The following is a 288,358-nucleotide window of genomic DNA, read 5'->3' on the forward strand; positions in this document are numbered from 1 at the left end:
TCTTCTTCCAACCACTCAAAAATGCAAAATTATCTTCACTCCGAATCTCCGTCTTTCTGCAGAAAAAAAAAAAAAAAAAATACATCGGCTCAATAAAGTTTTCAAGTAAAATAAAATGAATTCCACTTTGCTCATAACTGTTTTTCAAATCATCCTGTTGTTTTTTTTTTTTTGTTTTTTACTCGAGATATGAAAAACGTTTCATAAACGAGTTTTTACCCCGCTTATCAGGATATCGGGATACCGGTAAAAAGCCTGAAACATTTACGGTCTGAATTTAACCCTCGGTAAAAAAAAAAAAAAGATTTCTATTGTCATCAAATTTATGAAGTAGAGATCGAAAGAATTGTCTGTAGTAGCTAAAAGCTTAGAAATTAATATGTCTAGTAAATAGAAGATATAGGATTCATTATTAAAACATACTGTACATTATTTTTCAGTAAATGCTAATCTTCTGAATGGATCTTCTGAATTAAAATTGATAAATTTCAAAAAAAGCGAAAAGAGTAATAAATTTATTCAGAAAATGGTACAATTCATAAGATATTGAATTTTAAATTTAAGAAAAAGCAAAAACAGTAAGAAATTAATTCAAATATGGGACAATTCGTAAGACAATGAATTTTTAGTTTTTAAAAAAATTGACACTTTCTATATTTAAACAATGCTTCATCTACTTTAATTTTGACTTAATTTTTTTCCATTCACAGATGCATATCTTTCACATTCTTCTTGTCCTGGGATTCTTGGCGGTCACTGTTCGAGGAGCAGCGATTTTTCCACTTGATCTTTCCGCGGAACAGTTAAAGGAGCTTCAGGAGCAGGATTTTCAACCGGAGCAACTTGAGGTGGAACAAGCCGCGGATGGACAATTGCTTGTGAGATCAAAGAGGGGCCTTATTCTCGGCACTCTTCTTCTCAAAAAGGCGGCCCTAGTTGGCGGAGGTATTCTTGGCGCTAAGGCTGTAGGTGCTGGACTCCTGGGAGCCTCTCTCCTCAAGGCTAAGAGGTAAGGCTTTTTGAAAATTCGCGAGAGGAGAAAAATTTAACACATTTCTGCCACAAATAATAGCCGGGAGTCGGAAAATTGAAGCAAAAATACACGAGTAGCCGATGAAGTAGAAAAATCTTGAATACAAATCGATAACTAGGCTGGTTATTGCGAGAAAAAAGTAAATAAAATAAAATGACGGAAAAAAAAACTAGTTAAGGAAATAAAAATAAGGAGAACAAAGAATTTATACAAAAACACAAAGAACGTCAGTAACTTGAGAAAAAGGATTGAAAGCAGAACAATAAGTAAAATCGAAGAAAAGCTGGACAAAGTTGAAAACTATTATGTTTTTTTATTTGAGAGCTCTTATATCGAATCTGAAATTCTTTTCCTACGACTCAATAATTGGATTCTTAATTACATGTCATCTTATTTAGAAAAATGGCTGTAGAAAGTTGTGTTTAATTATTCTTGAAAATTTGATGTTTACGATTTAGAAAATGCTCGACTTGTTCGAACTCAGATTAATTATGTGTGCGTGTGCGTGTGCGTGTGTGTTTTTTTTTTTTTTGTCGAAAAAGAAAGAGAAGGAGAGAAAAACGTTAATCGACTCATGACGTCGCAGCAAACACTTTGTCGATAAGTGTTATTGCGCAACTTTGAACAAGTCTTGACGGAGAAAGAGCGTAATGCCAAAAGTTTTTTCAAGTTGAGTGTAAACATAGTGAAATCAATTAACGGTAGTGAGAAGAATATATTTTCAAACAGCGAAAAGTTTAAACAACATTCTTCGATCTATTTCAATCATGATGGCCAAATTTGGTTTACTGTCGTTAAATGCATGAGAAAAATTTAAACTATTTTTATAGTAATTAAAAAGGAAAAAAAAAAAAAAGTTCCCCAAGAGAGAGAATCAAACGGTGCTTGGAAATTTAATACCTGCCGCTGGAGCTCAGCTGTATGTGTCGAATATGCATGAATGGCTAGATTATAGGTATACATTATATCGGCCCCTCCATAATCTACCTGTTGCACAATTGTGTGATCAGTATTAATGAATCTTCTTGTAAGATCCACGTGTTCCGAACGATCGGCAGTGGCATTGAGCAACATTTCACATATATGGCGATTGTATGTACGTATACTTATACATATAGGTATACATACATATACGTATTATGTTATATATTCTATAAGCATGAATGAAGTTAACGAAAAAATTCTAACGGGTGACTCGATAATTTTTTTTTATCCAAATTTCATTTTACAAAATGCTGTTCGGATATTTTTTCAATAATTCTTTATCCGATATCATCTACGAATTTGTCGGATGAAAATCAGTTTAAATTGCGTTCACGTGCTAAATACTGAAAATGATATTTTATAAATTCATATGAATTTACCTAGTTTACAATTTATAGGTTACTTTGATGATTTTTTTACTGTCCGAGTCCGACTTTCACTTAAGACAATCGAGTATTCAAACTTTAGATCAAAAAATGAATGAAAGTGCCTAAGATGAGAAATAACATTAGAGTTTGTGATTGATAAACTTATATTATTTTCGAACGTGACGCCATCTGGCGCAATTATTGAAGCTTAGAAGACACTAATTCATTGAAAAACGAACGGAATGATGACATTCGAAGACAGATGACTTGATTTTGACTGTAGGTAGAACTAATGTTGAAAGGAAAAAATGTTTTTGAAATGAAAATATGTCTGATTTTGCGATTTTCTGTAAGTGGCGCCACCTGCAACCAAATTTGTGCCACCATTTTGATTCTGTCTCATTGTCAGATTATTCTGACTTTTGGCTGAAGCTTGTTCTCGGATCTCATTCCACTTCAAAAATATTCTACGACTAGTCGTTTCAAGTCGAACACTCTGTATGTACGAGGTTCGTTTAAATTACCAGATGTGTTAACGAACTCTAAAGTCAGTAATCAGGCATGACGTTGATGTAAAATACTCTTGTATCATAAAACTTTTTATCAAATTACTATGTTGCGACATGCGCTATACACATACCCTTACCCACTACATGGACGTCACACCGATGACGACGATGACGATGATGATGGTGGTGAAGATATTTTAAAGAGCTATTCCCTAACCGGTTTCTTTCTACTCGTTACTTTTTATATCCTGTTTCATTTCCTTTTTTTTTTCTTTTTTCTCGGGTGTAAGATGCGTACTATAGCTGTACAGGTTTTTTATCCGCCTCATTTCATTCTGTATTATTTCACACTCGATTTTTATTTCTTTTTTTTTTTTTCACTTGCTATCTTGTAGTTATAAATGCCATATTCTTCAAATTGGACTGTTTACCAACATCGCACCGGCTATTAATCAAATCGTTGATTATACAATGATTCTATAATGTGGGAATTATTTTTAGTGAATCATTACAAACTGCATTATCCCGTGTGTACAGTCTCCTCAAAAAATTATCGGAATTAATTTAACAACAGAAAATTCGCGAAACAATTCAGGGTAAAATGTAAAACTGCAGTAGATCGAGTTGAATTTTACCGAAGCAATATTGTCTTCGCTATTAGAAAATTTTAACAGCTGAAATTGGGTTGAAGACTTCTAGTTAATAATAATTCAAAAAAAAGTTCGATATTGTATACTCATTTTTTAATCTCGGCTTCATATCTTATCAAACAAATTTTGGTAACAATATATGAGTTTGTATAATGATATATATATATAATAATGATATATAGTAATTGTAAATTATATATTAGATCTATTATATGTAGATAAAAAGCAAATTTCGTTAGGACCAAGTTGATTAAGTTCGCATAAACGTTATTCGAGTTGGCAATAAATGTCATTAGTACACAGAAATATATGCGTACGTTATCAATTGGTTTTAATTGTTTGTGCGTAAAAGAAATAAATGAGCTACAAGTCTTTGCCCTTTTTGTTCTTGGTACTAAAGTTACGGCGGATGGGGCGGTGGCTATTCTTCAGGATACTGGGGTTAAAACATTGTGAGTATATGAGATATTACAAATTTGATCTTAACAAGGCATTATGAAGGATGAAAAATTTTGCAATCGAATAAATCTCTAGATTTTGACTTTCAAAAGTTTTATGCTATCCAATGCAAAAATCATTTTTCCAATCAGTTTACAATTTTTTATTTCAATCAGCAGACTGATAAAGTTACGACTAAGAAATGTCAAGAATATATGTTTTTGGGTTTCATTTCTGGAAATAGAATTTCGATACTTTTTATGATTGATACGAACATGCAAGAATCGTTTTTTATACCATTGTTGCAAGTTTCATCTTGTCAGTGTCTTTTGTTTTCTAAAGTTTTCCTTTTTACCAAACTCATCAATTACCTCAAGTTGCACAATGACAAAATTGTAGACAGTTTTTGAAATATCCCATTCCTTAGTTTTATTATCCCGTTTGCTTTCTGCGGCAAACATGTATTATACAAAATAGTCGTGTACAATTTACATATAAATGTTTATTATAAATATACATTATTTTATGTGCAGATGATCGTGGTGAAGATTATACGTCAATCTCTGAAACGACGAGGAGACAAAATGTGAAGAATGAGGGAGAGAGAAGAAAGGAGAGAAAAAAATAAATTTAAGAAACAATTTTTACTTTGAACATAGAAATAATCAAAAATAGAGCCTTTTATACTGCACAAGGATGCGTCTACATCGTGTTATATATTTCCACGTTGTATTTACTTATAATTAGTACAAGTGTTTTTTTTTTCTTTTTTTGTAATTATTAAAGTACAGAATAATAACATAATACAATGATAACAAAAATAAAGAAACGAATTACACAAAAGAAAGCACAAGTGAGCGTTCACCTATTTAGTACAAGTTTAATGATCAATGACGCCACGTGGCGGTGAAGTTTCGTCATGAACGCAGAAGGAACGCGTTAAATAATAATTATCCGGTTATATTTAATCGTTGTTATTATACCCGGCTACATCGATACTCATGTACGTATTAGTGCTGTGCTATTAATCGATTAATCGATTAATCGACGTTGCTCCATAATAATTCTGCGGCTCAATCGGCATACGACTCGCAACTCATTTACCATGTTCAAGCCATACTCGTCTCAGACCGACGTATGCAGATTCTGTATACCGCGTGTCCATGAGAAAAGTGCGCACCTTATGCGCGTGCGTCAAGTCGTGAGAATTTTATTGGCTGACAGTTACCGCCTGATTGAGCAGCCGACGCAATCCCAATCGCGACTGTCAGGAAATCGGAAGAGGTTATGCTCGCAAGGGAAGCGCTAAGTTTCGGTAAAGTATTTTGTCAATAATGACTTTCCGATTACAGTGATAAATTGACCGTCGTAGGAATCCGACGATTTGATTGACACGATAAACGTCAGTCTGATTTATTTTACTTCGGATCAGCTCCGAATCGACGGACTGTTTTTCGTAACAACACCGACAGCAGTTACCCACAGGTAACGATGGGCTTCTAGGGACATTTTCTGACAGTCGCGATTGGTATTACGTCGGCGGCTAAGTCAGGTGGTAACTGTCAGCCAATAAAATTCGAACGACTTGACGCACGCGCATAAGGTGACAGAATACGTCGGTTAGAGACGAATATACATAGTTCGAACACGGTAAATGAGTTGCGAGCACGGTCTTACATACAGGTCTGGTAATTCCGGCACTTTTGAGCGGTAGGGGATGTCACCGTTAGTGAGGCACACGGTCTTGTTTCCTATCTATCCGCTAGGGGCGCCATTGGCCCGGGGTATGATAGATATAGATATATACCGATAAGATAACCTGCTCATCGAAGTTTTTGACAGTTCATAACTCAGTGTAAAGTGTGTAAACGGTGGATCATCTCCACAAGATCTCAAACTGTCTCAAAAGTTGTGAGCCCTCGCTTGATGTTTATGGATTTTATTGACTTAAACATTTGAGGATTCCGTTAAAATAAAACAATTATCACGCCCGCCATGGAATGCTAGTAAACATCTCAATCATTTTTTATTCGCATCTTTCTCCATTTTTGAGTGTTATTCAGGATTGTTGATTCCGAAAAATCAGCTGTTCGGATCTGAATTATGATTGGCTCACCCCGAGGGGGCAGCGCTGCAGACGGCGAAGACGAGAACCACGGTTTTGCCTCATTATCTGAGTCATGACCCACCCTACTAGTTACCAGACCTGTATGTAAGACCGTGGTTGCGAGGCATGTAGCGATTGAGCTGCAGTATTTATTATGAGGTAACTTCGAGTAATCGAAGAAATTGATTAATCGATTAATCCAAGGACTAGTATGTATAATATTATACCAACATTGAACCCTACAGGACCGGAAGCCGATATATCGACTCGAATGTTGGGTGATTTTTTTCACCATCCAACCAATAACATAGACAGCAAAGTTTTCGGAATTCAAGCTAAAGAGTCGAAAGCAATGCCAAGGTTAAATACTTACATACACATACATAAGTACAGACTTTATGCAAACTGAGCAATTTTTATAACACATAACAACATCGTTTACCTCACTAAGAAGGCACAAGAGTGTAAGTTATTTGATAAAAATTCTGGATAGTGGTAATAATTGATAATGGCATCGTTGTATTTTGTTAAAAATAAATTAGTGTTATAAAAGAGCTCTGCTTAGGCTGTGTTAAAACGCATAGTTTTTCGAAATTTTGAAAGCATTCTGCAACAAGTTTAATGCTCTAGGTTATATACGGATCGTCATTGTTTATTATCCTGAAGTAAAATACAGTGACAAAATTGAAATGAAATGAAATATCATACGCAAGAAACAACTGTTACTTATTTCGCAACGTTTTTGTAGTATTTAAACATACACCAATCTCAAAGTGAACACAGACATATTTACACCTCCTTTTGAATTATGCAATACATGAAATTATTCATCGATAGTCGAAAGGCGGTTTTCTGGTCTGTAAAACATTCTAAGGTAATGGGTATGCAGTTGTATCGAAAAGTTTGGCTTACAATATGAAGCTAGGATCAAAGCAATATGGCCGCTGTTGACCCACTTGCAATTTTGCATAGACTGTAAAACAGTTTCTCATATTCATCAGTTATAGGGCAATATTTTGCCTGTAATAAAATTGTGGCACCAATAGTTTGGTCGTCATTTCACCTTTGAGGATAGATGAATGATTGAGAATTTAGAAATGGTCCACTTTGTATGTGTGCACACGTCGTATGACGGGCACGCGTATTAAATTTACTCATATCTATACCTTCTATGAACGTTTGTGATTCTATGATTTACGACTAGTTGCGTTTATGAGCACTGCTTGTTAATGATGTATCGGGTGTACAGTCCGATCAAAAATTGTCGGCATGAAAAATCATGTCATCAGAATTGAACAATCGCATAGCTGAATTTTTGTTAAAATTGCATAAACGCTGAGTTTTAGGTGTTAAAAAATTGTATAAGGATTTGTTTCATTCAAAATCGGTCATTTGATTCACCAAAAATTTGTTTTCGTAATATTTGATCGCGATATTCAGTGAATTCAATAATTTTTTTCTACCTGTAAATATAGCGTGATAGTTCAAATTTAATTATAAAATTTAAGCCTTCTACCTGGAACTGATATTTCTTGAAATACTGTTTTTATTTCAGTGAAAGACACTTGAGTCAGAATCAAATTCAATCAACTTTACTTTCGCTCTTTAAATTCTGGAGAGGTAAATTTTCATGGTTTGATTAATTTTTCCAATGGTCTGTACTCCCGACACATCACCAAGGGTCGTGTCCGTCGAGTCCGCTACCGGCGGCTATTTTCTCTTGCACAATATACAGGCACGCATGCGTGCATACATAGATGGGCAACTCGTCAGGTATGTTTATACGTGCGCGCAGCGCCCTCTTCGAAGCGTGACTCACGGATTACGCGCATGCATGTAGCCAATGTACAACGTCGCTGTATTCCGCACGTGCCGAAATTTCACTAATGCGCGTGACGCGTGCTTCTCGCACCTCGCTTTGAAACGCAGTCTGTGCTTTTTACGACCGCTGACATAACTTTGTCGATATTCTCTTTCCGTTCGCACGTCTCGAATTACTGCGAAAAAATGTTTCTCAATTCAGGATCATAGGGCCAGCGACGGCCACATTATATACATGGATGTAATGGTAAATTCATTTAAAAGAAAATCAGCTGGATTTGAGCACTATTTGTAAATTAAAGTCAATGAAATAGTACAAAAATTGAGAAAAGTGTAAGCAGCGTATGAAAAATTAAAATAGTGTTTTTTAGTATTCTCGAATCATTTCAATTTTGACGTACTCAAGATTGAGTATCTACGAATTTATGCAGTTGCAGTTTACAAATATTTAGTTATCAGTTTTCTTCTCGAGGTTTTTTTATCTGACTTTTAACTTCTGTAAATACATTTCAGTTACTTTTAATTCGGTTTGATACCATTCAATTCCCATGAGGTGCTTCTATTTTTTAACATCCGTTGCGCTACTTTCCGATTCTCTTCGATTTTGTTCAAGTTTTCTCGATTCCCTCGAAATTTTTTCAACTCATTCATTTTAAATTTTGTTCATCGCTGTCTGAATGGTTCGAGATTCGAAATTGTTCAATTTGTTTCAAATTCATTCATGCCAATTACAATTACTTTCAGTTGCTTTAGACTCTTTCAGAATTGAATTAAGTCTAGCAGTGTCAAAAAAAAAATTTGTCAACATATTTCAATTCTATATCTTTCAACTAAGATATCTTCAGAGCTTTCCTAAACCTATATCAAAATTTATAAGCATGTCAATTACAGTGAGTAGATCATATTTGTCAAGTCAACAAATTTGTATTACTAGGTGCCGAACTTATGATTTTTCTCTGACATTTAAGACTATTCTAGAAACATAATTAATATTTTTTATTTTACAGACAAAAATTAATTTTAAATAATCTATAAAATTAGAAATGAGAATGAAAATCACACGCACCTTTTTTCAACTACTTCAGCTGCACTTTTTCGACGAGAAAACATACCTCAAGATAAATAGTGTACTAATTAACTGTTGACAAAATCAATCCCTCAGAACAAAAAAAAAAACTGATTCTTTTAAATGCATGTCCACTGAAACCGACAGCAGTTCTGAAAGTATTAAATCCGAAGTGAATTGAAAGGAACTTTTCTCGAAATACAATATCTTCTATGTTTTTTCTTCACGTCAACCAATTTCGCCATTTAGATTACGAGAAATTTGAGATGCTAAAAATTCAAATATCCGAAACGAATTGCGAATATGTAAAATTGTTCAGAAAGATCAGTCAGATATTTTTTGGTTTGTTTCTTGCTTCATTATACCAGTATACTAATCTACGAAAATAAAAAGAAAGGTCTCTGTCAGTTTTGAATCCCTGGATTGAAATTTTATTCATATCGACTTTCGTTACACGGATAATGCATTATATAATCCACACCGTGTAGACGTGATGCACGTATAGAGTCAGTGAAATGGCACCTCGACGGGATTCGGTGACAATCGTCATCGATGTCTGCACGTACCGAAACAAATTTACAATTTATCAACGTTCACACACGCGATCAGTCGAGCCTAATTGTAACACGATGGCCAGAAAGTGAGGGAAAGGGAGAAGGAGAGAAAGAGAGAGAAAGGGTTATACGCGATGTCTTCATCGATTCATATCACAAGGTGCAGTAAAACAGGTGGTAGGGATTTTGATGGGGTATAAATTCACTCTACATTCGTTCGACTACCACAGAAAAATTTAATACACCAAGTGTGAACGGGACTTGTCACACCGTAAAAAACGTGCACCAAGTTTTGGAAATTCAAGGTGAGGGTGAAGAGATTTTACTTTTATTCATTTCATTATTTCATTTCGATATTCGAGCATAAAAAAAAATTGTTAGAAAACTGTACAAAAATAACAAAGAAAGTTAACATTTTTTCATCTTATCATTCATCAGCGATCATATTATGGTACAAAAAATTTTCTCGTGATTTTTGTGATCTTTATAGTTACCTCAAAATCGTCTCGAAATATAATAAATCAACTATCGCATGACAAATAATGGCAAAATAAAGTGAATAAATGTTTTTCCGATAATCTCATGCCAAAATTTAATCACTCCAAGATGATATATGTACCTCTTTTTATAATCATACATGTCTTGTGAACGAAGTACGTTGAGATGAAAAATTGGATTCCATACGAGGAGAAAAAAAATGAAAAATTAAATAATCGGACTACTTAATTTTGTGCAGCGTTCGAAGTTGGTGATTTTTTTTTGGTCAGGATCTAGTAATTTATAAATCATCATGCGGTTGGAGTTTGAAAATATTTCAAAACGTTAGGTTAATTTTTACACTCTCTGATGAGACTTTTCCTAAGAAGATATCGTTTTGAAATTCCTTCTGATCCACATATTACATATTTTTCCAAACGGTTATTTTGGCAATTTGAAAATGTGATCAAAATCACTGTCATCAGCGTTATTGAATAACTGTGTTTATCCCATTCGTTGAACTTCATCGTTCTGGATAGGATATACTGAGAGAATTTTCATAATTAGAGGATGTCTAAATCTATGAATTCTAACGTAGTTTTTTCACGTCGATAGTGTCAATAGGAGCTGAGTTGTTTGTCGTAAATGATAATAGATCATGTAGGTTACACGAATATTCAATTAGTGATCATGACAGGAGTAATAAATTCTACGCAAATATGTGTTTTATAATACTAATACGTTCTTTGAAACGGAATATAAGACTTCACTTTGCGTAAAATTTGTACAAGAAAACGTACGTGTTTTTTTATCCATTCAGTATAGTTTTGAAGCGGTAATTAATAATCTGATTTAAGAAACGCATTAGAAAAATTTAAATACGGTCCTAGTGTTTTCATCGATTGAACAAGTTACTGTAATTCTAAATATATATAGTGATGGATATGCACTTGAAACTTTTACATCCGTCTGTAAATTTCCTCCACGCTATGAGGAGATTAACGTAAGTAGAAATAGAAAAATTACACTTTTGAAACCAATTGCATTTGAGTATAATTACAATTATACTCATTTATCATTTAGGAATCCCTGGGGCAATTCTTAATGGCTGCACTATCGAACACGAACTGTCTCTTGTTCATTAAAACAATATACATTCTTAATTTCGGTGAATAGAATTTACCAAGTTCCGGTGTGAATTCTCAGTTGTTTTTTTCTCTTTTGTAAGCGTTTATTTTTTATAATGACTTGTAGATTTTCTTACAAATAATTGATTCCGGGAAGAATTTCATTTGATTCAAATTTATACTCACTTACAATGAAATTTCACAGAATCTTGAGTTTTTTTTCTATTTTAATTCTCCAATAACAAATACTTTTTATAAATTATTTTACAGATGGATGTAATTGATTGATTACATGTATGTTTTTTTTTTTTTGTATTCATTTGTCAGATTTCTGAACGTTGTACATTTTATTGATACAAATATGGGTAGATAATCGAATGAATATCCAATTAAAGAAATTTACAGATTTTACGACGTACAGAGAATCATATTATTTATTTTCTTTACTGTTAGATTTGTGTTCAGATTTTCGATGCACAATATTCATAAGGATTTCAAAACTGATAATTGCCAATTACTTACTTTTCAATACACGAAACATGCATTTCAGGCATACAAATGATTGAAAATCGAGGAAAAATATTTAGACCGCAAATTATCTATTCAATATACGTATTTCATCATCCACAGATGCATTTCTCAAGCACATTCATCCTTTTCGTGGGTATCTCTTGCATTGCCATCGTGGCAATCGCTGAGGATGTTCAACAATATTCGAAACTGCAAACCTTACCTCTGGAAGCGGGGAACCCTGACGTAGGCGAAGGACAAGGACTCGTTAGACAGAAACGTACCCTCTTTTTGAAAAAGAAGATCCTTGGTGCTGGCCTCCTAGGATTTGGTATTGGAGCGCTTAAGGGGTAAGAACAATGCCTCAATTTACCACTAAAAGTTTTCGTAACCTACGTAATCAAAATAAATCAATTTACATCGTCAAAAATATTGAGAATTATTTTTTTCATCACTATTTTGTTACATAATTGTATCCATTTTTAGTCACTTCGATTCTTTTTTGTTTTACAATACTTAGACTTATCGGCATTTCCTTAACCATTTAGAAGTCGACTAATATCTATTTTCTAACTTTTTCTTTATCCTGCGATCACAGTTTCTTTTATCATAACAGACTTTCGACCGTTCCAGGTTTTTTATGATACCCACAATTTACTGACCACCTTTTGGCTATTTTTCATCGTTTGTTAATCATTTTTGGAATTCGTTACAAGTTTACGATCATATTTGATACTCTTCGTTCACCTGTTCCCACTTTACCCATAATTCCACTGCTTCGACCAATTTTTAGCCGTAACTAAGACATTGACTCACTTTCAAATGTATGAATATCCGTTAAGTTTTTATTGAAATGAGTTTGTGACCGATCGAAAGTAAAGATCGTAAGTCAGTATTATCAGTTGTAACAAGCGATCGAAGAAGTTACATTTCAGCGAATAGGATAAATATTAGTCAAAGGGAAACGTGAAAAAAACTGAAATTTAGTTTGCTTCGTCGCACAGTTTTTTATTTTTTTCATCTTCTTCCTTTTTTATTGTCATTCTTTCGTACATATTACATTCGGTTGGAAAATATTCTACGAATTATGTATAACATATAAAATATTCCACATAAACTCGAAATACATAAAATGTTTGACATCAGAGCTTGAACGGCGTGTAAATACAAAAACGGAGAAAATTAAATAAATAAATAAATGAAAAAAGAGTCAACGATGAATTCTTGTCATTTTGAAATTCTCGTTTTTCAGATACAAGTTCGGGTCCAGCAGCGCTCCCGAAGTTCATCACGTTTACGTTTCACCCCCGGCCCCCCCAACGAAATACGTCGAGTACGTAGAGAAGCCAGTTTACGTTGAGAAGCCAGTTTACGTTGAAAGAATCGTCGAAAAGCCTGTGCACGTAGAGTACGAGCCACAATGGTCCGAGCCAGCCCCAACTTACGGGTAATTAAGTCAACATCAAAACTGTAATTAAACAAACAAACTATGATTATACGGTATTTTCTCTCGAGGAGCAAAAACAAAATTCTCAGCGGCTAAAAAAAGGACACGATAATAATAAATACTAAATCGTTTTTTGTCTTTCTTTGAAATTTTCAAACGAATATTTCACTACACGATTTAAATCACTTTTTCATATTTACGAGATAACAAAGTGAAAAAGTTTTTTGACATTTATTTTTGTTTATTTTGAAATATTTGTGTCGAATCCATTCGGAACCTGAAAAAAATGATAAAGAGTCTTCAGGAACAGTATAGTTGCACAAAACACGAAAAATCGATTGCACCGAACGTATTTTTTAAATTGGGAGATGAAATTTCGTGTTTTTTTTGTTTTTTTTCATTGATTCTGCTTGTTTTTTATTTCATTCATCATTCATAGTTAATACGTATTCTCTTTTTCAGTCAATGGTGAATGTAAACGAAACAGCTGTTAACAACGAAAAGAGAAAAAAGATACATCGGTCGATGTGCGTAACTAACGAGTAAATAAATCCGTGTTATTGGTATTATAAAAATGTCTCCTTGTTTCGACATATGTATATTATAGAAGTACAACCCATTGCCATATTGGATATATTTTAACTACGTTTAAGATCTGCTGTTGTTCGAATGATGAACAGGGTGACCCAGGACTATCGCCTCATAGGCTACCCATGTATTTCTTGTGAAAATTTATGACTCGTGAACGACGAATTTCCTACCTTAAAAAAATTTTTGTTTTTTAATCGCCGATTCTCATGAGGAACAAATAATTAGCCTATGAGGTAATGGTCCTGTGTCACCCTGCATAATTATTATACCGTAATACCGTCACCTGTTGATAAATGCATTTTGTATGAGTGAAATAAACATTTCGTTGTAATTTTATTCATTTCTTAGATAACTACTATTATAACTTACTTACCTGTACCTTCTGCATCTTTCTACGAGTTGGAAATTGTTAGTATGCGATTAGGATTCGCTACAATGAACAGTGAAGAATTCAAAGATCTCCAACCACAGAATCCCGCTGGATTTGTGGACGGATTCTCCGAAAATTTTTTTCCACGTCTTAGAATAGTAGTGGAACTTTCCGTCTTAGAATAGAATGCAAAGAATTTTTGAGAAGGTATTTGAAACAAAGTGAATGAAAGTTGGACGAGCTATTAAAAAAGATTTACGTTCAAATTTTTAATACAGTGGTGATAATAACAATGACAATTGACAGACCGGGTAAAAAGGGGCTAATTATGAATATTCATGAAATAAAGTATAACGGAATACATCTGTGCTAAATCAAGAATATTATTTCCATTAGAATAACAAATGAGCTGGGCTTTGTGAAGCACGCGGTGCCAAATTGTCGCGAAGTTTCATAATAAATTTACCAGTTCGCATGTAATTGTATGTAACTATTTGTAATAACTTAGGAAGTATGACAGAATTACATTGACATACATAATGCTGTGGTGTGTTTACCATGTAGGTGTGAATACTCCGTCTAATTTGTAGTCCGTTTCCGTATAATTCACTTTTACTTTTTCAAACGTCAGTATTGACGGGCTCGCACAGTATGTTCACTACACGCGTATAACGAATTCACTGCACGGTATTCTTAAGTAAAGATCGGTCTAGTCGTTTCGTCAGTTTTTCGAAACGAATGAAACCACAAAAAGCTCGCATATCCGGTACGGGGGCTTTGCAGAAAGTGGTAAGGTCAATTCGATTGCTAAAACGTTGGGAAATATACTCAAAAAGAAAAGATGTGAAATGATTTGATTCGGATGTGCGAATGTGAACCAAATACTCTTGAGGATACCTTTACGGTGTAGTACGGTTTAGAGTGAGGAATTTATACGAAATTCATCTGTACAGTTCTTGAAATTATATGCGATAAGGCTTTCTCGAAATGAAAGACAAAGAGAAAAACGTTGTGTTCTGAAACAATGTCGTCGGTTCGACGTATAGCGATGTTGTTAAAGAATCGCGATACTTTGCTAACATTAGTCAGATACATTGAATTATCAACTGAACTTTTGATTATTTATATTGTCCTCTTGACGTGTATGAATCTTCATCAAAAATCCAAAGGGAAAAACCTTACATATTTTTTGACCTAAAATTCTTTCGTCTCGGAATCGATTCGTGTGACCCTTTTCTAGATGATGAGACTCCCAGTAACTCGAGAAATGCATGGGACATAGCGTGGGACCGACAGCAGGAAAGTCACGGAGGAAATCTTTCGTTTTTTGGCTGCAACTTTGTATTCGTGGATCGCAGCGTATTGGGACTGTGACCTATCGATTTTTCTCGCAAAATTACGTCGGAATAGTTCGAAAAAAAATGTATTTCAGCATATTCAAAATCTCGAAAATTTTCGCAAAAAATACAAAGCCTTGCTTTTTTTTCATTTTTCGACCGAAAAATTTTTGGTCTCAGATTCGATTTGAGTGACCATCTCCTGACTAATTGGACCCCCAGGAACTCAGAAAACGTGGCGCAAAGGCGTGGGACTAACAGCAGAGAAATGACGACGAAAAGATCACCAGCTGGAAAATGTGAAAAACCCAGGTTCTGGTTTTTCGCTTGTAACTTTTGATCCGCTGCTCGCAGCGTATTGATACTGCGCTTCATCGGTTTCTCTAGCAAAATTACGTCGGATTAGTGACAGAAGGAATTCATTGTGGCGCTTTTCAAAATCACGAAAATTTTCGCAAAAATACAAAGGGGTTAACTTTCCTTTTTTCTTGACCAAAAAATCTTTCGTCTCAGAATTGATTTGTATGACCCTTTTCCGACCAATTGGACCCCCAGGAACTCGGAAAACGCAGCGAAAAGAGCGTGGGACCAACAGGAGAGAAATTACGAAGGGAAAAGCACCTGCTGAAAAATGTCGAAAATACTAGTTTTCGTTTTTTGGCTCCAACTTTTGATCCGTTGCTCGCAGCGTATTGGGACTGCGCCCAATCGATTTCTCTCGCAAAATTACGTCAGAATAGTGCCAGAAATAATTTATTCCAGCACTTTTCAAAATCGCGGAAATTTTCGCCAGAAATACAAAGGGGTTAACCTTCTTTTTTTTTTGACCAAAAAATCTTTCGTCTCGGAATTGATTTGTATGACCCTTTTCCGACCAGTTGGACCCCCAGGAACTCGAAAAACGCAGCTAAAAGAGCGTGGGACCAACAGGAGAGAAAATACGAAGGCAAAAGCACCTGCTGAATAATGTCGAAAATACTAGTTTTTGTTTTTTGGCTCCAACTTTTGATCCGTTGCTCGCAGCGTGTTGAGACTGCGCCTGATCGCTTTCTCTCGCAAAATTACGTCAGAATCGTGCCAGAAAGAATTTATTCCAGCACTTTTCAAGATCCCGAAAATTTTCGCCAAAAATACAAAGGGGTTAACCTTCCTTTTTTTTTGACCAAAAAATCTTTCGTCTCAGAATTGATTTGTATAACCCTTTTCCGACCAATTGGACCCCCAGGAACTCGGAAAACGCAGCAAAAAGAGCGTGGGACCAACAGGAGAGAAATTACGAAGGGAAAAGCACCTGCTGAAAAATGTCGAAAATACTAGTTTTCGTTTTTTGGCTCCAACTTTTGATCCGTTGCTCGCAGCGTATTGGGACTGCGCCCAATCGATTTGTCTCGCAAAATTACGTCAGAATCGTGCCAGAAAGAATTAATTCCAGCACTTTTCAAAATCGCGAAGATTTTCACTAAAAATACAAAGGGGTTAACCTTCCTTTTTTTTTGACCAAAAAATCTTTCGTCTCAGAATTGATTTGTATGACCCTTTTTCGACCAATTGGACCCCCAGGAACTCGGAAAACGCAGCGAAAAGAACGTGGGACCAACAGGAGAGAAATTACGAAGGGAAAAGCACCTGCTGAAAAATGTCGAAAATACTAGTTTGTGTTTTTTGGCTCCAACTTTTGATCCGTTGCTCGCAGCGTATTGGGACTGCGCCCAATCGATTTGTCTCGCAAAATTACGTCAGAATCGTGCCAGAAAGAATTAATTCCAGCACTTTTCAAAATCGCGAAGATTTTCACTAAAAATACAAAGGGGTTAACCTTCCTTTTTTTTTGACCAAAAAATCTTTCGTCTCAGAATTGATTTGTATGACCCTTTTTCGACCAATTGGACCCCCAGGAACTCGGAAAACGCAGCGAAAAGAACGTGGGACCAACAGGAGAGAAATTACGAAGGGAAAAGCACCTGCTGAAAAATGTCGAAAATACTAGTTTGTGTTTTTTGGCTCCAACTTTTGATCCGTTGCTCGCAGCGTATTGGGACTGCGCTTAATCGATTTCTCCCGCAAAATTACGTCAGAATTGTGCCAGAAAGAATTTATTTCAGCACTTTTCAAAATCGCGGAAATTTTTGCCAAAAATACAAAGGGGTTAACCTTCTTTTTTTTTTGACCAAAAAATCTTTCGTCTCAGAATTGATTTGTATAACCCTTTTTCGAACAATTGGACCCCCAGGAACTCGGAAAACGCAGCGAAAAGAGCGTGGGACCAACAGGAGAGAAATTACGAAGGGAAAAGCACCTGCTGAAAAATGTCGAAAATACTAGTTTTCGTTTTTTGGCTCCAACTTTTGATCCGTTGCTCGCAGCGTATTGGAACTGCGCCCAATCGATTTGTCTCGCAAAATTACGTCAGAATCGTGCCAGAAAGAATTAATTCCAGCACTTTTCAAAATCGCGAAGATTTTCACCAAAAATACAAAGGGGTTAACCTTCCTTTTTTTTTGACCAAAAAATCTTTCATCTCAGAATTGATTTGTATGACCCTTTGTCGAACAATTGGACCCCCAGGAACTCGGAAAACGCAGCGAAAAGAGCGTGGGACCAACAGGAGAGAAATTACGAAGAGAAAAGCACCTGCTGAAAAATGTCGAAAATACTAGTTTTTGTTTTTTGGCTCCAACTTTTGATCCGTTGCTCGCAGCGTGTTGAGACTGCGCCTGATCGCTTTCTCTCGCAAAATTACGTCAGAATCGTGCCAGAAAGAATTTATTCCAGCACTTTTCAAGATCCCGAAAATTTTCGCCAAAAATACAAAGGGGTTAACCTTCCTTTTTTTTTGACCAAAAAATCTTTCGTCTCAGAATTGATTTGTATAACCCTTTTCCGACCAATTGGACCCCCAGGAACTCGGAAAACGCAGCGAAAAGAGCGTGGGACCAACAGGAGAGAAATTACGAAGGGAAAAGCACCTGCTGAAAAATGTCGAAAATACTAGTTTTCGTTTTTTGGCTCCAACTTTTGATCCGTTGCTCGCAGCGTATTGGGACTGCGCCCAATCGATTTGTCTCGCAAAATTACGTCAGAATCGTGCCAGAAAGAATTAATTCCAGCACTTTTCAAAATCGCGAAGATTTTCACTAAAAATACAAAGGGGTTAACCTTCCTTTTTTTTTGACCAAAAAATCTTTCGTCTCAGAATTGATTTGTATGACCCTTTTTCGACCAATTGGACCCCCAGGAACTCGGAAAACGCAGCGAAAAGAACGTGGGACCAACAGGAGAGAAATTACGAAGGGAAAAGCACCTGCTGAAAAATGTCGAAAATACTAGTTTGTGTTTTTTGGCTCCAACTTTTGATCCGTTGCTCGCAGCGTGTTGGGACTGCGCCTGATCGAATTCTCTCGCTAAATTACGTCAGAATTGTGCCAGAAAGAATTTATTCGAGCACTTTTCAAGATCCCGAAAATTTTCGCCAAAAATACAAAGGGGTTAACCTTCCTTTTTTTTTGACCAAAAAATCTTTCGTCTCAGAATTGATTTGTATAACCCTTTTTCGAACAATTGGACCCCCAGGAACTCGGAAAACGCAGCGAAAAGAGCGTGGGACCAACAGCAGAGAAATGACGACGAAAAGATCACCAGCTGGAAAATGTGAAAAACCCAGGTTCTGGTTTTTCGCTTGTAACTTTTGACCCGTTGCTCGCAGCGTATTGATACTGCGCTTCATCGGTTTCCCTAGCAAAATTACGTCGGATTAGTGACAGAAGGAATTCATTGTGGCACTTTTCAAAATCACGAAAATTTTCGCAAAAAATACAAAGGGGTTAACTTTCCTTTTTTCCTGACCAAAAAATCTTTCATCTCAGAATTGATTTGTATGACCCTTTGTCGAACAATTGGACCCCCAGGAACTCGGAAAACGCAGCGAAAAGAGCGTGGGACCAACAGGAGAGAAATTACGAAGGGAAAAGCACCTGCTGAAAAATGTCGAAAATACTAGTTTTCGTTTTTTGGCTCCAACTTTTGATCCGTTGCTCGCAGCGTATTGGGACTGCGCCCAATCGATTTGTCTCGCAAAATTACGTCAGAATCGTGCCAGAAAGAATTAATTCCAGCACTTTTCAAAATCGCGAAGATTTTCACTAAAAATACAAAGGGGTTAACCTTCCTTTTTTTTTGACCAAAAAATCTTTCGTCTCGGAATTGGTTTGTATGACCCTTTTCCGACCAATTGGACCCCCAGGGACTCGGAAAACGCAGCGAAAAGAGCGTGGGACCAACAGGAGAGAAAATACGAAGGCAAAAGCACCTGCAGACAAATGTCGAAAATACTAGTTTTTGTTTTCAGGCTCCAACTTTTGATCCGTTGCTCGCAGCGTATTGGGACTGCGCCCAATCGATTAGTCTCGCAAAATTACGTCAGAATTGTTCCAGAAAGAATTTATTCCAGCACTTTTCAGAATCCCGAAAATTGTCGCCAAAAATACAAAGGGGTTAACCTTCCTTTTTTTTTGACCAAAAAATCTTTTGTCTCAGAATTGGTTTGTATGACTTTTTTTCGACCAAATGGACCCCCAGGAACTCGGAAAACGCAGCGAAAAGAGCGTGGGACCAACAGGAGAGAAATAACGAAGGGAAAAGCATCTGCTGAAATATGTCGAAAATACTAGTTCTTGTTTTTTGGCTCCAACTATTGATCCGTTGCTCGCAGCGTATTGGGACTGCGCCTGATTGTTTTCTCACGCAAAATTACGTCAGAATTTGGCCAGAAAGAATTTATTTCAGCACTTTTCAAAATCGCGAAGATTTTCGCCAAAAATACAAAGGGGTTAACCTTCCTTTTTTTTTGACCAAAAAATCTTCCGTCTCAGAATTGATTTGTATGACCCAATTCCGACCAATTGGACCCCCAGGAACTCGGAAAACGCAGCGAAAAGAGCGTGGGACCAACAGGAGAGAAATTACGAAGGGAAAAGCACCTGCTGAAAAATGTCGAAAATACTAGTTTTCGTTTTTTGGCTCCAACTTTTGATCCGTTGCTCGCAGCGTATTGGGACTGCGCCCAATCGATTTGTCTCGCAAAATTACGTCAGAATCGTGCCAGAAAGAATTAATTCCAGCACTTTTCAAAATCGCGAAGATTTTCACTAAAAATACAAAGGGGTTAACCTTCCTTTTTTTTTGACCAAAAAATCTTTCGTCTCAGAATTGATTTGTATGACCCTTTTTCGACCAATTGGACCCCCAGGAACTCGGAAAACGCAGCGAAAAGAACGTGGGACCAACAGGAGAGAAATTACGAAGGGAAAAGCACCTGCTGAAAAATGTCGAAAATACTAGTTTGTGTTTTTTGGCTCCAACTTTTGATCCGTTGCTCGCAGCGTGTTGGGACTGCGCCTGATCGAATTCTCTCGCTAAATTACGTCAGAATTGTGCCAGAAAGAATTTATTCGAGCACTTTTCAAGATCCCGAAAATTTTCGCCAAAAATACAAAGGGGTTAACCTTCCTTTTTTTTTGACCAAAAAATCTTTCGTCTCAGAATTGATTTGTATAACCCTTTTTCGAACAATTGGACCCCCAGGAACTCGGAAAACGCAGCGAAAAGAGCGTGGGACCAACAGCAGAGAAATGACGACGAAAAGATCACCAGCTGGAAAATGTGAAAAACCCAGGTTCTGGTTTTTCGCTTGTAACTTTTGACCCGTTGCTCGCAGCGTATTGATACTGCGCTTCATCGGTTTCCCTAGCAAAATTACGTCGGATTAGTGACAGAAGGAATTCATTGTGGCACTTTTCAAAATCACGAAAATTTTCGCAAAAAATACAAAGGGGTTAACTTTCCTTTTTTCCTGACCAAAAAATCTTTCATCTCAGAATTGATTTGTATGACCCTTTGTCGAACAATTGGACCCCCAGGAACTCGGAAAACGCAGCGAAAAGAGCGTGGGACCAACAGGAGAGAAATTACGAAGGGAAAAGCACCTGCTGAAAAATGTCGAAAATACTAGTTTTCGTTTTTTGGCTCCAACTTTTGATCCGTTGCTCGCAGCGTATTGGGACTGCGCCCAATCGATTTGTCTCGCAAAATTACGTCAGAATCGTGCCAGAAAGAATTAATTCCAGCACTTTTCAAAATCGCGAAGATTTTCACTAAAAATACAAAGGGGTTAACCTTCCTTTTTTTTTGACCAAAAAATCTTTCGTCTCGGAATTGGTTTGTATGACCCTTTTCCGACCAATTGGACCCCCAGGGACTCGGAAAACGCAGCGAAAAGAGCGTGGGACCAACAGGAGAGAAAATACGAAGGCAAAAGCACCTGCAGACAAATGTCGAAAATACTAGTTTTTGTTTTCAGGCTCCAACTTTTGATCCGTTGCTCGCAGCGTATTGGGACTGCGCCCAATCGATTAGTCTCGCAAAATTACGTCAGAATTGTTCCAGAAAGAATTTATTCCAGCACTTTTCAGAATCCCGAAAATTGTCGCCAAAAATACAAAGGGGTTAACCTTCCTTTTTTTTTGACCAAAAAATCTTTTGTCTCAGAATTGGTTTGTATGACTTTTTTTCGACCAAATGGACCCCCAGGAACTCGGAAAACGCAGCGAAAAGAGCGTGGGACCAACAGGAGAGAAATAACGAAGGGAAAAGCATCTGCTGAAATATGTCGAAAATACTAGTTCTTGTTTTTTGGCTCCAACTATTGATCCGTTGCTCGCAGCGTATTGGGACTGCGCCTGATTGTTTTCTCACGCAAAATTACGTCAGAATTTGGCCAGAAAGAATTTATTTCAGCACTTTTCAAAATCGCGAAGATTTTCGCCAAAAATACAAAGGGGTTAACCTTCCTTTTTTTTTGACCAAAAAATCTTCCGTCTCAGAATTGATTTGTATGACCCAATTCCGACCAATTGGACCCCCAGGAACTCGGAAAACGCAGCGAAAAGAGCGTGGGACCAACAGGAGAGAAATTACGAAGGGAAAAGCACCTGCTGAAAAATGTCGAAAATACTAGTTTTTGTTTTTTGGCTCCAACTATCGATCCGTTGCTCGCAGCGTTTCGGGACTGCGCCCAATCGATTTCTCTCGCAAAATTACGTCAGAATTGTGCCAGAAAGAATTCATTTCAGCACTCTCCAAAATCCCGAAGATTTTCACCAAAAATACAAAGGGGTTAACCCTCCTTTTTTTTAGACCAAAAATCTTTCGTCTCAGAATTGATTTGTATGACCCTTATTCGACCAATTGGACTCCCAGGAACTCGGAAAACGCAGCGAAACGAGCGTGGGACCAACAGCAGAGAAATGATGACGAAAAGATCACCAGCCCAACAATGTGAAAAACACAGGTTCTGGTTTTTCGTCTGCAACTTTTGACCCGTTGCTTGCAGTGTATCGATACTGTGATTTCCCTTGCAAAATTACGTCGGAATAGTGCCAAACCTTTTCATACGAACACTTTTCGCAAAACCATTCTGCTCTTCTACCCAACATAGATACTTCACTTGCGACTGGCTAAAACAGTGTTTCGATATTGTGCCTACGAAAATTGAAGATCGAGAGAGCAAATGAAAAGTTGTTGGAATAATTATGAATATCAACGCCATGGAATACTTCGAGCGCGTGTCTAATAGAATTTCATTTGAAAATGAATAATTGTTTCATTTTCATGTTATAGCCGTATCATTGTAGATAATCTAGTTTGTTTTCTGGGAAATGGGTCACACATATTAGTATCGTATGTACAAGAACTGCGTGTACATATATACGTTTCGGTCTGTTTATTATTATCACATCTGATCTATAATTATGTATGATCTATGTATACATTCTTTTCTCGGGGTCCTATACTATAATTAAATCATTGTTTTTCTACGAATTTTGGAAGAAATTTACTCTCATTATCAATTTCTTGCATCGCCGACAAGTCGGTAAGTACTCCCAGGCAAGGTACCGGCTTGGGCTCACCATTGCGAAGACTTTGGTACTCGGAAGGTGAATGCAGCCAGCATCATGTCAAAATCGGTAACTCTCTCATGTTCTGCAATAAGTTCTCAACTCTACCGTTGGAACATCTCAGGGAGCGCAAGCGCACATCGAATTTCGGTTGACACGCTAAAGCCCATTAGGGCAACTGTCTTCATATTCCTCAGTCAACGTCTTCTTTCAGCGGAATAGAAAATCCTCAAAACTTCTCTTAAGAATCCAAAGAAGTGAGCTTCACATTTTACCACAAATAATTCACATATATTACACAAGGTGTCACTTCTTACAATTATAGGCATCGAATATGTAGTTACAAAGTCATAGCATAAACATAATAGTAGATTTTATGGCATTTATCAGTAACTAGGATAGAGACATATTCATATTCTACACTAGTAACAGAACAGACATAAAGACAAATCACATATTCATTTTAAATGTAACAAAAAATCTTGCAATCTTACATAGATGAACAACGATCATACTAACTAAAACACACTAATCTATACCAATGCCGACGAAAGCAGTGACAACAACCATTTCAAAAAATGCTTATCAGAACTTGTTATTCTTGCAAAATTCGATCTTACTTCACGGCATTTAGCAGGAATACTAACAGTCGAATAAACTGATGCTCGCATTTATCTTATAATAAGTCGATCCAGCGTTGATAAGCCAGCATACGCCGGTGCACCGATCAGAATCATTGGCGAACTGGTCGGGCAGGCGCTCGACCAATCATAGCGTTGTCGTTTCCGTGTAACATCTCTTCCTGAACCTCCCACTAGGGATTCCAGCCGAACCCGTTTTTCCATTGTACAAGCATTTTTAATGCTGAAATCAGCACCTTTTCAACCCTGAATCAAGTTTCAGACAGAAATAATAATCAATCGCTGATTTTACAATAATTAGTTTGCAATAAATGACACTCGACGCATCGTGTTTCATGTACATACATGAGGGCATGTTTCCGGGTACTCGACTGCGTTGTACCTTAGTGCAGATTTCATTTAGTTTCTTTCTTCAGTTTTGTCGCAAAAAATTAAGACATCTGAACAAATTCCTATACCAGATACCAATTTTGTTCCAAAATTTTCGAAACTTCCCACTTTATAGCCTAAAACCGAAAAAGTGTTCTCCTACTCACAGTAATGGATCCAAGACAGATTGTTATGAAAAAAAAATATAAAATTTTAAATACCTTTTCTGTTCTTCGTCAACGTATTATTATGTTCGTGATTAATCTATCCTTCGCTTACTTATAGTTGGATAAGTTATATACGAACTAAATAACTAAACCGTGAACAAAGAAAAACGTCACATGCAGATAAACCGAATTGTGGATCCAATTTTTCACTTACAATTGACTCATTGTATCAAAACGACAGTCCGAAAGCCAGTAAGAATCCTTCAGTGCCTCTATATCGGTGTAATAAGCTGAATCGATGATCAGCTGATCACTTTTGACGACGCCATATTGCTAAACACCCTCCAATAAATGGATAATATGTCCAGTACACTGCACACGGTTCACAGTGTAACGTTAATTTTATCGTTTGTTGTTTATCGGTTGAGCTCATGTCAGCAGCTGTTGTGCGACGACCACAATCTTTGCAATTTTTATAATTGTCGTTTTTTAAGATGATGTTTGACCCGTTTGTAGTTACCTCTGTTTATCCCTGGCATCTATTCGTATTTGCACATGTGATAAGTGTGCAATTTGCGCTCAAGGATCTCCGGTTTTCCCCAGAAACCGAACGCGTCGCATCATGAGTTCACCTACGAATTCTTGGTAGGTTCTCAACCCGAAGAAAAAAACAAACAAATAAAATAAAACGGACAAGAGCAATCGAAAATTTGTTATTCACTCCGCTGAACGTCTCGTAATATTTACTACTGAAACGAGTTTTCTTTCATATAAAAAAGATCGTTAATAATAATCATACATCTTATATCGATGCGATTATACTGCGGGTAAAGAAGGTCATTGTAATATCGACGTGGGCGAGGCGGCGAGCTCGCGCCTTCTAAGCACTCAAAGCAACCAACTGAATACCGGATCTGGTGGACAAGGCTGCTCGACGGAAAACCCGCTACTTAAATACATGCCATTGTGTGCCGGAGTATAATCTTCGGCCCCATCGTTCAGGGTCGGATCTACTTGTCCCCCCCCCCCCCCCCCCCCCGGATCAAAACGTTTTCCAGCAGAAAACCGAAAGCACAGATTTTTTCGTTTTCCCCAGTTTTTTTTTTTTCCAATTCGATTCATTAAAACTTGATTCTACTTCAATTCAATCTTCAATTATATATTATGATTCATATTTTTACGATGGATTCATTTTGTTATAATTATTCAATCTTGATCAGGCTGATTTGCCCATCGTTCTACACTGTAAGTCGACTTGTAAAATCTGCTTGATATTAAAGTCTACAATTATTTAGTTTACCAAAATTAAACCTTGGTTCTACTTAGTTTTACTCTGATCAAATCTTGGAATCCAATCTGCTTCACGCTTTTTTTTACCGTTTGGGTTGGTTTTGAAACCAGATTCACTTTTATTTGTTACCGATAGGCTTCAGTCGGCATGATGCTACTTCATCCACTTCAATTAAATCGACGAAACACTTTTTTTTATTCCCGTGTAGTTCAAATTCTGTTCGAAATAGCAACGACAATTTCAATTTAAAATTGAACTGAATTGCATTGTAATCGAGCCGACTTCACTTCAACAGACTTTACACGAATTGTGAGGTTGAATTGTTTCGAGTGAAGATCCGTCCCTGAGCTGGACGCACCGCATGCATCAATGTGTAATTCGCGTGGCTGGGAAATACGAAGAGATGACGTCGATGATGTTTTAAACCAGGTATGTCTGTTCCTCGGTCTTTCCGTCCACCGTCGCAGCGCTAGTCAAAGATGCGAAAAGTGGAGAGGGACGCCATGCAAACGCTGGGATACAGCGCTAAAACAAACATCTACCAATTATCCGATGGTGGGATTTTTCGCCAGACACAAAACCATACCTACTACCCACTATATAAGATCCAGAAGCAGATATCATCCGGGTACACTGGTCGATACTGTCCGCAGTGAAGAAGATCGAAAAGTATAAATCATTTTTTGGTTTTCAACTCTTTTTTAAGTTCAACTTGTGTGCTGCTGTGGGATTTTACGAAGTTATTATTCGAGGTTCGTGGGTCTGTACGTTATAAGACCGAATCAGTTTTATGGTATTGTAAATTGCTCATCTTTCCGGGATTATTCATTCATTCTTATTTTTCAGTCATTCTTATCCGTTCGAGATTACTATTTTTTTTATCTTCCATTAAGAAACTGAAAATTTTCCGGTGAGAGTAGGAATGTTTCAAGAACGAGATAATCTATTTGATAGAATTTTCAAAATCTACAAAGTCGAAGTGAAGAAAATTAGAAAATAAAATTGTTCGAATTCTACTATATTCTTACTCATTCTAATCTAAATCATCGCTTTCTATACTTTGACCTTTTTATATTTCAACTTTTGTATACTTTAACTTTCAATATTTTCAAAATTCTGTTGAACTGATTTTCGCAGTTTTGAAAATCCAATATTCTGTCTCTTGTATTTTATTATCTTTCTAAAATTTCATCTTCTCATCCAAATTTTTCGGGTTGGAATATTGGAAAACTTTCCTCTACAAATTTGTAAATATTTATATTTCAACTGACCAGATTCATTCAACTCTTACTTTCACCCAAGCCAAATCTGACCTTGATTTAATATTTTTTTGTATCCTTCAGATGCGGAACCAAGTTTATTTCTCGTTGGCCGTCATTGCGCTTTGTTTTGCGGGCTGCAGTGTTTTCGGCGAGGAATTAGCCGCAGAGGAGAAGCTTAGGCTCGAGGATCTCGATGATTCTGTTCCAGAGGCAGTTTCGGTCGACGATGAAGCACTCGTGCGACCGAAACGAACGCTTCTTCTGAAGAAAAAGCTCCTTGGACTTGGAGCTCTTGGTCTAGGCGTTGAATTTGGAGCTGTTAAGAGGTAATAATTTTGTATATTTTAGATTCTGCGAAATTTTTATTCCCTGAAAAATTCGGAATCTGTTCGGTTATACGAGAAAAATATATTGTCAAGGTGAAATTAATCGCGGTGTGAAACTTTATGAATTCCGAAATTCTCGGTGCTGAATAAAGAATTTTTGAAAATCATCTGATACTAATCATAAGAATAAAACTGGGATTCAAAAAAACGATAAGAATAAAAATACGCCCCTCACTGCTACAAAAATCTTGAATAACAGAGTAGGTTGAAATTTTTTTTCTTCCACAATTGTGATTTAAACGGAATCAACATAAGGGACTGAAAACGTTTTTCAATTTACATATTTCAGGGTTATTGAAAAATTCGGCATAAAATTATTGCATGCAAGAATTCTAAAATTTCTTCCAATCTGTTTCCAAAGCACATTTTTTCATCACGTGATCATTGATCAAAAGAAAGAGGCGAACTAACGGGAAATTTGAAAATTGGGAAGTGAAGTTATTTTTATTGCTATCACGTCAACGCCCAGAATCTGACACAATCGTCGAGGTGTTTCAATACTAGTGATACATACGTCACTAATGCATGCTTATCATTCATCACCGGCATCGAAATGTCACGTAATTTTACGGAGCTATTACGCATTCCATTCACCGCCTCGTTGTCTGCGACGAAAGAAAGTATACTTACTGTAAAAACTTTCGACGTTGCTCTTATTGCTGATAATTGATTGAAATGGTGCTCCGTTTCCTAGAAATTGTATGTTAAGAATTTTTATTATCATTAAAATTCTCACTGGCGTACTAAGAAGTAACGATTATTACTGACTTCAAGTTTCTCAAATTAAAATACTCAATATCTCAGGACTGATGCAGTGAAATCAATACCACTAAAATTCTGCCCTCTTTCTACAACACCATAAAACGTTATTGTCGAACATTCTGTTACAATTGTTTCTTGACCTCGAGCTATTGGTTGGACTTTTCTGAAATTGCACAAAGTCGACAAAGCACATTTCTGAAAGTCTCGAACACACTTGTGGGCAAGAATCGGCGCTAATCACAACTGTAAATGACGTAACGACTATTCGTCGCGGAGCATGAGACAGAGCAGGAGGTCAGTCACGTTGGATACAGAGAAAACGACTCCCCATAGCGTAATCGTCGCCGCTGTAGAATACTAATGCGACATACACGGAAAGCCGCATCACGCAAGAAACACGACGAGGTTTTTTTTAGAACACAACAAATATTCCCGAAATTCCCTCTAAGGGAGTAACAAGGTATAGCCTGACTCTGAATTCTGGTCTGCTTTGAGTCCCTTCAGTCTCTGCAATGCGAAGTATCTGAAAAACGAGTTTCGAAATGCATGTATGGTGTGAAACTCTTTGTTGATGTAAAGAGTTGTAAATATTGCCCGGTTGACGGTAAATATGTGTTCAGTTTCCTCACGATTAAGTATGCAGACAGGTTATGCGATAAAATTCAAATTCTCCGACGTGTCGAGAAGAGGAACCTGAGCACACTGATCATCAGTGCTTCAGCGTCATCTTTTATACCTTGGTTGTTCAAATTCCAAATGAATTTCAAATCCTCATGCAGAAAGGAGAAACGATGCCTTGATGAATCTTTTAACCCGTTTTCCGGTTAAAAGCGCCTTGATACTGCAGTGAAAAGTCAATCGATTTTTGCGCTGATGGACTATTTTTGTACCGTTATTCAAAGTATTCGTATTTCACATGTCTCCAGTCATGAATTGTTTTCGTAATTTTTAATATGTGATCAGTTCGTATTTAACTTTGAGTTATATTGTTCTAGTTACGGATTACGGATTAAAAATACAATTTGTATTTCTTTCCAATCGTAATATACGAATTCAAGCTGTAATTGGTGTAACCCAAATTAAAAATTAAAAATCAAAAATACAGTTACAAATTGCAGATTAAAAATTCGTTTCGATTACCTACGAAACACGAATGTGAGTCAAGTTTCAGGTATTACAGATTTAAAACACAATTGATAAATTAAATGTTACAAATTACAAATACACGATGTAATTCTAGGTATACATGTGGACATTGATTAAGAGATGCCTATAAGTTTTTCTGCCGAGTCGAAAATTGCCGATTACGTTGGTAATGCAGATTCAGCCCGTAGCGGCTGGCCTCCAGTGGCACTACAGGTTGAATCTACGTTACCAACGCATTCGACTCGGCCGAAAGACTAGCAGTCTCTGAATTAAGGCCCCGCTGAATTGGCATGTCAAGTATATATTTCGTGACGTCAGAAATAGAGAAATTTCTTCGTCGAACTCTGCGAGAACGGGAGTACAAAACTGACTAGGTAAATTTTTAAAACGTAGTATGAATAAAAGTTTACGTCCTTATCTCAGTCACTGCTAACGTAGATCGCTGATAATGTTTATTATGAATGATGACGAATTAAATAAAATCCACGTCACATCTGACATGGCCTATCGGAACTACCCGACTTGTTGAATATTTACCGCTTCTTCGATTTCACAATTTATTTCACTTTCGTCAGGGAGATGGAGACGTATAAAAGCACACAAGTAATCCAGGAAAACCTTTTCCATCAGTTTGCTTTCCGTAAATATGGCACGATTCGAAGATGAAATTTTCAGGTTACAGGAGCTCGTTCATGATGGTTGACACGACACTACACGACACTAAGTGATTTCATTCGCCAATTGCGTTCGATCCGACGAATCAAATTACGCCATTTAGTTCAACGTTGAACGTCTAAGAGCACTGTATGACGTCACGAAATTGTGAAAATGCAAGCCAGTTCGGTGGCACCTTAAAACGGATTGAATTTTTACTCTGCAATTGAAACGAAAAAAAAAATGAAAATTCTTCTTCTACCGTGTGTTAGAAGGATACAAAATACAATTACATTTGTATTTTTGATTTGAGACGAGATGAGATGTAAACATGTTACTGTTATCTGACGGGGGACCACAGTTGTCAAGGTGTTCGAAAATTAAAAAGTATATTGTTTTGACGATTGAAGAATTTAACCAGGTTAATTTTCCATGGCGCTTTTCTCCAAGTGAAGAAAAAAGATCTTCTATAAAGGAAAATGAATTTTAACGTAATATTGTATGCTTGAATTTGAATTTTGAACCAACGATGGTGCTGCCACCAAGCTTCAAGAGTTGGCAGTGTGGTTCCTCATTACAGTTTCACCAACCAATTGTATTAACCTCTCAATTTTCAGTTACGGTTGGGGTGGCCACGGTGGCTACGGCGGTGGAGGCTATGGCGGAAACTACGGCGGAGGCTATGGAGGAAACTACGGCGGAGGCTACAACGGCTACTACAGGGAAGAAAGTTCCGGCCCAAGTTACGTATCGCGTCCAGTTTACGTTGAGACACCTGTCTACGTTGATAGGCCGGTCTACGTCGAGAAGCAGGTTTATGTACCGAAGCCCGTCTACGTAGAGAGGCCAGTTTACGTCGAGAAGCCCGTCTTGGTTAAAACGACGTACGGACACGTGGAGCCTACGGAACACCGTGGAAATGGTTGGGGCTGGAACGGAAACGCGAACGCGAATTCATACGGCGAGGGAAACGGAAATGGAAACGGATACGCCAATTCCTACGCCAATAGCCAAGCCCAAAGCTGGAGTGCTGGCAATAATTTCGGACCGTCTTCCGTTGGCGTTGTAAGAAGTGAAGCTCATGCCAGCGCCAGCGCCTCTGTCGGCGGTTCTTCGGGAAATGGCGCTGGGAATGGAGGGTGAGAATATTTTAAACACCTTTTACTTTTTTATCACCTTCCCCGCCTTCATAGAATACTGAGTGCATAAATTTAGCCTCAAAAAGGTGACAAAGTTTCTTTTGATAGCACCTAACTCAAAAGCAAAACTTACCTCATCTTTGTAAGATTAGTTTTCTTTGAGAGCCCACATTTTGTTTTATTGTTGTGAAATTAGTTTCCTTAAAATTTTACAATTGTTGTTCCTGTTCTTGTACGTTTTGTCCTGTCTTTTGTGGTTGCATCAGTTACTTGAAAATTATTAAATTATTTGTTGTTTCTGTTGTTGCCGTACAATTTATCCAATTTCTTGGCAGTTGTATGGATTTCTTGCATTTTTTCATAGTTGTTATTAGTCTTCGCACAACCTAATAATATTACTAAAGTTAGACTTGCGCGATAAATATTGCCTCAAAATTTTTCAAGAATACCATTATTGTTTTGATCAAATTTTCAGTAACACTAAAGTTCCGTTTTATCACACAGCTACGTTTACTGAAGGTGCCTGAAGAATAATCAACGATTTTCGAAAAACGAAGTGAAATGCGCTAGAATTCAGAGTATTGGAAAAAAACACTTCATTACTCTTTCTTTGGCCTGAATCTACAAAATGGAGGATTGACTTTTCAATAGAAGCTATTTAATGTACACATTTTTGTTCCCCACAAATTGATTTGAGTTGATGATTATTTATACTATATTATACGGTTTTTTATTTCAAATTATCTTATTCTTTGTCAGTCTTACCTCAAGCAACATATTTCGGAAGCAAATTCATGCGAGATTATAATATATGTACTGTAGCGAATTGAAAAATAGATTCTTAACGGTTTATAAATCGCGGATCATCACTTGCAATTATAGATAATAATTACACTTTGATATTTGTGACATACCTATCGTTGTACAATATTATACTTGTCATATGTATCATACAATAACGTATATTTATAGATCCCATTTAAGTCAATTTTTGTACAAATAAAATAATTCTTACCTGCGTACATTGTATTTTTATTTATTTTGTGAATGTTCTGTGATACCAATGTGTATTGATTGTAATGGTCATATAAAATATTATTACTAAAAATTATCTTTTCGTATTCTAACAGGTTTATTTGTTAATTAACACATATGAACGTTCGAATAATTAGTCATAACGGTCAATTATTTACTTTGCAAATTGTTAGGATTCACGATAAATCTTTGTTAAACTGTTTATTCATTCATACATATACACATATACACATTTACAAATCTAAAAAAAAAGAAAAAAAAAACAATTAAAATCAAATAGATGGCAGGAATTCATTCTCACTTTATGCGATTTATTTCTATTTTTAGGGGAAATTTGGTAGTAATAATAAAGAAAAAATGAAACGAAACGAAGTGCTTTGAAACTAGAGAATCAAACAGAGGGATCACGGCTTGTAATTACCTATACGATTGTCATAGAATGATGAACTTTTGGCGAACAATTGATTTTAAGCTTCACAGTTTAACGCGTGTATCCATTGCGTATGTCAATGTTACGGCGTAGCGATCAATGCCGATTTTAATACAATCACAACAGTATAATGCCTGTAGAGATTGAATGGGATTTAATGCGGAAGTTTTCTTTTTCATCGGTATTACGTGTATAAACCAATCGTTCCAAGGTTGTACGTAATTATACCTATGAGAACATGTATAACAATACGTAACGATTTCCGAAGTTGAAAAAAAGATTGTGAAAAAAATGGCGCGAAAAATCCCGAAATTAAGCGTTCCGTGTCATTTCCTTCCATGAGAATCGGTAAAAACAGCGTTAACGCTGGTAGTTATAATTGAAACAAGTTTTTCTTGGGAAGATTGCATATTTTTCTGAATTGAATCGAATCTTGAGGGGCATGCCAATTTTCTTCGTTAAACTCTCAAACATACTCACGATCAGGCTGCAAACATTTTGTCAAACTGAGGAAACATTCTTTTAGACACGAATCTGTTATACCTGATAAGATTTTTTCAAGAAATTAATGACAATATATTGACTATGCAAATTTGTGAGCAGGACTGAATGTGAAAAAAAATTAACAATCTGGTTTTTTCTTAATATTATTCTTACGCAGATACGCTCCATCAATTTTTAATCAGTCAATTGAGTTTCTCTATTTTTTGACTCAAATTAATTTATTCATTTCCACTGAAATTCATTAATTTATTCATTACACTATCAATGTATTTTCTTCGTTTTCGTTATACAATACAGGTATTAATAGTAATGAAAATATTGATAAAGAATATAGGCAACGCCTGAAAAAATAAGGTATTGTAATTGAGAAAATATATAAATTATAAGTACTTGGATTGAAATCTTCAAATATATCAATTGAACAACTTGTGATAAATCGTAACATAAATCGACCATCACACAGTATGATAATAAGCGAGACTTAGTTTTCTCTTCATTTTTCAAGCCTCAATTGATTTCGAGCTCGTGTATTTCGAAACGGCTTTTGTTCCCTCGGATATAGCGTGCTTAGCGAGTTCACCGGGAAGAAGAAGCCGCACGGCAGTTTGAATTTCCCGCGAGCTGATAGTCGGTTTTTTGTTGTAACGCGCCAATTTCGAGGCCTCGCCAGCAATCTTGACGAACATGTCGTTCATGAAACTGTTCATTATTGACATCGCGTTTCGAGAAATACCTGAATCACCGTGAACCTGTTTCAGAACCTGCAGCGAGGATCGAAATTGTTTTGTGTTAATCGATTATTCAAGGCTTTGTATAATTCCGTCTATACTATAAGCAATGCAAGAAAAGTCGATGCAAGTAAAAGTAGGTAAGTGTAGAAGTGTATGAGAAACGTAAAAATTTAGAAAATTACATGGAGTCTACTCTTTAGGATGTGTACAGAAAATTTGGTATCACGAATTTTTGTGCAATTTTGATCCAAATATTTGATTGATCGATTAAAAAAATTTCCAATGACGTTGAAACAACGAATGACAAAGTTGAATCAATAAAAACTCACCTTGTATAGGTCAACAAGAGAATTATAAAAAATTCCACAGGTTAATTGAGTTTTCATGTAATCTAAAATTGTAGCATCCATACTTTGTCTTTGAAATTTACCCTGTGAATGTACGTGGAGTAAATCATTGATCGCATCTTCCTAGATTTTCTGACTGCCTCTTTCTGGACGTTTTTAGGGTTTTTTCCTCGCGCTGAGGATGCCCGTGGATTCTTTGTAAACATTTTCTGCGCCGCTTGAGGAAAATAGAGAAAAAGTTGGATCGGGCAAAAAGCGGAATAATAAAAATCAACAACCACAAGATCTCTGACGCGGTGGAATTTGTTTTTATCGATTAATCTCTGCTGCGGTGAATAATGATTAAACGTATTACGCGTCCTTGAACCTCTTCTGCACCGAAAAAATTCGCATCTGACCGTCGACACGTGACGGTTCGTTTTCCAGTTCTCAATTATTTCTCATGGCACAAATAATTTCACCACCGCCCGCAGCTAATAGTACAACAAAACAAACAGGTTTTTTATTCTTTCTCTGATCCTTCCTCCTTCCTCCATCCTCTCATTTCTTACCCTAATTTTTCTGTTTCACAGTTACTCATACGCATGTATACCTGGTAAGAAAACAACAGGACGATAATAGGGGGTAAAATAAGAGCCATAAGAGCGGACGGAAAATAATCCAAATACAAAAATCAATGATCAACATCGCCTCCGGCGGTCATCCTGGCCTACCAAATATCCCAGCTCGATCATCTCGCAGTTCCTATGCCATTCTTGCCGGTTCAACGGATCCGAGTGTGGAAGGGGAAGCGGTCTTCTTCCTATATAAATCTGGACCCGTGGTTGAAAACAACGCACATGTAATCGGGATTTACGATTGGTATACGTCTGAAAATAAACAAATAAACGAGGGAATAAATTTAATTCAAAGTATAAATAAACTGACTATCAATATGAAAACCGCCCTCTTTGTACTCGGCGCTGTTCTCAGCTTTGTTATTCTCACCATCGACGCAGCTTCTGTCCAACGTGAGCCTTTTCATAATTTATACATGAATTGTTGATCGAAGTTCGCAACACGCTGGTCTGAAAGACGCCTCGAAGACGTAGAAAAATACTATAGAAATCCGGGGGGATAGGAGTAAAGGGATAGCTATTTATGTTTGAAAGACGCCTTCAAGACGACGCAAATAATTGAGACGTCTGCAAGGCGTCGTTTTGACCATTTTTTCGTGATATGCCGGAAAAAAAATGAAAAAAGTGTAGACGTCTTTGCGGCGTTTTACAAAGTTATACCAACTTTGAAAATCTTTGTGAATTAATACGATTCCTAGATTTCTCAGGAAATTTTGGTAATTTTCATAAACGTTTTGACAATCTTACGTGTTTTCGGGGCAACTTTTATCTACCTTTCGAAAATTATGCTAACTCTAGAAAAAAAAAGTTATGAAAAATACGTTTTTCTCTTTAGCAGTTCGCGAGAAGAGGCATCATGTCTTCAATCCCGGTTTTGTCGGTGACTGTGAGTATTTTTATTTTCTCTGTGTGTGTAATTTGAAATTCGAATTCTGACAGCGCGGAGATTTTTGCGTATTTTGGAACGAAATTTTCCCGTAATCCGTCACCCGTACAGAGGCATTACAGAACTTCGGTAATAATTTGAAATTCATTAGTCTGTCAAAACAAATTTTGTTGATGGAATGCGACGTGTAATGGAAAACGATACTTAACGAAATCCTGAAATACGTGTTTTTTTAAATAAAGTAAAAATCACGTAATTCAGTTCCAGCCGATTTTACATTTTTGTCCACGTCATTTGAAACTACAGAAATTTACAGGCGTACAGTCGTGTGAAAAAAAATTTATGCATCGTAAAAGTGATGAAATCAAGTTTTGTAAAGTGAAATATAGTTCGAAAAGTTGGTTGGCAGTTTGAAAATCTGTCTTCGACATAAAAAAAAGTTCTCAACGCTGCTATAATTCAGAAGCTAATTTATGACATGAGTCAACTGTCATGAAACGCTTTGTAATTAATTGAGTTGCTGTAAAAAAATCACTAGTAACCCGAAAAAGTAGCACAATATTGCGGTTGCCTTAAGAACATCGATCAGGCAATGTTTTGTAAATTCAGTAAATTCAACTATCCATACTACTCGCAGCTTTTGAGATATCATTTACTTTTGTATCAACGCGTTTTTGATCGGATTGCACGTCTGATACATCGTCGAACCATCCTGACATCCATATGAAAAATCAGCAAAGCGCATCACACAATGAAAAATAACAGGAATAACAATACAAAAAAGCATTATTCACTCATCGGTAGCAACTGGCTGAACAATGAAGAAGTAAATACCGATCTTGATTTGATTTTTCCTGTATTCGTCACCCCATTTTTCTTCATTGTGTGATGGGTTTCGATGGTTTGCAGGTATACTTTCTCGAAAAAAATTTAAACGATTTCATTCAACTGATAATTTCCTGCGGTTTGTTGTTTTCAAATTCAAGCGAGTCGAAGGTAATCGTACTGCTGCAGGCATGGAACGATTAACGGTCGCGTGAGTTACAGGACGCCACCACTAGACGGCGTTCCGATCCGCCCCGATTCGACAACGGCTTCTGCGCGTACTTTTAGCCGGTAGAAAATCTTCTCGGTTATTAAGGGAGTTCAGCAGTAAATCGATTTTCTATCGATTGTCTTGAAATTTGGACCACGCGCTATTTACAGTATCTTCAATGCACTCGCAAAATTTTAAATTACCATGCCGGTACCAAAGTGAAGATATTCACTGTTAGAGTATCGAGTTTTAACATGTAAAGGTATAACCGAGTCACGAGCTAGAGGGACATTGTAATTTAAGGTAACAGTAACAATTTTCGATTGATTTTGGTGACCGAGTACTAATATGACACGTGATGATATTAAGAACAAATGTTGAAAAATGGGGCTTCCTAACAGTGCCATTTAGGTGTACAGTCGAACCGATTGTGAGTCGAGCGTGTGTCAAACTTTTGTCTCCGATTGACACCAGAGAACGGCCTTAACCGTGGATAACAAATATTAAGACGGAGTGAAAGCAGTGTTTGGTCAAGGTCCCTCAGCGCAACAGCGTACAACTGATCTGTCAGCATTTACGATCATTACAGTGTTTACACAAATAATTAGCGCAACCTTCGTTGGACGGGGAATATTATTACATATTGGTCAACGATTTGTTTAGATGAATTTGATATTTGCTGTTTGGTTCAGCACAGCAGGGAAAAAACTGTCGCCCTCGCGAGATTGTCTTTTAATCTTGGACGGTGACTGAGTGTCGATTATCAAATAAACTCAGAAGATGTTATGTTTGCTCTGACAGATGGTTTGTCTAAGTTATCATCGGGTAGGTTCCACGAACGATTCTCGATGATCGTTTTCAACGACTTGCGAAAATTAAAGAGTTGTGTGTACCAAGATTCACGAGCTTAAGCTTCACTTAAATCGAGATTTTAAAACACTCGCATTCTCAGAAATTTTGCCCATTGGTTTTCACTAAAAATAAGTCGTCATATCTATCCAAAATTCGAAAATTGTGCATAGAAATCGGATTTTAAATCAAGGTACCGTTTTTCATAGAAAATCTAACGCAACATTCATGGAATTTGGAATTTGAATTTTGAATTTGAAATAAATTAAAAAAAAAAAAGTTTTCACTATTCGAGGATCAATTGCAAAAAGAACGGGCCGCAACTATTTTCAGAGATTAAATTTTTTCTCGCAAAAATCGTTTTCGTAATTGGAGGACCGATTCGCTGAAAAAATGTGCGATGACGTTTCCAAAAAATTCTTCTCTTCGTTACAAAAATCGTTTTCGCTGGCCAAGAATCGATTGTACCAAAAACAATTCTACTGATTATCAAAAATCCTAACTCGTCTGCGAGGCAAAAATTGTTTTCGCCATCTAAGGATTGATGCCGACAAAAATACGTTGATAAAATTATCGGAGATTCAAACTTTTGCTAGAAAAAACTGACTGTGCAAAGAATCAGCCAAAATGGTTTTTAGAAATTTGAACTATTCACTTCAAAATTCGCTTTCGTAATCGGATGACTGATTTTACCACAAACAAAATCATATAATTTCCACACATTTGAATAATTTTTTGCAAAAATATTTTTCAACTGCCCAACTGTTAATTTTCAGATTGTTCTTGCGTTCGAACAGATTCAACACTTGAATTTTCTGTTTTTTCGTAGATTGGTCCGGTCTACAAATCGGACGAAATTTTGGTGGGCTGATCGAAAGTGAAGCGAGTGCAGGAAGCAAAAGTCTCGTGAGGCGTGAGGGTTCAGAAGGAGAAAGTCATGCAGCCAGTCATTCCAATAGTCGTGGTCAGAACGGCTCTGGCAGCGGTAAAAATAAGTTAATATATAGTATAATGACAGGTGGAAAATAGCGTGCACTTTAAGAACTTATAACTCGACAAGCAATTATTCAATTCGATCGTGATTTGGTGTCGCTCAAAATTATGAAGAACAAGCTTCACTTATGTATTTTATTTTTTATGAAAATCAACTCATTCAGAAGCGTTGTTATTGATAATCATACCAACCATTTAGGCCTGCGACATATTTTGCGTTGCACACGATATCTCAAACACAGTTCAACCAGTTGGCTTCCAATTATGAAATAGTAGTCTTGCATAATTTTCCCCCTTTGCCAAGGTCTCAGTATTTTCGTGACAGTGAAATGAATACATTGAAATTCAATGTACCGTCAGAAAGTCGCGAATCTCTCTATTATATCAAAACCAAAATACAATGATTGAAAAAAGTGGTATCATGGTAAACAGGACAAGAGTGTTCGATTTGAAATTTTAAAAGAATCTGTTCGAACCGTTATCGAGGAATCGTGAGCACCGAAAAACATGTCATTGAGTAAAACGTTCAACATTATTGTCAGTAGCAATAATAATGCTTCTTATTGTTTATTTTAATAAAGAAATGTCAACGAAGCTCGACTTATAAAATTTTGAACGAAATAAATCCGTATCTTATTGAATGATCGGCTGTCAACATATTAGGAATTTCCAAACTCGCGATACGATGCATCAATCACGAGGATGTAAGCGACGTTTAGTGTCTTTCACCAGCCGTCGACAGCCATCCTAGTCGTATTATAGACGAAGGACGCTCTTTCGTATCTAAACAATAAAACGAAAATCTTCGTTTCCGTTCTAATTTTCCATCTAAATAGTTTATGTGCCATTGATATAATACTTCAACATAATAATTAGAAAACGTGTGTTAACGTCAGCAGATATTAGTACACCAGCAGGTTAGATCAATATTTTTCGAAACTTTTTCGCAACTTGCAAAAAACTGTCGTCAACAAAAGACGAAAACTTTTAACTTTTTTCCAGGATCGAGTGCCGGCAGTAACGCCGCAAGTTCGGCGGGAAACAACGGCGACGGAGCTTACAGTTCGTCAAATTCGTGGGCATGGGCGTCAGGATAGGAAGGAGAAAACGGCTATCCTAGACGATATCTTTACCTTTAATAAACCGGGAGAAATAGGAAAAAACAAATAATTAGGTTGATTAGTAATTGAATCAATAAACGTAAGAATTCTAAGTTGCTTTTTTCGCTGCTTTAATTACCTTGCTTTTGCCTTCATGTGCCTAAACTTAGTCATAAAAGATTTTCTGACATAGCCCGTCACGGTCCAACATGGCGCCGGCCAAAGCAAACAGCTGATCTCAGTTTTCAGTTAACAGCACGAGCAATGAGGCGCAGAGAAATTCCTGCTGGCAATCGTACCTTCGTTTTGTTGCCCTGAATAGATATCTATCAAAAAATAGGACATAAACTGACCTTTATCATGAAATATGGATATTATATTTCGTTGAGACTGCGTTGAATTTCGCTACCTCGTATTAGGTTTCAGCGTTTACGGAATACGTTATATTTTTATCTGGACTTGAAGGCGGGAATTGTGACACTGCGGAAACCAGAGAAGCGTAAGTAATTTTATACCGTGATAATAGTCTGTCCGATATAGCCTCGCTTCCTCCTGTTTTCGTAATTGGAGCGTATATTCTTAGAATTATTTTTTCGGGGGGGGGGTGGAGGAAGAAGGATGAGGTAATCTAAGACAATTCCGAGAAATGGGCCCCACTTCAGGCCTTTGAATTATTTGTCGGAAATGAGATGATAGACCGAAGGATGTTTCAAGATTGGTTCCATTTTTTCCTTCTTCCAAACTTTGTATCTCCAATGGATCTTCGTTTATCTCAACGCGATCATCTTTATTGCTGTCAAGTGCGCAGGGCATTGTTACACATAAATATCCGACCAATTTTTCTTCCATTTTTCACGTCTTTTTTCAACAGGTTGTCTAAAATATATATAATAATCATGGTTATACAAATACGGAGTTAATTCACAGTAAAAGTTTTCTTATAGTTATAAACGTGTTTACAATTATTATAACATTGATGAATAAATATAATTGTATCTCCGTTGTATTTCATGCTCTTTTTCTTCGTGTAGTGTCTGCCCATCTTTTTACTCTCTTTAAATCCGATTGGAATAATACGTAATATACGTTATTATTACATCGCTGATAAAGTTTGTAAATTACCTGAAATCATACAGTATATGAGGAGTTTTATTCGGTTACGGATTGTTAATGAAAAAATCGCAAAAGACGTCTTTTGTACACGAAATGGAATGGTCGATTAGAATTTCAACGCATATTTTTGTATTCGATAATTTTTGGATTAATTTTCTTGTACATTTACATAGCGATTGAAAAATTAATACTGATACATTTCCTGGATGAGTGTTTTTTTTTTTTTTTTTTTCATAATGTTTTGTTCAATATCGTATAGATTATCGTCGTACTCGAGGTTAGAAATTTTTTTTACGGTACCGAATAAAGATACCATTCGTGTACTTATGCCGATACATCGTACCGAGAATTAATAATAATAATACAATAGCTGTAAGTATTATATAATATGCATGTATAAATACAACTATATTCGTACACGTTAAAACGTAAAATAATATAGTAAGAAATAGTCGAAAATATAAACATTTTTCGCGTGGTCTTAGAAAATACAAGCTATATATATTTACAGAGTATATTATATTTATTTATGTAAAGATATTATAGATATATTGCGGGGACTCTATACATAATATTATCTATATATGTAGTTCACGTGTTTATTAATCATCCTGTATATTTAAATATACCTGTAATATATTGTATAACACCAACTATTCAACAACATGTAAATACTTATAAATTTTGTAGTTTTTCTTCTTCTTTGTATATGTATAAGATTTTTTTTTTTTTTTTTTCTTTACAACATTCAATATAGAATTATTCGGATTATTGTATCCATTTTAATAATTTTTATGATACGGTGACACCAGTTGTAAGAATATCCATACAGTGCCTATATTAACAATTCATTTACTACACGGTCCTACTTCTAGAACCAGTTGATCGGCGTTCGATTTCATCGTATATACATTCCGAATTTTCGATTACTCACCACTTTTCCCTAATTCGTATTGAAAAATTTATTCTTTATAATAATTGTCAACTAATTTGTTTCGTTCCTTAAAATTTGTTATCGAACAGTTTGATGACAGGCAAGAAAAAGATATTTTCACTTGTAGTATCAGGTACTTCTATGGCTTAAAAATTTTCTTTCTACAATTTTACTACCATCAAGAGGCAATTTTATCATGTGTCATCATGTTCTTTATTGTACGTATGATGCAATAACCTTCCCGCGCAAATTTTTGTGGAGAAGAAGATTGGCCGATGGAAAAAGAAAAGCGATTTATTTTTCGAGTTCATTTTCAGCGGTGATTTACTCTCTTGAGTGCCTCGCCATTTCTAACTCGATCCGCACGTTTCGTAAATAAAATACCAAGAGAAGGGATCCCCAAGAATCCTCAAAGCGACAACAAGCTGCGATTTGTTTGCAAAAGCGAGAGAGAGAGAGAGAGAGAGAGAGAGAGAGAGAGAAGGATGAAAAGAAATTAAAAAAAATACTTTTATCAGCACAAAACGATTAATCACACACAACTTTCTACGTCAACAGAACAGTTGTAACTTGAAACTTTTCCCGACGGTAACTGAATAACAAATTTTTGCCTTCGCTCAATCGACGGTATCATTTGGTGATTTTTGAAAAATTTGATGAATGATGTTTTTTGCGTTTCATGAATAGTACAATTGACGGGATAGAAATTTGAGACTGATTTTAAAATCGTACTAAAAACTTTGAGTGTCTCGAAATTTGCTTTTTTCGCGATCATAGTTTCCCATAATGAGAATAGAAAATTCGGAATACATATATGTAGAAAGAAATATATATCCAACAGCCGACGAACTTTTCCAAGTCGACTAACGATTGTCCTCTACATTTTTGATGGTGTTATAAACCAGTGATTGAAATTGATGAATCTTACGTATAAGTAATTATTATCACTATTGTTATTATTATGATTATTTCACTTCTTAAAAATTGCATTATACGCAAATGAGGGAGGCGGAATTTTGATCACCTCGTTCGCTTCCATACAAATACATGTATATAGATGTATTACATGTACATTTATGTATAATGCAGTATATAATTTGAACTTCCATTACAAGTGCCATTTTGGCTGAATTAATTTTCATCATTATCATTATCATTTTTACTATCACTACTAGTGTCTGTATTCATTTTCTTTTACTTCATTATGTGTCAAAATATTTCTATTCTTTTATTATTTTCACTTATTGCTGACGCAGGATTACGGCGAAGCTTGCAGACGTTGGAAAATACTTAATAAGATAATAGAGGAAAGGTGTTCCAATCACCGCAAGCTTCACCCTTTCACACATTTATTGTAGTCACACTTAAGAGTTCCGCTAATCGCTAAGAGTCCTTTTACACCGTCTCAACCGCGCAGATTGTTATGATTATTATTATGATTACTGGTAGTCTACAAATCCGTAAACTCTCGCAAATGTTTCGAATAAGTTGTCGTATCTATTTTCTAAACCGTTTCGAAAGAGGTGAATTTTTTTTTCACAGATTTGCATCGATTGAAAAATATTGAAAAAAAATGAAACCGACTTCAGCAATACTTACGCTTCTGTTTTTAATTGTTGGAAAGTATCGATTGATTCCTTTTTTTTACACAAGAATAGTATCAACATTTGGATTTGCATTCTCTTTCGGCCGGGTTGAGACGGATTTGAAGCACTCTCAAGGATCTACCATCTATCATGCATTATGTATCATTGATTACATATCGATTGATATCCACACTAGACGTAGTTAATAAATAATTGTCCTTCGCAGTATATTTTGAGACTTTCATCGTCCTCCACAGTTTTCGCTCCAAAATTCAAGTAATCAAATCAGAGGCTCTGTAATTCAAGGCAAGAGCGATATCCCAAATTTGGGATTTGGATTGATTTGTGAAAGTGTTTCGTACTAGAAAAAAAAAAAAAAAAAAATGGAATAATCGTACCAGAAATCAGAAAATTTGAAAAAAATTCACAATCAATTTTAGACTTTCTGGTTGCACGAAACAAAAGAAAAAAAAAATTCTCTCACAATTATTGGTTTAATTTAACGGCAAAAGAGCGAGAACAATAATGGAGTGATAAAAATTGAGAAATCGGGAGTTTAATTGGTGCACGAAATGCGGACGACGCTCGTTTTTTTTTACAAATTATTACAGTCGAACACTCGATCCATTTTTCTTTCTTTTTATAACGCATTCTTGCAACACCGACGATGATAAAAATAATAGTAACAGCTTACAATTGAATATAAATCGAGAATTATTACTCTTTTTTTTGTATTTTCTTTCACTTTAGGCCGATAGAAAAAGGTATTTACATGCTTTGCGGGGAAACGTGTATATATACATATAACGTATATATGTATAACGTGTGTGTGCGTGTGTGTGCGTGTGTGTGTGTGTAAACGATTAAATTAGCTACAGGAATTATAGTTATAATTATTATAGTCAGGTTGGTTATACAGGGTTTTTTCACTCCTACGGTAAAATATATCGTATGTATATATTATTATATGTATATTTATGTTTCACATCGTAAGTTTTAGATTGATATATTATATAACGAGGGCATTAATATTTATTTATCTCAGAATACTCCATCATATGTACGAACAGCTATATTACACACATCTATATTATTTGTTTACTTTTTTAATTGAAATTTTCAACGCTTGGGCTGTCCCGCAGCCCTCCACGAATTCTGTAAGGATTTTCTATTCCTGTTGTGTAATACTGTTTTACCAAATTATGGTATATATTAGGTTTATCAGTATAGGTATACGTATATGAGTTCAATGAATTTCCCGGCTGGGGAATAAATTCACATACATACACATACGTTTGAACAAGAATTTTCATTCGACATAACACCGTTTATTTCATAGATTGAGATTCAGTTAAGAAAGAGTTACGATTCAACAATTATTTCCAATTTCTGACTCTACAAATCGTTACCTAGAAATAATCATTTGAAGAAACATATTTGTCAAGTGAGAAACTTTGACGATATCAATAAATTGAGTTGGCAAAAACAAATTTATGGGAAAAAAATACTAACTACTTTACAAAACCGAAAAACAAAAAAAAATTACGAAATCATTTCGAGACTCATTGCAAACACCTCGAATCATTCGATTTTTCTTTCTAATATTACCTGACGTTGTACAAATTTTTACTTTCAAGTTTACAAATTTAGTCCTTCACCTAACTTTCTTCCCGACGAAATTTGCGTTTTTTTCACAGCAGGTATTTGTATCTCACCCTGTCTAGAATATCGTCACTGACGTTTCCAATATTTTTTTTACCGCGTTGGGATAATAAAACTTTCTCAAATTTAAGTATTTATGTGTCAATACTTGAAAAACGCGTCAAGAATGAAGGAGAATCGCAAACTCAGGAATGAGTGGTTCTAAAATTAGCAATCTTTTGCACTTTTTTGAAGAAGACGTGTGCACGTACGAGTTTAAAATTCCTGTACACGCATATCTGTACCTATGTAATGTCCGCGTTACGGCAAATTACTATAATAGTCGCTTAGACTTAGAATACTTACAAGAGGGATAATTGAAAATGAATTATTGGTGTCTCTACAAGGGAGGTAGTTTGGCATCGTAATTTTACCTACGTTTTACTTCGTTATAACGATTTAATACTATTTAACTTCTCTTCAAACTTCTTTCGTTTTTCTAACTCTATTTCACGACTCGTGATATTCGACTATTTTATCGCGCCTTAAGACGTGCACTTGCACAGAGTGAATTCCGCGAAAGCTGGCCAAACAATCAAATCATCATTCAATCAACAGATTGCGTCTTTGTCTGATTGGCTGATATAAAGCATTCACTCTGTAATTGGATTTTGACCCCAACGCGCGTCGAGGTTCTTTCTTTAGGATTGAATTTATTTTTTTCAACCATAACAGTATTAAAAATAATTCTGTATATTGATACTCGAGTGTGTCGTGTGGATAGAATTATATAGTTACGCTAAGTAGGTTATACGTATAATATAATTTGAGCGATCGTTTGGGAAGAATGAACATAGAAAACGAAGGGTAAAAACGGGAAATGAAAAATTGAAACGAATCGAGAAAAACGTTGCCCCGGTGAATATGATTTCTAGGATTTTCTACGAATTTTTAGGGAAACCGGGACATTTCGTATAATTTTGTGCAAAGAATTGTTTTCGTACAAAATTGTAAATATGCATAGTTTCTTATGAAAACATGTAGATTATCATGAATACTTGCATTTGTTTAGTAAAAAATCTACAAGCTACTACAATTTTTAATGAAAATTAACAATTCTTTACGAAAAACTGTGCATATTCACAATTTCGTAAGAAATAATACGAAACTTTCCAATTTCTGTAAAAATTCGTAGTGGTAGAAATTTTCATCATGATACGGATTTAAACTCATCTGCAAAGCTCTCTAACTTTTCCAATGATTCTTTCGGTGATATATGTATAGGTATGTGTACATAAAGCTATATATACCAGATTTACCTTCGATCTATGATAAATGGTGGCCCGTTGACATGAGAGTGGAAACGGGGTCTTCCGAGTAAATATTGATACCCGTGATTCCCTGGACAGTAATTGATTGGTTTCTGCGATGTATGCATGTGACCACGGGGGTGAATCTACTTGAAAAAGTTTCCCTGCAAAGGTTTCTATAATTCCTAATGGGGCCTACACGAACGAAATGTCTCTCGATGGAAGAAACCAGAAAGGGGAGAAAGCAGGGTGAGGCGTCAGTAACAGATGTTTACCTTGTCCCGGTTATTGACTGATCGATTCACTCCATGAGGTTGAAAAGGGAGCGAGACAGGGCCGAGTCACGAGTTGTCTGAAAGCCTCCTTTCGGACGGAAAAAAGAAGACAAACAAACAACCAAGAAGCAAACAGAAAAAGTGGTCAGTTCCTTACCGGGAACGTGACTCTTATAAGAAAAGTACCCAAAATGCGGCGCATCGATTTTCTTCATTCCGTGATATTGTGGTACATCAAAAGGCGTGAGACATGTATTTTTTATTCGTGCCAATTCGCTTGTTTAAGGTGCAAAAAACAAGTCTATAGTTAATCCACAAAAATAATTGGAACGCAAACTGTGAGGATGAAAACACTGCGCATGCTGTGATCTGTGGATAGTGGGTAACGTACCATTGGTTTGATCGGAAAAGAAATCGTTATTGTCATAAAAATGTGAAAAATCAATTTTTTTCAAGGTGAATCTTGAGGGTGATTTTTACCCCTCAATCGGCTTGATGAAGTCGTATAAAAACAGTGTCAAATGTTTTTTTTTATGTCCTACAATATATCTCGGAGCGAAGAAACTCGGCGAGGTACACATTGGGAACTTTCTTTGGTAGATGCTTGGATCATTTGAAGAACTGTGAGAAAACTCAAGAATGAAACATCGAGTGAGAAGAGATGAGAAGATCGCAGAAGAAGACTAATTTAGTTCATTATTGTCAAACAAACACCGCAGTCATTCCTGATCCATCAGACAAGGTGATTGCAGTATCGCCTGCACATGCTGACCGAGACCTTTACCATGGTTTCTGCTACGTTGCTCCAATTCGGTACCAGGGCTTTTTCGTCAGAAATTGACAATTCCGCGAAAATCAATTTCAAGGATACCGTTCATTGTCGGAATCAACAGTCAGTCATTAATCAACATATGCGGGCTACATGCACACGAGGGACGAAAGTCGAATGGAATGGTCGAAGCAGCTCACCGGACCTTGAAGACCGTTGTCTAGTGCAAAGACAGCGACTCTACGGACAGAGACATTGATGCTGCGTGTCGGTATATCTGAGGACCAGGAGTTGCCGGGTGTTCTTCGATACGTTCAAGGTCGTTTGCGGCCCCGGCGCTGTTTTGCTTGTATAGCCGAGGCGTTTGTCTGCACAATTGCGGCTCCGTTAGTGACGAAGGCTCATCCGCACGGTCGAGGCTGAATTGTCGCTTCAGCAATCGACAACCGCTGCTTTTCCCTGCAGAAGAAGAGGAGCGGAAGCGTTATTGTAAAGGTTTTCTGGAGTTGTTCATGTGTGATAATGTTACATTTAAATTATTAATCTGTTTCATGACACTCGGTATGGAATAGTAAAATACGGGTGAATTGAATCAGAAAGGACAAGACAAAGCTCGAGAAATTATAAAAAAGAAGCGAACAGCTGCTGGTTTCCATTTCCAGCAAGGTGCGAGACTTGTATTTCGGGGCCGTTTGAAGGGGGTTAAGAAAAACGGCGAAACGGAAAAAGAACTCGATCGAGAAGACATTAAGGTTTAAAATGAAAAAACCAAGTGGAGCACAAAGAATCAGAGAAAGAAGATGGACTTGGAAAGCTTCTGATGGTCTCTTGAAAAGAGTGTGATCGTTGTGCTTTACGACGATTTGCTGAAGCCAAATGGAAAAGTGGACAAATAGAAGAAGATGATGATGATGATGATCATGATGAAGTTGCAAAATGGAAAAAAATGTTTTCCCGGATTTTTATGAAAAGTTCCATACCCAAGTTTAAAGAAGGCTTCAAATGCTCGTTGAAAAAATTTAAAAATGTTAACAAGAAAATGGGAGCAAATAAAAATTAACAAGGTCAAGGACAGTTTTGAACTGAGAAAAATTTTCGGAAGCTAACTGAAGAATAGCGAAGAATAATAGGAAATGTTAGGAAAATAAAATTTTCAGTCTCTTCTTTGGTTTCTGAATTTTCATATGAGTCTGACATATAAGTTGCAAAATACATTTTTGAAACCAATCGAAGATGAAGATGAAGATCTAGATGAAGTAATAATTAGCGTGATTAATTTCAAAGTCAATTTATAGAAAAAAAACATAAGTTTAGAAGAAAAATCCCTTGTCCATAGCAAGAAAGGAGAAAAAGAAGAATAAGATCAAGGTAGCATATGAAAAGGTTTCACAAAGCACGAAAGGATTCAATTAAGTCAATTTGCGAAATGAAAGCTCAGATGCAAGAAAATTCTAAAGCAAGAATGCTTTGTCCACCACTGTTCATCAAGTGCAGGCAGAACTTGGATGTAATATGACATTCGAAAGCCAATTGAAGGCTAGTACTAAGAGAGAAATAATATGAGGAAGTGTCTGGTCATGAAAAAGAGACTTCCAACTTACCATAGTGTTCATTGGGCGAAAGACATCTGTAATGATTGTAAGGCGTGCTGAGATCATCCTCGTCGATGACGCCAACCCTTCTGTGCCTTCCACGAAAAGCGGATCCAGTAACGGAGGTCAAAGAGGTTGTAGAAGCGCCGAGAAGAGCGGCGGCGACTTCGGTTGCTGATACCGGAGTGCCGAGTGACAGTTGAGTGTCGCCGGATGTGCTTTTGGTGACATTGGCGCTTGAGTTATACTCCGGAGTCTTCACGATGTCTCGCAGAATTTCAACCGCGTCGCTGGACTTCAGGGAGAAGCTTGTCGTCAGGGTCTTCTCGTCATGCACGGATGCCGAAACTCTCCTCGTAAATGCATTCCGCGCCTCGAATCTGTCTTGAGGAAGGTGTTCCGTTCCTCCGGACAATTTCATTCCGGATGGAGAGGCCGTTCCTGCTGGCGTTGTCGCCAATGAAGCGCTGCACTCTCCCGAACTTTCGTCGTCCGACGCAGTGCTCATTATTTGAGGCGTTTCCAGTCCAGATTGATCCCCCAACGGCATGTTACCGATTATCAAACTCTCGTCTAGCCTTTAGCAAAATCAATTATTTCACATTTTGGACACTACAGGGCATCGCTTTACAAAAGGGTCGATAAGCAATTGCTTCAGTTAAATGTCGTTATACGAGTGCAATGGACGTCTATTGTAGATGCCATTCTTGAATTCTAGTGTACACCGATTGTCTTTGTTTGAATTATACCTGAAGTCACTGGAAGTCTTTAGTTAGTCTTGTAAATCCGCAAGAGTTTTGAAGTCATGAACATGTACGTTAAATAAAGAAATGGTCAACTTCTTGTTCCGATAGAGTATTATTACAGGATAACGTTGTCTAGAATACGGTAAAAGAGTTGACGAGAGTATACGAAGCATTTTTTTCCAATCGAATCAAGAATCAACTTAAAGATGTGTAAAATTATTGTATTATGGGCGTTTGGTAAATTTGATTTTTGAATAATTACTCACCCGTGACTCTCCCTGTTCAGCGTTAATAGAAAAAATGTGAACCATTAAATTCCTGAAAACGAAATAATATCTCCCTTCTAATAGAAGCATAAAGTACCTGCATCATTTTTGAAAAGGCTGGTTTTGAAAGCCAATAGTTAACTATATGTCAACCAGATATTCACGAATGTTCGCTAGGTTATCAGTCCACGGTCAAAAGTCTACAAGCTGACTGTAAATTGACTCAACTGACTTGTAAGAAAAAAAAAAATAAAAACAGTCAATTTAAACTTCAAAATTCTGATAATTGCTAGGTTTTGGTCGTTGTGTTACATTTACTATATCGAGTTATATTTTATATTTAGTTGATGCATTGATTTTACCTTGAACTCCTCGATTCGAGGACATTCGTGCTACGAATTCGAATTGAACGTTTGATACTGTTGACACTACTCAGCTTCAAGTGGTTAAATGATAACCGGTGTCTGAAAACCTGTGCTACGTGAAAGTTTCAAAAGAACTTACCCGAGAGGCGGTGGCGTCGGCAGTTCCTTGTCAAATCCCTGCTTTCCCAGGAGCCAATAGGTTGGCAGTCTTCCCTTTCCCTTGACCTCGGTTCTTCCACGATACTCGATTTGGTAACCGCCGACATGCGTTAGCCGATCACGAGTCGCCTGACTCATATGGATTCGCCAAGCAGCACCGGTCGATTCCATCCTCGAAGCGGTGTTGACGGTGTCGCCGAAGAGGCAGTACCGAGGCATGGTAAGTCCAACGACTCCCGCACAGCATGGACCTCGATAAAGGACGCGAAAGGAGAGGTAAAAGTTGGGTCTTCGGATATTGCCGCAAACCTTCAACCTACCGGTGTGTAGCCCAATCCTCAGCCTCAGCTGCGTCTTTGGTAAGTGTCGCAGCTTGAACTTCCCGCTCTGGTGAAGCAGGTCTAAAGCCATCGTCGCTATCTGGGTCGCGTGGTCCGGTATTCGCACCGGACATCCACCGACCACCATGTAAGCGTCACCTATCGTTTCCACCTGCGAAAAGAGAGCTGTTCATATTAGTGTATAGATTAACTGCAATGATCTTCAAGATCATCCGGAGACTTTTTTTAAAGAAAAACTAAATAAAAAAAAAATTAATCGCTTGATTCAACTGTCTCGTCCATGGTTTCTGCTGAATTCAGAATGAATGGGCCACATCGTCTGGCTGAAACGTCAGGATACGAGAAAAACCGTTTAAGAAATCATCAGTAGTGTTATACTTTTTACAAACGATGGTAAAGATAAATGAAGTGACATCCCTGTTGTGTAATATAAATGATTATGAGTTGATTCGAATAACACATGTTCGGATAAAAAGATAATGAGAAGGGGTCTTTATAATCAGAACGTTCAAAATGTTTGAAATCTAATGCTTTGGATCCGATTCATACGCTTTTCGAAAATCTCCAGAGATCAAATAATATTTTTTAGACAAGCAGTTCTTTCTAGATTGAATGTACATAGACTGTTGTGATTAAGGTTCAACAGATCTTTGCCAACAATTGCATTTGCGCTTTGTAACTTTGCTGTAAACGCATGGCTTCTGAAACATTGTTTGGACAATTTTCGGGTATATGGCTGACCAGCAATTGAGTTAAAAATATTAGAATCGGATCCAAAACACCAGAGTTTGAGCATTTTGAATGTTCTAATTATGAAAGCTTTTCTTAAATTGCTGATGGCTCAGCTTGTGTCATTCGAATTTTCTCCGGATCATTTTTATTATATAATAAGGATTCTGTTTCATTCGTGCGTACCTTCATTGGATCAATAAAATACTGCTGGAAATTTCCTTCAATGGTTTCTTCTTACTTCTCAACTTTTAATTCAGACGGTGCGGCACATTCATACAGTGAGAGATAGCTCTTTGTCCAATATTTTACCTTGTAGACATTGTACGCGTTTATGGTGGCATCGAAGCAGGTATAGAGGTCATTCAGGAGATCGACAACCTGGAACGGAGTTGAATACGCTGATATGGTGGTAAATCCAACGATGTCCGAGAAGTATATAGTCACTTCGCGGAATTCTTCGGGGTTCACCGGCTCACCGAGTTTAAGTTTCTCCGCGACAGAGCTGAAAGTTGAACACATGAATGTTATCGCTCCTTTTTCAGCCAGTTGCTAAGTTTCCGATCAATAGATGACGGGCACTTGCCTGGGCAGCATACGGTTCAGCAGCTGTTCGGTCTTCTTTTTCTCCATGTCCAACTGCTCGGTCCGTTCTCTGATGAGCTCCTCCAAGTTGTTGGAGTATTTTTCGAGCATTTGGAACATCGTGTCGACGAAATTCACCTTCCTAAATATTGTGTTTCCAAGGCCATTTAATTCAGTCCGTATCGCTACAAGGTTTGCGGGACAAGTGGGAGCCAAATGGAAATTTGACAAGGTGCTCGAGTTTCGTTGAAGAAATAAAATTCCCTCCAAATTCGTGTTTACTTCTCATCGCGGATACTTGAACGAAGAAAATTCCGACTCTCGAGGAGAACGGTTGACTCAGTTACCCTGCTCCTCGATTCCGAGGACGAGATTGTCGCTCCTCCAGTGAATTACTGAAGTGAAAATAGGTCGTTGGTGCGGACGTTGAGTACAACAGTTTGAAACTACGTCGAAAATCAATGCGCTAGCCACAGCCCGTAACTTGTATCGAGTAGACATACTCTCGCAAATTGGTGGATAGAAACCCTTGCGGCTCGCAGTTTCAAAGATGCTCCGACACGGATCCCGTCTGTATCAATCTACCGGGTGGAGCAGAAAAAGCTAGCGAAAGGTCTGGAGTTCAAACGGCTTTCAGTGATTGGCAACGGGTGGATTTTGCGGGAGAATCGATGAAGCTTTCGCTACTGGACGCCACCGCCAGTTAGCGCTCTCGGCGCAGATGGAATACCGCTGCATTGCTGAGGTATTAGTTACGAAAGTTTGCCACAGTTTTTCAAAGGGGATCAAAACAGGATCCAGAAGTTGGAGATAGTTTATCTCTCCTTGTTGAATTCAATTCCCCTTTTCCAGGCTTGAAAGAGACCGGTCGGAAGGATTTCTTGACCGTGAAAATAATAAACTCCTGCAGCTCAGAGACAGGGGGAGGGTAACTATCCAAGATTGGAAAGCTTTCCTCTTTCCTTCGTTCGCGACATCATCACAGGAAACTTTTTATCCAACGGACAAGCCAACGGGCTAAAGCTGGTCGACTACGCAAAGTTAATCTGACGAGGTGGACGTGTATCAGATTGTGAGTCAAATCTACCGTTCAACGATCAAAGGGATTTGATTGCATCACGCGGCTGGCTCAGCTGGCTACTTTGATCCATTCTTATATCCCCCCCATCTTCTCTTCTCCTTCCCCTCTTCCACCTCCTCCTTCACACTTCAATTCCCTCGTCCACTAGGCGAACTGCTGGAACTATAGCGGCTTTAATATCAACTCATTCTGTCCTGTCGACTATCCTTCGATGGAAATTCCCGCCAACTTTTTCGTCAAATACAGAAAAATGAACTCGAAATTACGAATACGCCTGAATCACTTGACATCACTTTAAGTGATGCTGGAATCATTCTAAGTTATTTTGCGTCAGTTGATATTATCCAGTTTGTTAGGATCATTTGAAGTTCTCATGAGTCATTTCATCTTTGTAGTCGGGAAAAATGGTCCACGGAACAATGAAATTTCTAAAATTCACTCACTTTTTTAGCCGTCTATAAAACATATTTACCCTGTAAAGTTTCTGATTCCTCGACACATATTCTCGGTGGAGTAGAAAACATCGTCTAACGCTTATTTCCCCCTTATTTCTCGCTTGCATCACGTCCTGATAACCTTTCGCACCGAGAACGCCCTGCGAAGCGTATCATGCATGATATTGTACTTGTGTGAATTAACCGCTCGTTAGGCAACGCACCTGTTCGTCAGTTGTGGGGAAGAGGAAAAAGGGAGGATGGTCGAGTGGAGTGAGAAAAGGCGGCTTAAAGTCGCACACTCACCTTCCGTGATTCAGCTTTTTGAAGAGGTCATGGACCGCGTTGAAATCCGGACGCAGATCGGTCGCCTCGGCCCAACATTGCCTCATGATATTTATTGCCTCCGGAGGCGCTGCTCCTTTGCTTACCGACGGCCTTATCAGGGGTGGGGGTCTTTTCACTTTTTCTATGATATCTGAAGGTAAATTTAAGCGTATCACAAACGTGAGGAAACAAAAAAGAGGAAAAAAATGTCACGAAATTGCAAGGTAAGGAAATAGAAAGAGCGTTTGAAGCATCACCATCGGTCTCATAAGTTTTAAAGATGAGGAAAACCATTCGGCATCTCAGATTAGAATAATAGAATTCAGAATTACTGCTTTTACATAAGAGTATAAGAATGTTATTTTTGATTTTATAATTCCTTGGACAAATTCGTAATTAGTGACCCAGACAACTTAGGAAATCTGATTTCAATGGAAGTGGATGAGTGAAAAGAATATATCCATATTCCTTACGTTAGATGATCTCAAGTCCAGAGATCATAAATTATAAGACTTCGAAGAATTTGATAATAAATTAATTAATATTGATAAGAGAAAAAAATGATTAGTGTTTAAAAGTACAGAGTTTACAGTTCCATTATCGAAAGAACATTATATTTCAGTTTTCAATGTACAAATACACAGCGCTGGGTAGCATATAACTGCTGACTGCGATAATTCAATTTCCCTAAAGCTGGTTGACCCCGAGGCTGTGTAATAACGTTGAAGAGAACTTGATAGATAAGCTCAAGGGAGAACTTAGATTTCTAATCTGGAAACTTGCGGGGTTCAAATTCCGCAACGAAGACGTCTAAGACACCCGCTGACATAGCCAAACGTTCAACTCTCATCTTCCGCCCGGGCGAATCTCCACCTTGCAGGAAATGCTAATCCTGTGATTCTGTCCGTTTCCCTCAACTCGTCGGAATCTAATTTAGCGCTCTTCCGATTCAGGTTAAAGTAAGCGTATTTCTAATTGCCTGATTGATTTGCTCTGAAATATTGACGAACCAAAATAGAACAACACATTCGCACTATAGTGTCAAACTCAAGCGTTATGAAGTGTTATTAGACAAAATGAACAATAGAGAGATCCTTATTATATGTTTTGGCATTCATACCTTCGGGAGATAATCCGAGCATGCAAAAGGGTGCGCCTCGCACAACAACCTCTTGCATGATTATCCCAAAACTGTAAACATCCCCGGGTTGTGTGCCTCTCTTCCTCAACCCGGAATGCCTGAGGAGTTCCGGAGCCGTCCATAACAGGTCTGAAACATACAAAACTTGGCGGGTTACATGCAGCGTGCTGAAATCTGAATCTCCAGATTCAAACAACCCCCCGCCAGGGAAACAGAAAATAAAAAAAAATTCAAACCTCCCACCTACCGAGAGAAATAAAAAAAATTGAAGTCTGTGAGGCGTGGTTGTCACCTGATATAACTAGGTACTAGATTCCAACCAGGAAAGTACCCCACCGATTTTATATTACTGTGATGTGTTGTGATACATCAAATGAAATTGCACACGTGGTTTCGGAAGTCCAAATTCGACCGTTAAAGGTGTAAGAACTTCACCTAAAGTACTGCCCTTAATATAAGGGCTGCAGCCCCTGAGGGTAAAACACTGTGGATGTCTTTGCCTGTCGATAGTAAATAACGTGGTTTGAATTGGGATTCGTGACCGTGGTAGTTTAATTGAGCCCAAGTTTTCATGTTATCTCTTTGTTTCATCTTTATTTAAATTATATCTGACAAATTAAGCCTTAAATGTCGAGAAAGCATATAAATTGATTTTTTCGAGTTAATTTTAATAGTGGTTTTTGACCCTTTGAAGGGTTGAATTTGCACGTGAAAAAAATTCGGATCTCAAGTGTTTGGACGTACTACAATAAATCACAGAATGAATATAAACAATGAATTCCTCGAGTGCTTTCTTTGTAACTAACTTACGGTTTGTTTCAATTACATAAATTTTGATATTTTCCTGAAATTTATATCCATGCTACAATAAAATACGGTTCAACGAATAAATCGTGATATAATTAAGAATAACATTTTTTTTTCCCCTCTTCTCTGAGTTACAAATCCAATCAATTATAATCTAACAATTGCATTTTTCAGCAGCAAAAAGATTCGTTAGAAAATGAAAAAAAAAAAAAAATTATTCTAATGTATGCCAATCACTGTGAATCAAACGCTTATTATTTTTTATGTCAATTGAAACGAGTCTACTCAAGTTACAATTACTCTCAAATTATCAAACAGTTTATTACGACAAGTAAATAGTTAGAGCAGCGGTTTTCCGAAGTAAAAAATTCAAACATTAGCATTTACTGTATCGATAACAAAAAAGAGTGAACAAGGTTCGTAGTCCCGAGAGGCTGTGGCAAATATGGGTCGTTCCCGATTCGACCAATTTACTACGGTCAATATGAGCGCTTGCTTTCATTTGCTGTGCGTTGATCCGTGCGCAAAAATATTCACTCAGCGAAATTTTTAAACCCTAACAATGTGAACAAGCGTTTTTGCATCAAGTTCTGGCAGTCACTCCAAATATATAGGCTTTTAATCGTGCCGGAAGAATTTGAAATCCCATGAATACCGATTATTCTTAATTGATGAGGAAAAATTCAATCCTATTTTTTGAATTAAAATTTCTGCAATTTTCAAAAAATCTCGATAATGAATTATTTTTTACCTTTTGCAAAGCTTATTTTGAAACTCAGGCTGTCGTATATTTTTCATAGGATCACATTCCAATTCAACGTGTATACGGATCGACATGTATGTAAAAATTTGACAAATATACGCGACTGTTATTGGGCTTTTTCGTCTATCGTCTAGACCGTAACAGAAATTTATCGAACGAACTATTTCACGTCGACGACGACATATTTCCGTCGTCAGATCGAATACTATTTTTATTATTCCTTTCCGTCTGTCTTATTGCCATTTTATTTTATCCTCGTGCACTGTAATTTCTCCAAATTTTTCTTCTTCCTATTGTGGTTTGTCTTTTTCACTTTTGTAAACCTTTTCATTCGAATCTTGACTGTGCCGTCCCTGGATGCATGAAATTCAAATCGCGATTAGGCACACGGCTCTCTTCTCCACAGATCTTCACTTCCCCTCGTAGTCAGCCTTCGCAGAGCCTTGCTGCAGGATTAATTTGAGACTCGAGTCTCTTCAACGCGACTTATCGTAAACTAAATTATCTCCTCTACTCTGCTGTACTTAACCCTGATCCCGTAGTATGACTTGGACGGCGAGAAAGCGCCTCGGGTCTCATGGTGTGTATATATGTATATATATATACATACATATATATATCTATATATATATCCGTATCCGTATATATGTACATCCGTATCTAAGATATCTACTCCGTAATGTTAATGAAGACATCCGTTTCACAGCGAAGATGTAACGTATTAATTGTTTGCCCGCGCAACATCTTTAAATCAAAAGGCAAAAAATGAAAATAAAGATACAAAAGGACGTGATCGAATTTAGTAAAACAGTTCAAATTAAAAAATGAGAGAAATGTTAACGCGTAAAAATAAAATTTGCAGATATAATTATTCATGTTTGACCTTTATGTTTGCATTTTTTACACTAATTTTTGTATTCACTTTACGTCTACCTAAGGGTTACTTTAGACTTACCTCTGGCCGTTTTCGCCGGCGGAACAACATTCTGGGCGTCGTAAAAAGCCGGCAACCCATAATCCGATACTTTTAGAACCCAGCGTGCGTCTATGACGCAATTCCTCGAGGTTAAATATCCGTGAATACGAATTGGGCTGCTGTGTAGATACCTCATCCCCTATAAATCATAGAAATAGAGGAACGGGTGAAAACTGGTGAATAATAAAATTTGACTGGGCATAAAAGAATTTACGCTGATCCATTTTGATCGAACCTGCTGTTTGTCATTTTGCAAATGGAGAGAGTTGGGAATAAAACGTTTCATGACTTCGTACGGGGAAAAAGATAGAATTAACGCTTTGAGTGAGTAAAAAAATGGTAACCGTTTGTTTGAATAGTTTGGTATACTATTTTTCGATTTAACCTTGTACCTGACATCAAGACGAATTCAGAGAGCCTAAGCTTGATGATTTCGGACGAACCGTCCAAGAGATTTTGTACTCTGAAGTTTGAGACTAGCGCAAGCTCGTTTCACCTGCTTGAGCTGCAAGCTCTTCTTGCGCGAATAAAACTTCAAACTGCGATATCTCGCGAATAAGTAGTCGAAAATCATCGTGTTTGGACTCGTTGGATGCATCTTGTCGTGTGCTTTAAGTTGAAATTATACGTACAGGTAGAAGTGTTTGAAAAAAGTTCATCATTTCACACAAAATAAACGAAGGTAACTATTTTCATTCTGAAAGACATGAAACTTTTATGCAATACTCCATTATTGCCATCAGAGATTCTAGACTTTCAGTTTGTTTCGTTCAAAACGGAACACCGAGTGTGTTTTTATATACGTTCACATCACGGAAGGAGTCTGCGTTTAATTACCCGCACTAGGTCCGTCAGCAGGGACAACCGGAACGACCAATCAAGCTTTATTTCATCTTGGACCAAAACGTCCTCCAAAGATCCCCGGGAGCAATACTCGGACACAAGACAAGGCCTGGTTGGTTCCGTCAAACATCCTATCAGTGGATTCAAGTTCTCGTGTCTCAGTCCGTGGATCTTGTCGTCGAAGAAAGTAGAACAAGGGAGAAAAACAACAGAGAAATTAATTTTCCGGATCCACAGGGCAGGAAAGAAGATAGAAATTAAGAATTTATTCTCACTGTGACTATCACGTCCATGGCTTTGCTTTTCAGCTCGAACGCTCCTTGACAAGGAATCTCTTTGAGCTCAACCAAGTCCCCCTGAAACACCGCATTCAAAGCTTGAACATCTGTGCGGAATAAATTTAAACATTAAATACAATGCTGAGAGTTTTGGTCTTTTGTGCATATTGACTTCAAAAGGTTCGCTTTCGCCTCGCTCTGTTTCCAAGGATTTAATTTGAATTCTCTGCATGAATTTTGCCAACGAATATTTCACGATCAATTCCAATTTTTTCGCTTCGCTTAAATGATACAACATTATATTTTTGCGATAACTTTTTACCAACATAGTATCAAAAATCTAATTATTCATTTTCTGTACGAACCGTATCATCAAGTATATAAACTAATCAACAGCCTCTTTAAATTTTGAGTTCGAGTCAACTCTCTCTAGAATCTTTTATCCATTCTTGAACGAAAATTTACTCTGCTAATTGTCTTCATAATTTACAATATGGAGTAGTTATAATATTCTACTTCCCAAAAAAAGAACTTTGATTTTCGAGTATCAATCAGTTTCTTATAATTTATTATATCGCGATTAAATGTTTCATTGCTGATACACCTGTTAGCTCGATAATTTTAAAACTTAAAATTTGCGAATAATTCCATCAACTTTCAATGTCAATTCATTTGTCTCTTTCCACAATTGAATCGCAATTCGGTTATTCATTTCTGTTTTTTGTTCTTGACAAGTTGTTACACAACCAAATAAAAGAAAAAAAAAACAACAATTTTATTCGTACAGCAAAATTATAAATCATGCAACGTCTACTTGAGAAATCAGCTGAACCGTTAATATTCCGGGAATGGAGAAAAATCCATCGTTTCTAGGTAAAATAGGTGGGAAGAGTTTCCCGAGTTCCGTTGTGAAAATTTTTCAATCTTCCAGAAGTTCCCGTACATGCAGTTTTCTTGCATTTCTTTTTACACCGTTTTCTGTGTGAACTCGTGGAAACTTTCGTGATTGCGCCGTATATTGATTTCACCAACCATAGTACTTGGATGAAAAAGCAAAGAAAAAGAAAAACGACAATATCTCCGGCTTCTTCCCATCTCAAGTCGATTGAAACATTATTCTACTTTAATATGTCTTATAGAAAAATTCTGTCGCAGTCCATTTGTTTTTTTTTTTTTTTGCCTAAGCTGCTGCGCAAAGAAGAATTTATAAAGCAAGTTATATTTAACATTTAATACTTAAGTTACAGGCACTGTTCGTACGTGAAATCGTAAACTCACTCCCGCAGATTTTCAGAACAGGATAAAAGATGAATTCGTAAATTATTCTTGCAGAGTAAGCGCTGGAAATTTTCTTCGCAGTGAAGAAGGTTACGGAAAACATAAAAATAAGAACCCACACTTTGCGGAACCTCGAGGGACCTCAACTGGCATAAATAGAGACGGACATTCTGGACATAACTAAATCCGGAACAAGATTAGAGTGATCGGCCAGTCGAGGTGAATTGGGCGGGATGCTTGATTGAGCTTCGGGAAAATCAACTCGAGCTTGCAGGAAAATCGGTGAGAATAATCGTTCCCAATTAGACGGAGACGCCGATGATTAAGTGAGACCAGCTAACGAACATTTCACGCCATTATTGACGGCCGGTTGTCTTCGTTCGTTCGCTATTAGGTTCGAAGGCGTGTCTCGTGATGGTCTCCAACTTGTTCACCCTGATTCTGCTATTCGGGCTTTTGCTGTCTGACTACCTCGGTACAAAGGGTTTCCCGCTCAGTCTGAATTATGCAACAGGTCGAGTCCCCGAAGGTTCGGCACTAGGTCCTTTGTTAAAATCCATCTTCCTAATGGTCATCTTCTCTTCACAAATCAGAAACAGTGACGGTAGCTACCCCGTGAGAGTTATTTACCAAACGTGGTTTACGCTGTCTTTTATCTTTAGAAATCACATCCGGAATATCGGCGGATGAGGAATGATCATGAAGTAAGAGAAACTGATTTCGTCAAAAAAAAAAATTTAGACACACTCTTGAGCAAAAATAAAGACACCCCTGTCTCAGGACTTCAGTGAATGGAAATTCATCGGAAAAAAAAATAGTTGACAACTCGTTTCGATATCTTCTGAAAAACTTTTTATCTTTCTATGAATTCTCTGAAAACATGCTGGTTATTTTTTTTTGTACCGACATAAGGTAGTTGAAAAAATGATCAGCATGTTTCGGTAAGATCCGCAGAAAAGTAAAAGCTTCTCCATCGGATAACGAAAGTAAGTTGTTTTTTTTTTTTTTTTTTCTCGATAACAAATACCAAAAAACGGCTCTCTTCATTTTAGTCGAATGGTTGGCCGATGTTATATGTTTTTTTTTTTTTTTTTGTAAATCGGCGTATCTATTGCGTGATCTCTCGTCGTGTGAAAAATGAATTGGCGATATTTTCACAAAAAAATAACTGTACAGAATTCAGTGCACCATCGGACATTGTTGTGTCAATGGTATTAAAAAATAATATCACATACTAATCACGATTGTGACCAAAAATTAACCAAAACCTTTTTCTAATTACAAAACGCCATTGTTTTCACAGACTGTTAATTTTTTTTTTTTTACCACGAACTCGGTTTTCATATCAAGACTTCGTGCGTTAAATTAAATACTTTATTGGCGGGAAGTTCGAATCGGTTTAGGTACTAGTTCGAATAACTCTGAATAAATCTTAGGAAAACACAGTGACAATGTAACAGACCGGTGGTGTCATTACCATGAGGCAATAATGCTGGACGAGGAACAGAAAAAGTATAGAACTACCACCTGGCAGTCAACTTACCCTTTTTTCGCATAAAATGAGACTCCAAACGATTGAAGTGAAAGTCGTGCTGCGCGCCTTCCACCGCTATTTTCCATTTCACATAACTTTCTACGGTAGGTGAGACAACGAGTTTTCAGAGAATATTGGGCAGGGAGAAAAGGACTGAGGTAAGAACAGTGGAAATGTGGAGTTTTTATTAAATTCAGGGTTACTTTCAAGAGCAATTCTTTGTTAAGAAAATTTTCCCAGACTATAAAAATTTTGATCGATAAATTTGTAACTTGGAAGAAAATGCTCGAAGTAACCAGCTATTTTTAGGACACACGATTCTGCATAAGAAATATTATTCAAGTGGGGAAGCTTGAATTGGAATAAAAATTTTGAGAAGAAAAAAGGCTAAGAAAGATGAGAAATGGATAGAAGTAGAGAAAAAAAAAAAAAAACAATTTATGATTAATATTTATCTAGCAGCTCACTCGCCCACTTACTTTTAGAATGAGAAAAACAAAAACAAACAGGGAAACAAAAAAAGAGAGAGAGAGATATATTGAACACATATGAATTAAAATTGCCTGCGGAATAATGGAAAAAGGTGAAACATCGTGAGCACGATTTTTCACCCTGCCAAATAATGTATGCATTGGTATTTTTCAGCGATTTTCAAGCTCTTTGGCAACGCAAGAGGTGAACGAGATTCTACAAAGAATATATCTACCCAACGCGGTGGTTTGACGAGGGTCGTGACGGAATAATAATGATGCCTGACACGTCGCAAATGGGTCAAGCGATTGAATTTTGTCACTTTTGCCTCACGGTGGTCAGACGTGTGTGTAATTTTGGGTCAAAATCTTTATAAAGGCGTGTGACTTGTTCGATAAAGGGTGAAGAAACACGAGCAGTAAGCAGAAATGGATGTAAAATTTCTCCTTTGACACGATACTGATGTTTAATTCTTTTTCTTTCGGTGCGATGGTAGACAGTTTCATTCATAAAATATTATCGACGAAGTTTAACATTTTTAATTTTATCCCCCTTTCAAGTCTAATTTAAGCGATTTTCACAGACTTTTATGACACATGGCGATAAAAATTGTTCGAAATGCAAATGAATTAATTGGAGCAATTAGCATCTCGTCAGCACCGTTTCTTGAGACAGGGAAAATTCATTCCCGTTCTTCGCTTGCCCTTCGATAATTGGATTATAAATTTATGTGCCGAGCATTTTCTCGATGTGTAAAGAAAAGACAAAGCGATGCAGCAAGAAGTAAGAAAAAGTTTGAGTGTCTGTCGCTTTGAATATACGGGGTGTCTCATTTTAGCATTTCAAGACAATCAAAAAATATTTCAAATAAAAGTTGTCGAGTATCAAATGAAAACCCCTATTTTTTACCTCGTATTCTGAAAGAGCACGAAATTCTACGTTTAGATAGATATCTATGTTAAGGGTCGAAGTGACCTCTAGGGGTCATTTAAAGGTCAAATTTGCTTGTATGAGTTAAAAACGAGACACCCTTTAGAGGTTTATCTCATTAAAATGCAACGCGAACGATAGTTCTAAGACAATAATAATATTAATGAAATAAAATCCATATTTTTCGGCTTGTAAGTAGCAAAAACCGTGGCACCAAACGTTTTCTGCAAACCTGAACAGATCTGTTCTATTTTCGCAATACTGAATATAATTTTTCAAAGAATCGTCAATTCATTTCAATCGGTTCTTGGTATGTTTCAGCGATATTTTTTCTCTTTTGCTTCAATACTTTCATTTTGTTGCCCAGGATTTTACATGATGAGACAATCTAGAAAATTCACCAGGCTCAATTTTAATGCCTCCATATATGGCAAGATACAAGCGTATTCTCTAGCAGGAATTGGAATTGAATTGGAAATTCAATTGCCAGCGTCTCGCATTCTTTCTCTTTTGCATTTCTTCTTTCGTTCAGTTCAGCGTTCCGAATATCGAAGAGTCGATAAACTGAACAAATTCGCGAGGCCAGGGGATTTCTTTTCAGGTAAAATCGAGACAGCATAAATCTCCATTACTTTACTTGGCAGTAAATTGAACCGTTCGCCGGAAAGCGAAATAGAGTCTGTTATAAGAAAGGTGCAGCCTCTTGGTGAGAGTTTAAAATTAACAATAACTCCGGAGCTCAAGTCGTCGTTGCTTGTCATTTTTTTATACTTCAGGATGGTTGAATTTTCCTCTGTTCAAATTCTTCTTGGATTTTCGTTGAATTGAAAATTTGTCTAAGAATCAAGACTTGTTTGTAATTGAGTCTTACGTTATTGTCTTTCGAAAAATCATTCGATTGCAGCTCAGAAAGATATCATGGAAAATAAGAAAGTCACTGAAAATTGACTTCAGAACGATGGAAGAGATCCATGAAATTTTGTCACTCGCGGGTTTCTTTTCACTTTACATCGAACGTTGTTTTATTATTACAGTAACCGGCTTAAAACTCATACAAGTAAAAAAATAAAATAAGCGAGAGTTATATTAAAGGACTCACATTGTAGCGAGCTCGGTGATCCTTGAAGATCGTATGGCGTGCCAAGCTTCCGGTGCTCGCCTGCAGGTGAGGTTTCAAAGAGCCAACGCTACCCTGAAGAAGGTCCGGCTTGTCAACTTCAGGACCACCGAATTCCTGCAACTGCTGAAGCCAACAGCAAAGCATAGCTTCGATTCCTTCGTCGACCTTAAACACAAAGCACAATCCGTTTCCATTATTGAACACTGCATTACGTTTCCTCTCTTGACGAATCATTACGTATTAGTGAGCAAGGTGGTTGACAACGGTTTCGACATTTAATCACCGAACACCGACTTATAAGCGTTTGGGCAGTCAAAACTTCAAGTGAATTAAATCCTGACGCGAATCATTCAACGGTAATGGGATTTCGACCATTTGACAGTAAAGTTTTGGAAGGAGTCAGCAATCGTCAGGTTTTATAATTGAATCAATTAACGGTCGATATGAGAACAATCACAAAATCTGCACTCACCCGACGCGAGTCATGAACCTGAGGAAATACGAAGTCACTGGCAGTCAAGATGATCTTGTAAGGACCCTTCGACATCCTCTTCTTTAGCAGGTGTTTCCTGTGGAAAGAGAATGTGAAAGGAGTGGAATGAGCGCGTTGATTTTGATAATTTCAGTAGTTCAGCTTCTCACCTGACTAAAGCCGTTGTCGTGATGGCGACGAATGCGAAGAATATCGAAACCAGTATAATCAGTATCACGTGGGCCATTCGGAAGGGGTCAACACCATCTGAAGAAGAGATGGGTGTCTCTATAAACGAAGGGTATGCACTGTGACGAGTGGAGAGAGTGTGGAGGACCTAGTATCCAGTTGTCGAAGTCAGGGTTGTACATCCTTGGTATTGGACTTACATTTACTTGATGGACTTTATTTCGAATTATTCTAAAGTTATTCAAAAGGTATTTCGCATAACTCGATATGAGTTCATTGTTACGATTATACTAAGCCATTTGAAGTTACTCGAAATAATGACAAAACAACTAAAATCTTTAGAAGTAAATTTGAACATGTTATGACAGATCGGAAAGTTATTCTTGATTCTGAGGCTCGGTTACTAAAATATTTCATTGGCTAACTAATTTTTAGCTCTGATAAAGGCAATAATAATTGAACCACTTGATGCTATCATCCGTCTTTGAGAAAGGCACCACAAATCACATCTTAATAGGCAGTCTCTCGTCCGTCTGAGGGTCAAAGCAATCCATTTAGCGATCTGAAAATGAAAGCCAATCAGTCTAGTTCAGGTGCTAAAATGACGCTGAACGAGTCGCAGAGTAGAGTTGGCAGTTGATTTTTATTTCTTCTTCGACCACCCTAAGCGTTTCCTAATGAGCTCCTGAACTTTACTTCCTCTTTCGCAAATCGAATGGCCCAATGAATATTCCACTGCACCGGATCGAAGGTAACTCCGCGGGGACTTGCTACACTGATGAATGTAGGCATTCAAAGAAATCGATGCCCCGAACGTGGATTGGTTACATCGTGAGAAGGTCCATTTGTACCGCTCTAGCGTATTCAGGAACATGGAGAGGGTGGCTGATGCGCGATTCTTTCAATATTTTTCAAAAATAAGACTTATAATAACACTCATGTATCCAAAATTGATCCCACCGACTCTCGACATTTAGCGGCATGTTGCAGTACATTATAAAACATCAGAAGACTTGTTTTTCACTTGCTAATTCGGACGTTTGATAGCTAAAAGCTACGCCTGAAGTTTACCCCAAAACAAATAATGGAACCCTTGAAGGCAAGAACACTGAGCATATCATCGCTTGCTATCAGCGGATACTGTCTAATTGGTTTTAGGAAAAATCTGACGAAAAATGGATTTTCGGAGGTAAACTTAGAGGTAGTTTTCACCCCTCGTACGACGGAATTGGCACTTTGAAAAAATACGTGTCCGATGTTTTGTGATGTAGTACAATATATCACAGAATGAAGAGAATCGGCGAAGTACACCTCGAGCACTTTCCTTGTCAACCCATCTTCCAAATTCAAGGTGCTCGGAGTACAAAAAATCATGAATGTCTAGAATCACTGAAACAAAAAGGTGCATCCTGATAATTTACCAGGGCATTCTCTGTCCTCGTCGCAAGGTGGTTCGAAGACTCCATCATCGGTTCTGACGTCCTTGCTGATCTCGATGACGACCATCTCATTTTCAGACTTTGTGACCTTCAGGACTGGTTTCCACCCATTGTCGCGCCAGTCTAGCAGAACGTAGGTGTAAATTTTGTTGTACGAATTGACGTCGTCCTGATTACTGCTCGACAGTATCTCGAGGCACTCTTCGAGACGAGCAACTATCGTCGTCTCCGGGTAGGTTTGACTGCCATTGTAAACCTGTTCCACATTGTGCCTGAAAGTAAAGTGTTCGGATCCTCTTTTCGTTCAGGATGAGATGAATCGGGGCACTAAAAAGAAACCGTTCTCGTCGAGCGGCGTAAAATGAAATGTGGTAACACTGCTGCCAGGATTGAATATAGAAAAAAAAAAACAAAAAGATCAGAATGCATGAGGGGGAATTTGAATTCTAACCATGGACATCCGTATTTTCGTACGAAAAAGTATTATAATGTCGTGATCCTGCGAAAAGATTCTGGAGGAGGAATAAATCTCCTCGCTTCTCTTAGGCGGAAGCTTTCTTTCTTTGCTCGGTTCGTTGGATCTTTCCTACCCTCCATATTCGACTTCAGGTTGAATTACTCGAAGGTACTTTACCTCTGATCAAATGGCACCATAACTAGCAAATTCTCCCGGATGATGTCACTGAGGTTTCGCGAAGGTGACAATCTCCTGGTATTTGCGGTCACTTTGGTCTTCGGTTCCGAGTGGGAGCGCGACGAATTAGAGGTTGAAAAGTTGGAAGACGAAGGGCCGTCATTGTCGGCGCGATTCACGCTGCCTTCCGAAGGCGGCAAGAAAAGATCCGGGGACTCGGTCTGGATAAGAATGACGGCCGAGGCCACAGCATGGTTTCCCTGAATAACATCAAGCTCGGTCAGGACTCGAGTGGCGAGTTCGGAATCCGGTGGAAGACACAGGACGATTGCTGAAAAAAAACGACCGCATTCTTAGCCTAACTTCTGAGGAGAGAAGAATCTATTTTTTTGGATTTCATGAAAAAGAATTCGGATTGCGGCAAAGAGGATAAACTAGCCAAGGATATTGGCTCCAAATTTGAAGTTAATCAGTTGAGCTGTTTTACAGATACCGTAGTCTCCACTCAACATGATATCGAGTAAACTATCTGTCATTTTTGTCGATACCGATGCTTCCTAATGATTGATTCTGATAGTGAAAACAAAAAATGGAGTTCATTTAACATAAGTCTGGATCAAATATACCACAGTCAAAGTGAATTACTGGTGTATCGAGTTATAAGTTTTTAAAATCCACTCATTTCTCCGTTCGTCTACTCCTATACAACCTCTAAAATAATATCGATCGGACGGAACGTTCCAGGGGAAATTTCTCCGAGTGGCTTGCAACGCGTTTAAAGCAGCAGCAGCAAGCAACACATCGAGTAGGAAATTGAGTTTTCATACACAGATACATACATATTATGTACACGTGAGAAAATTTTTCCCTGAGATTATAGAAAATTTAACAAGTTCACGCTGAAGCGACGTATAAATGCTAGTTTCTTTCCCTAAATTTATTACCCCATGTTCGATTCAACCCTAGTCTAGGTATACATTATGGCATATATTAGCTCCGTTTGCCTTCACGTTTTAGTACTAAATTCTATACCGTGGCCCGTTTATCTCCTTGCTCGGTACCTTGTAATATCCTCCAGGCGGAGGGCGGAATGGAATCACCCGTATATTTTTATAGGGTGTTGAAATAGCGTTTTCACTCCAACACACGGCCGCCTGTTTACCGAAACCTGAGACAAACTTTCGGAAGAAGAAAAAAAATCCGCGAGTTTTATGGCTTTGAGTAATATTGAGATAGTACGTCTACCGGCGAAACTTGGAACTATCAGCTTCTGGACGCCACCGTCAGTTGGCGTTAGGTTTTATCACGACGTAGAATTGTTTCCAGAATTGTTCCTACAAGTTTTAATGATCATGGAAAGTGGATGAAGAATTCTAAGCCTGGAAAATCAAGCTTTGTTTTGTAAAAGAAAATTACATCTATCATAAGCACACTTAATTTTCATTTTCTTATGAATTTTATCTCGAATCGACCCAAAGTCGACCGAAATTGGACAATTTCAATATTTACGATCAAGTCAAATCAGGTTTATATCCCGATTGAGGGTCACGTTCTTTATTTTTATGATACTACATCGAAGCTTATTGGATAGGTGGCTCTTTTCAATGGACGTCGTTTCCCTGATTACCGTAGGCTTTTTTTTCTCCACCAACAAAAAGGTATCCAAACGAGGAAAATGAGGTTCGCTGCCGAAACAAGAAAGGCTGAATGAGGAAGAGGAGAAAGGATGAGGACAAAGCGACCTCACGATTCTTATCGGAGGGTCAGTACCGCTGCTGGATGCGAGCTGACCCAAACAAGAATCGACATAAATATACCCAGATAGACGAGGCGCGAAGGCCTCTGGGAATCCGCGTAACTTTCAAGATAGAAGGATGTAAATTCGGCTTTTCCGCACTGCGACGTGTAAAAAATATTTGCCCGTTTCGGGGCTTCGGCGTTCAGATCCAGTCCACTTCAAAGTCAATATATACTTGGAATTTTGTATACGGTGTTTGAGATTTAAATTCGGCTTCAAAGAACTCGCCATAAAAAGTTTCAATTCGATTCAGTTCGGTCTAGATTAGGTTATCCGATATTTTGTAAAATACTAGCATCGCACTAAAAAAAACTTAGTGCTACTATGCTCCTGCTGAGAAAGCCTGTAGAGTATCAAGTTCATTATTCAGGCTCTGAAACAGCTCGAGGATATAATTAATACCCAAGAGCTTGATGCAAATTAAACAGAATTGTTTTACGATTTCAGCGTATCTCAAAAACTCCATTTAACAACTGCCAAAGAGATTAGATCGATAGATTTAATGCAATTTTTTTCCCTACATTTTATCTAAATCCCAAGAATCTTACGGAATATTCAATATATTATAGAAAAGTTTTATTCAAGTTTCGTCGGTTCGATGACACTGCGTACAATTTAATGAGACCAGTTCTAATTTCAGATCGAATTTCACGGAGATCGCGTTAGGAGGCGTAGGTATCTATTATCTGTGTAATTAAACAGAACCTCATTGGAAAATCCATGAAACCTAATGCCGATTCGTAAAGTTTTATGTGGCTGCGGATCCCAAGAGGTTAAAATTTTTATCAGCGTCAATGGCAAAGTTTGATGAGTACCCGTTCTGACCGTGATAATATCGACAAAAGTGGCAAAGTTCAGTCGACTGTATTCGCAGTTACCTCCGCTCGACTTTGTATATACATACATATATATATAAAAAAAAAAAAAAAACAAACCAGTTTGAAAAACTTGCAGGTATACAGGTAATCACAAGGAGTTCGTAGAAAGCAATATATTTTTTCTAACTTTGTGAATCTTCTAAGCAATTGCTTATGCGAATAAAGTTCGTCAAATTATCGCGATATTTGTTCCGACTATTATCGATTAGAAATGATCGCACGAAAATATATTTGTACGATATTGTAGCAAACGAAAAAATTGAACTAGGTGAGGAAATAAAGCCTGTCACAAAAAAAAAAACCCAAAGCATTCAAGGGAGAAGTACACACGATATATATCTCCCTCGTAAAGTTGATGCGTAATTTCCTTCGCGGATACCGTTAAAGGTGGAGCTACAAGACTCGCGATTTTTGGCCGCGCAATAATATCTACCTCGTTGCGTGAATTCGTAACATCCGGAATATGTATTTTTTTCCTCTTATTTTCATGATATCTTCCTCACCTACGATTGATTTTCCGTGAATGGGTGGGCGTCAAATATATAGAAGGATTAGAAAATAGAAGGCTCAAAACATTCAATTTTCTAAGCTTGAAATTCCATCTTACAGGATGTTGCACTGAGAAAAATTTTTCATTTGTTACAGTAACTAGAAAAATTCATTAGAACAGGTATCGTTAAAAAAACTGTTTGAATATTGTTGGGATTACGAAAAACGAGGAACACGTAACCATTTTGCGCTATTGTTGATCCTTTTTTGCTAATTGGAATGCAAAATTAGTTTGTTCGGTTTAGTCTACTTTTTTGGTTAAGTAAGGCTTTAACGTCGATTTATCGTTGCACAAGCATTGAATTTTCGCAACAGTTACAAGAAAATATAGCAACAGTGATCGTAACGAGAAAGAATAGTAACGGATACTAGACTTTCCGGTAACAGCTACAATACTAATTTTCATTTTGTACCTAGGACTATATTTTTCGTTCGTGGTAAAAATTGAAAATAGTTAAGGACTCAGCGGTAACCGGATAAAAATTTCTCTCAGTGTATAATGTAGAAAGTATTGATACAGAAAAGTCAAAACGTAGAAACGTCAAAGTATAGGAAACTAAAATGTGTTTTGATTTGGATTTTTGTAATTTGGTCTTGACAACATTTTGACGTTACTTTTCACCCTACCCATCCTGAATACAGAGAAGTTGCGGAGAATTTATTGTATAAAGTTTGAGAAAAAAATGTGACGGAAAAATCAGTGATATTTATGTGCTTGTCTTACCTCTGCAAGGGACGTTGTGGAGTGGCCTGAGGGCACCATGGATTTGTCTCGCCATTGCATGGGACGACAAGACCACATGGTGCCTCGGAACCGCGTCTATACTCCGCAATGAACCAACCATAGCGTGATCCAGGCTTGGCCAGATGCCGTGATCTGGAATCAGAAGAAAAGCTAAAGGTTACGGAAGTCTATCGCTCGTCAAACGCGTATTTTGTTCCCATAATTCATTCGGTTCCATCAAAAAATTCAATCCAAGTTCGACAGAAAATGTGTTTAACCATGGAATCGATATTATTTAGTAAAGAAAATCGTTTCAACTAATCAGCGAGCAGAAAAAAAGGAATATAGTTTCCAAAATAGTGATAAAATTCCAAAAGAAATCACAGCAAGTATCGTAATGTCACTGCAAACATTTGAGAAACTTGGATTAAAGGTATGAAAGTTTCGTGATACGTTTCTTATGGGTGAGGAACTTTTCCGATTCAAGCACAATGACTTTTGGATTGGCTTTACTTACAACAAGTACCCTGAAGTTCATAAAAGGTGAACAACAATTTGGACTTATCGAAACCAAACAACGGGTTGTTTTTTTTTACGGTAAAGGTGTGTAATTTCCTCAAGGAAAGGTTTTATTTACTTTTTTGCACTAACTGGAAATTGTTTACCTCTTTTGTACACATCGGACCTCTTTCATCCAATTTCCATCATATTTTTCTGACCAACAAAAATTTTCGCTTTTTCACGAAAATTTTTTTTCATCGAACAAATTGTCAGAACATTTCGATATCTTATACAGATTATTGCTACTTTATACTATTTTGTGTAATTCTCAACTTTTTTATCCGATTAAAGTTTTTTGTTTCTCACGAATCTTCCAGCTATAATTTTTAAAAGACTTCATTGCACGAATCGAATGTTTTATAATCTGTACGTAGGTTTCCTATGAGATATTTGAGGTTATTCCCAATTACTATTTGCTGCCATTTTCTACTTTGTCGGTGAACTTTTAAAATCAATCTGTGCTGTCAGTTTGTTTTTTCACTATTCTGCAAAGACGGTAACTTGACGAGACATTCAAAGTATGTTCTTCTTTTTTTAAACAGAGTTTAGGTACACTTAAAAAATAGCTTCATTAGCTATTACTCAAATATACTCATCACTTTGCACTGTTTCCTTTTTTTTTTCTTTTACCTTTTCAAGAACCACTACTTTTGTTTACAGACGTGATAAATAAATTTTTTTTCCAACAGAGTCGGGTAGAATAATATAAGCCGTGAAGTATTTAGTTGAAGTTGACACATTGATTTTTTTTCCGTTTAATTAAGAATCCCAAATAAGTTATAATGACCTGAAGGGTGACAGGAAGTAAATGCATGAATAATTGAACCAAAGCAGCCATACAAAGAAATTTAGTTTATGCACTGATTCTAAGTCTTTTCAGCATAAATTCTTTGCAAATTCGTAAGCTTTATAAGGGAACGTGGGGCAGGACGAACCTCCTTAGCCGCTAACTAATTATTGTTGGTGGCTCTTGAGCACCAGGCACAAGTTGTTTTCATCTATCTCGTCAAATTCATAATTATATTGCCATAATTTCAAAGAAAAAAAAAAAAATTCCGGGTCACGACGGACAACCTCCAAAAAATGATACAAAAATGTTCTAGTGTATTTTTTCCAATAACTCTCCATCCTTCGATTCTACCTGTATACAATGAATCATTTGATTATCTATCTATCAATATATGTGAGGGGCCGTCCATTAATCACGTGAGGCTTAAAAGGGGGGGGGGGGTTGACAAAAATCACGAAATGTCACAAGGGGGGAGGGGGGTGTAATAAGATATCTCGTGTATTTATTTTTTCATTATTTTTTCAAACGCGCGATTTTTAAATCGAAAAGCGGCGTGTAGTGTGACCTTGACTCGCCGTAATACATCATTCGTTTATTATTATTCTTATGCCAATCAAAAACAACCTGCAACCTTTCTATCTGGACATTTTTATCATGGTCCTTAATTTCAGAATAAAATAAGATTATATTTTATATGTGTATTTAAGATAATACTCTAAAATATTCTAAGAAATTTAAGATTTTTTTTAGATGCTAAAAATACACGTGATGTTGGGTGGGGGGTGGACGGGTAGTCTTAAACCTCACCACGTATCACCAAGGGGGAGGGGGGGTTGAAAAATGCTTAAAAAAAGATCACGTGATTAATGGACGGCCCCTGAGACCAAACAAATTACAAGCCTCTAATATCTCAATGCTTCAAAAAAATGTATTTTTTTTTGTCAAAATTTTTCAGGGGATCCGTCATACCCCACGTTAAATATATATATTATATATCGTACATATAAGTGACCGAAAGGAGTGAGCGATCCCCGAACGAACAGCGCTGCATCTCATGGCTGCCACCACGATCATTAACCGGTTTGAGCGAGGGGACAGAGACGTTGACAGAGGCAAGGGTTTCCCTCCGAGGTAGAATTGTTGGACTCTCTCTAACGTTTCCTTGCTTTAAATATACCTATGTATAAAAGCTGGAGCTCAACCGACCTACGCGACCATCCCTTCTTCCCTTTCGCGGTAATTAAGGGAAAATTCACGTTTCTGCTGTAGACAGTGACGTATACCTTACATACATTCAAATATATACGGGTAACATGCGCACAGAGTGCTATGCTAGTTTTCAACCCTATCGAATTCGCATAGAAATCTCCCCCTCCTATTAAATTCTTCAACTTTGGGACAAAATTTGAAATTTCATATCACAGAAAACTTGAATACGATCTTTCCGTGGGAAATTTTCAAGGCACCATGGAAATTCCCCGTAAAAAATTCCAATTTATTTTACGCAGAGTTTTATACCAGTTGTGTATTAAAAGCTACATCTGGATCATTCTGGAACCCTATGAAATTTCTACAGAAGTCCTATGAAATTTCATACACAAACTTACGATAATAATTTTTGAAACTCTCTGGAGACCCTATAGAAAATCCCCGTAAAACATTCTCAAATTTCATAAAAAATTTTAAACATCCCCCATAAGAATGCCCTGAACCCCGTGGAAAATTTAAGACACTGTGAAAAATTCTACTGGCAGTTTCTCGTAAGAAGTTGATTCTTTTGAGAACTATTTTTGATACAGTAAATTGAATCGGGGCAAAAATTAATCTAACAACGATTTATACAACGATATGAACACGTTTTTACAGCAGTTTCCTGGAAGTTTCTTCTTAATTTCAAACTTTTTCGTTAGTTATCTCAATTAAAACTTTCTTCCATCAGAGGCCAGGCACAAGGAAAACGCGTGAAAAAAATAAGGGCCTCGAAATATTCAAAAAGTATATTGTATTCTCCGGTTTTACTCCATTATGGTCATGTAGTACTACTACCCTTACCGACGGAGCAAACTCACCGTTTTTTTTCCTATCTATCCATCTAAATATATTATATAAAAATGAATGTCTGTCAGTCTATCTGTCTATTTATCCGGTACGAATTCCTATACCATTATTCCGATTGCGATGAAACTTTGGCGAGTTGTTTTGCGCACGGCCGCGAAGTTTTCTGCGTTATGAGAATTTTTTATTTTTACTCGTTCGTCCCGTAAAAAATGAGCATTTAATTGTTTGTCCCGTATAATGCGTTTCTCACGCGCGAGAATGTTTCTGAATTGGTTCAACCATTTTACAATAGGTGGCGCGTGAGTCGCTCGAACAAACGAGCGTGTTGCATGTCGGTGGTTAGGTTAAATTCGGTTGTAGGTTAGGTCATTAAATTCGAAACAGGTCGAAGCCGCGACGGAGGCTGCTAGTATTAAATAAACAGATGAACGGAAATGGTTTAAATTTCTACAGTGCATCGCTCTTTTGTAGCGGAATTCATGCAACTTACTCATATTCAGCCCAAGTTCATTCCCAAGTGCGCTCAGTTCATAGTGAGAGCATCATTTATTCACGAAAATATTGTAATTTCTGGTTCTCGTTTAGCGATAGCAATATTGCATGAAAACAGTTTCACCATAGCTCATATTATCGATGGTAAAATTACCCCCCACAGATCCGAAGCTCCAATTACTGATTTCAATGACCAGATCTTAGAATCTTAACATGAAAACTGTCCCTTTACAGTTGCCAGGCGTTTTTATCCTTAGCTGAAATACAAAAAAGAATTACAATAAATTTTCAGGGGTGCTCATTTTGCCCGTCCCTTTCCTATATGTACACATTGTCCGACTTATCCATGGAGTATTTGTAGATGATAAGTCGAATAAATCAGATGGGTTTCATGCCTTACATGGCTTACATACTTATGTATCAGACTTGCTAAATTATACTTTTGTAATTCCATTTCCATACGCAATACCCAAACCGACCCTTCGCCTAACTTTTTAAATTATTATTACGATACTTTGTGCTGCTGCTGTTACTATTACTATGATTTTAATTTTTTATTAAAATTACAACTTTCCTCCATAACTTGAGGCAGCGTTGAATTTCAAGTGACGTCAACTCGATCGATGTCCGATATATTTTTTCACTCGAATTGCTCGAACTTTGGATCGAATATACGTCATTTTGTGTTCGATAAAAAAGGAAGATAGATTTCTTCGTCACTGCAACAGTGAAAATAATTTTTATTCAAGAATTCGACGTACAGAAGCTTTGATTTCGAATTTCACTTTAAAATGCAATATCATCGGGCCGTTTTTTGACAAATTATGTTCGTAGTATCGGTGAGATGAATATAATATGAAACCCAAAATTGGAGAATTATCTTTCAGCGTGAGATGCTCGAAATGCGTGATATTATATACGTGTATGTATATAATAATCAAGTGAATTCTCCATTATTATTTCCGTTCCTGCCACTTCGTGACGCTGAAGTCTAACGCTGTTATACTCGTAGGTACATGAATAATTAACGAGACAGGAGATGCGAGTGGGAGCGTGACGATCACACCAAAGTAGACTGTACGCTATCGCGTTGAGCTGAGAGGCGCTCATTAAAATAAATAAGAATGTTATAAAAATCATTCTTAAATAAAAAATAAAACTATATAAATTAACCCCTAAAAATATTAAAACAAATAATATTCTTATAAATAAAATTATTGAATATTCGGATAAAAAAATTAATGAAAATTCTACTCCTCTATACCAGAATATCCGAGCTTTGGATTACGAAAGTTTCATTGATTTGTCTCACCGGTGATAAATTTCTAGCCAGAATATGCGTAGCATGAAATTATAACGGCAATTTCTCCGATTTTGCAGGAGCAATTTCAAAGTATTGAGCACTTTTTTTATTGTATCCCGCGAATTATTGGGATGTCTTGTTACCAAGATTTTTGAATTTTACAAAAACAAAAATTCGTTTCATTAAGAAAGTCATTTTTTTTTAAATTTTTATTTCTAGCCTTGTCGCTGAATTCAGATTTCGAATCCATTCGACAATATTTGAATTTTAAAATTTTGAAAACCAACTTATTACTTTTCATTTTATAATCTGTTTCTATGTAATGTAAGGATTTGACAACTATGACTAGAATGAACTCCGATTCTGAATGACCTACTTAGTTTAGGAATGATTCTAATTCGTTCGCATCAATACCAGTCTTTTGGATGTAACGATTTCGGCTTTATTTTTGAAAAGAGCAACCTGAAATAATAACAGAGCATTAAGAAGTCTTTAACCTATCTCGATCAATAATAAATGAACTGCTTTTTATCATTACTGGATTCACAACATTAATTTTGCAATTTTGGATTTGATATCAATCACAGGGTGAAAAAAAAAATTCATTTTATTATAGCCATATTGAATTGAACACACATGATTTTGAATTCCCGACAAAATACTTTGAAAATTTTCCAAAATTATCTCGAAATACTTCACATACTTCGGTTTTCGTGAGGACAGAATCAAATTTTCATGATTTTACTCTCACATTCGCATGTTTTGACTATCAATTTCGCACATAACACACTTCGAGTATCATCTGTTTTCACCTACATAAAATGAAAAATCTTTATTACCTTAGTTTGGACCTCGTCAAAAATGCGTTATTGCGTATAAAAAGTTCTTGTGGAGCGAGCTGAAGAAAGTTTCGAGTAAAAAAGTTATCGCTGTTATAACACCGCTCACGTACAACATCTTAACGGAAGATACAAAGTCGAAGAGATAAAATTTATCAAGCTCAAGCTTTCATTTAATCTCATTTCAGCCTATTTCGTTCCGAAAATCGAGAAACACAATCTTGCAAACTGAATTGGATGAAAAAACAGCTATTGATCCAAGAGATGGTATTTCGGTGCGAATAGATGCGAAGTGTGACTTGAAATTGAATTTAGTACACGTAGTTCTTTGCGCTTCACCTCCGTGTTTTTCCCCCATTTTTTTTTTTAAGGGTTACCCTCTTCAAAGTCCCGTCGTTAAAAGCTTGGGAATACCCCGGTTTACTTTCATCTATTTCGGCGAGGGAAATAGATTTTCCACTCGATTGGCAATCGGTCGCCAAAAAGGTTTACTAAGCAATTACGCCCTTTCGGTCCGTTAGGGTTGCCGGTTTTTAAATTACACTGTTTCTCGCTTCTCCAATGCTCAAATATCAATATCACCAGGCACGCGTCGTTCACAATTTATACCGATATCGTTATTGAAAAAGTTTTTCACTCGATAAACAACCGAGAAGATAAATCACCTATTTTTTGTAAACACAGGATATTTGTTCTTCCCGCTTAATCGATTTTCTTCGTACTCGTATTTCTTTATGTAATAAAAATCTGTCGACTCGAAATGATCTTTGAAGTTTGGAAAGAATTCATTGCAAGTATTAATCTTTTGAAGTAAATCATCTTAGCAGTCTGTTCCTGTCTCGATGTCTGAATTCTTCTCTCTTTCCTTTTTTCTTTTTTTTTTTTTTTTATTCTGGAGAAACATGAATTATTCCTGTCACACTTTGGTGTCTCGAGGTCGAACAGTGACGGTCAAAGTTTCTGATTCTTACCTGTGCTGACCATGGCGACAGACTTCCAACGAAAATGTACAAGAATTTCAGCCAAAGTTTGTGCGATCGCCGGAAGTGAAGGAGATAGTCTGATAACCGAGGATACGTCTGTCTCTTCCGCAGTTCTCTGAAAAATGAAACAACGTTAACGAGAATTCAAGAAAACTTTCAAGTCCGGGAGGGATAAATTTTGTCGTTAATAATTCAAATGGTGGGACATTCAGGTTCTTATTATTGAACGGATAAAATCGTCCAGAATTTATTCGCTTCTAACGGAGCGTTACAGCAGATCAGAAGCATCTAGCGGAATAAATGATGAAATTTGATTTTCAGTCTTTTGGAATGTTGTTATTATAATTTCAAATCGTGAAAAATCCTATAATTCAATGACGAAAATATCAAAGGATCAAAAACTTCGGTGAAAGTTTTGCTCCTGGTTATCTTAAAACTCTTACAAATTAACTTGAGCAAACGTTGAAGGGAGAAAAACGAAAAAGATAAAGTGTGGGCAGAAAGTGTCGAGCTTCAAGTGGAAGTCTAGAAAAGTATAATTACAGGAGAACTGGTGTTCTTAACACCGAAAACTTCGCCGCTTTTGGTAAAAGTTAACCAGAGAACTCGAAATTTATCAAACTTAATAAAAGTTTCGTTATTTCTCAAGAATCCTATATTTAAAATTATTTAGCTCCCTAATCATTTCCCGAGAATTAATTATAAAATCTTATGTATCAGTGGCTTCTATTTATCCTTATATAATATGTAAGCCATAAGGTATGACAAAAAAAAAAAAAAAAATCGAAACGATCGATTTTCGAGGAGTTTAAATTGTTTAACCAGATTTACAGAATTATAACTCTCGTTTTGTGTACTCCTGACGATCCTGAATCCATTTGTTCGTTAAGGTTTCGTATGTATCGATAATTTTGATCTAAGACTAAAAAATTTTCGCTTACACTCATTGTGAAGTCTGATAACAAGTTCGCCAGAATAGCAGATCAATCTTTTTTATAAGCTAGCTTGGGCATGAAAAATATTTTACATCCGACTTATATTCGTTGTTTTTCTATTTTTTTTCTTCGTCTTAATTCAGTGATTCTGACAATTTGAGCTTTCGACCAAGCTTGATCAATGAAACTTCAGGATCGTACGTAAGATTTCTGAAAAGAAGAACGAATCGCGAGTCACTATTTTTGGAGAGCAGTGAGCAATGTAAAAAAGCTTCGGAAGCTTGAGCGAGCCTGAAAAGCTTCGTAACTCCGTGCCGAGTTCGGAGTTATCCATCATCGGATAGGCAATACGTTCGACCTTGTCAAAGCGCTGATCTCTCACAGAGCTCTGACAATGAATGGATCGACTGGCACCGGGTTTGAACAGATATGAAAGCTTGGCTCTGAAAGCGTCAGCGAACGAGCCGTGGATCCGTTTACCAACATTATATCTACGCCACGCAGGAATTCCTTCAGCCCTTGACAATGTAACAGGAAACGATTAGCCCATGTATAGCTTCGAGCGGCTTGCATTGTATCGGCGCCAGCTTACACTCAATAAAAAATACGAGCAATTTCCGCGGGAAGAATAAACTCCGTGCCCATATTCGTTGATGCTCTTTAATGATACTTTAACGTATTTACTAATTCATGAGAGTCTCACGCAAGTCACGGATAGGAGCCCGTAGCGGTGTTGTGCATAAAAAATAAGGGTGGATGGAGTGAAACTGAAATTTCTCTATCGCCTATATCGTCAAAGTTATTATACGACAAAGTTGGCTACTACGTAGGCTGTTAAGGAGCCTATTTACTTGTTGGAATCGTGAAACACTTTTGCTTAGAATCGGTTAGAAATCGTATCGAATCGCTCGAAGCCATTTCAAATCACTTAGAATCGCTTTGAGCAACTTATAAATCGTTTAAAACTATTTGAAACCACTTTAAAACGATTTGTATTCATTTTCAAACTAGTTCAAATAATTTATAGCAATTGAAAACTTATTTAAAAATCTTTGAATGAGTTTGAAATTTCTTGAAATCGTCTGAAAACGACATAGAAACTGTCACAAAATCCTTGAAATTACCTTCAGGCAGTGTAAAATAAGTTTGTAACCGCTTAAAACCGTTTGAAATCAATTGTCACTTGATCTGTAGTTGAATATTTTTTCCGTATCTCCGATTTATCCAGAATTCGGGAACTGAAGGTTCTTGAGGTCTCTCATCGCGAACCTGAACTCAAAATTTATGATTTCAAAATGGTGGATAGAATATGTCCGATGCAAATGAAGATAGTAATTTGATTTGAACGAAACTTTGCAACCAGTATTTTTTGAGAATGATGATTACGGGTTTGAAGTTGAAAAACGAAAATTCGAAATAGCAGATTCAGATAGTCAAAAATTCCGAATTACCGAATTTCTACTTTGGGGACATTATGAAATTTCTCAAAAAACCTTTGGATACCAAATTTTGTCCGAGTAAAGTAATTTCTCGAACTTCACATCGCCAAATTCGATCCACCATTTCGATTTCCTGAATTTCGACCTGAAAATCCCCAAATTATGAGTAACGGCAGATAAAAACAAATGCGTGGAGCTTTTTATTCACAGATCAAGCGACAAACGATTTCGCACCGTTTAAAGCTGTTTGAAAATTATTCCAAGCAGATTAAAACTGATTTCAAATAGTTCAAAATGATTCCTAAGTAGTTCGAAGCGGGTTCAAGTGATTCTAAATGTGGGATCCATGTCGTAGCTTTTTTTCGTAATTTCAATATACTCGATTTTCTTATTTTAACAGATTTTTTCGTAGTTCGCGATTATAATGGTTCGATGCAAACACTCGATGTACACTTGGTGACGATGAATCTGAGACGGCTTATTTTTTACACTAGACAGTTACATTGGCAACGCAGAGAAACCTACAGCGCCACAGTCGGCCGAGCGCGCAACAAACTCAATCTCAATAAACATAACATAACCTATGACCGTCGAATCTAACCTTAGAATACGTGTCAATCCAACAAGTCATCATCGCTGCGGTATTTTAAGGTTAGATTCGACGGTCATGGGTTATGTTATGTTTATTGAGATTGAGTTTGTTGCGCGCTCGGCCGACTGTGGCGCTGTAGGTTTCTCTGCGTTGCCAACATAACTGTCTAGTGTAAAAAATAAGCCGTCTCAGATTCGTTGTCCCCAATTGTACGTCTATCGCGTAGTAGAATTGACAAGAAGCATCGATTTCTGGGCAACCAGCCTCACGAAAGGCTGTCCAACCCTTCCACGTCCTCGGCAACGTCTTGACCCGTCGTAATTTGAGCTGATCTTGTCCCTGAAACCTGACTGCTGGTAATTATCAAACCACCGAGCTGTTAGACTAGGGCCATTATCGTGAGTAGGTGGTTTTCCACCCACCCCCGGTTAAATTCCAGGAACTCAGTTACCCAGGGCGTAAATCCGTGTCTCATTAATTAAAGTGTAGTCATTCATGAGTAACGCGGGGATCTCTGGCTAAACATATATTTTCCACGCAGTGTTAAATAGCGGACGAAAGTGCGGAAGGACGGAGGAGAGAAAAACTGGCAAGACGGGAACGGTCGAGTCTCTCGGTGAGAAAACAAGAGAGATAAGAGCGGGAAAAAAAGAGAAAGGGATCAGAGACGGCGACTCATCCTCCGACCCTTACGGGTTAAATAAGGAAGTTTGCTCGTCGGCTGGCATTAAACTAGGTCGACCCTGACGCGGGAGTTGAATATTTCTCCAAAGTTTCCACGGGGGAAAAAAGGGATATCAGAAATGCGGAGATTAGTTACGCCGGGTTATTAACTCACCTTCGTTCAATTAACAAACTCAATTTTCTCCTCGTCACGGGTCACAAGCGTTATACAAATCGGTAAGAAAAAAATAAAAGCATGTTGATATTGTGAGTAAAAACAATCTGCATCAACGTTTAATCAATTCTTTACGTAGCAGTCATTCCTTCCCAAAGATAGAGAAGAAAGATTTCGAAATTCCATCGAATCCTTGAATTCAGAATATTTCATAAAAGCCACAAACGTAACTGATCAGATCGTTCTTTTCTTTGTTTTTTTTTTTTTTTTACCAAAAACATCGGACCGATGTTTTTTGATACTTTATAATTATTCAAAATTCTTGAATCTTCGTTTCTTCTTCTTCGCTTCGTAACAAGACACGTAATTATCTCATCTGACGTATTTGTCAAGAAGATAAAAAAGCAAATGCAAAATAAAAAAAAAAATACACACGAACACAATCGAAAAGTTCGTGGATTAAAAAGTTTTATATAGAGAAAGTTGTATATTCTCATTTCTGGATTCTGAAAAATTGTCGAAACCAAGAACGCGGATGCGTCATCTGCGCTGTGAAATACGTTGCACGGTGAATAGAAAATGTGGAACTTTACTCACCAGCGGACAGGTCCACGTAATCAGTGGCTTGTCCCAGAGGTCGGCAAGCCTGGCGGCAACTTCGCACGTGTCTGGTTCTACGGTTGCGATCAGAGCCCGGGTGGTGTTGCGTCCCAGGGCGTTGACGAGTGCACCAAGCCCTCGGGAGCGAGTCTCGCAGGTGACTGTGAGTCGAGAACAAAAAAGAGGAAACGTTTCGTAAGACGAACCGACGCAAAATGATGTAGAAATTACGCCGAATGAGAGATGCTTTTGCGTGATTAAATTTCCGTTGAAAATTTTTTTACATTTCCCCAGCGTCTCGATTCGTCAATAAAAAATTTCCGAAATTCATAACGATACAATGACACTGGAATTGAAAAGTTTATTTGGATATTTGAGCCTTTGAGGGAAAAGTATAACCAAATTTTCAGGGATATGACGTCTCAATGTTCCAGGAACGATCATTGTTATTTCTCACGCAGTTATTTGCGAGGAATACGATAATAATAAAAAAAAAAAACGTAAAAATAAAATTTGACTTTTTTGAAATTTTTTGTTTCTTTTGTTTCTCTCGACCAAATTGGGGAATCGTTAAATCCACCCGTAGAAGTTTGATAAACATCATTTTACATTCGTTAAGAAATAGACGACTCGAAAAATCAATTTTTACTATTTTTGGTGCACGTTTGAAAAAAAAAGATAATTGTCTTTTGCTTGAAAAGTACCCTGTTTACAGAAACACTCCAATATTTTACACGATAAGTATAAATACGATTCTATTACCAATCGCTCACAAGAATGGTAATTTGTTAAGCAGAAAACGATGTTCATTTTTTGGAAAATATGCTTCGAAAACAGTAAAAATTTATTTTCCGAGTCGATCATTTTTTACCAAAAGAAAAATTATGTTCATGAAACTGGTACGGATTAATTTATCGATACTTCAATTTGGTCAAGAAAAAAAATTCGGAAGGAGCCAAACTTTATTTTTATAATTTTCATTCTATCACCATCGAATTCCTCGCAAAAAAAAAACTGCTCAAGAAATAAATTTATCATCCCGTAGTTGTCCAATTTTTTTTTTTTTTTTGACTCAAATATATAGATTTAAAATAACAACTATTATGACCGTCCCGACAAAAGCCACGCATGGTGAATAAAATGCTCGATACTTTACCGACGCTCTTTTCTGCGTAATTAAAAAATTAATTCCAGGGTTCGTACCGTAATATATTTAATTAATTTTAACATTGACGAAATATCGAAGCGTGAAAAGTAATTTTTGAGTGAATAAAGCTGTTGCGAATTTTTTGCGTCACCGCGGGTTGCCAATTTTACCTCGACTTTGTGAGCCAAGAAATTCCGAATGCAAATTGTGTGATTTATATGAAAATCGAGCGTTTGGGGTTTCTGGGGTCGCTGATTACGAATCTAATCTCGAAACTACGGAGCTTGGAACGATGGATTCAAAATGGTAGCCGAAAGGTGCGAAAATTCTGCGTGGTTTGTGGTAATTGGAGTTTCCTAGGTTCTGGAACTCACTGATTGCGAATATAAACTCGAAATTTCGAAACTCATAATTTAATATTCAGAATGCTTGAATATATAAAATATTGGTAAACACTTTTAAATTTTTTGAACCCTCGAATTGGTTCCTTGGATTTGGAATTCTCTATTTGGCAATTCAACGATCTATTCAACCTTACAAGTTTAACATTATAAGGTTCATTGGTTTTTGTACGCTATCTCAAATTCACATTGTAAATCGTTCGACCCCAATCTAAAAATCAGACTTTTGACTGCCTCGAAAACGTTGAAAAAAACACACGATTTTCGTTGGAATTTTTTAAGACGAATACATTTTTAAAGCGGAGGTACAGGAAGACCTGAAACTTTTTTTTATGGTAAAAACCGTTTGAATACTCTCCAAAATAAAAGTGAGTGACGCCGCTGGCCGTTTCTTCAACTTGCGGCCCGAAAAGGGTTTAATTTTTTCATCGAGGTGACAGTCGAATGGCAAAAAAGTTCATCGAAACTTCCCAGACAATATCGGCGTACCTCAAGAATAAGCTGTATTGCGTTTATATATTCATAGTCGTACAACGCGAAGCATTGAAAATAAAAGGCAGAGAATTTTTTTGATGGTGAAGTTTCGAAAAGTTACTTTATCACACGCGAATACCTCAAGTAATGCGATCGCAATGGAAATCCGTATACAATACCGGGACTAAGAATTTAAATGGACAAATAATAAAAGTATAAAAAAGGAATCGGACAAAATCAAATTTAGTTCTCAATTATAGAAACTTACCAATATTCATTTAGATCTGTCTTGAATTGGAATGCATAGAATGTAAACGGTATAAATATTGCTAAGAATTAGTGTAATCTACTTCAAAATGCATTAGTAATTCGGTAAATTGGAATATTTAAAAAAGCAATAGTTGATTTGAACCAAGAATCTAGAGTTCAAAACACCAAGAATACCGAAATTATTTCACTACAAGTTAAGGAGAGAAACAGTGAAAAACCACACCGATCACATTTTAATCATACGTTTCGGTTTTTATTCATTCACCGCAAATAGCTTGTATGTTTGTAAGCCTATCGTTATTCTCGTGGATCCAACTTGATTACGCGATGCAAATGCGCAGACTCGCTAGCTAGTTCCCTCGTCAATTTTCGCGTTGCGCATGCGCGCGAGACAGCGAACCTGCTTCAGCGCTGGAACCCGAACGTCTGGACGCCGCGATGATCGGAGAAGAATTTATAGTTAACCAAATGCGGAATTTCAATTCTGTATTTCGCCACAGATGGCGCGTGAGAATATTACCGATCGATAAATCCACCATCAGACTTTAAGAACTGCCAACATCTATCAAACGACAACAAATACTTGGTAGAAAGGCTTCACCAGACGATGCGTAGTTTACATTACGTCTTATGATGGTCGTCTCATTGTTGACGGTCTTCTAATCATCAAGTGTATCTTACTTCTCGCTATATAGTTATAGTTGTTGGTCCTAGTTTAGTACTGTCTAACTTCCATTTCAAAAGACTGTTTTGTATCACAATCTTCATTCTACTGTTATGTTTCTATATTACACTGATCTTCGATAATTCGCTATCGCATTTATGTTCCTCATGTTTGTATTTATACGGCTACTACTGATGATTATCCTACTAACGCGAGGGAACTTGTCTCATGGATAGTAAAAAAAAAAAGTATGTATCTATCCATCTATCTATTCATGAACGAACCGTTTTTTTTATCAATCATTCCATGTTTTGTTTTGTTTTGAAGATAGAATTGCCTATAAATTTCAGTTTTATTCATGTCAAAAACTTACAGTCAATCGTATGAATTTATATATCCATAAATCCGTTTGTGCAACATTTGAAACATCGAATTTGTTTCATTTTGATTGGATCTCCTGATCTGGCAATTATACTGCATACAGTTTTCGCTCTGTACATGAAAATATGAGGAGAAAATTTTTCATCGTTGATTTTCCGACTCTCCAAAAGTTGATTATAAAAACTGCAGGAATAAAATCAATTGTCCGCATTGATAACTTTCGCCCTCCTTCAATTCCACCATTAATGATTCCTCCATTTTAAAAGCTTTCTAAATTTGACATCCTACCCAACGTTGGTTTAACAGAATATGATATCCCTTACTGGCTCCAATCGGCAATAAAAGAGAGGAAATTCCATCAAGGTATCCGGCTTTTCGAAACCCAAAGTTAGTCATACAAAAAGTTGAGCGAGACGATCCAAAGTACCGACACACCCGGCTCTTGGGACTCAAAGACTTTAATTAATCCTTCTGGGTGGAGGGGATTATCTGCAGATGTCGTGTTCATTGCCAGTCGTTAACTCAGTTCGTTCCAGACTCGTACATACTTCGGTTACAACTTCACCATGATCGTCTTGCGAATGTGTTGGATGGGCGATGGCTGCAATTGAAAACGTTTTGAGTGCTCACGGAATGGGGTATGATAAAAAAAAACTTGTCACATTCTCGAGTGGCTGTTCCTTCAGGCTGTTTCCTTATGTTCAACTTTAAAGCTTCTAAGTCCGAATACATTTGTCTGTAAAATTGGTTGTTCAAAATGTCCTAGCAATTTTTGTTGTTTGTGTATAACGGATCACGCAATGATTTGATGTTAAGGTCGATGAATTTTCCAAAATCGGAATAAATAAATTCCATCCAATATCAACACATCGAACAGCATCGTCTGGTTTCGAAGAGCCATTGAAAAAATGTATGCATGGATATTGGGAAACGTTCCATAAACTGTTCATGAGCTGAAACTCAGTTGATTGAATCCGTGAATTACGACTCTACCAAGCGATGTGTTGAGTTTAATTCACCGCTTGCCTCAATTGACGTTGAAATTTATAGCCATCCACTTGGCAGACACGCCGTACGCCTTCGTCAATTTCAAACCTGTTTCAAAATTGTATACGTAATTATTACCCTCGGTGTTACCCGTAGACCAAAAACCGTCTCGACAGAATAGCTGCTGTTGTCATTTTGTACCCGTGTAACTGCGTACGAACGGTTGTCTGCGGATTTTGATTTTTGGCTTGGAATCCGTACCGCTAGTTTGGAATGAAGATATTTTTTAACCATTATCGTAGTTTCAATTTTTTTCTTCTTTTTATCCGGAGAATGGGCTGTTTATCTGATTCCAATGAAATATAGCGTACTTTGTTGATGAATGTATCTTCTCTTATCGGTTTCTCTGTTAATGAAAATAGTTTTAAAAGCAAATCGCCACATGACGCGATAGTGTTACGTGCGGTTCTGGAACGAGAAAAAGTATTGAGGAGATTGTTTGTGGAAATTTAATATTTGTTAACCTTGGTGTCAACATTGCTTATTATTTGATTATTCGCCCATGTCAGCTTAACGCTTGACATATTCGCAAAATTTGTTGTGACAGCGTTGAGAACTCTTGTGTCGCCCCAGAAGTTTGTTCAATATCCTGATGGCCCAATTTTGACGGGATTGAGAATCCAGAGAAGCCTGATTGAAGTTCGGAAAAGGTTGTAACGTTCTGAAAAAACTTCACGGCGTAAGAATTGAGTGACTACGTTAAGAACGTTCTATATCCCGACGATTTGATTACGATGGAATTTAGGTTCAAGGTTGAGTTTTCACATATCTTGATCCAAAGAAATGTTTTGCACTTGAAAAAAAGTTTTCCTTCAACCGAAATGGATGTTAGATCTGAAGGGTTGAACTATTTCCCGGGATGGTTCGTGAATTTTAGCGACACATCAGATCTCCGGAAATTGGTGACAGCTCTGAGAATCGTGTTATTGTCTCAGGAGATTGTGCGGATATCGGTGGAGTTGAGAAGAAGCCTTTTTCGAGGTACTGGACGATTTGGCGACAGCCTCGAAAATTTTGCGTTCGGAACCAGCTAATCGTAAGCTAATCAACGCAAATCGAAACTATCAGATAGTTTGAGGAACGATCAAAGCGAAACTGATCGGGATTTTGGAGGAGGAGGGAGAAAGTGCAGCGCTGCAGGATCGATGCAGCTTAAGTGGAACACGTAGTCAGGTGACTGGTTATGCATTACCTTCCGTCCATATGCACTCCAAGGTCCGAGTTATGCGCAGACGCGATTGTAGCGATGGTTTTGGGGGCGGTGCGTCTCTCGATGTGCTCGGGACTCTGAGAGAGTGTTGGCACTGAAAGTAGGCTCCGGAAAAGACGCTTGGAAAATGAATAACTAGCCGAAAAGGGTAGAAGTGAAAAATTTTAACTTCAATCTTCAGCCTGTGACTTAAATCAGATTACCATACATCGGCTTGTCGTGTTTACGAGTAGAGAGTCGTATAAATAAATGGGCTAAGAAACTAGTTTTCACGATTTCTGCGAGTACCTCGATGGGATTCTGAGACATGGATATTCATGTTTTGAGACCTTCGTATCAGAGTTTGTCAAGATTTACTTTTATAGCTGTTTTTTTATTTTATTTTTTTTTATCAATCGTACAGTTATTGTGAACGATGCAAGAGTTTATCAATTCGAAATACTTCATACGCAGCACGTGTCACCCATCTGGTTTAAAGGGTTTCAAGTTACCAAGGTTTTATTGTCCAATTTTTCGAACAAAGTCGTGAAGATAAGTTTATGTACCTTACAAAGACTTATGAAATGGGTCTTTACGTAAATTTCGGTGTCTCGGATCTCAGCGAGATGTTTGCTTGAAAATGTGAACATTGATTTTTTTATTCAATTTATATTCATTCACACGGCGCTTTGTTTGAGAACATAAAAAAAAAAAATAAAAAACTACATGATTACGTTATTTGAGAGACAAACTATGTATCAAAACTAAAACTAGCCGTCAGATTTTATAGGCTCGTTATTCGGTAAAATCACGAGTATCGGGATTCTCTGCAACACTGTATGTTGCTTGTTTGCCGTTTTCGCGGAATACGCGATGAGCAACAGCCTGCAATAAGAGGCGCCTTATTTTCTTTATCATTTCACCACGTGTCGGACTGCGAACACTGCGTCATCCAGATCGTTAGAGCCAGCTGCTGGCTCCAAAGAATATCCGAGCTTTTTTGCTCAGGGCACTTGAATTTCTAGCGGCGTACTTTGGCACCCCTTCTCCACCCGACAAAAAGTTACCTTTGAGTGTACCGAGTGCGAGTTTCTCACCCCGGCAAAGTGAATATACGAGTTCAGGGTTGACTTTAATAAGCTTTACCTGTGCTTTGAATTAATCAATACTCTAGATCCGCAGTTCAGCCAACGAGTCGCTGGTAATTCAAGGCTCAGGGTGACTCGAGAACAATTATTTATGCTCCGATACAGACGCCGACAAATTATTCTCAAGGTCAAAGGTTTTTGTTCACAGGGTCCAGAATCGAATTTCCACGCTGAATTTCAATGCGATTTTCAGTATTCCGATCGGTGCAGCATTTTGGTGCACTTTAATTTTTTTTCCAACGTTTTTTGTGGTGGAATCTCAGATGATGGCAGCTAACAATCAGGTATAAACTAATATCGTATTATAATAAAATCAATACATTGTCACAGTCTTTAAAATGCAAGAGAAAAAAACAACCGGTTCAAAAATCATGTGAAAACTTGCAAAAAAGAACGGGAAAAGTTTTGAAATATCTACCCGCCCAACAATGCGAAGAAGTGAAATTTATGCATGAGAGCAAAAATGATTGAGCAAGGTCGGAAAAGAAAGTAGGTAAGTAAAATCGAAAAATTAGAAAAACAATTAATACAAACAATATTAATATCCCTGGCAAAATACACCGGAGAAAGAGATAAGGAGAGGAAAAATGTTGAATATCAATGTCGCGAAGTCATGTTTTCAACAATTTTCTCAGTATAAAAAATGATTCCAAGTTTGAAGAAAAATTTGTTTTTATCCAGCCGGTGATTCCATTTGGTCTCAAACGACTGTAAGAATACTTAATTATACACCGCAGTCACGATTTAAATGAACGTAAAACAGTCAGTCTCTATTCGAGGGGTCGTTTTTTTGGTCCTGTACATTATGCCTGGTTCCAGAATCCCGGCTACAGTGAGCTCGGGAGCCTCGTTTGGATACCGGGTTTTCGCCAATTTCTTTTTTTTCGCGGAGGATGCGAGAAGGAGGGGATGGAGCACCGAGGGTGCAGTCAAGTTTTTCGTAAAACCGCGCAGAGTAAACAGGGAAGAGAAAATTAGTTAGCCGGAGGTGAAATTGAGCGACTGGATTTCGTCGGCAATGGTCGCGTGTATCGTATCTATCTCTTGTATACAAATATACACGTGTGTCTTCCAGAGATTACACTTCGCTGCTGCACGGCCTAGGCCATAATGTCGGTTTCATGACTACGTGAGCGAAGAGTAACAGCCGCGTATAACAGCGCCGTCTTTTGACCCTCCGATGAATAACCGAGGTCGCAAGACTCAAGGACGCTCACGGCTCCGGGGGCGGGTGGCAGTCGGCCAATAATACGCTTGACGCATGGCCTTACAGCCTCCCTACTGGATCATCTGCCTTTTATTAAATTGCAAAAACAAGGATTATTAAGAGGGCTAGAGAAATAGAAAGGAGCTAACAGAAATGGAAATTGATGTATGAATAGGTGGGAAATCAAGTAATTTTTGTTTCACTGATTTCGCAGCTGGCAGATTTATATTCGTGCTGAAATCATGATCAAACGATTCTTGCCATCATTTTGTTTCATATGCGATATTTTTCGATCAATTGTCGGCATTTGGAGTTATTTTATGGCTGGAATAAAATCGCAGGTGGGACAACAGCGGCCATTTTGATTTGGTCTTTCTTGTCGGTTCGCAACTGTTAAGAAGTACAAAATACTCGGTTTTTCTGGAATCGATCTAGTTTTCAACTGATCTGGGATAGTTCCTTGCTAGATCGTTTAGCTATTATCAAATCGGAAAACTAAGAATTATTCAGAAAGAGCGAGACAGATAGAGACATAGAGAGAAGTGAAAAATCAGAAATGAACATTCAATCACACTAGACTACGAAATCAATGCGAGCAATTTCGATAGATATTGTTCGATTAATTGATGGTGTCTTCAATTATCTTGTGGCCGAAATAGAATCACAGGTGAGACAACGGCAGCCATTTTGTATTCAATCATAATTGGTTAGCACTTGAAAACAAATTCAGCTCATCAAAGGTAGCTTGCCTTAAAAAATTGAACCTGAAGAGAATGAATTTTACACTTCTGCGCGTTTGGAAATAAGGTTTTATATTTTTCGAAAATTACGTACTGAACGAACTATTTCATTCATACAAAATTACCTTTTATGTGAAAGGGAATCTGGCTATTTTGCATGACACTCAAATAAGACTGTTCGCATTTATTTTCGCGCTTACTCTGTTATTTTTTTAAATCCATGAATTGATTTGAGCTTTTTTATAACCGTGAAGTATTTCACGTTTTAATTTCAATCGTGAAGAAATCTAGAAATGTCATAAATATTTGCCAGAAGAACTTCCCAGGTAACAACATGCGTGAAAATTTTCAGCAAAAAGACAGCAATGGTTGCAAAGCATTGTTAACAATATTAGAACAAGGTGTGTCCTCAATTGCTATCAAAACTCAAGCAAATAATTCCAAGTAAAAGCTGTCAGCAAAATATCTGCTAAATTACGCATCTGGGAATCTGTCAGAGATAACTAATAATATTTACGTATAACAAAAATAATTCTGACTTTAATGCGGGCAATTTTTCCACTCACAGTCTTCAGTAAAGATATTTCGGGGAATTTGTTGGGCATGGACAACTTTTATGGAGGAAAAAAAAATGTGACTACGCATAAAATGACGAAAAAGACAAGCTTTCAAAATGGCGCATGAGAAAATTCACTTTTTTGTCATCTCTTCATACGCCCTGTTTTTCGCACAGTTTACATAGCCCACGGGTCTCTGAAATTGAGGGTTTATTTAGAGAGTTCAAAGCCGGTTGAAAAAAGTAATTCATCGCCGAAAACGTTTGTAATCCAGGCTTGTCAGACGAAAACTGACACGGGTATGACCGGCGGCCCATTTAGAGTATGATAATGACCCCCCAATTCCTGCAAGAGATATGAAATGTACCCAGCTTACAGCATTACTTTGGGCGCACGTATCGCTCGTTTTCGCGTCCCTGACACCACGTGAATTTATTTAATTTTCCCCATTTTTTAGGCCCACTTCTGCTCTTCGGTCACTTTTTTCCCCCTCTTGGAAGGCACGTGTGACAGGCTGCTATGTTTCATTCGCGTAAACAGCGCGCGATGTGAGGGAATAACTTTGGACCGTTTCTGGATTAAAAAAATTTTTTTTCCCTATAGTCGTTATCATCGTTTTTAGAAACTTTTTATCCTTCGCATGCGTCGAGTCCTGGAAATTATGCCGCGGTTAGCGCTTGTCATCCCAAAATTGGAGGAAAGCCAACACCGTTAATGAAACCAGATTGAAGAGGATATGGCTGAGTTTCAGAATTCAACTTGCCATGCTATTATTATCCCCATTATGTTATCAGAGAAGACATTAGGTGCTACGCTCGATTGATAAACGTGAGGTCGTGATTCATCATGGTGGATTCACCAGGAAGATTCGTCGAATTCGAAGCAGTGTAACTTTCAGGAGAAACATTTCTTCGTCTTTCAGACTTTGATGTCCAATCTACATTTTACAGGTGTCTCAAAAAATTATTACGACAACCAATGGATTGACCATATTCTGATTTTGACGTGAACCAGATTCTAAAATTTCAGAATCACAAAAATCATCGTGAAGTTTTACTTTTATTTACTTGAATCAGATAGGATTTTAAAGTTTTCGAAATTGTTTCACGTTGTAATTGAACGCTAGGAAAATTTGAAAAGTTTCTAATCATTTTTCAGAGGATTTTAAAATTGACTCCGTTCTACGTCATAGGATTTTAAGCTTTCCAAAACAGGATAATGAATTCAAAATATTCTGGCGAAATTCACGTGACTGAATGTTTTCATGCAATTTGAAAAATTTCAACGACTGGTCAGTACCACTAGAGTTTGAAAGTGATCGAATCCCTCAGAATGACGTTGATTTTATCACAAGAGAATTTAGTACGAACGAATCTCTGAAGATCTTTCGAATAAAATTCCAACGACCATTAAATTTTGGCTTGATTTACTAGAGATCTTCAGCCGACGGGTGGGTTGAAAATATTACATATTCCTTTTTTAATACAGCATTCTTATTTTTTTTTTTAACATGTCAGCACTCATTTTCATTCAGGTACAGATAAAACTGAAATTTCATACTCGGAACATGACTCGATAGCTAATTTTGCATTTGCTACGCCGACGGAAATGTTTACCAAAGATTTTCGAAACATGTTAAAGTGCATCGATCAACAGATTACTCAGCACAGAGATTTGCTATGTTATTATTCATGCGTGTGTAGCCTGACCTCTTGGATGATCGATTGGATTGAGCCAGCGACCAGAAACTCGCTAACTGTCGATGACAGATTGTCAGTTGACTTTTCACCCGATCAAGCTGCGAAGTACCGCAGCAACTAATGCTTCTGATCCCAAATTCGGGAAAACTTTGCGGTCAGGGTGTGATGTTTTGACAGTATTCAGTTCCGCAGATTCATCGTCGACATTTTGTCGGTCCGGATGAATTTTGATATTTCTGTCACATCGTTTCTCGCCTGCTGCCGACTATTCTCACAGATGCTGGAATTTCACTCACTTCCGGGAAACAAAGCGTATTTAACACACCAAAAATGTATTTATGTATAATATACGGGATATCCCATGTGAATTTAGTAGCCGAATGATCATGACATTTTTGATCTCATGACGAATTTTTCCTGTGCACAATCCTTAACAATCTTAAAGAAAAATTGTTTTTTTTTATTACATTTTTCAACGCAAGACACAAAACATTCTGTTTTCGAAATAAGATATTTTCACGTAAGATTAAGAATGAGATCGCTTTTTTAAAAATTTTTTAAATAATGTTTTCTATTTATTAATCGTTTTTTTCTACTTTCATCGCTACTCAAAACTTTTTGTACTATTTTGAAAAAAATTGTGAGTGTGTTTTAAGACTAGAGATAGAATTTAGAAAAATCAGTAATCTAATCGGGGTTACGGTATGTATGATAAATAAATTTTGAACATATAAAAAATAGAAAAACTGATTCGAAATTTAGAAAAAAAACGTCCCTCCACTTTGAATCTTGTGTGAAAATGTTTTATTTCGGAAACAAAGTGTTTATTTTTTGATACCGTTTGTTCGGTTGCATGTTAACCCAAAAATTTCGTTGCCAGGATCAAATTTAAGTCATTACAACGAAATTTTTTCCCGAGCGTTGTGAGTGAAACAGGCAGAGAGGATTTGAAATTGGAGCTGTAGAAACACAGATTAATTGAATTCGTCAAATTTGCTTTAATCGCCTTTGTCCTCGACACGGATTGTGTAAATGTGCGGTGCGGTGGACGCTGGCTAAAATCCGGGTCTGCTCTCCGTCAAACAGCCGGATACTCGCTCCCCGATTTAAAACTTCAGCCCCTAAAAGTTCCCGCTGTCCGTGCGGAGAGTTGCAGCGCGTTGCGGCCGTTGCGAAGAGCCGAGGACCCGTCAGAGTGTAATTAAATTGGACCTCGGGGGTCATTAATTACTGTTTGACTGTTCGACCGCAATACCTGCACATGTTTCCCTCGGCGTTGTATGCCTGCCTCGGAGAGAAACGAAACGCACAAAGCAAAATGCGCCCTCTTTAGCACCCGTTGATCACTCGAAATCGACATTTTATTACCTAGTCAGCTAGATCAAATAGTGATGATAAAATTATTCAACAGTTCGTCGTTGATGTCTAAATTTTTTCACGTCATCTGTTTTTCATAAATCAGGTTTCAGCCCTTTAGTGAAATTCGTCAGCGATACAGCGGTTTCAATGAATCGATCACAGGTGTTCCTGTATTACCGACAAACTTAGCTATTCACGTATTTCACACTTTTTTCTTCCTTTGGGCGATGAAATTGCATAAAACTTCGGGAAATTGCAGGGTCTAATGATCACGCTTATTTGGCCACTGAAAAATTTGCGATAAGTTCATGAAAAAAATCCATATCGTTAGAAAGCAGTTGTAAGAAATAACCTCAAAGCGAGCATGCTCATTCAATTCCAAATATATTTGAAGTTTGTCCACTAATTTTTCGAACTTTTCTCAGTGCCCAATCGAGTGCACTTGCAAACTCGATGATTTTCTAAATTTTGTAATCATTTTGTTACTTAAAAGGGATAAAAAAAAGTGTATAATACAATTTGCTTATTCGGTCGTTATTTCGACATCCCTTAAAGCTGACTGGATCACGAGGTCACGAACGTCGTAATTATGATAACTTCTATAATTCCAGTCTCTCAAAATTAGAAAAGATAACAAATGTTTGCTCTGAATTTGACTTGATTATCTGCAAAATTGAATTGGTTTTACGTTAATAGCGAATTATATGATTCACACTTAATGGGCACGAAATGTTCTAGGATAACTGCTCCGTGAACCTCAAGTAACAATAAGCGAGCCCCCAGTGTGCGGTTAACAATGAAAAGGAGAAGTGTGAAAAGGGTGATTTATTCCCGCTGTCCCCGTTTAGCCGAACCCAACGACCTTACTTCATTCATTTGCTTATTTGCTTAAACCAGGGAATTAATCGATAGGGCAGCTGCCAGCTTTTCTGATCCAGTTTTCGAATCGCGAATAAATATAATAACAATGGGACTGGACCGGCGGCTAATTGGCGAGAAACGTATGGAATTTTCGTGAGCGGATTTTCAGGAAATTAATTGCTAATTTAACACCGTCAAAATTCAGCGGCTACAGGACTCCCGATCAAAATTAAATTCACGCGGATCACAGGACGAAGTTTCCTTACCATATTCCTGATTTCTGCCGAATCGTAGTTAAGTTATGAATTTTGTTATTTTGAGGCTTTTTACAACCTTTTTTTTTATATACAGGGTGCCTCATTTTAATCAATCCAGTTAAATATCTTGCGAACCAAAAATTTGTGTAAAAAACGTTTTAGACAAATGTTGTTAGGTTTAAAGTCAGAAAAAAGATGACAGAGTCAGATTTTCCGCAAGTGGACGCGCCGAAGTCAGATGAAGGTCAACTTGGTTTTTTTCAAACGGAACAGTATATTTTTTTTTATCGTTATCAAAAAGGAAATCAAATTCTGCACCAAAAAGTACGATACACTTGCCACCTAAACTCGATTAGTGATCGGATCAAAACATTTTTCACTAACACTTTTGGTTGTCGAGATATTTGACTGGATTGATTAAAATTAGACACCCTGTATATATTTTGCTTTCCTTGTTGAACGGTCAAATAATTTATCGCATCTGACTTTGGGTCAGAACTTGTTTGCACGACGTATCCTCAGCTTCATGAAATATGAATCCGTTGGAAAAATTTCAAGATTCAGAATTTACAATGAGTGGAAAAAGAATAAAAGATACTTAAAGTTCAGGGGCATCAAATACATCAACGATTTCTTGATTTCTTCGCGCCATTTGTTCACTTTACTGCTGTGAACTTGTCTGAAATAAGCATAAGACGAAGCCAAGATAGCAAAATAGCTGTGATAAGCTGATGGAGGAGTGTAAAAGAATTGTCGGAGAAACTTCACGCCGTTAGCGGTCATAGAAGTTGAAAAAATGTTGACATTCAGTCGGAATTCAGCGATCCCGATTTTTTCAAACGCTAAATATCACGCCTATAAATCAAATTCCATCAAGTCACCCGCTGTATCGCTTGATTTTCTGATTCTCAATGAGCTAGAAATGTCGTTTACGTTCAAGGTAAAAAGTATCTTTCGCAAAACAACAGTTTTCAGGACTTACAATCACGAAAACATTCCCATCTGTACGTTTAAGCAGGATTTTAAAATATAAAATAACCGTATTCGAGCATTTACTGAATTTTGATTTCACCACATTATCCTCTACCAACCCCCCCTCGCCGCGAATAAAAGTCAACCCTATATCAGTTAAGAGCGATTTACAGATAAACGTTAAGAAGAGCCAACGACTGTTGAATGTAGGATTTTAATTTGATCAGTGCTACGATTTGAATTGAAATACTTTACTAAAAATTTGTAGATGTGTTTTTTTTTTTAGTTTGTTCGATAAATCGATCTAAATTTTTTCAGAGGGGTCGAATATTTAGTTGTGGTGAAATTTAAACCTATTTTCATATGCCATACGATAGTACAATAATATTAGTATCTTATTTGTGAGTATTTTTGTTGGATTATGCTCGAAAAAATTATGCGCGGAAAATATTTGAAAACTAAAAGGACCGATTACTTGAATAAAATCAAGATCGAAAAGTCATTTCTGAAAATTTTAAATGATTCATTTCGATTAAAAAATCTATTACATCGAATTTCAAAATGTAGAAACTCGAAATGCCGAACAGTCACAAAGCATAGGAAGTCAAAATACTTATGGAACTATTAGAATGAATAAGAATATAGCAAGTCAAAACAAAGAATGGTAAAAAAAATCGTATCTGGTTTCTTATACTTTACCTTTTGATAAATTTTCGATGCTGTGAAATACAATATGAATGTTTTGAAAATTCGATATTGTTACCCATCTATTTTCCGACCATTTTGTTTTCATTCCCCGCTAAAAAAAACTGTTCGGCCGAATTTTTTTACATTCAGAGTTACTTATTCCGGACAGCCCATTGAGTAGAACGTTCTCCCCAACTTTGAAGCCATTGGACTCAGCGCGACACTGTTTACGCAGCAGTTGTACAGTCCCAAACCCTTCGGAAGGCGGGATATTTTACCCGAGAAATCAGGAAATAACTTATCGATGATTCGATCAACGTCACTCACCGGATTTCGGCAGCATGCTGAGGGTCAGAGTCGAATTGTAGCGACTGAGGAGGGCGCCGATCTCCGTGACGTTCGTCCCGTGATCGCACTGTTCTCTGAGGTAAATTAGGACCTCGTTTCCTCGCTGAGAATCCCTCGGCACCAGGCGATGCTCCGAGGTCTCGGGGCGAGTCCAGTCGGCCCTTGCTCTCGGCCACCATACCAGGATCAGAGCGGTGAACCACCACCAGCGAAGGCGTGACCAGCCGGGGGCCATGGACCCGGGGCTGATGGGAAAACCGGTAGCTCGCCACCCCGCGGGGCGTCAAACCACCCGCCAATCTGCGACAGAAGTGTTTCGTCTATTCAGGAGTGTCGTTGTCGATTCAATTGCGCTGACAAGGCAAGCACACGAGATGCACTCCACCGATCTACTTCGTTTTTGGATATGTTGTACTACATTGAAAAACGTTGGACACGTGTTTTTTCTTACGCGCCAACTCGGCCGTTCAAGGGTTGAAAAGCACACTCGAAGTTCATCCACGAAAATCGATTTTATAGGATTTCTCGATAAGCAGGTCCAATTTTTTGATGACACCATTCGGAGATTATTCACAACCGACGGACGATAGTATAGTAATAAATATTGTGCATTTCACGACAAATGATTGTATTTTTATATCCTGAAAATCACGCACGCAGCGCAACTATTATTCCCCGAAAGTACCACGAATATTGAGTATCTCTTACAAATTGTGCGGAATAATATCGAAAATTACAAAAGTTATGTACTCCAGGTGAAAAAGCGTAAGTTTTTGCAGATTTAGTGTTTTTGGATCTTTTGAGAACACATATTGACACATTTTTTTTTTTTTTTTCTTTTTTTCAAGTTGTCGGTCAGTTGATTTACAATGTTTAAGGCATGGCGAATAAATGCACCAGGCGCATGAAAATCAAGAGGATTATGGTTACAGTTTGCCACATTTTTTCAGTTCATCGATATATTGTTGCACGAACGTAAAACTGTGCGAAAATGTTAATTCAAGTGTTTACCATGGTAAAGTTGGTGGACGATTATTATGATATTTTTGAAAAAATTTAAACTCAGCTGTTGATAGCAAGAAATAATGTCAGAGATTATATTCTATATTCTGAAATGTAAATACTGAATTTCGATCAAGTAAAACGCGAGTAAATATTGTGCTTTCGGGGAAATTAAAAAACGTATATGGTACGACTCATTCGAAACAAAGTGGGGTTCTTATTTTACGCTCGAATAAACGCCTGACGGTCAATTTACGTCACCGCATGGTGAGAAACTCGTTTCTTCCCTGTCAGGATATTGCTCTTGACATTCAAGTCTATATTTCTTCCAAGTAAGAGCAAGATAACTCAATTTTCTTCCTTTCTTCCGAAGTAAATTTATGGACTGTGGCAAAAAGCAGCAAAAGTCCACCTTGCGTGGTTATCGAATAGTTCATAAATTTCTTCTCGAAGAAATCTTCGAACCAACCTCTGAAACATCTTTTGAGACAACGCTTTACAAGTTTCAAACTCATTATGCGATCAACTCTCATCGATTTATTTTTAAAGCTACGAACCGTTTTCAAAAGTTTTTTTTAGAATTCTACAATTTACTGCAAACTTGTTGACGAATCAGAGTTATTCGATTTGATTAACACTTTGATTAGGGTTTCCGCAAATTACGTGAAATATTCCTCAAAAAAATTGTACACAAACTTCTTATAATTCTGAAGATATCCTTGAAGTGTTTACACATCATATTTTTAATATTAAATGGAGATCATAGTGCAATTTAATTAGTTCGAGTAAAACTTTCGTTTTCGAAATTGTTTTAGATATCTGATATTGCAATGATTTTGTCATGAAGATATTTGGAGATTTTATCGAATTTCACATAAATTTGTTAATTTTAACAAACTTCGAAAGTTTTGCAGAATTTTATGAGATCTCATAATATTTACTAGTACTTCCTGACAATTCCGTGAATTTCAATGACCATTTCAAATTCATTTTTCCCATTAAGGGGGTATTCTAGTGTAGAAATTTGAAAAAAATCGATTTTTTTTTTTTTTATATTTTCAAAGCTTAACCTTTTAAGAATGTGTCCTTGAAAGGACAAGTCAAAATTTCAATTATTTTCAGAGATATAGCTATTTTAGTGACACGTCTTCAATACTGGCTCGGCTGGAACGAATACTTTAAACGCGTTTTTCTCAAAACTACATTTTTCAAAACGGTTGACATGATTTCTCAAGTTCTATTGAACCGATTTACTTGAAATTTGGTGAGAATCTTCTCAATACATGTCTCTATCGCACGAACCATTATTATAACGAAATAATAATTTTTACTATTTTTAAAAAATTCAGAAACGTCCAAAAAAGTCAAAAAAAACGTATTATTTTTTTCGGACAGCCGTAATTTGGCAAAAAAAAATTTTTTTTCGACTTTTTTTTGGTTAGTACGATAGCTGCATTTATGTAGATTAATAATCTTTTTTTTTTTTTTTTTCTGATGACCACAAGGGTAGAAATCGTGGCGACGAGGATACTGCCTTTTGTTTTCCCCTTCCACTTCAAGGACGCATAATTCCATGAAAATTTATTTTTTTGTTTTTAAATTCATTTTGTGTGCTCTTAATATATAAATAAATAAATGATAAAAAAATGGATGGTAAAAATATCAATAGCTTTTATTTTATTCACCGTCAAAAAATGCTCGAAATTCGGGCCTCTAGACTAGAATACCCCCTTAATACTTTCCACATTTTTCTATTTTTAAAAACCAGTTTTCTGAATTCCTGGACATTTTTGACTCTCATTCAATTCCCAACGATTTTTCATCAACATTGGAAGCTTGACTAAAGTTTTACTGAGTATGTAAAAAGGGGGGTCTTCAACTCATTGATTATAATTGACGAAAATTTTCATTGATTTCTCGGATTTCAAGAGTTTAACTAAAAGTTCCACGAATTTCATTACAATTCGACCAATATCGCCGCTACTCCGAGTTAAAGTAAAATAGAATTGGAGATTGGACTGACCTTGATCTTGTTGCAGAGAGCTTGCAGACCGTGGATTCTTCTACCTCTGAATTCGAGACAGCTTCCTTTTCCTCATGGTGACGATTTTTCTTCCCGCCTAATTTCGGACCGGACGAATACGGGCTCGCACTTTTGCGCGAAGAAATAAGAAAAGAGAAAACGAACACAAAGACCAGGAAGAAATAGCGCGAGTCGATTTATGCAGATCGAGTGACCGCCTTTGAATTTCGGAACTCGATTGGTTTTCTTCTTTGTCTACATTCTGCTTCCTCAGTCGATAAAATCCTCAAAGAGTTCGGACAGTTGAACGCAGCTTGATGGTTCTTTTCTACTCTTCTTATATCTCACGAATCTAAAACATAGTGAAAGAACAAAAAGAAAGAAGAATTATTCACTTGTGCAAAACTTTTAGCGTTGAATCAAAAAACTCTAATCTTTTACGAGAAACTTTCGACAGATTTTAGAGAATCGAAGAGTCGATCTAGAAATTACATGGTTTTTTAAAAATCAACTCGGATAACTTCAGTTAAAAACTATAATATTGTTTTAACATATTTTGGAGCGTTTTTTTTTTTTTTTTAAATAGGAACAATTTAGATATATCGGAGAATGGTTTTGCAAGAATTTAAGTGGGATTCGAAGAATCATGGAAAGAAGTTCAGGGTATTTTGAAATGTATTAATGGACGAGTGCAAAATATTTTTGAATTGCGTTTAGACAGATTGTACGGATGAATTTCTCAAGATTTTAGATCATTATGAATGATTTTGTCAGGAGATTAACGCAGATTATATAAAAATTGTAATGATTTCCAAAGACTGTAAATTATCGAAAATTATTACGTGATCTTGAATAGTTTTCTGAAATTGGAAATAAAACTTTGAAATCAGTTTGGCAGATTTCTGCAATATTTTGCAAGTAATACACACTCAAACATACGAACTACATCCACTGATAATTACGACATATAACATAACATAATATATAATCATGAACCATCAGATCCTTCCCCGAAGGTTTCATTTGTTAAAGATTGAATGAAAAAAACATGTAAGAGCGTTGGTAATCAATCTTCTGCGGCAATGAAACGAGATTACAAAAAAATTCTTACACTTTCAAGGTGTGGAAAAAAGATCAGTGATTCCAAAAGAAGCGAAGAATATCAGCATCGAATCTCGAAACCATACCGAGTAATTTGTAGTTGTGGCTACTGTACGGTCCTTAACTATTTCAAAGTTTTAATATAACAGAAAAATGTATTTCTGGAAAAAAATCAACATTAGTTACGTAGCTGTAACTTAAAATACAGTAATACGGTGTTATTATTCTTTTTTTATTACGGTTAGGTCAGGTTTTACTATATTTTATCGTAATAATTAAGATAATTTGATGTGGGTGGAATAATAAATTTATTTTCAATCATTATATGACTGAAAAAATCTATTAACTCGTTCGATTTTTTGTGCACTGTAGTGTAAAATCTTGATTTACGTTTTTTACGATTCTCACAAAATATACTGCGTATTACATAATTGTCAAGAATATGAAATAGGGCTAAAATTTTCTGACACGTCCACCGCCGCTATTTATTTTGTTGAATTATTCTCGTATTGCGAGCCAATCGAAGATAAAAAAATAAAAAACTCAATTCCTGAAACATATCCAAAACATCTCAAAACTGTCCAAAAAGTGTTTATTCACTCAAATAAAGGCATTTTGAGTCAAAATTTTAATTTCAAATTGAACGAATTAATCAAATGAACGAACTGAACAACTGTGATCAAATAAAACAGCCAATTGTATTGAATTTTGTAGTAATTTCAACGATATTCAGTATTATTGTAACGATGACCGCATTTTATAAATAAAATTTAAGTGACTGTAACAAACAAAAGTTTCTTCAGTGTGGGATGTTGGCGGGTGGAACACGCGGTAGGAGAGCAGCATTACCAAGGTTGGCGCCGGTTTCGCAATTCCGTTTCACGCAAATTGCCATTCGGCAAAGTTTTCCCCTTCTTACCTCTTCCGTTTCGCGTTCACTTAGGTTTATCCCGCCCCCTGTCTTACTTTTCGCTATGGGGGAAGAAAGAGCATGTCGCGGAGTCTCAGAACGCAGAAACATCCCCAAGCCTTCTTTGTCGAAATTCCGGTGTTGTACTAGGAATGACGAGCAGCCCCGGCCAGCTTCGTCTAACTGCCGTTTCTTCGTTTGCGGCTCATATTTACACCCCTAAAACTCGTCCACTAACCGAGAGACGGGAAAAAAACAAATAAAAACTTTTCACCCCTTAAGAGTCGAGAGGGAAAAAAAAAAGATAAAAAAAAAAAAAAAAAATGAAAGAAATAATACAGAAAGAAAACGGGAGGGACGAAAGAAAGCTGGAAAACAAACGGAGCGGAGAAGGAAAAAGAAAATATATCGGAGATTCAATCTCCGCATTCTAGTAGCGAATCTCGGTTACTAGGACAGGAAAAGTGGTACGGGGAAAAAACTGTGTTCCAAAAACTGAGAAAACAGATTAAAAGGAATAAAGCAACTAGCTTGCAGAGCTGTAATATGATATTTTATGGTTGACCGCAAAGTGCACTTTTTTTTTTAAATTGTTTCAAAGCTTTTGTTGCCGCGATTTTTCGTCAGTTGTATTTAACATCTGTCACATTTTGACATTGTTGTAAAGTCGAAACAATTGGAGAGAGAAATTTCACATTAAGAAAGTTGCACGGCATTATAAACTGTTTTTAACGATTAGGGAATGAATTTTACATTCGTCTATTTTTTCTGGATAGTTTCTGACGAGCGATGGAAGCAAAAATTTTTTAAATCGTTCAAGATATTTACATAACTTTTTCCAAATCAAAACATTCCCAAAGCTACTGAGAGTATTTTTGACGATTTCTGACAAGTATTTCAGAATTTGGAATTTAAACAAGCTTGGAAAAAAGGTGCAAAATTTTTTTGATGTTTTTGTGTACGTGAATGTTATTTCATTACAGCATTCAATTCAATATTGCCATTTGATGATCATATAATTAATATCCGTGGAATGTTGTAAAATATAGTATTCACCGATACCAACATGATAAAAAACAAGGATTTCAGTGAATCTGTATAAAATGTTGTGCTGAATAAAATGTGCTATTGTAGAATGAAATCGAACGAATCTGCTAAGCTTTAGAAAATTTTGAATATATAACTTCAGTGATGAATGAAGATAAATGGATAATATATCGATTCACGGTCAGGTAATCTTAAGATTTTGAACAGTCGGTGCGCGAGATGGATTACGATAATTTTCTGGAGATATCACGATGTACTGATATTACGGATTTAAGTGAAACGTGCCAAAGTGGTGCGGCTGCGTCCCGCGTATCTGTCATAATCATTATCAACCAGCCTCCAAACTCTGCCATTAATACTTGTTTGACGTCCTGGGGTACAAACGGTCCGACGCTTTTCTTCATTCGTTTGAAGTAATTAAATTTAAAAAAATCGGGTCTGTGGTGTTATCTGCCATTTCGATATTTTGCTATGCAATGTATATAGTTTCCAAAGGAACCTTTTTAAGGTCATGTAGTACTCCTACCTTTACTGACCGAGTGAATTCACTTTTTTTTCTTCATATATTAAATAAACAACCAAGCGAAAAGGGTTCAAATTTCTACGGTGTATCGCTCTTTGGTAGCAGAGTTTATGGAAATTATTCATATCCCGAAAATTGTGAAAAAAATGAAGAAGAAGGCTGGATTTGCTTGGTCGATAAGGGTGGGAGTACTACATGATCTTAAGAACTTCCCAGACAATTTTTATTCATTTTTCATAACAATTTTTGTCACTGGGGTACAATCGACCCCAGGGTGTCAAGTATGTGATTCTACAGAAGTGTGTAAAACTAGAGTCAACTCTGGATATAACTACAAAGTCAAATACTATACATGCTTTAAGATGTCTCAGAATGTAAGATTCGTGACGAGCTGGATGCGCAAGAATACGCGGCACTCCGTCTCACCTTTTTTGACCCTTCGAAATTAACCGATTTGAATCATTTTGAGAACAAAAATCACGGGAATACTCTGTTAGAATAAAATTGAAACACCAAGTGAAGGAAAAATTACGCGGACAAATGATTTGAAAGCCCAAAACTTCAAAAATTGAGTAACGTTTTCTACTGTTCTTCCATTCGTTTTTAAGTGAATTAATTTATAATTTTTTCATACAGGCAGCTATTCTGCAATTCAGGAAAACACAAAATAACGGATGAGGAAATCAGAATTGTGAATTTGTTAATTGAAATTGTATTTACTTTACTATAATTTGCCAAATGGGACAAAGCATTTAGTCACGAATTTGGAAATTACTCAGTTTTTGAAGCCCATTGCTTTTTGAAATACCAAACATTAATTCAGATTCATCAACAGTGTTCAAGCAATCATAGAAGATAGTCGTATTGCCAAATTTACTGAACACACTGTTGAGACAAGATTCAAGAGATTTGTTTTCAATCTTAAAATTCTTGTCACTCTGTGAAAAATAATCTTGAAAATAATCTTAGGGGATCAGATGATTCATGAATGTGTGTCAAGTGAGTTTGTAAGCAAGAGCGATTTCCTTAAAAGCGTCTCTGAGCCCTTTACGAAGCTTCAATGTAATTGCCCCAAACACTTGACGGCACCTGTCTACTTTGGCACATGTAAGTACAAGAAAGCTCAGTTGCGGCAACAGAGTACGATCTGATAAATATATTATATATTATGGTTTATGGAGTAGATGAGGCTTGGAAAATTGTTCCTCTACAGAGTTGCAAAATGTCTTTCGGCATCGTCGTCGGTGAATTGTTTTACTTCTTCACGGAGATAATTTAATGCTAGCAAAACAAAACGAAGACAAGAATTATACAGAATTCTTTTTTCAAGCGCTTTTTCTTTCATATGTGAGAAATTGGTAAATAGATGAATTTGTGAGGTCATCAGAACAGACTTGATCCGATTGAAGAGAAAATAAATCGATGAAGCAATGAACAAATGAAAGATCATGTATTGTGTGAAGATTTTTTCCCGGAGTGAAAAATCAAAATATTACCTATTGAATTAGATTTATTGAGCTTGCTGTAAAAGTTTTAGCTTTTTCTATAGAAAAAAGTCTGTCTCGTTATGCAAAACTACGAAGAAACAATAGGAGAGGAAAAAGCTGAAAACAATAAAGAGAACATACATATCTGCAAAATTTGAGGGTTAGAATATTTTTGGCATTGTTGTCGAAAGTTTCCCTGAGATCGCAGGAAAAACGCCGCACGAAGAAGAATATGAAATGGTTTTAACAAAAGGTGACAGGGATAAGAAGAGAGGCGAAAATAGAAGGAACGCTGTAATTTGGTTTTAAAGAAGGCTTAGATATGTTTGATAGTAAAAAAATATTTTAAAAAAATGGAGAAAGAGAGAGAGAGAGAGAGAGAGAGAGAGAGAGAGAGAGAGAGAGAGAGAGAGAGAGAGAGAGAGAGAGAGGAGAGGGAGAGGGAGAGGGAGAGGGAGAGGGAGAGGGAGAGGGAGAGGGAGAGGGAGAGGGAGAGGGAGAGCGAGAGAGAGAGAGAGAGAGAGAGAGAGAGAGAGAGAGAGAGAGAGAAACCAGACGTTACAATTATTTGCATTCTGTGAAAATTACCATAGTTTTACAAAGTTTCACGTAATTTGACACATGACGTTTTTTTTTTAATATAAAAAAATAATACATATATGGAAAACACTTACAAAATTAGCCACAAACTCTGCACATTTGTCACTTGCAACGTTTTACGTACTATCTGCAATTTGCATTATTCTTCTCATTTTTACTTCTTTTTTAAATAAAGCCTTGCGGTTTGGAATTGAGAAAGATTCGTTGCAATTTAACTTTCAAGAAATTCGATCGATAAGGAAGCGAGTGAAATTTATATTCAGCGATATATGTCGCGAAAACGACGTCAAATCGGTATTAATTTGTGATAAAAAAAACACGATTTCATTGATGCGAGATGCTAACAAAGCTAAAGACTTTAATCGATGTTCCATTGATCCGCAGAAGTTGTAACTCGATTATAAGTTGATTTTCAAAAAGCTCATTATGTTAAGCGTCATTAAGCCTTCTTGAACTTTTCTATCCACTAGTTATGGAATGGTATACTGTCTAACAAGGAAGTAAACTCGTTGCTTCCTTTTTGCACACGATTCTTTATCTAACAAGAGTATGTTCCGCGTTTTTTCACGAAGCACGAAATTGAGGTTAGAGTCGCGTAATGTCAAATATGATCGCGATACCGCATGTGCGCAGTACAGAAAAGATCATTTTTAACTCTTAAGACTTAAAAGTGGTATTTTCAGTACTCTGCGCATGCGCGTTCGTAGGTTCACTCTACCTTCATAGAAACTGGTACTTTGTGTACGGAAAACACGCATGGAAAAACGCGTAAGACATGTTCATGTTACATAAAAATCCTTGGTCAATTTATATGCCAAATAAGTGGATCGATCGATTAAAATATGAATTTTGAAGGACAGACATCCGTCTGGCCGCAAAGAAACGAAAGCAAACACTTGATTCCTGTATCAAATTTATACCAAACCGTAAAAAATATACGGACGCAATCAACACTCTTGAGAACGTCAGAGACTCAACTGATGAGAAAAAGAATTCCATTGTTTTTCCCCAAGAAGCTCCGAGGCACCTTTTTCGGATCAATAGCAGCAGTCTGGTACATGGGGTGGAAATTTATCGAAAGTCAGAAATTCTCAGGGTATAGCAAAGCAGACGCAGCATTTCAAACGATCCGCTCGCTATACCGTGCGACGCTTTCTCGACTCACTTATTCGTAAAACCTTGTTGCTTTTTTCTCCAGCGGAATCTCAGCTCATCGTCACGGGTTTCTCCCTTTAACCAATCTTAACCTAACCCGGCCTAACCTAACTTCAGGGGGTATATAATACGAGTAGACGGGTGAAAAAGTGTGTGAATTTTGGGAATTTATTACTCGATGAAAATTATTCGATTAAATTGGTGTTCGCTTTGTTCAGAAGTAGGTGTATCGAGCTTCATTTCCATATTTCTTTTATCTGAATCGATCAAAAAAAAAAACATTATTATTGACAATAACGTAAGCCCTTTACTCAGTGACATGTTCCGTGTTCTCCATCTTATTACGAAAACGATACGACCGATTCTTTTAAAATTTGGAGACAATATTCTTGAACAGAGCCGATCCTCTGGACGACGATTCTACTTTTTCCGTAGAAAATCCGTATGCACTTCTTTAATATAACCTAACCTAACCTAACCTAATCCAACCTAACTTGACCTAACCTAACCCAACCGAACTCTAGCCGCCCCCCCCCCCCCCCCCCCCCGGGCTCTCTCTATCTCTAATGTGATTTTTCCTACATTTATTTTTCGCCCAAGACTCGCCATGGCATAATGAAATAAATTAATCAATCGATCAATCAGTCTCTCTCTCTAATATCAAGTTGCGTCTGATTATTTATTCAAATACATGGCAGCTGAGTTTTTGTTACTATTAAAGTGTGGCGGAATAAACATTCGACGTCACGACCGAGGCGAGGTAGATAGTTCCATATCTTATGGACATAACTCTAGAGCAGCGGTGGGGGGAAACGGGTGGTAATTTTGAATGACGCATGGAAAGTTTATGCTGTATTTTGATGTTATAAAAGTATGTCGCGGGGCTTATGAAGTTGACAAAGCATCGTTGAGAATCGAAATATCATCCTGTCTCCTTTGACCGGAAAAGGGCCGCGGGGATGAAAGAGTGACCGGAAATTAATCTTTTTCACTGCGACGGGAGATCATTCCTTCCTATTCTATTTTTTTTTCTTCCCTTGCGATAAATCTTGGGCCTCTCGTTTAATATCATGGAAAAGTAAATCGCTGGGACATTTCTGTAACAGTGAGTAGTTGCTCTTTTTATAAATGCAGTCTGATTGGTTAATACCGATGGAGTGTACGGTGTTGAAAATGATCATCATTCACTATCAGCGCTTCGCTCGGTCCGCAGCACTTCGTCGATTCCGTGTAAAGTTCAGTGAAATTCAGATAAAAGGTCTTTTGTCAACTTCACTTGACATTTGACAAGGTTATTATGTAGACAGAAAGTGACTTGACGGGAATTGTTTCTACGCCATGATAACACAACAACTTATTTCAATTTGTTGAGTGAACGTGACAACATGATTTGAAATTATTTCACAAATTCATTACTTCATCGCCATGTAAACAGCGGTTCAAAATGACTTCAAATGCTTTTGTAGTCACTGCTTGATATGATGTAATATTTCAATTAATTTTACAAAAAAAATTTAGAAACAAGATCATTCTAATGAAGTATGTACACTAGGGTAACTCGAAATAAAACATTTTTTTTCTGCTTCCATCCGCTCAACCTCTAATTTGCCACCCCAAACAAAACCATGCGTCGTTTCAGGCCCGGCAAAAAATCTTAAGAGGTCGCAAAATTGAGTTTTCGATTTCTCATTTAAATAACACGTAGAAAACTTGACTTATCAGTAATTGCGTGCATTGCGCAGTAAAGGTAAGAACGTGCACTTACGAATTACCTTTCATGTAGTACGATCTATCCATCGAACGGGAAGTATATTTTGCCACAATTACAAGTCATGCCATCAATCGTCCGGTTATATTGTTTGAAAAGATATTTTCGCGCTTCAGAGGCGGTGCCAGCGAAGGAAGTTTCATACACAACATTGTAAGAGAAATAGAAAATCTATGTAACGCTAACATCACACGGTGCATTTCGACGAATTTAAATGATGTTTCATGAAGCGATCCTCACATAATATTGGATCTGATAAAGTACCATTCACCATTCAATATCAAGTGGTAATTGAATATCAACTGCTAATTAAAATTGTTTCTCTTATCTGCATTTACTTAAGAGTATTAATTTTATAAAATTAAATTTCTCGTGTGGTTTATGATGACTTATCACATACAAGCGTTATCAGACGATCGAAAACTGTGCTGAGTGAGGTAAAGTTCGCAGTAGATATTGGAGTCTAAAAGAATGTCGTAGCGATATAGATTCGGAAGTCTGTACAAATAGTCAGCTAAGAGGCTTCCCTAACTTTTTCGAGGAGATAGACTGTCACATTGACTTTTGGGAGTGTCTATTGCCCTTGAGGACATCTCCAGTCTGGTATTCAAACTGGTAAACAAAGCAACCGCAACCCTTATCACACCTAAATAAGCATCCTTCAAATTCCAAAAGTTTTCTTTTGTACAGTGAATTATTGAAGTGGGTATTGAAATATCGGTTCTGAAATTCGTCTTAAACTTCTAAACTGAATCACTTCACGTACAATTTAAAAAGGTTTCACTTCCAGTGACACTCGTTCACCTTGAAACGAAGAAGAGATCGATTCATCAATTAAATTCAAAGCAGAAAACACACGTGTAGATTTTAAAAATACTTCGAGAACCTCCAATCTCCCATGATTAAAATTAGCATCCGAGTAAAAAATTATGCACTGTGTGAATTGGCATTGACTATCACAGCATGACATACGGAATCTTACGACTGGATCTTATCAGCCTCGTCACTGAACGGAAGAATTATAATCAGTTAAGGATAAACGAACCACGTGTTTGCAAATCAATAATGACCGTGCGAAGACTTTAACGGTTGGAAAATTTCCACCGTGCAATGAAATGTAAGCCAGATTTCGCTAAAGTGAGAAATCTACAGTTAATATTCTGCGGCTGATGAAAGTGATGACACTACAATGGAAGAAGAGTACCTTCAGAAGAATATGAACAGTCTGAAATCCGGGAGACAGCGTGAATTTGTATGAAGACTTTGGTCTTCCGTTATCAATGATTTCCTTATCACTACACTACACATTGCACTCACAAATTTGTAGTGTCCTTTTTTATTGATTCAAGGTCTTGATAGTAATGACGGTTATAAAAGAGAGACTTTGATAAGGCTGAGAGCCAGTTTGCCAGATAGCTCTGGCCGAAATGGTCTACAGTTTTTTTTCACTTATTCAGACTCTTCTTCACCGAGCACGTGATTTTTTGAGAAGATTATTTACATCGATAAGAACCATTTGTTGATCATCTACGTACATATAAAAAATTAGAAAACTGGAGAAATCAGTCTGAGTACAAACAAATAAATAATTTACCGACACCATCGCTATCACTTCTTATGTCAAACTGATATGTTCACAGCAATGGGACTTCTTGGAATTTTGTTCGCGCTTTTGATGACTGGTTCCTTCACTGACGGTGCGAACATTCTGGCGATATTTCCATATCAGGGAAAAAGCCACAACATAATGTTCGAACCCCTGATGATCGGGTTGGCAAAAGCCGGCCACTCAGTGGATGTTGTGAGTCACTTTCCGTTGGAAAACCCAGTGACAGGGTTCAACCACACAAGCCTGAAAGGGACGCTTCGTTCCTATGTAAACGAAGTACCCGTGGAAATAACGCTGAAGAATAAAGGAATCTTTCGCGTAATCCATTTTGCGTCTGCGGAAGAACCCAAAAGTCTCTGCGGCCTAATGAAGCTGCCTCAGCTGCAGGATATTATCAATACTGACAAAAAGTATGACCTAATGATCACCGAGATTATGGGAACGAACTGCTACCTCGCCGTGGCTCATAAGTTAAAGCTTCCGATCGTCGGCCTTGTCACCAACGTCATGTACTCATGGGCTTATCCGCCGGTCTTCGGCGACACTCATCCGAGCTTCATTCCGTCTCAATTAACGGAGTTCACGAACGAGATGAATTTCGTCGAACGAGTGCAGAATCTTATAATCCACTTATACTCACAGTATCTGTTCTCTTACTATGACCGAACCTTGTCTGATCCACTTGCAAGGAAGTACGTCGAGGGTGTTCCGCCCCTGAATGACATCTACAATAACATCAGTCTGGTGATATGCAACAGCCATTTTAGTATCCATGGTGCCCGACCAGGGAATCCCGCCGTCGTTGAAGCGGCAGGTATTCATATAGATGAGAGCCAAATACTGTCTGAGGTAAAGTATCACAGGAATGAATTCTCGTTACACTTTGACTCGATGATAATCATGATTTTCCATGGGTTACTAGGAACTAGATTCTTTTCTCAATTCCTCGAAAGATGGCGTCGTTTACTTCAGCATGGGTACAATGGTCAGATCAGACACATTCTCGCCCGAGAAGATACATGCGATCTACGAAACTTTCTCTGAACTTTCGAATTACAAGGTACTTTGGAAGGGTAACTTGGATAGCTTACCAGAGCCATTGCCGTACAACGTTAAGGTAGTTTCGTGGGCACCGCAGTATGCTGTTCTCAGTAAGTGTATTCGTTTGGGCTTTTTCGTTTATACAAAAATTACTACTACTTCAGTACTCTCATGAGTTCTTTTGCACGTCAACATGCTGTTTTGGAGCGTCATTTGCCTGCATGGGTAATGTAAGAACGAGGACGATTGGATGGACCCTAACAAAATTCACTTTATTTCAGAGAGACTAACTATAAAGGACCGCTGTGGTGAAGATTATAATCCAAGTAACTTTACGGAACCCGACGATAAAACAATTAACTCCTGTGTATAAGTAGAAAAGATAATTATTTTATTATCCGGTTCCGTAGAGTTATGTGGATTATATGTAATTGTCACGCTAAGGTTAGGTCTTTTATAAACAACCTCTCGGAAGTTAACTGAATTTTATTAAGGGTCATCGAATTGGATGATATGGATCTGTCAAAAAGATGGACTCATTGAACACCGCGATCTATAGTTTAAACCCTAGCTGTGGATGTCATGTTTCGAGATGGATACGTGCCTATAATTCCAGATTTTTTTGCAGGGCATCCAAAAGTCAAAGCGTTCGTGACGCATGGAGGTTTGATGGGAACTCAGGAGGCGATACACGCCGGAGTTCCAATGATTGGGATCCCGTTCTTTTCAGATCAGAAATTTAATGTAAAGGGATACGCGCACAGGGGTTTCGCGATTTACCTTGACTACGTGAAAATCAGCAAGGAGAGTTTTTCGAAGGCGCTTGCCGAAGTACTGACGAACCCCAAGTACCAATCGAACGCTGCACGATTTTCAAGACTGTTCAAAGATCGGCCACTTTCGCCATTGGACGAAGCCATCTTCTGGATCGAATACGTAATTCGGAATGGAGGTGAATCGCTCAAATCTTCAGGCCGTCATCTCTATTGGTTCCAGTACTACTTAATAGACGTTATTTTATTCCTACTCGCTGTAACCTCGCTCATTATCGCAGTCCTGTTCACCTTTGTCAGAAGAACTTTACGGATCATTACTGGTACACAGACATTTTCCGATCCAATGAAACAAAAGACTTCATAATAGACATATACATCATATATCATGTACTCACAAACAATTTTGTAAATATGCCAAGTGTCGATATATTTTTTAAGTAACAGAATAAAAGACTTCTAATTTTTAACCTAAAGGTTCATGAATAGTCTATTGAGCCCTTGCAAATGGATAATCCATTTTCTGGATGACGGGATAGCCATTTTATTATATGAGCCCTGGTTGCCGTCGAACCTTCGTTGAAGTCGACGCCAGCGTATTTCTGAAGCCCTTCCAACATCCACCATCTTCCACTCGCCCTCGTTTTTATCCTGATTGGAACCTGTACCTTCTGAGTTATGTTTATACTTGAACTGAAGATGTAGGTATCCGTTTTATTCGGGTTATCGACTCATTCTGGTGAATTTCCGATCATTTATATCTTTCGTTGAGAGGAGGAGGAGAAAAGGTAAAATGCATTGATAAGTGTGATAAGAGATGCATTTGCACACTGATTAATGAGCTCACAAACTTACGATTCATCGGTAAACTTGTGTTGCTCTATGCTGCACTGGCCCAGTTTCAGAATATATTATTATTACAAGCACACATTTAACAAGAAAACATAAAAACTCACAGGAAATCGCATGAATTAAAACAAATCTGATAGTTCAAATGGGTAGGGAACATAAGGCCGGAATTATATATAAATGCTTGTAAGTAATTCAAGGGATTAATAATAATCTGATTAGAACGAATAGTTATCCAGTGCTGATTTTCCGAGGCCAAATCCTGATAAAGGGATCAATGTGTCACGTGGTGTTTAATGTTAATGTATCAGCTTTGGAAATTTTGACGATAGCATCAGATACACCATGTTTGTTTTTGTAATTTCAATTCGATACTAAAAAACTGTACTTTCCACTGCACACTATAAGTTACCATCACGATGAATCCTCCAATTGACTGGAACTTGAGGTCCTTCGATTTTTCTACCAAAAATTGTTAGAAGAGCCTATCTAGGACCGGTCACATGGCTAGAATATTCGAATGTATCGCTTGTAATATTGCTTCGATGTAATCTGATTTCTTGATTATTTATCACGTGGCGGATGTCGGGTAAGCTCTCGTGAGATTACAATTATTCTACATGCCTGATGATGTAAGTCAACCGGTGTTTGAAGTACACAGATACCTCACGCTTACCATTATACGTCACTGGAGTTGTAATATAAGGAGCACAGTATCTGTACTTGGTTCAGTCCTTACGTTAAGGCGAAGAAGACGTTTGCTTTCTTATCAGTCTGGCAAGATGGAAGTATTTATTAGTTAGCACGGATGACAAGCCGTTGAATAACGTAGTAGAGAACTAGTCATTTGGCAAAATTCGGCTCATACTCCTAAACGTGTTGCATTCTTTCTACGTGAATTGTTGATACAATACTATTGGTAGGTAATCGAAAATGATCGAATAATGGCAATAGATCACTACACCTGCTTGAATTATAAAATGTGCAGACTAATGACTTACCACTATACGTGAACTCTTCTATGGAATTTGGCTTTTCATATTTTTTCGTAAATACAACTATACTATCATGAAAGTTGATGTCTTTGAAAATAATTCGATTCTAATACTGTTATAGCAATGGACTTTCGTACCATATTCCTGTTTCTGGTCGCCGGGTACGTTGCAGATTGTTCACGAATCCTTGCAATATTTCCGTACCAGGGTCGAAGTCACAACATAATGTTCGAGCCTTTGATGATCGGTTTGGCACGTGCAGGCCACACAGTTGACGTAGTCAGTCATTTTCCACTAGAAAAGCAGGTGGCAGGCTTTAACCACATTAGTCTAAAAGGCACACTGCACTAATACGTCAATAATATAACCGCATCACTTGCACGAAAACAGAATGGAGTGTACCAAACATTGAAATTTCTTTCTCACCAAGAACCCGAAAGCCTCTGCAGCCTGATGCGATTACCGCAAATCCAAAATGTCATCAATTCGGACACCAAGTATGACATCTTCATCACCGAGATACTGGGGTCAAACTGTTACCTTGCTGTGGCTCACAAAATGAAGATTCCATTCGTTGGAATCGTTACCAATGTCATGTACTCCTGGGCTATTGATCCTGTGTTCGGCGACGCGAATCCAAGTTTCATTCCGTCACAGTTGTCGACTTTTACAAACAAGATGAGTTTCTTTGAACGCGTGGAGAATCTCATGATTCATGTGTATTCAAAGTTTCTCTTCTCATATTTCGACAAAACAGTATCTGATCCACTCACTAAAACATACTTCGAGGATGTTCCACCACTGAATGACATCTACAATAATATGAGTCTGGTATTAGCCAATAGTCATTTTAGTATCCACGGTGTCCGTCCAGGGAACTCAGCCATCGTTGAAGTAGCAGGTCTGCACATCGACGAAACCCAAGTGCTTTCAGAGGTAAAGTATTAACGAAAATGTGTATGGGTGCATTGGTATCAAAAGCAACGACCTTCATTGCTTTTAGGAATTGGAGACGTATTTGAATTCCTCTAAGGATGGCGTGGTGTACTTCAGTATGGGTACGATGGTGAGGTCTGACACATTCCCGGTGGAACGGATATTAGCAATGTATGAAAGTTTTTCGGAACTGAAAAATTACAAAGTCTTATGGAAGGGAAACTTGGAGGATATGCCAAAACCGTTACCGTCAAACGTCAAGATAGTTCCATGGGCACCACAGTACGCAGTACTCCGTAAGTTTTCTTTACCAACAGTACAATTACAAACTACTGTGGTCCCGATGCCTGACAATGCTGCTTCGCGTTCTTGACGTTTCCAAAATTTTGTTAAAAGCTTTTTGTGGTACTTACATTTCATTCATTACTTCTAATGGACTACAAAAGCAATGACTCGGAACACCATGTGTCATGATCTACATTGTTATGTCTTATTACACGCGATTTAAGATGTGCAAGTAGTAAAATCGATGCGAGTACTTACAAATCATTTTCAATCAATTTCCTTAGGTCACCCGAAAGTAAAAGCATTCGTGACGCATGGGGGTTTGATGGGGACCCAGGAAGCGATACACGCCGGAGTTCCTATGATTGGGATCCCGTTCTTCTCTGACCAGACGTTTAACATAATGGGATACGTGCAGAGGGGCTTCGCCGTTCACCTCGACTACGACGATATAAGCAAAGCGAGCTTTTCCAAGGCCTTAACGGAGGTACTGTCCGACCCGAAGTATCAATCTAACGCAGCACGTTACTCAAGACTGTTCAGGGATCGTCCTCTATCGCCGATGGATGAGGCCATTTTCTGGATCGAATACGTAATTCGTAATGGAGGCGAGCCACTCAGGTCCTCGGGTCGTCATCTTAACTGGTTTCAGTATTACTTGATAGATGTAGGTCTATTTTTATTGTTTATAACAGTCCTCGTCATTACTGTCGCATTCACCTTCGTAAAAAAAGTACTCCATTTTATTGCACGCGAACTGAGTTATGAGCATCCGATTAAAGATAAATCTTCCTAGACGCGTGTGTAAAATAGATATGTTTATACTGTGAATATTAAGAGTAAGTTCATCTTCCAAAGTAGCAAGTAAGTATTCTAGAGTCTCGTTCGCGCGAGCTCAAGCTTTCGGGTGAGTGGATGTAGGTTATGTCACATCGAACTTGAATAACCACCCATCTGTAAGGTTTGGGTCAGCGTATTTCTAAACCTCCTTCAACGTCTACTATAATAGGTCCGTGGCCGTGCGAATGAATTACATTTTTCAACAACATCACCATCCACACAAAGTTCAATTTCAATATTGAATTCGCAGTTTGAAAATCATGAAATTTCAATTAGATCGATATTATTAAGAGTCCAATCATTAGTAATAAGGTACATTACATCGTTCCAAGAGATACCGACAAAGCGTGGAATTGAACGCGCTGATATAAGAGATTCACGATCTGTTGTCATTTGATGTAAGCGTAACCGTTATTTAGTCCATGAATTCGTCAAATATCAGTCATTATTGTGTGCTTGTTATTTATGATGATTTACGAAGGTATTACTACCGAGATTGGGATAAATATTGAACGAAAGTCCTTAATTGATATGAGCTTGACAATCTTGAGGATTCCACAATAGATTAAGTATACTTATATTGACATATATCCGACGAGATACGACCAATATACAATCAGACACAGAGGGCAACCTCAACTTTGAATAAGGGACAGTTTTTGCAATGAATTCACCTAATTAGCTCTCTAAATTTGTAAAAAAAAAAGATGTACAATATAAATCCCATTTTCCAGATCGAATAAATATTGAATTAATTCTTATGCATTCATACTCTTGAAGACAAAAATATAATTCTCATGTTTTCCAGACAAGAATAAATGAATATTGATGAAAAAATACAGCTTTCTCGATCTAATGACTTTTTCCCGTAACCCCTATTTTCTATAACATGCATACATTTACTGCGAAAATAGTAACAAGTCTGATTATTCAAACGTTTGAAGTCCAAGATTTGAAATAATTTCCAAAAAGTTTGTCCTACTTGTTATGGAAACTGGCAGAGATTCAGGAAATCGGTAAGAACAGTGGAAAGTAAAACTTGCCTTCGATAAAAAATACTTTTCACAAGCAACTGATCATCGAGTATAGTAACAGAAAAGAGCTATTGCAAGTTGTTCTGATATAAAACATATCCACCGAGCCAATGTAGCTAGCTAGAAACATTCGAACTTTAGACCCATGTTGTTTCAATTTTTGGTAAAAAGCGGCACAGCTAACACGGAGGCTTTCCGTGTCCTTATGCATTCTAACGATTCTGTATTTTAGGAATTTATATCTTCAAACTGTCATAGAAAATTTTATACTGGGATCCTGCGATATTAAGCAGCCATAATAGTACTTCTTAACCCCAACGCCAAATTCTGACAAACTTCATTCTTGCGGTGAACGTTTATGAGTGGATTGTATAAAAAGCTCGACCGAAAATTTGAAAAATTGCAAAACGAATTTATTAGCACTCTTACCCAGTGAAGTATTAAGGCATCAACCCTGTGTACGTTGTGTTGGTGAACAGAAATACACCCATGACTATTGCGTGGCAGTAACATGTTGTACGGACAGAGATATTGTAGATAGAGCAGGTGAGGCATGTGCGCCTCTGTAAGTGTAAATACCTTACGAAAAGAAAGAGAGAGAAGATCGCGTAGTGCTCGTTATCTCCGTCTTCCTGTAGCGTCTTCAAACGCATGCGCAATGAAGGTTCTTTCTAAATTGGAGATGGGCTGCTTTTGTCACGCAACACAAGTTGCCATTTTGTTAATTTTTCCTAGTCAATCACGGATTTCAATAACTTGAATAATATTTTATTCTTTTGATAAGATGTATAACGTATATATAAATATAGGTATGATAACCTCGATGTGTACACAACTGTTCTTCTAACCTCGAGGTGATTGCGTATGTGCAAGTGGTTAGAGAGAGATAGAAAGCATTCCACAATCTTCTTTCTTTTTTTTTTTATCTGTAATATCTCCATAGGTAGCAAGACCGAGAATTTTTCCACTTAACTAGATACGATAAGTTAAAACACCTGTCATTCCGCGACGGAGACACAGAACGGTTTTTCGCACAGGAATTCGACGTATAATGCGTAATAGTATCGTGGTAGCCGGAGAAACGAGTTGAAGTGGGAAAAAAGTTTGTTTTCGTAAATTATAACCAGTCAAATCGAGTCTAAATATGGCCGCCCGGGTATAGGACTCACATGCTCTCCAAGCGACGGCATAATAAACAATATTCTATTCTATTCTATTCTATTCTTTATTCATTGCTCAAGGATCCTTTGAATACTACCAGTCCAAGGTCAAAGGTAAAACGTAATTTTCGAGCCTCTGATTATAGATCTGGTAAATGCTGGCCATTCTGTTGACATGACCAGTCGGTTTAATCTAGAGAAATCAGCGCCAAGATATAATCACATGAGTCTGTAGGGAATACTATCTACTTTACAATTAGTGAATAATGTAAGAGCGACTGATGATGTAATCCAACACACAGTCTATGCGATTGCTGCAGCTACAGAACGTCATCAATTCAGACACCATGGTTACAGAGATCATTGGAACAAACTGCTACTATGCGGTGGCTGACAAAATGTAAATTACATTTAAAGGAATCGCCACCAATGCCGTGTACTCGTGGACCGGTGATCCGGTTGTCGATGACGCAAATCCAAGTTTCGATCCGACGGAGTTGTCGGCCTCTACGAACAAGATCAGCTTCTTCGAACAAATAGAGAATCTCGTGACTCACACGTAGCAAAAGTTTCTATTCTCTTATTAAGACAGAATTGTGTCTGACCCATTCTGACATTCCGCTGCTGAATGAAATAAATCTCCAATAACATGAGTCTGGTAATAGCAAACAGCCATTTCAGCATGCAGGGAGTCCGGTCAGGGACTTTAGCCATCATTAAGGTAACAGGTCTGCACATCGATCAAATCCAAGTACTTTCAGAGATAAAGCGTCGAATGAATTGTGCCATTTAAATTTTGGTGACAAAACAAACGTTTTTCATCCCTTTCAAGAATTAGAGATATATTTAAATTCCGCCAAGGACGGAGTTGTCTACTTCAGTATGTCATCAGTAGTGACTAGTGAACGAGTTCTCAGTGGAGAAGATATTAGCAATTTACGAAAGTTTTTCAAAACTTTCAAATTACAAAGTACGGTAGAAGGGGAACCTGGAGGATATACTAAAGGCATCACCATCTAACATCAAAATAGTTTCACGGGTGCGGCAGGGCGCAGTTCTCAGTGAGTTTTCCACGAAAAGTTATAGAAACACAAGTCCTTACAGGTAGGCTCTTAAGAAAAAAAAAACAACCTCAAAACCGCCAACTTCGAGGTGAATACATACGCTCAACTTTCTTTCTTATGAAAACTCATCATTATCTTTAAGCTGGGGGCACGAATTCACCTTCAAGTTGAAGATTTTTTTTCTGTAGATCATACTCTGGATCAATCCAAAAATTTATGGAGAAATTCTGTTTCTACCAGATTTCATTATGTATTTTTCAGACAGACTTATGCACTTAGAATTAGGCTAGAACATCGTGTTTTATCCTGAATCCTGATTTCTTATTGCACGTAATTCAAAAGGTACAAGTTTTAAAATCTTTGTTAGTGTTCTGAGTCGACTTGAGGCCTTTTACCGAAACTGTGATAAATTAATCTAGTCGTCATCAGCATCTCTTTTTCTATCCTGTTACATATTCTTAATCTCATCTTTACGACTACTCCACAAGTAGCCCTTTCCCGTTTCTTTGTCCGATTTTTAGATGCTTGAAATACGTTGGGCTCCAATATTTAAAAAAATCATGCATCGCTATTCTAGATTCTGCTAGTCCGCACTTTTACGGAGCTTCGTTTTTACGGCTTTCGCCAAGGTTCTAGTTTGGGTTGATTTTAAGCATGACGGAAAAAAAATTATCGAAGGTCATGAAACACAGGAAAGTCCCTAATGCGGACGGTTGAGTTAATATTATCAGTAAAATAACAAATTATTGTAATCACCTGATAAATTATTGGGTTTCCTATGCAGCGCATATCTACTGAAAGATAATATCCAGCATTATAAGATCACACTTCGGAGTAATTACACGACTGGATACGTAAGTTGCCATTACGATTATCAAAATAAGTCAAGGAAGTGACAAATTTCCAGCTAGTTCGATGTCTAGCTCTGGTCAAAACGTACCATTGGTGATCACTCTACATCACTCTATCCCAGAAAGAGATTAGTAATCATCGTAAGTTTAATGAAATAATGAACAATTCAAATGCAGAGTTTTGAGTTCAAGTTGCGAACTAAAGGGATTGTCAATTCCGATAATCGTGAATCTACTGTCTCGTATGAATATAAGATGAGAAGCGTTACGTTATATACTTACAATTAGACGGGCAACTGAGCAACCCTTTCGTAAATACGGTGAATCAGCATATCTTTCAACTCTTTTACTGATTCCGTGCTCATTACATTCATCGTTTTATCAAACGAAGTACCTCAAATTGGGACTGACACGCCAATGTTAAGAGGTAGAACGCGTAGACTTCGAGGAGCGGCAATCGAAACCTTCTGTACACCCAGCCAAGGTGTTATCTGGCTATTTTAGGGTTCATACACGTCGATTATACACTAACGTGCCACTACTCCCAATGCAGGAATTGATTGAAGAGACGTTTTAAACGATGTGCTTGGTCTATTATGACTGATTTATAACAATGATCGACATATAGGAGTCGGTCTGGGGAAAGGGCTTGGATTGGTTTTTGAAAGATGTAATTATGAGTGATTCGTGCGAAAGCTAGGATGGAAGTGAGTAGTTTAACGGAATGTAGAAAGCGAGGTAGCTGCGATACAGAGATGAAACTGCTGACTGGGCAAAAATAAGGGGAGGATGCACGGTTTAAAGTGACTGACACAGACTATGGGAAAGGAATATGAGGTCTGGAGGACCTAACACCAACAATCCTGGGGATGTTCAACACTTGATTCGTTTTCTAATAGTCTTACTTCAATCAGTTGTTCACTGCTTCAGCGTGAATTCAACTATAATCATTTTGTTGACCATACGTGGCACCGAGCAATATGGCCAGTTTGAATCAAATAGATTTGATTCGATTTTTGCTATCCGCAACAATATTTATCGTTGCTGTAATATTCCTCATGGCAATAAAAGTGCTGCGCATTACAATAAGCATGTATCTTCCAAAAATTTCCAGCATTTCCCATACTTGCTTATGTTCAACATCAGCATTACCATTCGAAAAGCCGAGGCAAATGGTATTTTGCTGGTTGTTTTTTTATCAGATACTCTTATCAGGATGAGATGTTTACCTTGTTATCAGGTGAAGTGGAGTATCTGAATTTTTCCGACTATGCGTTTACATCAGAACAACACGTGGACGATATAATTATTGTTGACAGTTACTGCGGCTTTGATCGATGTGTAAAGTAAATTTTTTTTTTTTTTTGACAACACGCAATTAGCACAGTCTATCTGGCAGTTATTTCTGTTCAAGGACTGTGGAGTGAGTGATGCTTTTGCTCGTGCCTGTGACGTTTTGGGTTTTGGATGATACTGAGACCTAGATCCAGCCCAGTAAAATTAGATCAAAAAAGGGGCTGGTAAGTAAAAAAATGCAGTAGCGATTGCCCTTTACGAACCGTTAGAGAGGGGGAGAGGGTGGGGAGGGGGGGGGGGGGAGGGTGAATAGTAGTCCATACTTTGGTTTTTGGGCATCGCACCAACTGGCTTCAGCCGCCATCTTGAATTTCAGGGTGAATGTTCATCTATTGAATAACTCGTTTGTTTTCATTCTCATACGAAAAATGGTAAATGTCCAAAGTTGTTTCAAATTAAATTTTCTACAATTTTGGTTGTTATCATTTATTGCTTATGATCGATATTTCTCGACTAAGACCCATAATATGGGGTGAAATTTAATTATTGTACTATACCGTTTATTATTGATTTTTCTGTACAAACGATGATAAACAAACTTGTTATGAATTAGATTTGACACCAGTTTGATTCTCGTTGTTTTTTCCATAGGATAAATATTTTGAAAGTTCAAGATGACGGCTGAAAATAAACTTTTTCACCCTTGACCAGAGTAGAATTTCAATCAATTTTAGAATACCTTAGCAGAAATACATTTCTTTTTTTGAATATATCTCTGGAGTGGTGCTTTGATCACTACCGAAAGTTGAGCAAATTTCCAAGAACAGGAAAAAGTGGATCAATTTGCAACGCGTGAGAACTGCATAAGCGGCTGAATTAGTAAAAATTCGATAAAGATGTTGGTTGGAATTCAAAAATTGAGAACAATGCTGCGCAAGGGATTAAAGTCCATTGAAGGTATGAATTTCAGGATAGACACTGAGAACGTGGATGAGACACCAAATTACGTTGATACTGCCGACCGAGTGACTGTGTATCATTAAAATTTTGCCTGATAATTTCATGGGTTTCTTCGCTATGTGTATTCGCAGAAATCAAGTAATCAGCGATGGAAGGTCAAGCCTTGGATAAGTTACACGACTGTAGATTATTTATAACGGTTATGAAACAAGTCATCGTCGTAACTCATTTACAACTAGTTCGATGCTCACCTCTGATCAGAACGCACGTTTGGCCATCACTTTGCTTCACTCGACTGTGGTCAAAGCTCTAAACTTCAATCAGGTTTAAAATTCTTCCTTTCCTGCACCAATCATTTTTAGGTTACTGATGTCATAAGAGCAATGAAAACTCAGAGTAATCGTTCAGAGTAAAACGCGAAGTAAAAGGACGCAAGTGTTGAACTGAAGAACAATTGAGTCCAGTTAACCGTTACTCTTACTATTTCTCAAGTAAGTATAAGATGAATGCGTATACGTTATAATTGTATTTCGATTGGCCACCCTGTCTTTTGTCAATATATACTCTTTTTCTATTCAACCCAGCTTCATCGTGTTAGAATTTAACTGAAATAGCTTAGCAAACCACACGTAGCATCAAGTGATATAGCCGGTGCAGGCTAAGCATGCATTCCATATCTATTACCGCAATGTATACCAATTATTGTGTAATTACCTACTCGTACCAATTAGTTATATCATTCTACTTACTTGACCTCATAGATATTCATACCTATAACATATTACACGTCTAATGGAATTCAGTAACCGCAGAATGGAATATATAGGCACAAACCGCAACTTGGAGCCAAATTCCAAATATGTACATCAATATAGGTACTATAGTTGCGTATTTTTTTTCCCTTAATCGGAGTACTCTGCAACGTTTCACATGAAATTTTTTGTATAAATTTTCAACACAACAGCTATTTTCGGCACGTGTAATTTTGTATTTTTTCATAGAAAATTTCGTTAGGGAGGTTTGACGGACTCTATTGTATTGATGAAAATCTTGTTTGTACTAATTTTTACGACATTTCTCTCAGACAGCTGGTTGGCCGTTTTCTGTCAACAGTAAGAAAAAAACAAATAAAAATTGCAACCGTACACACAGATTACAATAATCTGATCTTGCCTGAGCAATAGTGAACAAGCATCTGATTTTTATGTTATATAAATGGTTACATCTAGTTTAGATTACTGATATTTCAACAACGCTGTGACGTACCCGATCACTCACTAAAAATTGACATCCGGTCCCATCATAGCGGTTGTATTTAAACTGTCGATAGAAAGGAATGGATGCAGTTTTGAAAACTGGTGACCTTAAATTTTTACGGAATTTTTCAAGCGATGTATTCTTACGTGCTGATTATGAATATGACCGGAAAAATGCCCATTAATGTCATTTTCAATGTGTCAACTTAAAAAACGGCCAGTTTTGGATAATTCGTTTACGTTGTTTGGTTAAGAATCGGTTCAAGAGAAAAAAGTGTTGAACGAAAAGTGCAGTGATGAAGAAATTTTTTCTCAAACGTTTTATATATGCTTTTCCTAAACCTTCATTTCGCGAAAAAACTAGCTAAGATCAAATGAAGTTTTTAGGAACTGTATTCAAAGCGAAATTTTCGATTACACAATAACAGAATGATAGAGCAAAAATAATACCTTGAGTAAATATTACAATAAACGTAACTGAAAGGAAAACATAAAGATTTTCAGCGGGCGGAATACGATAGGTTTGAATTAAAGGACGTTCATTCAAGTACAAGTGACTAACATTCTGAATGTCAGTGCGCTTGTTAATAGTATTTTTGTTGTTTCGGCTGATAGGAGTAATTTTGCTTATCGTTCTTTCGTTCCAATTCTTTTTATTCTCATAGTCGAAAGTATACTCTTCCCTCAGTGAATAAGTCGCTAACGCAGATAAAAATAGCAGCATGAATAGAGACAAAAATCAGCACTTAAATACAGTGAATGAGAGGTTATACAGCAACGGTTATTACCCTCAACATCTTATTGAGTCCATCAGAAGACTCGGAGTAGAAAAACACTCTGATTGCATTGATCGAAATGAAGTGAAAGATAAGTAAAGCAAAACTATCTGAGGTAAAATGGCTGTAACGTTGAAGATTTACCTGAGAATATCAAACGGATTTCCGATAGAAAAGGAATTATTACAACTCACGAAGTAACGCTGAAGGACCTTACTCGATACTAAAATTTGCCACATCCATGATGGTCAATGACAACGCTGTTTACACGATCGACGATCCATATTGGTGAAAACAGCAACGACACTGTGAACCTTAGTCACTTGTACATCGCCGTTCTTTGATTAATTCAAAATCAATAAAACTCACTGCGGAACTGCTTTTGATGTTTACTTTTATGTTACATTTATCCTCATGTTGACCCGAGGTATGGTTTTATTATTTTTATCCAAAAATTCGAAAACAACCGTCACAATGGGATCAGATCATCAATTTATAGTGAGCAATTTTGTTCAGTATGCGTCAAAGCGGAATTGTTAAGAATATCAATAATCTATACAGGCTGTAACAATGAAAAAAAAAACATGAAGATTCTTTTGAATGAAAAAGAGATTTGACCTACCACAATGACATTCCTCATGGATAATCATGAGGTCATGGGAGACTAATTCGAATTCGAATTTTTTTCTGTACCAATCACGTTAACTGATTTCATGATTCAGGAAGTTGAGTTCCATTTCATAAGTGTTGCTTGTTCCAACATTCACGGAAGAATTGGAAGAATTGAATTTCATTACATTTTATAATGCAATTATTACTGCAGCGTAATTTCTCTGAAGATAATTCTGCTGTGGTACTGTTGTAGCCATGAAACTTGGTATCACATTCCTTTTTCTGGTCGTCGCGTGCGTCGCAGATTGCTCAAGAATCCTTGCAATATTTTCGTACCCGGTTCAAAGTCACAACATGATGTTCGAGCCTTTGATGATCGGTCTGGCACGCGCCGGTCACTCAGTTGACGTGATCAGTCATTTTCCTCCGAAGAAATCGGTGCCGGGATATAACCATATAAGCCTGAAAGGAACGCTACACAATTTAGTGAACAATATAACCGCAGACTATGCTTCAATCCATGGCGGTGTTTATCAGATGATGAACTTTCTTTGCAACCGAGAAGTCAAAGATCTCTGTGGTCTGTTGCCATTACCGCAGCTACAGAGAGTCACCAATGCAGATACCAAGTACGACGTCATGATCACCGAGATCTTGGGGTCAAACTGCTACCTTTCTGTGGCTCACATAATGAAAATTCCGTTTATCGGAATAGTAACTAATGTCGTGTATCCCTGGGTTATTGATCCAGTCTTTGGTGACGCCAATCCTAGTTTTATCCCGTCACAACTGTCGACTTTCACAAACGAGATGAGTTTCTTTGAACGTGTGGAGAATATGATGATTCACGTGTATTCAAAGTTTCTCTTTTATTATTGGGACGTAACTGTGTCTAATCCATTGGCTAGAAAGTATTTCCACGATCTTCCACCCCTGAATGATATCTACAACAACATCAGTCTGGTGCTAGCCAATAGCCATTTCAGTATTCACGGAGTCCGCCCCGGGACTCAGGCCATCGTTGAAGTGGCAGGTCTTCACATCGACGAAACCCAAGTGCTTTCAGAGGTCAAGTATTTGACGATTGCCCACACGTCGATCGGAGGAGTCATAATTTCCATTGCTTTTAGGAATTGGAAAGGTTTTTAAATTCCTCCAAGGATGGGGTTGTGTACTTCAGCATGGGGACATTAGTGAGATCGGATACGTTTCAGGTGGAGAAGATACTAGCGATTTACGAAAGTTTTTCGGAACTTACAAATTACAAAGTGCTGTGGAAAGGTAACCTGAAGGACATGCCGAAACCGCTACCATCGAACGTCAAAATAGTTTCATGGGTGCCGTAGTACGCAATTCTCCGTAAGTTTTTCTCAGCAGCCGTGTAAGCACTTTATGCGATAATCCTCGCAGATGATTCAAACTAGTCTGTGTTTTCGATACAAAAATTACCCATGCAAATCAATAGGCATTTTATGGTCGAGTTTAGTGTTGAGCTTTTTCACTTATACTGAACCAGAAAGCCTCAAAATATCACGATTCACAATTCAAACTCTAGTGCCTCATTATATACAGTTCAAGATGTGCGAATATCCTAAACCGTCATTGGGCATTAAGCAATTTCGAATTCATTACCCAAGGTCATCCAAAAGTGAAGGCTTTCGTAACACATGGAGGTGCGATGGGAACCCAGGAGGCAATACACGCTGGAGTTCCAATAATAGGGATTCCGTTTTTCTTTGACCAGTCGTCCAACGTGATGGGATACGTGCAGAGAGGTTTCGGTGTTTACCTTAGCTACAAAGACATAAGCAAAGTAAGCTTCTCCAAGGCTTTGCGTGAGGTATTGTCAAACCCAAAGTATCAATCGAACGCAGCACGATACTCAAGACTGTTCAGGGACCGTCCTCTGTCGCCAATGGATGAGGCTATTTTCTGGATCGAATATGTAATTCGTAACGGAGGCGAGCCATTGAGATCCTCGGGTCAGCATCTTAACTGGTTCCAGTATTACTTGATAGATGTTGGTCTATTTTTATTAGCTATAACGATGCTCGTTATCGCAGTCGTATTTACCTTCGTAAAAACAGTGCTGCATATCATTGCCTGCAAACAGAGTTGTGAGCTTCCAGTGAAAGATAAGTTTTCGTAAACACGTGTTTGTCATAGGCCAAGTTAACGTTGTGAATCCTGATGTTGAAATAATTCTTCAAAATATGAAATAAATAATTTTCCATCAAGCGTCTGTAAAGTACGTCTTTTCAATCGTGTTTTTTGCCTTTTCATGTATTCATAAGCCTAAAGTTCAACTTCGCGACCGGAAAACACTGCCAAATAGGCGTATACTTTACGTATACTCGATCAAAAAATGTTGTTTGCGCCTCTGCTATAATGATTCACGGCTTCGTGAGTATTGTTTGTTCCTCGAACCGGCTTCGCCAGCCCGTGGACGCATAATCTTCTACTCCATCATTAAAGTGCTACTTTACGGCCTAGATACGGAAAATACTATTTGCGTCTCGTTAGCTATGTGTCGCCGACTGAGTGGAGCCCTGACTGGTTCTCGTTTTTTGACCCGTTTAAGTTTTCCATTTTATTCTGTATTTGCTTTATTTTTGGTCAAAATAAAAACGATTTCTGTTGCCTGTATGTGCTATTGCATCTAATATGAACAACCTTTGCGTGCCATGGATCATGGCAGGGCGGAAGTCTGTGCGCCATGTATGTATGGTAGGCGCGGAGTAAGCGAGCAGCACGCATGCGCAGAGGGAGAAACGCGAGGCGAGCGAGTAGCGTGCGAAAGAGAAACGGGGATAAGAGGGGTTTGGACTCGAAAGCTCAAGGCGACGGACCGAATCTGTCACCCTAGCGAGTTATAGGGAGAACGTCATGGATCATGCACCGAGGCCGCGAGGTCCGTAAATATAAACTGTGCTACACCAAACCCGAATCTTTACCATCCGTAAGGCTTGGAGCTACATATTTCAAACCCCGTTTCTATGCCCCCCATAAGCTACTTATAAACATTTGAGTTAAACATACCTTTGGCAAACCTACTATTCCAATGCTCTGGAACATCACTGGAGGATCAGACCTTTTTGCTGTATCTAATTTTTTATTTGAAATTATTGAAATTTTTTTCATTGAAAATCAAAGCATTAGGCGTAAGGTAATTATTCTAGTATACACTCAAGAACAGATATAATGTGTAAGTATCGATATCAGAGACTCACGATCCGTTGTATTCAGATGCCAGTGTGACAGTTACTGAATTTATAAATTCGGAATGAATCAGTTATTTTTGTTCGCCTGTCGCTCAATATAAAACGTGGATACATCACGAATGGCAAAGGTTCAATTTCCAATTCACGTGGAGGTGTTGACAAACCGAAATTAAATCGAATCGTGAAAGAAGCTGATCTGTAATGTTTTCTGTGGCTGCAATAGTAAAAAAAACCAATGGCAGTAACGGAAATCCGTAAGAAATGTGAGCTTATAAAGTTTGATTAATCGATAGTTTATAGATTATATTATATTATATGTAGATACTGATATCAATAACGAGTAAGAATTTCTTCTCTGCATGCACGATGTAAGGAGACTGTAGTGTGTAGATGTTATTTTTACCCTTTCAATCCTTTGCTTCCATGAGAAGCCCGTAAGACGGCAATGCCGTCTAATAAATGAGATGCGGGTGTGCAAATCATTAATCTACGAGAGAATTTTGTTGAAAATATGTAAATTTGAACAACTGGTGAATTTACATATTTTCGATATCAATAACATTCGTCAGACAAGACTTGGCGGAAGTGACATTGACGAAAGACTCCAGTGTATCATGTGTTTTCATTTTTTATCGCAAGCGTGGCATTTGTTACATAAAGAGGTATTACCGTTATCACCATGACGTTGTTTAATTCTGATCCTAAATCTCGTATTGATAACCTTACTTCCGAGCGTAATTGTAGGGTCTTACTTAACAGTAAGTATACCATAGCCATTAGCGAAAGACACTTGGCACCCGTCTAACGTAAATAGACTTCGTGAGGATCAAGTTATTACGTAATGAGATTCATACCTCAGTTCAACACTGACCGTTGGCTTGAAAGGACGTATGAGTCCTTATCCATTTAATAAAATCAAAACCGTGTTGTTATACAGTGCAGTTAATAGTTCAAATCATCAAGAAAACTTAGTGGATTTTCTGAATTCATTTGTAAACACGTAGCGCCAACTACCAGTAAGTACAACTACGATAGTGAGTAACTGTAAACAATCCAATAGCAGCAGTGTAATCACATGAGAGTGAATCAAATTAGTTGGTCAATAAACATTGTATCGTAATCGTCAAGACGAACGTGCTATTATTTAATTCAAAGTCAGTTACCAACAAGCGAATGCAACGTGCAATTGGAATTCACTTAATTAGTAGCGATATAATTTTTCCTTCAAATGTTTAGTGAAATCGGATCACAAAAATAATTGTTGATTTACTTGGGAATATAAGAAAATGTACGTTGTCTTCGTTCAGTCGGATTTTTGTCCGCTAAAGCGTTATTTATTCGTAATTCACGTGCATATTCTAGAGTCTGAGGTATGAATGATTTCCAAAGGACGGTGATAAGATTCTGCTTTTCACATTGACCTTGCGAAAGTAGTCGTTGTGGTTAGTCGCAGCTACAGAATAACTAGCGCACGCTAGTCAGCGAACCGCGATAACGGTCCATATGTTTCTGAAAAATGTTCATCAGAGTCTTTTTACAGCCATGGAGACTCGTGCCATCCTTGTATTTTTGGCTGCCTGCTATGTGACAAATGGAGCAAGGATCATTGGGGTGTTTCCATATCAAGGTCGGAGCCACAACATAATGTTTGAGCCTTTGATGATTGGTTTGGCACGTGCTGGGCATACAATCGACATGATCAGTCACTTTCCTCCGGCGAAACCAGTGCCAGGATATAATCATATAAATCTCAAAGGCTCACTGCCGACTTACGTAAACAATGTGACAGCGTCTCATGCCCGTAAAGCAACGACAGTTGGCTACGGAATTAGTAGATTATGTGGCCTGTTATCGAAGCAGTTGTGCAGTCTTTTCGAAACTCCTCAGGTGCAGAATATTCTCAATACTGACGTCAAGTACGATTTGATGGTCACAGAGGTCTTCACGACGAATTGTTTCCTGGCAGTGGCTTACAAATTAAAGATTCCAGTGGTCGGGGTCGGCAGCAGCGTGATGTATTCCTGGGGTTATGATCCTTTTTACGGTGAAGCGAATCCCAGCTTTATACCGTCGCAGTTTGGGGCATTTACGAACGAAATGAGTTTTATCCAACGTGTCGAGAATACGATAGTCCATTTTTACTCAAAGTACCTCTTCTATAGCTACGAAAAGACTGTGTCTGAACCAGTCGCCAAGAAGCATGTTCCAGATCTGCCATCGTTGAACGAAATCTACAACAATATGAGCCTTCTGCTCGTCAACAGTCATTACAGCGTCCACGGAGCGCGTCCAGGCAACCCCGCCATCGTCGAAGTGGCAGGTCTACACATCGACGAGACCCAAGCTCTTTCCAAGGTAAGCTATTCAATGAGTTCTTGTTGAATTTGATAGTGACAGTGCTGACAATTTCCATCCTCGTTAGGAATTGGACGTGTTTCTGAACTCCTCGAAAGACGGTGTCATCTACTTCAGCATGGGAACGATGGTCAGGTCAGACACATTTGATCCTGAGAAGATATCTGCTATCTACGAGTCCTTTTCGGAACTTTCGAATTACAAGGTGCTCTGGAAGGGGAACGTAGAGGATCTACCGAAGCCGTTACCATCCAACGTAAAAGTAGTTGCATGGGCTCCTCAGTATGCAGTTCTGCGTAAGTTTCATTTTCGCAATGGTACAATTTTCAATATCTTTCACATCGGCGTAGCTGGATCACGGTTCCAATTACATCCTTCCAATACTGAATCGCCTAGGATCGAAATGTCATCAGGCACGGATATACTGTTTCAGTCAAAATTCGTGGTCTAAAAACATCCCGTGAATTTCCGAACCATGCCTTATGACTCATTTTCTAACTTACGAAAGCCACGAAGGACATCTTACGGACTTAAAGGTATCCTTCGGAGGTAGAATTTTGGTCTACAAGACACCTTTTGAATCTCTTTTTTAATGACTTGCTGAGTACCTTGTTACCAGTGACATACAAGCTCATACTGTAATCACGAAGTGTCTGCAACTTCATTGTAACTCCATAATAAATTTTACAGGCCACCCAAAAGTGAAAGCGTTCGTGACCCACGGAGGTTTAATGGGAACCATCGAGGCCATCCAAGCCGGAGTTCCAATGGTTGGAATGCCGTTCATGGTAGATCAGACCTTCAACATAATGGGATACGTTCATAAAGGTATCGCTGTTCATGTGAACTACGAAGATCTAACCAAGGCAAGTTTCTCAAACGCCTTGCGAGAGGTATTGTTGAACCCGAAGTACCAATCGAACTCAAAGCGCATCGCAAGATTGTTCAAGGACCGTCCATTGTCACCGTTGGACGAGGCAATTTTCTGGATCGAATATGTCATCCGCAACGGGGGCGAGCCTCTTAAATCGTCGGGCCGCCATCTCAACTGGTTCCAGTATTATTTGTTAGATGTCTTTCTATTCTTAATCAATATAGCGGCCATTGTTCTTGCCATTGTTTACGTGATCGTCAAAAAAACGCTCTCCGCTATTGTTGGTACAAAAAGTCACGCAACCTCAAGTAAAAAGAAAATTTCCTAAGACACGTGCGGTAAAAAATCAGTATTTTGATGGAATATAGTTATGACGAACATTTTTATGTACAAAAAACAGAATATACAATTTTGAAGTCATTAGTTGGTAAAGAAAAAAAAATTGTCAGTTTTGACTTGGCCATCACACAGTGTCTTGTCTTGATCAGATTTGCTAATTAAAAAAAAAATTTGAGCAAATTGTGTCGAAGATAATAATTATTCGTCTCATTCATCACCTTGCAAAGGTGAATTTTTTGTTTGAAGCGACAAAACGTTCCGATGTACATCACTATGATGCATGTTCATCGAATGTTTTCATTGTTTTTGATTTTGGCTTTGCTACGTCATTGATCATTTTTACGCGATTCGAGCGAGCACATTTTCAATTTCTGGAGTTGGAAACTAATTTCCGTAAATTCTCCCACGGCAGTTAGGTTACTATCTCATACTGCTAGAAAAAAAACTTTTACGAAGAAAAAAAAAATTTCCAAGTCAAGAAAATGTAATATTGGAAATTTATAATGAAATATTTTCTTCAGTCATATTTAATTTCCACAAATTGAAAGACTACTGTTCTTAAATAAATTATGGAATTATAGAAAATATTTAATATATTCATTCGGACTATAATAAATGTCTTATTTAATAAAATGAAAAGTTGTGATGAAATAGAAAGCGTTGAATATTACAATTGAAACAATTTAAATTATAATGCTAACAAAAATAACTTTAAATCAGTATAAATATCGGTTTGGGAAAAAGAAATACATTAAAATAGTATAGATCTCATAATTTCTCAATGCAAGAATATCATATAAAAACATAATAATAATTACTACCGTATTTGACGGAAAGATTTAATCATGTAAAAATAATCAAATAATTGTTCGTAAAAAGTAATTTTTTTTTCCGTATAGACAGTAGATTTTTCATCATTCCACATCCTCCTTCCATATAAATCAAATAGGTACTTTCAAGAAAACCTCTCGATATAATTAAAATTCAATGACGCACGGATCATTTTACATTTACAATCGGTTTTAAAAGACACGATAATTTCAAAACTTTGATACGATAGGTGCCCTTTTCTTGGGTTAGAAAACTGGTTTTGTTTGTTTTTTTTTTTTGTTTTTTTTTTTATGGTGCGCAATACTAGTTAATAATAATAAATACAGTGGGCTGAAGAATATCTTGCATGAAGTACCCAGATGGCTAAAGCGAGTATGATCAAGGTTATGAAAATCTATGGGTGACGACATTGAATTCCTTGTACATTTCGATATTCAATCTCTCCATTCTAGTCCTAATCTTTTTCACGATGTAATAACGTGTCATAGTGAAAACTTTTTTTTCACCCGTATAATATCACAGGTAGTTGAACTAACGTTTTCATGTTTAATATTATTGTTTAGCCAACAACTTGACCTTTTCAACCGTAATTGATCTCGTTTCGTTTTTGCTCCGCGTCCATAATCGTGCTCATGATCCGTACGACATTCTCTACTGTACAGGAAATATCAAGAGCGTGGAGATTAATTTGCTTCGTCATAGTGACAGCTTGAGTTTCGGATAATCCTGAAGCTGATAATGAGTCTCGAGACTCGTTAGCGTATAAGTATGTCATTGTATGTGAAGTGCTACATGTTGTGTAATATCTTCCGAGATCAAAGTCCGTGTTCGAATCTAAACGTGCGTGGCCTTGAAAATCAACAAAGATGTGGCCGGAGGTTCGGTTTCTTTCTTTCGACTGATAAGTAGACTTAACCGTTAGACAGTCGGGATTATTTTGCAACGGTATAAAAAATTTGCAGTGATCAGGCGAAGCTGGGACTCGGCCGAAGTGGTGGTCAGTTTGTCGTAAAAAAAAAAAGAAGTAAAAATTACACATAATTTTCCGTATATTCGAAGCAGTGCCTTCATTACCGTTGTAATTTTAGTACTTTTATTCCCATAAGAACACTATCTTTTCAAACAGCAAAACATTGACAAGTAAATTGAAATAGGTGCGAACTAAAATTCCAGAAAGACACTAAGGCTCCCGGTTGAACTAACTTTGCAACTGAAACGTTCACTAATTTTTTTGTTTTCCTCAACTGGCCACCTCACGGATCTTTTACGCTGCTGTTACGTGGAAAAAGTGAACGATTAGGAGTGGAAGGCTAGGTATCAAAGCTATTACATAATTCCATGTAAGATATGGGATCGTAGTTATGAAACACAGCGCGGATGACGAGATAATACATCAACAAAGTGGATGCCCAACTCTCGGCAATACGTACGACTTTATTCGATCTTCGACAGTGTTTTTGACAAGACTTGTATTCGCGGATTAATTTTTATTCCGGACTAATAATGTACACTTTACCTGATACTAAATGAAATTCATTGTGAAAATCGTAAAATTATAAATACTTTCCTTATCAGTGTGAATGTTTTTCAGTGCCATAGATTAGGTTACTTTAATCGTAAACAGACTGCAGAATGAATCTTATTGTATCACAGTGATTCTAGTCGAACATTTTTTCCCCAATTCTCAACGGCCAACGTTGATCCAGTGACATCAACAACAGTAAAACCATAACATCTCAACTCCATACTGCGTTGAACTGAAGAATATTCGAACCCTGTTAACTTGGAGTTTGATTTTTCAGGTAGGTAGATAAAGGTGTCATATTACAATTATTAACCATGATTGAACTGAAGAATACTTTCAACTATCTACACGCAATATATTTCCCGAATTTCCACCGTATCGCCGAATGATGTACCTACAACTAATCTCGAATTGCAATTAACATTGCCAAAATTTTTTGTCTCTCCATTTTTGAATCGTCAGTTTTTATATTTTCATTCTTGAGATTTTGAAATTACCGCAAACATAAATCTCTATCGCAATATTTGCGCAGTACGTTTAACGACCTCCCGATGCCGAGGCCTCGAGGCACGCTCATTATTTTTTCTCGCAACTAACTGTCAAGACGCTTTGACACCGAATACTGTAATACGCGCGCACGTGTACGCAAGAAGTCGCATTAAGTGCCAAGAGATAAATTATGGAAATGCACAACGTCGAGATATCAGAGAGAGTTTGTCGCTGATAGATTACTGGGAATGCGAGAATTAGTGACAAAGCCCTGAAGATTTGGCCGTAACGCGATAGACGACATGCTTTTCATTCGCCAGAGTTCAATTGTGCGGTATGTTTATAAATTATTCATTTAACGATATGTGCCGTCTCAATTTTACTCGGTACACTGCAAATCCAAAACTGTTATGTTTACACGTTTATATGTGTTATTTCCCTGTAGTCACTTCGTACACGTTTTAGGGTATGTTAATTTATAACACACCTTTGGTGTGTTATTTTAATACTTTTTAGGTAACTATTGCAAATTTAAACGCGTTATTGTAAATCACTTATGTGTGTTACACGTAATTGTAACACACCTTAGTGCGTTATTCCAATATGGCTTTGAAAATAAATATAAATTTTGATAAGTTGCTTATTGTACAGATTTGGGTGTAACGCTTTTCATGTATATAGATGTACATCAGGGTAACCACTCGAAATTTTTAAGTGAACAATTTTTTTCGCCCTTACTGCCATTTAAAAAGTTTTTATACAGGGGTGACCATATCACTTTTGAACCCACTGTTGTACTCGGCAACCTTCCGTATGCTCAAATATTTAGTGAAGTAGTTGATGAAACTGAATGGTTCACAAATCCAATTATGCGATCTTCCAAAATTGTAATTCACGGAACTTCCTATCACTCTGGGAGTATAATTTTAACGGAATGCAATCAAGATTCTTTACCCTCATTTGGAGAAGTTAGTGATTTATTTGTTTTGGTGGATACGAAATTACTTATAATTTCAGTGCTTCGAACTGTCTGTAAGAATTTAATATTTTCCCATCCGTTTTCCTCGTTTACTGTCCACAATCAAAAATATATTCCATTAATCAGTCATCAGCGAACTGAATTTGCAGGATAGTATCTATACATATACAAATAAATAATTAAAATATAGAATGAATATGGAATACGATGTGTAATCTTTTTTGTGCATATCTCTCTTCTACGAACATACTAAAATAGAATAACAATAAATATTTGAAGGTTTTAATAATATTTTTTTAAATTTTTAATCTAACGTAAAACATGCTTTATTTTCTCTTTTTGTCTCAGATTAAGATACTTCCGGTTCAAATAACACGCGGCTTAATGAGACAGAAAATATTAATTTCATGTAATGAATGTACGGTAAGCCATATTTTTATATTTTTCAACCGTCGTGACATCGTTCGCTTTAAAAGATATTTCGAATCCAAGGGATTATCTAATATTGTATTTTTTGCGCATTATTTAAGCGGCTGAAGTGTGTAAATCGGCCAAAACGTGTTAAGTGATCACATGCGTGTTATTTTAATTCATTTAAAAAGTATTGCGCTTTGCGTATGAAGGTTTTAATACACAGTCGTAGCGTATTAAATTTACAATACGGATAAAGTGCGTTGGAATTATACACGATGTGCGTTGAAAGAACACACAACACGGTTGACGTTGTAAATAATTGTTTTTATTTTTGTTTTTGCCTATATTCTGATTAATGTGGGAGGTCAAAAACATATGTCAATAAGGGGACGGTGAAGAATTTGAGTCTATTGTCGACATAAAAGAAAAAACATGAAATCAATAGACAGGCTAACAAAAAAAAAAAAAAATGACGAGTACGATAATAAATGTGACATTGACTATAAATGGAAAAAATTAAAAATAAATAAAATATAAATGAAATGTAAATAATGTATAAATAAAACGTGAATGAAAAATAAATAAAATATAAATAAAACATAAGGGGAATATAAATAAAATATAAATAACATACAAAAACTCTTTAAATCTCGTCCATTGTTCAAACGATTAAAATTACACATTCATTCCAAACATTCACAAATAAATTAAGATAAAATACGCCGGAATTCACACTGGGATATAAAATTGTCTATAGTGATCATGTAAAAAGTTTGTCAGTCATAAATATATTAAAAATCACTTATCCCTTGATTTAATACTCGGCAGCAGCTCCGTCGTGTAATTGTTCATGTGACTTTGCGAATCTTTTGATAAAATTTGGAATCCACGGTCTTCTTGAGTTTTCTTCGCGGCGATTCCGTAATGCGAAGAAAACTGTAAAAATTGACGATTCCTTGGATCTCGTAACTTAGCTTTGTTTTTTATTTTTTATAATATCGCCACAACGTGTGTTCTTTTAAGACATCAGATTCTTACTACACACGAATATGTGTTATTAAAATAACACGCCCCATAACACGTTTAGATTTGCAGTGTAAGTATGAATAACCCGATATTTCTTGAATACGCAATGATATTATGTCACGTCTTCTGTTTAAGAATCGTATGCAACGGATTCATATCATCCGCTAATCAAAAGGTTCAATTCGTATCTAAATCGGTTCAAGTATGAATTATTCATTCCCGATAGAAAAAATATCTCATCAGTTCGTAACTACGAATAATAAACATGTACCATCAGTAAAGCAGTTTGCGAAGTTAATTAAGCTATCAGTACGGTTCGAAATTAGATAAGAACTCGTTTATCAGCCTGTACTAAAACAAAATATTACAGCAAAAAGCATTGTATTATGCACCTAATCACATGAATACTTTCGCGTCGTTTTACACGCATACGAATTGCTTGTGTTATTATTTTTTGTAGCGCCGAGCTACATACATGGCATAATATTTCAATCGCAATGTCATTGCCAGTCATCTCAAACTATGATGCAACCGTTTCGCTTCAGGCATCATTTCAATGCCATGAAATTCCAGTAGACTTCATGGCAACATACGTACCGTAAGATTTTATACTGTAACACATCATTACTTATGAGTATGACGGAACAAAATAAAAATATAACGATGAAAATTTTGACCACAAAATTTCGGTTTTTCGACCATTCGACTTTTTGGTCTTCCGGGATTTTGACCCCTACCTCTAAGATGCGATTGATTTAAAAATCGCCATAGTCTCTCGTTCAAGGTGGTTCGTTAGCACGTGATAATGATAGTCGGGTCAGAAATTCAGTAGTTTGGAATCAGTCTGAAACTCACTCTTGGGCGAGATGCCGCCTCCGTTATTCCCCAGGTAATTGTGAGTTGCAGATGTTTATTCATACTGCATTCGACGTACACTTTGTTGCGGCGAAAAATTATCAGTGACCAGTTTCGGAAACAGTTTACTATCAGTGGTTGTTAATTGCAATGCGAACTCGCTGCAATAGGCATGTTACGTTCATATTTACTAAACGGTATTGCAGTATCGATGTTTATTACCTTTTTTATAACCGTATGAATTCATTTAAATAAGCTTGACGTTATTACAATTGCCACATGTTCTCACATACGCGTGTGGTGTCGATCATCTTGAGGCTGCGAGGATAGTCAGTCGGTCAGTATCGGTATAGTCATTCACATCGATCATCAATGTGAAAACTTGAATTAGCACATAAGCATCGAGATGGAATTTTAATTATTTATTTATTTGTTTTGTGTAATCCCTTCGAACCCTGTTGGGAAAGTTTATGAAAATTCAGTTTGATCTGTATAACTATTTATATAATTATAAGATTTACATCACCATTATGCGGTTATAGCACCTGACTTACCAATATAAGAAATTCGTTACACAATAGAAGTAGACATGGACTACTGTGTAAACGCGATAAATTGATACACCGTTACATAATAAAATTCACGCAAAAACAAGAAATCGATCGATCAACTGACTTGTCTGAAAAAAAAAATTGTAAATATTTATGCGAGAAATTTTAAGGTGATAGATTTTGTTAGATTTGTTCAGAAAAAAAGTGATATGTAATACATCCCCACATCCGTAAGGTTACGTTATTTTCAAATCCAAATATTCAAATACTTATTACATCATTGCCACAAGCATTTTTATCCGACTGTTTGCAGTTTTTGGAACATTTATTTCTACCGGGTTTCAGAATTTCATGTGATAAATTCAAGATAGTACTCCAGTACCGAAATTTCGGTGATCACAATGAAGTATAACTATTGAACTGAAATTTCGAAATTATTATGTAATAGGGATTATTTGACGACGCCATGTTGGTCGAAACAAGTAAATCACATTCTTTCACAGCCATGGCACTTCGCACCCTCTTCGTAATAATTATGACAGTTTGTCTAACGGATGGAGCAAGAATCCTAGGGATATTCCCATACCAGGGAAAAAGTCACAATGTAATGTTCGAGCCCCTGATGATCGGACTGGCGAAAGCCGGCCACACAGTCGACCTTGTCAGTCATTTCCCGTTGAAAAAGCCGGTGCCAGGATTGAACCACATAAGCTTGAAAGGATCATTGCACTCCTACGTAAACAACGTCACAGCATCTTTAGCTCGGGGGTACAACGGAATCTACGGAATGGTACATTCCGTTTCAGTAAAGTCAGCTCTGGACCTTTGCAATCTCATGCGACTTCCTCAGCTGCAGAATATCATAAACACAGACACGAAGTATGACATCATGGTGACTCAGGTCTTCGGGAGCAACTGCTACCTTGCCGTAGCTCACAAGTTGAAGATTCCAGTTGTGGGGGTCGTAACCAGCGTTATATATCCATGGAGTTACGGTCCTTTCTTCGGTGACGCTAATCCGAGTTTCATCCCGTCTCAGTTGGGGACATTTACGAACGAGATGAGCTTCGTCGAACGCGTGCAAAACACAATAGAACATTATTACGCAAAGTTTCTATTCCATTACTACGACAGAACAGTGTCCGATCCACTGGCAAAAAAGTATTTTGATGATTTGCCACCGTTAAATGACTTGTACAATAACATGAGCTTGCTGTTGGTCAACAGTCATCTCAGCATTCACGGTGTTCGCCCAGGAAATCCTGCCATCGTTGAAGTGGGAGGTCTTCACATCGACACGACTCAAGTACTTTCAGAGGTGAAGTGTTGAAAGATTTTTAAACTCAGATATTCGTAGCAAAAGCAATAATTTTCATCACTTTTAGGAATTGGAAAAGTATTTAAATTCATCAAAGGATGGTGTTGTTTACTTCTGCATGGGAACAATGGTCAGGTCTGACACTTTTGCACAGGAAAAGATACTAGCTATCTATGAGAGTTTTTCAGCACTTTCTAATTACAATATCCTCTGGAAGAGTAATGCCGAAGATTTGCCAAAGCCATTTCCATCAAACCTTAAAGTCATTCCATGGGCCCCGCAGTACGCAGTTCTCAGTGAGTTTATTATTTTCATGAAGGTAATAATCGAGTATGGGACAAATTTTAGTTCACTGAGGATTTACTGCAAAATCCGTAAAGCATTCGTCTCAAATTAATCTTCTAGTTTCGGTTATACTTTTCCATTCACGATGAGGCGACATAGATAGTTGGATATTGTCAAGAAGGCATGATGGACCGTCAGTACCTATCTATAACGTTTTGTTCATTCTCCCAGATCATCCAAAGGTCAAGGCGTTCGTGACCCATGGAGGTTTGATGGGAACCCTGGAAGCGGTACACGCCGGAGTTCCCATGATTGGCATTCCGTTTTTTGGAGACCAGGCATTTAATGTGTTAGGATACGTACACAGAGGATTCGCCGTTCACATCGACTACGACGACATCAACCAGCTGACATTTTCCAAAGCTCTGAATGAGGTACTGACAAATCCAATGTACCAATCGAATGCTGCACGTTACTCAAGACTTTTCAAGGATCGTCCTTTGTCGCCGTTGGATGAGGCAGTCTTTTGGATCGAATACATCATTCGAAATGGAGGCGAGCCCCTCAGGTCTTCGGCTCTTCATCTATATTGGTTCCAGTATTACTTGATAGACGTTATTCTGTTCTTACTAGCTGTACCAACGCTGTTTCTCCTGAGTTTATTCCACGTTTTGAAAAGAGTTCTGCGTACTAACAAGGGTACCAAAACTCGCACCATTCAAAAAAAGAAAAAAACTTCATAATACTGGATAATTGTAATTTATGCTTATTATTTATCTGTCAAGATCTTTGTACTGATCATTTCTATAAAATGCTTGTTAAAAATAATAATTGCAAACTGTGCACAAGTGTCTGATTTCGGAACACAAAAATGGTTTGAACTCACTTCTATTCATTTTGGTTCGCTATTAACAAGATTTTTTGGGCATTTCCACCCTCTTAATGATCGCCATGGTGTGTGTCGAGAAATGCATACTGACGAAGTTCCGGGACTGGCAGGTAGTTCTGATTCCGGATCCTCGAAAGTTGTGAAAATCGATATACTGGATGCGGAAGAGGGTCAAGCCTATCTTCTCTGACGATCAGCAAAATTTCGTCGCCACTGTTTACATCATAATTTACACACAGAGTTACACGCTGAATTCACGTTGAAGGGGCTGACTCGCTTTTGCTATTGTACAGCCATTTGCTCAGCACTGACTTGCGTCAACACCGATTGCTTGGTCGTCCAGAAGACTATATTGATGCTGCTTATCGCCGGAGCATTGGGTCAGGCTGGTGACGAAGGAGATAATTACTAGTGTCAGAGTTCTCGGTGTAACAGTTGCCCCCAAGATCACGCTCGCTTACACATTAAACATTCTCAATCGATAAAATAAATCGTTGATAGTTGATATACGGTTAGTCTGATCGACACATGAATTAGAGTTGATAAAACCGATTAATTCAACTGACTATTCAATATTATCGGATCAATGAAGCATATTTGAGTGAAACACTGGATAAGAATGACAATTCCTGTCTGATTTGGTTTGAAATATTGAAATAACCTGCACAGAAAAATTCATTGCCACTTTGTAGGTGCGCTTCTAAATATTCTGCCACAGTATACGTATCAACGCATACCAGCATTACATGTGAGAAAGATACAATTAATCAACAGAGACCTTTTGAAATGCTTGGTCATTGCGATACCGCCCAGATATTGTTTTGCATTATTTTGTAATCCCTGTTACTCCCGGCTCGTAAATTATACGTAGCCTGATATATGTTGACCTTGGCGAAATAGTGAGATAATACTGGGCCTGTCCCAGTAGAAATGAACTATCGAGTGGAACAAGGCATTTCTTTTTTTTCTACTGATAAACATACATGGTTATCACGCTGGGCTACCAAGAATTACTAGAATCTTATCATGTGCAGTTCCGTACTTGCTTGTGATCAAGTATAACATTCGTGTTTCATCCCAACCTGAGTAGGCAAAATCCCCGCGTAAATTAAAAGGTGAGAGATTGGTTGACAGCTAATGTAAAACATCGGTAAATCTTCAAAAACATTGTTCAAACTGTCAGTATATATTAGACTGGGCCAAAAAAATTAACTATTTTTTTTTTTGAAAAATATATTGAGAATATCATTCAGTATGGCAAAAGAAAAATTTCATGAAATTTTAAGCCCTTAATATTAACTTTAAGAGGTCTATCATCGCTATTTTTGATTTTTAGTAATAATTTGATGTTTTACGTCAGAACTGTCGAAATATTGAAGTGAAAAAATTTATGTTCATTTATCCCTTTATAAAATTAAATTCCCTACAAAAAAGGTCTGATTATAGATTTTTGTCAGACAAGCCGTTTCCGAGTAATAAGGCTTAATAAATTGATATAATTTCTCGATTAATTCTCTATTAATTCTCGAGAAATTATATCAATTTATTAAGCTTAATTACTCGGAAACGGCTTGTCTGACAAAAATCTATAATCAGACCTTTTTTGTAGGGAATTTAATTTTATAAAGGGATAAGTGAACATAAATTTTTTCACTTCAATATTTCGCCAGTTCTGACGTAAAACATCAAATTATTATTAAAAATCAAAAATAGCGATGATAGACCTCTTAAAGTTAATATTAAGGGCTTAAAATTACATGAAATTTTTTTTTTGCCATACTGAATGATATTCTCAATATATTTTTCAAAAAAAAAAATAGTCAATTTTTTTGGCCCAGTCTAGTATATATGTATCAAAGTGGCGTTTGACACTGAATATTGATGTATGAACAACCATTGTGTACGATCGTGAATGATCTACTTATTGGTCATGTCATTGCATCGTGAACATAGTGGCAATGCCAGCAGTTTATGGGTTGTTCTGCTTATTGGTTCTGCTTATTGGTTCAGTTAACAAGTTAACAATGGTTTGAATGAAGTGTATATGATGCGAAAAAGTATAAACGGATTATGATACGTTTGTGTTGCAGAGATGGAATTCCGCACTGTACTCGTGTTCCTGATCGCCTGTTGTGCCACGGACGCGGCAAGAATCCTCGGCATATTTCCATACCAAGGGAGAAGTCATAACATAATGTTTGAGCCACTGATGGTCGGCCTAGCGCGAGCGGGCCATACGGTTGACGTTGTGAGTCACTTTCCTCCAAAGGAATCAGTTCCAGGATTTAACCATATAAGTTTGAAGGGATCGCTACATTTCTACGTGAACAACATAACAGTATCGTTTACCCAAGAGGTGAAAGGAGTTCACAACGTGATTCGCTTTATCAGCGGTCGGGAACCGTCCGACCTTTGCAACCTGATGCGGCTCCCTCAACTGCAGAACATCCTCAACACAAAGACCAAGTACGACGTCATGGTGACGGAGGTCTTTGGGACTAACTGCTACCTAGCCGTGGCTCACAAGCTGCAGATTCCAGTCGTCGGGGTCACAACTGGGGTCATGTATTCATGGGGTTACAGTCCGTTCTTCGGCGATGGAAATCCCAGTTTTATACCGTCTCAGTTAGGCAGCTTCACGAATGAGATGAGCTTTCTCGAACGCGTGGAGAACACCATCATTCACTTCTACTCAATTTTCCTATTCAACTATTACGAGAGAACAGTATCCGATCCGCTGGCTCGTCAGTACGTCGAGGACATGCCGCCGTTGACTGATTTGTACAATAACATGAGCCTGATGCTAGTTAACAGTCATCCCAGCATCCATGGCGTTCGTCCAGGGAGTCCAGCCATTGTTGAAGTGGCAGGTCTGCACATCGATGAAACCCAAGTTTTGTCGAAGGTAAGCATTGAATAATGCGTACATTTACGGCAAGACTAATGAACACTGTCACCCTGCTCAGGAACTGGAAGAGTTTTTAAACTCGTCTAAGGATGGGGTGGTCTACTTCAGCATGGGCACAATGGTGCGGTCTGATACCTTTTCGTCGGATAGGATATCCGCCATATATGAGAGTTTTTCGGAAACTCCCAATTACAACGTCCTTTGGAAGGGTAACGCGGACCATCTGCCTAAGCCGTTTCCACCCAACGTTAAAGTCGTTTCGTGGGCACCACAGTACGCAGTTCTCCGTAAGTGTTCCTCGAATCGATTCAATACCTCTCAAGTAGTCCTTCAAATTACTTCTTCGTCTCGCACAAGGAAAGTACCCTTGTTGCATGTCACCTATTTTCATCATTCTGCGACATGTAGCACACGTAGAAACATTTGTCACTTTTTTTTATATTCCAATCTAGTCGTTTCAGGGCTGCAAACCACCTCTCAAGGCAATCCTCCAAAACTGCTTTTTTTGGAATCCTTGGTAATGACGTAATTTTTTTTTGACTCAACCCATTCGAGACTTTTCATTTTGAATAGTTTGGTTACTTTTTACGGGCAAACTTGGAGGGTTTTTAGCTCTTAAGCGGCGGAATTTATACCTAAAAACAAATGTCTAATGTTTTCTTATGTCTACATTGCGTTTACCACATATCACAGAATGGAGAAAATGAACTTTGGGTGCTTTTCTTGTCAAAGTGAACATTACAGTCCTCAAGTCACAATGATCACATATTAGAGTGTAACTGGCAAAATCACTTGAAGCTAATTTTTCGTCAACTCTTCTAGGTCATCCAAAAGTGAAGGCTTTTATTACGCACGGAGGTTTGATGGGGACTGAGGAGGCGATACACGCGGGAGTTCCAATGATTGGAATCCCGTTTGCCGCGGATCAGACATTCAATGTGGTTGGTTACGCGCATCGTGGTTTCGCCATTCACCTTGACTACAAGGATCTCAACAAGGCTACCTTTTCCAAAGCTTTGAGTGAGGTACTAACAAACCCAAAGTACCAGTCAAATGCTGCGTATTTTTCAAGGCTGTTCAAGGATCGTCCACGTTCTCCACTGGACGAAGCAGTTTTTTGGATTGAATATATCGTCCGCAATGGTGGCGAGCCACTCAAGTCTTCGGCCCTGCACCTCAACTGGTTCCAGTATTACTTGATCGACGTTATTTTGTTCTTACTGACCGCCGCGGCGTTTGTCGTAATTGTTCTGTTTCTCTTAATCAGAAAAGTACTAGGTATTTTTATTGGCACGACAAAGCCTTCAACGCGGCAGCGCAAACAAAAGACCAAGTAAAACCAATGTGCCGATACCATTTGTTATGCAAACAAATGTGGAGTCTGGGTTATCCTATTTTTGGTCACATGAAGATATCTCTTGATATAATTGCAAGCATTAACGAACAAACTAATTTTTGCGACCATAGTTATCGCCATAAACTCTAATTCGTCATTGGAATACATGGATATTAATATTTTACTTAATTTTCATCTACTCATTTTTCAAACTTGAGAAATTTTGTCACTATCATTAAGACAGAAGTGTCGGGAAACAAAAGACAGCAAACTATTTGGAGTTATAAAGTATTTTGAGATTGGTGACTATTTCTCCAGTATTGATGCTCAGTTCTTGATGCATATTTCAAGAGAATTCATGTACCTTATGCGGAAGGAAGTTGAAAATTCCCGAAAGTATACATTTTAAATTCTTTTTCAAGATGTATTGAGAAAAAAGAGTTTGCCTGGTACAAAAGTAGACTTCAACATTATAGTTGAATCATAAAAGTCACGGAGACGTTATCGGTATGATTTTAATCGCAGCTACAAGTGTCACTTCCGGTGAATTTATAGTTTTGCTAATTTCTTCGGTAAGGAATCGATTTTTTACATGAGCGGAAGGATACACTTCTGGACTTTGAGAATCGAAAGTAATTTTATAAGTGACGAACGTTCTCCAAATAAGATGCTTCTTTTGACTTGACTTTCCCGCATTAGTCACAAACTTATTTATCAAGCAGGCATTTAATCTTGTACCAGAATGTTTGACGAGAGAGTTTTGTGTAAAACGATCACGTGCTTCGCAATAAGTTACAATAAAAAAAAAAAGAGCGATTCCGAAACGAAATCGAAGTACTTTGATCATGCCTCACGTGGATTTTATCCTCATCTGTCAGCTTCATGCCAGCCCAGTATTACTTGGCTCGCGTGACGAGAGGGTTTAAAGAAAAGTCGTGCGCATGTTGCCTAATGGTCCGTATTTCTGATCTGTCTCGGAGACCGAGGGCCTGGAATTGTAAGAATTTTTTACCCTCATTCCAACCACCGCAGTGGAGAGAGAGAATCGAAATGAGCTTCCTTTACGATGGAAAGAAAAAAGAAGAAGAAAAAAAAAAGAAGGAATATCGAGAGAGTTTCTGCAGATATTTTCGTGGTCTTTCAAAAAGTGTATTGCGTGTAGCTCACAGACGACGGTTTTCAGGGATTCCGGAAGTGTTTTTCAATTTCAACAGAGATTATCGCGTCTATTTTCAAAAGTAACAGGAGTGAACTTCGAATGATAAAATGAAACCGAAAGTGAGCAAAACGATTTGTTAATCTTGTCCCATATTTTTATTTATCCACGTTATCCAATGGGTTTCGAGTCATGAATGAAATGTAATGGGATTTACAATATTTACAACATTTTTTACCCACTTCATATAAAACTACCAATCCGGAATTTCAAAAAGTGGTCACACATTTCAAAGAATTTTTACGTAATCAGCATGGTAAAAAACCTGATCGTAGCTCTGTGGAATCTGACATAAATAAAGACGAAGTGAATTCTTTTCATCGCCTATACGTATAATCTCAGGCTGTTATCGGGTTAGAGAAAAGCAAAACTCCTATAGAATGTTGCAGTATGTGAAAATGATGTAACAAGCTTGTGGAAATTGTGTTTTGTCAAACTGTCTGGTTTTTCCGGCATGTTTAAATACCTTATAATGTAAATAATTTGAGATAGGTTTTTGGTTATTCCGAATTAGTTTAATTTTTACTAAAAATATACGAAATGCTGTTCTGTTAACGATTTTTTTTTCAATCAAATGACTTAATGTTTGCTTCTCATACGGGAATTCTTACTTCAACCACGCTTCTTATCCATTTTTTCAGCGTTTTACAGCGGTCGATAGCTATAGCAGGTAACGGAAGTGGAGCTTCTATCGATTTTGCGCCAACTATTTGCAATTCGCTGGACTGATGTATTATCTTGAAAATACGATGAAAAAGTGCATTTTTCCGTACTTCGATGCTCTTTTTTCTTACTGTCACAGAGATGATCACTTTACGTACAAAATGGAGGTAAAAAGAAGTGCTTGAAACATATTAGTGTTACATTAATACCTTATCATTTGCCGTTAATATAAAAACGATGAAATTGGATTTACGCAAAGCGTAATAATAACAGTCATTTATCAGAGTCTTCCGCAATTGTTCAAATCCTCCAAGAAAAAGGAAACCTATTGAATGTTTCTAAAATTCAGTTTATCGCGAACTTTCATTTCAACGTAACTGTAGAATTTTCGTTTTTCATGAAGTGGATCTTGATATGTGAATATGAGATAATCTAACATCGCAAAGTTGTGATCATGGAACTTTTGAAATTTGTAGTAATTTTAGTAACTATTTAGTTTTCAGATTGTGTGAAAATTTTGACGATATTTCGGTAACAGGGAAAAAGTAACAACATAATTTTCGAGGTACTCGTTATTCGTTTAACACGTGCAGGTCACTCGGTTGACGTTGTAAGTTACTTTCCCCATAAAGAGCCAATTAGAGAACTGAACTACATCAGCCTGAAAGGAACGCTAGAGTTCAACAGTAATAGCATAACCCCAACAACGGTGAAGTCACTTTACGTTGGGGTAAAAGCAATAGACCACGTTTCCTAGGAGATATCAAATGAACTCTGCAACCTGATGAGGTTCCCTCAGCTGCAAAACATCATCACTTCTGACACCGAATACGACCTTATTCTCACCTAGATCTTGGGGACCAACTGCTACTCATTATTAGCAGTGGCACACAAGCTAAAGCTTTCGGTGGTCGGCGTCTCGACCAGCGTCATGTACGCATGGGATTATAATCCATTCTTCAACAGCGCGTATCCAATTACGTACCTCATCAATTGACTCCCATCACTAATGACATTCATGGAACGTTTGGAAAGCCCGGTCCAGACCCTTTACTACAAGTTTTTGTGCTATTGCTACGATAAAACTGGTTCCGAGCCGTTCGCTAGAAAGTATATCGATGTCTTTCCGTCCCAGAACGATGTTTACTTCGACGTGTGTCTGATTTTGGTAAAAATTCATCGAAGCATCCATGGTGTCCGTCCTATGGATCCCGCTATTGTCGATTTCGCTGATCTTGAATAGACTGGAAATGAATTCAGTAGATTTTAAGAGATTCGAAATCATGTCGGGATCCTTTGAAGATCTCACGTTATTTATCTCCGTATCACTGTATCGGAGCTAACCCCAAGTAATCCGAGGTACTTCGAACGAGTTCAACCCGTTTCACAAGGTTTCATAGAATGTCAGGGGTTTTGAAAAGCTGCAAATGGTTGATAACATGGTCCATTCATCTGTATCTCATAAATATAGATGTTTAACATCCGAAGCCGAGACCCAAAGTAAATGGCGACACTGAAGATTGTTTTCTCTGAAAAATACAGAGGTTTTCTTGATATTGCGGAGAAATGTGAGGTAAACGGAGACTAATTTATCCACTTAGGTGGTCATTCAGACGTAAACTCAGCACTAGCAATACAGTTCCGTAGTCCCTTTCGAACGGATAATGAAGCATAAGCAGCTGTAATTATGATCACGTGATTCATTATTAACCCATTAAAGCCGAGGAAAAAACTCTGTCAGATAGCACCAAACTAAATATTCTATTTATAGCAAAATGGAAAAATAAAATATACGTATTATGTATCATGACATTTGCAATTGTTTGTAAAAAATTATTTAAACAAATTATGCTAAGTCATTATTTTGAAAAACTGACTGCACCAATCGATTCTACGAAAAAAATTATAAAGAAAACCTGCGTGAAATTTTTCGTCAAAGTTCAAATTTATCAATGATTTGGGGTGTTTTCAGGAATTGGAAGCGTTCTTGAGCTCAGCAAAATATGGTATCGTATATTTCAATATAGAAACCATACTGAAAACCGAGAGTTTTTTTACCAGAGGCGATACTGGCGATCTACGAAAGTTTCACCTAACTCCAAAATTACAAGCTTCTCTCGTAGGGAAACGCGAAAGAAATTCCGAAGGAATGACTACCCAATGCCAAAATGATTTCCTGGGTCCTCTATGAGTTACCACTAATACGAAATTCAAAAAGGAATCACACTAACTCCTCATTTTTTTAGTAGTTTCTGGCCATGCTCGTTCTTTTGGCCATGTTTAGCGAATCTCGTAAGCTTTAGAACTACCTGTTTTCCCCCAAATTGTCCGTGAACGTAATTCTCAATTGTTAATGATTTGAAAAATGATCACTTATTTTAGATAGCTTCAGGGTCTTTCTGTACTAACATTTATTATTTTGTGTAATATAATTTTTTCACGCGTTTCGTGACTAAATAAATTTAATCATTCTGTGCCATCTTCGGTTATTCATTATCATCAAGGCCATTTTCCTCTCTCACTTGGGGATGAATACAAATAAAATTACTGGTCATCCGTAAATAATGGCGTTCCTAACGCGCGGAGGTTTAATTAGGACCTTGGAGGCGATTTATGCAGGAGTGCCGATGATTGGGATCTCATTTTCGGCAGACAAGATGTCTAACGTAATAGGATACGTGCAGAGAGGTTGCGGTATTCACGTGGACTACGAAACTGACCAACAAAAATATCGCCGAAACTTTACGAGAGATCCTAACGAATTCAGGGTACCAATCGAACGTCGCACGTGTTTCGAAACTATTCAAGGACCGCCCGCTTTCTGCCTCGCACGAGGCGATTTTTTGGATTGAATACGTCACCCGAAATGGTGGCGAGCCTCTTAAGTCTGTGAGCCATTATCTCCAATGGTTCTGCTATTACTTGATAGACGGCGGTCTGTTTTTGTTCACTACAACGATACTCGTTTCGATGTTTCACTGTCGTGTCATAAAATTGACCAGTTTAATTTTGGGTCAACAATATCATTTTGCGAATGTAAAACGAAAAATATCGAAGTATTCCGAGTCACTGTTGTTCAGGAAAAATCGTTTTGGCTAGAAACTGATAGATAAAATATTCGATTGCGAGGATCAGAAATGATTGGTTGAAATAAACTTGATCACTGTGCATTTGGGTAAAATGAATTCGAAGTCGAACAAAAACGGAATAAAATTTTACCCTGCAACTAAACATAATCAGTGATTTCGAGGTATCGTTATATAAGACAATTGTTCCTCACACGCGTATATCGTAATCTCATCGTATATGTATAGGAATGAAGTGACCCATTAAAAGGTTAATAAATATTTTTACTTCACTGCGTTCGTCTTATCAGAATCATGCCATATATGCGTAAATAGGCGAATTCCCTTATCTTGGTCGAGGCAGATACTTGGATTATTTCGTTGGAAGCAGAACGATCAATTGGAGTCTCGATTTTAGGTACAACAGTATTTTTATTCTATCAACAGCGTTCATATAAGGAATTTTGGTCATAAAAGTAACATCGACCATGAGGCCAGTGCAATGTTTCGATCATTTCTAAAAGTTGTAAAAGTGAATTCTGGATGATTTTGCTACATTTGATTATTTGGCGATACATACTTTTTTGAAATTATTTATTATCTGTGGCAAACAATCCCATAAATTCAGTGATTTTTTTTTTAATAGTGTAAAAATTTCTCACCAGTTTCAAATATTTTTTCTCTGCAGAATTTCTATCTCGTGAAATTTGTTGGCTCGAAGATTCATGGAAATTGCAAGAATAAACGTCGCCTTGTAAATCATGAAACTCCAGATAATACTTGCAATTTTGGCGATCAGCTGCACCACGGAGGGTGCGAACATCTTGGCGATATTTCCGTACCAGGGAAAAAGCCATTACATAATGTTCGAGCCACTGGTGATTGGCTTGGCACGTGCGGGTCACTCGGTTGACGTTGTCAGTCACTTTCCTCCTAAAGAGTCAATTAGAGGACTGAACCACATTAGTTTGCAAGGCTCACTCTATACCTTCGTGAACAACATGACGACCACATACGTCAAGTCACTGATCGGAACAAAGGCAATTGAATTCATTTCGTACCAGGGACCAAACGACCTCTGCAACCTAATGCGGCTTCACCAGCTGCAGGAAATCATCAATACCGACAAAAATTACGACCTGATGCTCACTCAGGTCTTGGGGAGCAACTGCTACTTGGCGTTGGCACACAAACTGAAACTTCCGGTGGTCAACATCGAGACCAGCACCATGTTTCCTTGGGCTCATGATCCATTTTTCGAAAGCACGTATCCCAGCTTCATACCCTGCCAGCTGACAACTTTTACGAACGACATGCGGTTCATGGAACGCGTGGAGAATCTGATCACGACCCTTTACTCCAAGTTCTTGTTTTATTACTACGACAAAACCGTTTCTGAACCAATAGCTAGAAAGTACATTGATGACTTTCCATCTTTGGCTGATATCTACTACAACATAAGTATGGTGTTGGTGAACAGTCACTGGAGCATCCATGGTGCCCGTCCCACGAATCCCGCCATCGTTGAAGTCGCTGGTCTTCACATCGACGAAACCCAAGTTCTCACTGAGGTGCGAAAACACAGTTATTGACATGGAAATCGAACTGAATTCAGTCAGTTTCAGAAGACTTTACTGTACAGGGTGGGGCATTCAAAGTGTGATAGAGCAACAGTACTCAAACTATTGATGATACTCAAAAACGGTTCAGATGAAAGTTACATTGTTCGAGAAGGCTATCATACTGGATCATCTTGTTTTTTTTTCGGTGGAGGCGCTGAAACTACGTCAAGGTCAACGCCACTTTTCCGAATATAACAATGTATTTTTTTTCTATAACATTATTACTGACCTTGAGGCAAATTCAGTGATCTACAATACAAGGTCATTTTAGGCACGCGAAGTCTGAAAATAGTCAAAAACTCGAATCAAATCAAAATAATTATTTTCCAAGGGTTTAGTAACCTTTGATTTGTGTTTACATACAGAAGACGCTCGAAGTGATGACCCTTGACTTGTAAACAATTGTTGATTCGCTGATGAAAAGACCGTCTAACTTCAGCCAACATATGTGGTGTAATTTCAGCACATGCTCGGTGTTTTCTTTCTTTCTTGTCGTCAGGCGTGGTAGGTGCTACCGTCATTACATGTTCTTTGACAAAACCCCATAAGAAGTAATCAAGTGATGTTGGGTTAGGTGAGGTTAGGTATCTTCTGTAGGTAAACACAAACCAAGGTTAGTAAATCCTTCGAAAATAATTATTTTCATTTCATTCGATTTTTCGACTATTTTCATACTTCGCGTGCCTAGAATGACCTTGTGTTGTAGATCACTGAATTTGCCCCAAAGTCAGTAATAATGTCGGAGAAAAAAAAATACATTGTTACATTTGAAAAAGTGGCGTTGACCTCGACGTAGCTTCAGCGCCTCTACCGGAAAAGAAATAAGATGGTCCAGTATGACGGCCTTCTCGAACAATGTAACTTTCACCTGAAATATTTTTTAGTATCATGAATAGTTTGAGTACTATTGCTCTGTCACACTTTGAACGCCCTACCTTGTATAAAATATCATAGATGACCTTAAATATTTTTATCAATTTCGAATGATTTTACAACATTTCACTGAATTCCGGAATACACTCGAAACTAAATAATACAAAAGTCAATAAGATTCTAATATATTCAAATGTCATACCAAAGTCTCGGCACAATATGCATAAAACTGATGTATACTCAGATTCCCGAGAATCACAACGGCTTTGGTGAATCTTCAGATGAATTCACACTTTAACACGAGTTTCAAAGATTTCAAAGATTCTGATCAAAAGATTAGTAGGAGGATGTCATTGAGCGCATGAAGTTGTAAAAGCGGTCCGTCACCTTTTTTGCACATGCTGAATTCTTGTTACGCAATCGAACTTTTTCCAATAATTTTTACTCTTTTCAGGAACTGGAGGTGTTTCTGAACTCCGCGAAGGATGGTGTGGTGTATTTTAGTACAGGGACAATGCTGAAATCCGATAGTTTTCCTAAGGAGAAGATACTGGCGATTTACAACAGTTTTGCTGAACTTTCCAATTACAAGGTTCTCTGGAAGGGAAACATGGACAACATGCCGGAAGGATTGCCAACGAACGTCAAAATGGTCCCTTGGGTTCCACAGTTTGCTGTACTTCGTAAGTTTCTTTGCCTCCTATGAGATTTTAACATGAAGGCCTTGGTTAAGAGGGACCAAATGACCCTGTCCCGGGGTTTTCAAACTCTCTGTTCAGAAATGTTTCTTAACTCAGTAATCACTTTACCCCTTTCCGGGGGGTGAAAAAATGACATTTCATGTATTCTATTGTTCATCTTGAGACTCAATTCACGGATCTTGTTGAGAAAAATCACGATATCTCTTACAAAAAGACCTCTTACGTAAATCAATTTGGGCACAGGGGGCCACTCCCCAGGTTCGGAAAATGGCAACTGATACCCATGATTGATGCGTGCATTCAGTCTTCAGACAACAATGGAATGCGTGAAAAATTATCTTTCTTCTACGACCAATAAACGTAATTTAAATAAATTAAATAGAGATTGAGCGACACAACTCACTGAGCTGCTCTTCTGGTCTGATATTTTGTATCCAAGCGCTACGAGCTTCATATAAAACAAATTGTCCCTTCACAAAAATTATGTTTACAAGGAGACCAATGGGATATTCTTTCGATCAAAGAAGATATGGCATTGCACAGAAAAAACTGAAGTCACAGCATCTAACCGCGTATTAGGATTCTACACGCATTTGAATAATTCAAGGCTTCCTTTGGTATTTTGAGTATAATTAAAGTTCTGCGAACTCGTGATGCACTGCTCTATAATGTTAGATGTAGTGTGAATTTGCTGGGTTACATAATTTAAAAAAATTTGTTTTAGTCCGACATGCTTTTGGTATAAACCGCCACCAAACAAGTATAGTAGTATTTCAAAATAGTTTTTGGAAAATATGGTTGGTTCAAAACCTTGATCCAACATACCAAATCACATATGGATGGCAGATTCGTATCAATCTGTATGAACGTAATGCGAAGGATTCGCGTATATAAACATCTTTGAAGCTACTTTTCAAGCGGGAAAGCTTGGCGTCTATTGACCGAATTTGGTACTACTTGGAATGAATTGTCATTTCGGTTGAAAAACATGAAACATGCACATCGAAATATCAGAAGACTATTGAATCAACAAAAATTTTAATTCAGCGAATTCATCGTTCACTTCGGTTTTGTTTTAATTAAAAAGTGGTTGTTCTGAGTGAGAAGTCGTTCGATCCAAACAAACTGAAAGCCAAAAGAATCAGTTGTTTGTTTCGGTAACTTTTTTTTCTCAGTTCCTTTTCCAAAACTTCCAACCTTCTCTCATACATCCGGCAGTTTTTTTCATGACGTGACAGTTAATTGAAAAATAATTACAGGTCATCCGAAAGTAAAAGCGTTCGTGACTCACGGGGGTTTAATGGGAACCCTGGAGGCGATTCACGCAGGAGTCCCGATGGTTGGGATCCCATTTTTTGGAGACCAGATGTTGAACGTAGGGGGATACGCGTATCGCGGTTTCGCCGTTTACCTGAACTACGAGACTTTGAACAAGGAAAGCTTCTCCGAAGCGTTGAATGAAGTTCTGACGAACCCCAAGTACCAATCGAACATCGCACGTGTCTCACGGCTATTTAAGGATCGTCCGCTTTCCCCCTTGAAGAAAGCCATTTTCTGGATCGAATACGTCATCCGAAATGGTGGCGAGACACTCAAGTCTTCAGGGCGTCATCTCTACTGGTTCCAGTATTACTTGATAGACGTCGGTCTATTTTTATTAACCATAACAATGCTAGCGTTCGTTGTTTTATTCACGGTCTCAAGAAAATTAACCGGGTTCATTTGGGGAACGCAGAATCGCAATGTGTCAGTGAAACAAAAAACATTCTAGTGCTGCGAGTCAGTCGAAAAGATATGCGGAAAAATCGACTTGACTGAAAGTCGATCGGTCCTTCAACTTTCCAATGAAATATCAAATTATCGGGCCAAAAAATAATCACTGAATAGAAACCTGATCAACGTTGATTGGAACATGATATGATCTAAGTTGAACAAAGATGAATTGGACTATTAGAGCTCATATAAATAATAAGCGATCTTCAGATAACATTAATCAATCCGCTATCAAAAGTCAGTAAAATGTTTATATCAGTTACTATATAAACCAACGGCCTATAATTCATCGACTGATCATCAAACTCAAGTTGAAAACAATGAAGAAGTTCAGATTATGAGTTTATCGAATTATCGAAAAAACAGGTGTCATACTTTGTACCCAGCTGAAACATCTATTGACCTCAAAATACTTGAAAATAAATTTAGTATCGCAACAAGATTCGACTTCAAGTATTTATTTTTACTTACTGCTTTGTACGCCTATGCGACAATTCCGATGCAATATATACTTTGGAATATGAATAATTTATCAATTCTGCCAAATTTCAAGCTCGCAACTCAATTAAGTGATTGACTAAATCAGAGGTTCTCTAAACAAACATCTGCCGGACCAAATTTTGAATAAATGCTGTTAAGATACTACGTATAATATTTTTCAATTTCACAGATTTTGGACCAAATTGAGAGTAACAGCTTGTGCCTAGTAACAGAATGATTTCATAATAAATCTAAAGCAGCAATATTCACCGACTGTGAATTCCACGATTAAGAAGCCAAGCACCAGATTTTGTCCACAAAATAAGCCTTTATCAGATTAAATACTTTCTTATCAATAATGCCCAATACATTTACTTTGATAGTTTAGTTCTCACCGTTGGTCAAGACGGATGCTTTAATGATAGTCGTTTCGGAATTTCCTTCAGAACCAAGAGTCTTGATTTCACCTGTGAGCCAAACAATGAATTATTATAACGCCTCCAACAATAAATTTCCAAAAGTATTTATGAAGCTCAGTAAATACTGCGAGTGCAGTTCCCTAAAAAATGAGTGTTGCATTGGGAAGTCTTCGTTGCAAGAAATAAGGTGTATAATTTCCATTCGTGTACGTTTCAAAAGCATGCGAGAGAAAAGTGTTGGTTTCTTTGAAACTCAAACAAGTTTTAACCATAACTTTCGACGTAGTTGAGAGAATTTCGTTCGAATATTTGCTTTGAGACAAGAAAATTGGCAATTACTGTAAAATATCGTATATTTAAAAAAAACATTATCATTCAAGATTGCAGAACAGAATTGTGAATGGTGAGTAGAAATATATTTATTTGTACAAACGAAATGAAAATGAGAATTTAACATCGTGACGATTACGCCAATAAAAATGAACTCATGATGATGAATATCAATTGAGTCTTATGGCAGTGTGATTACTTGATATTTGTCAGTTTGAAGTCTTACGGCAGTGTGATTGCTTGATATTCGTCAGTTTGAAGTCTTACAAGAAGTAAGAGTCAATTAAAAAATGGTCATACGTTTGTGAAAAAAGTCTCAGAGGTGAGTAAGAATTTCACAGAATTTAGAATGTTTTCACAAATCTCATAATTACTCGTTATCGATGTTATATTTTCGGAATAAACTGTCATAATAATACCCGGACGTCATACATACATATTAGAGTGGTTTATATTTAGAATTTCGTCCGGGCCACCCTTCAAAACGGCTCGAAATGGCTAATTTGAAAATAATCCCCCTAAAACTTCAGCTTAGTATCTTAACTCCGAACCCTGCCGCGAGGAACTTGAACTTCGCCATTTAAAATGCATACGTTCTTACTTCATGTTTGGTATATATTTTATCAAGCGACTACTGTTTTGTAAATAAAAATTTGTAAGTGTGAGAAGTTGGACATCGTTCTAATATTTTTTACAAAACACTAGCATCATCTACGGCGCATTCTATGTTAGCTTTGTACAGTTGCGTGTATATCCATACTGATCAAATATTTACAGATAAAAGATGTTACACAACGACAACTAGCGATTGGTTGAAGCCAGAAATTGATACAAGGGCGTCACAGCTCATCGGTAAATAGGATTAAACAGCATAAGAGACGGTAACTGGTTTTCTTCACTAAACACCGACCTGTAAAAACGAAACAGTGAAAACACCAGCCGATTCGTGGCAACGGCGCGTTACTGAATAACTTTGACCGAAAAAAAGGTGAGACTTATTTTGCTCCTAATGCAAAGGTACTGTGCGTATGGAATTATTTATGGCGTTAACGAAGCGTGGTTTAAATCTAACTTGGCATCAACGATCGAAAAAGTGGGTGAAGTTTGGGAATTTATTTCACGACAGTCAATTATTGCATTCGAATGGAATTTATTTTATTCCAAAATATGTGGATCGAACTGCGTTAGGTTATTTTTTTCATTAATAACTATTGACAGAATGAATTGTTACTGACAACATCGTCAATTATTCGACTCGATAAAGTATTTTTCGGTCTAACGATTTCTTAAACGATTTATTCCAAGCTGGGAGAAAGTATTTTTAGATAGTTTATCCTCTTTTGCGTAAACAGACTTTTTTATTAATTGACATAAGTTTTTGGCAACAAAATAAGAACGTGAATTTCCGACCAATAATGGAATCTCATAATAGAATCATTTTCTCTCGTTCTTCTCATTAATTATGATTAGTCATCAATTTCGAAGTTTTTGCCAATTACATCTAATTCTTGCACACAATTTTCCTACTCAAACTACGTACGTTACAATTTTGCTGCCAGAGTCAGGTCAGGGTTCATAGAGTAAATTGAAAACGGCTCAGGGTCATGAAACTCATTTTTTTTTTTTTTTTTTTTTTAAATGGCTTCGGACAGTGTCGCAGATTATGAATTTGAAGGAATTGTTTCAGAACAGAGTCAATGTTTTCTGAAACGTTTCACAATACACTTCGTTGTTTCTTCGAAAATTGTTTTATCCAAAAAAGCCGTATTTTTTTCTGACTTTGATAGACAAAAACATGGACGGATCATTCACGAAACTGGGCACGATTTTGTTGATTTTGGCGGGTGTTTGGATAACGGAGGGTTCCAAGATCCTCGCTATATTTCCGTACCAAGGTCAAAGCCACAACATGATGTTCGAGCCAATTGTGATTGGCTTGGCACGTGCGGGTCACTCGGTTGACGTCGTCAGTCACTTTCCCCCAAAGGAACCGGTGGAAGGACTGAATCACATCAGCCTGAAAGGAACGCTGCACTTCTACGTGGACAACGTGACCGCGTCATTCGCCAGCACAATGATTGGAGTTAAGGCGATAGATCATATGTCCTACCAGGAACCAAACGACCTCTGCAACCTCATGCGGCTTCCCCAGCTACAGAACGTCATCGAAACTGACAAAAAGTACGACCTCATGCTCACCGAGGTCTTCGGGACCAATTGCTACTTAGCGGTGGCACACAAGCTGAAGCTTCCGGTGGTCGGCGTCGTGACCAGCGCCATGTTTCCCTGGGCTTATGATCCATTTTTCGAAAGCACGCATCCCAGCTTCATACCATGCCAGCTGACCACCTTCACGAATAACATGCGGTTCATGGAACGCGTAGAGAATCTGATCACGACCCTTTACTTCAAGTTCTTGTTTTATTACTACGAAAAAACCGTTTCTGAACCAATAGCTAGAAAGTACATTGATGACTTTCCATCCTTGGCTGATATCTACTACAACATAAGTATGGTGTTGGTGAACAGTCACTGGAGCATCCATGGTGCCCGACCCACGAATCCCGCCATCGTTGAAGTCGCTGGTCTTCACATCGACGAAACCCAAGTTCTCACTGAGGTGCGAAAACGCGGTTATTGACATGAAAATGGAACTGAATTCAGTCAGTTTCAGAAGACTTTACTGTACAGGGTGGGGCATTCAAAGTGTGATAGAGCAACAGTACTCAAACTATTGATGATTCTCAAAAACGGTTCAGATGAAAGTTACATTATTCGAGAAAGCCATCATACTGGCCATCTTGTTTTTTTTTCACCGGAGGCGCTGATACTACGTCAAGGTCAACGCCACTTTTCCGAATGTAACAATGTATTTTGTTTTTCTCCGACATTATTACTGACTTGAAGGCTAATTGAGTGATCTACAATACAAGGTCATTTTAGGCACGCGAAGTACGAAAATAGTCAAGAAATCGAATCACATCAGAATAATTATTTTCAAAGGATTGACTAACCTTTGATTTGAGTTTACCTATTGCTCTGTCACACTTTGAACGCCCTACCTTGTATAAAATATCATAGATGACCTCAAATATTTTTATCAATTTCGAATGATTTTACAACATTTCACTGAGTTCCGGAATACACTCGAAACTAAATAATACAAAAGTCAATAAGATTCTAATATATTCAAATGTCATACCAAAGTCTCGGCACAATATGCACAAAACTGATGTATACTCAGATTCCCGAAAATCACAACGGCTTTGGTGAATCTTCAGATGGATTCACACTTTGATACGAGTTTCAAAGATTTCAAAGATTCTGATCACAAGATTAGTGGGAGGATGTCATTGAGTGCATGAAGTTTTAAAAGCGGTCCATCACCTTTTTTGCACATGCTGAATTCTTGTTACGCAATCGAACTTTTTTCAATAATTTTTACTCTTTTCAGGAACTGGAGGTGTTTCTGAACTCCGCGAAGGATGGTGTGGTGTATTTTAGTACGGGAACAATGCTGAAATCCGATAGTTTTCCTAAGGAGAAGATACTGGCGATTTACAACAGTTTTGCTGAACTTTCCAATTACAAGGTTCTCTGGAAGGGAAACATGGACAACATGCCGGAAGGATTGCCAACGAACGTCAAAATGGTCCCTTGGGTTCCACAGTTTGCTGTACTTCGTAAGTTTCTTTGCCTCCTATGAGATTTTGACAAGAAGGTCTTGGTTAAGAGGGACCAAATGACCCTGTCCCGGGGTTTTCAAACTCTCTGTTCAGAAATGTTTCTCAACTCAGTAATCACTTTACCCCTTTCCGGGGGGTGAAAAAATGACATTTTATGTATTCTATTTTTCATCTGGAGACTCAATTCACGGATCATGTTGAGAAAAATCACGATATCTCTTACAAAAAGACCTCTTATGTAAATTAATTTGGGCACAGGGGGGCACTCCCCAGGTTCGGAAAATGGCAACTGATACCCATGATTGATGCGTGCATTCAGTCTTCAGACAACAATGGAATGCGTGAAAAATTATCTTTCTTCTACGACCAATAAAAGTAATTTGAATAAATTAAATAGAGATTGAGCGACACAACTCACTGAGCTGCTCTTCTGGTCTGATATTTTGTATCCAAGCGCTGCGTGCTTCATGTAAAACAAATTGTCCCTTCACAAAAATTATGTTTACAAAGACACCAATGGGATATTCTTTCGATCAAAGAAGATATGGCATTGTAAAGAAAAAACTGAAGTCACAGCATCTAACCGCGTATTAGGATTGTAAATGCATTTAAATAATTCAGTGCTTCCTTTGGTATTTTGAGTATTATTCCAGTTCTGCGAACTCGTAATGCACTGCTCTATGATGTTAAACGTAGTGTGAATTTGGTGGATCACACCGCACCACACATCACACCGTAATTTAAAAAAAATTGTTTTAGTTCGACATGCTTTTGGTATAAACCGCCACCAAACAAGTATAGTAGTATTTCAAAATAGTTTTTGGAGAACATGGTTGGTTCAAAACCTTAATCCAACATACGATATCACATATGGATGGCAGATTCGTATCAATCTGTATTAACGTAATGCGAGGGATTCGCCTATATAAACATCTTTGAAGCTACTTTTCAAGCGGGATAGCTTGGCGTCTTTTGACCAAATTTGGTACTACTTGGAATGAATTGTCATTTCGATTGAAAAACATGAAACATGCACATCGAAATATCTAGAAGAAATATCTATAAGAGTATTGAATAAACAAAAATTTCATTTTAGCGAAATATGTTCTCTTCGGTTTTGTTTTAAGTAAAACGTGGTTGTTCTGAGTGAGAAGTCGTTCGATCCAAACAAACTGGAAGCCAAAAAAATTAGTTGTTTGGTTCGGTAACTTTTTTCTCTCAGTTCCCTTTCCAAAACTTCCAACCTTCTCTCATACATCCGGCAGTTTTTTTCATGACGTGACAGTTAATTGAAAAATAATTACAGGTCATCCGAAAGTAAAAGCGTTCGTGACTCACGGGGGTTTAATGGGAACCCTGGAGGCGATTCACGCAGGAGTCCCGATGGTTGGGATCCCATTTTTTGGAGACCAGATGTTGAACGTAGGGGGATACGCGTATCGCGGTTTCGCCGTTTACCTGAACTACCAGACTTTGAACAAGGAAAGCTTCTCCGTAGCGTTGAATGAAGTTCTGACGAACCCCAAGTACCAATCGAACATCGCACGTGTCTCACGGCTATTTAAGGACCGTCCGCTTTCCCCCTTGAAGAAAGCCATTTTCTGGATCGAATACGTCATCCGAAATGGTGGCGAGACACTCAAGTCTTCAGGGCGTCATCTCTACTGGTTCCAGTATTACTTGATAGACGTCGGTCTATTTTTATTAACCATAACAATGCTAGCTTTCGTTGTTTTATTCACGGTCTCAAGAAAATTAACCGGGTTCATTTGGGAAATGCAGAATCGCAATGTGTCAGTGAAACAAAAAACATTCTAGTGCTGCGAGTCAGTCGAAAAGATATGCGGAAAAATCGACTTGACTGAAAGTCGATCGGTCCTTCAACTTTCCAATGAAATATCAAATTATCGGACCAAAAAATAATCACTGAATAGAAACTTGAACAACGTTGATTGAAACATGATATGATCTAAGTTGAACAAAGATGAATTGGACTATTAGAGCTCATATAAATAATAAGCGATCTTCAGATAACATTAATCAATCCGCTATCAGAAGTCGGTAAAATGTTTATATCAGTTACTATATAAACCAGCGGCCCATAATTCATCGACTGATCATCTGTGGCGGACACCCGCCACTGGCAAGTTGGCGAAAAACCATAAGAATATTTCCATTTCTCCATTTGTATCTTTTTCTATAGCTCTTTACAACTAACCTTCGAGTGTCCAGGCCTCGCCTCGCTAGTCGAGGGCTAAGGGTTTGACGGCGCCGGAAATTTCCCTACATGTGGCATTTATGGCGCGACGCGACCCTTGGCCTCGACTTGGGGGCGAGCCTGCACTTTTTCTTCATCTCTACCCAGTCTTCGCCACGCTCTTGGCACGTACGTATCTATCAACTCGTTTCGCTTATTTTGCCTGCCTTCCGCATTTTCTACTACGCTATCTGAACTATGTAACCCGATTTCTCTGGCAATAAACAACTTGTAGACCATATTCTCTGGCGTCATACAGTACTAACCTTCCGACAGCACCACATCATCAAAATCAAGTTAAAAACAATGAAGAAGTTCAGATTATAAGTTTATCAAATTATCGAAAAAACGGGTGTCAAACTTTGTACTTAGCTGAAACATTTATTGACCTCAAGATACTTGAAAATAAATTTAGTATCGCAACAAGATTCGACTTCAAGTATTTATTTTTACTTACTGCTTTGTACGCCTATGCGACAATTCCGATGCAATATATACTTTGGAATATGAATAATTTATCAATTCCGCCAAATTTCAAGCTCGCAACTCAATTAAGTGATTGACTAAATCAGAGGTTCTCTAAACAAACATCTGCCGGACCAAATTTTGAATAAATGCTGTTAAGATACTACGTATAATATTTTTCAATTTCACAGATTTTAGACGAAATTGAGAGTAACAGCTTGTGCCTAATAATAAAATGATTTCATAATAAATCTACAAAGCAGCAATATTCACCGATTGTGAATTCCACGATTAAGAAGTCAAGCACCAGACTTTGTCCACAAAATAAGCCTTCATCAGATTAAATACTTTCTTATCAATAATGCCCAATACATTTACTTTGATAGTTTAGTTCTCACCGTTGATCAAGACGGATGCTTTAATGATAGTAGTTTCGGAATTTCCTTTAGAACCAAGAGTCTCGATTTTACCTGTGAGCCAAACAATGAATTATTATAACGCCTCCAACAATAAATTTCCGAAAGTATTTATGAAGCTCAGTAAATACTGCGAGTGCAGTTCCCTAAAAAATGAGTGCTGCATTAGGAAATCTTCATTGCAAGAAATAAGGTGTATAATTTCTATTCGTGTACGTTTGAAAAGCACGCGAGAGAAAAATGTTGGTTTCTTTGAAACTCAAATGAGTTTTAACCATAACGTTCGACGTTGTTGAGAGAATTTCGTTCGAATATTTGCCTTGAGAAAAGAAAATTGGCAATTATTGTAAAATATCGTATATTTGAAAAAAACATTATTATTCAAGATTGCAGAACAGAATTGTGAATGGTGAGTAAAAATATATTTATTTGTACAAACGATATAAAATTGAGAATATAGCATCGTGACGGTTACGCCAATGGAAATGAACTCATGATGATAAATATCAATTGAGTCTTGCGGCAGTGTGATTACTTGATATTTGTCAGTTTGAAGTCTTACGGCAGTGTGATTGCTTGATATTCGTCAGTTTGAAGTCTTACAAGAAGTAAGAGTCAATCAAAAAATGGTCATACGTTTGTGAAAAAAGTCTCAGCGGTGAGTAAGAATTTCGCAGGATTTAGAATGTTTTTACAAATCTCATAATTACTCGTTATCGATGTTATATTTTCGGAATAAACTGTCACAATAATACCCGGACGTCATACATACATATTATAGTGATTTATATTCAGAATTTCGTCCGGGCCACCCTTCAAAACGGCTCGAAATGGCTAATTTGAAAATAATCCCACTAAAACTTAAGCTTACTATCTCAACTCCGAACCCTGCCGCGAAGAACGTGAATTTCGCCATTTAAAATACATACGTTCTTACCTCATGTTTGGTATATATGTTATCAAGGGACTACTGTTTTGTAAATAAACATCTGTAAGTGTGTGAAGTTGGACATCGTTGCAATATTTTTTACAAAATACTAGCATCATCTACGGCGCATTCTATATCAGCTTTATACAGTTGTGTGTGAATCCATACTGATAATATTTTTACAGATAAAAGATGTTACATAACGGCCACTAGCGATCGGTTAAAGCCGGAAATTAATGCAAGGTCGTCACAGTTCATTGTTGAATAGGATCGAACAGCATAACAGACGGTAACTGGATTCCTCCACTAAACACCGACCTATAGAAACGAAACAGTGAAAACATCAGACGATTCGTGGCAACGGCGCGTTACTGAATAACTTTTACCGTAAAAAAGGTAAGTGAGACTTATTTTGCTCCTAATGCAAAGGTACTGTGCGTGTGGAATTATTTATGAGGATAACGAAGCGTGGTTCAAATCTAATTTGGCATCAACGATCGAAAAAGTGGGTGAAGTTTGGGAATTTATTTCACGACAGCCAATTATTGCAATCGAATGGAATTTATTTTATTCGAAGTATGTGGATCAAACTTCGTTGGGTTATTTTTTTCATCAATAACAATTGATAGAATGATTCGTTACTGACAATACCGTCAATTATTCCACTCGATGACGTATTTTTCATCATTTTCTCTCGTTCTCTCCATTAATTATGATTAGTCATCAATTTCGAAGTTTTTGCCAATTACATCTAATTCTTGCAGACAATTTTTCTACTCAAACTATGTACGTTACAATTCTGCTGCCAGAGTCAGGTCAGGGTTCATAGAGCAAATTGAAAATGGCGCAGGGTCATGAAATTCATTTTTTTTCAAAATTAGAATCTGAAGGAATTGTTTCAGAACAGAGTCAACGTTTTCTGAAACGTTTCACAATACACTCGCTTGTTCCTTCGAAAATTGCTGTATCCAAAAAAGCTGTATTCATTTCTAACTTTAATAGACAAAAAAACATGGACGGATCATTCACGAAACTGGGCACAATTTTGGTGATTTTGGCGGGTGTTTGGATAACAGAGGGTTCCAAGATCCTCGCTATATTTCCGTACCAAGGTCGAAGCCACAACATAATGTTCGAGCCAATTGTGATTGGCTTGGCACGTGCGGGTCACTCGGTTGACGTCGTCAGTCACTTTCCCCCAAAGGAGCCGGTGGAAGGACTGAATCACATCAGCCTGAAAGGAACGCTGCACTTTTACGTGAACAACATGACCGCGTCATTCGCCAGAACAATGATGGGAGTTAAGGCGATAGACTTCATTTCCTACCAGGAACCAAACGACCTGTGCAACCTCATGCGGCTTCCCCAGCTACAGAACGTCATCAATACTGACAAAAAGTACGACCTCATGCTCACCGAGGTCTTCGGGACCAACTGCTACTTAGCGGTGGCTCACAAGCTGAAGCTTCCGGTGGTCGGCGTCGTGACCAGCGCCATGTACCCATGGGCTTATGATACGGTCGCCGAGAGCCCGCTTGCCAGCTTCATACCTTGCCAATTCACGCCCTACACCAATGACATGAGGTTCATGGAACGCCTGGAGAATCTCGTCATAATTCTGTACTCAAAGTTCTTGTTCTTTTACTACGACAAAACGGTATCCGAACCAATCGCTAAGAAGTACATCGATGACCTTACGTCCCTGAATGATATCTACTTCAACTTCAGCCTCGTGCTAGTCAATAGCCATCGAAGCATCCATGGAGTTCGTTCTACGAGTCCTGCGATCGTTGATGTCGCTGGTGTTCACATCGACGAAACGCAACAACTCACAAAGGTGCGAAAATTTTGCTATCCGTGTCATCATCAGCACTTGAAATAAAGTCACGGAAGTTTCAACAATTTTTCGGAATATCAGGATTTTTCAAATATTTCACTCGATTCGAATGATAGGAAAAACTCAAAACAATCTCAAGCATTTTGGCATAGCTCCAATAATTTTCTCATGTTGTCAGGAGACGCAAGCATTTCATGAAATATATCAACAGCTTTCTGACGTCCCGAATAGTATCGAAACGTGTTTCAAGGATTTTACCTTGTATCCTAGAATTTCAGGGGCTGACTGTGGTGTCAAAAAAAAAAAAAAAATTCACGCAGCCAAGAATATTTGACCAAAAACATGTTGATAGTTTAAAGTATAATTTAACAAGTATCTCTTTTCATTCTAGGAACTGGAGGAATTTTTAAACTCTTCGAAAAACGGGGTGGTGTATTTCAGTATGGGGTCAATGGTGAAGTCGGAGAGCTTCTCGAAGGAGAAAATACTAGCGGTCTACGATAGTTTTGCCGAACTCTCGGACTACAAGGTCCTTTGGAAAGGGAAAATGGAAGAAATGCCGACCGGATTACCACCAAACGTCAAAATGGTGCCTTGGATACCACAGTACGCCACACTCCGTGAGTTACTATAAGCATCACTATGACAGACACTAAACGGTTCCACTGCTTGCATTCCCCCAACTTCACCGATGCCTGTAAGGTCCCTCTTCTCGCATCACACACAAAGCCGCGAGAACACAATGAGTTTCCGCTCCTTGTCTCTGCAGACACAAAATGAGCCTCCCCACTTGTCCTCCCACCAGCCTAGCAACGTTGTAATTTCGGCAACAATGTTCCCCGCAAACATCGAGTTAATGTGACGTCAATGTAACGAGATACCGACAGCAAATATCACTACTACGCACTTTGTCAATGGTCTTGAAATTGTTAATGGTTTTCGGAAATATGAACACATTTCGCTTTATTGTGGTTTGCGATGGTGAGCTTGCAATTCCGATGACGATATTCACCTTGGTACCGTCGTGAAGAAGGTCAGTGAGGTTGAATGTAACCAGATATTGAAAGAAATCATTCATTTGCAACTTGATAGTTACTTTGATTGTGCTGATAGTTTTCCAAAATATTAACATCTTTCGCTTCGTTGTTGTTGTGATGGCGAGTTTGCAATTTAGTGATCTTGTTCGCTCTGATATATCACGGAGTCAAAGTTGGTGGCGTTATTGAAACGAGATGCTGATTCGTCAACTCTTCGACCGTCAGTGACACACATATAGCCAGAAAAAGTCGTGCCATTTTTGTGTTATGACACATATGTGGGCATTTGAAAAAATACATGTTTTTCACTACATCGGCTTGACTGTAATTTGGTAAATCATCGTTCTTGAGGTCGCTAAGTTATAGGATAAATCTATGACATATTTTTCCTAACACAAAGGTGGCCCGAAAATCTGATTTTCTCCTGACTGCTAAGGGGTTGAGAAGTCAATGTACAACTACTTAGTAATGAAACACGTCCATGAAGCTAGCCTCTCTGCTTAGCCACAAAAATTCGAAAAAAATTATGAGTTATAGAGCTATTCATGAGCTCTACGATTGCAAAAACTACAGTTGTTGAGCTTACCTCCGTAGTAAGATGATGGATGTTTAAAAATGGACATAGGCAGGGGGGGGGGAGCTTACCGAAAAGCTAGCTTCCACCCAAACCGAAAAAAAATTTACAACATGGATATTAAAAGCTAATTAAGAGCTCCTAATATACCTTGAGATCGCAGATTTCCTAGAAAACACCCCTACGAAGTTATTCACCATTCAAAAGTAGGAAAAAAGTTGTTTTACACGTAACGTGAAACTTTTATGTCGGACGGCTTAGCTGTTTTAGGATCCCCTAGGTGACGTTTTTGTATTCGCACCCGCGGTCTATAAGCAAAATAAAACCCGCCTTAAAATTTATCGCAGTGTGTTCTTATTTACGGCAAAATGTATCTCTGAAATGTTAGGATCTTTTTAGCTTCACAATTTCGATACGTTACTCACGTTCACAATGTCGATTTAATGGGTTCAAAAAACATTGGCAAACATACGAAGCATAAAATAATTTCTTTGAATTTCGTTTCGTATTATCAATGCATTCAATTTCAGTTACATGTAGATTATCGAAATTTTCATGCTGTGTTTCGCTTTACCCAGGTCTCACTACGTTGAGGTTACTGTAAAAGATATCCGCCAGACCTTGAACTTTCCATTCTCACATTGCCGGTTTCAAGTTATCAAAAAAAAAAAATAATAATATCCAATTCGAATTTTGAACTACAAATTCAGATTCGTGATTGACGATTCAAAGGCCATCACGTACTATATTACATGAAAATAGAACCACCGTAATCCATTTACCATGAAAAATTTTAGAATTCCGACCTTGTATTCGTTATCGGTGATCCAAAAAACCTCCCGCTACTAATATCTACCAAAATTCGGATATTTAAAAAAATTTTGCACCGTATTAGATTCGTCATTTTGGATTTCATGAATCTCACTTCAGGTTCGTGTTCAGCCACCTAACAAATTTTCGAGTACCAATTTTCATAAAAATCCAGCTCTTTTCCGTTTCTTTTAAACATACTGAATACGGCAAATCTAAATTTTGAAAATCTGATTTTAGATTCGTGATTAGCAACCCAAAAAACTCTATGGTACCAATTTCCATTTAAACCCATTTATCCATTCTCAAAATATCATCGTTTTTGTTTCATTTTTTGGAATTTTCTTATTTAAATAATACAACAAGTACTGAATTGATCAAAACTAATATCTGATCAGTTTTAAGGTTCGAAAAGCCGCGTTGGTTGATACAAAAATCACTGAAAACCAGTAACTCGTTTTCGAGATATAATTGGATAAAAAAATTAATCGCACATATACTGCTCTTGTGTACACACACACACACGCACACCGAAGGTGATCCAACGAACGATTCGACGCGTCAAACGGACCTAGCCTAACCAAGGTCACTGAGTCACAGCAACCTTTGCACTCTGTCAATCTAACAAATTACCGTAGCTTATTTGAAAAACCAACCGATTAAAAAACACAGAAGTCATACGAAAGTCGTTACCATTATTTTTAATTAATTTATTTTCGTATTCCCTTGATCTCCTTTATTTTGTTATGACTCACATTTTATCCTTTATATTTCTTTCGCAAATCTAAACGAACAAGCAAGCGCTTAGTTCGTTAAAATTTACGTTCACCAGAGTTTGTTTTCTTATCCGAAAAATCTGATAGATTAATTGATTAGGACCAGTCATTTTTTAGCAACGGTCAAACGAATAAAGGCTTATCAGCATTGAGCAACGCATGTCCGACAACCGATATTCAAGGGTCCCGAGTCCGATGGACAGCCTTGACATTGCCCTGCTCTGCAGAGAGGAAACCTCTTGTAATAAAAAAAAAAGAGATTAGGCACGACAGGCTCCGCGGTTGATTACCCAGTTCTTTAATGCAGCGACGGTGGCTGATTGTGAGCCATCCGTATCTGGAAAAATACGGTGACGGTACAGAAACTTGCCCGAGTCCGTGATCCAAGCTACAGATGGTTCACCAGGTGTTTTTTTTTTGGTTAGGCTCTACCTAAACCATTTCTTCATAATTAACGGAGGGGTTCCTTTTAAATTCATTTAAATCACCTAATTTTGTTTCATATTCAGGACAAGAAACTCACAGTATCACGGCTTCACGAGCAGAGGCTTTTAAAAAAGCTATGAACGATACAATACATGTATACATACTAGGGTGTTTCTTGGTTGGGTCTCATGTCGGAATTTTTTTCCACTCACTTTCAAAAAGTAATCATGTTGTATAGGGAAAAAAACAGGTTTATTAAAAAAAAAAAAAAAAAAATCCGATAACCCTCTAACACTACCCGCCAAGTATTCGATTTTTTATATGAAAAAATTCATGAATTTCTACTTTTTTTTATTTTTTTTTTTTTTTCGAAAAGTATTTGATACTTTGAAACCATATGGTATGAAAAAAAAATTTTGAAAAATGGCTATTCTGTAGGAAACTTAATGCTCTACAGAAAAGATCACTTGTTAAAATTTTCGTAAGTCTTATATTTATAACGTTCTTAGCGAAAAATGCAGACACTTTTAAATCGAAATATATAATAACCGTCGAGATTTAGCGAGAACTCAATTTTTCATTTTCAGGGTGATTAAAAAAGCTCCCTTCTATCTCAGGAGGCAAAAAAACGGAAAGTTAAAAAAGTTCGTCGAGTTCTTGTATTTGCTTCGCAACGGCTTCACGCCGTAACAATTGATTCAGCATAATTAGATTATCTGTATTTCACGTTTTCAAACAGAACATGATAAATCTGCAGCTTACCATAGCAGTAAAAAAAAACCTATAAATTTCTGACTACGTTCAGACTCAGAATCGAATATTTTTAACGGCAAACTTCACAGACCTTGCGAAAGGGTTTACAGTTAAGATAGAGAATTGTGCTCTTGAGGAGATTTCCATTTAGTTATTTTGAACCAATTTTAGGGGGGGGGGGGGTCTGGGTCAAATATGTTGTATTGTTGTCGCGAATGGAATTGATTGTAAAACAAGTAGAGTACAAAAAACGAAATTACATTATATGATTCATTAACTATTTAAATTGGATGTGACAATGACGTAATATATACAGGGTGGTCCATTTAATTCTGCCACCGCGAATAACTTGGTTACTGTTGATTGTACCAAAAAGTGTCTTCCGGAAAAGTTGTTGCACTTGAAGGGGGGAAATGAGTTTTAGAAGTGAATGTCATCTGGAGATCATATCTTATGAGATTTCGGTGTTTGCGATGGTTTTTGAAACGGGACTACCTATTTTTTTGCTCACTACAACGAAGCTGACATCAAAACGCGTCCAACCATGTGCAACAACATGACCTTCGGATAACCTTCGGCTGCAAAATTCATGATTAAATAATGGAGGTGGAAATTCAAGGAGAATGAATTGTATCGGCACATTCAATACTTTTTCCGCGTAATTCATTTTATTGAATGGTCAAAATGTTGTCCATCAACCTGAATACACTTGTCAATACGCATAATGAAGGATTCCCTGGCTTTACATATCATTTCTGGAGTAATACTTGCACACGCATTGATGACGTCTCGGTACACAATATCCTTGATCATTCCCCAGAGAAAGATATCAGAAGGTGTTAAGTCAGGAGAACGCGCGGGCCAACAAACTTGTGCTCCTCGACCAATCCATTTCTCAGGGAACTTTCGGTTCAGCACACCACGTGATACATGTGCAAAATTTGCTGGACAACCATCGTGCTGATACCACATCCGTTGGCGATCTTGTAATGGGATACCCTCTAATAATTCCGGTAACCGTTCAGTTGACGTCTCGGCGTATTTTTGTCCATTCAGATTTCCATCAATGAATAATGGAGCGATGAATGAAGGAACGTATCATCAATGCGTGTGCAAGTATTACTCCAGAAATGATATGTAAAGCCAGGGAATCCTTCATTATGCGTATTGACAAGTGTATTCAGGTTGATGGACAACATTTTGAGCATTCAATAAAACGAATTACCTGGAAAAAGTATTGAATGTACCGATACAATTCATTCTCCTTGAATTTCCACCTCCATTACTTAATCATGAATTTTGGAGCCGAAGGTTATTCAAAGGTCATGTTGTTGCACATGGTTGGACGCGTTTTGATGTCAGCTTCGTTGTAGTGAGCAAAAAAATAGGTAGTTCCGTTTAAAAAACCATCGCAAACACCGAAATCTCATAAGATATGACCTTCAGATGACATTCACTTCCAAAACTCATTTCCCCCCTTCAAATGCAACAACTTTTTCGGAAGACACTTTTCGGTACAGTCAATAGTAACCAAGTTATTCGCGGTGGCAGAGTTAAATGAGCCACCCTGTATATTTGATGTTAAGAAATCAAATGATCGTCTAATAAGTTTTCGGTAAAACTAAAACGTTTGTTCAATCAATTTCTATGTAGATAATATAAATACACGAGAAGGACTGTCGATTCACATCCCATCATGATCTAATTTTCTCAATAGTTGTCGCGTGTATTGTAAAAAATCTAGAGTTGTTCCAAACACGATTTGCAGAAGACAATTGGTAGTAGAAAAACTTGGATTAAATAAGGTAGATGGAATTTAGAACTTCCCGTTTCGTAAGAACACGTGAATCAGTAATTTAAATATACGAGATGGTGCTCAAAATTCAAACTATTCACAAACCGTCAGCTCATAAATCTCTGAACATTTGGCTGTGTATAAGAATCCGCTGCGATGAATTTTAAGGGGAGTTTTATTTTGGCTATAGCCTAGGGGTTGTAAATAAAAAAATGTCACCTAGGGGTTCCTAAATCTCTTAAATCATCGAACTCGACAGTTTTAGGTTTCGTGTAAAAAAGTTTTGTTGGTTTTTTTTTTTTTTGTTTTGCTTTTTTGACGGTTGAATATCTTCGCAGGCTGTGTTTTGTGGGAAATTCGGTGTGAACGTATATCAGGGGCCTTAATTATCCCTTAATATCCGCGTTGTCAAAATTAAATTTTTAATTTCCTTCACCTTGGGGGAGCAACCTTCCGATAAGCTTACTCTCCCCCACTCTTCAAAATCGCTCATCTCGCAACGAAGTTGAGCTGAAAAATTGTGTTTTGCAGGATCACAGAGTTCACGAATACCATTGATTCATCATTTTTTCAAATATTTGCGACCAATTGGAGAGGCTAGTTTTACGGACGTCAATAAAGTTGATAGAAAGCGTCGATTTTCGTCCAACCAACCCCCTAAATCCTTACTTATGCCAGTGAAAAGAAAAAAAATTAATTTCTAGGTCATCCGAATGTGAAGGCTTTTGTGACTCATGGAGGTTTGATGGGGACCCTGGAGGCGATTCACGCGGGGGTGCCGATGATTGGAATCCCATTTTTCGCCGATCAGACGTCCAATATAGCGGGATACGCGCATCGCGGTTTCGCCATTCATTTGGACTACGAGACTCTATCCAAGGAAAGCTTCTCTGAAGCATTACGGAAGGTTCTGAAGAATCCTGACTACCAATCAAACGTCGACCGTGTTTCGAGACTGTTCAAGGATCGTCCGCTCTCTCCGTTGGCCGAGGCAATTTACTGGATCGAATACGTAATTCGAAACGGTGGCGAACCGCTCAAATCTTCGGGTCGTCATCTCTACTGGTTCCAGTATTACTTGATAGACGTCGGTCTATTTTTATTAGCCGTAGCGACGCTCGTTCCTCTCGCTTTATTCCTGTTCGTTAAAAAATTAATGACCCTCTTCTCAGGCACGCGAAATAATAACGTTCAAATAAAAAAGAAGACTTCGTAGCGGACCGAAGATGATAGAAATACTCTTATAACATGTCAAGCGCCAAGTCATTCGTCAATTACAAGAAGAACCTCAGTCTAATCTTAAACTCAGGATTATGCACGCGTTAGAAAACTAGAAGGTGTTTATTTATTTTTTTTAAATCTTGATCAAATCTAGACTCAGGAATACTTGGAGTTTCTGGTACACAACTCGATATCACAGAAACCTGGTTTATAGAAGAAAAACATGTGTATGAAATGACAAAACGATCTAGTTATACGTTTTTATCCACATCGATAAACGTATTTTGTACACAATGATCACCTACGCGAATCTAAGTTATTAGATTGGAAACAAAATCACTCACAAATATATTTACAATTGCAAGTCCGTTTCGTATGTTCTATCAAAATTGCGAATTGTGTACCATGAAAATTATAGCGGTGTGACAGTTTTGATAACAATATATATATATATATATATATATATATTTATATATATATATATATATATATATATATATATACACACACACACACACACACTGTATATATTTTTAAGTATACTCTTTAAAGAATATTAAACATGCTTACAAATGTTCCGTTTGATCAAATGATTCTTATTGTATGAATATTCACATACGAGTAAATAACTGTTGATGATTTATTGTTCAATAAAATGGGTTTCACCAATTTTTCTGCCAAAACAAAAAAAAAAAACCGCAAAAAGAAAATTCTAATTGATTCTGATGCTGAATGTGAACTGAAAAATTAGTTCATACAATTCACGTCAATCTCATCGTGATAACAAATCGAATCATTTTGTTTAAAGTTTGAAGTTCGTGGTTTCGTAATTTCTAGATACGCCAAAAAAATACCGATTCGAACAACATTAATCAGATCGATTCAATTCGCAGCTCTGGTGAAGTTTTCTTTTATTATCATAACTATTAGTAATGGCAATAGTTTGACGGTCATAGTTAACTCGGTTGTTTTCTCGGAGAAGTGGATGAGCGTTGTATTGTTTCAACCCTACTTAGCCGGGATGCGGGAAAACTAAGCCTAGCGTATCTTTTACCGCGTTCTTGGAACCGCTATCCGAGTTACGACGATTCGTTCCCGTAGTATATACGATGATGGATATCTCAGAATGCAATCATCCCGTGAATTTCGGGACTCGGTAAAGATAGAGGAAGAAAGATAAAAGAGGAATGGATAAGCGAACAAGAAAGAAATCGAATATAAAGAGAAAATTATGATTTCATGTGAAACCCGCTTCACGAGAAGAACAATGAAAAAATAAGAGTTCAAACTTTTCTCAAGCCAGATGAGAGTCTGAAAATTTTCTCAAAAGTGCGACAGATTCGAAAACGAATCAGAGAGACGAAATGTTCAACTTTTTGCAAAACCCATTCTAGAACCGAAATAACGAAGGAATCATGAACATTTTTCCAGACTGTTTTTCATCTCACAAGTCTTACAATTTTTCCGAGAAATGCTACAGTGTCTAAATTGATATAAAGAGTGAAATCTGGTCTGGATTACAAGCTCCAGAAGTACGAGATCGCTACGAAGTTTACTCGGCACAGCGCCAACTGTCGGTGGCGTCCCAAATCAGCGATGTTGCGTTTCTCTGATTACGTAAGTGAGAAGGCATCGATCAAATAATAAGAGAGAATACAAACTCAATCAGTACTCTAGTACACCTGAATTTTTCAAAGAATAGCCGAACAAAATCATTGATGTACGTTAGCAAATCAGCGTTCAAAGTTCCCAAAATATAATTTTAAGGTAAACAGATAATCCACATTAACTCCGAACGACAGTTTGAACATTGGAAAAAACTATTATTTTCAAGCAAAGTGAGTTGATTCTCGCTGAATGTTTCAATTTTGAGTCAGCACAAATTGATGATTCTTTATGTTTGATCTAGCGCACTAGATCCGTTTTTTAATATTCTCGTTTATCCGAATAACGAATAAACGTAAATTCCAAGAATCTTACCCGCCCGAATGCACAAATGAAACAAAACTGGCCAGTTTTGCAAGCCTGAGTCGTTTTTCTGTCTGCGTACGTTACTTTTTCGGCAAAAAAGATAGGCAATGTCATATGTGAGCCCCGTTTAGCCGGCATGCGGTTAGCTTACGCCAGGATATCTCGAAGCTCGTTCCAACAACCGCTTAGTTTCCGTACGCGATGATGATCTCATTACGCGTATTCGGAATGAAATTGCAACAGAATTTTTTTTAAATGAGAGAAAGAGCGAAATAAATGAAAATAACAGAGAAAAAAAATCTTTCTCTAAATTTTTTTATCGTGCTCTTTTACGTGTTTCAAAACCGTGGTTTCCGTTTCAACGGAAAGATAACCCGACTCATATTTTCCCATGCAAACCGCTGCCGCACATACATGTAGGATAAAATTTCATCAAACCAAAAGTTTCCCAGTTCCCCTGAAAGTCGAAGATCCACTTTTCAAACTCTGTCACCATTCGCTTTTTATCTCTTGCTGAGATTCTTTTCGCGGTGATGTAAGTTTCAGTGCAATAGACGTAAAAGAGGAATGTAAAGGTTTGATTCATTATCGCAAATAACATTACTGAAGATTTCTCAATGATTTTCATCGTCTTCCTTACCTTTGATTTCAACGATCCACCAATTCGTCGGTAATTCAGTTTCCTAGAACAAATGAAAGAAGAAAAATAATTACCAGGAAATTAACTGCAAGTGCCTAAGTTTTATCTTTTTCCAAAATGACATCACTTGCGCTTCAAGTCCTGTAAAAAGAGACCGATCAAATGTCTCCATCAATCTAACGTCCGTTGAACGGTTCCGCTAGTTCCCGGCACCACCGGCAGTTGGCACTGCTCTCAACTTTTTAAATAGCTCGCATTTCGAAGTTGTGACGATTGATATTACGTTAGAATTTTCATAAAATTTCTATCCGGATGAGAAAATTTTGTTTCCCTAACTCTCGTAAAATATCGATCCGAAAATTTTCATCTTCTTTGTTTTTTCTACACACCCGGTAAATTTCCACGTAATGTGAAACATGATATGTGTTTCGCACCCTCGGCCGTACTCGGGGGTGAAAGAATCCGTTGGCTTAAGGCGTGTGGCTAGCGGGGATTTAATTTCGGTCGCAATAAATACAGTGTATATACGAAATGGAATGATTACGGTTACCCCTTTGGGCGTTAGCTGAGAGTGATCATCGGAGTTATTATACCCTCGATAAGATTTCCTGTATATCAACTTATTCCCCGATATTCTCGTCGATTATTTTATCCGCTGCGTGATCGTCATTGATTTTACGCACCAAAGAGGCTCTGCCAAAACTTGGCGATTACCTCGTTTCCATATTTCCCATGATGATTATACGTGAAACGACAGGAAGATAGAAGATTCGCTGAAATTTCTCTCCCGAAGTTTCGAGATTAAATCCCAGCCGCTTCGGGGTTTCTTTTTAAATATTTCTGAACACGCGTAACAATTCTACTTCTCCTCAGAGAATTTTAGGCTGGTTCCATTTTCTCTGAACGTGTTTCAGGTGTTATTGTTTCTCTCACGCTTCGCTGGAACGTTTTTCAAAGTCTTCGGATAATGTTGTATAATGTTTCAAAGCGTTGACCGTTCAATGAATAGAAATACTTAATGAAATTCAAAAAAAAAAAAAAAATTTCGTTTATTTCCAAACATTGCTTGACGAAAATTGCTTGGGTCCTCTACAGTCTTCAAAAGAGTTTCAATTTCGATGCGAATGATGAATTTCATGAACATGGTTGAAAAAACTTTTAACGTTTGTAACTTATAAGATAGCAGTCGTGCGATAAGAAAATAGCGATGAAAAATAGATGTGATTGGAAAAAAATCTTCAACGTCTGTAACAAATCGATGCGAAAGTGTCAGTGATTCGAAAAAAACGATATTGAGAAAGAAACTTGCCTGGTAACTTATAGGCTGAAGAATCTGTTCAATTCGAGAGAAAAGTGGAAATTTTTCAGTTCATGTAAGCATAGGGATTGAAAATTGAAACAAAAATTGGACATGAATTTCAAATCGCGGTGAGAAACGTTTTTTCTGATTAATAATAAGCTCTTTGAAATTTCATTCGTCTAAAAAGGTATTCCTTACATCAGTTAATAATTCTGTTTCTCATTTGAGTTCAATATACACTTGTTGTTAGCATTCGTTAGATCTTCTGCTGTGAAAGGGAATTGATATAAGAGAGTTAGTAATAATAATGTTTGTTTGTGAAATCTCTATTCGCGTTATCAATAAACTTTCAAAGTGAAAAAATAAAGTTAAAGGGACACTTGATGATTAATCACCCTTCATTTCAATTTTCAATCGACATTTTGATCCAGCAACGAACGTTTATAACCCCGTTTCTACGCGTTCGGAATAAATTTACTTCGTCTCGTTGGTGAAATTTTACGTGCCGATATTACCCATTTCACATCTCCCAGAATGATTTTCAATTTGTTCATCAATGTTTCATCCCGTTCATGTTTTGCATAGCTTAAAGAAGTTAGCTTCGTTTTGAATTTGTTAAAATGTCGATTTTCCAACTCACCATCCTTTAACGATACAAAATCTCCCCCAAGTTTCAATTAAAATTTTACAAAGTTCATTTATCACTCAGTTTTGTACATGGTTCACCATTTTCGATGCACCAGATACATAAATATTTAAAAAACCAAGATAATTGCTGAACAATTTTTTGCTGCGAGAGTTTTATATTCACCATCTTTCAGTTTTTTTGTTTACCGTTCAGAGCGTTTTATTTTAAAAAAAATTGTTACATTCTCACGAACAATTCAACGCGGAGTTGAAATATATGATTCATCAAAACAGGGCCTGAACAAGAGACAATTATTTGGTCGCAGGCAGATAATGTGACGCAGCTCGTCGACTGGAAAAGTGACTGGGAAAAATATCCACAACCGTCAGAATAAAGATGAGGGTTTCCGACAGAAATGTGTTTTATTTTTCTAGTACTCGGCAGACGAGTCAGTCGTTGGGAAGCAGCTTCGACCGAATTTTCCGCCTTTTTGTTTCGATATTTCCATCTCCCTTCCGCAATTTTCACAAAATCTTCCGATACATCAAATTTTCGATACGTTAGCATCGTTGCTTTTTCGCGATTTATAACGACATGTGAAAAGTGCAAACGGAAACAAAATTGAAAGTAGGAATAATGTTAGGTAGATATATTATTTATGGTCAGTGGACCGATAATTCTGGATATCCCGTAAAGTATCCGAGGATCGAGGATATTGAGAGTGATTCTTTTCTTTCCGAGAATAAGGTGAAGAAGAGGCGAGAGGAAAAGAGAAAATGTTGGAAACGACAAGAAGAAAGAAATTGGCTGTTTGAAATTCGAGACAAGAGGGAGAAGGAAATCCGACAGAAAACGAGATAGCCAGAGAAAGGGACCGAGAAATTATTTGTTATATTATACGAAAGAGAAATTTTTCCCCGCTGTAGAACTGATGCAGTGACAAGACTGATTTATTAAGAAAACGTGTACCACTCGTCTCGCTCAATTTTATTTTTCAACGTTGTTATACGCTCGAATTTATAAGCCCACGCACCTACGCATTATTAAACATAAAACATTTGATACTTTGTGTGTTATATGAATTTTTAGTAATTCGAAATGGATAAATTGGTCAGATTTGTGACCGGATCTTCAGAAAGCGGAAACGAATCAGTGGATAAAATATCCCTGTGTAAAACCGTTCGGCAAATACGTAACGGATTAAGATGCTGAAATTTTCTGGAGACAGCGGTGGGATTGAAACGAACGGAAACTAAGAAAAAGGAAACCTAATAATACCGATAAAACAAATGTTGAGATTTCAGAAAACTTTTAACGTTGAAAGAAAAATTGTCAGAGCGGTTCGAATCAAGTGTGTACAAGTTTTCAGACTAAAATCATACCTATTTACAATTGATACAAGCGAAATTAATGAAAATCGTGCATATTTACGATCGATTTTTTTTTTTTCAACGACCAATTTCTGACACAGTATTTTCGAATTTGAAATTTTTTCAACACGTGTAATTTTTCTAATTGATAGTTTTTTTGTTTTTTTTTATCTATATGGAAAAAAGTATTGGAAGGCGATCAGAATTTCGATCTGTATTTTCTGTATTATTTTACGAATTAGAGTTTATACACGTTTCTAGCATTTTTCATCGCTCAAACAATATCTCCGGAATTACAACGAAGGACATATTTTCGATTAAAAATCTATGGTATACCACGACAAAGGCTAACTTAGTTATCTCTGCATATCATTTCTGTCAATTTGATGCAGAAGTTTATCAAACTGCAACGGTCGTCCCCTAAAACGATGAGGCAAAATTCCAGAGCGTTGTCACGGAACCGGAAATCCCCTGGGAAATCGAAGAGCTCTTTGGGTTCTAGAAACTCGGAGCCAAGGGTGTCGTGAGAAACAAAACAAAGGGGGGGGGGGGGGGGGGGGGTTGGGTGATCTAAGGGTTACCTAGAAAGTCTGAACTGCTTGCGTTCGGTTACGATTGGCCACGACATTTTCAATCTTGCCAACAAAAAAATTTCCTGCGATATCGTAACCAATAGAAGCGATCCACGAATGTAAATTATTTTTTTTTAATCACCCGTTTATGGAGTATAAATTTTAAAACCCATCTCAAAAACGATTTTCAACTGATCTTTAAAAGTTGAAAATGGGAATTTTCAGCCGGATGTTCAAATATCACAGCATGAAATTCAGAGTAGAATTACGATTTTTTCGTTTTTTTGGTAACGTGATTAGTTGAGAAAAAATAATTGTTTCATTTTACACAAATTTGAAGTTGCGAACTCGACCCATTCACTTTTTTGTACACTGTAGGGTATAATCTTGATTTTCGTTTCTTACGATTTTATCGAGATATACCGCGTAATAAATAATTGTAAATTTCTGAAAAATCAATTGCCGCTATTTATTTCAAAATATTTCAAAATCGTCCAAACGGTGTTTCTTTACTCAAAAGGCAATTTGAGTGAATATTTTCATTTTAAAGTGGAAAAATGGGTTAATTTATTCTTACAACGAGGCCGAAGACACGGTGTATAAAAAATTATATAGGAACCACGCTTATGATTTCTATCATATTTTGTTTAATCGACAATCGAATATGTAGTAGAATTTTTTTGTTTTTGAAAATCAATTGAGATGTTTTTCAGACGTGGTTGAAAAGTCAGACACGGAAAACAATAGATCGATAAAAAATGTCAAAAGTTGAATAAAGTATCACGGGAAAAAATTAATAATATCGCCACGAATCATTCGCTGAGTTTACAAGGAATGCGTCATACAATTTCCGTCGGGTTAAATTTTCCTCGTTAAATCTTGATTCCCCCTTTTCACTGATCCCCGGTGGCTACGCTATATTTGCACTCCGCAAAATTTTCAGACACGTATCCGCGGCTAATATGTGCTCGCGAAGTCGTAAACTATATGCTTTTCACCAGCGCTAATTGAGTCCTCTAATTATCCCCACCCCCACCGTGTACAGTCGTAGTGTTATCATCATTGTCGCTGTTGCAAGAGATACCATTTTGTCCTTATGGCCTAAAACGCTGCCTTATCCAAAACGGTGAAACATCAAGTCCGAGATTCAGTCCCGTTTTGAATGCCAACGAAAACTCCGCATCGTTTTTACACTTCAATAGAGAAGAATAATAATAATTTCACTTTGGCGAATCAGAGATGTCTGTTTCCACCTTTTTCACCTACGGAATTCGGATAGAAATAATTGAAAAAAAAAAAAAAAAAAGAAGAAAGCTAGATCGAAATGTGTTCCTCAATCATACGGAAATCAGATATCTTTTAGAATATGTTCAACGATATTTATGAAAAGAATTAATAAATATTCGAAATTTTCAACAAGCTTCTGCGTATTGTGAAAAAAGCTTCAACACCAGCAGTTCGTGAAACAATTGATCTATTCAGCTACGGCAATGGTAAAACGGATTTTTTTTTTTTTGTTTTTCTTAAAACTGCTATTTTTCACATAACTTCACCCAGAGTGATGTTTTCCAGATGAAAAATTTCTCTTACACTTTAACCGGGAGTGGGTGTCGAACTTGAAGGGTTACGATGTCTTGACGTTTGACGCTTTCTCAGAACAACAGGTCAATAAGCACGAACAGAGTTGAACTTACGTGGCTAGCTCAGAAAAGACCGACGGTAAATTGAAAAGAAAAAAAAGAAAAAAGAAGTAAAATTTAAAGTACATCGATAGCGATGGAAAATAAACGCAGGTCAAACTCGTCAGGGAACTAGAATGGGTTGAAGAAGATCAAAGAACCACTTTGTCTAAGGACAGTGAAAACAAGTTCAGAAGACTGAAAAATTGGTCGGAACGTAGTTTCCCGATACAGACGTTTACCGAGATCTAATTTATAGGTGCAGCTGCAAGACTAAAACTTACAGCGAATAAGTGAGAGAAAATCAAGTAAGAAAGGAGTTAAAATAAGGGGGTGAAAAATAAATGGGAAAAAAAAAAAAAATTGAAAAACCCTTAAACCAAGGACCAGGGATTAATCGTCCCATGTAACAAGGGTAGGCAATCCGTATTCTGGGGGGGGGGGGGGGGGGCAGCCACTAAACTCGCGCGCTCTCACGTAATCACACATGTGTCAAACCGAGAACAGTTGAAGAATTTTCTCTTCACCCTACCTCAAAAATCATTCGTGAACAGGTGTCAACGTTTCGTCTCTTCTCCCAGCCAGTGCACGAAAGGTGAAAGAAATACGAGAAGTCGCGTGATAAAAAACACTCAGCGTCAATTATTCTGAAGACGAGGTGGTGGATCGAAAGAAAACAATATGGTAAATTTTGAAAAATTGAAAAAAGCTAATACGTGACAATGGGAACCTTGGGGTATTCGGATCTCACCAACGCAGCCACACTTTCACCCGAGTCTCCGAATCTTTCTTTGCCTTCCGAGCTGTCGCAAATAAAATATGTGAAGCCGCGGTGAACGACGACGCGCGTTCTTCGGCATCCCCTATCGAACTGAGCCGGTGGCAACCCTCGTAGGCGTTCCTCCCTCCGCTTCTGGCGCTTCCCGCGGAGGACCCGGAGGGAAAGCGGAGCCCTCGCCGGGAACCCGGGAACCCATCGACCCCCGACCCTCCGCCAGCCCTGCGTGTACGATAGGGTACTTGAGGAGAGAAAAAAAAAATAAATAAACAAATAAAATAATTTCCGATTTTCCACCATGGCACCCACCGAAAAGTTTGTTTCGGTAAAACGAGAGGTTTCGTGAAAATATGACCGTTCTACGTTGCGTTTTCACTTTTATGCATTTTTTTTTTTTTTTTCTATTCGTGAAGTATCGCGAATGAATTTTTTTTTTTTTAGTTTTTTTATTGTTAATTTTATCGGGTACAGTGTCAAGTTACGTCGCGAAGAAGACCCGCCGCACTTGTTAATATCAAGCCTTCGGTTGATGTTTGCGAAGTGCACCTGACGGTCTTTTTTTTATTTCATTTGTCAATTCTATCGCGTAAAATAGTTGTAATTTAATGTGAACTTTTTATTTGGGGGAATAAGATTCCCGGATGATATATCGTTGTGTTACGAAACGTGATATTTGGGTTGAATATAAATGGGAGGGAAGGAAGTAACGATTAAAGTGACGCAACGTGTTGTTTCACAAAGTCAAAAGAATGTGAATAAAAATATATAATTAATAATCGGTTGAACGCGATATTCTTTTCCTTTGCACCTGAACGCACTTTTTAGGGATTGCCATGGTGGAAAAACGCAAATTATTTTTTTCTGAAACACCCTAATGCACAGTCAGTACTGGCCGATCCATTTTTTTTCTGAAAGTGAAAAGGTCTCAAGAGATAACATCACTGTAAAAACCTAAGAAATATACCTTTTTTTTTTTTTTTGTATGGACGGAATAAGGTAATACGATAATAATATTTGAGAAAGTTATTAGCCATATATTTAACTATAATACAACAAATTATTAACAACGAATATAAAATAATTGCGACACTGGGGTCATTCTCGTTAGACTGCGGCACGTGAAAAAAGTAAAAGGTGCAAATTTGAATTTGGAAAAAAAAAGGTCACCCAACCTACATATTCGTAACTACAAAAATACGCAGGGGATTTTCGTCAAGTTGAATTAAATATTATTTATTAGCAAACAAGTGCCCCGTTTTGGTCGAAAATTGAATATTTTCATTCGATTCTCGCCAATTACGCGAAAATCAATATTTTTAACACATCCTGCGTATTTCTCTAGCTATAGACATGTGGATCGAGTAGTTTTTGTTATGGTTTTTTTTTTTTAGATTCAAATTCGCATCGGTTACACCGCGTGCCGCAGAATTCAATATATCGCGTGAGAATGGCTCCACTGTCGTCATTATCGAATATATGTTGATAATTATTTTTTTTTATTATACTAGGAAGTTATTATCATTTTATTACCTTCCCTTCCATCAAAAAAATAAAAAAAGTTCAAAAAAGCGCTTTCGTTTTGTTTTTACAGTAGTGTAAACTACACCCCTTAAACTACAAGAATTCCCCGAGAAAGTTGGCGCGGGTTTTATGCCGTGATTACGGTTTTTGCGCTTTCTTTCACGGCTCGGGGACTCGAATGGTCATTCCGGAAACTACCCAAAGAAATGAGAAACTAACAGTAAGAAAGTTATTGTCGGTTAAAAGTAAAAAATTCTTCTATGCTTTTTCGAATCGAAACATTTCTTTTGTCTACGAAGCTGTCACCTTATTAATTACTTGGTGTTAGCGAGGAAATTTTATTTCTTTCGATTCAAATTCGTTTCAATCCGAAAAATTTTTGTCTTTCTCTTCGGAGAAAGAAAATTTTGTCATCCGTTTGCTTTCAAATATTGAATAATTGATCATAAAATTTGTAATTTTTACCAAAGATTCTTTCAGTGATGGTGAAATTTATTCCTTTCTTTCCAAACACTGTTTCTGAATGTATGAATTTTTGAACAAATCTCAATAATAAACCAAAAATTAATCCTTCGAAATATGAGAATGCTGGACATTCGGTTTTAAAATCGTAAGCTCTCGTATGCGTATTTAGTATGTTTTTGAACAGTTTTCAGCAGCTTCACTATCATAGAAAACACGGCCTTACTAAAAATAAAAGAAATTTATTGTAAAATTTTTTACTGCGTTGACATTGGCTACCCTTTATGTATATACGTACATTATATGTTTAATATGTAAAGCAGTATTTTATCGCTTTTCAAGCCTTTATCACTTTCAGTTATCAAATGGCGCCCGATTTCGACACTCAATCTGCGAAGCATTGAAAAATTCGCCAAGTCTTACAAGTTTTAACGACTCTCGCCGAATCTTGCTGATAAATTTTATTGCTATTCATCTGAACGCGTTTTGCTAAACTTGCCGCTGGCTTTAGAGTTTCGGATGTATTTTTTGTCCCAAAATTTCAAGAGCCTGAATATCGGCGTTGTAAAGGGATTCGTTTTTGCTTATTTTCTCGAAAATCCGAGCAACTCAAAAATACTCGGAAATTGTTTTTACGCTGCGTCAATTTTTTAACTACTAGGTAGAAATACAAAATTCCAAGTACGTTATAGTTTAATAATTAAAACAGTGAGAACTGGCAAAATTAGCTTGTCGGAGTTGATGGCCAAAATTCAGATATACTCAAATTGAGAAAAAAGTCAAAATTCAATAGGTTTTCTATTTTCAAACAGTCCGTATATTTTTGTAAAAAAGTTCTGAATCGGTGTGCTAAAATTCATCGCAAGAATCGCGGTACTAAATTAGCTACTAATTCTGCGCAACCGAAATATTCGGAATTCAAACGAGCAAATTAAATTGACAAACGTGTTGTTTGACTTGAAAATACGGGGAAGATCTTATCTGCATTTACACAGCCGAAAGTACATTGTACGCTTTTAACAACTCGGGACAATTCAGGATTTAGATGGTTGCACAGAGAGGTGAAATCTCGCGAGTCAATCTTTGTCTAAAGTTCAAGGCTAACAATTTATCTACCATCCCTATCGTGGCTGCCTTCGAACCACCGGCTGCAGCGATGCCATTTTCCACCGGGGATGTTGTTTTTTAACTTCCTGGCATTCCTTCTCCTTCGGCATTCTTATTTCCCCCGGTCGAATGTAAAACATCGAGAGACGCCATCTGGTTTGATGAAATTTGCTATTCTTCAACCTTCCGCTAAATGAAATCGGAATAATTAGCTTTTTCCAAGTCAAAGTCAAGTTGAAGCACTCTTAAAGTGTATAATTTAACAGACTTGCATAGATTTTTTATTTCCCTATAGTGATTTGCATAATTGAATTCGGAATTAGTCTCCCACGAAGATCCGTAGTTACTAAATTCTGTGCAATTTGTTTATGAATTTAAAATTTTTTTCAAATTCGAATTCTAAACTTTACACCAGCAGTCACCGGAATACTAGAATATCAATTTTCACAGAATCCAGACGCAACATTAGGATTTACGACATCCGTTGCAGCGTGCATCGGCCATTTGGAAACTAACAAATTCAACTTTCATTCCGATACGAATCTTGCCAAAAATTCCAAGACACAGTTATCGAGACGATTCGAAGAAAGTGTTTAGTTTTTTGGCACTCAGTTTTTACCACTCGAGTTAAATCAGGTCTCGATCACTCTTTTGTCGCCGTACTGGCTTGCCACGTGCAAATGTCGGATTTAAATAGAGCTTGGAAGCGTAGAAATCGAGCGAGACAAGTCGGTGCTCGTCGGAATAGCGAGGATTTGAAAGCACGACGAAAGCTCTGAAGCCACCCCTGCGAATCCATTCACCAAGGGGTGAGGGTGAATATGGGGCCTGCTGGATATCGACGATAGGAATATTTCATCCGGTAGCGCAGCTCAGGCAGCCGTCGGACTTTTCGGCCGATTGACTGAGTCGGATGATTTGCAGCTCAACGATGAGCCGCCGACGAGTTTAAAACCAAAACTGTCGGTAGTTGCCAAACGTCACTCAGGACAGGGTTGAAAGAGGGTGGGACCCGTTATTCGTCCATATCTCTTTTGACTTTTCACCCTGACGGAGCTTGAAGAATGGAAAGATATTTCTTAGGCTTGGCGTGAAAAAGCAAAATCGCCGAGCAACAGAAGGGTAACAATATCGAGTTTTCAGAAATCCGAAAATTTATTTCGTCGGATTTCACGACGCAGAAAGTCGAAATATACAAAAGTAGAAGCGTGTAGAAAATTAAAGTCTAGAAATCAAAGTTTTGGCACTCAGTTTTCACAGACGCGTAAATCTGTTTCAAACATTTTTGAAATTTATAAAGTCAAAATATGAATACGTAAACACGAAGGAGGGCACACTGAGAAAAAAAAACCGTTGAATCGACTAAATATGCGTTCATGGGCGGCGAAATAATTATTTATTTGTGTCAAATAAATGTCAAATGAAGATCTGTTGGTTTAGGAAAATGTTTACTCGGACTATTTGAATCAACTAAACATTTTGATAGACCAACAGATCTTGAGTCGACACCAATAAATATTCATTTCACCGCCCGTGACTGCACGCTTAATTAATTCAATGACTTTTTTCTCTCACAATCGGTACATAATACAGAAAACCAAATTATAGAATCGTGAAAATTCTAAAAATTTTGTTTTGACTCGCTGTATTTATATTCGTACTGACAATCGTATGTTATAGTATTTGTATCTTATTTCGTTGCATTTTGACTCTCCTATATTCCGAATTTCTACATCTTCAGATTCTGTGAAACAGATTTTCACGTTTTCGAACTTTTAGTATCAAGACCCTTACATTTTCTACTCTTTCTAGTATTTCTTCTTCGCCATCATAAAATTCTAATCGTTACTATTTCTTAATCCAGAAAGTCGAAAATACAGAAAAGTCCAAATGAGGAAAGGCAAACTGTTGAAAGACAAACCAGAAATGTCAGAGATTTTATACATTCTTATTTATTCTGACGACTTTACATATATTTTGGCTTTCCATGCTTTGGCATATCTAAATTTTGACTTTCATACGAATGCTTCGCCTTTCTATATTTAAAAATTCTACGAATTAGATATTGGATTATTTCCAAATCCGATTTCTCACCCTTCTGTTATATGGTAATTTCACTTTTTTATCCCGACCCCATTTTTATTATTCAATCGAAACGCTAATGATGTAAATGCCGTAATTTAAAAACTTTGCTTCTCTTCGCTTATATCTGATTGCATTTCTCGGCAGTCAAATTACCACTCTTCACGATTATGGACGATTTTGAAGACCATTAGATAATTTGTACCATTCACCGTAATTTCCTTACGTTTTAAACTGATTTAGATTATTGTGTTTGACCTTTAACTGTTTCAGTGTGTTTTTGACTGTTACACGTGTACATTTACGACCATTTTGGAGCACACTTGACAGCTTTTGACAATTTTTGATATCGAGTGAGTTTTTTCTATTATAGTAAGAAAATTGGAATAAAACTGTTTTTTTTTTCGCTAAATAATCTACGTTCCAACTGGTCAAAGGTCGTGGATGAGGATAAATCTTGCCGATCGGGTCGACGTTACACAGCTCGTATTTTGATTTCGGTGCGTTAATTCCCAGCGGACGTTCATCGAGACCGGAAACGAACTCGATTACCGTGACGTCATCAATTTTCGAAATTGCGTTTCCCTGTCGTATCAACCAGCAGGTAATGAAACGCAACCGTGCGTAGTTAGGTAACGTGGTCGAATGTTACTCGGCGTTACAAGGATTTTGCCTGAGCATTTAACTCCGTATAATGTGATTCTCCCTCGTAATAAATCAACGATGCGAAGTAACCGTTGCGTATATATATATTATTCATAATTCTTATTTCCCGGGCTTTGCATTTTCGATTACAACTTCTTTTTACCTTTTTTTCACGAGGTAAAAATGTTTACACCTACAGGGTGTTTCCAAGTAAGCGCGGCGGTATGTTGAGTTGCCTACCGCTGAGGAGAACAAATATCGGTAAAACAGACCTACCGAGTTATCGGTAAGTAGCGCGTTTAAAGTCTTTACGAGTGAACTGGAATTGCACGTGTTACGAATTTGTATGGTATTTGCCATGCAGTTGTTTCGTAGCTTGTAACCTACGCCGAAGCATTCAATGATCGCGCTCCAGAGTTACGTTAAAGTGATTATATGATTTGAGTTGCCTAAGGTGATTATGACTCGGCAGATCTGTTTTACCGATATTTGTACCCCTCTGTAATAGCTGGCAACCCAACATACTTGGTGTTTACTTGGAAACTGCGTTTTACAGAACCAGCTCGCAATTATTTTTCATTGAAAGTGTAAATTCAAAAATCTTTCTGTGATGTTACGGAAAATATGAGAATAAATCTCGATGAAAATAAGTGAGATTGAGAAAGTTCCGTACAAAATTTTAGCAAGTTTTTTGCAAGCGAAGGAGTTGGCTGAATTTCAGTTGCTGCGCAACGGGCGATTATAACCTGAGAAATTATCTTCAGCACTGCAGCTATCACACTCATCCTCTCGGGGTGAAGAGGAAAAGCAAAGGAGCTTAACGACGTATTTTTATTCACCCCCGTAACTGTTCTTCCTCCGCTAATTAGTCGTGAATCTCTGAACTTGCAATAATATTAACTCGAAGATTATGACCGCTGGTAAACGTTATAAGTCGAGTTTGAAATGAATCGGAAATTCTGAGACGTCGAATTAGGTAAAATTTTGCTGAAAAAAATTTCCAACCCACGAATAAATTATAGAATTTCAAGAGAATTACAGGTGTTTCAATTTTGAATCTCGACACCTCTGAATTCGACTTTTTCTGTTGATTCAAGATTGTTTATTTTATTTACGTAATCCTTTGAAGATTCGATTCTTCGAAATCTAACGAAAAACTTTAGACAATTTTATCAAAACACATAACAACACGTATAATTCTCGATTCTCGTATAATAAATTATTGAAAAACTTCTACCGTAATCAGCTTTTCCAGATTAGTGAGCTGATTAAAAGCCGTATCGTAAGGGTTTCAGAAGACTGAATTTAAGGATTATTTATTGAAGCTTTAGTTTATATAAATTTACTCAACGATAACACATTTTTAATACGACATTGAAAAACGAATCCAAGATATGTATAATATGGCGATTTCCGTCTAAAATCACACAGTAATCCATAATTCCGGCATTAATTCTTCTTTGATTAAATCAAACTTAATCGACGTATCCTTGACCCAGTGATCTTGATTGCTTGCATGTCCATAAACATCTGTTCGCGTTGACGATATAACTGAATTATCTACACGAAGAATTTTTTTTTTGTTCTTACTCTTATAATACTTCTTTTATTTATCGTTAACACTCCAAGTGTGACCTAATAACAAGTTCAGGGTCGTATTACATATCCGCTGTGTGCAGAACATGTACGTGTAGTATCTCTTGTATGAGGCATTCCTTGACAATTCGACCGGATTTTGATCTCATAATTTTTATAACTTTCATTAAGACTGTTTCGTATAAAATGGGCGCCCAGGATAAATCATATTTGTTTATATTTAACTTTTTCACGTGACGGTTTTGAGTAATTAATAATTACGCAGTTTCACAGTTAAAACTTTTTTTAAATTCTCGATGAATTATTGTGGAGTCGTTACTTTTTCTTTTCCTTCTTTTTTATACCTTGAAAATCATTAATTTATAAACTATCATTCAATGGTTACAACATATTTGTAGTAACCAGAAAATGTTCTTTACTTAATAATAAACGTATTACAACGCGATAAAAAAAAAACAGAATGCCGGAGAAATTAAATGTTGAAAAAACCAGCTGTATCCAATTCTAACATATTGGTAACAGGCTTGAAAGTACTTCATAGTTTTTGTTTTCAAATTTGGAAGCATTTAAATAATAACTTAGGTAGCTGAAACTTTTTAAGTGTTGAAGATATTCGAAAAAACGAGGGAAAGTGATTTCGTGATGAAACTCCTCTTCAAACATTAAACACTTAAGACCTGTTCGAGAATTAAAAAAAAATGAGTAACTTCAAGAACATCGTAACATTGAGAAATCAAAAATTGTTCAATGAAAATGCGAAAAATGAAAAAAGAAAAAAAAAAATGAGTTTTCAGCAATCATACTATCGCTAATAAAATATTCAACGACATAAAAAAATAGTGAGATCGAAGCCTGATCGGATTGGCATGGAATGTGACATACATAGACGTTTGAGATGAAAGAAAGATAGCCTGCAGCTACCCTATGGGTTATTATTAGTCGACGTGGATAGTTGCGGGGTTGTTGAGGCCAGCGTTCACCTCTAAATCTCTTTCCTGTCTCTAGAGCTTTTCCCTCTTTCTCCCTTTTTTCTCCGCTCCACGAAGCTCAGAGAATCGAAGACAGCGAAATCTCTCGATTTTACTGTTGGCAGTTATATGCCAGCTTCTTCCTCGAGGCAAGAAATCGCCGTTATTACACCATTCTTAAACCGCGCGATACAATTCCTGGATGGCAGCGTGCGATAAATTTCTCCTTCAAAAATGTCGCGTAAAAATTCTGGAGGTGATTTTTAACCCTCGACGTGAGAATCCGGGTCCAATGCCTCGCCCACCTGTCGCTAGGATATTCCCACAGTGTTCTGATTTATTTATTCCCTCGCGAAGATTGCTCGGCCGGAAAATAAAATCCCGAAACTGAAAATTGCTAATTACTCATTCAGAATTATAAATTCGAGAAGACGAAACTGTACTTGAGAAATTTTTAAACGGTGGGCTCGATTTACTAAAACTAACAAAACGATGTTATTAAGGGTTAAAAATGGCAGAAATTTGGGATGAAAATGGAAATAAATACCCCCCGAGCAGTGAATACTAAAAATTGTTCGTAATTGCATGAAGATTGTAGATTATTCGTTCGAATTTATAGATTCGAAAAGATAAAAAACGCAAGAAAATCTTAAACAGTGAAACCAAGTTCCCTCAAATTATCAGAACAGAACAAAACACTTTAGTAGTCTTATGTTTAGTATTATGGCAAAAAGGCCCAATTTGGAATAACACGGGTGGGAATTAATCTATCAAAAGGGGAAATTGAAATCTGAGGTGAGTTTTTGGAAAAATTGTTGTAAATGTCGGATAAGAGTAAGACATGTATTTTTTTGCTATAATTTAGATTGATCGATTCCACGAAACAAATGTTCAAAATATGTTCCGTAACAATTTGAGGTAAGAAAACGACGGGACTTATTTTGTGCACTTTTTTTGAGAAGTAAAGCTGTCAATATTATTTACTCGATGTCACGGAATCACATAGAAAATTCGTAAAGAATGTAATCAAGTGAAAAAACACATCGCAATGTATTGAAAAAATAGTTTCAAAATAACTGAATTATATACACGTCTTCTTTAATATTATAACGAATCGTATTAACTGAAAACCTGTTTTTTTAGTTGAATTAAATTTGGGTTTTTGGTCAAATTGAGCTCATCACGTTTAATGAATAAATCAATACTCCCTCAAGGCGATGCAGTGATTATGAGATTAACTGGATTAGAAATATTTTGAGGTGCTCGGACGAATTGAGATTTTTTTTTTCTTTTAGGATTTACTATTTTACTTAATTCCCAGCTAAAGTTGAGTTCAAAAACTCTAGTTAGAGGTTTACTTTCTTCGTTCTGAATCTACGAGATTTGAATCAATTCAATTATTTCAGCAAAAACGCGTCACATCCGAATTGAAATGTCACACTTTTGAACAGAAGATCCTGGTGAAATTCAGTTAAATGGGGTAAAATAGTTTTCAGTTCGGGATATTAAATCTGTATAAAAATGCAAAAGACATCAATCTTCTGAGGTGAGAATCAGGTAGCAAAAAATGTTTCGCAGTCAGGTTATGTGCGTCACTGCCTTTAAAACATTTATCGAATCCTAGTTTTCAATTCCAGTAATTCAGGGTCTTCTTGATTCTTATTCACAAGTTATTGTAGTACCGATTGTAAAATGAAACACTTTTTATCGCTTAATAAAATCGAAACTCTTACTATTTGTATTAACTTATACTCATAAATCTATCCTCAAATGTAATAACACAAGATTCGTGAGTTACATTTTTCAAAAATGACCAAAATATAAAAAATTCTAACATGTTAAAAAGAATGTCCAATCAATATGTAGAAAAATCGAACTGATCCACTAAATTTTCAACATTCTTGAAAAAAAAAAAAAGAAAAACATCGATATTCGAGTTTTCGTTTATAATTCCACTGTTTTATGCTTTTGTATTTTCGAAGAGATCTTTGTAGCTGACGGATATAATGAAAAATTAACGAATACACGATATACATTTATTCCCCGATAAAATAATTGAAAGTGATCGATTTTATGCAGGAAACGTCATCAATATTCAAATCGATAACCGAGTGCATCCTCTTTCACGCTCTTCGAGCGGTGGTAACACGGTTATTTTACGAGACAGCCGATAGTGCCAACCTCCGAAATCGCAGAAATTCCAACCCTAATCACAGGGGGAGAGGCGTGGGATCGTCGAAAGCTGCAGACGACAGTCTGGGCGTCTTTATCCGCGTCGAGTTCCCATTCGGCTCGACCCTAAATCAGCGGAATTCAACCCCAGGGAATAAACAGCCCTGCAGTCTGTGGGCAATCCGGTGTCTTCGACCTACTTCGTACATACTACTCGAGGGCAAAATCCACTCACCAGCTATTCTCTTCGTCCCTACGCAAAGATATGCCGGGCCGAAACAGCGATAAAAAATTTCGTGAACGCGTATTTACCATTTCAAAGCATCGTGAAACAGTTTAAAACCTTACATTTCGGGCGAGAATTAATGGAAACTGTCCGGTTTACTATCTTCCTGATTTTTTTTTTTTTTTTTTTTTCATGTCGTCTTTTTAACGTTTTTCTCAAAAATCCCTCGTCTAGTTTACCGAAAATAGCAAATTTACAAATCGAAGGTTGATTTACTTTGAATTTCGATTATTTCAAAATTTAGTATCGGTTTTTTACGAGTCATTTGAATTATGATTATTACCTCAGTTTTGTAAAACTCAAAGTATACCTAACTTGACCTCAAGTATAGACGTAATTTCTGAAAATATCTGAAAACTTTTCTAAACAATTGAAGAAAAAAAATTTGAAAAAAAAAGATAACCAGCATTTCTGACGGATTGAAAAACGGAGAAACATCGCGGTATTTGCTGACAAAACAAACGTATGTATTTTTATCAGGTATTGATAGCTGTATTTTTTTACGTCGCACAATACGTCGTAAAAAATTCGCACAGCAATAATACCATGTTTTTTTAAAAAAAAAAAGAAGCAATTGTGCGAAAGAATTGTATATTTATTTGAATCAATTTCATAGGCATAAATTTATGCAGGTACAGTAAGAAATTCAGTTTTCCTCACGCAGCAGACGACGATAAAAGACGACAACGGTTGAGTGAAAGTCGGCGTTTGTTTTACGATGAGAGAAGAGAAAGAGTGAGAAAAAAAGAACAAAAAAAAACTGACTCGTCTCTTGCCTCCATGTTCCGATCATTACAAGCTGGTAGACCCTGACCTCTGATTTTCGTTCTCATCGCGGGCTTTTGTACCGAATAGGAAGAGGTTAAAAAATTAATTCTGTCGATGCTACAGAGTCGAATCCGATCGCTAATTCACACGCCATTAGCAATGATGCTCCGGCCCAATTTATATTGAGTCGATCGACATTGCAAGGTTACAATTGTTAGTGGATTGCGGAACGACAAACTCTCGCAGTATTTTTTCAATTCGGTTTATCAAAGTTTCCAATCGTTTTTAAAAACAAAATTACTGAAAGAAAAATTACATCACTTGATTTTGCAATTATAATCTCCTTTTCTGCAATTTAAAAAATGTTCTGAATTTGTAAAATGGCAATTTGTATAGCCTAAAGATAACCAAGTTGAATTCAAATTTGATTTTCTGTGGTTCTTGTACAGTTTATTCACAGATCTGAAATATTGGGTATAAATTTTCTGAACTCCTCAAAGAATTTTAAAATTCAGCCGCTTACCATTTTGAGTTTCACAATTTCAAGTTTGGATGTGAAATCAGAAGCCCAAATAATTTTACGGAAAAAAAAAATTTGGCGTGAATCTGCATGCATTAAGTGAATTTCATCAGTAATTCATTATTTAAAATTTTATAATTCAAAGACTGAAATCCAAATCAGAAATCAAATAAACGTGAAGTGAGTCAAATTGTGTGTCAATCTGCCCCATTTTACAAATTCAATCAGCATTATCAAAATTGCGAGAATTGTGATCTCTAATGGATAAAAGACCGGTTGAAAAAAAGTCATAGATTGTCTGGTTTGCAAAAAAAATCAGGATCAAGGCAACACATAATAACGTATATTGCTTGAAACGAACAGTAAAAAGTGAAACAGCAACGAAGTTAAGGATACTGTTAGATCATTTTGAGGTTAGGTGATAGAAGAAAACGCGGCGGAACAAGGCAGAAAAAAATAAAATTGAAGCGATGCTGGTTCCGTGATAACGAAACTAATGTATCATGTTTGATATAATATCCCCCTCTACTTGAACAGCATTCATCATCGCTCGAACCGCCCAGAAGTCGTTATTCCACACATGTACGCTGCAGGGAAATATATCCTTCAAGTTTCCAGAGGATCCCTTTCCTCCGCAGGCGAAAAGATTCAGTTATAGAAGCTTTGCGGAAGGTTACAGTGCTGAAAAGTGGGTGAGAAATAGAAACTTCGAAGCGGAAACGGAAATGGAAGGTAAAGATCGAATGCCAAAACTGCGAAAACTGGAACAAAGACCACGATCGAGTTACATCGAGTTTAATGTCTTTCGTTTCCACATCGGAACAAATGAAATTCAGCAAGTTGTAGCTTCCCAATGATCATTCCGAGGGCAAAGTTGTACTGGACATTTTTATTCCTCGTTCGATTATAAAATGGTAGTATTTTTTATCCAAGATTCGTGCAAAGTCTGATTATTTCTGCTAGATTAATACGTCGGCGGATTGTAGTTTTGTAACTATATGTCGCTCCTTCGGTGAAAGTGATTTTTTTTCGAGTTGAAGAATTTTCTGCAGTTGTGAAAAAAAATTAAGAAAGAATATGACGTAGTCGTTGGACAACGAAATGAAGAGTTAAAAATTTAGTTAAAAGTTACAAGTCAGCTAAAGTATTGATTCAGTAAAAACGGAATTTATCCTCAGTCCAAAGACAAAAAAAAAAAATTAAAATTATCACCTCTAGATAGTTGAATAAAGAAGAGAAAACTTCAATGATACTTTGCTTTCAGAATGACTTTTCAAAAGCTGCATCTTACTGAAGTTTTCTTTTCTTTTTTTGCAAATACAAAAATGTTAGAGGTTATGTCTTCTGATAATTTTCGATTATTCACAAAGAATAGTTTGTGGAAAAATAATCGAAATTGTAATGAAATTACAGAAGCATAATGACTGTGACTAAAACCTTCTATTTATAATACCGATCGAAAACTTTGACTAACAACAAATATTGTTAACCGTGAACACAATTTAATTTCTCGAGCTATGGACAACGGCAACATTTTGGAATTTAGAATACTTGAACGGAAATTAATAAGGTGAACGTAATTTGCAAGCGATAAATTAGTCAATGGTTAACGAGGATATATCATCCCGGATGGTAAACACACTTCGTGATCGTTACAGGAAGAGGAATATGCCTCAGACTTTGATGGTATAGTCCAAAATTCGAACTACGTAACAACGATTTCTTGAACCAATTGCACCGTGTCTTCATAGAGTTCATTTACGATGATTGCAGGCTTAACCTAATACCAGCGGAGGACTTGATGGGGCGTGACGAAACGAAGCCTGCACTAAAATCCGTTTGGTTCTGAAATCTCGTCGCCCAAAACGGTCTCGGAATTTTCGCGAAGGAAATGCCGGCGGGAAATTGTTCGGAAATCTTCGTTCAAACTCTACGAAAGGAATTCAACGAGCCTTCCACCGATTCGTAGGCGGTATACTTTCTTGCTCATCACACAAAAGAAATTCCCGTCTCTTTCCACCGAACGAACCGCATCGACACAATAGACTCGAAAATTATAAACTTTTTCTTTGATGAAACAGCTTGTGAAATCGTACGGAAATATGAAAAACACTAAGCGCAGAAATGTTCAAGTGTCAAAAACTTTTATTGCCGATCAAGTTCGCGAATTGAATTGAATTCAATCGGGTTTTCATCTTTGAAAGCCTTTCGTTCCTCTGCAAAAGTTCCGTGCAAGGCGTCACATGCCTATCATAAACTTTTTTTCACGTCAAGCAACAATCGCATGTTTATTAACTCTTCTTTCCGACTCGGCTAGATTTCTCGCTGAAAGAATATGTTTATTTTTGGTCAAACAGTTACGCACTCTCACCCTCCAGGATCGCATGACCCTTATGAGCGAACATTTTTGGAATAAGAGAAAATCCTATCAAGAATTTCTTCATCGTTTACACAGAATAATCAGTAACAAAAACGTGTTTATTTAATCTAGCTACAAGGAGAATACTCGAAGTGTGCAAAACTCACGATTCTTCAATATTACATTGCAACGTATCACAGAATGAAGAAAATCGGTGAGGCACACCTTGGGTACTTTCCTTGAGAGAAAATCACTAAACTATGAATCCCAACAATCGAAGCAAGCCTCTGTGACCATGAAGTTAGAAGAAAGTGGTCATCACGCTGGCCTTAAAAATGCCTAGAGGAAATGTTCTGAGATCGACTTCTCGACCAGTTGGAAAGCTGCATGTACTCAACCTTATTCAGTCATACCAATTTAAGCTGACTCGGCAACAGGTGTTCTACGAAGCTTCGTGTCGACCTCTGCTGGAAGCGCCACATGCTGAACTGTTACAGGCTTTGTTACCGTTTCACAGAGTGAAGTGAAGGTCGAAAACGATTTTTCCAACAGAATTTAGCCTGCTATGCTTCCTGCTATGCTTCATGGGTCGGTAAATATAACGCGAGGATGGTAAGCCATTGGCATAATAATTCCAGGAATCAATGGTCGAGTGGGTACAAATTTCTGCTCCAAACTGAGTCAGATTCCTACGTTACCTCATGTTGATTGGTACAGAAGGTGATTTCAAGAGGAAGTCTGCATTGACAGTTATTCATGAACCTTTGAGTATTATGAATCATAATGTTCGATTTAGCCCGCTTTGCCGGCCAAGATTTGGCTAATTAACTGAAAGTTAGCAGGCTTAAGAAATTAGCCAGTTAAGATAGTTCACCGGTTAACCGGCTAAGCCGGCGAAAAATGGATAATCAGGTAATTTTAACCGGCCAAACCTAAAAATGCAGAAAATCGACAAGAAAATGAATTTTTCATTTTTTGGATTCGAACTTCTGACCAAAATACCACATAAAGAGAAGTTTTTAACCGAATCCAATTTTAATATTCATCAATTAATATATTAACTACAGTTAGGGAATAATGCGTATTAGATCATTCGAAAATATGAAGAGCTTAGTAAGTGACTTTGAAAAGTTAACCCATACAAGCATCAGGATTTGACAGACGTTAATTTTTATAGCTAGTTTAGCTGATTGTCATTGATTGATCAACTTTTTAGGTACCTTGGACAATTGAATGACAATAATTCTGTAAAGGCGATATAATAAAACTCATTCTAGTTACAAGTTCGAATCTGAAAGGCGAAAAATTCATTTGCTTGTAGATTTTGTACATTTGTAGGTTAAGCCGGTTAAAATTAGGTAGTTTGGACCGGTCAATTATCCGAGCCAGTTAAGTTTCAGCTAATTAGTCCAGTGAACTTTCTTGACCAGCTAAATCGTACACCACGGATTTCATTTTATTTGAATTATCAATTTTATTTGATTCATTTTAGTTGAAGGTCGGTAATGATCAGCGGTGAAATAAGAAGGTATCAGTACTGATTGAATTCCTAACTTGTATTATTCAAAATGTGTTTCTTTTCAAATGTATATTTAATTTTTAATTTATGGTTAGAAAATTTTGTTAAGAAGATAGTGCGATTGCAGATAAATGTCTGCTGTTTAATTTTTCACAAATTAAGATAATCTGGCAATGCGTTAGTAACACATACCAAGAGAAAGACGCTTTGATCTTGTCGCACCATTGAGAACAATGTCGATGACTCTATTATGAATAATTGAAAATCAGAAATAAGTAAGCTATGGTATCTATAACACTATTCAATTGATTGTCTGACAACGAATCAGAATATTTCAGGCCCAACAACAGCGTAAAACAATTTAACACTTACAGGTAAACGATACCGGAATAATTTGATTCGACAGACTTAGCAAACGTACCTGCAATATTTCCAGACGATATTCCAGTGACGACAATTTGTTTTTCTCACCACCTCACCACTCACCGAATGTTAATCTCGCACTAATACGATTATGAGTTTACCGTCACAGCTTCTAAATAACGCGACGTACGTAAGTAACTCGAGCACATTGGGCTGCGCGCGCTCACCAAAGACAAATGACGAAAAACGCCGTCGCTCGCCGTGTGTCTACCTATTCTGCCCGAGTGTTGTGTAGTAGAGTCTGCTAGGACGGATCAGAGGACATATTTACGACGACTGTACACAATAAAGTGCGAATCGGAGTTGAACTGGCTTCCTCGAAATGGTGAACGTACATTTCTTCAAGGTTTCCGAGTTATTCCAGTTCTAGTCAACATCATTTCGCACCCTCGAAAATCACTTGTACATACCTCACTTTAAGTCACTCGTCGAATTTTACCGCCGCAGAAATACTATTATGTATTGTATGTTACGCACGCTGTATAGACTTTACAGAAACAATTGAATACAAGTGTAATATACACAACTGCGATTGACGTTCGACTTGCCAAAGACGGATCACACCACCAATAAGCGCCGTCGTACACTCTTTCCATCGCTCTCACCGACTGGTGTGAGGTGTGTTTTGATTCGGGAATCCGAGTTAAGCCTGAAATACCGTTCCTCACCCTCCTCACCTCAAACTGAGCAGGCATGATGAATCTGTGTAAGAGGTGATTATGAATCTCATCCGATGTCATAGATTCGTTTGTTTGTATCATTGTCAAAATGTGATATATCGTATATCACCAGTTGGAAAATCAGTTCATTTTTCAGCTGCCGCAAGTTCGTTTTCTCACTGTGATGTTTTTAGTAATAGCCTACAGCAATCGATAGGACGAAGCACAGAGGTTACGTTAATTTTCTTACCCACAGAGCTGCGCTACAAGATTTAAGGCTGTTGTTTGAAGAGGGGAATTTTTTGTCAATCAAGATAGTTGAAGAAATCATGTAGCATTGCTTTATTGGATTCATTTACACGTAAGTAATTATTTAAACCTTGTATTTCCCGTGAACTTTCATTGAAACAATTATTCTACGATATCGATTGAAGTCAAACAGCGTTAGAATTTGAAATTTAAAAATTTTTTTTTAATAAATTTCAAACTTACGAGATCATTTGTATGTAAGCACTCCGATGGCAAAATTGTAATTAGCTGATTATTTTTCTTTTTATATACTACTGAATCTTTGTTTTTCCTTCATGTTGCAGTTTGGAATATCAAAGAAAGTGATTTTTCTGGTCAGATAAATTGTTTTGAGAAGATTTTGCATTTTATCAATTCAATCTAACTGCGGTTCATCGTAGCGTTGATTTACAGTATTTCACGAATATTTCTTAAATTTTTCCGTGCGTGATGACACTATTTAATTATTTATTCTATTATGAATTAATAATACTTCCTGGCTAACATTTCGTTACATCAATAACCTTACAAATTAGTTTTTTTTCTATATCGTTATAATTATTGTTACTTTTGTTACATTCCATATTATTGAATACTGTTATTATAGCTATTATCATTATCATTATACACAATGTAATTTTAACACTTAAATACTATGTATCTATATTGATTGTGGCGCAATTACAGTGGTCATTTATATATACTATCCACGTATATAATTTCATATATATTATACACTTACAGTAATCCTTACGTATAGGAGATCAAGCATGGTAGCTCGCATACTTATCGACAACGAACAGGATGCGGTACAGGAGGCCTCACCTCTGTACATTTCAGTGGGCCAGACCGATGATCCGGTACTCTGGTCAAGTATGACGATCGCGCGTAACACGCCGGATTTTGTTTATACATTCAAACTGACAAACTACCATGTAATAATACCTAAGAAGGAATTTAATAAATCTAGTCCGTGTTAACTGATTCCCTGGTGCTTTATTTCACTCCACTAATATTATACAACAAATAAAACAAAATATACCGACACATACCATATTTGGCAATTACTAAGAGGGACCACTGAACGGTACGATGTTGAAATCGCAAATTTTCCTACAAAGGGGTAAACTGGCACTTTTATGACCGAGGGTGATGTTTCCCAGTACGAGTCGTAGACGAGTACTACAAACATCACGCGAGCCCTTACAAGGCCTGCCCCGGAGGTGCACAAGATACTTGCTATCACAAATGTATCGAAAAGTGGATTCTCGTTAGGTGTAACCATAAACTTATAAAGATAGACTGAGCGCTTCTATAAGAGGCACTGACAATTACATATAAAGGACAGAGATATACCGGGAGTACTGCTCTCTCTTTTCAATCGGCGTCACGGTGGGAGACAACGGAGCAGTGGAAGTGGAACAGCTATAGATATAGGCGCATAATTTCGCCTCATTCTCCTGTGCCGCCTCGATCCCCGCCACAAATATCGTCAGAGAGAGAAAGGAGTACTCCCGGCATTTTTCTGTCCTTTAAATGTTTGCTTCAAGCGGCTCATAAGAGCGCTCAGTCTATCTTTATAAGTCTATGGGGCTAACACATGCCTAAAATCGCCGTTTACAGCGCTGTTGCGTAGTCTGAAATATATAAAACACCCTGCATCGCTACGCACGCGCACTTTGCCGCATAGAGTACTGTGCACCACTGCGCACGCGCACTAAAAAGTACTGTGCGCCACTGCACAAGCGCACTCGAAGCAAACCGGGTGAGGCTAGGTTTTATACACAGATGCTGCAAAGCATTTCAGGTACGTGTTACGGGCATCACAACTCGTTTTCGACGCAGTCGTGAAAAAAAATATTGTATAAAATTAGTGACGAAATTAGGAAATGGTGATTTGCGTGCGAGCTTCGCACTTGCCTCTGGTTCGCTACAGACTCGTGCTCGCACGCACTCATCAGCATTCCCTGGTTTCGTCATTTGTTGCATAAAGTACTATTATATGACACACCATGTTTTCCGAGCCTCGGTATCAAAAGCTGTTACGTACGCGAAAACTATGTCGTATGCGAAAGGTGTTTGGTACTTGATCGTGGTGGGGTCCAGAGGTTCTACCCCCCGCTCCACTAAATCCCGGAGGGACGTTAAATGTAGTTTTTAAATGATTATTAACATAAATTATGAGATCCACGTTTAAGCCCTAGGATCCCGAGAAGGGATTTAAAGTATAATTCAACTCCCTGGGGCTTAGTACGTACTACTTAATCCTACGTCAAGACGCACCGAAAAGCAAGGAAAACATGGTAGTGTATAAAAGTTTTTGAACGAAGTCATTCTTCATTTTCAGATGGTAATTTATTTATTTTTATCTGATTCGTAAAGTTTATTCGTACTCGTTGTTCATCTCTAGTAATTTCTTGCGCTATCGTAATATTAAAATCACTTAATCACTTACACAGAGTATTGTCTTAGTTTTTAAGGGGAAAAGAATATTTAAAAGTGAACCAATCAATGAGGACTTGAATCAAAATGTAGTCATGAAAGAAATTTTGTTTCAATTACTTGTAAATAAAATTGTCGGGTAGAGGAATTTCGGAAAAATTGAGATCAGTGTGAAAAAATAATAAATAAACAAATAACAATTCGCTGAATGATAACACGTCGTTTTTATGAAACGTTTTAACTCAATATCTAATCGATATTTCTATGCAGAGAAAATATTCTTGCTTAACGCTAACTCAGAATATTCAAAGAAAAGAAAACGTAGACTCGAATGAACGAATTTCATGCTAACACAACTGTGTTCAAAAATCATCACGTAAGCTCTTCTGGTTTATGTATATACATTCATATTACCCGTGTTTTGATTAAATTTTTATGAATCTGGGCTGGTAATCTCAAAAAATAGATCGAGCGGATGAAAATGGATGAAGTATCTCATCATTTTTTCGTAAAAACGTGTTGAAGTATTTTTACGTAATAAAGGCAAAGAACACCAAATTTCATGCTTAAATTCGGAAAATCTGTTAAATTCAATAATTCTGTAATCAAGAAAATTTTCCTTAGTTGACGGGAATTTCAGAAATATCAAATTCGGAGCTTGCTCTGTACCATACAAAAAGGAACTTTACGTTCATGCGAATCGAGATGCTAATCGAAAGGTCCAATAATCACGGAAGGAACTTTTCAATACTCACTACGAAATTTTCACTGGGAACTTGCGAACCGTTCATTGGTATTAATCATCGTCTACTGATGAGTTGAAACGTTATTTTTTACTTGGAATTGTTTCATTGCATGGTCAATATTATTTTGCGTTACCAACGATGTTTAAAACTGGTTTAAAGCAGCATCGAGTAACCATATCCCACTAAAAAGAGCCTCAACACCGCCAAGTTTCCGTCGGTAATTTACATAATTCGGACTTTTGGTCGGCAAGCGAGGACATTACTGTAACATCTGATCGATAACAGTAGATACATGTTCTCTTTCCATCTCCTCAAATAGAAAAAGGCAGAATATCTTCGTCGATAAGTCAGTCAGCTGTACCGGTTCTACAGATCGCGTACTGATCTGTTATAATTGTTGATGTCGGTAAGTTAGTCTTCGAACGCGGCAGACGAATCCCATAAGGGCTGGCTCACTCAATGGAAGCGGTTACCAACGTCCTTTTTTCGAGAACAAGGCCAAAGTTCCGATCCTGCGGGTCAACCGAAGTGTCGAATGTCAGGTTGAGCTCCTTGCACAGGGAACCCGTGACCTCCTCATCGCGAATCATTATCGCCTGGACAGATCGGGATCAGATCGGGATCACTCAACAACTGTGGTCGCGGTCGTGTTCGTGGTCATGGCCATGCTCGTGGACGAGAAAGGTGTCGCGATAGAGGGAACTCGGGGTCCTGTGCATTACCGTGACGTAGGAGCTTCCCGACGCTGGTGTCGTCGCCGGGTTTGAGGCTGGCGTCAGAAGCGGCGTTCCCTGAAGACTGATCGCCAATGGCAGGCTGCTCGGAGTGCATAGGCCCATGGCGCCTCTTCCGCCCTCTGTGACTGACCGGTATCTCGGCGGTCTCGACAACCTGAAACAATTCACCCGAAACCCATAAATCCTTCTGCAGGCTGTCTCCACGGTTCGAGTGCAACGTAGGCCGGAAAAAAGAGCCTGATAAAGACCACCCGGTTTCCGGCAAAGAGGAGGGCTTAGGACGCTGCCGTATGTCAGTATTTATTGACCCCCAGAATTTCACTTATTTTGGCTTATATCAGAGCCTTTGCATCGTTGTCAAGAAAAATACGATGTCAGCGCAATTCTATGTGCGATGCCAAACACAGATATCCTGAAACTTTCTGATTTCACGCTGGAATAACGTCGAGAAATGTATTTCTACAATTCAATTATGGAAATATATTTTCTGACGTTGTACTTTCATGATACAAAGACGGTTTTTGAGATTCATTGCCAAACTAGGTGAAATTTTATTTACATGGTCAATCAGGACTGACTGTATCATCCCGTCAATTATTCATTAGTTTGTTATCACATCAAATGTCATGATCGAGCGATAACCAAGACATTTCACATGTTTTCAAAGATTCTTGACATTTTCAGATGATTTTATAATATTATCCTAGATTCCATTGGTTTCCGAAGGATCTGGAATGATTCACGTGGAATTTTAAAAATTTCATGCGGTTTGACAGACAATATAGAGATTTTAGAGATCTCAGAAAGGTAAATTGCCATAGCTGACAAGCGTAATGGGATGAATCTTTTTTCTATCTTGTATAAAATTTGTAATCATAATCATCATCATCATTATTGAGATCAAAAATAACAGCAACGCACAATATCGTTTACGTTTATTATTCAAAAAATAGATTAAAATAATATAAAAATACCGTTAAAATATGTAATCAGTTCTCAAAGGCTTTCGCACAACGTTATATTATTCATTGTTATCACTGGCGTTCAAATTAAAATATTTTATAATTTTGAGAAGGGTTTCATATTTTCCAAGATGTCAAAATGATGAGAAGCTAAAAGTGATGACGAGTATTGGAAATGTGTAACCTCTACCGGATTCTCAACTGTCTTTGAATGTTTCAGCAATTTTCTTCTAATCACTTGAGAATATTAACCATCATTTATGAAAACCACAACTAATTAACCACTAATCTCACCAATTTCCAACACTCTCGGTTGTTTCTTCTTCGGTAAATATCTGAGACTGAATTTTTAATCAAATTTATCGTGGCGTAAGGAGCTGAAGAAAGACTGAACGGAATTAGTACAACCTAAATTACCTGGAACACCTGCACTTGAGAAGTCTTATGAAGGCGGCTCGAAAGGTGCGGTTGAACACGGTGTAAATTACCGGATTTATCGTCGACGAAACGTAACCGAGCCAGAGACAGGTGTCGACGACGTGTGAGGGCACCGAGCAGCGTGGACAAACGGCGAAGAGAATGTTGAGGACGAAAAACGGCGTCCAGCACAGAACAAAAGTGAAAAACACAAGGCCGAGCACTTTGCTTGCCTTTTGTTCAGTCGCTACCGCGTTCGCAGCCAGCGATCTCCGCTTCGTTCGCCCCGCCAGGAATCTGTTAAACATAAAAGGGCGTTTGAAGAACAGGGACAAATTGAAGAGCGGTAAAAAGGGCTCGAAATTGACGGAATTGGATCCTAGATGGATTTCACCGCTTCAATTTCCGCTACTGGGTAATGATGACATCCTTTTTTCTTTCTCTCGGCTGTTTTCGTCAGAGCTATGTAGTCAATCTGTAAAGCAATTTGACTAGAATCAATGTCTGATTGACGATTTATTTCACTGTTGAGATTTCTACGCTAATAAGCAGAAGTCACTCAATATCACTCGTCGATTTCAAGGAACATAATTTTACTCATCTTTAAGCCAAAATAAAGGCCCGTGTTTTTACCTTTTTATCGAATGGGCCTTTTTAGTGGTGAAAAAAATAATTGAAAATTTGTTTCCTCAAGATGTCAAAAATCTGAATATCTAAATTTTAGGAACACTAGTCGAGGAGCAGTTTTCGTACGTTTTTCTAAATCGTTATGACAATACCGCAATCAAATCCCGTCTGTTTTTTGGAGCAATGCTTTTACAGTTTCGTACATCTGTATTTATTCTAAGGAGAAACACATTCTCTAGTGGTAATTAAAATTTGCTAGACGCATCCTCAGTCGTTACATTGTACTGGCAAATACTTCAAATGCCCAAGAAATTGATGATCTATATCTATAGAAATGGAACGGAGATTATTCAAGGATGGTATAATTTTCCAATCTCATTGTAAAGTCTTTCCTTTGACAAAAACTTCCGAGTTTGAGAAATTCACTATGTTTGTAAATAATTTCAAAATAGTCACAGCAACCTCAACTTGGGTTATACCTCGAGTCTCCAAAGAGGGTAAGATCAAAAGACTTCAGCACTCGAAGAACAACATTTCATAACGCAGTTTCATTGCTTGAGTTCACCAAAGTACTTGGAAGTACAACAATAAATCGTCTGAGGATTTACGAGGCCTTAGATCTTGAAAGGCAGTTAGGTATAGACAACGAGGGAAATGAGATCGACTTCCGTGTTCATCTGTGATTCTTTAGTCTTCCACCGTTATCGAAAGGAACGCTGCGTCATAATGTAACGAACCGTAAAATTTGTTTTCACTGTTTAATTCAGTAATTTGCAATGGCTTACTGATCAATTGATCAGCCACCGGTGCGGAAGTTGATGTTTTTACCAAACGATTAGGCGAGAGTCAAACACAAATTCAATAATTAATCCTTGTGACACATTGTGACAGTATAAATTCAAGATAAAGCATTCGAAGAAGAATTTTGTTTCTGTAATAACTTTAGAGGTCACTAATCTCGACTTTAACACAATAACGCCGTAAAAATATTGTCTGCTGGTCCTCCGTCTAAATTTTAATTAGCCTAAAAATGTTTCATTGCATGCCACCTTGCCTTATGAGTAAATAAAAGTTCAACTGTTACGACGAAGCGACAATTTCCGTAATCCATTTGCCGGTGTAAACAACTGTAGTAGTGGCTCTGTTCGGGGATATAACGTCGAGGGTGAGGCGAGACGGGATGAGTCAAAATAATGCAGTCGAGTTCCTGCATCCACTACCCCGAGTCCATCCTTTGATGAACAAATTTCTATCCCCAGTTGTACTTCACACTCTACGTCTAATGCTTGGTTAAACTTGACTTAATTATTCTCGTAAATTTAACTCCGGATCATCATCTCCACTCTCGGATTAAGGTGTAAGCCACCTGGAGATACCCGAGCTCTCGGTTCTCACGCACTGTGCGAGCTGATGCAGAATACCCGACTAATTCACGAGCAACCCCTTTGAAGCGCTTCGCCACCTTGCGTGACTTACCTTATAATCGTCAAGATTATCATGCTGCTGCTATTTTGGAAAATGATTCAGTATTATAACTCCTAACCGGACCAAATCATATCTAACGATGTTATTTCGTTTCATATTCCTTCATCATTATACCATTATGGTTATGGCGGGCGTAAAAAAAAAAAAAAATAGTCATGCATACACATAGTCAAATTAACTTGTGACAGTAGATATACAACCAAGTGTTAATTTGACACCTGAGAGGTATTCCTGTTCTGATCACAGAAACTCAGTTCAGTGCCAATGTTAATAGCAGACCATTTTAAAACTGCGCGTAGTCCCAAAGAGTTCACTGCCTCTCAAAAGCTTGATGTGAACCGGTGTTTGCTATTAACACCGAATCAACACCAAGCTTCGACTCTGCTTATTGACACCATAAAGAGAGTGTACTTTTTGTGACTACGCGCGGTGTTAAAATGGCGTCAAATCTAACACCTTTTTTTACAGTATATATACAATTTTCATATTTCATAAGTGGCACATCACATCTGGAAACTTTTAAGACTCTGTGTAACATTATTGGATGTGATCTGATCTGGTTTGACGTAATACGTCTTAAAAATATTCTTAATATTATTTTCTACGTCTAGTTGATACGAAATTTGGTGGTGTGCGAATCCACGAAATTTTAGGTTTGGTAAAGTACAACGTAGGTTGAACGCCCGGCAATGAATAATTTTAATTTTATTACATTTACAGTAAATACGACGAGATAAACACAAATTTCAAATCTAGTATACCTTCGTACATGACTCGTATCACGACTTTATATTTTTCGGAGACTATAGAGTCGGAGTAGCTGCTTTAAGATGGAGATTCGAGTGGAGAGAAGAGGAAACAGACACTCCAAAATTACCAATGGTAATGAGGAAAAGAAGAAACTAGGAACCATGAAGTTAAACATGCAACTGAATGCCGACGTGAACAATTGGAGTGTATTAAAACTGCTGGGAGATGATAAAGATGGAGAAGAAGAAGTTGATAACGTAGAAGAAAATACACGCTACTAACGGAGGCGAGGATCAAGTTAGAGGTAAAGAAATTAAAAAATCGCGGCGTTATGACCGAGGAAATTGAGGATCCAGAAGACGACGATGCCATAAGACTTAAAGTTCACAAAGGAGAAGACTATGAAAGGAGAAATGAAAATCAATACTGAGTAGAAGCGTTGAATTAGTGAACCAGTAAAAGATGGTATAGTAAAACTTGAGGATGACCAAGAAGATTGATAAAACAGATGAGAATTGCCATATTAAAATCAACACTGAGCAGCAATAGCAAAAGAATAAGACGAACAAGAAACATCGAAATGATGAATCAGAAGATAATGAAGCAAAAATTGAAGATGACGGCGAAGAATCGTGAAATCCATGAGAATTACTAGGTAAATATCAAGACTGATTATCTAGAAAAGAGGAATAAGGATGAAGAAGAAGCATTGGATAAATGAACTAGAAGGCGATGATGATGTATAAGGTGAAGACAACGCCAAAGACCAATTAAATGAATGAGAACTACCAAGTGAATGTCAGGACCGATCAACTATAAAAAAATAGACGATGAAGATGGAGCATTGAATTAATGCACCAGGAGAGGATGACGAATTGAAAGTTGAAGATAATAAAAAAAAAAAAAATTATGAAACGAGTGAGAATTACCGTGATCAGTGAAAAAAAGATCAAGACTGATCCGCAAAAAAACTAGAATAAGATGAAAAATCAGCACTGAAGAAGAACGAATATCCCAAGAAGCGGGAATGATTATAGAAAACGATTGATTTTAGAAATGTGTAGCATTATCGGAGATTGCAACTCCAACAATCTAAGATCTGATAGCGACAATCTTAATAATGTTTATTACAGTTTGATTACGAATAAGTAGTTAGTCTCTTCTTTTCGCGGTGGAGGTGTCTAACTTCAAAGGGTAGATGCCAGCGCCGTGACGTCTCTAGTCCTTGCTTCTTCCTAGTTACTGATTGTCTAGCTTTACTTTGTGATTCGTCATCTTATTGTGTCGTCATCCTAGTATTCTTTCTATGGTCTCATTCGCTTGCCATTTTCCTTACTGTGACCACCTACCGCCTATCACTGGTACCAGTTTTTCTCATTTGCAATCGCGGTTCACTTGTTATCATGGTCCCGAAAGAGCCGGATAAAATATTAATCTATAATTTCTTTCTCTTCTTTTTTGGTAAGTTTTTCTTCACTTTTATCTGAACCATAGCACTTAATAGTTTTACTTTATCACAGATGACGACTCGACGACTCCTTGGTTTTTTCTACTGTCTAACGATTTGACTCAAATTTTAGCCATTTTGCCGTTTTCTATATAATTCAATGTAAGTTCTCTTTTCTTTTTCTTCTTGTCTGTCCCGATATTCTACAACAAGATCGCTCTTTGGCTGCTTAATTAATCACCCCCCCCCACTAGGGCCGAAACGTAAACACATGTTTGGTTTTTTATCGCAAACATTGACCTGAGGACACCGAGAAATTTCTTCAGCATTCCAAGAAGCATAGCAAGAAGATAAGAATCGGCTCACCTGAGATTGAGTGTAGTCGGTGTGACGTTTAGTTGCAATTTCAGGGTGCGAAGCTTGAAGTTCCTAGTTTCCCTGGCGATGTTTTCCGGCGTCTGAGTGCCCTGGTCGACCTTTCGCCCGCCTCTAGAGGACGGAACGACGTGATCTGGGGTACCAGGACTGTTCATCGAGAAGTTGAGCTGAGGCTGCGAGGTGCTGCCCCTCATGCTCAAGTTTCTGTCACAAGAAAAAAAGTCGTCAGGACTTCTTCGACGGGCAATTCCATTAGGCATAACAGACTGGGAGCAGAATGCTCGTCCTCGTCGAACATCCACTCACAGTCTTCGTTCCGGGATAATTGGGTTCCTCTAACATCTATTCAATCGGTCCGCGAGGAACTTTTCCTCTTTAAGAAAATCACCGGATTATCTCGCTAAACAGCTACCTCAGTGCTGTAATTACCTCCGGCACAACAGGGATTATCATCCTCTCAAAGTCGTTAACCGAATTACAAGCACTTAAAAAAATAACTTAGTTTACCTCTGCAGCTCGCCATTCTTAAGCCATTTGCAAAGCTCGAACATGGGAAAGAGGAGAATATTCTTAGGGATGTTGATGGCTCAAGAATCAATACCTCTTCCTTAAGTCGGTTACGTGTCGAGTACTCCTTAAATTGATCTATTCGGGAATTTGCCTAAGAATTATAGAACGAGCTATACTGAAATTGTAAGCGACAGCTTAGACATCAATTTTTCGTTCCAAAACGCTTCGAAATTAATGAAAATTTCCTGTCTTTGTTCTGTTTCGCATTGCAATTATCCATTTCATTCAGACGACTATATTTGCTACAATTCCATTAGTACACTTTTAATTTATGATGTTGATATCGCTGCATACTCAGTATTTTAAAATGGCACTGATGATGATTTCCATCAACGAAACGCAATTATATTGGATTGGTTATTCGAAAAAAGAATCTGTCCCACTTGTGAACTTGTAAAGAATAATTTGCTAAACAAAATATTCTACCGTGGAATGAAATTTAACAAATCTGCTACATTTGTACACTTTTGAAGCTATTAGAAATGCAAAATCTGTATTTCAGTTGTCATTCATAACTTCGGTACTTTTTTTTTTTTCAATGGTGTTTCACCAAAATTATCATAGCTTACAAATGTACGTCTGAGTTTGATGAATACTCAGTTTAAGAATCCTTCAAGGAGTTTGTCGGCTGAAAATCAATACATTGCATCCATTTTATTATACTGCATAATTATCAGTTTATTACATGTGTAACCTACGGACATATATTTACAAATGCAAAATTGTCAAGTACTGCATTTACAAACAAGTTATGAATATCAACGCTTTAATTCAAATCGCTTTAAAATGGTTTAGAATCTAACAAAACTCCCTTAATTTCACTCTACGATGATTCATTTCATTCAGAAGACACAGATATCGATTACGACCAACAAATAGTAATAATGAATCGACTGATGAGAAGAAAAGAAATATCGGTTCGAGTGACTGAAAAAAATAGTCTTTTCGATAAACGAACCAACTTACGAGTGAAAGCGAACGGACCTATTAAATATTCAACAATTTTGAAACGATTCGAAATGATATCCAGGTTTTTGTGTAAATCCGGTACTTTTAATTTTTGGATATTTCCATACATTGTCATAGCCTAAAAATATAACAATTTCACAAATACTAAATGTAAGGCCACCTCTGATGAAATGACTGGACGGTATTGATTTTGAAGAACCAATCACCGTGTCATTTTCAATAATTAGCAACCATCTTGCGCCAATTTATCCGCTTCACATGATGCAAGGAGTTGAAACGTGCGCTTGAGGATTTCAGGCGATATTTTACACGTGTTAAAGGCCGAAGAGCCGGATATCCGATGGACGTTATTTTTTGGGTCAGAATAATCCGGGGAAAATTTGTCATCAAGAAAAACGGCGCCGCGAAGATCCCACGACATCCGAGTTTCAAACTCGGAGACTTTTCGGCCAGCCGATTAGCCGCAACCAAAACTCTGTCTGAAGCTCCCGGAGGAGTTAATAAAATGGTCGGAATTCTTCCCCCTCCGTAAAATTGCAAAAAAAAAAACTTGCTAAAACCTTTGAATCATTGATTACCTGAGGGACCGTGGCTGGCTCAAGCCTTCCAAATTTCAAACGTTCTTCTTAACCAAAGTTGACTTTGACAAATCGGGAGACGCGAATTTTGTCAGGCCAACATTATTTCACGGGTAAAAACCTTCGCCCTGCTGACAAATCAAAGAGACGTTACATCTCGTAATCGAATTTAGATTACAGTTGAATTCCTACTTTGCGACATCATTTCAAGTTTTTATTCATCGTTTCGTGTGAACGGTTGAAAAAACGATGAAACATCTTCAACTAATTCTCACACCCTCTAATTTTTTATCCTTAAAGACCGAATGTCGAAAAGAGTCAACTGAAATAATAAAAATTTATCTACCTAACAATTATTTTTAAACGTCGCGATACGTCGGTTCACAAATTGGTACAACTTGCGATGTAATAAATATATACCGAAATCGCTTGCTTATTTTATTATTCTCATCTCCTTTTTTCGTATCCTTTGGTATAGTTTTTTTCTATAAAATAGATAGATAGGTATATATTTTCCTGAGTTTTCTAGTCGGTATTGCTTTTCTCTACGATATTGGCAGCTGTGACGGATCTAGATTCTGAAATATCAGGAAACTCACTGCTTAAATTATCCTAAATCAGTAACTGTGTATACAGGGTGTCCCATTTTGACTTGTACAGCTGTATAACTCATAAAATGACAAGCCAATCAAAAAATGTTTCGAATAAAAGTTGTCGGGTATCGAAAGGCTGACCCGCCTATGACCTTGACTTTAGCATTGACCTTTATTTTCAATGTTATTTGAAGGTCAACTTGTGTTTTTCAAATGAAAACTCACACTACTTGCAGATTGGTACTTTGAAACATTTTTTTGATGAGCTTGCATTTTTTAGAGTTGTTCAGCCCCGTATAAGCGAGGATCATGAGACTCATTACGATTCACCCATAATATATATTAGGTTCATAGTCCAATTTAAAATACTTCGATATGGAAGAATCTAAACATTAAAGTTCAAAATTCACCGCTGACGATAAATTTGAAGTGCATATCCTCGGTGAATAAAAAAAATTTGTAAGCGTGAATTCTCGTTCAACAAATTCAGTGACTAATCTGATATAGCTCGAATTATCAAACAACTTTTGACGATGGTAAATTCGTATGGTTAGTCGAATTTCGATAGGTAATAGCTCATTTATTTTTTGAATGAATTCTGCGGTACGAATCATCTCACACATATTTTAAGTAAGACCAACACACATTTTGAAATATGTGAAGCATTCATTTTTTACATGCAGCCTGTGTCAAATTACTACAGGTTGATGTTTTCTCGATCAAATGAAGAGCTGAATAAAAATTCAACCTCTCACAATTTCTAGACAATTTGATCACAAGCAAGATTAGCTGTGATTTTTTGGAATTGGATAAACAGTACGTACGGCTTTTGTATCACAAAAAATGAACTTTTTTTAGGGCAACTTTTTCCACTCCTTTCTCGTTATTGCGGAAACGTTGCTTTGACCGAATTCCAACTTTGATGATAAATTACACAATGAGTTACACTAGTTGCCGTGTATTTATTTCTTCATTCTTCCAATTGGACAAGGTTTTAAACGAACTGTACTCCGGATGCCTCCTCAATTTCAGACATCTGCGCATCGATTCACCAGGTTCGAGTATTAATATATATATATATACCTATATAATATGCGTCAAGCCATTACTGAGCATAATTGGCTCTCGAAGTTCAAGAAGCTTGAGGTATGATTGACATTAATAGATCCGTCTATACGCCCACTTTGTCAGAGTCATCCCATTACGGAGCTTTATTAGCATGTGGAGAAGTTCGGGCACACCATGAGAAATTTCTATTTATGGTCACTAAACGGTTTTTATAACTATTTTCACCCTTTAATTACCACACCCAAGAAATATGTAATTTCGGATACAAAATAAAAGTGAGCTTTGCATTTGTAACCAGACAATCTAGCAAATCTTACTACTCTTTTTGATTACGATCACTCGTACTAAGCTGATGCAACGATAAACTGACGATGAGGCTCTTTTGATATGCAAAATGCTTAAATTGAGCACACGATCTTGCAATAAGCATAAAAATCAGTATCGACAATTATAGTATCGCTAGGAAAAGTTAATTGTGAGACATTTTCTTGTGATTTTAGAAAATTTCATACCGTTATTGGAGCAATACCAATTCCAGTAGAATATTCTAGCAACTTTGATAAATCCAGTTTTTATCAGTGTAAGCTCTTGGGACGACGAATAAGCTCCCACCTTGGTACGAAAGCTCGTTACTCAACAGACGTCGAGAGAAACTTTTCTCAGAGCGTGATTTTGCGTTTCTCTATTCCGTACGTTCCTCGATGCTTTGCAATTCGTATATTCTGACGTATACTTTAATGTACCGCGTCGTTAGGATAAAAGAATATCATTTCCTCGATGGCGACGGATCGGCTGCCAAATGTTGAAGGGAAAGAAACACGGAATGAAAAGGGAATAAAACAACTAACCGGATAGAAAAAAGAGATTTCAATTTTTCTTTCCTCCAAATTTTTTGCAGGATTCAACGTGATCGGAGCTCTGACCGAATGTTACAACGCTTCAAAAAGCTTCTTGCTATCACTTCTTCGTTAGAAACATTACGATTTTGTGTCTAAGACTCAGATTGATCGGCATCGACGTGTGCGAATAAAAAGTTTTCAAAAATTAATACGAACTTGAAGTGATAGCAAACTTAGAATAAATTCCACCGCAAATTTGTTGAAGTGAAAACGTGTTTTCGTAATTCAATGTACACGGAAAAATCATCCTCAAGAGTTCAAAAACCCGCCATTTTTATACTGGAACCGTCAGAATTTTGTAAAACTAAAATTGTATAACTTAGCTGTGAAGCGTTTGACGTTTTGCTAAAATCTTATCCAAATCGGTCAATGAGTCTTTTATTCAAGATGCAGACAAAGATCAGTCCTACAATTTTCAAATACCAATCGTTTTATGACAGACACGGTGTGAAAGGTTCGAATTTTTCTTATAAAATTTTCATCAAATATTCGATTATCCACCAAAATTTAATAAAAAATCGATCGATCACATTTTCCCGAAACTAATGATACGCCCAACAGTTATTTCCGTTTTTTTTTTTCTAATTCTTCATTGATGAACAATGCTAAAAGATGAATATTTGTTTTATAGAACGCGTTTTCATTTTAAGGGAAATATACTTCTACGCCGTGGCAAATCTGAAATGATTGTGCCTATAAGAATATTGATAGAAATAAAATTTAGAAAAAAAAGGATATGAAAAATAGATTAATACGCAACAAATTTGTGCAATATTCAACGGTTGCCTAAAAAACCAATTAATCGAAGTGTACGATTGACTGTGATGAATTTTCTTATGCTCTTTTTTTTTTAAAGAGAAGATTATGCATTTATTTGGTTCATTTTGGTTTAACAAGTCAATTATAATTTAATAGTACATAATTCCAAATTTATAGTCCCTGCACGTCGCAACCCAACAAACTTGGTTTGATAGTTTAAAAAAATATAAGTGGACGGCACAGGTGCACAAGTTAAAAGATATAGGAAACAATAGTCGAGTAAGAATAAAACAAAATAGTAACAATAACATAAAAGCGGACGGTAAAAGGGTATATAGATAAAATCGAGCGGAACAACTATTCGAAGAATTTGAACGGAGAGTGTTCGATGTGTCGTGTTTATAATTTTAGAATGGTGTGACTTTCTTCATTATTTCACTTCATCGTTATTTATTTAATTTGTTACCTGATCAGGATTCGGGTTAATTTCACACACTTTATTATTTATCGACACCTCCATACCCAACTCTCTCCTTCCAAAGTCGTAGGCCTACTGATTTGCCGATCCGCTGATCCGGCCCAACTTCGGTTCTTACTATCGTCTATTCAAATATTATATATACATCGTTACATGACCGACGAATCATGCAGGCATACTCGAAACCTACCTGTCACTGCTTCCGCTGCTGCCGGATGTCCTCCACAGATGACGAGTGGAGAGAGTCGAAGACCTGGAAGGTGTCGTCGGTGTTTTTGTCGCTGCGAACCGACCGCCAAGGCGTCGAAGCTGATCGCCCTCCGGGTGCTCGGCGACAAATCGCGCCTTCTTCCGGAGCAGCTGTACCGTCAGCGCGTAAGTCGTGACCATGACGATCATGGGAATGTAGAAGGCGATCAGGGAACCGAAAACGAAGAACGCTCGGTTGTTTATCACGCAGAGACCGGGCTCCGGCATTATGTTCCGGGGGTTGATCAACCCTGCGAACAAACGCGAAAGAAAAATTCAGCCTACTCGCAAAGAAAGTCTCCGTAAATTAAACATTAAAGATCGCGAGACGCGTACTTTTTTCAAGTGCCAACTCGGCCCTTGAAAACCTTTCAGTCGTAGTGAGATACTCGGTGTCCCACACCGAGAGAAATTTTTATTTCCGGTTACCGCTCGGTCCTTAACTATTTTCATTTTTTAACACAATCGAAAAATTAGTTCTAGGTACAAAATGAAAATTAGTTTTCTAGCTGTTACCGGAAACTCTAGTATCCGTTGCTATTCTTTCTCATTACGATCGCTGTTGCTATATTTTCTTGCAAATGTTACGTAAATTTAATACTTGTGCAACGATAAATTGACGCTAAAGCCTTGTTTAACTAAAAAAGTAGAGTAAACCGAACAAACTGATTTTGCGTTTAGCCGAGTAACAAGTTTCGGCTAAAATCATCGAATTTTGATAGTTATTTCGATTTTTCATCCACCATATTGTATCTGCCATATTGGATTTAGAAATGATCGAATTCTAACTTCAGATTCGTGATCAGCGACCCCAGAAATCACCGAGTAACAAAATTCAGGCGAAAATATTGAATTGAAAAATTTGTGACTGAAAGGGTTAAGGGATGAAAAGCCCCCCTTAAATTTTCGAAAGATGGATTTGTTTGTAATTTCTTGATAGTGATGTACATTTTTTTTTTAAATCTATTCATTATCAACAGACGATAATATTTGTTCCCATCCCTAAGGGTTGGCATCCCTTGTTTTTTGGGGAAAACTTTAAGGGTGGTTTCTACCATTAAACGGTCAAATTGGGACGTGAGAGAAAAGAACGTGTCCAATGTTTTTTCATGTACTGATGTATATTTTGGGTACGTTCTTTGTTAGTCCTGCAATTGAGACTCAGCCATTTTCATGCTTTCTTTCCATCTCTGAGATTATTTATTAATTGCATTTTTTTGTTTCATGAACATCTTTTATTTTGAGGATACAGTAAACTCGTCAAATTTCTGCTTTTTTCAAACTCACCGCATATTTCCAATTACGCAAGCTTCTAAACAGCTGGATATTTGAATATCGTTTTTATAAAAATCCTCTTCTTCAAATCGACGCTATAATTGAACAGCAAGCAAGATTTTAATCTAAGGAAATATCTCGATTCAAATGACATCTGGCTCAGTTCATTGTATCGAGAAACTACTAACAAGTCAGTCTATTTTTCTGCTTGTTTCTAAAATTCATCGGACCGTGCGATGATTCTAAAAACCATTCAAAACATCACGCAACAGTTTTTGTCAACAAACAAGACTATCGAAGTGATAGAAACTTGTTTTTTGCAAGAAAAAAAGCTGCTTTGGCCGCAGACGGAAACACAAGTCTTGGTTTCGGTTTTCTAAGAAATTCTGAGAGAATTTCGGTTTTCAAAATATCTGCACGTGAAGAACGATTGAAAAACATTTTCAACCGAAGCGTGGATGGTGTTGAAGAGTGAAGCTAATCGTAAGCATCGAACAACTCCAATTAACTAACCCTTCGTAGTTATCGTATGTCAAATTGACCCATCGATCAACTTTCGGCCTGAATGCCACGCTATTATTTTCCCCTCCGAAAGTATCAAATCCTAAGAGTAACGCCCCCAAATTTCAGTTGAAAATAGCAAGAATTGACGAAGTTATCATTTTTTCAGTGAAAAAGTGTCCTTTTGGCGCGTTGATCCCTGTCATAATTTTTTATAAATTTGTTGCCATTTGATTCCCTGTCAGTCGAATTTTCGTACTTAATCTAGAATGTTAAAAGCGTGTTGTGTAATTTTTTGATCCACATTGAACGGATAATTTTCTCAAAAATGTTTTTTAAAAAACGACTGGGTCAAATCGACCCCGTGTGGCAACGGAGGGTTAAAGTAAATTGACACTCTATGAAACGTATTATCAGCCTTTGGCAGTGGGAGACAATACCTTGACTGGATATTGAGGTTGCATTAATAATTATTGTCAATTGAAAGTTGAAACTTTGGCTCGAAATTTCTCTGACTCAACTATCCTCATCATCTTGCCGTCCCAGAAATTCAAGGAAAGGACTTGAGGCGTAATAGTTGACAACTATGAACTTCCTGCGCTACAGTAACTTCTGGAAAACTTATTAGCAGACATTCCGGAGGTACGGAAGGCTGATCGCCATAATCGTTCGTAGAAAATTCGCCCAAATGATGCGACTGTGAGTTTGAGTATCGAATTTCATTCAATAATTTCGACCGATGCATTCGGTTGTGGTGATTTCGTGTGACATGATGATGTGAATTTTTTCTCAGACAGTAGTACTAATAATCATTAAATCTTCGCAATTACAGATTGATTCGAACATCGTCACTCTTACAATAAATTTTATCCTGAGAATGTATCTGAAACAGGTGTATTTTAAACGGTGATATCCATCCATTTACAGGCACGGCTTAGAATTGATATAAAAATCTGAGAGAATTATGAAATTGTTTTTGAATTATTTACAGTTGATTTGGGAAGTGGTCTGAAAAAAAAAATCATCAACACCCTAAGTAAGGATCACCCTGTTGCGTACCTATAAAGTTAGCCAACTTGTATCTATGGAACTAACTAGAATATACCGAAGAATGGATAAATGAAGAGAGGTTTTCGTACCTAAAACGGTGATCGAGCTGGAAACCAACATGGCGAGGAGCCAAACGGCGGCAATTTTGAATCCGACGAGACGTTTTGTGGATATATGCCTCGTTTTTAGCGGATTCCTGATTCCAAGGTAGCGGCCCAGCGATATGAAGCACATGTGCATTATGCTGGCCGAACAGGCGAGGACGTCACACGTTACGTAAACGTTGCACCAGGCAATTCCGAACGGCCAGTAACCTGGAACATCGAAAATCGTATCTACAGTCGGATTAACGGAGAACTCTCAGCACTGCCAGAGATTGGTAAAAATCATCTGGATCTTAAAGTTTGTACGTGGAAAGAAATCTTGGAAATGTAGGTCGATCAAAAGAAACATCAACTTTTTGTCAACGTCTTTAGGACATGTATTTGTTTAAACATCTCGTACAAATTCGGACCGTGACTAGTGAAGATTCACTTAACATAAAAGGGAGGAGTCCAGCACTGAGAAAAGTTTCATTTGTTATAGTGACTAGAAAAATTCAGTAGAACAGGTATCGTTAAAAAACTGTTTGAATATTGGTAGAATTTCGAAAAACGAGGTAAACGTAACCATTTTGCGCTATCGTCGATCCTTTTTTCGGTAATTTCAACGCAAAATCAGTTTCTGAGGTTTACTCTACTTTTTTAGTCAAATAAGGCTTTAACGTTAATTTGGTCTTGCACAAGCATTAAATTTCCGCAACAGTTGTACAAGAAAATATAGCAACAGTGATCGTAATGAGAAAGAATAGTAACGGATACTAGACTTTCCGGTAACAGCTGGAAAACTAGTTTTCATTTTGTACCTAGAACTATATTTTTCGATTGTGGTAAAAAATGAAAATAGTTAAGGACTGAGCGGTAACCGGAACTAAAAAACTCCAACCTTTGAAACAGTAAAACTTATACACATTAGAAAAATCTTGAACTATACGAGAAGAATCCCAATTCCAGAGAACTCATCTTTAGCGAATTCAATCCCTTAGCTAAGAACATCGTTGCGTCATTTCTATACCGATGCTAGAAATGTTTTATTAAAAATTATGATACGATGGTAAAAGTCTGAATTTTTCAAAGTAATTATCGATTTCTATGCGTAATTCATTACAAATTGAAATCACTGCAGTTTTTCAAGTATTCATATTTTCACTACGAAGATATTCTTTCAACAAACTTTCATTCAATCAATTCAAGTTTCGCTTCTCGTAACCCCAATTTGTCCCTTTCGTATGAATTGAATTGGCACATTTTGCCTATTTCTATTTATATCGAAATGGAATTGCCATGATTCAGTGAATAAATTTCACAAGAACCAACTTCTGTTTTGCATCTTTAAACTACATTCTGCTTTTTCCATTATCTGACTAATTTCTCTATCGGATCGCGCAACCCGATTTTCTCCCCGCTCCAGTGTTTGCAGAAAAGTTGGCACATTGCCTTGAGGGCCGTGCAATTATTCAATCCGCAGTTCGAAACTTTCCGTGTCTTCTGTTTCGAACAAGTTTCGATCAGCTGTCGCGATAAACACGTGCATCGAGTTTCAGATACAGCCGATATCCACTCGAGAAATGGGTTTTCCCTGTACATACATATCAATAGGAGACAAATTGTTTCGCCGCGTGAATTTTCACCGAGACTTATTCTCTGGATTCGTACTGAGGTATTTCCATCACGTGTAGCAAATGAATTCGCAGGTTTGAACTAAGCCTAATAAAAAACACCATCGAGTAGCTTCTGGAAATTAAACCGGCCGGCAAACTTTCATCCAATCTCGAATTTGATAATCCGTATTATCAAATTTCGATCTCTTCATTTCGGATGAAAATCGGTCCACGAAACATTGTCTCCAAAAATTATTCGAACGACCAACGAAGGTTTCTGGTGAAAATTTTGATGGCTGCGAAGACTGTGAACATTAAATAAATTATGCTTTGAGTTATTTCTTCTAGTTACGATTTAATTTATTGTATTAAATCGTTTTGTTTATTCATAAATTTCTGACGCTTTCAATATTTTTGGCATTTCATGGAAATAAACAGTAGGTATTTAATTTGGACGAACAATCCTTTGACAAACAGAGATTTTTTAAGCATACGATAAGTATGAGAGGAATTTATCTTTTAGCACGAATTCAATTTTCTGCAAAAAAAAAAGTTTCGATCGTGTGTCTTGGAGTACAATTTTTACCCCACTTGATTTCATCGAACGAAAAATGATTTTTTTACGTGTTTTGCAATAACGTGATTGAACTAAACAATGTACGGACATCGAGAAAGTGATGAGACTTTGGTGTAATTCATTAATAACTCTGTATATTTTATAATATTTTCGTCTTATAATTCAACTTGATTTCCGAAATATCGCGAGAACGGTGCAACATGTCGCAGAGCAAATACCGCGACGTTATTTACAATAACAATGCTTCCTCAAATTGATTCTGACAAAAGAGAAAAACAACACCGTGTGTGTCAAGCTTGATCCAGATATTTTTGAATGTTACAAATTCCAATGGTATTTCACGATTGGTTGTTGAGTGATAAATTTCCGGATTTCACCGAGTTTTTCAGCTAATATCCCAAAATAATACCCCCTTAAAAAGTTGACGATCAACTGATTTTCGTTTGAGTTACCTTACTTTTTGGTAGTTGATTGAATTTTCCACCAACTAAACTTGAATAAAATCAAATTTCGTTTTCACTATTCGTTTCCTTATTAAAAAAACGGAAAGATTTACGTAATCACGAGTCTCGTTATTGCTTTGAGAACGTTTTTGCGAACAAGAAACTCGCGGGGTCGATATCGACTCGACTCATGAGTTAGAAGGTAGAAAAAAAGATACAGGATTAAAATGAGTGGTAACAGCCTGACTGAATCCGCTTTGGCGGTCTGGCGAAGCAATTATTCCCTCGATGTGTAAACAATTAACAATATACGGTCGGTCATTTCGACCGCTAATAATACGGTACGCTGATCGTCGTTAAAACAACGAGGAGGTGAGAAATAGAAGCCCGTCGACTAATTAGTTTGTTTGCTTATACGTTCTTTATTCCTCGTTTCGTTTACTTTTAATTCGTATTTTTTTATTTTTTACTTCTTCCTCTTCTTTTCATCCCTCTTCACCTGCTTTGGCAATTAACGAACTGTCCAAACAACGATGAACACTCAATCGTCCATGATTTGAACTGTGAATTGATACAGTTATATTTTGATAACAGCTAATCTCTGCTGTTTGAAATTGACTTTTGATGGAGTGAAATTTTCGAGCGAATTTTAATCATTGCAACAACGACGAAATTCTGTTCTTGTTTCAAATTTCCAAAAATTTATGTTATATTCTCGGTAAAGTTGAATAATCTTTTGATTTGGAAATTGTTTTTTGATGTTTTTGATTCAGGCGAATAATCAGAGAATCTTAACAATTCGTAAAGGTAACGATTTCCGGAACAGCTTTAAATTTTTTCAGCCGATTTCTCTGGTTTTCTAGAAACAATCAAATATCACCGTAATCGATAGTGATATAAAAATGCATCAATCGACTGGTCAGAAACATTTGCAGAATAGATTGCAGAAATTTTGAAAGGAAATGAGAAAAGAAACAATCGAATTCGATACATTCAACATGTATTGAAATTTTTTAAACAGATAAGCAAATTATAAATTAGGGAATGATTGGAAAATACGATCAGTAATGAAAAATTGGTAAAAAATTAAAAATGTATAAACTTAACGAATTTCCAACGAACGAAACAGTTCAAAATATTTTTATACTTCTTCGATTTGTCTGAATAATTGTTCTCGAGTTCAAAAAAGTTGGAACAAATTCAGCAAATGAATATATTCCAGACCAATTGATTTTGCCAAAAATAATTCACAGAAAACTGAATGATTTTCATTAGTTTTTTTTACAAATATCCGAAAAGGTTGAAAACAAATAAAAAAAATTGAATTGAATCCTTTCGGTAGGTTGAAAAATAGTTTCAGCTAGATAAAGAACCGCGCTTCAAGTTTCCGGCGGTGCGTTTAGAGCGAATTTTCGGGCTTGTTTCAACATCAGTGAATCCGGTCACGCGCTCCTCGGTCCAGTTTATCGCCATCCGATCAAGCAGTCCCATTTCATTATGCCATTCAAGTCCCTTTCCATCCTCGGGATCAGATCTCATTTGGAGTTTACGCCGGGCCTCGATCTCAGTCTTTGAAATTTCCCAAATCGTGGCCTTATTCGAATGCGATGACATCCGTAAACTCAACCACGGTTCGGCTTTATACGCTGTTTCTATAAAAAATGGGCACGATTTTAGGGTGTATCGGATGTACAGTCCGAGCAAAAGAGTCTGAGAACTTGAATCAACGATTGAACGTAAAAGCTCGCGGTCTTTACATTTCCTCGATTTTAATCGAAAATGGGTATGCGAATTTTTGTGCCTCTGACTCTTTGCCTTTTTTCGGCATTCATTGTAAAGATAATGCATCGATTTATTAATATTGAAATGTTGTTTGGTTTTATGTTTCTCATTCCTAGGTTACGTTACCCTTACACGCTCGTAATTTGAAGAAAGAGTTGAAATAAATAAAACGGGTCGAAAATAAGCTCTATAGCTGCGATTGAAATTGATCAAATTCAGTCGAGTAAAACGTGATTTCCGTTGAAAAGACAGGAATTCGAAGCATCTAAAATTTGAGGAAAAAAACCAGATGATTGATAATTATTTACATGTATTTTATGATTTTTTACGAATCTGAAAAAGTATCGTTGATCCAATTTTGGTAGATTGATAGAGCGAATTTTGATCGCGAATCCATTCTAAGCCAGTGCTTTTTCATCGGTCGTAAAAGTTCTTCGTACTGAATCATTATTATTGACGGGATGTTACTCTTATTCGAATAAACTCGATTAATCTCAGTCACACCTGTTGCGCTTTTGTTCCATTGTTACTTTGTTCAGAAGCTTTTGGCGTTGACTGTACGCCTGATATTCATCCTTGACCTCTTCTTATAACCGAACTTTAACCTCACGTATCTTCGTCTATCGGCTCATTTTATTCATTCGTACCGTTATATACTTAACTTTTATTACTCTACTGTTTTTCTATCTTTCTCTTCATTGGTTTGTTTAGTATTCAATTTTAAAGTAATCTGAAAATCAAATGTTTCGTTACATCGATAACTCAAATTTGAATATAACTGTCGACGAATGTTCGATTTCGAAAAACAATCCAACGAAATTCTAAAAAATTTTCACAATCCAACAGCTACAAGATGTCTTCTTTCGCGAGAATACCGGAAGTGAAAACGGAAGTAAATTTTTCCTCAATGGGAACAAAGTCATATTTCCCACAATCCTTCGAGAACTCGAACGATTTCCGTACATTTTGACGAGTGCACAAGATTGAATGAGGCGTGAAGCGATCGGTGATAAAAATATTATATCCCTTGACGCCGTGGAGGATACTGCGTTTTTATATTTCTTCTAGGCTGCAGACGTATTGTGAGTGTAATAAATTGCAGGATAGTAACACCGGCTCGTATTTTTCACCCCGATTATGAGTGTACACAGGGTGTTCCGTTTCTAGCAACTGACGAGTGAATGTTTTTCAAAAATAATCAAAGCTAGTTTTTTGTTTATGGAAAAAGAAGCATTCCAAATTTCACAGAATGATATTTATTGCACACTTTTAACAAATCACATCTCGTTTTCATACAGCTAACTTTGTGTATTCACCCGCATTGTCAAATTTTCTTGAGTCAGCGATTTTTAAAAACGTTTCTGTCGCGCAAATATTTTTCGGTTGAACGAATTTCGATCGATAACAATATTTGAAGCATGAAAATGTCGAAACTTAATTAATATACAATGATGAAATCTCTTCAGAGAGATTTTCGAACAAGGTCTTGATAATGACAACTTGGATATTTCATTTGCAAACAATTGCCACCGAGCAGTTTAATCTTCCCGAGTCACGATTCATCAGCTTTTCGATTGCCTATTATCCAATGATTCGTTGAAAACAAGACACCGAGTACGCAAATGTGAGTAAGCTTCGAAATGACCGATGTCACGGCGAGGATAGGGTTCAAGGATGCGTCATCAAGCGTCACGTTTCGACCCGAGGGATGCGGGTCTGCATCCGAGGGCTCAGAAGTTGTTAATACTTTTATGAGCAAGACCGGGTTCTCAATTTGCGCGTCCGATGCGATGCGTTCGGCGACAGGAATATGGGTCAAAGGTCAGGGCCGAAAATTATTCACGTCATGCTTTCATCCCTAACGGCCATAAACGAGTTAAGTTGTGCCATCGCGCTGCAGGGCTTAAAGCCGCGCTGTAATAGTTTTGGCACCTAACCTAACCTAACTTTACGTCTTACTTCATACGACCTAACCTAACCTAACTTTATGCCTTGCATTATACGACCTAACCTAACCTAACTTTATCCCTTGCTTTGTACGAACCGATCTAACCTAACTTTATGCTTTGCTTTGTACAACCCAACCTAACCTAGCCTACCGTGACATCTAACATGATCTAACCTAAAATGTGTAACTTTAATATAACCCCATCACCTAATATTACCCAATCTAACATGATCGACTACAAGATAATCCAAAAATGATCCAACATGAGGTGAACCAATCGAACAAGACCTGATCCAACCCAAGATGACTTGACATGATCCAATCTAACCTAACATGATCAAATCTAATATAACTCAACATTTTGGTGCAAGGGGTTGAAGTGTTCACCATTTGTTCTATGCAAATAATTTTTACAAATTTCTATCACTTTTTAGTGATTTTATTTGCAAACGAACTATCGGAATAATTTTTGTGTGTCGAACGATTGACTGGCAGTTTTTTGCGTCATTGTATACCGAGTGAAGACAAAAAATCCACACTCGGTAATATTGATATCCAAGAATGATAATTAATTATAACCTTATGAGTCTATTAGAAATCTAGGGTCACAGTTTTTCTCTGAAAAGACTAATATTGGTAATGTTTTTCGAAATTTCTTTTACCTGTCAGAAGTTGTTTTATATAGATTTCTAATAGTACTGGAAAGGGGATCGAACTGTCTGATTAGGAATTTGTCGGTTGAAAATTTGTTTGGCAGTTGTTGGATTATCAAAACTTTCAGATAAAGATCCCTGACAGTTATATGAAAATTATTTCCAGTCGAGTTTTATCTTGAAATTTTTTTTAATGGACAAACGAAATAACACCGAAATAAATTGATAAACTCTGTTCGTGGTAATTCCGAATGGTGAAACACGAGTCATCCTAACCTCACCGAAGTGATCCAAGTTGACCTTGCTTGATCCAACATAACCTAAGATCACATTTGCGAAGTATTTGTTCTTCTGAAAATTTTGACAAAAATTTTGTTCTCAGGGTTGCCAATTTTTTGCGAAGACCTTGAAATATCAGAGGCAAAGAAAAATGAGCTTCACTTGCAGAAAAACTTTAGTGGCATTTGCTTCTTCTGGAGCTGGGGAGGAAAGAAATCTTGAAAGTGTGTTGCCGCACCTTCTCAGTGAAAAGACGTTAGAATCGGAAAGTAACGAAACGGCTTTCCGTGTAGTGCGGTAGAAAACGGGGGAAGGCGATTTAAACCTCTGTATTTCTTGGCTGGCTGCGATTCTATTAAGCTGTGCGATCCAACCTTCCAACTAAACCGGTGGCTATTTTCACGGAGTAATAAATCGAAACATCAATCGTAAGATTTCTATTCCTTTTCCGTTTTGTCCTTCAATTTTGGTTTGGATTTTTCCGCGAAGCTCATGAGCAGTATGTTTTTCTGACGAAATAAATGTAAAAAATGTAAATGACAAAATAAGATTTCAGGTGCAGCTTTTGGTAACGAGAGTTTTTATACATTGACGATTTAGCGGAGCATTTTGGTGAAAAAAGTCGAAAAACTTGTCGATATACTTGTGTGAATAAATTTTACGCAGTAATAATTTTTGTATAAAAATAACAAGTTTTTTTAAATGGTTTTGAAAAGTACAAATTAACTTCAACGATCTGTAAATAATATTGAAATCGATTCGTAACTACAAAAATAAATATGACCAGAAAATCATCAAGCTACTTCATAATGCTGTAATAGTTGAATATTGATTGAGTCATTTCATCTGCCACTTGGCACAGAATTTGAATTGATTATTATACGAGCCATTCTACTCCTCGCCATCAAAAAAATTGAATAAAATAAGTATTTGTCTAATTTATATTTCATTCGATTTTTCTCACTTTTTAATGACTTGTTTCGCATGTAGATTCTAAACCAAAAGCTTTCCCACTTCAACCATGGTCTGAAAATTTTCATTTTTCAACGATCAATTTATAATAAAAATTTGAAGCCAATGATACGGGCTATTTATTCGAAAATTGGGTTTTTCTGTTTTTGGGAGCAGTAAAAATCAAATACGTGGTCCAAAAAATCTAAAACTCGCCGAAAGAAGTTTTTTTTTTCGTACACTGTAGACCGTACCTAAAAATTATACGGTTGTTTTTATTTCCTCGGCTCATAATCGCGATATGACATATGAAATGAATTTTAAAAAAGCGTTAACTGAATTCAATTATTTGAGATTTCTCGGATGAAACAAGTTATGCAATTATAAAATTCAAAGCAGCCGCGTGACTCTGCAAATCTATTTCAGTTCCGATTTCTCACATATGTATTCTAGATATATTTCATGCGTCAGAGTTACGGAGTTATAAATTTTGGTAATTATAAAATGTTATGCGAGTTTATTTTATAAAGTGACATTTGACCACGAATTGCGTAGATCGGGTCGACGGATCCGGCATTTGATGTTGTTATCGTTACTCGTACTGAGTTTATTTCGGTCTTTCGACAAGATAACGATTTAATCGCTGAAGTATAAAAGTGGCGGATCATCTTTGACGTAAATCAGTTCTGAGTTGAAAGTCAATCAGATTAAATATTATGTACAAATTAATCGTTCTGTTTGCGGTGCTGGCGATCAGCAGCCAAGTTCTGGCGAAACCGCATCCTGGGTAAGAAATTTTAAATCAAGTCGCGCTTGGCGAATAATCAAGTTGTTCAATAGTCGGGAATAATCCGAGACAAAATAACTGATAGTATAACAAAAGAATAGCAACGGTATACAATTATTTGCTAGGAAGGATATAAAGAGTAAAGAGTTATTGCAAAATGAAAGATAAGAAATTGAAAAAGTTTAAATCCATAGTTCGGAGAAAACTTGTAATGAAAATATTACGACAAAAAATCACGAGAATCATATAGAAATCAAAAAGTACAAACTTAAACCGTTTCTGGATTATCTTAAAATATTCCAAATCCGACAAATCGATGAATCAAGAATGTTAAGAAGACATTCTGCCGTAGTATTTGAATACGGAAAACCCGTCGAAGTGCAATTTCAAAAGTCAAGAATTATATCCTGCAACTTAAAATATTTCAGAATGGTCGCAGGATTGCACTCGTTGCGCCCATCAGGATATCTTAGCTCCGGTGTGCATGACGCAACTGTCTTGGGTAAGAACAAAAGCGTACTTTTAATGCTACGAAAGCACGTGGACAAAGCTGAGCAGAAGACCGTTAATCCGCCTATCGTTAATTAACGAAGTTTAAAAAATTGCTTAAATTTAACTTCTAGGTTAAACTGAAAAATTATTAACGTTTTACTTAACTTGCGTTACATTGGTTGTTGACGTCATTTTGTTTTGTTTTAATTTGACTATTTAAATCAGCTAACCATTTCGAACAGATCTTGGAATAACAAAAATAAACATTCATTTAGATTTCACATAGATTAGATTTTTTTTTCTCGGTGTACTTAAACATCAGTACAACTGTTCGATATCTAATAATTGACGAATAACCTTCACTTGTCTTAAATTTATAATTTTTTTAAATATATTTAACGCTTTGATGATTATCGAAGTTGACTTTTTAAGTGGCGAATTAACGTTTAACCAAGTTAACTTTTGGATTAACTTTGCCTAGCTTTGCACATGGAACGCATTGCATGCGTCTAGTAATTAAGCACCAATTCATTTCGGAACACTACGAATCCTGTAAGAATATTTTGTGTTTTTCGTATAGTTTTGAAACGATTTCTCAGCAGCTTCACTCGATTTTGAGTGATTAAAAAATGATCGAGATTGATTTCAAGGAGTTTCAAACGATTTCAAACCGGATTCTATTGGTTCTGAGCGGTTCGGAAATTATTCCCAATAATAATTTCAAGCAAATTCGAGGAGGTTTAAATGATCCCCAAGTGAAGTGGTCTTGGGTATTTAAAAAATAATTTGGAACTGTTGAAAATTAATTTCAAGAAACTTAAAATGATTTTGAAGTGGTTTTGAGCGATTTCGCGCAGTTGAACAATGGTTTGTAACTGTTTGAAACTACTCTCGACGAATTTCAAACGATTTATCAGCAGTTTCACTTGGTTTTGAGTGATTCAAAAATGATTGAGATTGATTTCAAGGAGTTTCAAACGATTTCAAACCGGATTCTATTGATTCTGAGCGGTTCGAAAATTATTCCTAATAATAATTTCAAGCTAATTCGCGCAGGTTTGAATGATCTCAAAGTGATTTCAAGTAGTTTTGGGTATGTAAAAAATAATTTTGAACTATTGAAAAGTAATTTCAAAGAATTTAAGCTGATTTTGAAGATGCTTTGAGCGATTTCGCGCAGTTGGACAATGGTTTTCAACTGTTTAAAACTACTCTTGATGAATTTCAAATGACACCGAAGTAGTTTTAAGTGGTTTTAAGGTGTTTCACACGAATTCTGAGCGTTTCTAATCAAATCTGTAGTTTTTGACTGAAGAATAAACAACTGTTTGAGTAAATACAAGCCTCAACCGAATTGAATGATTAGTTTTCGGTATAGAAATTTCCAAAATTCACCTGTTGGCCTTGAATACACGACCTGGGCACGATCTGTTTTCGTCTCGTCCGGAAAAAGTCACCAGAGAAAAACCCTCAATACAGCCATTTTTCACTTATTACAGACACACGAGGCGCTGAGTTCAAACGGAGGGAAAATGCAGCAGTCCGCGTGAGTCGATCCTTGCAAGATGCATCAAGCAAATCTTCGTCTTCCGACGAGTCGTCACCGAGCGTCGCATCCCCCGAATCGCCGGAATCTGTCGAATCCCGTCAGTCCTCTGCATCCTCTGAATCCTCTGAATCCTCTGAATCGAGCAAGTCCCGTCAATAATGCAAGACAGACACTGTTTGCAAATTCGCGAATCAGGAGTACGAAATAATAATTAATTGCTGTCATGATCGATGTAAGAGATATTAAATATATGAGTTTCGCTGAAGCAGTAAAAATTCGAGGTGTAGTTTGAATTGTTTTTGTTTTAATTACGCTTTCGCAGAAAAATTTACTTACCCACGATTATTCATTCATAAATTTTTACTGAGTATTTACCGTCTAAAATCGATCAATCAGAATTATAAGCCTATTTCACAATATTCTAAGACATACGTCGACAGCCATTTGAATCTATATTTGATTATTATTGATCGGATGTTTGATGTTCGAATCCATTAAAGAATATATCACAATTATTAATTTCCAACCACATGTGTACCAATTGATTTTTTACATCCCATTTCATTTCATCATTTTTACGAAAAGCTACTTCGTCACTGTAATTAAAAATAATCGACTGGCATTTTCTTTTCGTTCATATCTCTGATATTTCTTACGAACATTATATTTTGCGTTGTAGTTCTAAAATTGTTTCACGAAATTATGCGACAGTAAGAACGTTTCATGTGATATTGAAAATTGCATGTAGTTATTTCCTACCTTTTCTTTTTTTTTTTTTTTTGTTCCGTTTTCTTCTTCATCGCGTAATAACATTTTTGTTCGTATTTCTTTCGTAATCGCGCACCGAACTAAATTAGTCAATAATGATAATTCGCTTATGAGATACGTTAAAAATTGTTTCACTTGTGTAAATTACATGCATATTAGCGGATGAAATTCAATATTGATTAACTACGTAAGTTTTTTTTTAAAATTATGTTGTGAATGTATACATATATTTGAAGAATTGCATTTTCTTATAGCTAAATTTAATTCGTCGCTGAACGTATCTTTCAATAATTGCGCGCCAAGCAGAACAAATGATTTTTTTATTCACTCTTCCACACGCAATGTGTTCAGGTGTTAAACATTAACGTTTTACATAATATTCGGGCTTTAGAATCGCTGCCATCGGTCTTTCATTACGCCTGATTACCCGTGAACAAAATAACTCGTTTAATTAATTCCGTCAAGGTGAGCCTAATTCGATAATGCTCAAGTTGGACGCGAATATAAATATAGTCCAAAATATAGCCAAATTCTGGATAACCTAAAAATTATTTCTATAAATTTTCGTCACTAGAAAAAAGTCATTTTGAACCCTTTAATGCACGCGGAATTCCAAAACTTTTTTTTGTCATGACTAAATGGCATTTTTCAATGGAAAACAAAGCATGATGTAATAGTACAATTATTGAACTTGTTGTATCCATGAGAATAGATGCAGAGCAGTTCTAAGGTGTCATGTGAATTTCAAAGATTCCGTAGGAGATTTTGGAAATGCTTAGATTATCTAATTTTCATACAGATTGAGCTCGGTTTCATGTGGAACATTTTTTTTTCCCTGAATTTCAACTTCATTTGAATGGTAAACAATTCCGAATCATCGCGGAATGTTGGAAGACTATGGAAAAATCATTCCATGAAGTTTGGAAAGCGTAATTTAAAATATTTTTTTTTTTATGACGTGAACGGAAAAAACTAACGTTAAAAACAGTTTTATTTTTGAATTTCCTCCTAATGTCTTTCAGGATCATTGACCCGACGACTTCTTTACACTTGTATTGTAAAAATTGTCGACGAAAATATGTCGAGCTTAGCGAAAAGAAAAACTGCCACGCGTATAATATGAATTGAAAAAATCTGCCATGCGAAACAATATTACGTAAATTTATCACTTACAATTAAGGTTTGAATTTCGCGTAGGATTTGAATATATCGGGTGTTTTTACAATGACGCTGTTCAAAGCTAACGATAAGAGACCGACAACAAAGCTGGTCAAATATTTCCGTGTTTTCGAGTAATTCTGCAAACAAAGAACTTGGAAGCGGTATTTCGGGCCCAAGGTTTCGGTATCTATTGAAACAGATGCATTTACACGTTTCAACCGTTATTCGGTGGAAGTATAAAAAGCCATTGAATATCGGTGATGGATATCAGTTCTGAATCAAAATCAGAGTAACTACAACATGGCGAAGCTCATCATTGTCTTGGCACTTGTGGCCTGCATCACCCTCAGCGTTTTGGCTGAAGAAAATCCTGCCACCGGAAGTAATGCCGGAAGTGTACAGTCGGGCTTTGGAGTCGGGAGTATGTTCAAAGCCTTGAAAGAAGCGTGAGTAACATGCAAAACTGGAAACATCCCCGAATTATCGTTGGATTAAAAATTATCTTTCGTTTTCAAAACTAGCGTTATTGTACTTCACACTTTATCGATGGATAAAATGACGACGAAGCTTTTGTACCAGATTTTTAATTTTTTTTTTTTTTTTGAAGCTTTGATCCCACGCAACACACCGATGATAATATATGTCGAAAAGTTTCTACGTGATTTTTTTTTTTTTAGTCTGTTCTTCGAGTTTTATTATTCAGTAATGTTTATAATTGCAAAAGTTGATTGAAGTTGACTGATGTTCTTTCGTTTCAGAAGCCAGGACGAGAATCAAGCTGAGAACACAAACGCACAAGATGACGACGCAGATAATGCCGCAGATGACGGGAATGAAGTGGATGATCAGACTAGATCAGGTAAGACTTGTAGAATAATTCAATCGAACTGTTGCGAGAATTTTATGGTCATTTCATGCCGCCAGAAAATCATTTCTAGTTGGAGTCTCTGAACCACAACAATAAAAATTTGTGTCGTCGATATTCCGTTTATTTCATTACCGAAGCAGAAATATTACTAGAAAAATTTCTATTGCGGTTCCGATATTTTTAAGGGTCATATTTTTCTTCATTATATTCTTAATTATATTGCTTAAACTATTTGCATTTATCCCCAACGCTTTGTTTTACAAGTATCTACACCGATAACTATCGGATCAGAGATGACAAACGAATTTTTGAAATCGGTATTTAAACCCCACAACCAATCGTTAGATTCGATTCGGATTTGTTTGCTTCATTGTTGAATTTATTGTTCATTGGGTTGAAATAATAAGAACGCACTATTATTGATAATTAAGCGTTAACCATTCCGCTCGATGGGATCTTTTTTCAGTGCCCTTGATGCCTCGAAAACGGCTGAAAACTGATTGAATTTAAATTTGCAAAGATTATCTTTCAATCCTCGAAATTGAAATTCGATTTACCGTAAAAAATTGATGATTCATTTTAAGTAAATTGAAAAAAATGTGACGAATGGAAAAAATACCGTCACTGAATTTGAAGTAAAAAATGACGTTGCAGATGACGCTGACGAAAACGATGCCGAGAATGACATAATACAAGAGGAAAATACGGGAGAAACTGTCGTTGACGACGATGATGATAGCAGCAGCAGCGAGTAATCAAAAATTCCCCTTTTAATAACGAAAAGGCATAAATATGGAAGCAGAGACCGAATAGGAAGTTTCTGGAATTACGACGTCTCGCCCCAATTACAGATGGAACTTTAATTACTACGGTTTCGATTATTTTACAATGCCTAACCAAATGTAAAGTAAAATTATGTTGTTAATAAATATTCATTGCATCATATAAATCCCAGTATATTCCGAACTGCATTTAATTACACACCTTATCCCATGAAAATTAGGCGAAAGGGTGAATAATATTTCAGCTGAGAAGTTTTTGAATATCATAAAAAGTTTAACGGTGCGTATATTTATTCGGTTAATTATGGTAGAAAATTTATCTAGGAATTATTTCATTGCCAGCTCAAGCCCTGCGAGTAATTTTGATTTTTCAAAAAATTTTCCTCAAATTACGGAACACGTAATCTCACTTATCAGTTAAGAGATTGAAGAACTATTTGCGCCACTCGGTGTCCGGATATTTTACCATAAAGTCAAGCTTTCTAATGAAACAGAAAATGTGAGCCTAGTTTTTTGGTGATAATTGCATAATTTTTAGATACACGAATTTTGAATTTATCCAAAAATAGTTACAACAACCACTCATGTGTATATATGTATAAGATGGTTTATCAGCTGTACGCAGCCTGTAAGACTCGGGAATATTAAAAATACCTGTAAATTGCTATAGACTTGAAAAAAAAGAAGATATTTATTTGATTAGTTTGTTTCTTTGTAATTTTTGTAAATCTTTAATCACGTATCAATATTTATCACGTTTTTAATATAACTTTGTATTTCTACTTTTGTTTTTTTTTTGTAGTTTATATTTTACATAACTTGATGTTCGTTGGGAATTTTATTAAAATAATATGTAGCTAAGTACATACTATATACGTAAGCTGCAAAAGTATTTCTAGAAACGTGAAAATAAAAAATACCGGAATTGCAAACAAAAACTGGTCATCGATGCTTCGTTTTAAATCTGTGACCGGGATTCTATTATCCAGAAGAGTGTTGAAAAATTATTTTATCCTTCGAGTTGCGTAACTGAAGAATGTCAATTCTATGAATCCAAGTGTTTCGAAAAATAACTATAATGTGGGGGAAGAAAAAAAAAAATTTTAGCGCCAATTTCCAGTGTCGCATTTTTCCAAACTCTCACCATTCTTGAAATAACGCTGAATTTAGCGCGAATACATTTTCGCGTTTCGGCTATTATTTGGAGTCTTTGTATCGAAATACTTCATGTGTCGATAACTGTCGTTTTTGTCGGACGTATTACGCAAAGTACGATCTCGATTTGACGGAAAATTTAGAACGAGATTTTCGTGGATGTCAATTTCACGCATTCTTTCGAAAAAAAAGAAAGAAAAATTCAAAACCGCGGTGAACTGGCTAAAAACAAACGATTCGCAGATCATGTGATTTTATCAGGGCGAAAAAAAAATTGCGCACTTGTGTTAATAAAGAATTCGGGGACAGATGAAGTTTAACGAGCCACGCGAATTCACTTTTCCTTGATAACTGCCATCAGTTGTTGCAATATTTGACCAAATTCGACTCTTACAGTTTTTCGCATGTACCAGGTGAATGATTTCACAACGCTGCATTCGTTTGCATTTAATCACGCTCGATTGATCGTGAAAAAAACACGTCAGCGAATTCATTCCGTCATCAAAGTTTGATGATACCCCGAAAATTTGTTTCATTCTTGAAAACCCTACCGAAAATAATCATGTGTTAAATTATAAAACGTTATGACTGAAATTCACAAGTTTGTAAAAAATCATGTAACAAAATACAAAAAGCACGAATCATCAGATATACTGGATCAAAATTCATATAGTTCCTTATTTTCGATCTAGTATAACTGATGGTTTGTGTTTAAATTTTAATTTATTATGTAAATTTTTTATACATTTTATCAGGATTTACAAAATAAATCATGCAATAAATTGCACGTGAATTTGAGTTATAACGTTTCATAATTTAACAAGCGATCATTTTTAGTAGGAAAAACTCTGCACATTCTGAAAATGGCAAAAAAATAACAATCCCATTGAAAGTAATCATCAGAAATTTTTTCCTCCTAAAGTTATTCACATTTTTGTACCGATTTGTGTGTTTCCAATATCGCGTGTTAAATGGTATATTTTTTCCCCTTTTTTTATGGGAAAAACATGAGAATAAATTCAAAAACGTTGAAATTGAAAAATGGATCAATCAATGTTATAAGGTCGTAAGTAAAAAAACTCAGCATCCGTATTCAGTCGTTTTTTTTCACGTGACCAGTTACAAATTTCACTCAACGTTCAAAATTTCAAGTATTTTTTAATAACGAGCAAAGGGTTCGAAAAAAAGCTCAGAATCAACAACCGCAGGAAAACTTTTATTATAATTTCTGTGCAAATTTAATCACCTCAAATCACATTTCGGGGCAGCCATATTCAGATCGAACGATTCAACCACAAGATTGGTAACGAAAGAGAAATTTTCTTTTCTCACTCCCTCTTTGGATGTGTAATAATAACGATAATCGATTAATTTCTCAGGGTCACGTTATAGCATAAAAATATAATTCTTCTCAAGCGGCGTAATTTTTTACAGACCATCTGTTCATTCACACAACACTGATTATACGCCGAAGTATAAAAGTCAGTGATCATCGCTCGCTAAAATCAGTTCGGAATTGATTTCGAGAAATCAAGCATGGCAAAGTTCGTCATACTTTTGGCAGTTTTGGCCATCAGTACTCAGGTGATGGCCAAATCGACGTCTAAAAATTGGTGGTCAAAGTTCGAGGCTAAAATCACGTCCGCTATCAAGAAGATTGAAAAAGCGGTAAAAAAAGCGGCAAAGTGAGATGATATTCAACAAAGTTTATTTTTTATCCCATCAACACATGGTTTTCAAATAAAAATTGAATTTTTTTATACCAAAACCTGCAATATAATCGGTGATATTATAATTATTAATTTATTTTTTTTCCGAAAATTCTATTCTCCAAATCAATGTGATGTGTTAGAAAATATTTTCGACAAATCTTCCTTTATTTTCTTATTCAATTTAAAATATCAAGATGCGATGAGGAAGATGAGAAAAAGCAAACGTCGCAATATTACGAAAATTTTCTAGCGTGGATTATATTTCATGATCGAAGGTCTAGAGAGAAAAAAAAAAAAAAAAACCTAATCCCGAGTTTTTCAATAATCACAGGCATCATGCTGCCGAAGAATTGAAAACTTCAGAAACATCGAGTGCCAATGAAGTTACACTGACCGGAACATGTAAGCCAATAAATTCAACTTCTAATCAACACTTATTTCGATATTCATTTTTTCCCAGTAATTGTTTTTACTTCGATTTGAACTTTGAAACATCTCGAATGGTTTTTCGTTTCTTAAATCGTGCTCAAAATCAGTGGCTTAACATAACGACAAAAAAATGTACAAACTATTTAACCGATGCAAAAAATAACTGAAGCTTCATTTTCCGGCGGTGCTTAATGCCAAAAAATAAAATTCCAGATCTCTGCTGGAACGCGGTTTTTGATCGCATTAGAATCTTGCACATCGCAAGCATATCACTGATGAGATTTCCATTTTTACAGCCGACTCTTCGTCCGCAGGCAGTGGAAGCGAATCTGAAAAAAATACCGCAAGCGATAATGTCAGCGATTCCAACGTTGACTCCAACTCAGAAAAGATCTCCGATTCCGCGAAGAGTAGCTCTTCCGATACGTCTAATGATGATTCTACAGCATCTCAAACCGAGAATCAATCAGGCACTAGTTCCAAGACGAACTCCGAAACTTCGTTAAAGTCTAATTCTCAATTCCAAACCCAATCCCAATCCCAATAGAATCAACACTCCGATCCCGAACAGAGGACGGTTTTCAGCCAAGTTTTCGTATCATGATCCGAATCTCCATGTTTTGAATTTTTTCAGAACTATCGATACCAGTCGAAGCTGGAGTGAACAAATTCAGAGTTTCAAATGATGAAGTTTCGCCCGAAGCGAAGAGATTTCAAGTAAAATTATTCTCGTAATTTTTCAGTGCGTAGCAGTTAATATAATATGTGCGATTGTTTACGATTTATGAATAAAACTTCTTCGTTCGCATCTGCACCGTTGTGTGTCTATTGAAAATTATTACACATCTGCCACACCACCGATGTTCTCAAGTGATGGTGTTCTAAGGTTTAAACCGTTTTGCTATGAGATGTTTAACTACAATTAATACCTGATTTTCCACGGTCATTTTTCTTTATGTAATTACTTACAAACAGGGGTAAACGATTCGATGGAAATCTGCGTTTATTTCTTACGAAGCATTGTACTAATGTCACGATTTTCGATTCGCATACAAAAAATTCGGTATTGCGTACCTTCAAACGTGTCTTTCAACATATTTTTATGCATTTACAGAACCACGTGGTTTGTTAATATGCGTGTAAACTAATCGCAATATTGATTTTTGAAGAACTGGAAAAAAAAATTCCACAGAATTTATAAATGCAAAAATTTGAAATGAAGAAATGTCGAAATGTAGAAGCGATAAAATGTAGAAAATTCAAGTATAGAATGATCGTCATTCTGACCACGCAACATTCAAGCCTCCGCCTTTTCCGGTAACCTGATTTTACTATCTCCTGTTCATTCTCGTTTTACAAAATCAAAAAAATAGCTACAGTTAATCCTGACTCTCCAAATGTAAGATATCCACTGGAGAAAAAATTTTCAAAATTGGTGAAATAGTTTTCGATTCATTCACACACACAAACAATCAATCAATTCGATTCATCTGAGAGTATGGACTAGGATCTCATTTTTAATTAGCAGGTATGCAATCCCTTCTTAAGCGGGTGGCAAAAAACTTGCATACTTAACGAGAAAATATTCTTTTCGATTTTTTTTTCTTTTTTATAATATTAATCGTTTAGCTCCAACTCAACCGATCGAGACGAAACAAAATGCAGGTCATTTTCGAAAGTTTAGAATGTTTTCCGGAAATTTTAGTCACATATTTTTTAACTATTTGAAGCACTCTCCACAAGATCGTGGAAAGTAATGTCGAGTTAGTTTAGAAAATTTCCAACTTCTTCTAATGCTTTCTGTACTTATACTTGAATCTGAGCTACTTTGACCAAGAATGGTAAACATTCCTAATTCGCTGACGGTTAAATGGCTCTGCCATTTTAAACTAATCCCAAAAACTGCCACGCAATTCTTCACAAATATCGATCGAGCGTGTAATTTTTTGCAAAGCCGTGAAACGACAGTGGAAATTAATCGATAAGAAAAGCAAACGCTTCGCAGAATGTCTGACGATTTTTATTTTGTCACGCTTGATTGACCGCGAGAAAGAAATTACACAACTTATTCCAAGTTAAGATGATTAAAATGTAATACTCATTGATCGAAAAAGATTTTTGTTCAGCTACTTATGCAAAGAACAAAACAAAAAAAAAAAAATGCATAAGTCTAGGACGAGAACACGGAGTAAAAAATATCTTCATTCGATCCTGGATGGAAACTCGAGTTTTTCACATTCCGATTGCAAAATTGGAAATGACCAAGTATCAACATTTTTTACTACTGTGTCTAGATTATACAAAAATCGCTATTCCAGTATTTTTTGAGCGGTCAGTTTGAATTATAAGTGTAAGTTGTTGAAACTTGGAATAGGCAGAAGAAATGCTTCGCTCGAAATTTCCAAAACACGTCTAAATTTCACCGATGCGTCAGAAGGCAAGTTTGAATTTCTATAAGTAAGTACAGTGATCAGAAATCACAAAAAAAATTTGACAGAATTGAATGAAACCGGCTTTGATATAATATTTCTAGTATTTTTGCTTTTGGATTGAAAATATAATATATTGGAAAAGATTTCACATGACTGGAAGAAAATGACACCAATTGGGATCTTCAAATTTGACTTGGCTGAAATTGTTCAATTTTTGGACTCAATACTGCGCAGAGTATCATCTAAAAAAGGTGTCTCAATTCATGTACGGAATGAATCGATCCAACAAAATTTCAGTCACCTAATTTACCGAGGAACGAATATTCTCATCTCATTTTTCCGTCGATCCGAAAATAGCGACGTAGTTTTCTGGAAATATTACACGTGTTCTTTACGAATTTTGCAAAGAGTAAAAATGAATATGTAAGAAAAGCAAACAATTCGGAAATTTCGTGACGTCAGTGCCCAGTTTTGAGCAAATAAAGTTAGCGGTTGTTGGAAGTTCGCGAACACTTGAATTTACTTTTCTTCGGTACTAAACTACCACTTGTTTCAATATTTAATGAGGCTTGTGACCCGACGAACGTCAGTATCGATTTGTATTTCATCACGATTGATTGAACGTGAAAAAAATAAATTACATAACCTGATTCCTCAAGCTGACGGAAGCATTAAACTTACTGGTCGAAATGTTTTTTATTACCCTTCATTTGTCTAGAAAATATTGAACCTTCGGATGAAAACGAGAATTGAATGATATGCCAATTGCTTGACGAACAATATTTGGCAACAGTTTGAGCGAGATATTTAGACTGGTCTGGTCGTTTTTCGAAACTTGAACTGCAAAATTGAAAACGGCAATAATTGACAATTTTGTAAGTGTGTCTGAGCCATACAAAAGTCGTTATTCCAGTATTCTTTGGATCACATATTTCGAAACCGCGTTTAAATTTTTCAAACTTGGTATATCCGAAACAAACTCACGACTCGATGTTTTCAAAACTCTCCCGAACTCCGTGAAAATCACTGATCACACATTTTCAATGTTGGTAATCCTGAACCTGAAGCTGAATTCTCAAAATCTAAAACGAATGACGTAAGCTCGAAATTCAAAGTAATTCACATTCGTCTAAAACGTACGAAAGTTGTCATGCACTGATTTTCATCGCTATCAGTTCCAAGTTTTGCTGTGTTTTCAAATTTCGAACTGTCTGTACGGGAAAACTACAAGGTTAGGAAAAAAATCGCGTTAAGTCGCCGCAAAAAATTCAAATTATAAATTGTGCGCAGTTTCGACCTTCTGGATCAGTCAACTTGAATTCGAATGATTCAAACACAGAATTGGTGCCCGACGAATTAAAGAATTTTAAAAAACCTTATTCGATTGCGTCGGGAATTTGATTTTTCACTTCTCAGCATTGATGACTCGGAAAACGACTCGGATTTAGAATAATGACGACGATCGATAAATTCGACGATTACGTAACGGCTGGGAATGGAAATATTTCGACAATATGCGAAATTTCAGACATCTGTTAATTCACGCAACAGTGATTATGTGCCGAAGTATAAAAATCGCGGATCATCGTGCGCGTTAGTCAATTACAATTTCATTCCAGGATATTGAACATGGCGAAGTTCATCGTTATTTTGGCACTTTTGGCCGTCAGCTACCAGGCTCTGGCAGAACAGTCATCGCGTGTTTTGACCAAAGAATTTATAGCACAGCTCGAGTCCGAAGTCGAGGAACTTGAAAAAAGCATAAAAAGTTCGGAAGAGTGAGTAATATTTGATTAAATTTTATTCTGCGCCGATCAACATTTGGCTGTTGAAAAAGTTTAATTTCTTACAATGAAATCTTCCAGGTTCTTCCGTACAATAATCTGCAACGTCGCGCTCATTCGTTATTATCATTACACAGCTCAACGGAAGAATTTTTTTTTTTTTCTCCTCTGCGAATAGAATTTACGAATACAATCGTGATTTTATGTACATATTTTAGGAACATGGTTTCTAATATGATTATGATATTATTCGTAAATTCTACGTTCTCAAACACCAAGATTCATGGAAGAAATCAGGAAAACTGTGTAGTATTTTTTAGATAAGCTATAGATATTACAAAAAAATCGAAATTTTCGTCTAAATATTGTGTTTTTTTTTTTTTTTTTTTTTTTTTCTTGAGTCTGGTACGAAAATGTTGATAAAATAAATAGTCAGAACTGATTTCGATATCACGTATTATCAAAATTTTTTGCCAGCAAAAATTTGATCAATAATTTGCGAATTTTTCAATTCATATTGGATTCCATGTTTGAAGAGACATGCAAAAATGTGTAGTTTCTTATTTGTCAATGATTTCAGGTCGAACACTTCGACGGGGAGCGCAGCTGTCAATGCAACTATACTTACCCCAGCATGTGAGTCCATTAGTTTGAATTCAACTGCTTCTCGATTCTTTCATGGAAAGGCTAACTAATCTCAGTTCGTAGTCCTGCACTTCCCAAGACAAGCAAGAGCAACGGAATAACGGATAATTCGTCCGATTCGGTGATCAGAAACTTATCGTTAGAAATTGGAAGCTTTTAGAGTGTTCGGAAAATATTAAATATTCATACCAATTTCGGTTTTTCTACCTTGAATTATGCGTGGCTCTGTTGATCCGGCTTATTTTCACAAATCCACAGTCAAATGAAGACATTTCGGAAAAATTTTGAGCTCTGAGATATCCGGGTTTTTTCTTCTTTCTCAAATCGTGCTCAAAATCCGAGTCAAAATTTATTGTCTTGAAGGTGTCGGTCTAGTCTGACAGCGTCACTTTCTAAACTTTGTGTCGTGAGATTTAGATTTTGGGTAGAAAAAATTACGAAAGCTGCATCTTCGGGCGGTCTTTTCAATACATACAATAACTTCGTTAGTATTTCGTTAACGAGATTTCTCCTTTTTCCAGTCAACTCTTCATCTTCCACCGATGACGGCGCATCTTTGAAAAGTACCGGAAGCGGAAGTGACAGCAATCCCGAAGTTGACAACAACTCTGGGACAAGCTCCGGTTCCCAAAAATAGTAGCTTTTCCGGCGCATCTGAAAACGATTCTACATCATCGGAATCCAGAGATCAATCAATCAGTAATTCTCAGTCTGGAGAGGCCCAAAATTCTCAGTCAAACTCCCAATCACAATAAGACTCAGGTCCGTTTACGAGACGTCGACTTTCAGTAGAGTTTTTTTGATTAAACTGGATCTTTGAGTTCTGAATTTGTTCCACACGATCAATAACCAACGCAAAATACGAGCAGTCAAAGCTGCAGCGACCAAAGTTTCGAATTTTAAATGAAGTTTCACTCAAGGCGAAGCAATTTCAAATGTAATTATTCCGATAATTTTCCACTGCGAGTCAGTGGTGTAATGTATGTAATTGTTTATTAACCACGAATAAATGTTTCCGCATCGTTATAATTACGTCTATTCGAAGTTATTTTCCATCATCCTGCCATAAGCATCGATATCCTTAAGTGATGCCGTTTCAAGTTGTGAAAAGTTGCGCTTAAAATTGTTCATTTCTGATTCGTATATATATTTTTCCGTCACTCTGAAACTGCGTTCATTCGTAAAAGAACGAAATGTATATCGATAACCGCGAAAATTGATTATCGGTATATTTGTTGTTACACCGAGAGAACTTTTTAATTGCGGTTACCGCTCAGTCCTTAACTATTTTCAGTTTTTACCACAATCGAAAAATATAGTTCTAGGTACAAAATGAAAATTAGTTTTCTAACTGGTACCGGAAAATCTAGTGTCCGTTACTATTCTTTCTCATTACGATCACTGTTATTATATTTTCTTGTAACCGTTGCGAAAATTTAATGCTTGTGCAACGATTACAGCAAATTCAAATACAATCGAAACCGCGTTTACTCAATTGCATATATTTAGGAAGTAACCACTTGTTGCTATATTGAATTGCAGTCGTTCTGCATGTTTTTGCTTGACAAATAACGATTTATTATTTCGTTAAGAAACTTCAACAATTACCGTGTCATTGGACCTCGCTGATCTATGGATCAAAAAAAAAAATTCAAGAAATTAATCAACAATAGCAAACGTAATTGTTCGGTGAAAATTTTTCTAAAAATTTATATAGATCTATGTCCACAATTCTACACAGCTTTTTTAAAGCAATTTCAAGTAAATGAAGTAAATAAATATATCTTTTCTCTTCGTTACCTTTCCGACTTTCCAACAAATCGTGGATGTTATTTTTTGAAAGGTGAGATTTTGTTTCAAGTGTTTTTCTGAATCAATTTTGTCAGTAAATTAGTGACGAATACAGTAGAAATAATCAACAAACCTCTTGGTCGGTAAATGTGATAAGCTCGACGAACTTTTCAGCAAACTGAATGAATTTTCATGAACGCTGAATAATATTAGGCCATAAAGTGTTTCTTTAACACGTATAACCGTATCTGAATCGTATAAAGGCACACGGCACTTTGTTTATCTAAAAGATTTTGCATCCAGGAATCTCTAACCGAACGTCATCGGATTTGAGCCTAAATTTCTGTCGCTAACAATAGCCATCAGAAATTACGGAACTTGGTCAGAATTGGGCGAAACTGAAATCGACGGTAATATTTTTAGAACCTCTGTCTTCGGAATTGAAAACAGAACGTATTGGAAATGTTTCACATCGATGATAGAAAATGATAATCTGTCGAAACGGATAAAACGCGATTTGATCGATATCTCTCAACTTCTGAGCACGTTACGTAGAAAGTAATCTTTAAATGCTGTTTCCATTCGTGAAAAAGTATCAGCGGAAAAATCTTTCGTTTTCTAATTAACCAACGATCGAATATTCTTTTCATTAATCTGTTCCTCGGGAATTGTGACGTAATCATTCGTAAATATCGATCCCACGTGATATTTGTAAATTTCATCATAAGCGAAAATGAATCGTTAAGAAGAATAAAAGATTCGCAGAACCTCAGACATCCACGCGTAAAAATCGCGCACTTGTGCCAATAAAGCAATTAGGTGTCGGAAATTTACCGAACTCGTGAATTTACTTATCTTGGTATTTGCCACTTGTTCCAATATCTTATGACGTTCGATTCGAATCGTCTGGCGTTCGGGCGAAAATATTTTCTAGTATCCATGGAATATTATTTCATCGCGCCTGATTAATTGCGGCAAAAACAAATTAAACAACTTGTAATGTTTTTCGATAGGCTTCATTCATGCTGTGGATATTCAAATTTCGGTTAAGAACAGATGATAAAAAATATCACGACTTCTTCCCAAAAAATATTTACCAACAGTTTCAGGTAGAATTGGGAGGATTCGAAAGTTGAGACTTCAATTTAAGTCTTTCGCACGAAATTCGGTAACTCAAAATTGGCGATCTCATAGCAGTTGTGCAGAAATCAGCATTCCGATTGTTGTAATCATCGATTCTAATGGAAACTCAATCAATCATTCATTACAACTTACAAATTCGGTCGATAACTTTCAAACGTTACAATTTTTTCGGAAATGAAAACGCTGATTTACCAGCAACATCCGCCACAAACAAAAACTTTGCCAATTTTCTTGAAATTCTGTTCTTGAAAACATCCATCTTCAAGTATCTAAACCTTAATTTCAGAACCCATCATAAAAGCTTGCACTTGTGTTCATAGATTTCGCAAAAACTGCAACTTAAAAGTCTAGAATCTCTAGCGCTAAATGACAAATAATTGTATAATTTTCAAGCATTCGTTACTGCAAATATGCACAACTTTATTGTTAACTACTCTGAACTAATTTACCGTAAAGTATTGTAAACCAATGTATGCAGATACGAACCTTTAAATAGGATTTAAATGCTCGAGAAAAAAAAAAAGAAAAAAGAACATCCCCTAAAATGAGATCGAGTAATATTATGTAATATAATTAATGATTTGGTACTTGTTTAGAAAAAATTCGCTCTGCCTCCAAAAAGGGCAAGAAATTACCTTTTTTGGGGAGGTGAATTAATTTTTAATTACGGTATATATCAATGATCGTGAAAAGTCTTTGTAACTAATTGTAAACTAATATCGACGATCGATAAATATAATAATACCGCAACGGCTGGGCAATTGAATTTTTTCGCGACCTTGTATGAATCGAATTTTTTACACATCGCTGATTCCGCCAATGTATAAAAGCCGCGGGTTATCACACATCGGAATCAGTTCTGAATTTATATCCGTAAATCCAACATGACGAAGTTCATCGTACTTTTGGCAGTCTTGGCCGTCAGCTCCCAGGCTCTGGCAAGACCTGAATCTTTCCTGAATGAACTTAAAGATCTAGTTGAGGAGGGTTTGAAGGAATTTGAAGAATCGGTTCAAAATAAAGAGAAGTAAGTAACATATCCGCCAAGCGTGACGCTGCGCTGATCAACATCTCATTTTTGAAAGAAGATGAATTTCTCACATCGAATTACATAACCTGATCGGCTCTTATATACGATGACTTGCCGCATTGTATTGCTTTGTTATCATCGTGATAGTATTCTTTCTCGAGTTCACTTTCAACTCACGATGGCCCGAAAATCTTCTAACTGTTTTGGAGATTTTCCTCAAGATCGCGGTAAATGATAAGGTTAACACATTATATAAAAATCTGCAAAATGTGGAAAAGTAAGTAATGTTATGTGGAGTTCGATCCCGAGCCGATAAACGTTCGATTTTTAAAAAGAAGTCTACACCTGACTTCGGAACATGTTCTGCTTTTTTATACTGTTATGTTAATTATACTTTTTATTTGAGGTTATTTTCTGATATTTTTCAATTAACTTTCGATGAGTGGCTTCAAGTTTTTATTGCTACAATGTTTTCGCTCCTGGACAGTTTTATCCATTCTACTTCAGGCTAGAATATATTCATCTTATAAAGGTCAGGAGAATTCTCGTTCTAGCGAATGTTTGAACAAGACGGTCTGTTTGGTAAATCCAGTTTTGAAACATGCAAAGTATATGTTGAGAGAGCTTTTTTTTATTAAACTTTTAATCGGTACACACATATTTCGATGAATCGCAAGCTTTCTTTTAAATCTCCAGTCGCTTTTCCTGTTTCTCAAATATTACATGTCGGAAAATGCTATTAAAGCGCATTTTTCTTTCTTTTAATTTTAATTCCTTTGTCATATTACTCTGCTTAATTAATAGTCGATTTAAGAACGACCGAGGCAAAGAAAAGAAGATCAAGTCTTTCTTGGCATCTGCATACTCACAAATTATCAAGTTTAAATTTTTTTTATATTACAGTAATTCCGAATCTGACGTCAGCGCCACTTGTAAGTGTAAAAATTTCGCCAATTTCTTTTATGCAAGTTTTTCGTGCCAACGAAAATGAATTTTCCCATTCGTATTCTCTTCAATCTTTACGACCAGTAAAAACAACAAATTCTGTGTATTCAAATTCATTTGAATTATACGTGAATTTACAACTTTTAATTTTTTTATTCGAAACCACCACGCGGTGTTCATATAACAGCTGTAAGTCAAGTCATAAACTCAAGTTTCAACACCCTAAAGAGTCTTCGTGAAAAAAACACACAGGCTAGTAATATATGTTTCATATCAAGTTCCAGATTTTAATGAGAAAGAAAATACTGTAAGATTTGATGAAAAATATAAATGAATCGCTCGTCCCTGGATATGAGTTCCCTCGAATGATTAAATTCAGTTTTCGGTGGCGTACGAATCATGCATTTGATAAATATCTCAATAATGAAATTGGTTCCTTCTCTCTTCACCCAACCTTATAGCCGATGCATCCAGTTCAAACTCAACCGAGTCCGAATCCAATTCTGACTCGGCTGTTTCGTCCGCTGAAGACTCGTTAGACTCCGAATCCAGCTACGCCACCGTCTCAAACGGATCGTCCGCTTCAAGCGCGTCTGACTCGGCTGCCTCCGATTCCACCTCCAACGACGTCTCAGATGAGTCGTCCGCTTCAAGCGCGTCTGACTCGGCTGCCTCCGATTCCACCTCCAACGACGTCTCAAACGGATCGTCCGCTCCAAGCTCTTCTGACTCGGCTGCCTCCGATTCCACCTCCAACGACGTCTCAGATGAGTCGTCCGCTTCAAGCGCGTCTGACTCGGCTGCATCCGATTCCACCTCCAACGACGTCTCAAACGGATCGTCCGCTCCAAGCTCTTCTGACTCGGCTGCCTCCGATTCCACCTCCAACGACGTCTCAAACGAATCGTCCGCTCCAGGCTCGTCTGACTCGGCTGCCTCCGATTCCACCTCCAACGACGTCTCAAACGGATCGTCCGGTCCAAGCTCTTCTGACTCGGCTGCCTCCGATTCCACCTCCAGCGTCGTCTCAAACGGATGGTCCGCTCCAAGCGCGTCTGACTCGGCTGCCTCCGATTCCACCTCCAACGCCGTCTCAAACGGATCGTCCGGTCCAAGCTCGTCTGACTCGGCTGCCTCCGATACCACCTCCAACGATTCAGATGAGCTGTCGGCTCCAAGCTGGTCTGGCTCTGACAACAGACTTTTGCGCTCAAACTAAGCTGTATTTTTTCTCGGACGTAGGTGACAGTTCCAGTTCTAATGACATCTCCAGTTCTGGTAAAGACCGATCCAATTCCGAGGACCATATATTATAAATTGCCGTTTTTAACGATTTAGTGATCGTGTTACGCTGTATCTCTAGGTTTAAAATTTGTTTAGCTTAAATACGTTGCAGTGCACAAATATCAGAGCAATGCGGGGATACTAGAGAAACTCAATCAATGATACGATTACTAGTTTAAGGATATGCAGTTTCACTCGTACCAGGGCCACTTTCAGTAAAATTTTTATTATATTCCACTGCACAATGTATGTAATTCCTTATTAATCGTGAATAAATATCAACTGTGTTTATCTGAATTTACCTAGTTCAAAATTTCCAACAATCTGTCACACCATTTACATCCAAACAATTCCATTTGACATGAGCTTGATGACGTACAGTTTTCTCTTTCAATTGATATTATTATACCCTATGTTTTAGAGGAACTTCTTACTTTTAAACAACAAAAATATGCGACCCTTGAATGTATCTTACTATAAGAGTGAGGATTTTCTCGTACGAGTTAGCGTGCAAGAAAAAAATTGAATCGCGATCGAAACGTGTGTAGCGAAAACTCAGTTTCCTTTGGCATATTGTATCGTTTGTTACATAATTACAATAAAGTACAGTTCTTGTCGTAATTAACGTGCACTAATCTCAATATACCACAGCTTTGATTATTCTTGATGGGAAAGTATTCAGATCGATGTCTGACTGCAGTTTTGACGAATTCTGGGTGCGCTTGAGAAACGGTAAGCGCTAATTTCCTTCTCGCGAACAAACAAGAGTGATCTAGTTCGGCAAACCGACCAACGGATGGCCATTTTGCATTTGCGTTATAAACGTGGTCGAAATTCTCGCTTGGTGGTCATAGCTTAAGTTTCGCGGTAACGCGTACAGTCATTTTTATTTGTTAAAAAATTACACTGGAGTCACGGTTTTTAAGTCGAGTTTGTCATCTCCATAATTACGCGCAGCCAAATTCTGCTGCAAGGGCTCAAGTTGCGTTAGCGTGTTGCTGAAGCGTCATCTCTCGTCTAAATCACGTATCACTGTGTGTGAACGCTCGGCTTATTGTTACCTGTGAGATGATTGATTGAGTTTGAGATTATTGATTCGAAGATTATTACCGACATTTCGAGTCGAATAGCATCTAAGGCATCCTGTCTCTTTTTTTCTTTAATTATTTTTATCGTGGATAGCGCGTTGATTATTAATATTCTGGTTGCGGCGAATAGCGTCGTATTCAATGTCAAGTTTGAATTAGTAACGATTGGCGCGATCGAGCAATATCGTTTTGCTTTACTTTAGTTTGAGTTTTTCATTGGCACGATCGCCGTTAGAGCCTTCGAAAATTTTTTGTTGAGGTAATTTTGTTTGTTATTGAGAGAGCGACTAACGCGGTTAGAATTAAGACTTACTTGTCTTATGTTTTTGGGAGAGCGAAAAGCGAGTTGAATATTTTATTTCTTTTTGTATCGCTTCAGTTATAGAATATATTCTTGTTACTTTTTATTTATTTATTTATTTTTTTAATTCCCTAGCGTACGATTGTCCGTTCTTTCTCTCCCCAAACTGATCCCTTCATTCTCCACGGTACTGAGCTATTTGGTGCAGAAGGCTATAGCCGAGGCTTTGCGAAGTTGACAACAACTGAGAGACGCGTTGATCATGCCGGACGTCCAGTAAAATTTTGCAGTATCTTTTGTAAGATCATGCTTCCAGTTTTTATCACGGGTCACCGAATTATTGTGAACACGGTAAGTTCTCGGTCGCTTCTCCGGGTGAGCAAAGGTATTGAAATTCCGTCGTCACAATAGCTTAGCATTGGGTAAATATGAGCTTCGTTTGCAAAATAACAGATGATATTATGATCTATAAGAATTGTCGGTGTAAGACTATTTTACTCTGTGATGGTAACTGTGTAGATCGATGTGGATCCAAGAACGATGGTAAAAGCGTGCATTACTCTCTTATGGTAAATGCACGTCGGTAAATTATGGCACAGAGAAGATGCCGCCGCTGTTATCGGCTGAGGTGAGTATGACTTGTAAGTAAGACGAAGAAGGAGTAAGACTTGCCCGATTCACAAATAAGTTCGGCGACTTTGTCATAAATATCTGTATTGAACATTAATTTCGTATCGCAGGACCGATCGCGAATAACTTGTGCGAACTACAATGTGTGACATACTTCTCAACCGAACCAACTCAAAATTCTACTTGAAACGTTCAGGAACTGGGTCGAAACCTCCGCCCAACGGTAAGATTCGTCTCATATAAGCCGACTTCAATCCTTCGCTCTTTTTGATCGTGTATTTTTGACTTCTCAAACCTGTCACGCGGATGAAAGTCTATTCTCCATAGATTTACCATTTTTTTTTTTTTTTTTTTTTCACGATTGTACGGTAATTTTGAAAATTGTAACATGTGTTTTGGAGTAAGTTTTTACGATGTATAAAAATATTCCTGGAGATAGTCTAAATGCAATCGAAACAAATAATATTGCTAAAGATTTTTGGAGGCAGAGTATAAATCTAACCTCAAAAAGCTTTCGCACGTCGAAATATCTTTTTGGATAGACTTTGGCATGATGTAAATTCAATTCTTAATGTTGTTTTGACAGTAGTCTCATACCTTGAAACTTTCGAACATTTTAGAAATCTCTATAATATTCCGATGTTAAGTGTACTGAGAAGTAGAAAGAAACCATATCCCAAGGATGTGCCGCATTTCGGATCCAGACTATCGTTAAAAAAGTTGTTGCAAACTTCCGTAAATAATATAGACAAAATTTTGAGCCATGAATGCTTACGGTAATATAGAAATGGAACGTATGTGACGTACGAGTAACAGATGTCACGAATACTTTATCTGATCGTGAGTGAGACTCATGTTTCTTTGTATAGGATCTTATCGGTACTAATCGACATAAACGAAGGTATCCCCTCACGGAAAAATTCCTGAACTTGGGTGTAAATTCGCACCCTCAACTTTTTTCATATGGAAATTCAGCATCATCCGCGAGTCGGTGTTGCGAATTTACACCCAAGTTGAGGTTTTTTTTTTTTTTACCGTGATGGTGTAAATGCACCTGTTGCTCCGACTAAAAATAATCTGTATATTTCAGGTGGAAATTCTAAAAATTGTACTTCAGTTGAAACTACTATCGACGATGCTTCTACGAAGGATACTTTTTCCGATGATATTTCTATAGGTATTTCTTCGTCCGCTGATATAGATGCTTCTGATTTTGATGATAGGGATGTTTCTGCTACCGACGATGATTCTTAAAATTAGGCTCACGCTTCCTCTTCCGGTGGCAGCACAATTTTTCCGATGAGAGCTATAGATTCAAAAATGAAGGACGTCATTTGGCTGAGTTTTTGTAACACGTGACACAATATTTCGATTTTCAATTTGTGCGTGCACTAGTGTCAAGTTAGACATGAAGGCAACATATACTGTCGAGAAAATCAAAACTTTCCGTCGACGTTATTTTGAGCAGACCAGGATACATAGAATATTATGTATAATTGTCTTCGTTGCATGGTCGTGTAACTCGTCTAATTTATTACTGATAACGAATAAATATTTACCGTCTAAGTACTTATCTCAATGATATTCCCAACCTTACGCCGCACCATCGATAACCGAGTAATGACGTCTGACTGAAATTTTTTCTGCTCCAATTTGTACGCTATTTTGATTCTCATCAGCTCTTTTTTCGATACAGAAATGCACAACGACAAAGATTACTTCCATTTGTGATCTACATTTAAACTTGATTCTCGGTTTTTTACCTGACTTTATTTTTACGCTACGTTTAACTGTTGAATTTCGATTCGGTACATAATATATACTAAATATATATATGTATATTATATATATTGTGACGTGAATTTTTCCCGCTCGTCGGTCACTGGGAGAAAATGACCGAGAACTTACCGCGTGCACAATAATTTGGCGTCCACGATGTACCCTGGATCTAAAAACAATATCGCGAAGTTTTGTTGGGCGCCTGGCGTGATTAACACGCCTCGAAATCATTAATGCGCTATTCCTCGGGCATATGCTCGATATCTCAGTACCGCGGAGAGGGGAGGGGTAATTTTTGGAGAGAGAGAGAGACACTCGAAATACACACGCAATTTAACAAAAAAAGTAAAATAAAATCTTATATTTCCCAATAGCGGTGATACAAAACAAAAAAAAAATATAATCCAAAAGTCGCTCATCGCGAGTCTAAAAATAAACAGAAATTTACACGTAACCTACTCTATTTCTTACTCTAATGAGCTCGCGGCTCCCTAACTAAAGTGTCACTCAACGATCACAAAATCCTCATACGCAATTCTGAATTTGTAAATTCGCCATTTGTTCTCCATGGCGATTATTGCTCGAAACGAAACTAAAACTAATTATTCGACGGTGCGCCGTGGGGCTGAAGAACAGACGGCGTCCTCAATCTCACCCGAGATCTCACCCGACTCGGAGCTTCGACGCTACCGCGAGCTGCCCTAAATCTAAACGAATCCGCAAACGTTACTATATTTCAAACGCAACCAAAACTCAATGCTCAAACTCCTCGTCTCAACTGCTGCTCAACGCAACGGCAATTTCGACTATACATCACGTCAACTCGACTAAACACTATCTTAACTAAACGGCAACTTAACTAAGCGCAAGCACCACCACTTTTAACTTCAACTAAACACAAGCTCGAGGTAACGCAACTCAATTTACATTATCTTAACTACCGGGTACGGAACTCAATGCAGGCGCAACTGAACGTAACCTAAACTATACGCTATCGCAACGCATCCGAAATCAAATCTTCTCAAAATCCTCCAAAACGTTATCCGCTAATCCGAGCACTCCAATTCGGCACTTCCCGACCTACTCGAGAGGTGACACTTAAAAATCCGATAACGCGGCTCGACCCGGTAGAGCGAAATTTGGCTATACTTGATTTCACTAACGAGAAAGACTCAACTAAAACCCGTGACTCTACTCAACTTTCTCAGGAACTCAAAATTTACTCTACTCTAACACGCGTACTCAGGCTACGGTCATCAAGCAAAAGAACCGGCAAAAGAATTTCGAGTACTTCTCTACAACGCAAATCCAAAACGGCTACCCGTTACTCGGCAAGCCTTTTCGCAATTATGCTCGAAATTCAATCGCGGGGATAGAAGCAGCGCTTACCTTCTACATCCTTGCAACCCCCTTTCCATTCCCCTCGCGATTTTTGGGCGACTCCATTACTTCGCGAAACTCCCCAAAACGTGACTACTCATCACGACCGCCAGAACTAGAGTGGTTTCAAAAACCTACTACCTGCCGCAACACGGATCTCGATACGCCATCCCATACGTGACGTCATACCCACAAGAATACGTAATAATCGATCCGTCATCGATTTCGTCGATCGCGCAGCTCGACGCGCACCTTCGATAGCATCCCTGCGCAGAACTTGAAGCTAGATCGCAATCTCGTCCTCCGCGCAGCTCCGTGACCTCTTGGCGGTGAGCGTGGTGCTCTCTCGTCGCTAGTCGGTCCGTCGCAAGTTCGCCGGTCAATTGTTGGCGGGGTGAAGGGGGAGAGGCTGCGGCGCGCCGGCCGCCAGCGGGAATCGCGTCCACCTTGGATTCTCGCGATGCGGGGATCTGCGTCGGCTCCCCCTCCGCAGCCTCGACATCCTTCCTTCGCAATTGTCGCTAGTCCGCCACTTCGCAATTTCCTCGAATTCGGTGTCGACTTCTTGCCTGATGCCGTTGTAGCTCGAAAAATAAAAAAAACAAAAAAACCTGAAATATCTTACGCTATTCGCTAAGGTGTCCCCTCTCGTAGTTTCGGATGCGTGACTCTAGTCCTGGCGCTGTTTTGCAAAAACTTCGCAACTCAATTTCGGAAATTCCTAAATTTTTGTTCCGCCCAGGGTTCAAGGAGCCCCTTGTAACGGGCATCAAAAATGCCACGTTACAATATATATATATATAATATACATTGTGACGTGGATTTTTCTTACACCTCGGTCACTCGGAGAAAATGACCGAGAACTTACAGCGTGCACAATAATTCGGCGTCCGCGAGGTATCCTGGGCCTAACACAATATCGCGAAATTTGTTGGGCGCCTGGCGTGATCAACACGCCTTGAAATCGGTAATGCGATACACCGCGACCATATACTCGGTAGCTCAGTACCACGGAGAGGGGAGGGGTAAATTTTGGGGTAGAGAGAGATATGAATCACGTACGCCAACACGTTATTTCACGAAGCAATGATAAAATCGACAAATATATTTTCTTCCGATGATAATACTAACAAAAAAAATATACCAAAAAAAAATAATAATTCTTATTCCAACGTCGCTCATTACGACTCAAAATACCAACGAGAAATAATAATTCGTAATTCGCTATTCGCGACTCATACTCAACTGCTTAGGTCTAACAAACAAAAAAAAAAAAAAAGAAAATAATATAACAGAAAAGAAGAAAGAAAATTAAATGACTAGATCAGGATGACCTCTTATTTCTACGGGCGCTAATCGCCACCTTACTGCCAAACAATAATTCAAAAAAAAAAAAAAAACCCAAAACAAGGGAGGTGACTCGACTCGACGACGCGCTAACCGCGACCGTCCTCTACTAACTACGGCACTAGTCGTCAACTTAACAATAAACCCCTCGACGAAAAAATCCTGAAATATCGTCTTTGCCAAACCGAAAATTGTCCCCCCTCGGAGTATCGGATGCGTGACTTTTGTCCTGGCGCTCTTTTTTTTTTTTGAAAGGATTCACGGCCTGATCCGTGGGATCCCTAATTTCGAGTTCCATCTAGGGTTCGGGGAGCCGCTTGGAACGCGCATTGAAAATGCCACGTTACAACATATATAATATATATTCGGTATATAACAGCTTTACAGTTCTAAAAAAAAAAAACATAGACGGACAAGCTTCTTTGCCGGCATAAATAAACATTACAATTCAAGAATGCATTAGTTGGAATATTTGAAAATTTGAGTTTTTCCTTTCCTGTTCGTTTCACCATTATTTAGGATCACGATTCTTTTCAATTACTATTTTTTATTCATCGCCAAGCAGCGAATTGGAAAAGTAATTTTATTCTTTTCCTGGGCTTTCCTTCATTGAAGTAGTGGATTCGAGAATCCTGATCTTAGGATTTCATTCAAATTGAAGATTGTACACATTTTTCCCTCACGTCTAAAGTTGTGACGAGCTCCTTATACGACATCGATTTATCTACATTGTTAAATTTGCTATCCACATTTCTGACAAATTCGTAAAAGTCGGGTCGGAATCGGCTGAAGAAAAAAAAAATAATTCGCGAAATTCGTGGTATCATTTCGCGAGTGTCGAGTTTTCGTGAAAATAAAGTATAATGCAAAATATCCGCATATTTCGCGACAATGTAAATTCAGTTTCTTCAGCATATTTGTCACTTCTCTCGATGTTTGATTAGTGTCGATTTGACTCTACTCGGCTGCCTGACAAATAAGTCCTGTCATCCTGTCACGATGAAGGTCTACATTCATCATGAATTTCGAAACGCATGACTTATTGCAAAGAATGTCACTTCGTTACTCATTTACTCAGCTGACTACGATAAGCGACATATTTCTCAATCGATATAATTCCACATTCGAGTTGCTAATCTACTTTTTAGACCTTACGATACAATTTATACACACCGAACTAACCTCATTTCAATTTAGGTTTGCTGAATTTCAATCATTCATCTCGAAACGGAAATTTCAAATTTCATGAAAACCTAATTAAAAGCTATTATTAGAAAACCTTAGGAGACACCGATTTTGAATTTGGGGGGTGAATATATATCAAACTCGAAACACGCAAAAATATAGTGCCTTGAAATCATTCAAATTTGTTCAAATTGAACGAAAAATCGGTAGGTATAAATTGCACATTTTCACCATACTCAATTTTCAATTTGCAATTATGTTATAATATAAATTATGTTGTAATCTAAAGTCTTGCAATGAGTGAATACACGTGTTCTCTGAAATGTCAATCATTGCTTCATGAAAATAGTACCTTACGTCACAAGGGAATAATCGGCTTTATTCCCGTGCTGCATATATATAGAATTTTATTCCCGCTTCAACGACGTATGGCCACTTTATGGAATTGAATAGTGGTTACCCTATTAGTGGGGAAAAAGTATGAGAGGGAATCGTATGCTACTTTTGTCCAGCTTTTCAGATGGATGAAGTGATTAGTTAAAGTAAAATGAGGAATGAGTATTACAAAATGATCTTGTACCCTCCATGAGAATTGGTTACATTTTCATTTTTTCTTCCGACAGTTTGAACTAAACGATTTGGAACTGCTACTTTATTCAAATTGATACGGAACGCGGAGTGAATTTTTTACAGGTTCTTTCATTTCAAGATCCTCAAGTTAAAGTATTTCAGTTACCCCCAACTTTTCGAATTCTTAACTCATAAGGCAGTAGCGAATTTAGAAATAATTGATGCAAGAATATCCATCGTCCCAACAACTAGAAACTGAAAAGTTTTTCATTTTTCTATAGCCTCAAAAACTGCACTGAACTCCTTGGACATTGATACGTTAGATTTTGCCGGTATTTCATTTGGATTCAGAACAATGGGGTGGAAATCGATAATAAGAAAGAATTCGCGATATTCGTGGCAGAATCGCGCAGAAATAGTGCACCTGTGTAAATGAAGTATAAAGCTATCGGATATTTACCAAGAATGTCCACCAACTTTCTTTCGTTTACATGTCACTTGTTCCAATATTTGATCAAACCCGATTGGAATCTCTTTCAGCGTAGCTTAAAACTGATGTCTGTCATCGTGTCATGATAAAGATCTACATTCATCACAATTTTCATAACGCATGACTGATTGAAAAAATTATTAGCTAGGTGACTTTTTTGCTTAGCTAATACGGATATGTGAAATACTTGTCAGTAGAAACAACTACAAACTGCGGTTGCCGACGTTTTTGTCTATTCTGTACAATGGACCGATAGAGGTAGAGTGATTTTTGTTCCCTATGAAATCATCATAATCGTAGACCCATAAGTTGCACAGTATAGTATTCACATTGATTTGGAAAACCTTAGAAAAAATGTGATCAAAACATGTTTCTTAATTTTATCTCTTCATCCCCTGTTTTTACCAATTTAAGACCGCATTCTTGAGACGGACATAAACACACGATCGCCTAGCGATGGCTTGGTTGAGGAGGTGAGGTAAACTTTTTGAATAAAGTATGGCCACGCAATTTTCGACAAATTCTCACTAACGTTACTTTGAACCGCCCTGCCGACGCTTTAGATGCAGCACGTTTTGCAGTTCTCATATTGATTTTTTGAAAACAGAGAGTTTCCACTGTTTGGAAGCCAGATCGTACGGAAAATTTAAAAGTATATGACTCATCGTTATTGACTACTTCATTTTTCACCTAAAATTCATTCGAATCGATCGAGAGGTTTTTTAAAACTTCTGGATACCGAATCTTATTTGTACCCATCAGAATGAATGAAGACAGACAGAATCTTTCCACTTCGTGCTGACGAAAAATATGACGTAAAAACTGTTTCTCCAGCGTTTTTTTATTTATTCTCGGGTAAATTATACAAAAGAATCGACTGAAAATCAACAAACCTAAACGAAAATCGCGCAATAAGAATCACAGATCGGTTCGGACAACGTTCAGAACGGACTCAAAACTTGCGTAATTATTTGAGCAAACGTTATATGTTCGATTTTTTCAAATGAGAAATGGCGCAATTTCAAGACACAAAAATAAAGTGGTTACTTTTGGTCCGCGTGATTCTGCGATATTATCGTTTTTTTTTTATTGAAAGAAGGTGGAAAAAACGAGCAGTTTTTGTTCTTCAAGTTTTTCACAAATTCTTATTTTATCTGCTCGAAAATTTGTCCAAAATGTCATCTGCTGAAAAACTTTGATGGGTTGTGCGGACTGAAATGTTTCTAGAGTGAATCTTACGTTTCACGAAGTATATTCTACCAAAAAACGTGATGCGTCCCACGTTTCCTGCAGCTCGAAGCAAGACCTGCTCTTTAATTTTCTTCGTGTACTGGTCTTTTCTATTCTTCTCGAAATATTAGTATACCGTGTGTAATTGTTTTATTGTCCTTAATAAATATTATCTGTCTTTATCTGCAAACACGCACATCAAATATCCAACCATCGAAACCCGCATAACCTCGTTTTGTTTCCTCGTTCGCTGTACGAGTTTCTGCTCGGAACAAATCCTCACGTTTGGCCATCGTCATTCTTTATCATATTTTCGACTTTAGAAATACAAGATACGACTCAATGATCAAGGAATACGTATACCTTTATTTCGACGCGCTGCTTACAACGTCGTTCTCGAGACGAGGCCGTATCTCGTCTATCTCGCACGATACCGAGTGGTCATCCACGTTTGTGTATGCAGTATCCATTTCCCTCGGATTTAAACAAATATCATACCGTAGACAACGGTCATTTTTATGTTTGATCTCCGAATTTGCAGTCTGGAGTAATTTTTTTTCTGGTCCGAAACAAAACCTTGTGACGATTTGTCCTCTGATTAACCACGCTTGTGAACTTAAACTCTTTTCAAGCGTCCGACGATTGACTAGAATGTTCTTTGCATTCTTTACAGTGTCCTCAGGAGATACCTGTTCCAGTGTTTGTGGGAGACGAAAGGATTCGTTACAGGATACGTTTCTATACCAACGACAGTAAGAAGAGTGAATCGCTTCTTACTGCCCTCAGTTATACCGTTGGCTTCTAGGGTCAACTCGGACTGGTCGATGTAATTCTTCCAAAGTTGGATTTCTGGATTGAAATCGATCCAAATTCATTAGTTTGTCAACCGCTCTCGTCATTTCCTCGTTCTTCCGCTCTTCAGTGTCGGAACTATCATCACTTTCACTTTTCGTTTCATAATTTTTTTCCATAAAGTCGTGAAGTGAGTTTCCCACTGATTGTCAGTGAATTTTCGCGTTGCTTTCAACCAACACGTATAGTTTTGCACATAAGTTTCACAATTTCGATTTTATTCCATTTATTATATGTCCAGTTCTTTTTTTATGTATTAGTTTCTATATCTCTGAACAGTTCAACGGACCGCTCAATCACTGCACCCATGAATTTATTCGCCTTGTCGCCAATATTATCTTTACAAAAATTTCGACACAATGGTCAAGGGATACATGATATACCTTCATTTGGGCGCAATGCTTGAAACGTTACTTGGGTGACGATACTAAATCTTATCTAACTCATACGAGACAAATTGATCATCGCCATTCGTGTGTATAGCAACAAGAATTTCTAACACCTAATTTCTCAAATCCATCTCCTCCTTTGATTACAGTGTTCGATTCAACATATACTGTACTCTGTTTTAGGTGCAGAATGTGCATTTTTTCATCCACGATGTTAGCACATCCAACGTAGTTTCTAGCTGAAAATGATTACTGACATAAAATCAACCCGATGGCCAATGTACGTAACATCATTGCCGGGCGTTAAAATAATACTCTTGCGTGGCAAACAATTCTTTGAAAAACTTTTTCACCATATGTAGCAACATTTCAGGACAAGTTTCGACGGAGAAACGAGATTCTGAACAATGTATAAAGTCATGTCAGATCGTTTTTTTGAAAAATGTAGCGAGTTTTTCACGAGTATATTACAGCAGCTTGGAGAGAAACAAAATATTCTTGTACAGAAAGTGCACGTGTTAATACGATTTCAAATTATCCAGAAAATGTACCCAAGGCTTTGATTATCTTTTTTTTTTTTTTTTTTTTATCCTGGGAGAAAGGCAAAACAATTCAGAAGAGTTCGTCGCGTTGTAGTGCTAAAATTCGTACACCTGTGTTCACGTAAGTAAAATATACAGGTCGAGTTGATTATTTACCGACAATGTCAGTTCACTTTTTCCGCAGACTTGTCGCTTGTTTCAATGTTTGATCAAACGGCAGCAGACTCTTCTCCTGTCTTCATGACAAAGGATATTTGCTATCTTGTCACGATAAAGATCTACATTCATTATCAATCTCAACATGCGTGACTGATTCAATAAATAACAGACACTTGAATTTATCATTTACTCGGAGGGACAACGAAGTGATCCTACAAGGGTTCCGTTTGTTCCTTCTGAGGTACGAAACCCTGAGGATCACAGATAGTTGAATTATTTACTCAGCTGAACTTTGGTTACGAAACCTTTCATGTTTACTCTCCACGATTTATCAAGCCACTTCGAATTATCTTTATTTCTAGTGACATAATTTTTATAAAGTGAACCTTATAGATTTCAAGGACAAATCTGCCCTTCAGTCGGAAGTCGTCTCTGGAAATGGGACAACTATCGATTTTGCATTCCGAGCAATTTTTACCCGCAGTTTTCAGGTGAAAATTCGTTCGTTATTTCAATATATCGTTATTTGGGCTGTTTATTTCAAAGTTGAAATTAAATATCATAGCTATTTAAGCGAGCGTTGAAATGATCTACGCGAAACAGCTTCAGAAAATCTGGTAATTCCGTTACAATTGTATGAAAATCGGTGCCTATTTTCAGTTGGTTATGATCACTACTTTCGATAAAGGACGCAGGGCTATTGAATTTTAATTTACCAATTCGGAATGGCAATTCAAAATTTCGACATTGTGATAAAAGTGAATAAAAATCAGAATTTTCATATTTTCGGAGTTATTAATTCTGAATTTAGAAGGAAATCTGTGAAACTCGCCAGCGAAGAAACAAAATTGTGATTCATAACTTTGAAATTCGTTTGAATTGCACGGCAAATCGGCATTCACATATTTCTCATTAGCGCACGGAAGAGAATGAATGGAGATTTTACGTCTGTTCTGGTGAATATATAGACAGCACGTTTTGGAAGTCAAATCTACATCAATTGCGGTTGACCTATCTAAGCATATTGTTACTCTTACCACTGGTCTTGTGAATCTTATTATTGGATACGTGAATGTTGCCATAATTGCTGTAGATTTAACTCCAAAAACGTGCCGTCCATATATTCACCACAGAAGATATAAAATCTACAATATTTTTGTTTCGGATGCTGATCCCAGGATTATCGATTAAATTACAAAACCAACAACAAATCACGTAAATTTGCAACTGAAAATCGTATACATGTTCGTCTGGAGGTCAAAAAACTTGACCTTCGCGGATATTCTTTTCAAAAACAGCATTATGTATATTTCAGAAGTGCGAAATGACTGAAAGGGCAAAAGGTCGTTATCACATTTGATGGTTGACATTGAATTTCGAATGTTGGAGTGGTGTAATTATTCACGAGAATTCTTCCAACCAGAAATAACGTTACGTGATTGTACGTTTATATCGAGCAGTATGTGGAGAAGACAAAAACTCGAAGGTCATTTGAGATCGCAGCAATGGAAATTTCCGATATTACGCGACTTAATAGTTGGAAGAATTTGGATGCTTCGAAAATGATTGGCACCGAAGCTGTTCAAATACTGTCGAAATATCGAGTTCGTCGGTCAACATTCAAAAAGAAATCATATTTGATCATGTCCTCCGCATTTCAAATTCGTACGGTTCCAAAATTGCCGTATGCACGTGTCGTTTTTGCACACGGCACATATTTTGGAGGTGTATAAAAGCCGTGGATCGCTAACCATGGGTATCAGTCTCGAATCAGACTCAGGAATCGAAAGATGGCGAAATTCATCGTGCTTCTCGCAGTTCTGGCCATTAGCTTCCAAGCTCTGGCAAAGCCGACGTTCAATACCGAAAATGACTCTAATTATATCAGTCAAAACAACGATGAGTAAGTTACATTGAACAAAAATTTACTTTATTGATGTCAAACTTGTGATGTTTTCACTGTTATTAACTTATTTGCAAATCTGCTTTATACATGAACATTTAATATCCTTCGGGACAGCACGGATTCAGACAAGGGTGTTTCGCCTCACTTAATAAAATATTTACTACGCAATTCTTCAGTAGTATCTACCGATACTTTACACAACTTGTGATATTCCCAGATTTTCAATAAAGATTCAGAATTTTTCCAATTTCTAGAAATAATGATTGTGCTGTTTCACGCATGAATTTGCTGCTAAAAATTATTTGTTTGACTGTCGTAATAAGTGAGACTCGGATTCTCTTACTGACATTTGGATGTAAAATTAAAGTAGGGTTGTCAAGTATTATGAGAAAGTTGAAGGTTTTACGTTAATTGAGTTTATACCAAGATCCGTATCATCAGTTTTTTTTTCGACAACCTATTTTTACTCACGTGAAAAATATCTTCAGTAATTTAAGACCTGAGTTACATTATGAGCCTTGATTGAAGTTTCCAGCTTAATAGAGTTCTCAAATGCAGTCTGCCATATTATAAAGGCAAGGAAAAAATTTGTTACTTAAATTTTCGAATTCTTTTTTGACACCTTCAGCTTCTGATAATCGTTCTAAGCAGATTTCTTTGATCGCCTCCAATACCCCAGCTGATGTTTACATGAAACCACATCTTTCGTACTATTTGTAATACAAAATTGAATACATTTTTCGAAAAATTTCAGGTACCATGGTTCTCCGGCAACGGCCGATGACGATAAAACTGTTGTTGTTGTCACAGGTAAATCCAGAAATATTACGTCAACTACTTAAAAAAATGAAGTTTTTTTCTACCACCAACGAGAGGCCAAATATATTTAGAGATTATTGACCGAAATTTTCAATCTCACTTCAGAAAGTCCTTGCCAAGTAAGGCTTTGGTTTTATAAATTTCGGTTGAAATCTAAGAAATCCTCGTTTTCATGATCTTCTTCTGTTTCCAATTTGACCGTGGAATGCAACTAACTAGAATTCCAATAAGAGCTGGAACAATAATAGAATTGTCAAGGAACTTTTCCTATCGATATTTGATTTCCACAGGCACAGACAGTATTGCAAAGTTATGAATGACTGAAAAATGAAGTTTTGAGTCTTGAATATTCAGATAGGATACCAGTAGAATGATCTTTCCGAGAATAAACGAACAATTTACAGTAGTGGGTCAACCATAGACTTATAAGAATCAGATTGGGCGGTCTTACCGCCCGTTTAAGACCTGCTGTACCTGGACGTCGTTTGTACTCTTTCGCGAAGCGCAAGGTCTAAGGAAATAATGAGGGGGGGGGGGGGGGGGGGAGGGGGCACCAAGTGACTATGAGGTAATACATCCAACCTCTCGCCCCAGCAATCTTGACCCTTGCGATTTACCTGTAGATACGGACAGAAAGACGTTACAAATACCAATACCAAAATCTAGTCAAATTTTATAACTTTGAGATGATTTAATAGGGGCATAAAATTTCTAAGCACTGAACACGAGATATTTTCTAGTCTTCTCAGTAAAATGGCAAGTGATGTATTTGGGCTTGTTGCCAGCCTGAAGTTAGCCGAAATTCAGTATTAAGTGACACATCAATCACTATTCTCAAACAGCTCACACAATTGTAATTTATGTTGAGACAGTGATAACTGCATCTGGTGAGGATAACAGACCTAAAAATCAAGATGGCATCGAAAGATCCTCCGAGCAAACAAATTCGGAATCGAGCTCTTCTTCTGACGCATCGGACAGCCAAACCGCCGAGCGATCAAATTCGGGATCGAGCTCTTCTGACGCATCGGACAGCCAAACCGCCCAGCAATCAAATTCGGAATCGAGCTCTTCTTCTGACGCATCGGACAGCCAAACCGCCGAGCAATCAAATTCGGAATCGAGCTCTTCTTCTGACGCATCGGACAGCCAAACCGCCGAGCAATCAAATTCGGGATCGAGCTCTTCTGACGCATCGGACAGCCAAACCGCCCAGCAATCAAATTCGGAATCGAGCTCTTCTTCTGACGCATCGGACAGCCAAACCGCCGAGCAATCAAATTCGGAATCGAGCTCTTCTTCTGACGCATCGGACAGCCAAACCGCCGAGCAATCAAATTCGGAATCGAGCTCTTCTTCTGACGCATCGGACAGCCAAACCGCCGAGCAATCAAATTCGGAATCGAGCTCTTCTTCTGACGCATCGGACAGCCAAACCGCCGAGCAATCAAATTCGGAATCGAGCTCTTCTTCTGACGCATCGGACAGCCAAACCGCCGAGCAATCAAATTCGGAATCGAGCTCTTCTTCTGACGCATCGGACAGCCAAACCGCCGAGCAATCAAATTCGGAATCGAGCTCTTCTTCTGACGCATCGGACAGCCAAACCGCCGAGCAATCAAATTCGGGATCGAGCTCTTCTGACGCATCGGACAGCCAAACCGCCGAGCAATCAAATTCGGAATCGAGCTCTTCTTCTGACGCATCGGACAGCCAAACCGCCGAGCAATCAAATTCGGAATCGAGCTCTTCTTCTGACGCATCGGACAGCCAAACCGCCGAGCAATCAAATTCGGGATCGAGCTCTTCTGACGCATCGGACAGCCAAACCGCCGAGCAATCAAATTCGGAATCGAGCTCTTCTTCTGACGCATCGGACAGCCAAACCGCCGAGCAATCAAATTCGGGATCGAGCTCTTCTGACGCATCGGACAGCCAAACCGCCGAGCAATCAAATTCGGGATCGAGCTCTTCTGACGCATCGGACAGCCAAACCGCCGAGCAATCAAATTCGGAATCGAGCTCTTCTTCTGACGCATCGGACAGCCAAACCGCCGAGCAATCAAATTCGGAATCGAGCTCTTCTTCTGACGCATCGGACACCCAAACCGCCGAGCAATCAAATTCGGGATCGAGCTCTTCTGACGCATCGGACAGCCAAACCGCCCAGCAATCAAATTCGGAATCGAGCTCTTCTTCTGACGCATCGGACAGCCAAACCGCCCAGCAATCAAATTCGGAATCGAGCTCTTCTTCTGACGCATCGGACAGCCAAACCGCCGAGCAATCAAATTCGGGATCGAGCTCTTCTGACGCATCGGACAGCCAAACCGCCCAGCAATCAAATTCGGAATCGAGCTCTTCTTCTGATGCATCGGACAGCCAAACCGCCGAGCAATCAAATTCGGAATCGAGCTCTTCTTCTGACGCATCGGACAGCCAAACCGCCGAGCAATCAAATTCGGGATCGAGCTCTTCTGACGCATCGGACAGCCAAACCGCCGAGCAATCAAATTCGGGATCGAGCTCTTCTGACGCATCGGACAGCCAAACCGCCCAGCAATCAAATTCGGAATCGAGCTCTTCTTCTGACGCATCGGACAGCCAAACCACCGAGCAATCAAATTCGGAATCGAGCTCTTCTTCTGACGCATCGGACAGCCAAACCGCCGAGCAATCAAATTCGGGATCGAGCTCTTCTGACGCATCGGACAGCCAAACCGCCCAGCAATCAAATTCGGAATCGAGCTCTTCTTCTGACGCATCGGACAGCCAAACCGCCGAGCAATCAAATTCGGAATCGAGCTCTACTTCTGACGCATCGGACAGCCAAACCGCCGAGCAATCAAATTCGGAATCGAGCTCTTCTTCTGACGCATCGGACAGCCAAACCGCCGAGCAATCAAATTCGGGATCGAGCTCTTCTGACGCATCGGACAGCCAAACCGCCCAGCAATCAAATTCGGAATCGAGCTCTTCTTCTGACGCATCGGACAGCCAAACCGCCGAGCAATCAAATTCGGAATCGAGCTCTACTTCTGACGCATCGGACAGCCAAACCGCCGAGCAATCAAATTCGGGATTAGATAGCACTTCTTCACTTGATAAGGACCAGAGTACGGTAAATTCCAATGGTATCACTCGTCAGTGTACATGCTATTAGATACCGTTTCAAAAATCCTACCCTCATAATTCAAGAAGATTCTTTTGGTAACTCAACTCCCGTCAAAGCTAGTATTGTTTTGAACGGCATCTCTTATTCTGATGAAAGCAACAGTTCAGAAAACAACGATCTCTTGGAAGTTTTTTCATTATGTTCATCTGTAATGCCAGTATATACTGTACATAAGGACACTAGCAATGTGGGAACCAGAGAAACCAAAACAGCAGCCGTATTGGATGTTTAAACTGTTGATATATCACCCTGGACGGATTAATTTTGAGCATAATCCACTTTCTATGTATAACCACATTCATTGTACGTATCGGTTATTATTCGTAAATAAATATTTACTATTTGGGTTTGCAAAAATACCTGCCCAGTATTCTCAAACATGCACCACACAATACGAATACCTACCTGTAATTGTAAAAATGATTGTTCACTTAATTATTCCCGTAGCGAGGTGAAATATTCTCCGACGGTTGAGGAGGGCGTTTCCTATTTTCGCTAAAACGAGTTTTTTATGTGATTCTATAAAAGTAAAACCGTGATGAAAAATATTTTCTATCTTTCATGAAAAATTTCGCCTACTGGCCCTCCTTATCCGTGACCCCGCGAAAAGTTTGCGGCCGCTGGTATGCAAGATTTCTTCTCTTCTGGTAGTCCGCAAAAAAAAAACAAAAGGCATTTTACTTCGTAAACACATAGCTTACGTTTCATGAATCAGAAAAGGAAGAAAATATTTTACGAAATGGTCACTTGTCAGACGCAAATGATCGTTTTTGGGCGAAAAAATTGATCGAATTTTTAAGTTTTTATTCTCGTATCCGAAAAATGTACGACGTATCACATTTTCCGTGCATCGAATAACAATATGGATGTATACTCTGCGTGCTGTTGAAATTCGAAGTGGATCGGTTCTTCGGTTTTTCAAATATTGCGCACACCAACTGCAATGAAGCTGTATCGAGAAAAATGCGTTCAAACTTCCGAGTGGAGCTTACATGGATATCGAGTACTTACAGTGTTTATCTGTTAATATAATGGTAAGTCAACTTCACGAATTTTGGTTTGAAATTTGGCAGACATATTGACACCTCAAAAAATGAAAGACGAAGAAAAAACAGATTGATTTTTCTGAAAATAAACGGGGACGCACCCTTCAACCAATCAACTCAAAGCTCGCATGCCGTGCGTAATCCGAAATAGAAATATCCAGCAGCAAGTAACTGTTAGCAAAATTGCAGCAATAAGTTGTAGTAGTCGGTGAGATTATTGAAAGTGTTATTCGCTTTTTACCAACTTACCGTGTACAGCTTTCCCAATCGTTCATATGACTATCGAGTAATACAACGTTCGTCGGTCACCGTTCGCACAGTCACCTACCGCATATTTTATACACGAAACAGATATTTATTGTAATCATTATCGACTACTTGTTCATACATGTATTACGTGAAGTGCACGTTACCTTTCGACATGGTACTACCATTTCAATATGGCCCAGACTAACCAAAAAAACCATGCAACGATGTATGTCACAATTGAGAGGAAATTACAATTCATCCCACCGTCCAAATCTGTAAACTGATCTAACCATCAGTGTCTGATTTATGTAAGTCACCCATAAATCAAGCGTTCTAATATTTGATGTAATAAGTATTGAGTAAATATCTAATACCTATATTGTATTCAACGTCTATATGAATAAATACAGTGGACGCTAGATATATGGCCCTGCCGCGGGGCTCGAAGAGAGGAAAATTCTCCGAAATGGCTAGTTGCTAAACGCTCCCACTGCTGGCGTCCAAAGCGTGAGCGTGAGCGGAGGGGGGGGGGGGGGGGGATGACAGTGCAACGCAGTGAGAGATGGGCGCGCTGAGGTGGGGGATGCCGCATTTATGTGTCTGACCGTGCGAGTGGGTGTGAGCACTCGCTCGCATACTGAACGGTCATTTACGTGGCGCCTACTGTACCCGAAAGCTATCCCGAATCGAAATATAGCGTCTGCTTGAAGCCTTACGTAGGAACTGCTACGTAGGGTTTAAATATAGTAAAGTAGATTCTGTTTCAATGCAATATCAGACGCTACTTTGACGCTGAAAATTTAGGAAATTTACCGATTTACGAACCTTAGACTCAAACTTGGGCAGGTTCAGAATCTCCTTCAACCCTCCAGAGGTAGGATTAAACTTGCTTGTTTGAAACCCTCCTTTAACGCTCAAAACCCGTTGATAAAGGTCCTTCGATTCTGATTGGTTATGTTAGAAATACAAAAAATACGACTAGGACGAATGAAATCAAATTAAAATCACAAGAAATTGGAATTGGTTTACACATACGTTTAATCGTATTTTCCGTATATGATTCAATTACTTGAAAGGGTATTCGTAAGAACGTGGAATGAATACAGTTAAAGTGTAATATTTAATTTTCAAATGTTATTGAAACTTACCAAAATTACGTGGAAACAGCCCTTGAATTATTCATTGTGAACAGTTGAATGTCGCTGCTTGGTGACTGAAGGTCGTTGGATATCGCGCCATCGTAGTTTCTCGAGGTCGCCGCGCTCTATCGACTCCGTGACAGCACTGGTGTCTGATTTTCGCAGATAAGTGAGCAGACGCGCGCGCGAATTTGTAGCAGTTGTCAGAACGATTCGCTTCGGAAAACACGTTCACGATAAGGCCTAAGGCCGATACACATCCAACCTAACGAGGTTGACGAAAACAGTTCCTGTCATAGAGATCCAGAGAACGGCAACGGCTCGAGATTCTCCGATCCTTTGACAATGAACTTCTGACCGAGGGGACGGCAACGGCTTAATTAGGCCGTCTTGATATCATGTAATAATAGGATGTACACGTAACGATAATACATGTAAAATAATATCGTTATAACGTCATGGGTTTTTATGCTTCAGGCTTTGCCCATATGAGCTAATAAATGATATTATGATTCCACGGCTCAATCATTGTGAGTTATCATTCAAATTCATAATAGACCTAGAACTCCCATCCTAGATCATTGAAACTAATACGAAAATCCGTAGTAACTTCGAATTGAAAAAGCTTCAACCATCCAGTAGCTGTAATTATATACCTATAGAGGAGCTGTAGATTGAATAGCGTCGAACTACGGTTTAGTACATTAATTTTGAGGAGTTGGAGGTTCGATGTAGGGTTTGTTCTTGAATTTTTTGGAGTTCCGAGAGTCAATGTAAGATTTCAAGGTTCAGTTTCCTTCAATGTAGGTTTATATGAACCTTGGTAGAGTCAAATGTAGGCGCTAACTTTCGACTCAGGATGTCATGGTCACTGAAGAACTGCTGAATTAGTACTCATATTGTGCAAAATGATGTAAAGGCGTTACTTTGAACTTGATACGTTTCACTCAGTTAGACGGTTATATCATGCCGTTTCGAGGAAGGTTCAAGACAATTTTTCAACTTCTTGTTTCTCCGTTTGCAGGGGTAAAAAGGTAGTTATTACGATTTTTCTGAGAATGAAAAATTGCATGTTCACTTCGTCATTTCGAGATCTAGAGAATCGCCTCCGACCATTTTGACATGGACATCTGTGTGTTTGTATTTTGATGTGGCATTTCTAATGCACGTTACATTTGGCTCTCCGAACCGTAAGTGGAACCAGAGTTGGAGAAATCACGACATGAACTATCGATGTAGTAGAACCAGAGTACCAGGACGAGGCCCACTCCTCACTTTTGAAACTCCGAGAAAGGACACTTTACAGGTTAGCGAATAAGATATCTCAGGATTCTGATTGCTGTTTGTTTTCGAGTACAAACTTGCAACATTAAGTGGGGGATCGAAGGTGATCGCTATAGAATGATCGACGAATCCATATAAAGTGTGCCATATATATTTATTCGATTAATTGAATCTGGGTAAACTTAGAACAATATTCCAATTTTTGCAGATGCCAAAATAATGATAATGACGCCTACGAATATGATGGCTATGACAACAAGGAGCTGCAAGCATTTTATGATTGCAATGACGCCATTTGACGCCAATGACGTGAAAATTGATATAAAATCAATTATTTTCCTTGTTATGCTTTATTACTTATACATAAATCAAATCATTATGATATTCGTAACTAATATAAATTCTTACCTTCACACATGACAACCTTCTTTTGATAACAAAATATTGATTACTAAAATAAATCATAGCTATAGCACCCGGTATCTGTCATGATCTAAGTAAATTATCCGCTCTTCGACGTCGTCTAGTAGACAGTTTCCACCGAGATTCCCGTCTGTCAAACGATACATCGATTACTGAGGGTCCAATCTAAATACAGTACTATCTTACTACAAGAGTCCCCATTATAAGAAAAATTCCCCGTTGTTCCACTCAAGCGAGTTTTATAGCTTCCCTCAGTTTGACTGTGTACCTGAAGATTCCCAAGTCTGGTGCGGTTTCCTCGTTATAAGCGAACAAGTGATTGCGCTGAATCATACGTGTTTAGGCAACGAATTCGTCTACATAACTGTGATTCTCTCACAGCGAGGAGTGGTGATGATCATTGACATATTCGCACACGTTCGATCCCCGAGCTCTCCAGAGAGTAGTGGGGGAACGCTCCAGCCATAAGTTTCTTGGAACCCTATTCCCCTAACCGCCTTAACACTCTCTTATAACGAGGTAATACTGTAATCAATCTTATCCGAATCTATAGCAAATGACGTAAGTAGGGTCTGGCACTACCTTTTCATAGAACAAAACGTTTAGGATTTTTATCAACGAGTACGAGACCACGTTTACTACCGCATCATAGATACTCCTCAGATATGAAATTCCGTTTTCAAATTTGTTTTTTTACCTATTTATCGGGTCTGTGGCAGCTGCAATGACCGCTGAACGCTAGTTAGACTACCAGATCATTTATCGTAAGTACCTATTAGGTGAGAAGAATAAAGGTAACTATTGTCGATAATTATGAAATTAAAAGAAATGACGTAACTACATATTTTTGTCACTGGCTCTCCATCTAGTATAACAGTTGAAGCATCGTATTGAACGAAATTATCAATGTAAACCAATTCACGGAGTGAAAAATTCGAACCGTTAAAAACGAAATTTTTCATCGAAAAATCAAAACGCCGTGGCAGATGATTTTTTTACATGCAAATGAAGCCTCCTAAAAAAAAAAATTACAAAACCTATAGGACCGGTATTTTCCACAGCTAGAATATGCACCTGACTTTCCCGTGAGCAAAGATCGATACTAAAAACGGTTGAATTTCGTTTTGTTTTATTTCATGGTTTTAACAAAGAAAATAAAAATCGCAGTAAAAATTTCATAAGAATTTCGGACCTCAACGTGTTGAAAAAGTTCGTCAGTTGGAAGTTAATACTTTTTTCCTAATTTTATTACGAGAGGGTCAAACATTGAGTATTTATCGAACTTATGAATTCTTAAGCTACCGCAATTTTTTTCAAAATGTGACACGACAAACCCCGAATTGTGAATAAGATTTCAAATAATGATTTTTTACCTGAAATCGTTTCTGAAGATTGAAAAACCTGGTATAACCAGTCGCTTTCACTTTGCGACAAGCCATATTATTCGCAAGACAATTCTATACATTCTTATTACGATAATTTATTTTTCTTGCATTTTTAGGAGATACTTACCATATAACTTGTGAATGTAAAAATTTTGTAGAATCTCTACGTGTGATCATATTGTAATACAGCTAATAAAAGAGAATTGATTTTTAACTGTACAACCTCTTTCAAACTTGTCCCATGCTTACTGTGCCTTGGATACGGCACTGGTGGCGATACACGTCTTCTTTGACGTTACATCGATCGTTCTCCGAGTATTGAAACGTTGGGTTTTCACTCTTTCGGTCCAGAACCGAATCAAAACTGAAGAAATATGTTCGAGCTAATGTCCCAGTAGCTAAATTCTGATGGTAGATGGGCCCAGTTGTCATGGTCGATTGGGAAAAAAAAAAATTATAATAATATCTCCTATGGTTCTATAGTTACCATTTCAGTAATGCAGCTATGATTATTATTCACATGGGCTTTTACTGTTATCCTATCTGATTTTAAACCCAGATCTTAGACAGATATTTCAATTCTGAAATATCCGAGTCTGCTGAGGCTCGAATTTGTTGTATCTTGATATATAATCACGAATGGAATTATTTTCCCATTTAGCATAACCAGATTTATATATATGTATATCTCGAGTAAAATGACTGTCATGAGACGAGAAATTAACTATGTGAAAGCTAATTAAATACAATATTTGTTATGACATTGATTGTTCCAAAAATATAACGGCCTTGGGTGATGCCTCACGGGAAAAAACCAACTTGGGTGTAAATTCCCATAAAAACTAAGTTGAGGGTGCAAATTTACAACCAAGTTGAGGGATTTTTTTCGTGAGCAATCAATTTGAATTGAAAATACAGATACAATATGGTGGAATGCCACGTGTCTTCAACATTTCAGGATATCAGTTGTCAGCCTTTATCTAAATAAAAGATCCAGAAGGTTCATTCCAATTCGATATTCGCACTATATTTTGATGTAATCAATTTGCACTCGGTAAGCATCGATTTACTTATCATTTTATTTCTGTAATTTGTAGTTAATCAATTTAACCTGAGAGAATTTGAACGTTAGCTATGTGGAAATTGAATTTGACGAAGTGAAATTTTCCCAACATTTTTCATTTTTTATTTTCTCACGTTAAAGTATTATACCCGCCGAAATTATTTCAATATCTTGACTGACCATGCGGTAAATAATTTTGAGATGTGTTCTTAATTTAGAAATACCAAAATCTCTTGAGCCGAACATTTTTGTTGCTTCTAACTTCGTGTAATCTACGCAACAAAAAAATAAAATTACATAGGAATGGTTTTTTTTTCAATAGTGCAACTGAGTAAGTAAAGTATATTCAGGTATCTGATATTTGTCGACAATGTGAATTTACATTTTCCAGCATATCTGTCACTTGTTTCAATGTTTGCTAGAAGTCTGCGAAAGTCATTTTTTGACAGCCTGACAAGTGATATTCGGTACCATGCCATGATAAAGATTTACATTGATCGTTATTTCTACACGAATGATTGACCTCATCGAAAATGTAAGACGTACGATTTATTTCTTCGGGTAGCTAAAAGAAAACTTTATTCGTACCACAAGAATAAGTTATTGTTGAATATGTGTTCAACTGCTATTTTTTTGTACATCTATCACACGTTTAGTTACATTTGACATCCATACATTGTAAAATAAATATAAGTCAGTTATATTTATCACTGTTATATTTACTTGGATTATGTTTGTACCCAATACGTGCATTCCACAAGCATATTTTTCTCACGAGTATCTGAATCCATGCAACGTGTAAATTGTCAAAATAACGAAAAAAATTTGACCCTAACAGAAAATAAGTATCTGTGTACCATTTATTACAAAATTTACAACACGGAGTATGAATTACATGAGATTGAATTCGGAAATGATCAAAATTCATCCAAATTTCGTAAAAGTTCTATTAAGTCATGCTTTGCTTTCACCATTTCCAAATTGGTAAATATATTTTTGGATTTTGAAATATCTTTGAGGAGACAAAAACAAAGTTTGACGAATTTAAGACGAACTATCCAAAAAAAAATTTCAGCTATGTGTTTAAAATACTATTTTGCGTTTGCGAGTCTTAATTGTAACAAATAAAATACAAAATTAATCAATGAGAAGGCCAAGAATTCTTGAAAATCATTCTTCACAATTCAGAATATATTTAGATATTGCGAGTAAAGTTTTCTAGGTCTAGCACTTCTATTTTTGAAAATTCGAACAATGTTTGGGAATTAGTATGTAAGTAAGCGCAAAAACACTTAGAATTTATAATAATGCCATACGATTGTAATATCTCATTACGTAGAAAGTAAAAAAAACTGAAAATCTTGTGGTATGAGGAGTGACATTTTTTAACCCAAGACAACTGGGCAAATGAAAAAATTCGGGTATCGTGATAAGTGATTGACAACAAAGCTGATCAAATACTTCTTATGCACAATGGAAGTTGCGGGTAAGCGTATTTTATAGGGCACAGTGTTTGACTTTGCAGTCTGTATTTGAAACTCGCAAACCTGGAATCTCGCATTTTATTTTTTTCTCTTATTTTTTTCTCCACAATACATGGGCTGTAACAGAATATAAGAGTTGAAGACCATCGCCGATCGGAATCAGTTCTGAAACCGAATCAGGAGACACATGACGAAACTCATCATACTTTTGGCAGTCTTGGCCATCGGCTCTCAGGCTCTGGCTAAGCCGCCACCGAGACACTTCGATAGAATTGACCCTTTCCGCAAGATAAGCGATCATGGCAATCGAACTACTGACGAGTAAGTAATATTCAATAAAATTCATGTCTGAAATGGCATACAGAACTTATAAAGTCGTCGGCATTACACGAACGTACGTAAGACTGACATTTATAATCGACATTCGATCAAAGTTCAAAGCAGCCCTTTCTTCCATCTCTGCTTCTTTAATCGAATCGCGCTTGGTACGTGTTAATATTCCTCCTTGCACGTCTGTCGCTCTATACTTTTATTGGAATCGTGTAAAAAGACTTTTACTTTATTCACGATCGATTCCTGGTAGTTATAATCTAACAAAAAGAGAAGTTTCTGTACTGAATAGACAGTTTTTTTCTTGGCATAAATACTGTGGAATCACGAGGAAATATTAACCTTATGAAAAACGTTCTGAGCAGTTTTTGAATCGTATCCGATAGCTTCAGATTGTGTTTCAACATTACTAAAAAAAAGAGTTCCCAATCTGTACATCATCGATTTTCTATATTTTTTGATAAGTGTAGTAAAGTTGTATTGTTTAACGCACCCGGAAAAAATTAATTTTTGTAAATTCCTCATTAAGAATGTATAAGTCTTTGATAAAACCGATTAGACGATATTTAATATCGACAGATGACGATGTTGCGCAATACGTAATTTCTCCCTTAAGGGTGGCATGTTTTGTTTTGTAGTTGTAAACTTTGGGGGTAAGTTTGACCATTCAACAGCCACATTGACTCGTGAGAAAATTCCTGTACAATATTCCTTGATGTACTACAAAATATAAATAACAAAAAGCAACAATGAGATACACCTCGGGTATATTCCCAGTGAGATTTTCGTCATAACGATGGCGGGAAGTATTAATTGACTAAAAAATTTCAGAAATGAGGCTTCTGGAGACGAAGACAAATTAGAACGACCTGGCATGCATGGTGATGAATTTAGCGATGATGGCGATGATGAGATTGCCTTAGTTATTGAAGGTAGGCCCAGAACTTTCACTTTGACAGCTGAAGAAATTTTTGACGAAAACACAGGATGACTTTCATCTATCATCGTGTTTCAACTGTACTTGAGTACAAGTTCGAACCTCATATCCTCATTTTCTTCTCATTCAATTCTTATATGTGTATATAATACTAAAGTAATGATATTAATATTACCTTTCATGCGTCTGAAATTGAGCGATGTGTAGAAGAGTGCACTGAGACTCTACATTACATTATCAATCAGACAGTATTGCCACCAATTTGGGATCTACCAAATCAATAATCAAATTATCGTTAACACAGTTGAATCTTTGCCACGACATCACAACCGTGGGTTTGGAAAAAGACATCATGCTTCGAATGGCACCGAATTCGATGCGCTCTCTGATTCCGCTGACAACAATAGGTCAACACCCATGCAGCTATGGAATGCTGAAGATTTTTCTGGAGAGCAAACTCTGATTGTGCATGCGATACGTAAGTTTAGGAATTTCACTCTAACGACAAAACGGAACTTTATGACATCTGAAAAATCTACGTAATGAAAGAATTGAACGATTATTACGATTGGAAGTACGCCAATATTAGAATGTATCATTCGCTGAACAACTGCAGTTTGAGAATTCTGTGGCATTATACCTGGTCTAAATATCGGGTGCTGTAACACTTTGAATTACAAGTCCATTTTCGAGTACTGCCAGAAAAATTTGTTCTGACTGAAATAAGATTTTTGAAATATCCCTGGGGAACATGTAATGAGAAAAACGATTCTGGGGTGTACATTGATTGTGAAAACAGACTTTTTACCACTCTCAACTGTGGTCATGTATTATTCAGTAATATAGAACGCTCAAGAAGCATGTCAGATGGAAAAACTTACCAAAACTAGTTCTGCGCTGAAGGAAATACTGAGTTAACTGAAGGAATTGCACATCGTAAGATTATGGTTAACGAGATTAACGTCTTTGCAGCGAAAGCATCGCCTCAAGAGGATGCCGGACTCAATCAGAGTGACGAATACGACATGACATTTGATTCCGAAGAAGAACCAACTATTCCGGAGACAGGCATGTATATAATCGAATTATTCGACGCGATTCGAAGGAACACGGAGTTCCATGACGAACAGAGTTCACACGCTCCAAGCGGGACAAACGGACATGAAACGACCAATTTTCATAATGCAAGACATGGGATTTCCCCAAACAAGTCGGCGACTCAAGATCAGGAACAAAGCAACGAAATCCGGAATGTTGGCACTGATTCGACCCTCAACGCGGATAATCAACAGGGTTATCACGATCAGAGTTCAGTATCCAGCGGATTTGCATCTGATTCATCCAAAAGTGCGGAAAATATAAGCTCGTCTTCCGAACAGGCCTCTCAGTCGACAAGTTCTGCGTCCGAAGCATCTTCTGAAGAAAGCGCCAGCTCGTCCACGTCGGATTACGCCACATCGGAAGACTCGTCCAGGATTGTTGCCGCGGATACGGATCGTACAGCAACCACGCTCGGAAGCAACGAAGTCCGAGGTGTAGGCACTGGTTCGACCCTCAACGCGGAAAATCAACAGGGTTATCACGATCAGAGTTCAGTATCCGGCGGATTTGCATCTGATTCATCCAAAAGTGCGGAAAATGAAAGCTCGTCTTCCGAACAGGCCTCTCAGTCGACAAGTTCTGCGTCCGAAGCATCTTCTGAAGAAAGCGCCAGCTCGTCCACGTCGGATTACGCCACATCGGAAGACTCGTCCAGGATGGTTGCCGCGGATACGGATCGTACAGCAACCACGCTCGGAAGCAACGAAGTCCGAGGTGTAGGCACTGGTTCGACCCTCAACGCGGAAAATCAACAGGGTTATCACGATCAGAGTTCAGTATCCGGCGGATTTGCATCTGATTCATCCAAAAGTGCGGAAAATGAAAGCTCGTCTTCCGAACAGGCCTCTCAGTCGACAAGTTCTGCGTCCGAAGCATCTTCTGAAGAAAGCGCCAGCTCGTCCACGTCGGATTACGCCACATCGGAAGACTCATCCAGGATGGTTGCCGCGGATACGGATCGTACAGCAACCACGCTCGGAAGCAACGAAGTCCGAGGTGTAGGCACTGGTTCGACCCTCAACGCGGAAAATCAACAGGGTTATCACGATCAGAGTTCAGTATCCGGCGGATTTGCATCTGATTCATCCAAAAGTGCGGAAAATGAAAGCTCGTCTTCCGAACAGGCCTCTCAGTCGACAAGTTCTGCGTCCGAAGCATCTTCTGAAGAAAGCGCCAGCTCGTCCACGTCGGATTACGCCACATCGGAAGACTCATCCAGGATGGTTGCCGCGGATACGGATCGTACAGCAACCACGTTCGGAAGCAACGAAGTCCCAGGTGTAGGCACTGGTTCAACCCTCAACGCGGATAATCAACAGGGTTATCACGATCAGAGTTCAGTATCCGGCGGATTTGCATCTGATTCATCCAAAAGTGCGGAAAATGAAAGCTCGTCTTCCGAACAAGCCTCTCAGTCGACAAGTTCTGCGTCCGAAGCATCTTCTGAAGAAAGCGCCAGCTCGTCCACGTCGGATTACGCCACATCGGAAGACTCGTCCAGGATGGTTGCCGCGGATACGGATCGTACAGCAACCGCGCTCGGAAGCAACGAAGTCCGAGGTGTAGGCACTGGTTCGACCCTCAACGCGGAAAATCAACAGGGTTATCACGATCAGAGTTCAGTATCCGGCGGATTTGCATCTGATTCATCCAAAAGTGCGGAAAATGAAAGCTCGTCTTCCGAACAGGCCTCTCAGTCGACAAGTTCTTCGTCCGAAGCATCTTCTGAAGAAAGCGCCAGCTCGTCCACGTCGGATTACGCCACATCGGAAGACTCGTCCAGGATGGTTGCCGCGGATACGGATCGTACAGCAACCACGCTCGGAAGCAACGGAGTCCGAGGTGTAGGCACTGGTTCGACCCTCAACGCGGATAATCAACAGGGTTATCACGATCAAAGTTCAGTATCCGGCGGATTTGCATCTGATTCATCCAAAAGTGCGGAAAATGAAAGCTCGTCTTCCGAACAGGCCTCTCAGTCGACAAGTTCTTCGTCCGAAGCATCTTCTGAAGGAAGAGCCAGCTCGTCCACGTCGGATTACGCCACATCGGAAGACTCGTCCAGGATGGTTGCCGCGGATACGGATCGTACAGCAACCACGCTCGGAAGCAACGAAGTCCGAGGTGTAGGCACTGGTTCGACCCTCAACGCGGAAAATCAACAGGGTTATCACGATCAGAGTTCAGTATCCGGCGGATTTGCATCTGATTCATCCAAAAGTGCGGAAAATGAAAGCTCGTCTTCCGAACAGGCCTCTCAGTCGACAAGTTCTGCGTCCGAAGCATCTTCTGAAGAAAGCGCCAGCTCGTCCACGTCGGATTACGCCACATCGGAAGACTCGTCCAGGATGGTTGCCGCGGATACGGATCGTACAGCAACCACGCTCGGAAGCAACGAAGTCCGAGGTGTAGGCACTGGTTCGACCCTCAACGCGGAAAATCAACAGGGTTATCACGATCAGAGTTCAGTATCCGGCGGATTTGCATCTGATTCATCCAAAAGTGCGGAAAATGAAAGCTCGTCTTCCGAACAGGCCTCTCAGTCGACAAGTTCTGCGTCCGAAGCATCTTCTGAAGAAAGCGCCAGCTCGTCCACGTCGGATTACGCCACATCGGAAGACTCGTCCAGGATGGTTGCCGCGGATACGGATCGTACAGCAGCCACGCTCGGAAGCAACGGAGTCCGAGGTGTAGGCACTGGTTCGACCCTCAACGCGGATAATCAACAGGGTTATCACGATCAAAGTTCAGTATCCGGCGGATTTGCATCTGATTCATCCAAAAGTGCGGAAAATGAAAGCTCGTCTTCCGAACAGGCCTCTCAGTCGACAAGTTCTTCGTCCGAAGCATCTTCTGAAGAAAGAGCCAGCTCGTCCACGTCGGATTACGCCACATCGGAAGACTCGTCCAGGATGGTTGCCGCGGATACGGATCGTACAGCAACCACGCTCGGAAGCAACGAAGTCCGAGGTGTAGGCACTGGTTCGACCCTCAACGCGGAAAATCAACAGGGTTATCACGATCAGAGTTCAGTATCCGGCGGATTTGCATCTGATTCATCCAAAAGTGCGGAAAATGAAAGCTCGTCTTCCGAACAGGCCTCTCAGTCGACAAGTTCTGCGTCCGAAGCATCTTCTGAAGAAAGCGCCAGCTCGTCCACGTCGGATTACGCCACATCGGAAGACTCGTCCAGGATGGTTGCCGCGGATACGGATCGTACAGCAACCACGCTCGGAAGCAACGGAGTCCGAGGTGTAGGCACTGGTTCGACCCTCAACGCGGATAATCAACAGGGTTATCACGATCAAAGTTCAGTATCCGGCGGATTTGCATCTGATTCATCCAAAAGTGCGGAAAATGAAAGCTCGTCTTCCGAACAGGCCTCTCAGTCGACAAGTTCTTCGTCCGAAGCATCTTCTGAAGAAGGAGCCAGCTCGTCCACGTCGGATTACGCCACATCGGAAGACTCGTCCAGGATGGTTGCCGCGGATACGGATCGTACAGCAACCACGCTCGGAAGCAACGAAGTCCGAGGTGTAGGCACTGGTTCGACCCTCAACGCGGAAAATCAACAGGGTTATCACGATCAGAGTTCAGTATCCGGCGGATTTGCATCTGATTCATCCAAAAGTGCGGAAAATGAAAGCTCGTCTTCCGAACAGGCCTCTCAGTCGACAAGTTCTGCGTCCGAAGTATCTTCTGAAGAAAGCGCCAGCTCGTCCACGTCGGATTACGCCACATCGGAAGACTCGTCCAGGATGGTTGCCGCGGATACGGATCGTACAGCAACCACGCTCGGAAGCAACGGAGTCCGAGGTGTAGGCACTGGTTCGACCCTCAACGCGGATAATCAACAGGGTTATCACGATCAAAGTTCAGTATCCGGCGGATTTGCATCTGATTCATCCAAAAGTGCGGAAAATGAAAGCTCGTCTTCCGAACAGGCCTCTCAGTCGACAAGTTCTTCGTCCGAAGCATCTTCTGAAGGAAGAGCCAGCTCGTCCACGTCGGATTACGCCACATCGGAAGACTCGTCCAGGATGGTTGCCGCGGATACGGATCGTACAGCAACCACGCTCGGAAGCAACGAAGTCCGAGGTGTAGGCACTGGTTCGACCCTCAACGCGGAAAATCAACAGGGTTATCACGATCAGAGTTCAGTATCCGGCGGATTTGCATCTGATTCATCCAAAAGTGCGGAAAATGAAAGCTCGTCTTCCGAACAGGCCTCTCAGTCGACAAGTTCTGCGTCCGAAGCATCTTCTGAAGAAAGCGCCAGCTCGTCCACGTCGGATTACGCCACATCGGAAGACTCGTCCAGGATGGTTGCCGCGGATACGGATCGTACAGCAACCACGCTCGGAAGCAACGGAGTCCGAGGTGTAGGCACTGGTTCGACCCTCAACGCGGATAATCAACAGGGTTATCACGATCAAAGTTCAGTATCCGGCGGATTTGCATCTGATTCATCCAAAAGTGCGGAAAATGAAAGCTCGTCTTCCGAACAGGCCTCTCAGTCGACAAGTTCTGCGTCCGAAGTATCTTCTGAAGAAAGCGCCAGCTCGTCCACGTCGGATTACGCCACATCGGAAGACTCGTCCAGGATGGTTGCCGCGGATACGGATCGTACAGCAACCACGCTCGGAAGCAACGGAGTCCGAGGTGTAGGCACTGGTTCGACCCTCAACGCGGATAATCAACAGGGTTATCACGATCAAAGTTCAGTATCCGGCGGATTTGCATCTGATTCATCCAAAAGTGCGGAAAATGAAAGCTCGTCTTCCGAACAGGCCTCTCAGTCGACAAGTTCTTCGTCCGAAGCATCTTCTGAAGGAAGAGCCAGCTCGTCCACGTCGGATTACGCCACATCGGAAGACTCGTCCAGGATGGTTGCCGCGGATACGGATCGTACAGCAACCACGCTCGGAAGCAACGAAGTCCGAGGTGTAGGCACTGGTTCGACCCTCAACGCGGAAAATCAACAGGGTTATCACGATCAGAGTTCAGTATCCGGCGGATTTGCATCTGATTCATCCAAAAGTGCGGAAAATGAAAGCTCGTCTTCCGAACAGGCCTCTCAGTCGACAAGTTCTGCGTCCGAAGCATCTTCTGAAGAAAGCGCCAGCTCGTCCACGTCGGATTACGCCACATCGGAAGACTCGTCCAGGATGGTTGCCGCGGATACGGATCGTACAGCAACCACGCTCGGAAGCAACGGAGTCCGAGGTGTAGGCACTGGTTCGACCCTCAACGCGGATAATCAACAGGGTTATCACGATCAAAGTTCAGTATCCGGCGGATTTGCATCTGATTCATCCAAAAGTGCGGAAAATGAAAGCTCGTCTTCCGAACAGGCCTCTCAGTCGACAAGTTCTTCGTCCGAAGCATCTTCTGAAGAAAGAGCCAGCTCGTCCACGTCGGATTACGCCACATCGGAAGACTCGTCCAGGATGGTTGCCGCGGATACGGATCGTACAGCAACCACGCTCGGAAGCAACGAAGTCCGAGGTGTAGGCACTGGTTCGACCCTCAACGCGGAAAATCAACAGGGTTATCACGATCAGAGTTCAGTATCCGGCGGATTTGCATCTGATTCATCCAAAAGTGCGGAAAATGAAAGCTCGTCTTCCGAACAGGCCTCTCAGTCGACAAGTTCTGCGTCCGAAGCATCTTCTGAAGAAAGCGCCAGCTCGTCCACGTCGGATTACGCCACATCGGAAGACTCGTCCAGGATGGTTGCCGCGGATACGGATCGTACAGCAACCACGCTCGGAAGCAACGGAGTCCGAGGTGTAGGCACTGGTTCGACCCTCAACGCGGATAATCAACAGGGTTATCACGATCAAAGTTCAGTATCCGGCGGATTTGCATCTGATTCATCCAAAAGTGCGGAAAATGAAAGCTCGTCTTCCGAACAGGCCTCTCAGTCGACAAGTTCTTCGTCCGAAGCATCTTCTGAAGAAGGAGCCAGCTCGTCCACGTCGGATTACGCCACATCGGAAGACTCGTCCAGGATGGTTGCCGCGGATACGGATCGTACAGCAACCACGCTCGGAAGCAACGAAGTCCGAGGTGTAGGCACTGGTTCGACCCTCAACGCGGAAAATCAACAGGGTTATCACGATCAGAGTTCAGTATCCGGCGGATTTGCATCTGATTCATCCAAAAGTGCGGAAAATGAAAGCTCGTCTTCCGAACAGGCCTCTCAGTCGACAAGTTCTGCGTCCGAAGTATCTTCTGAAGAAAGCGCCAGCTCGTCCACGTCGGATTACGCCACATCGGAAGACTCGTCCAGGATGGTTGCCGCGGATACGGATCGTACAGCAACCACGCTCGGAAGCAACGGAGTCCGAGGTGTAGGCACTGGTTCGACCCTCAACGCGGATAATCAACAGGGTTATCACGATCAAAGTTCAGTATCCGGCGGATTTGCATCTGATTCATCCAAAAGTGCGGAAAATGAAAGCTCGTCTTCCGAACAGGCCTCTCAGTCGACAAGTTCTTCGTCCGAAGCATCTTCTGAAGGAAGAGCCAGCTCGTCCACGTCGGATTACGCCACATCGGAAGACTCGTCCAGGATGGTTGCCGCGGATACGGATCGTACAGCAACCACGCTCGGAAGCAACGAAGTCCGAGGTGTAGGCACTGGTTCGACCCTCAACGCGGAAAATCAACAGGGTTATCACGATCAGAGTTCAGTATCCGGCGGATTTGCATCTGATTCATCCAAAAGTGCGGAAAATGAAAGCTCGTCTTCCGAACAGGCCTCTCAGTCGACAAGTTCTGCGTCCGAAGCATCTTCTGAAGAAAGCGCCAGCTCGTCCACGTCGGATTACGCCACATCGGAAGACTCGTCCAGGATGGTTGCCGCGGATACGGATCGTACAGCAACCACGCTCGGAAGCAACGGAGTCCGAGGTGTAGGCACTGGTTCGACCCTCAACGCGGATAATCAACAGGGTTATCACGATCAGAGTTCAGTATCCGGCGGATTTGCATCTGATTCATCCAAAAGTGCGGAAAATGAAAGCTCGTCTTCCGAACAGGCCTCTCAGTCGACAAGTTCTGCGTCCGAAGTATCTTCTGAAGAAAGCGCCAGCTCGTCCACGTCGGATTACGCCACATCGGAAGACTCGTCCAGGATGGTTGCCGCGGATACGGATCGTACAGCAACCACGCTCGGAAGCAACGGAGTCCGAGGTGTAGGCACTGGTTCGACCCTCAACGCGGATAATCAACAGGGTTATCACGATCAAAGTTCAGTATCCGGCGGATTTGCATCTGATTCATCCAAAAGTGCGGAAAATGAAAGCTCGTCTTCCGAACAGGCCTCTCAGTCGACAAGTTCTTCGTCCGAAGCATCTTCTGAAGGAAGAGCCAGCTCGTCCACGTCGGATTACGCCACATCGGAAGACTCGTCCAGGATGGTTGCCGCGGATACGGATCGTACAGCAACCACGCTCGGAAGCAACGAAGTCCGAGGTGTAGGCACTGGTTCGACCCTCAACGCGGAAAATCAACAGGGTTATCACGATCAGAGTTCAGTATCCGGCGGATTTGCATCTGATTCATCCAAAAGTGCGGAAAATGAAAGCTCGTCTTCCGAACAGGCCTCTCAGTCGACAAGTTCTGCGTCCGAAGCATCTTCTGAAGAAAGCGCCAGCTCGTCCACGTCGGATTACGCCACATCGGAAGACTCGTCCAGGATGGTTGCCGCGGATACGGATCGTACAGCAACCACGCTCGGAAGCAACGGAGTCCGAGGTGTAGGCACTGGTTCGACCCTCAACGCGGATAATCAACAGGGTTATCACGATCAAAGTTCAGTATCCGGCGGATTTGCATCTGATTCATCCAAAAGTGCGGAAAATGAAAGCTCGTCTTCCGAACAGGCCTCTCAGTCGACAAGTTCTTCGTCCGAAGCATCTTCTGAAGAAAGAGCCAGCTCGTCCACGTCGGATTACGCCACATCGGAAGACTCGTCCAGGATGGTTGCCGCGGATACGGATCGTACAGCAACCACGCTCGGAAGCAACGAAGTCCGAGGTGTAGGCACTGGTTCGACCCTCAACGCGGAAAATCAACAGGGTTATCACGATCAGAGTTCAGTATCCGGCGGATTTGCATCTGATTCATCCAAAAGTGCGGAAAATGAAAGCTCGTCTTCCGAACAGGCCTCTCAGTCGACAAGTTCTGCGTCCGAAGCATCTTCTGAAGAAAGCGCCAGCTCGTCCACGTCGGATTACGCCACATCGGGAGACTTGTCCAGGATGGTTGCCGCGGATACGGATCGTACAGCAACCACGCTCGGAAGCAACGGAGTCCGAGGTGTAGGCACTGGTTCGACCCTCAACGCGGATAATCAACAGGGTTATCACGATCAAAGTTCAGTATCCGGCGGATTTGCATCTGATTCATCCAAAAGTGCGGAAAATGAAAGCTCGTCTTCCGAACAGGCCTCTCAGTCGACAAGTTCTTCGTCCGAAGCATCTTCTGAAGAAAGAGCCAGCTCGTCCACGTCGGATTACACCACATCGGAAGACTCGTCCAGGATGGTTGCCGCGGATACGGATCGTACAGCAACCACGCTCGGAAGCAACGAAGTCCGAGGTGTAGGCACTGGTTCGACCCTCAACGCGGAAAATCAACAGGGTTATCACGATCAGAGTTCAGTATCCGGCGGATTTGCATCTGATTCATCCAAAAGTGCGGAAAATGAAAGCTCGTCTTCCGAACAGGCCTCTCAGTCGACAAGTTCTGCGTCCGAAGCATCTTCTGAAGAAAGCGCCAGCTCGTCCACGTCGGATTACGCCACATCGGGAGACTTGTCCAGGATGGTTGCCGCGGATACGGATCGTACAGCAACCACGCTCGGAAGCAACGGAGTCCGAGGTGTAGGCACTGGTTCGACCCTCAACGCGGATAATCAACAGGGTTATCACGATCAAAGTTCAGTATCCGGCGGATTTGCATCTGATTCATCCAAAAGTGCGGAAAATGAAAGCTCGTCTTCCGAACAGGCCTCTCAGTCGACAAGTTCTTCGTCCGAAGCATCTTCTGAAGAAAGAGCCAGCTCGTCCACGTCGGATTACACCACATCGGAAGACTCGTCCAGGATGGTTGCCGCGGATACGGATCGTACAGCAACCACGCTCGGAAGCAACGAAGTCCGAGGTGTAGGCACTGGTTCGACCCTCAACGCGGAAAATCAACAGGGTTATCACGATCAGAGTTCAGTATCCGGCGGATTTGCATCTGATTCATCCAAAAGTGCGGAAAATGAAAGCTCGTCTTCCGAACAGGCCTCTCAGTCGACAAGTTCTGCATCCGAAGCATCTTCTGAAGAAAGAGCTAGCTCGTCCTCGTCGGATCAGGCCACCTCCGACAAGTCATCCAGATCCGTCACTGTGATTAAGGGACACACACGCGACTCGATTGGAAGTGACAAAAATAGAGTCTTACAAGTCCGTTCAACTGGCACTAGTAACAATTTGGATGTTCTTGATTCAAATTCCTCTGGATCGACAGAATCCACGTCTGTTTTCGCGTCTCTTGCCCAAGAACAACCTTCTGCTTATTCTGTTTCTTCCGCTTCTACAGATTGCTACAACCGATGTTTCCAGCAGTGTTCAGTTTTTTCAACCGTGTAGTTCATTTCGTGATTGTCACTTAACCACGGAGCATTCAACGTTGCTCCTGAAGTGAATTTCACTCTCCAGTAATAGAATCCTTCTTCCGTTATTACTATACTGAACTCTTGTAGCACCACTGGCGAAATGCGCAACTATCATTCGACCTGTCTGTCCCATCATCGGGTTAGTGTACGGAAAATTTTACAAAAAAATTGGTAATCATTGAGTACACCATTCACTGTTACCTTCCACGCTGAGATTTATGATGGACTACGAGTCAGCCCAGATCTATCCCTTTCAAACTTTGGATTCACGACTGACCTGCTTAATGTCGACGTCACGACAAATTCCAAACATAGAATATACACGATATCGTCCTGCTCCGTTCTACATCACAGACTAAACCAAACTGTTCAAACATTCAAATCCTCGAACTCCTGTTTAAATTTGTTTGACCATCCTAGGTCACTCTACCGACAAATTGTGCACCATATACTGTGTATTGCAAACGAACCAGGCTTCTGCCTCACGTTTGGCATTCCTATATCGAATATCGCGGCATCGGCTGAAAATATAAGTTTTACTTCCGCCTGCAATCGATCGACTCTATACCTTTCTGGTAATACGTCAATTACGACTCGACTTTACGCTCTTCGGGAATTAACTTTGCTGTTTTAAATCCATGTATAACGAGTTTCAAATCGATCATAAGTATGTGATCAATTTGGATGCCAGTGCAAGTCAAATGACGAACCGCACAACAGTTCAGCAAGAGCACATTCTGACCCAAAGAGTCGACTGTGAATATTAATACGATCGTCTTTAGGTGCGCCGCTATGTAACGAATGTTACAGAAATGTAGTAAGAAATAAATGTCTATAGCTTACACATGAATTTTCTTGAAATGTACAACTATCTGTTACATTTTTATTCTTGAAGTAATGCAAATCCATTTTATCACTATTTGGATTACGAGTTTCTCTGTTTCAATCTATACTTGAATTCTATTCTATATGCTGCGTCTATTTTTCTTCTTGTATTCTTGTCTGTTGTATTGTATTTCATATAATATGTATAATTTTTGGACCACATTGTCTGTCCGAAAAAATAAAACACAGAAACGGTTGTTAATGATAAATCCCAAGGTTTTATGGGATTATCGTACTTTGACGAGAAGTTTTCAGTGTCAATCGAAACTTGTCTGCATTATTTCGATTTCCTATCTGCGCCGTAGAAGCCAAGCTTTTCAGTTACTCGTTCATTTCACTGAGTATAAACATTATCTAAATTGCTGGAACTGAAATTCGACCAGTCGCACGATTTTCGAGAAAAGAGAAGAAAGTTGAGATGCAATGGAACCCCTATGGAAAGCGGTTGCAAATACAGGAAGTGAATCATCAAAGTACTGAACATAAAGCGTAAGAAAAGAAAAATGAAAGAGAATGAAAATATGTAGCATGCAATGTACCAGCAGAAACGAGAAGTTACTCTTATTATACGTATATATAGGTTACATGGGTCCGCATTTCAGCGCTGGCGCGGGCAATCACGGGTCCTTTATCCTTGCGGTGACGGGCCTGCAACTTTTCAGGCATTGCCCTATCCAAAAATCCTCACCGCTTGTCCAGCGGCTGCTCTCAACGTGTTGCTCTACCGCGGAATGTTTCTTTTTCCTTGTTCTTCTCTCCTTTCACTCCTGATTATTTCATTCTGCTTTTTCTTTTCGCCCTCTTTCGCCATCTCTCTTTGTGAACTCAACTCAAAAGTTAAGCTGACCGGTTTAGTGCTTGAAAATCTCCGGTTTAAGGTTAATGTAATGTTTTTCACACTCTCCGCATACTGAGCTTTATTTCAAAGGTCGAAACAAAAAAATAAAAACTTCAGAAAGACAATAAAACTGATAACAATATACTGATATACTTTAATTGTTGAGGGTGAATCATCGTTAGAATAATTTGTGAGCTCTGAAAATTTTTCCTCTGATCTCTTCCCGTTCGCTTCTTATTTTGTTCACCTTATTTAGACTTCTTACTCCCTCTGCCGTTTTTACAACGCTGACTCACCTGTTGAGGCAGAGTTAAATGATTTAACCCTCAAAAATATAAGTTGAGGGTACTGTGATTTTTTTTGAATTACCCTATCGTGAGCTTCTATTCAAATTTCGGAAGAATTTTCTTTTCAATTCTCT

The 288,358-nt window shown here is 37.8% G+C and overlaps 21 protein-coding genes, 2 long non-coding RNA genes and 1 pseudogene across 43 annotated transcripts in view; 21 read left to right on the forward strand and 3 right to left on the reverse strand.

The window, feature by feature from the left end:
* The first annotated feature begins 9,711 nt into the window (after window positions 1-9,711).
* On the forward strand, window positions 9,712-14,018 carry LOC107219379. Its single transcript, XM_015657575.2, has 4 exons — window positions 9,712-9,835; window positions 11,765-11,994; window positions 12,897-13,091; window positions 13,554-14,018. Exons 2-4 carry the CDS (start codon window positions 11,765-11,767, stop codon window positions 13,561-13,563), a joined length of 435 nt encoding a protein of 144 aa, XP_015513061.1. The 5' UTR covers window positions 9,712-9,835; the 3' UTR covers window positions 13,564-14,018.
* A 9,125-nt stretch (window positions 14,019-23,143) lies between these two features.
* Window positions 23,144-25,149, reverse strand: LOC124294458. Its single transcript, XR_006904328.1, has 3 exons — window positions 24,573-25,149; window positions 24,328-24,488; window positions 23,144-24,228 (listed from the first exon to the last, which is right to left on the reverse strand). It is a non-coding gene; the product is annotated as an uncharacterized LOC124294458 (long non-coding RNA).
* A 1,178-nt stretch (window positions 25,150-26,327) lies between these two features.
* On the forward strand, window positions 26,328-32,180 carry LOC107225776 (heterogeneous nuclear ribonucleoprotein A3). Of its 4 annotated transcripts, none has more exons than XM_015666350.2 (4): window positions 26,328-26,478; window positions 27,153-27,397; window positions 30,637-31,158; window positions 31,663-32,180. In XM_015666350.2, exons 1-4 carry the CDS (start codon window positions 26,362-26,364, stop codon window positions 31,673-31,675), a joined length of 897 nt encoding a protein of 298 aa, XP_015521836.2. In that variant the 5' UTR covers window positions 26,328-26,361; the 3' UTR covers window positions 31,676-32,180. The 4 variants fall into 4 exon arrangements, with proteins under 4 accessions (XP_015521836.2, XP_015521838.2, XP_015521839.2 ...); XM_015666352.2 differs by having other exon boundaries at window positions 26,405-26,561; XM_015666353.2 differs by having other exon boundaries at window positions 26,433-26,573.
* A 2,855-nt stretch (window positions 32,181-35,035) lies between these two features.
* On the forward strand, window positions 35,036-39,799 carry LOC107225775 (hornerin). 2 transcript variants are annotated; one of them, XM_015666348.2, is made up of 4 exons: window positions 35,036-35,215; window positions 35,658-35,708; window positions 38,423-38,578; window positions 39,589-39,799. In XM_015666348.2, exons 1-4 carry the CDS (start codon window positions 35,140-35,142, stop codon window positions 39,681-39,683), a joined length of 378 nt encoding a protein of 125 aa, XP_015521834.2. In that variant the 5' UTR covers window positions 35,036-35,139; the 3' UTR covers window positions 39,684-39,799. The 2 variants fall into 2 exon arrangements, with proteins under 2 accessions (XP_015521834.2, XP_015521835.2); XM_015666349.2 differs by having other exon boundaries at window positions 35,661-35,708.
* A 16-nt stretch (window positions 39,800-39,815) lies between these two features.
* Window positions 39,816-183,001, reverse strand: LOC107225773 (retinal guanylyl cyclase 2). The gene is made up of 25 exons (XM_046741182.1): window positions 182,566-183,001; window positions 176,485-176,527; window positions 100,628-100,979; window positions 97,582-97,902; window positions 82,191-82,354; window positions 77,778-77,904; window positions 70,764-70,916; window positions 66,815-67,145; window positions 66,163-66,452; window positions 64,723-64,819; window positions 64,553-64,649; window positions 64,060-64,245; window positions 58,745-58,825; window positions 58,464-58,640; window positions 57,606-57,765; window positions 55,060-55,209; window positions 53,919-54,090; window positions 52,099-52,239; window positions 51,825-52,017; window positions 50,763-50,934; window positions 50,423-50,693; window positions 49,919-49,930; window positions 48,916-49,484; window positions 47,515-47,773; window positions 39,816-43,680 (listed from the first exon to the last, which is right to left on the reverse strand). The coding sequence occupies exons 4-24, from the start codon at window positions 97,835-97,837 to the stop codon at window positions 47,535-47,537; spliced, it is 4,038 nt and encodes a 1,345-aa protein (XP_046597138.1). The 5' UTR covers window positions 97,838-97,902; window positions 100,628-100,979; window positions 176,485-176,527; window positions 182,566-183,001; the 3' UTR covers window positions 39,816-43,680; window positions 47,515-47,534.
* Window positions 110,620-113,117, forward strand: LOC107225960 (UDP-glucosyltransferase 2). Of its 4 annotated transcripts, none has more exons than XM_015666608.2 (4): window positions 110,620-110,789; window positions 110,859-111,676; window positions 111,750-111,978; window positions 112,497-113,117. In XM_015666608.2, the coding sequence occupies exons 2-4, from the start codon at window positions 110,861-110,863 to the stop codon at window positions 113,006-113,008; spliced, it is 1,557 nt and encodes a 518-aa protein (XP_015522094.2). In that variant the 5' UTR covers window positions 110,620-110,789; window positions 110,859-110,860; the 3' UTR covers window positions 113,009-113,117. The 4 variants fall into 4 exon arrangements, with proteins under 4 accessions (XP_015522094.2, XP_015522095.2, XP_015522093.2 ...); XM_015666609.2 differs by having other exon boundaries at window positions 110,620-110,783; XM_046741185.1 differs by having other exon boundaries at window positions 110,641-110,690.
* On the forward strand, window positions 114,248-117,362 carry LOC107225961 (annotated as a pseudogene).
* Window positions 123,131-127,334, forward strand: LOC107225963 (UDP-glucosyltransferase 2). The gene is made up of 4 exons (XM_015666612.2): window positions 123,131-123,402; window positions 125,809-126,623; window positions 126,686-126,914; window positions 127,193-127,334. Exons 2-3 carry the CDS (start codon window positions 125,811-125,813, stop codon window positions 126,899-126,901), a joined length of 1,029 nt encoding a protein of 342 aa, XP_015522098.2. The 5' UTR covers window positions 123,131-123,402; window positions 125,809-125,810; the 3' UTR covers window positions 126,902-126,914; window positions 127,193-127,334.
* Window positions 127,234-127,704, forward strand: LOC124294422 (UDP-glucosyltransferase 2-like). Its single transcript, XM_046739395.1, has one exon. The coding sequence runs from the start codon at window positions 127,234-127,236 to the stop codon at window positions 127,702-127,704; it is 471 nt and encodes a 156-aa protein (XP_046595351.1).
* LOC107225955 (UDP-glucosyltransferase 2) lies at window positions 129,544-132,836 on the forward strand. Its single transcript, XM_015666603.2, has 4 exons — window positions 129,544-129,792; window positions 130,317-131,131; window positions 131,199-131,427; window positions 131,822-132,836. Exons 2-4 carry the CDS (start codon window positions 130,319-130,321, stop codon window positions 132,331-132,333), a joined length of 1,554 nt encoding a protein of 517 aa, XP_015522089.2. The 5' UTR covers window positions 129,544-129,792; window positions 130,317-130,318; the 3' UTR covers window positions 132,334-132,836.
* LOC107225962 (UDP-glucosyltransferase 2) lies at window positions 133,978-146,579 on the forward strand. Of its 2 annotated transcripts, none has more exons than XM_046741189.1 (4): window positions 133,978-134,977; window positions 143,597-144,411; window positions 144,473-144,701; window positions 145,237-146,579. In XM_046741189.1, exons 2-4 carry the CDS (start codon window positions 143,599-143,601, stop codon window positions 145,749-145,751), a joined length of 1,557 nt encoding a protein of 518 aa, XP_046597145.1. In that variant the 5' UTR covers window positions 133,978-134,977; window positions 143,597-143,598; the 3' UTR covers window positions 145,752-146,579. The 2 variants fall into 2 exon arrangements, with proteins under 2 accessions (XP_046597145.1, XP_015522097.1); XM_015666611.2 differs by lacking the exon at window positions 133,978-134,977 and adding an exon at window positions 142,493-142,621.
* Window positions 135,360-141,482, forward strand: LOC107225956 (UDP-glucosyltransferase 2). 3 transcript variants are annotated; one of them, XM_046741184.1, is made up of 4 exons: window positions 135,360-135,523; window positions 139,518-140,332; window positions 140,400-140,628; window positions 140,849-141,482. In XM_046741184.1, exons 2-4 carry the CDS (start codon window positions 139,520-139,522, stop codon window positions 141,358-141,360), a joined length of 1,554 nt encoding a protein of 517 aa, XP_046597140.1. In that variant the 5' UTR covers window positions 135,360-135,523; window positions 139,518-139,519; the 3' UTR covers window positions 141,361-141,482. The 3 variants fall into 3 exon arrangements, with proteins under 3 accessions (XP_046597140.1, XP_015522090.1, XP_046597139.1); XM_015666604.2 differs by lacking the exon at window positions 135,360-135,523 and adding an exon at window positions 138,398-138,800; XM_046741183.1 differs by lacking the exon at window positions 135,360-135,523 and having other exon boundaries at window positions 138,817-140,332; window positions 140,849-141,481.
* Window positions 151,051-155,895, forward strand: LOC107225958 (UDP-glucosyltransferase 2). Its single transcript, XM_046741190.1, has 4 exons — window positions 151,051-151,112; window positions 151,383-152,265; window positions 153,644-153,872; window positions 155,150-155,895. The coding sequence occupies exons 2-4, from the start codon at window positions 151,456-151,458 to the stop codon at window positions 155,659-155,661; spliced, it is 1,551 nt and encodes a 516-aa protein (XP_046597146.1). The 5' UTR covers window positions 151,051-151,112; window positions 151,383-151,455; the 3' UTR covers window positions 155,662-155,895.
* On the forward strand, window positions 156,248-164,374 carry LOC107225957 (UDP-glucosyltransferase 2-like). Its single transcript, XM_046741187.1, has 4 exons — window positions 156,248-157,880; window positions 158,680-159,512; window positions 160,347-160,575; window positions 161,885-164,374. Exons 2-4 carry the CDS (start codon window positions 158,688-158,690, stop codon window positions 162,394-162,396), a joined length of 1,566 nt encoding a protein of 521 aa, XP_046597143.1. The 5' UTR covers window positions 156,248-157,880; window positions 158,680-158,687; the 3' UTR covers window positions 162,397-164,374.
* LOC107221309 (UDP-glucosyltransferase 2) lies at window positions 164,268-174,326 on the forward strand. 2 transcript variants are annotated; one of them, XM_015660254.2, is made up of 5 exons: window positions 164,268-164,374; window positions 164,830-165,040; window positions 165,647-166,481; window positions 166,873-167,101; window positions 173,357-174,326. In XM_015660254.2, the coding sequence occupies exons 3-5, from the start codon at window positions 165,657-165,659 to the stop codon at window positions 173,866-173,868; spliced, it is 1,566 nt and encodes a 521-aa protein (XP_015515740.1). In that variant the 5' UTR covers window positions 164,268-164,374; window positions 164,830-165,040; window positions 165,647-165,656; the 3' UTR covers window positions 173,869-174,326. The 2 variants fall into 2 exon arrangements, with proteins under 2 accessions (XP_015515740.1, XP_046597142.1); XM_046741186.1 differs by lacking the exon at window positions 164,268-164,374 and adding an exon at window positions 164,628-164,707.
* Window positions 183,002-199,960: 16,959 nt separating the features above from the next.
* On the forward strand, window positions 199,961-201,170 carry LOC124294815. The gene is made up of 2 exons (XR_006904741.1): window positions 199,961-200,259; window positions 200,931-201,170. It is a non-coding gene; the product is annotated as an uncharacterized LOC124294815 (long non-coding RNA).
* LOC107226398 (alpha-1D adrenergic receptor) overlaps window positions 200,217-288,358 on the reverse strand; it is a 145,467-nt gene continuing 57,325 nt past the window's right edge. The window contains exons 4-9 of one of the 2 annotated variants that reach the window (XM_046742110.1): window positions 219,256-219,480; window positions 216,282-216,591; window positions 210,166-210,381; window positions 205,491-205,787; window positions 204,097-204,265; window positions 200,217-203,886 (exon numbers count right to left, since the gene is read on the reverse strand). In XM_046742110.1, coding sequence (XP_046598066.1) covers window positions 203,827-203,886; window positions 204,097-204,265; window positions 205,491-205,787; window positions 210,166-210,381; window positions 216,282-216,591; window positions 219,256-219,480 — 1,277 coding nt within the window. In that variant the 3' untranslated portion in view covers window positions 200,217-203,826. Of the gene's footprint in view, window positions 204,266-205,490; window positions 205,788-210,165; window positions 210,382-216,281; window positions 216,592-219,255; window positions 219,481-288,358 lie in introns of both variants that reach the window. The other variant, XM_046742109.1, reaches the window with a different exon arrangement.
* LOC124294814 lies at window positions 228,152-230,604 on the forward strand. The gene is made up of 3 exons (XM_046742112.1): window positions 228,152-228,285; window positions 228,714-228,787; window positions 230,277-230,604. Exons 1-3 carry the CDS (start codon window positions 228,215-228,217, stop codon window positions 230,483-230,485), a joined length of 354 nt encoding a protein of 117 aa, XP_046598068.1. The 5' UTR covers window positions 228,152-228,214; the 3' UTR covers window positions 230,486-230,604.
* Window positions 232,511-234,072, forward strand: LOC107222588 (prostatic spermine-binding protein). 2 transcript variants are annotated; one of them, XM_015662021.2, is made up of 3 exons: window positions 232,511-232,701; window positions 233,017-233,114; window positions 233,778-234,072. In XM_015662021.2, the coding sequence occupies exons 1-3, from the start codon at window positions 232,556-232,558 to the stop codon at window positions 233,876-233,878; spliced, it is 345 nt and encodes a 114-aa protein (XP_015517507.2). In that variant the 5' UTR covers window positions 232,511-232,555; the 3' UTR covers window positions 233,879-234,072. The 2 variants fall into 2 exon arrangements, with proteins under 2 accessions (XP_015517507.2, XP_015517497.2); XM_015662011.2 differs by having other exon boundaries at window positions 232,512-232,701; window positions 233,014-233,114.
* On the forward strand, window positions 236,555-238,015 carry LOC107222610 (suppressor protein SRP40-like). Its single transcript, XM_046742111.1, has 3 exons — window positions 236,555-236,745; window positions 237,104-237,174; window positions 237,498-238,015. The coding sequence occupies exons 1-3, from the start codon at window positions 236,597-236,599 to the stop codon at window positions 237,746-237,748; spliced, it is 471 nt and encodes a 156-aa protein (XP_046598067.1). The 5' UTR covers window positions 236,555-236,596; the 3' UTR covers window positions 237,749-238,015.
* Window positions 241,223-243,094, forward strand: LOC107222600. The gene is made up of 3 exons (XM_015662033.2): window positions 241,223-241,411; window positions 241,998-242,053; window positions 242,584-243,094. The coding sequence occupies exons 1-3, from the start codon at window positions 241,263-241,265 to the stop codon at window positions 242,697-242,699; spliced, it is 321 nt and encodes a 106-aa protein (XP_015517519.1). The 5' UTR covers window positions 241,223-241,262; the 3' UTR covers window positions 242,700-243,094.
* LOC107222616 (suppressor protein SRP40) lies at window positions 245,856-248,552 on the forward strand. The gene is made up of 3 exons (XM_015662050.2): window positions 245,856-246,023; window positions 246,930-246,958; window positions 247,433-248,552. Exons 1-3 carry the CDS (start codon window positions 245,881-245,883, stop codon window positions 248,188-248,190), a joined length of 930 nt encoding a protein of 309 aa, XP_015517536.2. The 5' UTR covers window positions 245,856-245,880; the 3' UTR covers window positions 248,191-248,552.
* Window positions 261,973-266,456, forward strand: LOC124294813 (dentin sialophosphoprotein-like). Of its 8 annotated transcripts, none has more exons than XM_046742105.1 (5): window positions 261,973-262,100; window positions 262,858-262,913; window positions 263,795-265,489; window positions 265,547-265,828; window positions 265,883-266,456. In XM_046742105.1, the coding sequence occupies exons 1-5, from the start codon at window positions 261,988-261,990 to the stop codon at window positions 266,083-266,085; spliced, it is 2,349 nt and encodes a 782-aa protein (XP_046598061.1). In that variant the 5' UTR covers window positions 261,973-261,987; the 3' UTR covers window positions 266,086-266,456. The 8 variants fall into 8 exon arrangements, with proteins under 8 accessions (XP_046598061.1, XP_046598060.1, XP_046598058.1 ...); XM_046742104.1 differs by having other exon boundaries at window positions 265,547-265,603; window positions 265,658-266,456; XM_046742102.1 differs by having other exon boundaries at window positions 263,795-265,381; window positions 265,436-265,489; window positions 265,547-266,456.
* Window positions 274,340-287,366, forward strand: LOC124294812 (streptococcal hemagglutinin-like). The gene is made up of 4 exons (XM_046742100.1): window positions 274,340-274,491; window positions 275,332-275,432; window positions 275,742-275,915; window positions 276,410-287,366. The coding sequence occupies exons 1-4, from the start codon at window positions 274,358-274,360 to the stop codon at window positions 286,186-286,188; spliced, it is 10,188 nt and encodes a 3,395-aa protein (XP_046598056.1). The 5' UTR covers window positions 274,340-274,357; the 3' UTR covers window positions 286,189-287,366.

Source organism: Neodiprion lecontei, chromosome 5 (genome assembly GCF_021901455.1).
Source record: "Neodiprion lecontei isolate iyNeoLeco1 chromosome 5, iyNeoLeco1.1, whole genome shotgun sequence".
NCBI lineage: Eukaryota > Metazoa > Arthropoda > Insecta > Hymenoptera > Diprionidae > Neodiprion > Neodiprion lecontei.

Excerpts from the sequence above, each read along its gene's own strand:
- LOC107221309 (XM_015660254.2), top strand. The coding sequence starts at position 165,657 with ATGGACGGATCATTCACGAAACTGGGCACAATTTTGGTGATTTTGGCG. Across the intron at positions 166,482-166,872 it reads AAACGCAACAACTCACAAAG|GAACTGGAGGAATTTTTAAA; the intron begins GTGCGAAAATTT and ends TTTTCATTCTAG. Across the intron at positions 167,102-173,356 it reads ACCACAGTACGCCACACTCC|GTCATCCGAATGTGAAGGCT; the intron begins GTGAGTTACTAT and ends ATTAATTTCTAG.
- LOC107225775 (XM_015666348.2), top strand. The coding sequence starts at position 35,140 with ATGAAAACCGCCCTCTTTGTACTCGGCGCTGTTCTCAGCTTTGTTATT. Across the intron at positions 35,216-35,657 it reads CGACGCAGCTTCTGTCCAAC|CAGTTCGCGAGAAGAGGCAT; the intron begins GTGAGCCTTTTC and ends TTTTCTCTTTAG. Across the intron at positions 35,709-38,422 it reads TCCCGGTTTTGTCGGTGACT|ATTGGTCCGGTCTACAAATC; the intron begins GTGAGTATTTTT and ends GTTTTTTCGTAG.
- LOC107219379 (XM_015657575.2), top strand. The coding sequence starts at position 11,765 with ATGCATTTCTCAAGCACATTCATCCTTTTCGTGGGTATCTCTTGCATT. Across the intron at positions 11,995-12,896 it reads GGTATTGGAGCGCTTAAGGG|ATACAAGTTCGGGTCCAGCA; the intron begins GTAAGAACAATG and ends CTCGTTTTTCAG.
- LOC107225957 (XM_046741187.1), top strand. The coding sequence starts at position 158,688 with ATGGACGGATCATTCACGAAACTGGGCACGATTTTGTTGATTTTGGCG. Across the intron at positions 159,513-160,346 it reads AAACCCAAGTTCTCACTGAG|GAACTGGAGGTGTTTCTGAA; the intron begins GTGCGAAAACGC and ends TACTCTTTTCAG. Across the intron at positions 160,576-161,884 it reads TCCACAGTTTGCTGTACTTC|GTCATCCGAAAGTAAAAGCG; the intron begins GTAAGTTTCTTT and ends AAATAATTACAG.
- LOC107225963 (XM_015666612.2), top strand. The coding sequence starts at position 125,811 with ATGAAACTTGGTATCACATTCCTTTTTCTGGTCGTCGCGTGCGTCGCA. Across the intron at positions 126,624-126,685 it reads AAACCCAAGTGCTTTCAGAG|GAATTGGAAAGGTTTTTAAA; the intron begins GTCAAGTATTTG and ends CATTGCTTTTAG.
- LOC107222616 (XM_015662050.2), top strand. The coding sequence starts at position 245,881 with ATGACGAAGTTCATCGTACTTTTGGCAGTCTTGGCCGTCAGCTCCCAG. Across the intron at positions 246,024-246,929 it reads TCGGTTCAAAATAAAGAGAA|TAATTCCGAATCTGACGTCA; the intron begins GTAAGTAACATA and ends TTTATATTACAG. Across the intron at positions 246,959-247,432 it reads ATCTGACGTCAGCGCCACTT|CCGATGCATCCAGTTCAAAC; the intron begins GTAAGTGTAAAA and ends CCAACCTTATAG.
- LOC107225958 (XM_046741190.1), top strand. The coding sequence starts at position 151,456 with ATGAAACTCCAGATAATACTTGCAATTTTGGCGATCAGCTGCACCACG. Across the intron at positions 152,266-153,643 it reads AAACCCAAGTTCTCACTGAG|GAACTGGAGGTGTTTCTGAA; the intron begins GTGCGAAAACAC and ends TACTCTTTTCAG. Across the intron at positions 153,873-155,149 it reads TCCACAGTTTGCTGTACTTC|GTCATCCGAAAGTAAAAGCG; the intron begins GTAAGTTTCTTT and ends AAATAATTACAG.
- LOC107222600 (XM_015662033.2), top strand. The coding sequence starts at position 241,263 with ATGGCGAAGTTCATCGTTATTTTGGCACTTTTGGCCGTCAGCTACCAG. Across the intron at positions 241,412-241,997 it reads AGCATAAAAAGTTCGGAAGA|GTCGAACACTTCGACGGGGA; the intron begins GTGAGTAATATT and ends CAATGATTTCAG. Across the intron at positions 242,054-242,583 it reads AACTATACTTACCCCAGCAT|TCAACTCTTCATCTTCCACC; the intron begins GTGAGTCCATTA and ends TCCTTTTTCCAG.
- LOC107222588 (XM_015662011.2), top strand. The coding sequence starts at position 232,556 with ATGGCGAAGCTCATCATTGTCTTGGCACTTGTGGCCTGCATCACCCTC. Across the intron at positions 232,702-233,013 it reads TTCAAAGCCTTGAAAGAAGC|AAGCCAGGACGAGAATCAAG; the intron begins GTGAGTAACATG and ends CTTTCGTTTCAG. Across the intron at positions 233,115-233,777 it reads GGATGATCAGACTAGATCAG|ATGACGCTGACGAAAACGAT; the intron begins GTAAGACTTGTA and ends ATGACGTTGCAG.
- LOC124294813 (XM_046742101.1), top strand. The coding sequence starts at position 261,988 with ATGGCGAAATTCATCGTGCTTCTCGCAGTTCTGGCCATTAGCTTCCAA. Across the intron at positions 262,914-263,794 it reads AACTGTTGTTGTTGTCACAG|TGATAACTGCATCTGGTGAG; the intron begins GTAAATCCAGAA and ends ATGTTGAGACAG. Across the intron at positions 265,490-265,546 it reads CCAAACCGCCCAGCAATCAA|ATTCGGAATCGAGCTCTTCT; the intron begins ATTCGGAATCGA and ends CCGAGCAATCAA.
- LOC107222610 (XM_046742111.1), top strand. The coding sequence starts at position 236,597 with ATGGCAAAGTTCGTCATACTTTTGGCAGTTTTGGCCATCAGTACTCAG. Across the intron at positions 236,746-237,103 it reads GCGGTAAAAAAAGCGGCAAA|GCATCATGCTGCCGAAGAAT; the intron begins GTGAGATGATAT and ends CAATAATCACAG. Across the intron at positions 237,175-237,497 it reads AGTTACACTGACCGGAACAT|CCGACTCTTCGTCCGCAGGC; the intron begins GTAAGCCAATAA and ends CCATTTTTACAG.
- LOC107225960 (XM_015666607.2), top strand. The coding sequence starts at position 110,849 with ATGTTCACAGCAATGGGACTTCTTGGAATTTTGTTCGCGCTTTTGATG. Across the intron at positions 111,677-111,749 it reads AGAGCCAAATACTGTCTGAG|GAACTAGATTCTTTTCTCAA; the intron begins GTAAAGTATCAC and ends ATGGGTTACTAG. Across the intron at positions 111,979-112,496 it reads ACCGCAGTATGCTGTTCTCA|GGCATCCAAAAGTCAAAGCG; the intron begins GTAAGTGTATTC and ends ATTTTTTTGCAG.
- LOC107225956 (XM_046741183.1), top strand. The coding sequence starts at position 139,481 with ATGTTGGTCGAAACAAGTAAATCACATTCTTTCACAGCCATGGCACTT. Across the intron at positions 140,333-140,399 it reads CGACTCAAGTACTTTCAGAG|GAATTGGAAAAGTATTTAAA; the intron begins GTGAAGTGTTGA and ends CATCACTTTTAG. Across the intron at positions 140,629-140,848 it reads CCCGCAGTACGCAGTTCTCA|ATCATCCAAAGGTCAAGGCG; the intron begins GTGAGTTTATTA and ends TCATTCTCCCAG.
- LOC107225962 (XM_046741189.1), top strand. The coding sequence starts at position 143,599 with ATGGAATTCCGCACTGTACTCGTGTTCCTGATCGCCTGTTGTGCCACG. Across the intron at positions 144,412-144,472 it reads AAACCCAAGTTTTGTCGAAG|GAACTGGAAGAGTTTTTAAA; the intron begins GTAAGCATTGAA and ends CACCCTGCTCAG. Across the intron at positions 144,702-145,236 it reads ACCACAGTACGCAGTTCTCC|GTCATCCAAAAGTGAAGGCT; the intron begins GTAAGTGTTCCT and ends CAACTCTTCTAG.
- LOC107225776 (XM_015666350.2), top strand. The coding sequence starts at position 26,362 with ATGGTGGGATTTTTCGCCAGACACAAAACCATACCTACTACCCACTAT. Across the intron at positions 26,479-27,152 it reads GCAGTGAAGAAGATCGAAAA|ATGCGGAACCAAGTTTATTT; the intron begins GTATAAATCATT and ends TGTATCCTTCAG. Across the intron at positions 27,398-30,636 it reads GAATTTGGAGCTGTTAAGAG|TTACGGTTGGGGTGGCCACG; the intron begins GTAATAATTTTG and ends CTCAATTTTCAG.
- LOC107225955 (XM_015666603.2), top strand. The coding sequence starts at position 130,319 with ATGGAGACTCGTGCCATCCTTGTATTTTTGGCTGCCTGCTATGTGACA. Across the intron at positions 131,132-131,198 it reads AGACCCAAGCTCTTTCCAAG|GAATTGGACGTGTTTCTGAA; the intron begins GTAAGCTATTCA and ends CATCCTCGTTAG. Across the intron at positions 131,428-131,821 it reads TCCTCAGTATGCAGTTCTGC|GCCACCCAAAAGTGAAAGCG; the intron begins GTAAGTTTCATT and ends TAAATTTTACAG.
- LOC124294814 (XM_046742112.1), top strand. The coding sequence starts at position 228,215 with ATGTACAAATTAATCGTTCTGTTTGCGGTGCTGGCGATCAGCAGCCAA. Across the intron at positions 228,286-228,713 it reads CTGGCGAAACCGCATCCTGG|AATGGTCGCAGGATTGCACT; the intron begins GTAAGAAATTTT and ends AAAATATTTCAG. Across the intron at positions 228,788-230,276 it reads GCATGACGCAACTGTCTTGG|ACACACGAGGCGCTGAGTTC; the intron begins GTAAGAACAAAA and ends CACTTATTACAG.
- LOC107225773 (XM_046741182.1), bottom strand. The coding sequence starts at position 97,837 with ATGGCCCCCGGCTGGTCACGCCTTCGCTGGTGGTGGTTCACCGCTCTG. Across the intron at positions 70,917-77,777 it reads TGTCGCCATGGTCAGCACAG|ATCACGGCATCTGGCCAAGC; the intron begins GTAAGAATCAGA and ends TTCTGATTCCAG. Across the intron at positions 47,774-48,915 it reads TTCGCCCAATGAACACTATG|GGAAAAGCAGCGGTTGTCGA; the intron begins GTAAGTTGGAAG and ends CTTCTTCTGCAG.
- LOC124294422 (XM_046739395.1), top strand. The coding sequence starts at position 127,234 with ATGGGAACCCAGGAGGCAATACACGCTGGAGTTCCAATAATAGGGATT.
- LOC124294812 (XM_046742100.1), top strand. The coding sequence starts at position 274,358 with ATGACGAAACTCATCATACTTTTGGCAGTCTTGGCCATCGGCTCTCAG. Across the intron at positions 275,433-275,741 it reads GATTGCCTTAGTTATTGAAG|TTGAATCTTTGCCACGACAT; the intron begins GTAGGCCCAGAA and ends TCGTTAACACAG. Across the intron at positions 275,916-276,409 it reads TCTGATTGTGCATGCGATAC|CGAAAGCATCGCCTCAAGAG; the intron begins GTAAGTTTAGGA and ends ACGTCTTTGCAG.